Source organism: Zootoca vivipara, chromosome 8, assembly GCF_965207765.1.
Source record: "Zootoca vivipara chromosome 8, rZooViv2.hap1.1, whole genome shotgun sequence".
Taxonomy (NCBI): Eukaryota; Metazoa; Chordata; class Lepidosauria; order Squamata; family Lacertidae; genus Zootoca; species Zootoca vivipara.
In genome coordinates, this window is record NC_142591.1 from 53,064,446 (window position 1) to 53,308,888 (window position 244,443).

At 42.7% G+C, this 244,443-nt stretch overlaps 1 protein-coding gene across 4 annotated transcripts; it reads left to right on the forward strand.

Moving 5' to 3' along the window:
- Positions 1 to 36,216: 36,216 nt before the first annotated feature.
- On the forward strand, positions 36,217 to 233,601 carry NKAIN3 (sodium/potassium transporting ATPase interacting 3). 4 transcript variants are annotated; one of them, XM_035126230.3, is made up of 6 exons: positions 36,217 to 37,026; positions 125,204 to 125,341; positions 130,263 to 130,343; positions 165,972 to 166,169; positions 214,976 to 215,084; positions 231,783 to 233,601. In XM_035126230.3, the coding sequence occupies exons 1-5, from the start codon at positions 36,973 to 36,975 to the stop codon at positions 215,045 to 215,047; spliced, it is 543 nt and encodes a 180-aa protein (XP_034982121.1). In that variant the 5' UTR covers positions 36,217 to 36,972; the 3' UTR covers positions 215,048 to 215,084; positions 231,783 to 233,601. The 4 variants fall into 4 exon arrangements, with proteins under 4 accessions (XP_034982121.1, XP_088531704.1, XP_088531705.1 ...); XM_088675578.1 differs by having other exon boundaries at positions 36,705 to 37,026; positions 214,976 to 215,036; XM_088675579.1 differs by lacking the exon at positions 36,217 to 37,026 and adding an exon at positions 37,588 to 37,852.
- Positions 233,602 to 244,443: the final 10,842 nt, after the last annotated feature.

The following is a 244,443-nucleotide window of genomic DNA, read 5'->3' on the forward strand; positions in this document are numbered from 1 at the left end:
ATGTCCACCACATATGATAAAATTCACCATCTCTCTCCTTACATTTCCAGCATGTTTTGTCACTCATTCTATACATTTTAGCTAGTTTAACTGGAGTTAAATACCATCTATACATCATCTTATATACATTTTCTTTCAAGGCAGTACATGCTGTAAATCTTAAAGTTTGATTCCATAATTTCAACCACGCGTCATATTCAATATTATGCCCAAAATCCTTTGCCCATTTGATCATCACTGTGAGGGGCAAGGGGTATCGCGAAGCCCCTCCCCTCCTGAGTTCCAGCCCAGCCCAGAGCACGACTGAGAGCAGGGAAAGCTCCAGCTCCAGTGGGGAAACAGGAAGTGGGGTCCAAGGCTCTGGCAGGGTAGAAGAGCCAGCGTCCCAGGTGGGACAGGAAGGAGGAAAGAGGGGGGGAGACCCATCCCCCCAACTCCGGAACTTCGCAGAAAGCGTCGGGGGAAGAGGATGGGGCTCCCCAAGTTGTTATGCTGGCGCAAGACGCGCCAAAAGCCATTCGGAGGTTCTGATGAAAGCTGAAAAGATGTGTCTCTGTAAATAGCTCTACCTTTAGCACTGTAAATACGCAGCACCAATAAAAAGATAAAATGCAGAGCGGTGGAGAGTCGTTACTCTGAAGTAGTCCCATCCGACCACTGTGACAGCAACCTCCGAATCTTTTTTGGGCTACTTTGGAGTTGCAGGGATGAGCGCGCCAGAAGCGGAGACATGGCGGCAGATCGTGGAGAAAGCCCAGCAGGACCTGCAGGAACTGGCGTTGCAGGCACAGGGGGAATTAAAGGCGGCAAAGCAAGAAACAGAGAAAATTAAAGAAGACAGGCACAACCTTGCTGAACAGGTGAGAGCACTTCAGGAGAAAGAGCAGCAGTTAAGGGCGGTAGCCGTGGACCTCCAAAACAAGTTGGATGCAGAGAGAAACAAGGGAGGAGGGGGAGCCCAAGTCCAAGTGCTGCCAGGAAGGAGAGCGGGGACCCTAGTAAGCAAGTTCAATGGAGACCCGAGGGAATATCATGGCTTTGAGACTGAGATCGTGTATGCTCTTGAGCTGCACCATGATGAGTTCCCTGATGATGGGCACAGGGTAGCGTTTATTGTGGAACACCTTACCGGGGCAGCCAGGGAGTGGCTCAGACCGTTAATCGCAACAAAAAATCCTTGCATGAAGGATGTCAAACTATTTTTGGAGGCTTTAAAAACCATGTATGCGGCTGATAGCCATTTGGACCAGACCAAAGAGGAACTGCATAATTTAAGACAAAGAACAATGACAGTTCGCGAATATTGGTCAAGATTCACCATGCTGGTGCACAGACTGGGGTGGGAACTGCACTCGCCTCCGATGGAAGCGGCATTCTACCTGGGGTTGAATGAGGATGTGAAAGATGAGCTCTCGAGAGGTCCAAAGCCCAGTAATATGGATCAGCTGAGCAAAGCGGCTCTGGCGGTGGGGGTGAGACAGGAATCCCGGTGGAACGACAAGCAAGCAACGCGCGCAAAGCGGGCTTGGTTCCCACGGTCGCAGGAGAAGCCACTCCCCCAACAGCCATCTCACGCCATGCCAGGGGCCAGCCAAGACCAGGAACCCATGCAAATTGATAGCGCGCGTGCGCGGGCTTTTCAAACCCCAGCGGCGCCAAGACGCAAGGAGGGAAGAGGCGGGAATTGCTTTCTCTGCAACTCCCCTCAGCATCTCGTCAGAGACTGCCCACATCGCAGGGAATGGCAAGGAAAGGCGGGAACGGTTGTGCCCTCCCCCACTGACGCAGCACCACAGCAGGGAAATGAGACAGCCTGGCTGCAGGAGACAAGGGGCAGCAGCCAGGCGCAGTCAGCACGCAACAGCCCCAACCCACCCGCCCGCACAGCGAGGAGCAGCGCCAGCCCACCCCCGCCCCCAGAGCAGGGGTGGTTCTAGAAGTGACGCTAACGCTCCCTAATGGGTATCCCCTGACGGTCCTCGCGTTAATCGATTCGGGGGCGTCGGCCAACTTCTTTTCGAGAAACTTTGCAGAAGCGCACCAGATCCAACTTCTGCAGCTGGATTTTCCCCTGCACGTCTCCACCATTGACGGCAGGGAGTTGCTGGGAGGGGCCATCACCCACCAGACCCCCCCCATGAGAATGACGGTGGGGCGACACTCAGAGACACTGGCATTCAACGTCACCACCATCTCAGACCCCCCCCATCGTCTTGGGCACGAGCTGGCTGGCGCGCCATGACCCCTCCATCAGTTGGCACCAGAGATGCATCACGTTTGGCTCAGACTATTGTCTGGAGCATTGCATGCAACACCAACCAGGGGAGGGGCCTCCAATAGCCACGGTGGCCACCATGCACGTCAAGGGGGGTGAGGCGATACCCAAGCAGTACTGGGACCTGCAGGAGGTCTTCAGTGAAGCGGAATCCGACCACCTGCCCCCGCACAGGTCATTTGACTGCCAGATCAACCTGGTGCCGGGGGCCACGCTACCCCCAGCCAAGCTGTACTCCATGTCAGATCAGGAGCTGGAGGATCTGCGTGCGTTTATAGACAAGAACCTCAAGAGGGGGTTCATCAGAGAAAGCAAGGCAGCGGGGGCAGCCCGGTCTTCTGGGTGGAAAAGAAAGACACGCAACAGCGCCGTCTGGTGGTGGATTTCAGGCGCCTGAACAACATGACAGAACCGGTGGCTTTCCCGATGCCCAGAGTGGACGACCTGCTGACAGCGGCACGCAGGGGCAAGATCTTCACCAAGCTCGACCTGAGGGGGGCGTACAACTTGATCAGGATCCGGGAAGGCGATGAGTGGAAGACCACGATGTTCACGCCTCTCGGCTCTTTTGAATATCTGGTGATGCCCTTTGGTTTGCAAGGGGGCTCAGCATGCTTCCAGGCCTTCATGCACCACGTCCTGGGGTCCCTCCTCTTCAAGAAATGCCTGGTCTTCTTGGATGACATCCTTATTTACTCCACTGACCCAGAGCAGCATGTGAAGGATGTCAGAGGGGTGTTGCAGCGCCTGAAGGAGCACCACCTGTATGTGAAGCTGGAGAAGTGTAAGTTTCACACCAAAGAGGTGGACTTCCTGGGCTACAAACTGTCAGACAAGGGGCTAGCGATGGACAAGGACAAGGTGCAGGCCATCCTGGACTGGCACAGCCCCAGGACGCGCAAGGATGCCCAACGCCTACTAGGCTTCGCCAACTTCTACAGGAAGTTCATCAAGAACTTCTCTCGCGTTACAGCTCCCATCACGGACTGCCTGAGAGGCAAGCAGAAGTTCAGGTGGACACAGGAGGCGCAAGCAGCGTTCGAAAGCCTCAAGAGGGTGTTCGCTTCCGACCAGAACCTGTTCCACGTGGTGCAGGATGCGCCCCTACGCGTTGAGACCGATGCTTCAGACAGAGATTTGGGAGCGATCCTGTTGCAACTGGATGCCAACAGAGAGTGGAGACCCTGTGCCTTTTTCTCCAGAAAGCTGACACAGCCAGAACGCAACTACACGGTGTTTGATAAGAAACTTCTCACGATCCACGCTGCGTTTAAACACTGGAGACATTTCTTGGTGGGCGCCAAGCACCCCATTCAGGTGTGCACGGACCACAAGAACCTGGAGTTCTGGAGAACGGCCAGGGTGCTCAACCAGCGGCAGATACGGTGGGCAGAGTTCTTCTCGCACTTCAACTTCTCCATCCACTACATACCGGGGGAGCAGAACGTCAGGGCGGATGCCCTATCCCGCAAGCCAGAGTACATGGAGGAGGAGTTGCCACCAGCACCCCGACACATTTTCCCCCCGTCAGCATGGTCCTGCGGAGCAGCAGTGGTGAGCGAGGCAGAACTCACAGCACTGACGGCAGCCGATGAGTTTGCCACCCGCATCTTCAGAGAGCTGCGAGGGGGGAGGGAACAGGCAAAAGACTTTGAGGAAAGGAGGGGGTTGCTTTTTTACAGGGGAGCCCTGTACCTGCCCACCAACCAGCTCCGAGGTAAGGTCCTCAAGCAGATGCACGACAACCCGACGGCGGGTCATTTTGGAAGGGACAAAACCACTCACCTAGTCATGAGACACTTCTGGTGGCCAGGGGTGCGGGAGGATGTTCGAGACTATGTAAGGGGCTGTGACACCTGCCAGCGGGCAAAGGTGGTCAGAGCAGCACCAGCAGGGTTGCTGGAGCCATTAGCCACCCGGCACAGGCCGTGGGAAGTAGTGTCAATGGACTTCATCACAGACCTGCCGTCGTCCAGGGGCAAGACCGCAGTGTTGGTGGTGGTGGACCTTATGTCCAAAATGTGCCATTTTATACCGTGTGCCAGGGCGGTCTCTGCAGAAGAGACCGCCAAACTGTTTCTTGACCACGTATTCAGACTGCATGGCTTACCTTTAAGAGTTATTTCGGATAGAGGCCGCCAATTTGTTTCCAGGTTCTGGAGGCGGCTCATGAACCTCCTGCAGGTGGAGGTCAGCTTGTCGACGGCTCGGCACCCGCAGACCAATGGACAGGCGGAGAGGGTCAACGCCATTCTGCAGCAGTACCTGAGATGTTACGTCAGCCAGAGGCAAACGGACTGGGTGGATCGCCTGCCACTGGCAGAATTTGCCTACAACAATGCGGTGCACGTCTCCACAGGGGTGTCGCCCTTTAAGGCCAACTACAGGCGCGACCTCAGATCTTTCCCGGAGAGGGAGGGGGAGGAGGAGGAGGAGGGCCCGCAGGCAGAGGATTGGGCAGAGGAGCTGGAGACGGTGCACCAGCAGCTCAGAGAACACTTGGAGAGGGCCAAGGAAGCGTACAAGAAGGGGGCAGATCGCCACAGGTGACCGGGGGAGGTCATCAGGGTGGGGGACAAGGTTTGGCTGTCCTCGGAGGGCCTTCCCACCAGAGGGAGGTGCAAGAAGCTGGCACCCAGAAGGTTGGGCCCCTTCACGGTCACGCAGCAGGTAAACCCGGTGGCATACAGGCTGGCACTGCCAGAGGACATGAGGGTGCACCCAGTGTTTCATAGATCGCTGCTGTCTCCGTACAGGGAAAGTAGCAGGTTCCGGGACAGCGCACGGACCCCCGAGGGAGGGGGGGAGAGAGGAGGCAGGGAGCCACTCAATGAAGCAACGGCCATCCTTGATTCACGAAGGGGGGTGGGGGGCCTGGAGTACCTAATGGCATGGGAGGACGCCCCGCCATCCCAAAATGAATGGGTCCCAGCCACCCAGATACAGGACGAATTCTTAGTGGAAGAATTCCACGCCCTCTTCCCACACAGGCCCAAGCCCTGGCACATGGAAAGGGAGGGGGAGGAGGAGGAAGCACAGGAGGGGGAAAGCAGTTCACCATGGAGATGGGAAGCAGAGTTTGAGGACCCGGAGGAGGAGATGTGGGTTTCTCCGAGGTCCACTCAATCAGGAGAAGAGGTGGACTGGCAGCAGATTTTCACCCCCACCAGCTCTGAGGCCACGGACTTTTTGGGCTTTCCCTCTTCCCAGGAGGAAGGAGGGGGCCAAGGGAACTGGGGGGAGGTGTTCACACCAACCGGCTCGGACAGCACGGAGTTTATAGGCTTTCAGTCACCACCAACACCCATGCAGCCGCCCGGGAGGGAGGAAGGGGGGCCTGGGAGGGGGATGGATGTGAGGGGCAAGGGGTATCGCGAAGCCCCTCCCCTCCTGAGTTCCAGCCCAGCCCAGAGCATGACTGAGAGCAGGGAAAGCTCCAGCTCCAGTGGGGAAACAGGAAGTGGGGTCCAAGGCTCTGGCAGGGTAGAAGAGCCAGCGTCCCAGGTGGGACAGGAAGGAGGAAAGAGGGGGGGAGACCCATCCCCCCAACTCCGGAACTTCGCAGAAAGCGTCGGGGGAAGAGGATGGGGCTCCCCAAGTTGTTATGCTGGCGCAAGACGCGCCAAAAGCCATTCGGAGGTTCTGATGAAAGCTGAAAAGATGTGTCTCTGTAAATAGCTCTACCTTTAGCACTGTAAATACGCAGCACCAATAAAAAGATAAAATGCAGAGCGGTGGAGAGTCGTTACTCTGAAGTAGTCCCATCCGACCACTGTGACAATCACCTATTTTGTTAACTCATCTTTTGTATACCACTCTAACAACAGATCATACATTTTTGCCAAAAGCTTTGTTTTGCCTTCTAGCACTTCTATTTGGAATTTGGACCTTTTGTCCTCGAAACCTATTTTTCTGTCCTCTCTAAGCACATCATTTATTTGATGGTATTCTATCCATCCTGTTAGTACTCCTTTAATTTCTTCATAGGGTTTCAGTCTCCAGCCTTTTTCCGTTTTTGTCAAGATTTCCTCGTACGTGGCCCGCCTCCCCTCCATATTTACTTTCTTAACTGTTAGAACCTCTGCTGGTGATACCCACCATGGTGTTTTAGTCTCTAACAGCATTTTATTTCTTTCCCACACCTCGTACAGAGATCTTCTTATCACGTGGTTTGTAAACCCTGTATGGGACTTTTTTTTATCATACCATAGATATGCATGCCATCCAAATCTATTATTGAAACCTTCCAAATCTAGCAGGTCCGTATTTTTTAGAGTTATCCACTCTTTTATCCAACATATACAAGACGCTTCATAATAAAGTCTCAGGTCTGGTAGAGAGAATCTGCCTCTTTCTTTTCTATCTACCAAAATTTTGTGTTTTATTCTGGGCTTTTTCCCCTGCCAGACAAATCTTGACAAAATCTTCTGCCATTCTTGAAATTGTCTTGTACCCTTCACAACAGGTATAGTTTGAAATAGGAATAACATCTTAGGTAATATATTCATTTTTATTGCTGCTATTCTTCCCAAGAATGACATTTTCATATTAGTCCATCTTTCCAGGTCTTTCTTTATTTCTCTCCATACTGGTTCATAATTATCACTATATAGATTAATATTCTTTGCTGTCATCCATATTCCCAGATATTTTACTTTTTTTGCCATGTCAAATCCATATTTTAGCTGTAGCTCCTGTTTTTCCTCTTTCATCATATTCATTCCCATAACCTTTGTTTTCTGTCTATTTAATTTAAATCCTGCAAGTTGGCCAAATTTCTCCATTTCTTCTATTGCTTCTGCAACACTTTCCTTTGGGTTTTCCAATGTTAAAACTAGATCATCTGCGAAGGCTTTCACTTTAAATTGTTTTGCACCGACTTTAATTCCTCTAATTGCAGAGAGGTCTCTTAATCTATTCAATAGTATTTCCAGGACCATGATGAATAATAACGGTGATAGGGGACATCCCTGTCTAGTTCCTTTTGTGATATCAAAATATTCTGTTAATGTATTGTTAATTATCAATCTTGCTTTTTGTTCTGAATGAATCGCCTCGATCCCATTCAAAAATGCATCCTTCCCAACCATTGATTCCAAATTCCTCTTCATAAATTGCCAAGATATATTATCAAATGCTTTCTCAGCGTCTACAAACATTAAAACAGCTGGTTTGTCTATCTTGGTTTCCAGATACTCTATTACATCTATTATGTGTCTAACATTGTCCTTTAACTGTCTACCAGGAAGGAAACCAGCTTGATCTTTATGTATTATTTGTTTTAAGGCTTCTTTCAACCTCTTAGACATTATATCTGCAAAAAGCTTATAATCGTTATTCAATAATGAAATTGGTCTATAATTTCTAACTTCTAAGCCATCTGTATCTGGCTTTGGGATCAATGTTATATACGCCTCCTTCCATGTGTTTGGGATCTTTCCTCCCGCAAGAATATCATTCATCACTTCTTCTAAAATTGGAATCAACTGTCCATTTAACACTTTATAATATTTCGCTGACAATCCATCTGGTCCTGGGGCTTTACCTTGTTTCATTCTCATTATTGCTTGTTGTACTTCTTGTGTCGTTATCCTGTTATTAAGTTTCTTCCTCCCCTCTTCCGGAATTAATTTCAAGCCATATTTCCCTATATACTCACTGATCTTCCTCTCTTCTTCTTTCTTTTTGCAATACAAATCCTTATAAAATTTTTGAAAGGCTTTCTTAATCTCCTTTGTTTCTTCCGTCACTCCTCCCTCTACTTTTATTTTAGTTATTATGTTTTGATTTTGACGTTTCCTTAGCTGCCAAGCCAACAGTTTTCCTGTTTTATTCGCTGATTCGAAATTTCTTTGTCTCAGTTGTTTTATTTTCCACTCAATCTCCTGATTGATCAACATAGAGAATTGCGTCTGTAGCATCTTTATATTGTTCTTTATTTGTTGATTCTCTGGTTTATCAATCAGGTTTTTCTCATTTTCCATGAGACATTTCAAAATTTCTTCCTTTTTCTTTTCTTTCTTTCGTTTCAGGAAACTGTTTTGCTGTATTAGAAAGCCTCTCATCACTGCTTTACTTGCATCCCATACCATGTCAAGGGTTGGACGGTGTTCTCAAAGCTACGAACATGAGTTTGACCAAACTGCGGGAGGCGGTGCAAGACAGGAGTGCCTGGCGTGCTATGGTCCATGGGGTCACGAAGAGTCAGACTCAACTAAACAACTAAACAACAACAACACAACACACAACAAATTGTGTTCCCCCACCAGTATGCCCATGACATACTGTCCTCCTCACCACTTCGGTTCTCCTCCTCTTGAGTAAGTGACAGCAACACCACTGCCAGGAAGCTACCATTGTAACCACCACACCAGACAAGCAGCTTCTAGCATTACCCAAATAATGTAAGCAGAAAGACCTAGGGCAGTTTTAACTGAGGGTGGAGACAACAGAGGAGATGGAGGGGATGAAGGATGGAGGCAAATATAACAAAGGAACACCACAGGAGAAAGCTATAGTTCAGTGGTAGAACATCTGTATTGCATGTATTGCATTCTGTGAGCTGCCCTGAGACCTCAGGGTTGTATATAAATTAAATAACTAAATAAAATAGAAATGTAGAAGGTCTAAGGTTTAATCCCTGCATCTCCAAGTAGGGCTGGAAAAGCTCCTCTGTCTGAAATCCTGGAGAGCTGCTGTCAGTCAGTGTTGCTAATCTGTAACACTGAATTAACTAAGGGAAAGTGGGGCCCTGAAAACTAAAAAATTGATCTGAATTTTGTGTTGTGCTTCAGAGCTAAATGGAATGTAGATGGATAATTAGACAAAACATGCACTTCTCAATCTTTCTCCATTACAAGGTCTTGTGTTTGTATGTGATACATAAGTCCAGAATTACATGGGTGGGTGGGGGGCTGACTCTCAGTTTTAAGAAGTTTGGGAAGCTTTTCAGTAAAGATAAAAACTGCAATATTTTCTGTTTCTGTTTGATGACTTAGGAGAGAGGTTTAAACCCAAGCCACTTGTAATTCACCAGAAATATACAATAGACTCTAGTTGAAGGCACTATAAAACTTGTTTATGAGCACTCAGAGGGTAAAAAATTGAGTTTTATTTTAAATTGTGCAGAAGAAGTAGCAGCTTATAAGATCAAGGTCTGGTGTTGTGTTGCCTTGCAGCCTGTGTCTCACTGAAATATACAAAAAATCTCTGGAACAACAGTGTGTTTTCACCCAGTTTGAGTGGATGCATATACCGTAGGTTTCTCAGGTCAAAGGCCATGCATGCAAGTCTTAGCTGCCAAGTATCCCGTTTTTCGTGGGAAAGCCCCGGATTTTAATCCGTTTCCCGCTGTTCTCCTGAATGAAGAAAAATCCCGGAAATCCCCCAGATTTCCTACCTGACAGGGAGCCTCCATTTTGGGTGCTGCTCTGCCCTATTTCTGGTGCGCACACATGGTCAGAGCAGCCCCGGAAGTTGCTTCTACGCAACTTCTGGTGCCGCGCCACTGCTGATCCCGCATTTCTCAGCGGGAGACTTGGCAGGTATGATGCATGTACATCATAGTCTTTTCCCCACTAAGGGCCAAACTACAAGTGGTACTAAGGACCAAACTACAAGTGATGATCTCTGCAATAAATTACCAGCACAGAGATCCAACCCTGATCAAGACCTTACTGTATAGTCTTGGTAGGCTTTAACCTTTGCCCACCACGAGCTATTGTCCAATACAATGGAAGTGGATGGAAATGTTTGTCCCATGCGAATTGCAGGCATGGAAGCTCTGATGCTAAATGGGAATATAGTAATCAATTCCCCATCATCCCTGACCATTGACCATGTGGGCTACCATTGATGGGAATTGTAATCTAGAAACATCTGGATTACACCACATTGGCTACCCCTGGTTGTAGGCTGTTTTGTCAGGTCAGTTTGTCTTAATCAAAAGTAGAACTATTGAACTTTTTGGATGTTCAGGTCTGTTGTGGGCCAAGTATTTTCCTTTAATGCAAGGGTGACTAACTTCTCACCCTCCAGATGTTGTAGGACTCCAAATGCCATAATCCCTGACCATTGGTTATGTTGACTGAGGCTGATGGGATTCGGATTCGGAGTCCAACAACAGCAACTGGAATGCCCAGGTTGTGTGCAATTAATCTGTTGGACGACTGAAGGGTTACTTTCTAATGTAACTCTACCAATTTATTCTGTATTAGGCTTCATTCTACACTTGTCATTGGTAACTGCATTATCAGAACACATGGAACTGTTACAATTTTTAAAATAATCGGACATGATCCACTTCTGCATCTTGCTCTAATGTTCATCTCCAATAACAAAACAATAACGTAATCTGTAGTTTCCCCTTCTGCTAATATCCCCTTTCCAGAGCAGCAAAAGATTATGTGAAAGGCAGGGAATCTAATTTTAAGAAGCTAGCATTTAGGAGCAGGAGCCCAAGACAGAACTGCTAAAAGCAGTCAAACAGTGCTCATGATTGATCTATCTTCTTTTTTCTCTTTTAGAGAGTGCTCTCCTTCCTAGGAGAGAAGTAACACAATTAAAGGCAATCACAGCAGTAATGTCCTATAATATTTCTGTGCACTCAAAAACAACATTCTGCTGAACAGTGATGTGGGGTGAACTGGGGGAGTGGAGCTGAGTTTCAACCACTTGGGGGTTCTTTTCTGACCCAGACTGGGGTTCTAGCTTCTTTTGAAATCTACAAGCTCTGTACTAGTGTGACTTCTTTGGCTGGCATTAGCAACAGCTGCCATTTCTGAATGTTCAACACTAGCTTTCCTTTGCGGTTCTCAGCCTCTAAATAGCACTGCAGAGCCATTAGGAAGACTCATGAATCAGACCATCACCACAGAATCCTAAAGGGGAATGCAGACAGTTTGTGGCACATTATTCAGCTCATGGGGAAAGCCTTGCTAAATTCATTATTCTTTCCTGTTTTCAAAGCACATCCTTCGGAGCTTTTAAGTAATCCCACTTCTTGATATCTACTTGATGAGATGAATGGGTCATGCCTATAAATCTTATCATATGCTATTTTGATTCTTCAGTTTAAATGGTGCTGTGATTTTCTAAAATCTCAAGCATAGGTGTTTGTTTGGTTATCTGCTGCCAAGAATGTACACACCATTAAGTATTATCATGCTTCAGTTCTATCAATGTTTAATTGTCTTTTAATGGTTTTTTTGATATTTTATTTAGTTCTTTTTTTAATCTGTAAATTGCCTTGAGTCCTGCCAGGGGAACAAATGGGTTGTGAAGAAGAAGAAGAAGAAGAAGAAGAAGAAGAAGAAGAAGAAGAAGAAGAAGAAGAAGAAGAAGAAGAAGAAGAAGAAGAAGAAGAAGAAGAAGCATTTGAGTGTGTACATGGGACCATGTTATGTGCTAGTCATAAACCAAGACCAGCCAGGCCAGGCCAGCCCATTAGCCCCACTGAGGCAGTCACTTCAGGGAGCAGACTGGGGACACGATGGAGGTGGGGCAGATCTAAGGAGCCTCAACAGCTGCCTACCCACCCAGACTCACCTCCTCCTCCTCTGCTTCTCTGTGGCAGCTCTGAAGCCCCCTGAGGAGCATGTCACTCACTGCCTCCTCTGAAAAGCAGGGCCACTGCTGCCTGCTCCTCTCCAGCCTCTGTTTCCCACCCCTGCTACCGTCAGTGCACCAGGGATTCCGCGGGCCACTGCCATTTGCCTTAGGAGGCGGGGGGAATGTCATTAGACTGAAATGAAGTGGGGACATGAACCTGCTGCCATCACACAGGAAGCTGCCTTACACTGAGTCAGACCAATGGTCCTCCTGGCTCAGAATTGTCTACAGTGACTGGCAGAGGCTCTCCAGGGTTTGCAACAGGGGCCATTCTCAGCCCTACCTGGAGATGCTAGGGATTGAAGCTGGGACCTTGTGTATGCAAGGCAGATGCTCTCCCACTGAGCTATGGCTCTTCCCCATATCTAGTTTACCTTCAAATGCATGTCTTGTCATTTAGATAATATACTTCTGTTTGTTTTCACCCCAAAGGATGATTTGAAGGATATTCCCATGCCTTCATTTTGAAATGTAGTCAACACTACAAAACTGGAAAAGGGAAAAAAGTTGGGTTAGATCCAGTGCTTTTTTTTCAGCCAGAACTCAGTTCTGGCAATGGGTGCCATTGTCATTATAAGAGAGCAAAGGAGGCACTCATGGTGAGTTCCAGCACCTCTGGTTTGGATCCAGACATCTCCCTCCATGAGCAGAAGGACTCTTTCTATTCATGGATGGAGCTCCCATCCAGCAATGGCTTTAAATCTACCAACTGGATGCTCCCATGGGTGGAAGGGGCAGAAATAGGTTATTGTCTTATCTCTCCTTTTCCCTGCAGTCCTCTGTGTCTCTTCCCACAGTGGCTCCAGAGGGTCTCTGAACCCTCCAAGCAGATTTTGTGTGAAGGGGAAGGAAGAATACCCGAAATTTGTCTGTCCAGTTAGTAGAGTTTTGCTAAAGACAAATTAAAATAAGATCCTGTCCTGAACTTTAGTTCTCCTGCACCAATCAGTTAGGATAGTATGTGTCCATCTTGCCATTTAAAGAATTCAGCAACAGTTTACTGCTTTTGCCATTAACTTCTCCCTTTAATGAGCTTTAGGAATCCCATATGAGACCAGAACCTTGGAATATGGTAGCACATTGCACCATATTGCGCAGCCCTATGAGAGTATCTCACAGAAGCCATTAGTAGCCACAATTATCTCTTCCCCCTCAGGCATGCTTACAATATGCACTCCCAGTTTGGTCGGCTCCATGATCCTTTTTAATTAGGCAGCTAAGTGCCCATAAAATTTGAAAACCCTACAGAATACCAAAACCTAATCACAGAAGAAGACATTTATATATCCTGCCTAGTACATGGCAAGCAGCCACTGCCCTTCTTCAGTGTCACCTCTGCTGCTGGGCCCTTTCTTTTTAACACTGCATTGCCCGAATTCATTGTGAATTACTCCACACCCTCCACCAGACATTGCTCCATCAGGTGTACTCCTTTAAGCAAGGACTGGCATCCATCTCCAGGTAGGACTGCGAGAGCCCACTTTCTGAAATCCTATCCATCAGCATAGGCAATACTGAGCTAGACCAACTTGGTATATAAAGCAACTTCTCACATTCCTAACTGGTGCTCACTGCTACACATTCTAGTCAGTATCTGAATTGTCACATCAGTGTTTGGTTGCTTTGGCTGATTGGTTGGCATAATGCTGTCCGCTTTCTGCACTAACAATGCAGAGACTCTGTGGCTTTTCTGTATCTCTGACCTTGAAGCTCAGATGCTCACTTATGCTGCCTCCCTCTGTGATAAATAGACAACTTGGGCTTTCTCGAAACTGTTTCCATTTCCATTCTGCAAAGGCATCATTTATGAAAATGGACTCCTCTGCCCAGCTCTGGAAACCACATAGGATTGTCCATAAAAGCCATGATTCTTCTAAGTCTGAAGCTGCACACAGGTTTTGTGTGAAAAGTAATAAAAATCTCCCCAATCTGGAACTTTTATTTGAAAGCCAATACCTGGAATATATTGCTGCTTTGTATTGCACCGAAGTAGGCATCATAAACAACCATTTCCATTCTACATTCAGTTTGAAAGCTGTGCCTGATCCCCAAGGTTTGCTATTGTTCTGAGTGCAGCAGTCTGATCCTAAAAATGCATAATTAAAATGTAAATTCCAGGGAGATAAAAAGGTGTTTAGGATTGCTGAGACTGGTTCATTGTAATCTGCCATATTTACTCAAATGTAATGCACATCTCTCTTTGTTCAAAATAGGGTGCACGTTCAATTCGATGGTGCATTACATTCAAGTAAATACAGTAATCTCTGTTGTTTTCTTCCCTCGTTCACTTCACCAGCATCTCACAAGTACTGGGAAGTAGCACTGTGCTCCTCCCCCTAGCATCAGGCACACTGCCTGACCAAATGTCAGGGGCAGGCAGGAGTTGAAAGGGTGAACAGAGGAGGCAGGGAGGCAGGATGATGATCGGGGGAAGGGGCCAGAGATTTGTGGGGTTCTGTGCCACCTGTGATGTGGAGGAAGAGGAAGAGGCTGGGCAGTCAGCGATGGGAGAAGGGGAGGCAGGGAAAGAGCTGCAGGGAAGTGCAGAGGTGAAAGAGAGCTGGCCTGTTAGAATCTCCTCTGTCCCATTCCCCACTGTAAAAGGATGAAAAGGGGCTTAAAGTACAGGAGCAGCTAGAGATGCCTTGCAGGAGAAGTTAGCAGTTGCTTGCAAAACTAGCCATTTAGCAGCAATGATGCATGCAATTCTTTCCCCTTGGGAGATGACACAATCAAGTGCTTTGCCAATAAAGAACTAGACTTCCAATTGTGTGTCCTCATGGGGGGGGGTAGGAATGTTCAGGACACCCTGCCTCCATGTGTCCATGTGCTAGTGTGGTCATCTGCAAAGAAAAAGCCTGCACAATCATGCAGTCCATAGTTAAACTATGGAGCTCACTCTCGCAGGAGGCAGTGATAGTCACCCACCTAGATGACTTTCGAAGAGGATTAGGCAAATTCATGGAAGAGAGGACTATCGATAGCTGCTAGCCATGATGGCTATGCTCTGACTACACAGCTGGAGACTGCAATGCTTTTGAATATTATTTGCTGGAAACCACAGGAAGAGAGAGGACTCTTGTGCTTGGGTCCTACTTGCCGGTTTCCCACAGTCATCTGGTTGGCCACTGTGAGAACAGGATGCTGGACTGGATGGGACACTGCCCAATCTAGCAAGCTCTTCGTATGTACTTATGCATGCACAGCTGGCCACGCAGCACCCCAACATCAGAGGTAGGCTGAGGACTGTGGCCCTTTCCCCCAGTGTACTAGGAACTGTAGATCTGGGAGGGGGAATGTAGTTCCCAGGATTTGAGGGGGTGGGGTTCATGTTATTTAACTGTATGAGGTGGACCAGTCCTTAGTTGAGCACTCTAACCACTTTATCACACTAGCTTTTTCCTATCATCAGTGTTAAGATAAGATGCAGTTGGCCTCAATATATGAAATAACACAGGGAGGTGCCATCGTATCCTTCACCTCAGGCAGCAAGATGTCTTGGGCTGACCCTGAATAAATCTGCCGATCTTCATTTAGGATTCCACTGGAAGATTCATACAGCTGATCCCAGAAAATGATGGTGACTTCTTCAGCCGTAGACTTTAGTAAACAACACCATATTTAGACAATTTCACCAGACTGTATTCTATCCATGTACTGTCAATTAGCTTTCTTCACATGGCTTCTGGTGTATCTGTTCAAAATGTTTGGGGAATTTCAATGGAAAGCTAAAGGTTTTGGATAACTGGTGAAATTTCTTAGATATATGAGGAAGGAAGCTTCTTTTATGTCAGCAGGTATTATTAGATATTTATTGTTCTGATTTAGCTATTACTTTGTATTTTTTGTTTGTATTTTACAGTTTTGTTAAGCTATTTGATTTTGTTTGTCACTCAGAGGACTTCATTATAGAGTGACTCATGCACACAATAAATATAATCCTGTCTTTCCCTCACACCTGAATTGTGGGATTTGCTTGCCTTGGGAGGTGACTGAATCAGGCAGGGGCACAGGAACACATTTGGAAATCTAGTAAACTGCTGTGGGCACTACAAAAAATCAATCTCACAGAAGAAAATCTGGGGTATAAATGATTTTTAAAAATCATCAAAAATAACACAGAGAAAAAGGAGACAACATCCCCTCCAAGAAAAAGGCAGCCACCCTCCCCACCAACCAGAATAGGAAGCTGCCTTAGACTGAGTTGGATCAGTGGTCCATTTAGGCTAGATATGTTGACAGTGACTGTCAGTAGCTCTCCCAGATTTCAAGAAGGGGTCTTTCCCAGCCTACCCAGAGAGGCAGAAGCAGATAATGGCACAATGGAGGATTATTTGGTTGGGCAAATAAGGGACTGCCATTCCAACCTCAGTCTGCCCTCTGCCCAACCCTGCCTGCCTTTTTATTTACAACCCTTCTAGGTGGTTAAGCTGTCTGACAACTTCCTTCCCCCCTCCCCTTCTACAATTCAGCAGGGAAAAGGACTGGGACAAAACTAGAATGAGTTGGCTGTGCCTATCGTTGGCCCTGACCAATGATACAGTTGGTCCCTCTGCCTTCCACCGTACCAGTCCCAATGAGCACCAGCCGCCACTGGAGTCCCCGAAGTTCCAGCTGCCATTTCTCCTTCCCACACACTGTGGTTTTGCTGCTGTTGCCAAAGACTCAGGTTTCCAAATATAGATCATCAAACAGGCAGCACCAGAGGTGATAGTAAGATAAGTATGCACACAATGAAAAATGATGTCATCATTTGTCTGAAAAAACTATTGTCTATCTCTAGCCAATAGAGGGTTTAGTCCTGTGAGTCTCTTTGACTAGCACCAAAACACTGGAACTCTTTTGCAAATGCAACATTTTCCAACCGTATCTGTATTCTGCCCCCCCCCCCCCAGTTCTGTCTTCTAATATTCTGCAGAAGGGTTCCTGTGTAAAATACAAGCAAAATAACTTTGGGCTATAGTTTTCTGGAAGAATCTCAGAAGTATTTCAGACTTTATAATTAGGGAAGGGAAGGGAAAATGGGGGTGACCTTGATTTGAATTTGTTGTTCCCTAGCATAGTTCTCCTACAGCTTGACACTGACGGCACAATATTTGCGTTTGCATTTTGGTATCAATCCATGATGATATCATAAACATGGAACTATAAATAGATTGCAGCATATGGTAGCATAAGGAAACTGGCTATTAAGAAGACAACGCTTATTCATACCAGCATAAATCATTGTGCAGCAAAAGCACTCGCATATATACTGTATATCATCTTTTGATAACTTCCAGCAGTCCTTTTATTCAGAGTTTGTCTCAGGAGGAATATCCCCTTCAGCGCTTCCTAAAGTCCAAGCTACAACTTATGAAGACACACATCGGCACGTCATCCTCCCTCTGTCTCCCCAGTAACATGGAATTAGAAGGACATTTTCAGCTACATAGTGCCAGGGGTCATGTAGGCACAGATGCAGGTCAGCAGCACTCACGCCTCTCCCTATAACATGTAATTTGGGACCTGATTTTCATAAGCATATTTTCGAAGAGGAACATTACTGTTCAATAGGTGTGTGGGAAGAGTACCATGGTGATGCCAGTTAACACAGAGTGTAATGGAAGGGTAGAATGAAGGGTAATTATATTGATTACAAGTGAAAGGTGAGAACACAGCCTTTAATTCCATGCCTGGGATGGCACCTGTGTGTTCCGCACAGCAAGCCACAGCAATCTTTTTAGCACCTTTGCTGAGAAAAGGAAAGGAGCAGCGTTAAATCATATGCCTTTAGAGTTGCACTGCTTTTTCTCTATTACTGCCCCCTTTGCTTTGCTTTATTTAGTTGCCAGGGAAATATCAAGCAAAACTTTTACTAGCATTGAGCTAAATAGTGCAAAAGAGATACAATCTGATTTTCCTCATATGACTTTTATATTCTCACATTATTGGAAAAGCACAGTAAGAAGTCCTTCCTTGGAGAAGGGTTGTAGCCCAATGATGTGGAGCTCCTGTTTTGGATCTCCAAGGAAGACTCAGAAGGACTCCTGAGAGCTGCTGTCAGTCAATGTAGGCAATGTAGAGCTAGATGGACCAATAGCTTGATGCCATAAAAGGCAGTTTCCTATGTTTTATAGGGGACTAGCAATGCTGTCAGCATTTCTAGAGTTTTGCATCCAGAGGAGTCACACTGCCACAGATCCACTGATTAATTCTGTCTTTGTTTCTCACTCATGGCCCATGTCTATGCCACCATTTATTCTACCCTTCCCCAGATTTGGGTTCTCAGATGTTGAAGGATCACATATCCCATCACCTCTGGCAGACCCTCCAAGTGTCCCTATTTTCCAAGGGCATCCCTGATTTAGAGAAGCCATCCCAGTTTCTGATTTGATCCCAGAGTGTCCCACTTTTCCTTAGGATGTCCCAATTTTCAATGGAGAAATGTTGGAGGGTATGGAGTTATCCAAACCCCGAGCTGTCTGAAGGCAATCCTGTATAGATAAGTGGTTTTTTTAAAATGTTTAATGTTTTATTATTTTTATATATATGTTGGAAATGGCCCAGAGTGGCTGGGGCAACCGAGTAAGATGTGTGGGGTATAAATAGTAAAAGTATCATTATGGAATGGGACATCCCTATTTTCATGGGAGAAATTTTTAGAGGGTATACTATGGCTATCCTTGCTGGGAAAGATGGAGTTCAACAGCAGTTGGTAACCCAAGACTGGGGGGAACTGATTTAATTAATCGTCATATAATAAACTACTCAGTGAACTTTTTGTTAAGGAACAGCCTGAAAATGCCACTAATCCAAACAATAAACAAACAAATAAACAAAGCCCTGGCCACCCATGAGAGCAGCTTCTTAGATATCATTTGTACAGCAATAAAATGTCAAAAAACACCCTGAATTGTGTGACTTTCATCACCAGAAAAAATAAGCCCATTGAAATCTTGTGCATATGCTACTCCTTTTTTCATCCAGCAGAAGTGTATAATAATAATCTCATTTCCTGATATGCCAGGCAGAGCAGAATTCTTATTGATGATCTGCTCTATTATTTAAGTAGCAGCCTATTTCTATCAAACCCATTTTTTTCCTAAATGGAAAAATTTTCAGCTTTCATATTAGTTCCAAATCATCATGTACTGTGTGTGACTGTCTCATCAGCCATAGGAGAGGGGGGAGGGAAATAACCTTCTTCCCATCATTCTTCAGGTTTCTTCAGATTGTCATTGACATCTTTTCCTGCAGAAGGATTTTGCTTCCAGGCAAGGGGTAACGGTTGGATAGAATTCAAGTCTAGAGGAAAATTGGAGGGATTTGGAACTGAATGAGTGAATGAATTAATGAATTAAAGGGGGTGTCTTTAAGTGCAAACCCAGAGGAGGGGGATTGTTTTATTTTAGGGTGTGTCAAGGAAAGAATCCTTGCTTCACTTTCTATTAATTGTATAAGGAGAATAAAGTTTCACATAAAAGCAGTTTTTTGGACTCCTCTAGAAATGCCTTCAGTGGAATTGAAGCGGAACATGTTAGAAATTCAAGGTGACTTCCAGCAACCATTGTTGCTGCACAGTCTTGCATTCATTTCAGTGGGGTTTGCAGATTCCTACACAATCCTTCAAATGAATGGTGGCTTTGAAGCAACTATCTCAGGTGGCTTTGTGTCCTTTAAATATAAGTCCTTTAAATATATAGCTCTGGAATTTGTTTAATCATCTGGTTTGACAGTTTCAGTTGAAAAAAGCACTAAGTGGTTCAGTGACCCACCCACCCCCGTTTCTGTTCTTGAGTATTTTATCCCACACAACAGTGAACATTTGATATGGCTGTTGTCAGAGCTGTGTTTATTTAGGAGATTCTGTGTAAATGTGAAGGTAAAGCCACATCTGAATTTGATACTGGCTACAAAATCAAGAAACCGGAGAATCTCAGAGCTAAACTGCATGTAGGTCGGGCTTTCAGCCTTCATTTTTGTTAAGGGTTCTAATAGGGTTACCATATTTTGAAAAGCAAAGAAGAGGACACATTTGCCGACTTCCATGGAAGCCACACACTCCCTTGCCCCTTTCTATGACTAACAAAAAGAGAATGAATCATGCAAAATCATAAACTAAATGTGCCCTAGCTACTGGGATAGGCCAGTCTGACAGATTTGTTTTCTCATTTTTCCATTCTTCAAGTTACAGGTAGGTAGCCGTGTTGGTCTGCCATAGTCGAAACAAAATAAAAAAATTCCTTCCAGTAGCACCTTAGAGACCAACTAAGTTTGGCATTGGTATGAGCTTTCGTGTACATGCACACTTTATCTGAAGAAGTGTGCATGCACATGTAAGCTCATGCCAATGACAAACTTAGTTGGTCTCTAAGGTGCTACTGGAATGATTTTTTAAATTTTGTTTTCATTCTTCAGTTCTCCTCATTTCCACATCTATCTATCTATCTATCTATCTATCTATCTATCTATCTATCTATCAAGTTCTCATGAAAATTCACCAGCATCTATCCTAAAGTTCACATTTTGATTTCCATTTTGCCTGATTTACACATTTTTGGAAATCACATATCACCCAAAAGTTGTTTTCACTAACATATCCATTACCTTGGAATGTGCATTTTTGTACACATTACTTGGCTGCATTGCAAAATTCAGAGAAATGTGAATATCAAAGGATAGGTTTATATCGGTAAGGATATTGTTTTGGAAAGTACAAATTTCCCCTGTATCCCTAGTTACTAAAGTTTCATAGTACACACAGGTCACAGAATTCAGCCAGGGTGACCAGTGATAAAAGATCATGGAAAATATAGTCCAACAATATCTGTTGGGTCACAGGATCACCATCCCTACTCTAGGTCAAAGTTGATCACATTTCATTGTGCCATATTATGCCATGAAAGCAAATTTACTGTCTTGAAAAGTTTCCACCTCAATACCATTGTAGACCCATGTAGAGTGTGCAGTGTGGTCTCTTTGTTTTCACAAGGCTGTGCCAACAAAAGGGGACTTCTGCTGCAGATTTGTGTTCTGTGTAATAGCTGTTTGGTGATCTGTCAAATAAATCACGAGCATACCAGGTTTATGTTAAGTTTTATGTTGCTCTGTTGGCATCTGTAACATACAAGAAATACAGCTACAGCTGAAAAAGTATTTGGCTTGATAAGAAGATCCTTTGAGCTGCTGATCTTCATCCTAAATCATTAAGCATCCAGCTCTGTATTTATAGCCGTGAATCAAGAGCAAATAACTAGCATCACCAAGGGCCTTCCTCTCCCTCAGGTGATGTACTCTCAAAGGCAACTTTCCACGGGCAGCATGCCTGTGGTGGGAGGGGCCACAACAGGTGTGACTCTTGCCAGACGAAAGGCAAAGGTTTCTACACGCCTTTCTCCACAAAGACCACTCCATCCAATCAGGACATTATTACACTTCAAGGACACATTCTATGCAGGCAGAAGAATGAACTATGACTGACTGCCAATGAAAATGCTGTTAATACAAAATTTCCAGCAGTATTCAAAGGCAGGTATGAATAAATCTAGACATGATCTCAAAGGGAAAGAAGTGGAGTAAGGGGTGTGAAGAGGGTCTGCTCTCTACTCCATCTGTTATACTTTGCCTCAATAAAGTTGCATGAATACAATAATAAATGGTCAAGATCCTGTAAATTTGGGTGATGTGTAGGAAATGGACCTTTTCCTCTTCTATAAGCTGGAAATACCACCCCCCCCCGCCGCCACTTGACTTGATTTGGTGTTAGAATGGAATGCTGTTTGCATACCCATTCCTGATGGGCATTTATTTGGTTCATTTTTTTTGCTGTTAAAAGGAGATGGGGCAGCGAGGTCTGGCACAACATTTGACAGATGGACTAACCAGGACATGGTGAAAGCCCCCAGGTTGAGGAGTTTAGAATTGCCCCTCTTTCCTTCCTGTGTGTCCACTGCACATCAGAAATAGGTGGGGTGGGTGTGCATCAGGAGAAGCCCCAGAACAGTATGTGGGTGAAGTAGAGGGGGAATCATTCCATCTTGCAAGTGGAATTGCTTGCACATATGGAACATTTGTAATAGTGCAACATGGAATTCCACCCTCTATTGTCCTCTTCAGAGAATTAAAGGAGATATGGCAGAGCTTTCATTGCCAGTGGTTCTATAACAGTGTGGTCTGTTATCAAACAGGTTTTGCAGGTTTTTATATCCCTTTTTTAAAAAAACCAGGTTAGTGGGAGATGATAATAAGTCAGAAAAGTAACTATGTATAGTTTGAGTAGCCAGGTATAGAATTGTGTTGTGAGAAGTAGAAAGAAGACGACCATTTCCCTCCTTAATGTTAGGCAAAAAGCTTGTATTATTTCCAATTTTGGTGCATGGCTTTTGCTCCAATGTGCTGAGTTGGACCCCACCTAACATATGACTTCCTTTATGGGGAATGTGAGCTGCGATCCATATGGAGAAACTCAATGTGCGCCCAACAGCTGTGGAGGAAAGCAGTCATATACTTAAACCACCATATTAGTAAACCCAGTTTAAATGGAGTCCTGTGCCGCTAGAATGGTTAAGCCAGTCCATTCTAAGACGGAACAAGGATATGAATACAATTATTAATCATAGTTAAAGCTGTGGGAATAGAAACAGGTTGGGAAATATATGCCAGACATCTGATGCCTGGCCCAAAGGGAAAGAATGACTTGTTAATAGTGTTCTTCGTCCTAGTGGAGGTATATTTCATTTCTAAATAGAAGATTGGAAAATGTCAGTAATATTACCCTAGTGCTTTTACTGTTGTCATTGAAATATAACAATAATTTAGAGGCCCATATTTTAGGAGCAATTATACTGAAAATTGTTGACATAGGAAGCAAGTGATAGATTCACTTTTGTCATGGATGCATCTACTTATGCAACTTCCAATACAGTACAGTAAAGAAAGACATATTTTAACACGTGATGTGAACCCATTTGTCAGAAATCCCACAGTGGGCAATCGTTTGTTATAGCAAATACATGCACACAGAGGAGTCTTGTGGCACCTTTAAAGTGGAACAGATTGATTGTGATGACATAAGCTTTCATGGATTAAAGCTCACTTCATCAGATGTACGTGCAGATCAATCCATTCTTTAACACTGGAAATGTGGCTCCCTTCCTTTGAAAGGACAAAGCACCCTACTCAGGCAAGAAAGAGAGGGAGAACACCTTCTGTTACATTTAACTACTATGACTACCTCCCTTGCCACATGGAATACAGCGTTTCACAGCAGGGAGCAGCACCCCCAACACAGACAGAGGAACCTGTGCCCATACAAAGGGAAGCTCAGTTTTTGGCAGAGACAACACACTTCTGATTCTGTGAACCATATGGTAGTAAAGCAATCGTTCTGCGCTAGCTCAGGTGATTCATCTTTCTATCAATTTATTTATTAGTTTTCTTACCTGCCTTTCACCATAAGGTCCCAGGGTGGGTTACAACAATGGAATATACAATTTCAAAAACAAACAAACCCAATTGAAATTAAGAAATGGACCAGAACAATGTACAGTGGTACCTCGGGTTCCAGACGCTTCAAGTTACAGACACTTCAGGTTACAGACTCTGCTTACCTCGGGTTAAGAACTTTGCTTCAGGATGAGAACAGAAATCGTGCTCTGGCGATGCGGCAGCAGCAGGAGGCCCAATTAGCTAAAGTGGTACCTCAGGTTAAGAACAGTTTCAGGTTAAGAACGGACCTCCAGAACAAATTAAGTTCTTAACCTGAGGTATCACTGTACAGTATTTTTCCATGCATAAGACGACCTTTTTATCTGGGAAAAAAAATAGTGATAAATTGGGGGTCGTCTTATACATGGGTTAATACAGTAAGTAAGTGAGGGCTGGAGCCAAGGCAATAGCAGGGAATGTCGGCGAGGAAGCTGCTTGCCCTCTGTGCTTGGCTTAGGAAGAGTACGTGGTGAGTGCCAGTACGCGGTGAATTATGGCACCAGTTCCGTCAGCCACAGTGGGGGGTCATCGAAAAATAGCTCACTGAACTTACAAAAGAAGCTCAACAACTGTTTTTGCAAGTTCCCCCCAAAAAACCTCAACAAATTTCTTAATTTTTACATTTCTTTATTTTGAGCTCCCCAAAATAGGGTTCGTCTAAGACAGCATTTCTCAACCGCTGTTCCGCGGCAGAGACGCTGGCTGGTGTGCCGCGACGTGTGGCGACGAGAAGGGCGATTTGCATTGTCACGTGCCTGGCGGCTGCCAATAGACAACACTGACCCGCCGGAAAGCAATATTTCTCCTCCTCTTTCCCAAAGCTCAGTGCAAACGAGCCTGGCGGCCGCCAATACAAACCACTAACCCGCCGGAAAGCAATATTTGGCAAGTGTTTCTTACAGTCATAATTATAATATAGGGCGGCACAGAGTTAAATTTTTTAACTTTTTTAATGGTGGTGTGCCTCGTGATTTTTTTCACGGAACAAGTGTGCCGTGGCCCAAAAAAGGTTGAGAAACACTGGTCTAAGATATGGGGTCATGTTATAGAATCATAGAATCATAGAGTTGGAAGAGACCACAAGGGCCATCCAGTCCAACACCCTGCCAAGCAGGAAACACCATCAAAGCATTCTTGACATATGGCTGTCAAGCCTCTGCTTAAAGACCTCCAAAGAAGGAGACTCCACCACACTTCTTGGCAGCAAATTCCACTGTCGAACAGCTCTTACTGTCAGGAAGTTCTTCCTAATGTTTAGGTGGAATCTTCTTTCTTGTAGTTTGAATTCATTGTTCCCTGTCCGCTTCTCTAGAGCAGCAGAAAACAACCTTTCTCCCTCCTCTATATGACATCCTTTTATATATTTGAACATGGCTATCATATCACCCCTTAACCTTCTCTTCTCCAGGCTAAACATACCCAGCTCCCTAAGCCGTTCCTCATAAGGCATTGTTTCCAGACCTTTGACCATTTTGGTTGCCCTCCTCCTATGTTATATATGGAAAAATATGGTATGTTCTGCAAAAGAGGTGCATCCCACAAAACAAAATACACCATCAGTGCAAAGAGGTGTGTCTTAAACAGGAGGCAACCACTATGCAATGAAGATGCTAGATGCACCTCTATGAGCAGGGAGATCTGCAGGTAGTGGCGCATCATTTGCAAGTGTGCTATAGTTGTACACTAGTGCATCTTTATAGGGAGAGCATTCAAGGGTTCCTAAAAATTCTTGACGTTTTGATGCTGTACAGAGACATGCACCTCCCAGACGGCTTTGAAGTAAAACATTTTTGGCAAGAGAAAAACATTCAAACTGAATAAATTATTTCCTTTTCTTTGAAAAATCCAAGTGTCGTAGAGTTGTGATTATACAGCTTTTCATTTTGCTATGCTGTTTATGTGCACCGCCTTCATGATAAAGCTTCCCAAAGACAATAGATCACTGATTATAACTTGTTTCCATTGTGTCACAGCCAGATATTTAAAAGGGGGCTTAAGCACAAGTTGTTTAGCCATTTCCATCCACTCCGCCAGAGCCCAGATAGAGCACTTATGTTTCCTTTGTGGTGATGCTTGTGCAATTAAGCACTGAAATCTCAAGAAGCAGCACTTTTGTAAGGCTTGTTCAAAGAAGTAGAAAAGCACGAGTGGCCATTCTGTTCATATATCTATCCTGAGTGTAGTAGTTGGACACTTCTGCCTCATTAGGAAACACTCAGGTTCTTCCTTCTGAAGCAATTGGCGCAATTCCAAGATGAACTAGCTCCAAGAATGTTTCTGTGAGAGCTTCTGCCCTCCTACTATGGATCCCAAGGGCGTTCAGAGCCCCAGGGGTTCTTGTGCCTTCAGAAAGCATCTAGGGAACTATCTTCTCAGATGAGCTAAGAGCCATTCTCATCCCCAGAATCCTTCTCACATCTGATTATTTAAGCTATCTTGCTTCTCCATTGATTCCCATATTACCAGGTGTATAAGCAGCCTCTTCCTACCTTTGGTTTCCCCCTTTCCTCCTTGACTCACCATCGGGGCAGCTAGCCCCATAACTGCTGCTTTTTCCTTTCCACACACTGTGACCGAAGTTGCTATGGCAAGATGGGCCCATAGCCTAGTGCTTTCCTCTCCCACCCTCCTGCTGCTCCTTCTCCATCCTTGCTCTTTCGAGTACCTCCTAAATGTGCCACCCACCACTTTGTCCTCTGGATGGTCTAACACAGGGGTCAGCAAACTAAGGTCCGTGGGCTGGATCTGGCCCAATTGCCCTCTGAATCTGGCCCACAAATGGTTCTGCAATTGCTGCCTGGATCGGTGCGATCACCAATTTTTTCCCAATTTTTTTCCTTTCCCATTTTTTGCATTTCCCCCTCGCCCTCCCTCCCTCACCGCGGCAGGGTCTCCTTCCTCCTCCCTCCCTCTTCCTGGCTTCTCCCCACCCTGTTGAGGAAGGGGGCTGGGCTTTGATAAGAAGCCTCACCACCCACCCGCCTGCCCGCCTCTCCCCATGGCTAAGCTGTGGGCTGGAGCTTGGTGTGCCTGCTGGCCCCGCGCCTGGCACCCAGGAAAGCTGGCCCAAAAAGGAGAGGTGCCACCGCCGCTGCCGGCTCCCGACTGCAGGCAGAGTGGAGGAGGAGGTAGGCAGGGGGAGGGGAGGGGCTGGGGGAGGGGAGAGAGAGAAGCCCCCTCCGCCACATGTGCATGCTCCCACGCACGCAGTCCGGCCCGCCACTAGGTCTGGGGGACGGTGAACCAGCCCCCTCCAAAAAAAGTTTGCTAACCCCCTGCTCTAACATCTCTCCTCCCCTGGGGGGGGGGCGGCCCTGTCCAGCCTCTTTGTTTGTTTGCGTCACCACCCTCCCACCTTGACTGGCATGAGCTGGAAGAGCTTTGGAAATGGTGGTCTAGCTGGCACTTCCTAGCCACACTGCACCCTACTCTTTATTATCAGGCATTACAACAGTTGGGTAACTCAGCCTCAAGGTCAAATGCAGCCCTCCTGACATTTTCATGGCTGCATGCCCTCTGCAGCCACATTCCTCACAGGCCCTACTTGGCACCCTCCTGGAGGGTTTTGGCTTGGTTGGAAAGGGCCTCTTGCTTCGCTGGATGGAGGATAGAGTGGGGTATGTGTGTATAGGAACTAGCCTATGGTACAAAGGAAAAAAATGCAGCCATTACTCCACCCATTTTTACCTCTGGCCCCACCCATCACTGACATGTGGCCCCAGGAAGGTTGTCCAGAAGAGAATGTGGCCTTTGAGCTGAAAAAGGGTTCATATAATTATCATGCACTATCTTTTCCTCCAATGCTTTCCAGTAAATTTTAGCCGCTTTATTAGTTGTGGCGTAATTTTTAGAATTTTAAAGTTGACATCTTTAACATCTTGACAGCAGTTTTTAAAAATGTCCATGGGGTACTTACTTTGGATGGGGAAACTTTTTTTTCAAATTGCATTTTTACATAATGGAGCAGAGGATTATGGAGGGGTGGGGTGGATTATTGCCATTCCACTGAGGGCAGCACCCTTTCTTATAATTTAGCTAAATTGGTGTGCTTCCTTGATTGGATTCAAGAAGATGAGAATAAATTAATACATAAAATTATTATTATTTAATGGGATATTTTTTTACTTTTGAAGTACCCTGTAGTAAGAGCCCACAGTTAATGGAAATAGAGAATCATTTATGAAGAAATATAACTATATTCATGTACATTATGGTTCTTCTGGGACAAGTAAACAGGAATAAACTAGCACTTGCTATTTCCTGCTGGCTTTTGTATTTAAAGGGAGAACAGCATTTAGGTAGCTTTGATACATGGGGAAAGCATGACCTGTATCAACATAAAAATATCTTGCCTAATGATGCAGAATTTGAATTGTTTTATAAGCCCACAGAAACAGAAAATCTTGTGACTGCATCATTAGGGCGAATATTATTACTTGTTGAGAGAACATGGCTTAAATAATGCACAAACAAGTGCAAAAAGGGAATGTAATATCCCTCAAGGTTGGCCTCTATGTTTAGAATGTCTCAATTTAGGATCGGACTCAACTTAAGGGGGAGCTGTTTTTAAATTGACTAAGCAGTCACATTTCACACCTTAGAAAATAGGGGAAATATATAAATTTGGGTACAGGGTTGCTATTATGATAAGAGACTTTATTGAAATGGAGTGCTTTATACATAAGCTAAAACATTTTAGGAAATGTTTACTAAGACTATATCAGCAATGCCAGCATAGATGGCTCTGAGGAGAAGCCCCCCAAATAAGGAGCTCACCCTTACGCTTGGCCCTATTGTTGGGCTCCTATCATTAATATATACTATTTTTCCTTCTTTCAGAGATCTTAACATGTGGGATACAACTTGCCCACCTAGAAATATACTTCAATCCTTCTGTGCCTCTTTTTTCCAGTGCCACCTCTGAATGCTAGAAATACAACTGCCAGTGGACCCATTGATACGTTTGTCAAACTTTGTAGTTTATCCAACAGAAATTCATCTATTGACTTCAGTGGTATTGATTGTGCAGCTCTTAGAATGCATAGTTAATTCTTTAGATTTAATTAGTTTTGAGACAGTGGGAATGCCTCCAACAAACAGACAAAGAACTCATACAGGTAAACCAATATGGGGCCTGAGGGTGGTATATTACTTCTGACAGTGGTGCAGCAATCTTGGTGTGTACATAGGGACCTCTGGAATAAAAAGTATATTATGTTGTCAGGCTTTGATGACTGTACCTGATTCACCCACCCAGACAATTAAAAAAAGGCCACGTACTTTGAGACAGGGAAGTGTTGAGACCTCCTTGTCTGGTCCTACAGGTGGGAAAAAATTCTCCCATGGCCATTATGCTGCCATGCGAAATCAAGAAACCAGGAGGTAGCAGCCAGAATGAAGATTGGCAGGAAGAGCAGTGGCAAGGGCAGGGGCTTCAGATTTAAGCTGTCCTGCTCCTCACAAATCAGCATGCAAGATCAAGGACAGCAGGTGGCAACTTCTTTGCTGCTCTAGCTGAAGCTCAAAGTGGTAGCACTGTGCAGTCGGCTAGACAGAGGCAACAGGAGTGGAGCCTCCTCAGCCTGATCCTGACTAAGTCTTCTGCAAGCTGAAGATCTCCCATTTCTGACAATAAATTGCCATCTTCACTGAGCATGGAGTCTCTCTCTCTCCCCCCCCTTATAGATCCCCATTAACAGCCAGGTCATGTCCATTGACCTTCAGAGCACAAAAGATGCTCGTTTCAGTTCTGTGCATCACATGTCAATTGGAAGGAACAGCACTAAATAAGATCGAAGCAACAGGGATGGGAAGCAGATGTCTTGTCTTCTTGTACCTTAGGATCTATCTCCAATATTCCTTAGGAAAGGAGGACAGGCAGAGTCCAATAAGACTTGTAACATATACCTTACTGAAATTGTGAAGCAACCTTCCTCCTCTGCTCCTTTCATGATTGCAAATAAACAGAATTGGCCCACTGCACTTTTTATAAATCTTCCTTTCTTCCAAATCTCATAGCACACTGGCCAACACAAAATGTGAAACATGCCCGGGGCATTCTGGCATTGACTTTTGATTGGTCCCTGTGTGTAGCTACTTGGGCCAGACCATAGTCTCTCTCTTCCTTGGGCTAATAAAGTTCTCCACTTGCAAGAAGAGCAAGCAACTAGTGGGTCAATCTCATATCCAGAGTCTTACTGTGGTTTCATTATGATATTTCAAACCTCTTATTCTTTTTTGGAAAAGTGACATTTCCTATTAAATACTGACATTTAGAAGGACAAAATGTAACATTTATTTTGAAAAAATGTGATAGTTTAGTAAACAAATGACATCATGCCTTTTCCCTTTGTCACATTTACTTCCGAGAAAATGTTCCAGCAAGCAATATGTGCTTAGTGGTGTACCCTTTTCCCTTGTTCTGTGAAGAAATAATGAAAACTTGGCTGTGAATTAATTAAAGCCAGTAATAATGGGCACAACTGACTGAACAGTATTGCTTTAAATAAATAAATGTAGTCTGTTCTTGAAATGTAGTCTGTTCTTAAATAAATAAATGTAGTCTGTTCTTGAATGTCAAAAAGACTGACACTCTTCACCACAATGTGAGAAATCCCTGTAATTTCTTCCCATATTCACCTGTCCTTATAAACACATTGCTATACACCGAAACAACTAAACCCACATCAAACCTTTTCATTGAAAAACCAACCATATTTTTTTTAAAATATGGTTGCAGTCTGTATCAGGGAGGGAAATTGTTTAGGGGGAAGATGCAGAGACACAAGAAACTGATTTATACCAAGTCCTGTATACCTGAAGGAGACTCTTTGCCCCCCACTGTTCAGCCCAGACACTGAGATCCAGCTCCGAGGGCCTTCTGGTGGTTCCCTCTCTGCAAGAAGTGAAGCTACAGGAAACCAGGCAGAGGGCCTTCTTGGTAGTTGCGCCCACCCTGTGGAACACACTCCCTCCCATCAGATGTCAAGGAAATAAACAACTATCTAACTTTTCTAAAAGTCATATGAAGGCAGCCCTGTATAGGGAAGCTTTTAATGGCTGGTTTTTTACTATGCTTAATGAGTTTAACTCAGGCACCCCCAAACTCGGCCCTCCAGATGTTTTGGGACTGCAACTCCCATAATCCCTAGCTAACAGGACCAGTGGTCAGGGATGATGGGAATTGTAGTCCCAAAACATCTGGAGGGCCGAGTTTGGGGGTGCCTGGTTTAACTTGTTGGAAGCCACCCAGTCAGATGGGCGACATATAAATTATCACCACCATCATCTTAGTATTGTTGACATTACTGGCATTGGCTCTCCAGAATTTCAGACTTGGGATGTTTCTCACCCTACCTGGAGACACTGGTGATTGAACTTGGGACTGCTGGTGTTACAAAGCAAGTGCTCTTCCAGTGAGCTTACAGGTAACATCTGTAGTTGGCTATGTGTACTGTAACAACTCTGGACAGGATTCACCGCTTAGCAGAAGCCCTGTGCAAGGTTGAGTAGAAGAATGAGGTAAGCTGCCAGAGAAGCAACAGCTGAGCTATATTTACTAGATACTGTGATGCTCTTGAGGAAGACCACTTGCAGACCATTATGGGACTGTCTTAATGCCCAGGGAGGGACGACACCTAACTGTAACACATAATCCCTAATAAATTTATTTCTAGTTTGCAGTCAGCTTCTAGACATCCCTGGCTTATTTTCCTTATAGGGAAAGCCCAGACTCATCATTAGACTGAACAACTATGTGCAGTACATGAAAACAAATTTGCTTGACAAATGGCCGCATTCCCGAGAAATGTGCTGACATCAAAATGCTTGTATTTTGCATTGAGAATTTTATGTAAATGTATGCTTTCCCATTAAATGCCTAATTCTGGTGTGCTTCTTTCTGGCTGCATGGCAGTGGACCTTGGAGAAATTCCAAGCTGTGTGCACTTTATATTACAGCATATGCCTTCCAAGGAATTAATATAATTAGTGTAAATACTACTGAAATAAACAAAAAAAATTCTTCTCTAAGTTCTTGTTGGAGAAGGAAAAAAGGCATACATCTGAATCGATAGAGTGGTGCTGCATTATTTGAATTAATTGCAATTTCACACTGGCAGTTGCAAGACTCTCTTTGGGTGCATAGGAATCGGCTAAACTTCTGACTGTTGGATCGATTCTTGGTATCCCTGAGACTCTCTCAAGTTCTGCCATATTGAGTCAGATTGCCTGAATCTTTTAAGTGCTAACTTCTGCTCACTGCTACTTTGTATGGCTGCGGTTTCTTGTGAAGTTTTTTCTCCATATAAATATAAAACAGGTCCGTGGGGGGAGGGAGAGTGTTTTTTAAAAAAACAAACAAATAAAAGAGCTACATTTGTTTTTGTTGTGCTCAGTTACAGAAATTGAATGATGAAAATATATTTATTTCAGAGTGACATATAATTATGTACTTCAAGTTTACTCTGTCTGTTTTAAATTACTTTATGCAAAACTCATTTCAGAGATTGGATAGAGTGTAAAAGTGAAATTATCTTATGTATACATCATTATACTCTACCTTCCACTCCTAATGATAATTTGTAGATGCTTTAGAAAACATTTATTCCAGGGAAAGCGGTGTGTTTGTGTGTGTGTGTGTGTGTGTGTGTGTGTGTGTGTGTGTGTGTGTGTGTGTATAGCTGGCTATTTCTCATGTTGCAATCTCCCTTGAAGGAAAGAAAAGTAGCAAAATATAAAAAATATAATCAAAATAGATACAAAGATGCAGTTGAATTGTACCTGACTTTTGTTTGTAGCTGGATAATGAGGAAAGGCACAATATCTTCTCTGTGCATGCATGGTTGTAGAAGAGCTAATGGATTTTGAGGTTTTGGAGATGAGGGATTTGAAGGTGATTGCTTCTTATGAAGTTGGGAAAGTTTGTAGTTTTAAAATGAAGTAATTAGTGCAGCAGACACTGATGATTTCCTGAGCTGGAAAGTTCCTGATACCTTTTGCATGTCTGCTTATTATGGCTGTCAAACTGTAGATCTGTATCTAAACGACAGTACAGTATTGGATTTTGAGAGCCGATGGAAAGAACCTATCATAGAATTATTAAGGTACACCTCTGCCAGTAATATTTGTATAAGTTGCAGTTTTATATAGCTTTTCTTCATGTCACTTTTATGGGGTAGGCTTCTGTGTCCACATGAAAAGGGTGTGGAAAGCAGTGTTATTTAGTCTATTTTATCCTGTGAACTACCTTGAGACCTGTGGGTATAGGGCAGTATATAAATTTAATAAACAAAATAAAATATAAAATAAAATATTTGCACAGGGCAGGTGAGCAGAGAACCATATTTATCAGCTCATTTGACCATTCAGGTTGTAGAAAGGGTCTTCTGTACCTGATCTTCCCCTGCAAAAAAAGCAGCCTTTCACCATCACTATCACAGAGTGGCAGCTTAGCAGCATTTAATTTCCCTCCTCCCTTCCATTTTTAATCTTCTCCATCATTCCCTACTCCTCATACCATTTGTCCCTGGTGATGGTCTTAAATGCAATGCATAACATAAGTCAGTGCTTCTCAAACTCTCTGATGTGGTGGACTGGCAATTCCTCCCCCTGCCCCAATGTGCCAGGGACTGGTACCATCTTTGGTCCCTGAAGCATCCCACCCAACCTGGGCTGGGTGGAGTCAGCAGAGACCAACAGCTGATGACTTGGTGGCTGGCACTGGTCTGTGGATCATCACTTTGTTTTAAGGGTGGCATAAATGAAGGCCAGTGTGCTGGAGTCTCATAATTTTGCAATCAAACTGTCACCCCCAACATAAGAAAAGCCCTGCTGGATCAGGCCAAAGATGCTCATCTATTATCCTATTCCCACAGTGGTCAACCAGAGGCCTATGGGAAACCCACAAGCAGGACATAAGCACAACAGTATTATCTCAACTTGTGGTTCCTAGGAAGTGAGATTCAGAGGCACACAGTCCCCAACTGCAGAGGTAGACCATAGCTATCTCATTTAGTAGCCACTGATAGCCTTGTCTTCCATGAATTTGTCTAATCCTCTTTGAAAGCCATCCAAGTTGGTGGTCATCATTGCCTCTTGCGGGAGCCAATTCTAAAGTTTAAATATGTGCTGTATGAAGTAGTTTCTTTTGTCTGTCCTGAATCTGGATGGCCCTGAGCTCAGGTATTATGAGCAGTGGCTGAGGAAGGGGGTGTTTGGTGGGTGCAGGCCGCCCTGGGTGTCATCACTGAGGGGGGTGACAAAATGGCAAAAATATGTGTTTTAAAAACAAATAAAAATTTGGGCTCACGACACTTTTTTTGAAATAAAAAACAACAACTCCTGCACCCACCACCCACCCCTTCCTATGCCACTGGAGTTAGGTGAGGCAGTGTCAGCTGCGTCCCATTGCTGACAGAGGGGGAGAGCATGGAGAGACAGGAGGAGGTAATTAGGCAGGAATGTGGAATGAGGGAGGAGCAGCCTAGTTGCAGTAGAAGCCTGAGCTCCAAGAATAAGGAGAAAGAAGGGGGGAGTTCAAGGGAGAAGACACACAGACTGACAGTCTAAGTTCCGAGAAAGGGCCACCGGAAATAGCCCATCCCATGACACATAGGCGCACAAGAATTAATGAGAGGTGTGAACAGGAAAGGAAGTGAAAGTTGGGCTTTAAATGTGGGAAGAGGAAGGGGTGGAAATCAGACTTGGCAACAGCTAATTTGGAAGCAGACGCTGAGTGACTGAGCGATTTGTGTGTTTTGAGCAATAAACCTGAGTTAATTACTGCCGGAGTTGTCTCACTTCTGTGGGAGAGACCCAACCATTACAGGCGGGGGGCACCGGGTGCCACACCGTGGGGCCTGCAGCATGCCTGAGGGCGAGGCGGTGGGCGGACTGCCTGCTTTTTTGAGCAGCGCGAGGCTTGCGTCTGCCCACCCCCTCAGCCACCCTACAGCTGAGGGGAAGGCTGTGGAGAGGCTCCACGCAGTGTACCCTGCCTTGGCTCGCCCCACCCCCATGGGCGGCTCGCCCCACCCCCGGCTTCACTACACCGGGCACCCGAGCGGCTAGCTATGCCACTGATTATGAGAGAGAGATAAAAATGTCTCCCTATCCACTTTCTTCACACCATGCAAAACTTCTATATTGTGTTCTAAAGCTACTAGAATATGGTGGAAAAGCTTCTGCTCACTTCAATGGATTGAGGTTCAGGCTCTCGGGGCTGTGACTCAGGCAGGAGAGGTTGTCACCCCATATCTTTTTATGTAGGCATTTGATTTGGCAGCAGTCCGATTCATTTTACCCTTGCCAAATTAAATTATTCATTGGGCTAAGCCCTTCTCCCCAGGGGTCTTTTCAAAACTCAACACGGGAACCTGTGATCTGTCTGGTGGTGACGGCACAAAGGCGTTGCCATGGAAAAATTCCCAACTTCCCATCTCACTCTCCTCCTCCCCCTAAATGGCTAAAGAGAAGGAGTTATGAATCTGAGCACCAGCCCAGAGCATCCAGACGGGACAACAGAATAATTAGTTCAGAGGAATGAAAGGACAGCGAAGGCAATTACTGAGAGAGAGGATTTTGCAGCACATATTTGAAACTCTAAAATTGATAGGGTTGCCAAGGAACCATAGACCATCTAGAGCCCATACCCATCCAAGCATTGAACTGCAGGCACACAACACATCACATCAGCCTCTGTATAGATTTAGCCACCTTATCTGGTTTACAGCATATCACACATAAAAACGTGAGCAAACAGTTCCCAGAGGTATCTGCCCCCAGAAGTTTATTTCAGTTTGGTGTATTAAATTAATTGATTGCTTCTCACAACCAGCTGAAGTCCCAAAGCGATTTACAGGACAAGAAATAAAATTAAGGAAGGAAAACATATAACCAAGCATTTGTTAAAGCAGTAACAATGCAATACGTAGGCATATAGGACAGCGATGTTGTTGTTTTAATCATCTAAAAAGATAAAAGTATCCTCCACCACCCAACCCAAGAATGAATACCAAACAGCCACGTCATAGGACTGATTATGAGGGGTGGGGGCCAGGACTTACTTGGCCCACCCTAATATTTTATTCTTGAGAGTCCCATGGACTGCAAGAAGATCAAACCTATCCATTCTGAAGGAAATCAGCCCTGAGTGCTCACTGGAAGGACAGATCCTGAAGCTGAGGCTCCAATACTATGGCCACCTCATGAGAAGAGAAGACTCCCTGGAAAAGACCCTGATGTTGGGAAAGATGGAGGGCACAAGGAGAAGGGGACGACAGAGGAGGAGATGGCTGGACAGTGTTCTCGAAGCTACGAACATGAGTTTGACCAAACTGCGGGAGGCAGTGCAAGACAGGAGTGCCAGTTTTGTACTATAAAGATTGCCACACTTTCCCTGCATTTGGAGGCTCATGTTAGAAGTTGATCTTCTAATATTCTCTGGCTGAAGATGAATTCCTAGACACACTTTCCTGGGAGAAAGTGCCATTGAAGTCAATTACCCTTACTTCTGAGTAGGCAGGCATAGGATTGCACTGCTGAGTGACGCAATTTATATACCGGTATCTCTGAAACAAAACCACGCCGTCCTACAAAGTACAGGCTGGGCCGAGAGAATGATGAGAGCTACTTTTCACATCCCTGCTCATTCACACTTGGTTTTTTGTTTTTTGTTTTTAATGCTGTATACTGTCCAAGACGCCTTCATTCCTTCCTTCCTTTTCTCCTCGCGGGTAAAGGGCGGGAGCGCCCCGCCCCTCGCGCCCCGCCCCTCACTCTTCCTCCGAGCCAATCAGGCTCTCTTCTTCTCCACGCCGTTCAACTTTCCCGGGGAGAGCCGCGGTCGGCGCGAGCGCTTGTTCGGAGCCTGGGAGGAGCAGCGCGCCAATCACGCCGGCTTCCCCGCGCGCACCTCGGTGGTCCCTTTAGCTCCTCGCGTCGGAGACCAATTGAACCTTGCGCCCCCTGCGGCTGCGAGGCGCGAGAGTCCCGGCAGCGGCTCCTGCCTCTTCCCTCGGAGACCCTAAACTGAAGAAGCCCCGCCTCGAGCGGACCGTCTCCTCGCCCCTCGCTCGACAATAGCCCCCCTCGAGGAGGCGAGCGTCCCTCGCCATTTGCCAGCTGCCCGCCGAGGCGCCACAAACCTGCTCTCGGCTCCCCTCACTCACTGGGCACCTGCTGCTCAGCCATTCCCGCTTCTTCACCCGCGGAACCATTGACAATTCCGACTCCCACCCCCGCCGCCGGCGCCTCAGTTCCGAAGTCCCATTCATAGGCTGGTTTTCCAGAGGCGCGCGCGCGTCGCCGGCCCCGGCAGCAGCCCCACGCCCACCTTCCCGCAGCTTTCGCCAGCGCCGGATGCTTCGCTCGGCGGCGGCCAGGCTGCCCTCCTGAACGCCTTCGCCGGGGCTGAGACGGAGGGGACGACCGCCGCCTCTTCCTAGCGTTCTTCTTCTTCCTCCTCCTCCTTCTCCTGTGAGGCGCGAACAAAGGGATTTGGCCGGCGCACGAGGCGAGGGCGGCGAGGGGCTCCGTCCGAATGTGGTGAGAGCGAGGCGGCGCTCGAGGAAGGCAGGAGCGGCGCTGCCGGCCGGCGTCTCGCCCACTTGCCTTCCACCATGGGCTGCTGCTCGGGGCGCTGCACGCTGATCTTCCTCTGCACGCTGCAGCTGGTGAGTAGCTGCCCTTTGGCGAAGGGCTGAGCAGGCTCGCGGGGACGATGGTGACCCTCTCGCTCTTGGAGTTTCTCGTCCCTCTTCTCTCTTCCCACCCACCCACCCAGGTCTAGTATTGATTTCCCCTTGAATCCCGTCCGCCCTGCAGCCCAGATGAGACGGATCCCCCTGCAAGCTGCAGCTGGAGAGCTGATCTGCCTCGCGCTCCGCAAGCAGCGTCAACTCTCCCTGCAACTGACCCTGTGTGAGGCTGGCAAGCCCAGCTTCGTAGCAGCTGTCCCAGGTGTGGGTGGCAGCTCCCTTCCCAGCCCCTCCTCCTGCTAGCTGGCCTCGCTTTGGCCGGGGAGCTGTGAAGCCCGTCCGGCAGCGCGAACCCTTTCCCAGAAGGTCAATGACAGCTGCCGAGGGAGGGGGTCGCGGCGCCCGGCGCTCTCTCGCGCTTGGCGGACTCGCTTGATTCTCCCGTGCATGTCGGAGTTGCCTCGCAGGATCTCTCCCTGGAGCCACACGTCTCTTTTGCAGCTGCCACGGCCTCCCTCCGCCCTCAGCAAGAGTTGTGAGGACCGAGGGCCTTTTCATGCCGCGTGGATCATAAAGCTTTTCCTTCGCCTAGGGAATAACGATTTCTAGAAAAGCCACTGCGTGTTGCCCATAAGATCAAAAGCAATGCCAGTTCTGGTGCTCATTGCGCTTAGAGTTAGACAGTGTGTATATATTTGCAAGTAGTCAATTGTGTTTGCTACGAAGTATGCTAGGTCCCCCCCCCCCCCGTTTTTATGTTCATTGGATTATGGTGCTTTCCCATTGTAAAGGAGGACTCCAGGTAATGCTGTCTAATTCCCCACCCATCCCCCTTTTTTTGATCTCTTGTGTACCTTTTTTCTGTTCCTGCACATCCTGCACTTTGAAGGTGGATTCTCATTCTGGCTTCATTTCAAGGCAGTTTGAAGTGTCTGTCTGGCATGAGGAAGAGATTTCCTCTCTCCCATGCAGAGTGCTTAAATCAGATATTTAAATGTTGCACAGTTCTATGGAAACCTTGTTTGTTCCCGTTGTATCAACTTGACAACTGGGTATTAAAACCACTTCATGATCAATGTGAGGTCAAGGTGTTCCGGAAGCACCTGATGGGGGGTACTGCATGCCTTTTGATGGCTTTGTGGCTCAAATATGAAATCTTACCTCTGCTCACAGCTGAGACATGTTCCTCCCCCTTCTGAAGTTGCAATTTGTAGCATCAGTTAAAGGCTGTTGTCAAAGGGCTGCTTTTGTTTGGGTTTGACACTTGGTTTTCATGTTATCAAGAGCCACTCCTTTGTTTCTTTCAAATGAAATAAAATGAAGAGTTTTCTGTGTATTGGTAGCAGTTGGTAGCACCACTGAGATGAATATTTTGCTCTAGGTCCACTGTGGCTGCATGGCAAAGGGCCTGGTTTATGCTTTATGGTGCATACAATCTCACCCTTTGGTTTGCCCTGACTGTGTGTGCGCGCGCCTCTGTGGCATATAACTTCATTTCTACTTGTTGGGGTTCCATTCCTTGTTGAAGCTGATATATAACTATTCCAGTGCAAATAGCTGTTGGAAGATTTGACTCTGAACTCAGACCCATTGAGATGGAAAGGGACTACAGCTCAGTGGTAGAACATCTGCTCTGCATGGAGGAGGTCCCAAGCCCCATTGCTCGAGCAGATAGAGGTGGGAGAGAACCTTGCTTAAAACCCTGAAGACATTGTCAGTGCAGAAGGTGCAAAGCTCAATGGACCCAATGCTCTGGCTCCATGCAAGGCAGCTTCCTATGTCCCTAATGGGGCTTACTCCCATTTCAGTTGGTAGAATTGCAGCCTAAAAGAGCATGGCTCCTTCCACGGTTTATTGGTCTTTAGTTGTTGTGGATATCTTGTGATTCAACCTATGACAATGCTGGCTGGGAGTTGGAGTCCAGCAACATTTGGAGGGCTACAGGTTCCCCATCCCTGTTGCAGAATATTGTTTCAGTTCTATTAACTTGATAGCTTGTGTGGTTCTTCTCTTGATAATAGGCAGGGGCTAATAAGGTTCAAGTGCTTGCTCTGGAAGAAATAGGCAGGGTCAAGGCAACAAAAGCAGAGTGTTTCATGAGTTTTTGTTGTGGCACAGCATAATGTCCTTGTGGAATAATCACATGATATGTTTTGATCTAATTTTTAGAAGTTCTATTGAATATTGTTTTGTATTGATTCTGTTTAACTGCTTGTATACATACATATACATATATCATATTAAACATATATCATATTAAACAGCATAAAAATATACAGATAAATTACAGAAATTGATTGGTGATAACTGTGCTTTCCCTAAATGGCTCCTGTTGTACTTGTACTGCCAGTAGGTGGTTTGTTTATCTCTGATTATTATTACCGTAATTCTTCAGTAGTGGCTGGAGCTGTTTCTGAGATGCCCTGGATGTTGTCATAAAATGGAATGAATTGTACAGCAGTGTTAGAAACCCAGATGCACAAGCTAGGGGACAAATGACACCTTAAGCCTTGGTTACAGTTGCTACAACAGAATGCCTGTTTGCCAGGGGGGTTGGACTAGATGACCCTCAGAATCCCTTCCAACGCAACAAAATCGTTGACAATGTAGATGAAGAAGATTCTTTTTAAAAAGTACACAGTTTTATGTGACTATTAGAAACAAAAATATGTAGACATCACCTGGACATTCAGGCAGTTTGCCATTCTTTGTAAACACAGAGTTGCCAAATGTGTATTGGGCAAGTGTGCCACTTGGCTGTGTGCAACTCACAGCTCCATGGGTAATGTATATTTAAAAAATGATAATACAGTATAGGCTTTTCTGTTGTCTGGAATGGAAATAACTTCAAACCAGTTTTAAGAAGTACAATTGCCCTCCCATTGAGAACTCTGTACTCAGACTGCATCATACTAAACTACAGTGCAATGTAAGGACAAGAAGAATATAATTTCTAATGTGATAACCAACTTTATTTCAGCATGATTCTGTTGCTCCAGTTCTACATTTCCCTCCTTTTGGTTTTAACAAGCCCCAACTCTATAATTTTCCTTTTAAGTTATGCGGAGAATGAGAAAACAATGTCTCCATTCACATGTAGTAGTAAAATAGTTCCCTTGCTGCTTTCATATCTATTATCTTCACATTATAGGCATATGTGGGTGGAAAGTGTATCTAAGCTGTTGGAAGTGAATGCAAATGGAGTGGTAAATTATCTAAACCAGAGCTCCTCAAATCATGGTCCACAGAGACTACTGGTCTGTAGGATCAAGTCTCTTTTGACAGGACTGAATTTATCGAACAGGCTAACAAGAACTTGAACTAGGGCCTGTGATTTTCATAATATAATGCTGGTGCTGTCTAATATTTTTCTCATTAAAAACTACCATTTAAAGAGGCCTTTCTAAGTAGTCTGGGATAGGATTGACGGTTTTCATAATATTGCACTTTTTAAATGTAAGTGTTGGTGCTGAATAAAAAGAAGTTTATTAAGTGGTCTGCCAAGACCCACAACAATTTTCAAGTAGGGATGGGAATTGAGATCAGCTGCTCTAAACCTTCATTTCTCCAACTGTGTAGTGGTTTTGGGACTGTGCATAGGTACAAATGAGAAATGTTATAGTCATTTAGGGCATAATTTTAAAAGTCACCTTGCTACTTCAAAGACAATATTAATCTAGATGTTTGTGTTTGGTAACAGAGTGTAAAAAACCAACCACAACAGTTGTTTTAATATCAACCCAAATGTCAACATCAATTTGTGTGATTTGGAAGAGGGCATATCAGAAATCAAGAATTGGAGGTGAAGTGGCAAATCTCAGTCATGACTAAGGAGCACAGTACTACTGCCTTGGGCCATTTGTAAGTTGTATAGTATAGTGTATAGATAATACTAGAATTCCTAGCACATGTCAGCTTCATGTGTCCCACAGAGGCTGTATCTGCAGATTGCCCAATTTCACCTTGCCACCTGCTCCCCACCCTAGTCTGCCAAAGCATCTCTTTCCTGGGCTGAAGGCAGTGCAGCTCCCATGGGAAGTGAGGCACACGAGCGACACACACACACTCTCTGTTGTGTTTTCTCATCACAGTTTCACTCCCTTTAGCCCACCATGCAGCTGCTTGATGGGTTGTGGGGATCTTGATTGTCAGTGTACCAGTCATCCGGGAAGGGGTGTGTGCGCGAAGGGATTGCCCTCTATTGTGTGCAAGCACATGAGCCCACCACAGGCCTTGAGCCTCTGACCTAGCACCTTCTTTTGCTCTCAGCTAATTATTTGGTACATACAACAGCTGGGTATGGTTTCCCCTGCATTTGCTCAGCGCAGGGTTGATGTATCTTTTTGCTCTTCCTCTCTTTTCTATCTGAAAAGTCCAGTTCAATACATGCAAATGCACTGAAAAAGAAAAATGTTGATGACAACCTACAAAAAGTACTGTAGAAATAGGAGTTCTTGGTGCAATCAGGAAATCAAAAGAAAAGGTTCCAAGAACTCGGGCCAGGAAGGAGATTAATTATGAATTCTTCAAACTGTTTTTTGACCCAGGTGGCGCTGTGGTTAAACCACTGAGCCTAGGGCTTGCTGATCAGAAGGTCGGCGGTTCGAATCCCTGTGACGGGGTGAGCTCCCGTTGTTCGGGTCCCAGCTCCTGCCAACCTAGCAGTTCAAAAGCACGTCAAAATGCAAGTAGATAAATAGGAACCACTACAGCGGGAAGGTAAACGGCGTTTCCATGTGCTGCTCTGGTTTTCCAGAAGCGGCTTTGTCATGCTGGCCACATGACCTGGAAGCTATACGCCGGCTCCCTCGGCCAATAATGCGAGATGAGCGTGCAACCCCAGAGTCGGTCACGACTGGACCTAATGGTCAGGGGTCCCTTTACCTTTAATGAGACAAATTCCAGTTGAAATGATTTTCAAATCCAGGACAAGGCCCTGTTTCATTTATTCTTCATCAGCTGGAATATATATTAAAAGATCCTACGTTAGACATATATCTTATAGCATTATGATACATTTTATCATCTCTACATAGAAAATTATACATAGGCAATTATACAGTTTATAACAAACAGAGACAGCTTACCTATAGTTTCATGGTCAAAGTGTACCAATTGTGTTTGCCTAACTTGCTCAATCTGTTTGCATGTGTGAATTAAGCATGTTTCCTTGTCAAATAAAGCTCAGTTCAAATAACTCTTGAAGACAACATTTCTCTTAACATAATTACAAAGTGTTATTTGGATAAATGTTTTAACACCGAGGCTCCTTTACCTCTGTAGGGTAGAAAGCAAAAGCAAATCTTCCTGAGTACCCATCCTTTGCTAAGATTCAGCTAGTAGCCATCCTCTTTCTTTCCAAGCTGGAGTTAATATTCCCCCTCATCTGCCCCCCCCCCGGCATATGGTTTAGACACATAACAGTCCTATGCACATAATGGGACTACTTCTAAGTAGACATGCATAGAGTTATGCTATCAGTTAAGATTGGGGCCACTTGAGGTATTCCGACTATTCCAGGGATGTGGCAAATGTAACCTCTGAATAGACACATCCATATATATATATATATATATATATATATATATATATATATATATATGTGACAGAAATGTCTTCAATCAACATCTTAAAAATGATGGTTACAGGTAGGTAGCCGTGTTGGTCTGGATCGAAGTAAAATAAAAAAAATTCCTTCAGTAGCACCTTAGTTGGTCTTTAAGGTGCTACTGAAGGAATTTTTTTTATTAAAAATGATGGAAATCGCTGCTTTGTCACTCTGGCTGCATCCGTGGATGGGTTAATTTAGACTTTACATTCCCTTCATGATATCAGGCTCAGAGATGGCTCCTGATGTGTTGTGCAGAGTAAATTGCTATAGTCAACCTTCTGTGTTGCAAATTGCTGTGGGAAGCACCCCTTTGGACCAGGGTGTCTTTAAGTGCAAATGGTTGTCTGATGGAGGTTATCTGGAGAACTGATTCAAATTTCAGGCTTGTACTCCCAACAGAGGAGGAGGCCAACCTGTATTCCGATGAGAAGCTTTAGACTGCAGGTGGGAATTTGTGTCACTTAATGTTCTCCACACTAAAGAAACAGATATACAGAGTCCTCTACATGGAAAGCAATATGCCAGGGGGAAGAGCTTTCTTCTTGACTTCTAGATTCCAAGACATATTGTATGGAGGAGCTTTTATTCATGAGATCCACCTACCAAAGGTGCTGGCTCCAGGGGGTTGAAGGCACTGTAGACCCCCTCAGTCTTGTTTTTTCAGGGGGGCAGGCTCCCCCATTGTTGGAGCCAGGCACGGTTGGGGTCCCTCAATGTGCTTCAGAAAATGGCACCTTTGTCACAGTCTAAAAAAGCTCAGTTGAGAAATAGGAATTACTCCTGTGTTGTATGTAGGAACTAGATCGGGCATCCCCAAACTGCGGCCCTCCAGATGTTTTGGCCTACAACTCCCATGATCCCTAGCTAACAGGACCAGTGGTCTGGGATGATGGGAATTGTAGTCCAAAACATTTGGAGGGCCGAAGTTTGGGGATGCCTGAAGTAGATCACATTCTTGTTAATTTACATCTAAGTTGCAGAAAAGTGTATATTTTGTAGTGCTGCATTTACAAAAGTAACCTCTCCTTGCTTCTTTTTCAAATAATTTTTGTCACTGAATAATTCACTCCATTGAGGTAATCTTTCTTTACAGTGTAAATTAAATGTATTATTTATATTCATAAATTCAGACACAGCTGTGAATATCTAGGATATTTGACTGTGCTCCCCGTAACAAAAATTTAAATAATTACATTTTTAAAAAATGCAAAGGGCTTCGAGGAAATGTAAGGAGAGTTAATTTTAGACTGTTTGACTTCACTGTCTTGGGAACCTAGAAACAAAATCTGTGTTTTAAAAAATGTATTTTGCCTCCATTCATATATATTATAATGTCTGATTTGAAAACAATAAATATCATTTGACTAAACCATTTCCCTTTTTGGGGGGAAAAACCCACGCCGTTGCCCTAGTTCTGCTAAACTTCAATTAAGTTCAAGAGGAAACAAGGTAGCTTCAACTAGCCCTATGCATGTATATCCTGAAGTAAGTCCTGATGACTTTAGTGGGGCTTCTTCCTGGGTAAGTGTATATACGATTGCAGTGTTCAATCTCATGACTGGATTGAGGCCTCTCTTGTTATACTTATTTTCAATGTCTGTGCTTGTGAGCTGCTTTGAGTTCACCTTTCTGAAAAAAAGTGGCTAATATTACACACACACAATTGCAGTACGTGGGGTTGGTAATTAGCTCACACAAGTGATGTTGGAAGTTCTAGGTCAGTTGATGGTAGATTGTCCATTCCCTGCCTCCCTCCTGTGAAGGGGGTGAAATGTCATGTTGTAGTGTTGCCAGGGTAAGCTCTTGTTCATGACAGAAGGGCAGAGGGCAGCTTAGAGCTGCTCTTTTCAGCAGCAGCTCCATATTTCTTAGAATTTGCAATTCTGCCCAAAGAAGAGTCAAAGCATTTCTGTCCAAAATATGGAAAGTGATTACTCTTGAGATACTTAGTCTTTATTCCATTAAATGGGCATGCGAGCAAGCCCTTCGATGAAATTGTGAATCTGATTGTATCAAAATAATTTAAAGCGTTCTTTTCTCAAGGAGGCACCAGAGAATTTAGAATTATATACTGTTTCTCTGTCCACGAATTGCAATTCCCTATGCCGGAGCAATGCTAGAGGCAATATCACAGTTTTTAGTGTGATCTTCTATTTCCTTTCCTGGCTGCTTGCACTCAGTTATATCCTTATGATCTTGCTAGGAATCTGTGAAACTACCCCCCCCCCCCCCCCGCAAAGGACCTTTAACACCTTGAGTATATACTTTGGGTGCAGCTCTTCCTCTGCCATTACGTCGCTCATTCTCATTTTAAAGATAGAATTGCTAACATTGCCACTCATATTATGCCTTACTGTTTTCTCTAGATGGGGAATTATAGTTAAGATTTATTGCACGTATCTCAGTTCTGCTGTTTATCAACAGAAAATGCACAGAAAATAGGCATTTGCTGAATGCAACGACCCCAGTTAGGGATAATAAAACAAGCCAAATCATAAATTAGATGCTGGAGTTAACATCTGAGAAATGTATAGCATTGCCCAACCCAAACATTTAAACATATCCAGAACAGTCTTGGAGGAGGAGACTATTAGTTCATATTACTAAAGTCATGCTGCATCATATACTATACAGTGAATGTGAAAAGGCTTCCTTTTTAATTTTTTTGCCTGGAATTCGGTAGTTACCAACATGCATGGATTATTTTAACTGTGCCAAACATGTGATTTCCACCAACTAGCTGATTTTAAGGACTATTTTTCCACAGAAGCACAGAATTGTGGATTTGGAAGAGACTACGAGAATAATCTATTCCAACCCCCCAAAAGTGCAGTGCAGGAATCTGTTACCCAATGTGGGGCTTGAACCCATGACCCTGAGATTAAAAGTCTCATGCTCTACCAACACTATAAATCAAGGCAGTCCCCTTTATTTGAAGAACTCAATTTGGACTTACTGAAATCAATACATATGGGGCAACATGCCAATCAGAACTAGTGTGTGATACATTTCCCTTATCCTAGAAATAGGGAATCTGTGGCCCTCCATATGTGGGACTCCAACTTCCAGCAGCCCCAGCAGGAATGGCCAGTGGTCAAGGTAGGTGGCAGCTGTAGTTCAGCAACATCTTGGAAAGTCAGTTTCCCCAGCCCTGCTTATATCCATTCACTTGGGATAAAGCCCCATTGAAAGTAGGACTTGCTTCTGAGTAGACACATTTAGGAGTGTTCTGTAAGCTGGACCCTACCTTATTTTTGCAAAATCTGGTTAGTGGCATTTTCGCCCACAGTGTTGTTTCTTGCCTTATTTCGGGTTTTCAAAAAATGAATGTATGCGGAGGACTCATTTGTTTGTTTGTTTGTTTGTTTGTTTGTTTATTAAATTTATATACCACCCTTCATCAGATGACCACAGGGCAGTTTACAGGGAACCAGGCAGAAGGCCTTCTCGGGGTAGTGGCACCCGCCCTGTGGAATGCCCTCTCATCAGATGTCAAGGAAATAAACAACTGTCTGGCATTTAGAAGACATCTGAAGGCAGCCCTGCTTAAGGAAGTTTTTAATGACTAATGTTTTATTGTATTTTTAATATTTTGTTGGAAGCTGTCCAGAGTGACTGGGGAAACTCAGCCAGATGGGTGGGGTATATATTATTATTATTATTATTTACAATACATTATAGGTTTGCTGGATGAAGTCCTAATCTGAAGGCTGAGTAGGTCAGCTGGGCTAGTAGTGCTTTTTGAAACAGTGACCTGAACCCCAGGGGTGCAGATAGACCTGGAGCAGCCCGTTTGCAAGTGCAATTCTGTTTTCTTTCATAAATAGCCACACATTATTTCCAGTGTCTCAGGCGCGTCCCCCACCCCACAAAATAATATCCCATGGTTATAAAAAGAACCTGGAACAGAGAGGCTTATAGCCTAATTCTTCGAAGAACTTCCATTTGCAGCTCTTCACTTGAAACAATGGGAAATGGGAATGTTTAGTACTTTTCAGAAGGCACTTAACTACTGTAACCATGCCACTGAATAGGTTGTGTAAGTGCAGGCAATATTAGGTAGGACCATTAGATGAAGTCATTGAACCATCAGGAGGCTGGATGTAGGGGAGGAACAGTGTTTTTTTCTAATCTAAAAATGTTGCGGTTGAGCATACACACTGGGCTCATTCTCTGGGGAAGATTTCTTTCAAACATACCAAGCCTGCCAGCACTACTATCTAGCATTTCACTACTATGAGGGTTTCACTTTGTAATGTTTCACAGATATTGACACCATGCTGCGTATCTTGGGTCATCTATTATTAACATACGAGCAATTTTGCCTGGCTAAAAGTATGTTCTCATTATTCATACTTCTTTTAACCCCCTCTGCTGTTGGAAGACTCCTGCTGCTAACTTCTGCTATATATTTTTATGCCTGGGATACAAAATCATCTTGAATGTACACAAAGCAAGCTCGCTATTGATTTTCCTAGAAGTGTCCCAGATTTTGATCCTATCCGGTCTTGTAATCACAAAAGGCTTATACCTTTACTGCTGTAAACTTGCCTTTGCAAAAAAAAGATAATTTCTGTGTCCACCTGTCAGATTTGTTGCACTCTGCACGCCTAATGGTAAAACAAATATTGAGTGAGGTTTCCCCTGCTATCACTGCAAGCAAGTAAGAACCATTAATAGGTAGTAAGCCCATGCTTTTAAACATCTACAATGAACCTGCTGGGAGAAGTCATTCAGAGGTTTGGGGCTGAAATGTCATCAATGTCCAGATAGTACCCACTCTGCCTTACTTTTTCATCTGCCTGTCCCAAGAGTTCCATGGAACCTTAAAGAGTAATGCATTTATTATGTTCATAGTAGGCTTCATTGCAGTAACAGCAAACTGCTGATCATGTTGTGATTGTGCCAACTGTAATTTCAACATCCTTTTTTTTACATACATGCACTTCTGCCAAGCTAGGTATCCCCCATGCTATACCTGTGCATTTGATTCCCCATTCTACTGCTAAATGACGAACTTTTCATTTATCTCTATTGAATTTATTTAAAACTCTTAATACAACAGTAATATTTTTTTGGGGGGGGGGGCAGCCTATCTATGTACCTGGGTCATAGCAGGTGAGGTGCCAAAGAAAAGGCATTCTCTTATGCACATGACAAAAGGGGAAATGCTATTTTAAGAGGATTCCTTCCACTTGCAGCTTTAAAAATACATGTATTAAAAAGGATTGCCAGTTGATTGGTCACAACAAAATATGTTTTGATTAATTAGTCTAGTCAAATCAATTTAGCCATCAGGCAGGAGGGAATATCAGTATCCGAAACAATGTGTCCCTGATTACCAGTTGGTGAGGATCACAAATGAGGAGAGTGTGATTGTGCTCATCTTCTGCTTGTGGGCTTTGCATAGGCATTTGGTGAGAACAGAATGCCAATACAGTGGTACCTCGGTTTACAAACACAATTGGTTCCGGAAGTCTGTACTTAACCTGAAGCGAACTTTCCCATTGAAAGTAATGGAAAGTGGATTAATCTGTTGCAGATGGGTCTGCGGAGTACTCAACCTGAAGCATACTTAACCCGAGGTATGAGTGTAATTGGTTCCGGAAGTCCGTACTTAACCTGAAGCAAACTTTCCCATTGAAAGTAATGGAAAGTGGATTAATCCATTCCAGACAGGTCCGCGGAGTACTTAAACTGAAAATACTCAAACCGAGACGTACATAAACCGAGGTATGACTGTACAAGTGGGCCTTTTGGGTTGACCCACTAGGGCCCTCCTTACTTTCTCATCTTTAAATGGCCAGCATTCCCCAAAAATGTCTAAGAAGTCAAAAGGAGAAACCTTTGATTGCTTTTAATAAAGATGTGCCATATATGTATATGTGCCAGTCTTTGAGTGTTAGAATGTTATCTGTCACTGACAACTTTGTGGTGAGGGAGCTGGACTTATGAATTATCTTCTTGCTGTTGCATCCAGCCTAGCCTACAATTCTTTTAGAAGCTTTCAGTAGGGCATTTAAAAATCTTTAGGGCTTGGTCATCTTTCAAAAAATTAAGAGAGCTGAAATGGCAATAGCTGTTTCAGCTCAGCTTCAGATCTTTCTGTTGGGGGAAAAATAAAATACTGTAAAACTGGGCATGTCTGTGACAGAGCTCTTCAGGCTCCCAGATCTTCCTATTGCTCCTATTATGCTGATTCTACTGTTCTTCTTTGGTCTTGTCTCATAGACTACTGAAGTAGATGAAAGTAGATGAAACATATACATTGGAAGTAGTTGTAGGCAGCTAATGCTGTAGTTTTGTTAGAGAGCTTCATTATAAAGAAACCGTGAGAAGTTCTCTGATCCAATCAGACTCTCAGACATAACTTTATAGCTAACATTATTTTTGTCCAGAATCATTATTTAATGATTCCTGCAAGAGCACCAGGTGCTGTATTAGTGACACGCTTAACTTTTCAGCAGGAAGTACGAATATTCCTAAGGAAATTCCTGCCTTTCACAGCCAGGAGCTATAGCAGCTTTATCGTAGCTCTATAAAGCTTGTATCACTTCTAGCTGTTAATGGCAGATTTGCTTGTGGATGTTCTTGCTCCCTGCTCCTTCATTGATGACACTGTACAAGGAATAATTGAGATACTACCACTCATAGGCACACAGCTTGGGGACTGAAAATGCCTGTCAATCTATGGTTGGTTGTTTTTTTATAGGTTGTTCAGGATTGGAAAGCATTTATTTATTGGATTCATACATCTATAAATGTGTCTAATTTTTTGAAAAATGCATAATTTAGAAAATTTATAGTCACCACAGCTGTCACTTTTTTTGTAATGTATATGCTTCTTTGAAATATATACTTTAAAAAATAGCAATGTATCAAAATATGACTTAGCACATATATGCTCAGGTCCAGAAAAGGAGCGCTTTATGAGGAAGCAGGCCTCTACATGCAGGTTTCTTGCTAGATCAGGAGCCAAACAGCAATGCCAAATCCACTGTGATCTTCATTCACACTCTATGGTGTGGCATTCATTTGCTAATCCATTCTTTACAGCTACTTCATGAGAACTATTTGACATACCTTAGTCTATGGTCCCTTGGGAGCAGAGCTTTCCAAACTGTGTGTCCTGGGAACGCTCCTCATGCTCCTTCCAGGGCTGGAAAGTGGTTAGTTTAGCCTCTGTTTTGCTAGTAAAACTGAATTACTGTGTCGCAAAAAGAAATGGAACTGCAGTACTACTGTGTTGAGAAATGATGCATGTCTAAAAAGTGTGTCACCAACATGAAAAGTTCAGAAAGCTTTTAAATATGTTAAGTACTGTAAAATAAAATAAAATAGATAAGACCAGGAAATGGTTGGGGGAGAAAGAAAACAGATTAAAAGCAGGGTTCTGTAACTTTGTTGACTTTCTATGTCATCAAATAAGTGAGTTATATCAAAATTACCATTGATGAGTTTCTAATTGTATTTAAAAGAATGTTTTGTATACATATAGGAGAAAGGTAAATTCCATGTGTCTTGTCAGAGAGAGGTCATGTTTACACTAGAACATCTAATCTCCCCTCCAACCCCTACTTGACCAGGTTTATAACTTGCAGCTGCCCACCCCCTCCACACTTGTCAGTATCTTTCCACTTAAGTGGCATATGTTATCGTTCACATACCAGCATGGTTCGTTTTAAAACATAACACACGAAATATTAGTACGTATTGACAGATAACAATCTAATTAGATGCAGGCAGGAAATAAATGCAAACCATGCAATTGCTATGTTGCAGAAATACTTCAATTACAGATTTTAATGGCTAGATCATGGTTGCCATTTGTTACAGCACATTGGGAAGTAATTATCAATGCTTGAATGGAAACAGAAAATGTACAGGCCGGATTTGAGGTGGGGGGAAGGGGGGAAAGAGAAAACAATAGAATAAATGAATAATGTTGAGAAAGGAAAAGGAAGCAGCTTTCCAATGCAAATACGATTCTGCATCTCTTATTTACCTATGTTGCCTGATGAAACTACCCAACAGAAGTCCTCTTGCACTGTATATGTGAGGGGCGTTCTAGTGGCTTGTGCCTTAAATTTATTCAAGGTGCTGTAGAGAGAATTGCCTGGTAATGCTGAGACTTGGATGAAGCTCATGCATGCTGCTCCTATTCCCCACTACATACAGGTTTTATATATTAGCTTCCTGAAGGTAGAAAGGTAATGTTAGTGCTAATTGTTGCCACTCTTAATTTTACTATGTTTATCTTGTCTGTATTTGAGCTTTGCATTGTAATATCATGGACTGTTTCAAAGTGTTTTGGCCTCACTGTTTACAGTCTCTCTATATAATATATATCTGCCAGCTGAGTATAACACTTCATGCATCTGATCAAGTGGATTGTAGTCCATGAAAGTTTATGATGCAATAACTCTTTTAGTCTCTAAGGTACTGCAAGACTCTTTTTTTGTTTTTGTTGTAGCAAACTGGCACCGCTACCTCCTCTTGAATGAATGGAGGTTGTGCTTGATGGATTGCATTGTTAACTCTCTTGCTTAACAAGACTGAAGAGTGGAAGTCCTGTAGAAAATTGCACTACGTCTCCATTTGCATGCAGATGATTGATAATGAAGGGACCATCGGCTGTTCAGCTTCCTCATATAGCACATTTGTATTAAGATAATTGAAAAGGCCATCCACTTAAGATATCTGATTGGTATGCTTTGTGTTTATGCAGCTTATACTTCACTGCGTTATAAATATTAATGAATTAATCCTCCCATCTCTCTATCAGGCAAGTAAGCATCACAACTGTGCTCCTTTTATAGATGAGAGAAGTGATTTTCTTAAGGCCATCTTTGGTGCTGATGTCAGAGCTGGAGCCTAGGATTTATTAATGGCTGACATTTCTTCCTCATATAACTGGGATGTACCCATCAATGTCTATTAAGCTGACTAGGCTAACAATTATGACCTGGTGTGAACGAGCCTACTTCCTTAATAAATATTCACTCAGTCTGCACTGTCTCTAGTGATCTAATCAGATTAGTTTTACAGTACTTTTGCTTTTTAGTTTAACTTCTTGTTGTTCCACAAAAATAATATTGGTGCTGCTTTTTGTGTGTGATAGTTTTACAAAGCTGTTCAATGATGCAGCTGCTGAATAGCAAGTTGTCAGGAAAATTCTGATAACTGCATGGGTATGTTCTGGTTTGAATGTATATCTCTCTGTGTTTTCAGCTGTAACTTGCAAAACCCATGTGCTTGCGCAATCTGAATTTGTAATGCCCATTCTCTCTTCAGTATTCTGGGATTCCGTTTTTCTTGGGTTAATTGACCATGGTTTCCCATTACATCAGATCCAGGAAACTATGGTAACCAAGACCTGAACAACTTCAAACCATGTTTTATCATGCTAGTTTGTTCTACTCCTGGTAACTACACTTTCCTGTATTTAATGTAAAGTGTTGAGTTAAGGAAGGAAGAGGAAACATGATGATGATGATGATAATTTATACCCCAGCCACTCTGGGCAGCTTCCAACACATAAAAACATAGTAAAACATCAAATATTAATACCGGTAGTAACAATCTGATGGAGCTTAGAGAGGCACTCGGCTCAGGGCAGGCTCCTGCTTTGAGAGGGTGCTGGGCAAGGTGCTGTCCATGGCTTCCTGTGAGGTTGTCCTTCACACAGGCTTGTCTCTTCCTCTTGCAGTCTTACTAGATAGAAGGTGATGTGAGGAAGCTGTTTTTGCTTGTGGTACTATGGGCATTGACAGAAAATGAGTGTCACCTCATATTCTTCTTGCAACTTTGATCCCCTCCCCCAGCAAAATTTAAGTGGAATGCTCAGAGCATTGTGGGTGGAGGTGCTCCTTTGATGCTGACTAGTGACCACTTCTTCTGTACCTGTTGGCCTAAAAGTAAGCAGTTAGAGGTTATTGCAAGCTATCACCTTCATTGCTTCAGTAATTGCCACCCACCCAAAAGAAGAGAGCCACTTTTCTTTAGTTTTTGGTCAGGCTTCTGCTTTGATGAGGTGTTGCCAGCATCATCGTGTCTCACCTTTCAGATGCATGTCAGGGTTGCCCAGGGGCAATAGGGAGAGTGGTGGTGACGATGGCTGCTGCAGCTGTCTTATCCAGCACTTTTTCAGCACTCTGCATGTGCAATGAATAAAAAAATGGCTTTTGGAGTCAGTTGACTGGAGACTCAGGTTGCATGATACTACAGACTGGATGGTGCGCTTGCAGCTCAAAGCTAAGTCCCCCAGGTCTCTACTTTAAAAACCAATTTAATGGTCCAGAATATAAGGTACTGGAGGCTGACTCTTGTTTCAAGAACCTTCCCAGTACCTTGCATTCTAGAGCAAGGCTAGATGGCTATCTGGAACATATTAGGTTGCTCTAAAATGGAAAATCGGCATGCGTGCACACATACAGTATACATATGTAATTGCTCTGCATGCATGCATTTGCAATTACTCTGCATGTGCATTTAGGCCTATGGATTCTGGCCTATATTTTAGAGCTGTTTAAATATAGCACTAGAACTGGATGTGGGTCATTCAGTTAGTCTGCAATTTGTCATGCAATGTATTCCTTGGTCACTTAGCAGGAAAGGAATTGCAGCTGTGCTTTCTGAGACATAAGAGAGTATGTCTCAGATTCCACAATAATAAAGGAGCAAATGTATTTGCACATGTGCTTCACAACAGTCATCTGGCTTATGCCAATTATTTTTAATAGGAGCTGGTGTGGTTTTCATAGCTTATTTTTTATTTAATGTGACATGTGATAGGCTTGTGCGTAAAGAAAAGGCTTTTGCTTTGGTTCCTTACTTCTGCATTTCAGTTCTTTTGCAAACATCAGTTCCCCTCCAACATCAAACCCTTATTTGTATGGCATTTTTCTAAGAATTTCATCCCCAGCACATAAAATTGCTGCAAAATGAAGTGTGGCCATTTGTGAACTACTGAAGAGACTTGGCAGTGCTTGTTAGAGAAATCTTTTGCCTTAATAAACTGCCTTTCTCATATTTGGGAAAGACACCACATCCAGTTACCTAAAGATGAGAGCATTTATTCTCATTTTTTGCTGCTGTTAAGTATTGATTGTTGTAAATCAAAGAACTTGAAAGCAAAAAGAACCTGAAGTGTTTCCTTAACTATTATTTTACCCACTGCATTAGCAAACATAATGAAAGTTATTGAGCTTTCATAAAAAGAAAGTTGATCTGTTTTGAGTGGACATTAATTAGCGGTGATCAGGGATAGGCTTACCCTGAAAATGAACTTCACTTTCCAAGTGCTCCAACTGAACACTTGAAAAACCTGATAATAATAACCTTTTTAGCTACCTTTTAATCCTTCCACTTCCCAAGAAGGTGGGGAAATTACTAAAGGAGGAGGGGTTAACAGATGATGGTACAGCCATGTATTCTTGGGGTTTGAAAATTTAGGCAAGATAAATAAGTAAAATACTACAATAAATGGAATACAAACACCAGAAAGCAATGCATCAAAATAAGTTGGGCACATTTCTATTAATAGTCTTTTCTAATAATAATTTTTTAAACTTCAGACATCAGTTTGAGACTTTTCTGACCCTTTTCTGCTGGATCTTTATGTGCCCTGTGCTACACCTTGTTCTCCTTAGTCCAAGATTTCTGCAATCTGCATCCCTCATCTCTGTCTGTCAACACTCTTCTTTTTAAAAAAATCACCTTACTTGATTGTACCCCTTTATCCTTACACCAAAACTTAAAGTATTTTTTCATGCCGACTTTCAGAAAGACCTATACAAACTGATAAGTGACGTGGGTGGCACTGTGGTCTAAACCATTGAGCCTCTTGGGCTTACTGATCGGAAGGTCAGCGGTTCGAATCCGCATGACAGGGTGAGCTCCTGTTGCTTTGTCTCAGCTTCTGCCAACTTAGCAGTTCGAAAGCACACCAGTGCAAGTAGATAAATAGGTATCTATCTGTTTCCCCCCCACTGTCAAGTAATGTTTTTCAGAATGATGACAAACTCAGACTTGTGAGCTGCCAAACTTTAGGTTTTACACTAAATAGAATGTTGCAATGTCTACACTGGAACTTACTACAGCTCATGAACCATGGGGTTCAGATAATAAATTATAAATATGTGCTTTTCTAGAAGACATTTTCTTTATAATATGCTTCATTACAAATAAATTCAATTTTTTGCTCCTCTAAGCTGCGTCCAAATTTATCCTCATTCTACACACTTGGTTTGGACTTTCCTGTTTCACCCAATATTCAGTTGAGTGTTTTTATGATAATTAAGTTTATTGCTCCAGACCCTTGATTTTGTGATTCTGCTGTTTTTCAAATATGTTCCCAACTACAAATAGGACCACAGTTTATAATAGTATCATACTGTTTTTATTTTCACTTTGGAAGCCATTTTGTGACTGAAAAGCTATGTAAAAATAACACAATCAATGATCAGATAAGTCAGAAGAACACACTCATTGAAATCATTGGACTTCTGAGTATGAGCAATAATTTTAACATACTTGAACATAAATACCTGCCAGTAACAAGTAGCTTCCGGTTTGTTCCAGCTTGTATTTCTGTTTGCACTTTGACGTGCTTTCGAACTGCTAGGTTGGCAGGAGCTGGGACCGGGCAACGGGAGCTCACCCCATCACGGGGATTCAAACTGCCGACCTTCTGATCGGCAAGCTAGGCTCTGTTGTTTAACCCACAGCGCCACCCGCATCCCTGCTTTTAGTGCTTACAAACATGCAAATCAGCTTATTGATAGGCTGAACCTGAGAAGTCTTTATACAGTTTCCAAGTACAGTCACCGTTAAAAAAAGAATTCTTCTGTCTTCTCGGTGTGTCAGATTTACCCAGTCTTTTGTTTTTACAATGCAGATTTATCAGTTTATTGTGATTTTCTTTCTAGTTCCTTAAATACATCATTCAAGTTGTCAAGGCATAAACTTCTCCAAGGATTCAAAATGATGGCAAAATCAGTGTAGATAACCTTTGCAAGTGTAATAACTTGTTTTGAGAACAGTAAGCAGTGTCCTAGAAAATAAATATGTCCTAGAAAAGGAATATTTGTAGAATTAAATGATAGCTGTTGAGCAGATGTGTTCCAGTATTATGTATCCTCGGTTGAAACGTTTTAGCTGTTCAGTAAATATAGTAGTTGAGTAAATGTTTCTTCTGAAAGCCACTGTAGTCAGTTATCAGAGTACCAATTCTGTGACAATTAAGATGAAATGTGAGAAACTGCCAAATTATCTCTGTAGAAGCACAGTAAAATTGTTGACAATTTCTAGTGGGAAACAGATCTTTTCCTTTTAATTTGCAGAAGTTATCATAACACCCATGAAATATAGCCTTTCACCCTGCAGATCTAATTTCTAGCTTGCTTAGCCCAGAGTTCATGCATTTTTAATCTGAACCAAACAAACAAACTAAATTAGTTTTTTTAGCAGAGCCTAACTATATTTTTCAATGTCCTGGTGAGCTTCCACAGCAGGGATCATTCTATTTTATGGTGAAGAAGATTGCCTTAAAACTGTGGCCGTTTTTCAGGATTTGTAGGTTAATTAGTCAAGGAAACCCAAAGTAGTAATTTTATAGAACCATACACATAACCTTGCATCATAACACATGATTGTTTATTCATTGTTAAGTTTAGGTTCTTATGGAGATAAAAGTGAAAGGCCACCAATTGCAAATCCCTGCCCAGGCAATCAACTACATCTTGCTACCTTGCACATCTGGGGGCGGGGACATGAACTGGGTGATGCGGCATATAGGGTGGGGTTGATTCATTCTCTCCCAGTAAAAGTTGATTGGCACTCTGTTCATGACACCCAAAATAAAATATTTAATCACAGGACACTTAATTCACTTATGAAATTTGCTGTCATGTTTGTTGTGAATTGCCACTACCTTAAATAGCTTTCAGAATGGAGTGGGCATGTTCACAGAGGATAAATCTATACCTAAAGAGAGCTTATTACGAGTGTGGATCCTTGTATACCGGTAGCTAAAATGGCACCATCCACACAGGGAGGTATTGCAAGGCTTAGGGAAACCTTAAGATTTGCAGAACATCTTTAGGAATAAAATTTGTTAATTGTGGTGGTGGGAAAGAGTGCATCGAGGACTGAGCATGCTCAGTGGCCACAGAATTCTAAACACCTGTTTTTCAAGGCTAAATGCCGTTTTGGGGCAACATGGAGCACATACAAAGCATAGCTGCCAAGTTATCCCTTTTTTTAAGGGAAATTCCATTATGCTGAATAGGCTTCCTCGCGAGAAAAGGGAAAACTTGGCAGCTATGATACAAAGTGTTGGGCTACAGTAGCAGACTCCTCAGAAAAGCACATCCCTGCATGGCGATTAGGCTTGAAAAAAGCCCAAAATTGCTGCCAAGGCTAATTGCTCTGTAGGGCATGTGGTCAGGAGGGTCGCTGTGGGTTTCATGGGCAAGCCTTATTTAGTACATCTAACCTACGGAATAGGGATGTGGGTGGCGCTGTGGACTAAACCAGTGAGCCTCTTGGGCTTGCCGATCAGAAGGTTGGTGGTTTGAATCCCCGCGATGGGGTGAGCTCCTGTTGCTCGGTATCTGCTCCTGCCAACCTAGCAGTTCGAAAGCATGTCAAAGTGCAAGTAGATAAATAGGTACCGTGGGAAGGTAAATGGCGTTTGTGTGCGCTGCTCTGGTTTCGCCAGAAGCGGCTTAGTCATGCTGGCCCCATGACCCAGAATGTCAGCTCCCTCGGTCAGTAAAGCGAGATGAGCGCCGCAACCCCAGAGTCGTTCACAAGTGGACTTAACTGTCAGGGGTCCTTTACCTTTAACCTAGGGAATAAAGCTCTAGTACCTTAATTGTTTTTATGCTATTTTAAAAAAAATAAAAGTGGAGCAGTTTGACTTCACAGTATTGTTGGGATACAAATATATACTGGTTAGAAAATATTGTGGGTTTCATCCAGTGAAGTCATCCCATTAGCACAATGACTGGTGGCCTGTGAAATGGGACTTCCTCTGCCTCTCACTGCATGCCATTGGTTTTCCCCAAACTTCCAGAGCAAATTGGAGGGGGTGTTGGAGACTCACTCAGAGACAGAGGAGGTAGAAAAAGTCCCATTGTGCTAGTGGAAGTCCTAACATTGCTCACAGGATCACTTTGTTGAATAGAGCCCCATTGCTTAAATAATATTCGTATCATTATGATTATTATATAGGCAAAGTGTGGTAAAAGTTACAGGTAGGTAGCCGTGTTGGTCTGGATCGAAGTAAAATAAAAAAATTCCTTCAGTAGCACCTTAAAGACCAACTAAGTTTTTATTTTGGTATGAGCTTTCGTGTGCATGCACACTTCTTCAGAACTTAGTTGGTCTTTAAGGTGCTACTGAAGGAATTTTTTTATTTTACTGTGGTAAAAGTGTCAATCATGGAAGTCAGTTTCAGAGGCTTACCTCATTTCAATTTCCCATTCTCATTAGTTGTGTAATTCCCAATGAGGAATGAAATGGTGGCTTGGTGTGGTGGGTTTTGGCCAAGTCTTTGCTAATTGTTGACTCGTCTTGAATTTTTGATGTACTGTTTTACCTGTAAAGAACATTGGCGCCCCCTGCAACTGCTCTAGCAGCACTAAAGTGAAGTGATTGTCCATAGCATGGGTAGGCAAACTAAGGCCCGGGGGCCGGATCCGGCCCAACAGCCTTCTAAATCCGGCCCGTAGACGGTCCGGGAATCAGCGTGTTTTTACATGAGTAGAATGTGTCCTTTTATTTAAAATGCATCTCTGGGTTATTTCTGGGGCATAGGAATTCATTCATTTTTCTTCTTCAAAATATAGTCCGGCCGCCAACAAGGTCTGAGGGACAGTGGACCGGCCCCCTGCTGAAAAGGGTTGCTGACCCCAGGACCATAGGAACTCTGCCTTGTACATAGTGAATATAGTGACCTGCCTAACTCAGTGCATACTATCTACACTGACTGGCAATGGCTCTCCAACACTTCCTCAGATTGGCTCCTCGTTGTTTACTTTGTTGGACTTTTAACATAAGCTAGTTGCTCAGAGGTTAACATTATTAACAGATGTGTGGAGGGTGGAGAGAAGAAAGGGCCAGACTCTCAGCTGAAATCAGTGAAGAAGATTTTCTGGTTCAGAAGGCAACACAGCAAAAACATTTTGTGTCTATTAATTATTATTTTGCTGAGTATGTCTGCTTGAAGGCTTGGACTGAGATTTCTGCAAACAGAAAAAGATACAATTTATTTCACATGGCTTATATCATGCACTGTATTGGAAAATGATATACAATGAATACATTTGTAAGCAACAGGGAATGAAGCTTTCCAGGAAAGATTTAAAGGGAGACAGTGGCTTAGTTGCACAGGGAAAGGAGCACTGAATTTCAAATGAGCTAACGGGAGTTTAAAAGAGTGGTTCCTTGAACTGTGATAACTTATTGAAGGAAGAGATACTGTATGTGAAGGTGAACAGGAGGTTTATGGAAAAGGAAGGAGAAAGTTAAAACAAAGGAAGGAGAACTGCTTCAGTAAAGGAAGCTGAATGAGCTCTGTATATAACAGTGTAAAAAAGAAAGAAAGGAATCGTTGTGTTTGTAGTAGTAGTAGTAATAATAATAATAATAATAATAATAATAATAATAATCGTACCCTTCCCATCTGGCTGACTTGCCCCATATAATGTTGAGAGACTTGCTTGCACCATTCCCTGTTAAAAGTATCACAGGCAATATGAGCCTTTTTCTGCGAACCAGGCAGAGGTATAGGATCTCAGTCAAGAAGCTTGTCTATATTTGAGGATAATTCAGTTGACAATCCATTCCGCTGCATTAAAATGAGACCTGATTGGTCCACACCCACCCATATTTGAATTTGTATATGAGAAGCAAATTCAGTCTTTCCTGCTCATGCCAACAGGCGTTCCCTGCTGTGTTCATCCCCACCTTCTAAATTGTTGATTCTATTATGCCAATTAAGTACTGACATGCAATGTGTGGTGATAGCTGTACACACACTTTATTTGTTTAAAAAATCACCCTGTTCAGGCATTGCTCAAAAGCACATTTGGGCAATTGTAAATGCTCAGCATACACTTTTGCAGTATTTCTGGTTTTGTGCAAATCTGAGGGTTCAAAATAAACACACAGACAAATATTTTCCATTCAAGGGCATACCAGAGCATGGGTGGGGGGAAAGCACACACTATTTTATTATTGCAATATCTGTTGTAAAAACGTTTTATGTGGTTTTCTTTTGCAGCTTCCTGGTTTTGTACAAATATGAGGTATTGAAAGATGTGTGTGTGTGTGTGTGTGTGTGTGTGTGTGTATTCAAAAGCACTAGAAATAGTTATTTGAATGGCCAGAAAATAAATGAAAGTTTTGAGGAAATAGGGTGTGTGGAAAGGGAGGTGTAGTTGAAAGTGACGATTAACCCACCCACCCCAAATAGCAAAATAAATAGTCTGTTATCTCTAGTGCAGATGTTTGGATACCATTTCCCCCTGTTCATTAGATTTGGGTAAATTTGCAGGGAGAAAGTATTAAGACTGATACCGTGTTTCCCCTTTTTTAAGACGTAGTCATAAAGTAAGCCAGGGCAGCAATTTTAAACATTTGTAAAATGTAAGACATACCCCGAAAATAAGACATACCTCCGTTCCTGCCAGCTCAGGGCCTGGAACTGGTGGCTGCTGCAGCAGCAAGCGTGCGGAGCACCCAAGCCAGCGGCTGGTCCACTGCCGAGCCTGTCCGAGGAGCCTTACACCCCGCCGCCCGGAACCGGCTGCTGCTGCAGCGCCGAGCACGCGACATCGCCGAGCACTTGGAGTGCGCGGCAGTGCCGAGCGGAGCCCCTGAAACAGCGGCCAGGCATCTGCTGAGCCCGGCCGAGGAGCCTTCCACCCCGCCGCCTGCAACCGGCGGCTGCTGCAGTGCCGAGCGCGCGGCATCGCCGAGCACTCAGAGCGCGCGGCATCGCCGAGCGGAGCCCCTGAGCCTGTGGCCAGGCCTCTGCCGAGCCTGGCCGAGGAGCCTTCCACCCCGCCGCCCGGAACTGGCGGCTGCTGCAGAGCCGAGCGCGTGGCAGCGCCGAGCACTCAGAGCGCGCGGCAGCGCCGAGCGGAGCCCCTGAGCCTGTGGCCAGGCCTCTGCTGAGCCTGGCCGAGGAGCCTTCCACCCCGCCGCCCAGAACTGGCGGCTGCTGCAGTGCCGAGCGCGCGGCAGCGCCGAGCGGAGCCCCTGAGCCCCGAGGAGCCTTCCACCCCACCGCCCGGAACCGGCGGCTGCGGCAGCGCTGAGTACTCAGAGCGCGCGGCAGCGCCAAGCGGAGCCCTAGAACCAGCGGCCGGGCCTCTGCCGAGCCCGGCCGAGGAGCCTTCCTCCCTGCTGCCCAGAACCGCCGCTGCTGCATCGCCGAGCGTGCGGCATCGCCGAGCGTGCGGCATCGCCGAGCGCGCAGCAGCGCCAGGCGGAGCGCCAGGCGGAGCGGCCCGCCACCCTGAACCAGCTGCTGGAGCGCACCGAGTGCTCAGCAGCTCGGAGCACCCTTGCCCCTTTCTTCTTCTTCTTCTTCACTCTCTTTTTTCCCCCATACGCCCATCCTGTCAACAGCATATCCTCTGCTTTACCGGTAGGTGATAGAAATAAATGAGAGAAAAGCTACATCAGCAGAAAATAGACAGATTTCTGTCTGATCTTTATTTCCTAGGAAAGTCTTCCCACTGCAAAAGTAGACTGCAGCATTAACTCAGATCTCATGCACATTTAAAGAACTTGCTTTCCCTCAAAGAATTCTGGGCATTATACAGTAGTTTACTCCTCATAAATTTACAGTTCCCAGCCAACCCTTAACAAACTACATTTTTGCATACATTGTATTGTTCTAATACATACAACAGCCTTGTCAGGTAGGACAGAGCCCAGCAGCGCTGTGTGCAGCGCCCTGAGCCAGCGGCCTGGCCCGGCCAAGGAGACCGTAAGGTAATAAAAACCATAATAAAAAAATAAGACATCCCACCAAAAATAAGCCGCCCTGTGTTTTTTTGAGGAAAAAAAGTTATAAGACGGTGTCTTAAAAAAGGGGAAACACGGTAATGTGAATGCAATGTCATGGGAACTACAGTATGCAGATGAAATGGGAATGTAAACAGCTGTAAACATACAGTAAACTCCAGTGTGGACAAGTATCACTGGGCAGTCTGAAACACTGTGCATAGATTAAGGGTTGCCATACGTCCGGAATTTCCTGGACCTAGCTGGAATACAGCAGTTGGAAGCAGTGTTAGGCAACCCTAACACAGAAGTGAGTAGTTTTGAAAATTGTGATAAGTGATAGTACCCCATAAGAATTTTGCAGAGAGCCTGCTATCTTGCAGACAATTCAACAGGCAAAGAGAATTCCTCTGTCTGTTTTAGTCTGGTAGATGTTGGGACTCTCTACTTAATTTACTTAGATACCAGTTAACTGGAATACTGCAGTTAGCCAAAGCTGTAGGAAGTAAATTAAACCATGCCCTTAAAAAAAAACACCTTCTGCTTGGAAATGTTTAGTTGAAGGCAGCTGAGTTGTGAAAACATCAATCCCTCTGAAAACTCACCCTTCCATAACAAAAAGTTATGATTCTTTAGGGAGCCTCTTAATGCACTCATGTCTTTCACACTAACTTGCAAAAACACTGGAAACATTGAGCTTTCCTTTTAAAACACAGTACTAACAGCTTTGTTTATGAGTTCAGATCTGTCACTGGAGCACATTCATTTTGCTTTAGTTGAGAGCTCTCTTTACCCATTTGCAAACTGAGCTCTGGTAATTTTAACTGTACACTAATGTAACTGTATGTAATAAATTAACTATTAATTCCAAAGATCATTTTTATTAAATTATAATTCAAAAACAATTAAGTTAATAATGATTTTTCATATTAGTTCTGTCCCTGACACATTAACTGCTCATTACGTCCTTGCATTGTGTATTGATCCACCTTATTACGCTTGCCTCTTCCATTCTTAAACAGGGAGAAAATGCTTATCAATTGCACCCATGAGCCTGAATTTATTGGAACAGTTAAATGACATTTAATGCACTGTATCTGGGAAACAGTGCCAGCAGACAAACCTATTATTATACTAATGGAGTTTTTGTATTGCACTCCGCTAAGCTCAGCATTATCTTCTAAAGGATTTTCAAACCCATCGACAGTAAAATATCTCCTGAATTGTGTGCATTTCTGATTTGTTTGCTTAATAGGCGTACAGATTCAGACATTGTTTCTCTTTATTTCCAACTGCTTAAATGCTTTAAGATAGTCATAAACAAACCAATCATGCAGTAAATGTAGCATGAGAATGTGGGGAGAGCATCCATCTTTTGCCAAAATATGTGTGTGCGTGTGCACAAACACAGTAGTACAGTTGCTATCTATCAAAGAATGAAGGAAGCTGGAAATAATTCTGCAAAAGAATGAAAGCTGATAGCTTGGTACATCTTAAAAATAGGAGTAACAGACTACTTGCCTTTGAATCTATCACAACTAAATTGAAAGCGGAGGAGCCAGACCATGAACATATCTTAGTCTAAAATATTTACTTGAAGCTTGGTGTGCTAGATGCAATAATTGAGAAGGAAGCTCCTTTGAACTCTATACACTTCTTGGATCTTGTGCATTAAACAGTTCTGCTTCCGTCTTAGCCACCACAAAGGAAGTAATAATGCACTAACTAGCAGCTAGTTTGAGTGGTAAACAATTTAGGGCAGAACCTAGGAATGGAGAGCTACTCCTCTCTTTTTGTACCAGAGACTCAAAAACCCAAGAGTCAGAATCTCAAAATTAATCGGTGCATGTAAAATTCTAAAATTAGAAAACAGTTTTTCAGAGCAAGAAGATGCCTGACTCCAGACTCCTGACTCAGAACCGACATAGAACGTATGCAATCATGGAAGCTACTCAGCTAATATGTTGTCTTAGGCAACGAGAAGTAAACATTCTCATTTACATTAAGAGAAATGGCCAGCAATTGCCCAACAGTATGTTAGTGGCATTATCACTTATGCCCCACTCAGCTGACTGGGTTGCCCCAGCCACTTTATACTTGCTGCTGTTTCCTGCAGCAAAGCCATAAAATATGGTTGAGATGTGTTCCTTTAAACACAGATACATGTGAGAACTTAGGGGAAGGCACACAATTTGTGTTTAAAGGTGCTGTGTGTATCCTGTAGGAAACATTGCTGTACATGTAGCAATGGTTTATTTTGAAATATTTATCTGCTGATTTTCTGTTCATTTCACATCAAGCAGCCAGAAAAAAGTGTAACATGCACATGCACACACAGATACAATAAATAATCATAGCAGAATCCACAGAAACAGAGACATTTCCTGTAAACCAGCAGAAATGATACGGCAAAACTAAATCATCTAAAAGCCCTCTAGAAAATATTGTTCATTTCCATCACAATGCCATAAAAAAAATCTGAGAGACTTCCAAAGCTTGGATTGACATAGGAGGCCTTGCATTGCAGTGTTAAAAAGAAACTTGCCTAATTGCTGTAGATTATTTGGGAGGAGAATAGATGCAGAATGGGGCCTGCTGAGGATAAGAGCAAGTAGGTTCCTATTGAAAAGAGGGAGGCCATTGGCTTCAGTTTGCCATCCAAGATAATAAATGTGCAAAGTGCATCCATGTCCAGAGCTTGCATATCTATATTCCTATCTATCCTGGCAAGTTCCTTTTTGTGCAATACAGTCATACCTCGGTTTAAGTACGCCTCGGTTTGAGTATTTTCAGTTTATGTACTCCGCGGACCTGTCTGGAACAGATTAATCCACTTTCCATTCCTTTCAATGGGAAAGTTCACTTCAGGTTAAGTACGCTTTAGTTTAAGTACTCCACGGACCGTCTGGAACAAATTAATCCATTTTCCATTACTTTCAATGGGAAAGTTCGCTTCAGGTTAAGTACACTTCAGGTTAAGTACAGACTTCAGAACCAATTGTGTTTGTAAACCGAGGTACCACTGTATGCTAAAAGCATGACTAGAACTCACATGTGCTTCCTCTAGTTCAGAACATTTGAAGCCAGGGTTTGTTTGATGACATTCACAAGTGCCTTTCTCTCCGAGTGCTCTTATGTTCACCCTTGCATTAGGTGTAAGATAAGAAGAAAATGGGGTTGGCTTTTACAGCCCAACTCCTCAACAAGGGACCCAGTATCTCCTAAGTCCATTTTTGCTCAGAGAAGAATGAGTGGAGGCAGGAACCAGTCAAAGCAAGGCAGATCTTTATTTTCTGTTGCCACACAGTACCCCCACCCTTGCAAGAAGGTGAGGACCCAGAGCGAAGGTGTGCATGGGTGTAGCAAAATGAGGGCCTGCCCCCCCCCAGCAAAAGGGGGAGAGACTTCCAAAGCTTGGATTGACATCAGGAGACCTTGCATTGCAGTGTTAAAAAGAAACTTGCCTAATTGCTGAAGATTATTTGGGAGGAAGCTGTGCTCTACAACAGAAAGTGCCCCACGTAACTGGAAGTCCTGAATGCACAGAGCCCTTCACACAACCAGGAGTTGTGCATTGGGGGATTTATGCAGAGAACTACACACATTTTGTGTGTAGAAAGAAGTTGCTTTTTTTTGGAGTGGTGAGTCTAAAAGTTCAGCCCTGCTCCACAGTCCACATGGAAATACCTTGCACATTATTACTGTATGAAAACTGCTTTTATTCACGAGAGGGTGTCAATGCAGCTATGATGGAGGTTTTTTTTATATAAAAAAACAACAACTTATTTTTGCAAAGCCAACTAGAACTGGTAAAACCAATCTCTGACCTGTTAAGTTATAAACAAGCAGCTGGAACCAAAGGCTTTTCTTTCTCTTCTGCCATTTTTCAGTTTTTCACAGCTGAAGCTAACAGTAGCGAATACATTTTAAATAAGGGCTAACATATTTTGCAGAAGCCACTGGCGGCCAGGTTTGTGAAACATGTAGTTGAAACTAATTAATGTGTTTCTAGTTCTTAATACCCTGAAGGCCTGAAGGTAGTAGTCTGATAATTACTGTTCTTCATATTTAGAGAGAAAGTGGAGATGATTAGAAAATGCTGCAGCACCATGCGGGTCAATTGTGCATCGTTATTAGTGCCGTTTAATGCATTTTAATGGTAGCAGATAAGGTGCAAAGTGCTATGTAAGCCAAAAGTGGATGTTTTATTCCATTATGCATTAAATGAGTAGGCACAAATGGGTCCAACATTTGCATTTTTTATCATTTGAGTTCCAGTACTGAAGCTTGGTCTCACATGAACCTAGACAGTGTCATTGTTTGGGATACTATTGCTTCTGCTGATACCAGCAACCCTTAATGTTTAGGTGACTTAAGTTTTCCACAAGATCAAGTGACACACTTTGCTCATGCTATGATGTCAACGGGGGAAAGTGCTTTTTACACTTTCTCCATAAATAAAGCTGCTACTGGAATTAAAGATGGTTTTGTGTGTGTGTGTGTGTTGTTTCTTTCAGTTTATATTTACCTTGACGCACAGCTTCTGTTGCTGAACCCTTTAATCAGAGAGTCCTGTCACCATCTCTGGCTGCCACCTTTTCTACTCAGAAAAGAAGGCACACTAAAGCGTATGATATCTTAATAGAAAGGAAATGGCACACTGCAAAAGGAAAATGTTTTGTGTCCTGTCTCTGAATGGTTTCTGATGCCATTGGGGGTGCTGTTACCAGCCCTGTACCAGCCCTGGACAAGGGGGCCATCTGAAACCGTTACAAGCTATGTAAACAAACTACAGTATGTTATTAATGTTGAAATATGGAAATAGCACATTGGGGTAGTAAGTTCCATACTATAATTTAACTATGTGTTGTGTGAAGTTATTTCTTTTCCAAAGTATTTTTTGCTTCACATGTGTATGTTTCTCATACATCTGAGGCAGGATTGTTTAAATTCCAATTCTCAACTTTGCTGCCGGGCACAACTCAAATAAACTTACAAAGGAAGTAAAAATTTCTTCTGATTCTCAACCCCTCAGTTGGTAAGCTATTCTGATTTAAAATTGACATAAAAGGTTGTTCTATGCACTCCTGTGGTATCTTCTGTTGGGAAGAAATTTAAAGTCACTTGGCACAAAGAGAAATACTTGGAATTACCCCAAAGCATGCAACAACAATAATCCCATTTAATGTTGTTCAGGTTCAGACAGATGCATTTCAGGTCTTAGTCCAGAAATAATTGATCACAACACCATGCTGTATATTTTTCTTTTCATAACATTATGTGTGGCCTCATGCCATATGGGAATGAACAGTCCCATTTGTATCAGAAGTCAGATGGAAAGGTCATAGGCACTGGCGGAGCTCCATGCTCCGGCACTGGGGGCGGGGTGTGCCGCCCATAGGGGCGTGGTGCACATTCTGGGGGCGGGGCATGCATCCTGGGGGGTGGGGCGTGCCACCCGTAGGGGCGTGGCACGCATTCTGGGGGCAGCCGCCATGGCGCCTTCGGTATCGCGCTGCCCGGGGCGGAGCGCCCCCATCGCCCCTCCTTTCCTACGCCTCTGTCATAGGGACACCTCATGCATTGTATGTGCATCAACAGCTCTGTACCCTATGTGCACAGCTCATATGTTGGGTGCTGCACTCACAATTCCTGATCCAGTGTGCTCAGATTTATGTGCTCAGCCCTGATTGCTGGACGCAGGGTGTTTAGCTGAAGTGTGCATGCACACAAAAGCTCATACCAATGACAAACTTAGTTGGTCTCTAAGGTGCTACTGGAAGGGATTTTTTTTAGTTTGTAGCTGACATGTGAAAGCCTGCTTCTGTGAGTTGATATGCAAATCTGGGTTATGGTTCAGGATTTAAGGATGAGATTCGCAATTATTGCATCTCCCTGGGTTTATAAAGGAAAGTGTGTTGAAAGATAAGATGCAAAAGATGGAAATGGGTTCTTGGTCAAGAGGGCACACATGGTAACTTACTATTTTAATTTTGGGAGCACCTGCTAGATATTAAGATACATATTCTTGGGGCCACTGGAAACCAGATCCATGAAAATGCTCAGCTTCCTTCATGTTTCTGATTGTCACCAGGTTGTGTACAGAGTCAGGCTGTGCACAGAGTTCATGCTGTAGCTTGGCTCTTCCATTTTATAGCACTTTCCAAGTGCCAATGTAATAGTAGGCGCAACCTAAAAAGGATTGCCTTGTAAAAATTAAAACCATAATTACTCCTCCCAAACATCCAATGTATTTCCTCTAATGCAGGCATAGGCAAGCTTGGCTCTCCAGATGTTTTGGAACTACAACTCCCATGATCCCTAGCTAACAGGGCCAGTGGTCAGGAATCATGGGAGTTGTAGTTCCAAAACATCTGGAGAGCCAAGCTTGCCTATGCCTGCTCTAATGTCTAATTAAGGTACTAACTTTCCCTGCACCCTGGAGTAAAAGAACCCAAAGAATCCAGCAGTAGAGTATCTCTTATTGCATCTAATGCAACTTTTTTGTGTTTTGCCCACTGTTCTTTACGTCCCACAGCCATGGGCACTCCTCATTCCTGTTTAACACCTTTCATGTACAAAAGGTTTGTTGCTTATGATACAAACGTTTCTGTATGTTCCTATATGTGCCGCATTTTGTTCCCACTAAGTGAGAGCATTAAAGCCAATTAGTGCATTACTTAATGTGGTGTAAAATGATTAGCATATGGAAAGTCAATTAACAAGATAAAATTTGCCTTAAAAGTGAATTACAACAGTTTTTAAAAAAGAATTCAGAAAATCAAACGTCCTAGCGTCCCATTATTCAAAGCAATGGATTTGGATAAGCATTAAAGTGACACCTGTATATTATATCATCAGGCTGAATTGATGGATTGGATAGTGTGGTTTTGGAGGGAGAAAGGATACAGCTATTATTCACCTTATTGTTATCCATAATCATATCTTGTTCCCTCTCTTGCTTCAGCCTCTTCCTCTCTCTCCAACATCTTTCCATTCAAAGTCATGTGAATTTTGTAGGGAGAAGAGAGTGATACTCTGTCCTTTATTTCTTTGACACCTTATGAGAAATCTGTTCTTTACTATAGGAATGTTGAATGGGAAGCATTATTGTGTCATATCTGAAGCTAGAGAAGCAATTCTTAAGCTAGGGTGCAATGTCAGTCATAACTTTTTAAGGCTGACATTTAACAGATTGTAAACTGCAAAATGCTGATCGTAAAATTATGCTCCTTCTTATGTGATCTGGCTATATTATTTGATAGTGTTAGCTCTTGTCCTGCAGTACGATGATGTAGTGTAGGCAATGCCTTCACTGGAAAAGACAACTTATTCTTTGCCTGTTCCTTAAGAAATAGAGTTAATGCCAATATGACTTTTGTTTGTTTTTCTGCTTCTGCACTTGAGTAGCTATTGAGATCCATGAAGAATGCCTACTATTACCTCTCAGATTGGAATGAAAAGCCTTGCTTTGTGTTTGTTCTTACTGAATGGGGCACAAAGAGAGCACCCTTTCCATGACTGCATCTATCTCTGTACTCTTTCCTTACTCCAGATGAAAACTTCCTTATATGCAAGAGTTCCTTGGCTATCAAATTATAGTAGCTCAAATTATCCATGATCACCCATCTGAATTATTGCAATTTTAGTTGCATTCATTAATTGTATTCAATACAGTGTAGCATTTTCCATAGTGTTTACATGATTTCCAGTTTGTATGTTACTTTGTTAATGTTTATTGATATAATCAACTGGCTGCAAACACGAATTCCAGAAGTTTGCACATGGCAGGCATGGGGAAGAGGAACAATTAATCTACTGTACTATATATTATTATCATGGTTGAATGACCAGAAATGTAACAATAAAGATCTGATTTTATTGACCAGAAATGTATGCATAGATGTGAGGGCTGAGCCATAGGTGGCTTTCTGAGGTGAGCCAGGAGCATTGGGAACAAAAAAATAAGATTGCAATCCTAACCCTACTTTCCTGGGAGAACACATCTTTGAAGCTAGTAGGACAAAGGTAGACATGGTTAGGATTACATTGTAAGTCAGGCAGACCAGGAAATAAATTTGAGGTGCAAGATAGAGCCAATGATATTGAAGAACCAATGATACAAGAACACTTCACGGCTCAGAAAGACTGTGCTGCTCCAACATAGCTGAAATGGAGCAGGAAGCTTCCTGTTTATACTCCTCTTGCCTGGAATAGTCCAGTGGCCAGTCTGGGTAGGCAGTAAGTTCTTAGCCAGGAAGTGCTTAAGTGAGAAGCTCCAGCATGCAGCTCAATGGATCTCCACGCAGAGGAGCTGCACATAGATAGGTGGCTTAGAGCAATATTATTTAATGCTACATTTTGCACAATTAATATCCAGTTTCTGTTAAGGACAGGCTGAGCAAAAAGGAGCAGCTGTAACCAAAGAGAAACATGGCATTTGTGTTATGAAGTTCATATTCCCTGAAGTCAGTGGCTGTAGCTGGAAGCTGAAGCTTGCAGCAAGCAGAAGGTACCATAAATAGATGGAATGCAGGAATGTGCAGCTGTAAAAAGTTTTTTCACCAGTTTTTCACTTCACTTTTGGAATCCGCTTTGATTTTGCTTTTCATTCATTCTCATTTGTTTCATTTCCCTTCTGTTATCATTTCATTTCTACATTGATTACAATGGCTAGTATGTTGTTTCACATTCAGATTTTTTCAGATGTTATTGGGGAATAAAATTCCTCATTTCCAGACAGATCAGGAAAAGCAATTAAAAAAGCGGTAATATTCTCTAAGTTTCCCATTGATTTGTGTTGGCCAGTTTTCATATCTTGTCTCTTCAGAGACCTTCAAGATTCCAGCTACAAAACGTTCCCTGAATGTATCAATTTGGCCGTGCAGTGCAATGCCTCAGATCTTTAGCAGATGTTGAACAAATATTTCTATTGTGTTGTTGTTGTTGTTGTTGTTGTTGTTGTTGTGTCACTTTTAAAGGGTTCCAGAATCCTTGCTCTGACAGAATAGTCTCTAAATATCTCAATTTAGGAATGTCTCAGTGGCTCTGCCTCACGTGTGAGGAAGACAGGATACTATTTAGTTTTTGTGTCATCTCTGTTTAAAAGCAAGGGCATTGCTCTAATTCCTTTCTGCTTTTCCCTGTGTAAACAACTATGAATTTTGGTCGTATTCACTGATGAGGGAGTTGTTTCATCTCTTTATTTTAAAAAGTTAAGGTAACGGAATGAGTGTACAAAATATACTGCATAACAACATATGGATTTTTCAGGAAAAAGTGAGGGGTTTTATTTAATTGGTTGGCATTTTGTCTTTTATGGATTCTTCCATGAAATGCTTCCTGATCATAAAAGCTTTCCTACGTGGTTTGGTAGGTTTTTTTTTTTTTTTTTGACAATCCATTAGAATTTGTCTTGATTAAGGATCATCCACACTTCCTTTTGCGTGTTGTTTCTAGGCACAGGTCCAGGCTGTCTAGGTCTGAGCATCCCCAGGGGCCTCTTACCCATAGAGGCCAGTGGCACAGGGCGCTGGGGCTCCAAGTTCTGGAGGGCGCCAGGGAAGAGGCAGAGGCTGGATGCGGCACCTCCCACCATCAGCTCGCTGCCCTCGCCCACTTCCGGCATGCCGCACCGAAGCAGCACCGCTCCCAGAGCCTACATCTTCCTTGGCCACCATGGCACGAAGTGGCCAGTCCAGCCTCCACCTCTTCCCCACCAGAGGAAACGCCCTCCAGCCGCTGCCTGCCTCCTTCAGCCCCACCAGCAGCGCTGTCCTCCCTAAAAAAAGGTGGACAGCTCTGGGAAACCGGGGGGGGGCAGCGCCAGAGGGAGCTTTGCACCACCACGGCGCTGGATATGCTTAAGATGGCCCTGAGCATCCCCACCACCCCACCCCAGAGTTTTCCCTAGGAAAACCCACATTTTACTGCTGAATCAGAGCAAATTGCAATCATGTTTTCAGCGGGTTGCTATTTGCTCTGGTTCAGAAGTAAAACACTAGTTTTCCAAGGAAATCACTGGGACAACAACTGCTACAAAACACTCGGATACAGACCTGGAATGCCGGATATGTGCCTAGAAAGTGGGGGACAAAGTTAAGTGTTGATAAGCCCTTAAGAACAGGGCTGAAACTGAATGCTGGAGGATTCAGGACAGACTAAAGGATGTACTCCTCACAACACTGAGTGAAATTATTGACTTTGCTACTGTAATATCTAGTAATGGCCACCAATTTGGATAGCTGTAAATTCATGGATGCCAGCAATGGTACTTGATGAGATGGCTATGTACTACCTCCAGGATGAATGACAATATGCCTCCAAACTTCAGATGCTGGAAGTGTTGAGTAGGAAAGTGCTATTGTGCCCGTGTCCTGCTTGTGAGTCTCCCATGGCCATCTGGTTGGTTCCTGTGGGGATAGAAGTTTGGACAGAAAGGGTCTTTTAAAGTTCATAGGAAGCTAGTTATAAGGGAAAAGAGGGAAATTTTCTTCAGTTAAACCCTCCCGTTGTGCCTCATTGCTTCATGCTTAGAGTGGAGCTGCAAAAAGTAATATTTGGTGAATACATTTGGAGAGTATGACCTGATATATTGTTCTTTGAGGTACCACTTCTGATTGAATGGGTCAGTGCAACTGAAAGCTTCCCAAGTCATTTTGTCATGCTGATATTCCTGTAAAATGTGTAAAAACTGTGCCAAGAGTTATAATGTTTTAGCAGTCTATCTGATAAATCATATTGATTTCCATTCCATTATTCACCTAGCTGAAAAGGAAGAATCCACTATAGTACTGCTAAGTAGATTTTTTTATTTGAAGAAAAAAAAATACAAGTGTGATAAATATAGGATATAATTCAAGAGCCATCTTTTAAGTTGAATGATAGTCCCTAGAAAGGTGACTATTCTGGTTGATTTATATGGTAGATGTAACATTTCCCGTTTCCATGATTTGACAGGCAGTTAAGATGTGCTTTGTGTTTTCTGATTGGGCGGTGCTCAACAAGAAGCTCTTTCTGGCCCTTGGGCTATTCCCCAGGCCACATCCCTAAGTGGCTCTGCTCTGCAGCATCCCTGAGTACTTTTGCCTGACTGGAACTGTGAGAATGCCTCTTGTTTGCCACAATGGAGGAGAGAGAGAGAGAGAGAGAGAGAGTCAATCTCTGAGTTTTGCAGGGTGAGAATTTAACTTGCTATGTAAAGGTAAGATGTGCATTAGTTGCTCTGTCCAATTTTCCTCTGGCCCCACCAACCACTGGCATGTGTCCCCCATAAAGTTGTACATGAAGGAATATGGCCCTTTAGCTGAAAAAAGGTATCCCACGCCTGTTGTAAAGAAGCAGAGCATCTGGCCATTGCTGTTCCTGACAGGACAACAGAGAACACTGCATTTCTGAGAGCACACAGATGCACAAATTATATTTCATGAAGTGCAGGCATCGTACCAGCCCAGACATGGAAAAAGACATTTATTAATTTACCGTGAGGCGAACTGTTGTTGTTCTTTGTACGATCCCTTGAACAGTCTAGCTGCTACAGCGTTCTCCCTAGTCTAGTTACTCCAGTTAATGTCTTCATTTGCCTTGCCAAACTGCTCTTTTAAATTTGAGAATAGGCTTAAGGGAAGCATGATAGGAAATAAGGAAGATTCTTAGACTGTGCACATTATCTCCTGGGCATGTACACTTAGCTGCTGCTAGGTCATGGCACAATGTTAGAGAAATCTGAATGTTTCTGGCAGATAATATTTTGCCATAATGGTGCAATGAAGTTATTAAAGCCTTTCCTGTAAAAACTCACAACCCTCAATTCTGACCAAGGCCAGGGATGATAGACTATTGCCTGGAAGTTCCCCTGGGAGAAGCAAGTATTGTTGATTTGCTGCAGCAGTATAAAGGGAGGCAAGCACAGCTCAGTGTTCGAAACTCGCATTGTTCTAGGCACATTTTGTGATAGGGAATTTCATTAGTGCAAGTAGTTTGAGTTCTGGGTGCAGTACTGCGCCTAAAATTTCAGATTAAAATTGTAGAGTGGAAGGAAAGGAGGACCTTTTCCTGCCTCCTCACTTTCAGCTACTCTCTGAAGACTGGAGAAAATACCCTCTTAAGAATATTAGGGGAGTGGGTAGGGGAAGGACTAGACCATGTGAAAAATGAACATATTATTTTAGCTGTTCATTCATTTTCAGCTTTGTATTTTTCTTATAAAAAAGCATGCCTAGACATTCTGTTGTTGCACCCATAACCTAGGTTTAAGGTGCCATTTTGCTGGTAGTTTCACATTACAGTGGTACCTCATGTTGCAAACGGGATCTGTTCTGGTGGCCCGTTCCCAACATGAAAAGGCCGCAACATGAAGCGTGCATGCGTGTGAAACAATGCGGCGCTTCTGCGCATGCGCAAAGTGTAATTTAGTGCTTCTGCACATGCACACAGGATATGGGCGTGCCGAACTCGGTAGTAACCTGTTCTGGGACTTCTGGGTTCGGTGAGTCCGTAACCTGAAAAGACGCAACATTAAGTGGACGTATCATGAGGTATGGCTGTAAATATCTGTGTTGAAAGTTTAGATCCTTACTATTTATCACTTAAGCTGTAAAATTGTGTGTTTAGGATTGCAACATTAGCACTCTCTTTTCACAAGTTTTGAATGACCTTTCCTTCCACTTCTATCTTCCTGTTTGACTTGTCTCCATATTATCTGCTTGATACTAACAATGATACCTGCAACAACTAACTATGATACCTGCTTGTTTGATTTGTGCTTTTGCTCTTAGAGGTTGTGTGTGGCTGATTCTTCCTGATGGGTGGAGTGTTTTCCCCACTAGCTATGGACAAATGAGAGGGTGAACAGAGCAGCAATGTGCCGTTGCAGTATGTGCTATCTATAGAGCTATTTAATTTCTGTCTGCATGAGAGAGCTTTCAACTGCAGTGTCTAATCACTTCGTGTTTCCTCTCAGCTAATTATTGAAGTCTCTGGCTTTTATTCCGTAAAAAGCTAAAAGAATAGTTAGAGCCATTAAATCTAATGTTGTCTGTTATCTATGAATGGTAGGAGAATAGATAAACTGGATGGACATGTGAGGTGCATTAGTAAATGTGCATCTGAATAGCGGGGATTTGATAATAACCAGACATCTCAGAGGAGAGTGGTGTTAATGGAAGCTCTAGTCATACCTGGATTGTGGATCAAATGGGACGATGAACTGGTTACTAAAATGCTAACTTGCATTCCATATGCTAAGTGTGTTATTGCATACACACTAGCAGCAAACACTGTAAAGTGGCCCTCCAGATCTTGTTGGAGATGCTAGCTAGGGCTGATGGGAGTTGTAGTCCAACAATATTTGAAGGACCAAAGGTTCCTTCCCCACCTATGCGTTACAGTCTTAAGGGAGCTGCAAGTGCATGTACTTTTGGTTATATACAATGGAGTGTGAAACACTGTGGGTTTGCTTGGCTGCAGCTTCCCAGCACATATTCACTGGGTGAGAAGTCACTACTTCTCAGCTGCACCTAACACATAGGATTGCTGTAGGGGAGAACCATGTACACTTTTGCTTGTGCCCCTGCTTTCCACCCAGGGAAAACATGTTCTTTATCGCTGAATTGGAGCAAATGTCAATTGGGTTTTCTGTGGACTGACATTTGCTCCGATTCAGTAGTAAAGAGCAAGTTTTCCCTGGGGAAGAAGAAGAAGAAGAGAAGAAGAGTTTGGATTTGATATCCCGCTTTATCACTACCCGAAGGAGTCTCAAAGCGGCTAACATTCTCCTTTCCCTTCCTCCCCCACAACAAACACTCTGTGAGGGCTGAGAGTGGGGCTGAGAGACTTCAAAGAAGTGTGAGTAGCCCAAGGTCACCCAGCAGCTGCATGTGGAGGAGCGGAGACACAAACCTGGTTCACCAGATTACGAGTCTACCACTCTTAACCACTACACCACACTGGAAAGTGGCAGTGTAAACAGGAAACTGCTCGGACCCGTGCCTAGAAAGCATGGGACAAGAGGAAAACCTCTTGGACCCATACTTTCTAGATATGGGGCAAGCAGAAGTGTGGATAAGCCCTACTTTACACTCAAGCGTTGCCGCTTCTGCTCTACATGTGTTGCTGTTGTGCATGATACCGAAATAATGTATCCCTTTCTGGGATAACTCAAGGCCCCTCAAATTTGGGCTATATATATACACAGCATTTCCCCCCAGAATCCATGGAAACCAAGTACTTTTTTTTCTATGTAGCCCACACACAATTGTGTGTGTCCCCACACCTGCCCAACGATACTGCGGATGGGGCCCATACCAAGATAGCAGTTATCATTTCCATCTTCATTCACTTGGGACATGTACAGAGAGGAAAAGGTACAGATAACCTAATCAAAGGGGGTCTTAAACAGCGGCGTCTTAAGCATATCTGGCGCCCTGGCGCCGTGGTGCGAAGATCCCTCTGGCGCCCCCTCCTGTTTCCCAGTGCGGCTGTCTGGTGGGCTCTGCGTGCAGTGCGGCACCCCCGCCCCTGGCGCCCTGTGCCACCCAGCCTTGCCGTAGGGCCTGGTCTTAAAACATGTATCATGTAACCACACACCCACTCTTGTGCTCCCCCTGGGGGTACTCAGGGGAACTTGTTTTTCTAGAAGAAAAGCACTGGGCAGGATCTAGAACCAATCCAGATCGAAAGTGACTTGTAGATGAGGAGCATGAACAATTCCAGTTGGGGAAAAAACAAACAACTGCTGCATTTTTGTGCTACCAACAGGTTAGTTTGTATGTAGCCTTGGTTAAGTACCAGAGCTTCAGCATCATTTTGCACTTCTCTGGGGAGAGAAACTCTCTTAAGTTCTTAGCAGCTTAATAAAGGATTTGTATGATGACTGAACAATGAGAGTAAAAAGTTAAAAGCATTTTGTCATAATCAGTTTCCAAGCATATTATCAGTCAGCTAGTATTAGCTCAGTTATAGCATTGGAGTTATCTGAACTAACAATACATACCACTTCAAAACTTGATTATATATTTCTTAGTAACTTCATAGGCAGCCCTTAAGTTATGGACTGCCAATAAATGTAATTTAGGATTTCCCCTATTGTGCTTCCCTTGATACACCTGAATATACACATTTTGCCACCAGTGTCCAAAGGCATGTTACACTTTTCAGGTGGTTGTTTTGACAGGTTGCACAATGCAAAGTGACAATTTTCAAAGTGTTTTGCTCTTCAGGTGGAATAGAAGGAGGAAAAAAAGGGAAGCTGTTTTCTATTTTAAAAAGTTTCTTGTGTGGTTCTTGCTTGAGGCAAGGAAGATACAAATAATCCCAAGTGCTAGAATGAAAACTAAAATTGGGTGTTTTGAGTGATTTAACTTCATACTGCACCTTAATGCAGTCTATTTCCCCCTGATGCTGTGCACACGTGGTTAAAGCGAAGGATTGGATCCAGAGTAAGTTTTGCAGTATCGTTCCATTTGAAATCAGTGTCAGAAGTCAAGTATCATTTATTTGAATGGGAGCTAAATTAACTCATTTTGTCTGATCCTCCTCCTCCTCCTCCTCCTCCTCCTCCTCCTCCTCCTCCTCCTCCTCCTCCTTCTTTAAAAACAATCATAAATCAGTAGCAATTGAGCTATCATTTCTTCTATAACATTTGGGAAATTTTCATTGTACATTGGTACGATTTAAGAAATAGCATATCTAATTCATTAAATGATATAAATATTATTTTCCATGAGATCACAGTTTATTGAAAGTCATACCCATCTATTCTGTTATGGACCCCCTGCTTGGCAGGGGGTTGGACTGGATGGCCCTTGTGGTCTCTTCCAACTCTATGATTCTATGGACCCTGAATCTGGAAGCAAGTCTAGGCTGCAGGACTTCTCTGTGCAGTCCATATGGTGCCTTGCTTTCCCTGGAACTATATTTTCACCTGTTGATCTTAAGATGATGCTGGCACTCCTGGATGGTGCCTTCGGGAACCTGATTGGGGTGGTGGTGGTGGTGGTGATTGTGTGAGAGAGTCTTTGTCTCAGAGAGGCTCCCCTATGGGAGAGAGGGGTGAGTGTATCCCTCAGGTAGTGGCAGGGGCAGATCTCACCTGCCTCCATGGCTTCAGGTGGCATGGACCTTTCACCTTTCACCCCAAACACTGACATGCATTGAAATACAACAGAGCTCAGGGAGATTTAAGGCTGCCGTTTTGAAATGACCTGACCTGCAGTGATTCTAAACGAAGCAACTTCAGGATTGTAACCTCATGCTTTCTCGACCACTTGAATTTCTGGATCTCAGGCATCCATTAGATATGTCTGTTCCAAAACCTCAGGAGAAGCATCACATGTGTTTCTGAAACTGGGCAAGCATTCACAGAGCAAAGAATTTGACCTTGAAAATGATTATGGGCCTCTCTGGAAAAGAGCATGGCACTGTAGATTGCCAATGGGGTTGAAGGCAGCATGATGAGACTCCATAGTTTTATTATGGATATGCATCTTTAGTAATATCTGTGCCTACAGATAAGGTATTGTGGGGAAAGGGGAAAATGTATTCATGGGGCTGAAAGCATATAACTATTCTGAGAAGTATTTAGATAAGAGTTTAATAATTCTAAAGAAAAATTGAAATGCTTTTAATATTTTCAGAAACCTTTTTGATATATTAAGTTAAAAAAGTTATTTTGCTTACTGAGCCTCTTGATTATGCAAAGGAAAGCACCGGTATATTATAACCATTGAACCATTAAATGGGAGTTCTGCAACCTATTAAAATTAATAGGTCAGCTTGGAACTTGGGTAGATGCAGATTTTTTTGATATATATATTTTTTGAAACGCACAGTGATTAGCTGTCAGAATGTTGCCTGTGTTTGTCAGGCTGAATGGCATGCCCAACTTTTCCTCTAATGGTCTATCTATTCTTCTTTGTTATAATTCCCATACACTTTTCAACTTTTTAAAAGTTACAGATTAGAATTAAATGTAAATCATATGCCCATCTTCCGCAACAATAGTAGAAGGAAGAAGAATACAATCTGAAATGGTAAAATTGGTTTCATATTCAGTGCTGCACATCTCCTTGGCAGCAGTATTGTAGGCAGGATCACATTTATTACTAAACAGCACGTGAGGCTCTTGGTCGCATGGTTACTGACTTGCAAGGTGTAGAATATATTGCAGAATGAAATTAAACATGCCAGACTTTTCTGGCTGTGCAGAATGAAAATTGGACTTGGAAGGCAAAATTAAATATACAGTGGTACCTTGGTTCTCGAACGTAATCCGTTCCGGAAGTCCATTCGACTTTCAAAATGTTCGAAAACCAAGGCGCGACTTCTGATTGGCTGCAGGAGGTTCCTGCACTCAAGCGGAAGCTGCGTCAGACATCTGTCTTCCAAAAAACGTTAACAAACTGGAACAGTTCTGGGTTTTCAGAGCCAATTTATTCGTCAACTAAGCCATTTGAGAACCAAGGTTTCACTCTAGTTTCTTGCAAAAAGGTATCAAGTACCCAAACTACTTAGTGTCTTCTGGTGGGTGCCAGGCCTTCAAGACCTCCCTGCAGCTTCCTGAGTTAGATGGGACTGTTCCTCTCACTTACTATTTCACCCACTGCTGGGGTCCTATTCCAGAAACCACAACTCTCAACCAGAAATTGTAGTGATAGGGTGGAGGGACCTGCCTGGTGTAAATAAACAGCCAGTTTGAGTACTGGTGAAAGAGCAACTGTTGGGGCTGAAGTCAGCAGGAGTAGAATAAAATGGCAAGGCACTTAGGAGAGGCTTGGGGAAGCCAGAAGCAGCAATGGAGCTAAACATCCAACCCAGGAACTGATACCACTGAGCCAAATAGCTGAAGTTCTGCTAAGAAAAGAGCAAGGCCCTCTAGCAAACTTCACAAAAGAGCTACTGCCAAGTTACAGCTGGTTGTTGTGAACTTGAGGTGACAGTTACTGCTGGACCAGCTTGAAAACAATAACTGCAATTCTGAGGGAAGCCTGGAAGATTTCAGTGAAGGAAGTGTGGACAGAGTTGAAGATGGTACATGAAGTTCTCATGTAGTGAGTTGTGTGTTAATTGGAGAAGGAGACTGATAGGGGAAATTGCTACAGTTTGACTAGGGAGTGAAACAGTAACCTCACATATTTTAATGGGATAGTAACCATATTGCTTATGCAGTGGTATGTCAAATAACAGTGACTAAATAAAACCACAAGCCTTTGTAAGCAATCCTTTAAACAAACATTACAGCGTATTACTATTAAGAATTGAGTTTCAGTCTCTTGATTTTAATTGTAAACCTAGTTTTGCCCCACTTCCATCCATAGCTACTGGGGGGGGGGAGAAGTTTTGAATTAATCTGCTTGCCGCATTGACAAAGTGAGAACTAAATGGTGGGGAAAGCCCATCTAGCTCATCAAGGTAACAGGTAGCTGGGTGGTGGGCCAACAAGATCCATGCTAGGTGGTTGGCTGGGATCCATACCAGGCTAGGAAACACTATTGACTCAAACTTAAAATAGACCATTCTAGGTTTATCTTTGTTTTATGCTGAAGTGGTAATGTTAACCTTTAAGATGCTAAATGTCTTCAGACCAGGAACTGTCAGTTTCTACATATACCTACCCAGATGTTGGAATCAGCCTGAGAGGCTCTGTTCTCTGCTTCATTGTTTTGTGATATTAGATGGAAGTAGGAAGTAGGATATTAGTAGGAAGAAGAGGCAGGGTTATTTCAACTAGCTTGAAATGCGGGATCTGCTGTTTCTAAAAAAACTATAGTTCATTGTATGTGTTTTTTCACAAGTTACTTTGGGTAACCTCCTCAGAGATAGAGAAGGCTAAAAATAGAGAAGGAAAGCATGCTGCTCCTGCACGTCCCCAACTTCAGGCCATTGGCTCACCTCCTTCAGTGTTGTCCGCATGGACTGATAGCAGCTCTTCAGGGTTTCAGGCAATCCCTATCTGGAAATACTGGAAATTGAACCTGGAACCATTTCCAAGCAAAGCACATGCTCTTCCACTTATCAATAACCCTTACCAGTATGGCACCTTCTAGCACACAAACCTATATACCCTAGAGGGCCATGTGTATCCAACAGGGTACAGATTTCACATATTAAACTATATGGGAATGATGCAGTTAATTTGCTGAACTCATTTTTCTCCCCTCTAGAATTCAGGTGCCAAACAAATGATTGGAGCAGGCTATATTTTATAGTAACGGCAGCTGGTTGGGTTCATTAATAAAGACAGACATGTGAACCATTTCCTTCTTCTGATTGCTCTCCAGAATCAGCAAACTAATTAGGGCAAGCCAATAATTGATGAATCAGCATCCAGCCTCTTAACAGTATGATCCTTCAGCTCACAAGGATGTTAATTTGCATATCTTTAATGGAAATAAGTGTTAGCATTAGCAGAAGTGAAATCAGTAGGGATAGGTGATGAGTCAAAGTTTGATTTATAATTCCTCTTAGGTGGGTTTCAAAGATGTTCCATCCCTCTAAAGTACCTGAGTATTTATGATAAGTGTGGGTGCATTAGGGAATGTGTGCAGTAGTCTTTTATCCCCCCTGGGGAAACCAGCAGCCAGTTCTGGAAAGTGAATCACAAGTCAAGTGTAAAGTGTTTGATAATGCCTGCCAACCTTCTGCACGCTACAAATTTGTGTGTGTGTGTGTGTGTGTGTGTGTGTGTACACACACACACACACACACACACACACAGAGAGAGAGAGAGAGAGAGAGAGAGAGAGAGAGAGAGAGAGAGAGACCACCTGGCAGTGGTGTATAATTAGCCAGAAAGCAACAGTTTTGAAATGTGAGGGGCAGGTAAAAATTCAGACTGTCTCTCTCCCCATACAAATGGACCCAGACCCAGAGGATAGCAACAAGAGAATAGGTCTTTTCTGTGGTGGTTCCCTGACTGTGGAATGCTCTCCCCAGAGAGGCTTGCCTGACACCATCATTACATGTCTTTAGGCACCAGGCAAAAACATTCCTATTTACCTAGGCCTTTAGCCATTAAATAATCTATGGTCTGTTAAAGCTGTGGGGAGTGGGGACTGTTATTATGCTTATTTTCTTATTATGCTGTCTGTTATTGTGCTTTTTATTATGTCTTTATCATTGATGCTCCATACAATGTTTTCTTAATGTTGTACACTGCCCTGGAATTATTCTTGATAAAAGGTGGCGTATATTAATCTTATAAATAATAATAATAATAACCCTTCAGAAGGAAGTGCAGTTGCTCCAAATTTACATTTGTATCACGGAGAGCATAACTGCATGTGCCATCCATAATAAATGAATGTAGTGATTTACAGGAAGATCACAATAAACCTAGTCTCTGTAGCTTGATATGGCACTATAGAACGTTCCAGCATGGAAATAATTATTAACATTTTATAACCACCCTAGAATAAAACACCAAATCAAAATATCGACATTAAAGCTATAAAATCATAAATAAACACAAGAATGCTTTCACAAATTTTAACTTCAGCTCTATATAATTTCACAGTGAACAGAACAGCCAGCCATCTCCAAAATCCCCCATGCCAGATGGAACAAACGTGTCTTCAGCTGATACGTAGAAGTTCAGTTACACAGCTGTGCTTTCCATGAATCCTTTAAACAAAAATACCTTTTTTCATAGGAAGTAAAGGAAAAGCAATCACCTTGTGATTCAAGATATTGCAGCAGCTGAAGGTACATCACACACAACAGCATGGTTGGCTGGTGATGGACAAGATCCGGGAAGTGTGTCCATGCACAGTCTTTGGATCCTGACTACTGGAATAGGAAGAGTCATGCTGAACATGACGGGAAAGGATGACTTTGTCTGCTGCTGGGGCTTTGTTTTTAAATCAATCCTTTTTACTGCTTCCCCTTCATGACACCTGCTGAGGTGCACATGTTCCATGAATGTTTCACTCAAGTCAATAGCTCCCCTGCCTTCTAGGTACCGGTACATTCTGCCAGACAAGCTTGAAAATCTTTACAAAGCAGTTGAATGATACAAAACAGCACTATTTTTCTCAGTGTCTGGACGTTTTCCTTATGCCGAGAATATACACAGTGATGCATTTAAGCTGAGGGTGGATTGAAGTTTAACTCACAAAATAATAGTCCTTAACATTTAATTTTAATTAAATTAAAAAGTGCCAGGTGTTCATCAATTTGTGACTCGAGGAAACCCAAATTAATATCCACCTTGCCAGCCAGGGAAATGAGAGATCAATAGCCAACGAGAACAAAACGAAAAGGTTATGGGGATTGAGGAGAAATATCAGAAATCCCGCCCCCCCCCATTGGTCTATGTGTTGCTTGAGAGGATAGTGAGGTGGGATTTCCTTTTGCTTTGCTTGCCAAAAAATAGCAGAGCTTTCCATCAGTTGTAACAATGGAAAAGGCTGTACTGTACCTCTATCATTAGGCAGAAGGAAGCTGCTGGCATGAAAGGGTAGCATATTGTTTCACTTTTTGTTGAATGTTTACATCCCCTCCCCTGGCAAGTGGCATTTGTGGAATATTCAGCCAAGCTGGGTTCAATAATTACTTGGCCAGGCTTTGGTTAGAGGCACCTTAACTTGGGGAGGGGTTTTTTGGGGGTGGGGTGGGGGGGTGGGCTGTTAATAAAAATGCTGTTCCTCTTTGGAAAGCAAAATTTATGGAACGAACTCTGAGGCGTTGTATTCCTAACTGAGCAGTTGGGTAGAAGAAAATGTTGCTGGTGTGCCCAGAGGCCAGAAATGGGGGGAGAAAACGATGATGTGACTCTTGCCTTTGTAAGGTAGGCTGCAATCAAGGCATGCACAATTGAGAGGTTTTTACACCCCTCTCTCAATCCAGGCAAACAAAATGTCATTGTCACAGCCCCAGGACACGTTCCAGACAGACAGAATCACTTAAGGCAGGCATCCCCAGACAGCGGCCCTCCAGATGTTTTGGCCTACAACTCCCATGATCCCTAGCTAACAGGACCAGTGGTCGGGGAAGATGGGAATTGTAGTCCAAAACATCTGGAGGGCCGAAGTTTGGGGGTGCCTGACTTAAGGAGAGGCTAGAAATGCTGTGAGATGTTTCTGCCCTCTGAATTCACCAAAGAAGCTTGCAGGCAGCTGCTTGGAGCAAAGGGAGGAGCTTTGCCCATACTCTGGTCTGCATGGGCCTGTGTCCCACCCACCCACCCCAACCCCACTTTCTCTTGTTTGAGTTCTTGCTTCAGGAAAGGTGTGTTTTTTGTACTTCCGCAGTCTTGAGGTTCTGCTAAGCCTACTGATATGTACGCAAGCGTTTGAAAGTACTGGCGTTCACTTTCATAAATACAGTAGAGGAAATGATACTGCCTGCATATTTTTCTAAGCACTTTCAAAAGTTTATTTATTTATAGAAATGTGAAGATCCATCTCTGGTTCTTCTGCTCATAGAAACACTGTTTAGAATAACAAATGAAGGAGAAAGAAGTTAAATTTCCATTTGATCTGCTCAGGTTCATCTTCAAAGCTTTTTTCTTTTACTTCTCTCTCTTTGAAGTTTAGTTTTAACAAGGAATTCATTAATTAACTTTTAAAATGTACAAATTGTTTTCCCTTCCAAAATTTAATCCATTTGACACAAGAGTAAATTAAACATACTGAATTCTTTCACTTGCTTCACACAGTTATCTGTGCAAAAGTGACCATCACATGCTAGGTAGGTATCACAATATGGACTCATGTAACTTCAGGATCCTCAGTTCCTGATGTGAGCAACAAATTGTCCATCTCTTTCCTGAAGCCCCATAAGTTCTGCAGCTATTCTAAAATTTCCAGAAGGACAGTGATTACCCATGGCTTCCCTATGTTGATATGGCATCACATGTTAAACTCTTGGGAGGATCAAAGTGATCCCTGCATTTCTGAGAGAGTGGCTCTAAATGTTATGTTCTTGCACGGTTTATAATTCATGCTGTCTGTCTCTGTGTCAGCATTCTTTAAAGTCAGCCAGCCACATGATTGAGCCAGAATTTGGAAGATGTGTGTGTGTGTGTGTGTGTGTGTGTGTGTGTGTGTCTGTCTGTCTGTCTGTCTGTCTGTCTGTCTGTCTGTAAAATAACAAGAGTTTATTCTGAGTACTTCAGCCTGCACAATAGATGAAGCAGATATTAGCGTCTTCTTTTTACAAGGTGGGTCCTCTTAACAGAGGGGCCATGATGTGCTTGGCCCCAGAAAGTCATTCCCCAACCGGCCTGGGGGCGGGGCTGGCCCCACCCTCAACTGGTGGAGTCATATTTGCAAATGGCTTTAGCCAATAGGCAGTGTCAGGGGCGTAGGAAGATAGGGGAGGGGCGCCCCGGGCAGCGTGATCCCAGGCATCGCAGGCATCGCGACTGCCCGCTCCACCCCCAAAATGCACACCCTGCCTTGCCCAAAACGCGTGCCCCGCCCTGCCCCCAGAACGCGCACCATGTCCCTGGGGGCAGCATACCAGCTCTCCGACCCTGGTGGCGGAGCATGAAGCTCCGCCCCTGGGCAGTGTGGCAAGGGTTGGGGGTTAAAATACACGGCAGCGTGAGGTGGGGATCTTAGCTTGCTTCAAACTGCCGAACACCCACCCGCCCACCCATTATTTAGGAATTCTTTGGCCTTGCTTTGGACTTCGGTTGGTCATCTGTTTTGGAACAGGGGCTGGGTAGGAATTTTGTCCATTGTGGCAGATTGGCTGTAGCCATTTGGTTTTTGCCTACTCCTTAGCAATTGTCACAACTTTGTAAGGTTTGGCGGTTAGGCATTGGTCAAAAAGAATCTGGGGGGAGGGGAGGTCCAGCCATCGCCTGCCCCTCCAATTTTAGAAGGTATTCTGTTAAAGGAATCCGGGTTCTGGGTTGTCCGAAACCCGACAGAGGGCTGAGGGCCATATCAGAACCTGGGAACCCCAGGGGTGCTGCCCAGTCAATACACCTTGATGGAGCTCCCTCTGTTGGATGTTTACCTTTTCTGGCTCCCTGCTTTGGGTCAGGGGCCAGATAGAGCTTAATACCAATGCCTAAGCCAATACCAGTCACACTTGGTGTATTTTAATAAAGTTGTGGCCAAAATTATGCCCAAAACCATTTAAATTTAATTCTTTGTCACTTTGTGTTTTTTTATATTGGGGAGGGTGTTTGGGGGCTCGAAGCACAAATAGCTCAGTATTATTACAAAAGCACATAAGTCAGCCCTTGCTCACCCCAGCTTCCGCCCAGAGGTCAGGTGGTGGCAGTGGCCCCCTCGATATTGGGGTGCGCTTCCCCCTGCTCAAAAATATTGGGGGAGTTGAAGCCCCCTCGGCCCCCTATACCTGGCACGGCTGATTGACCGTCATGGCTGATGGAAGCTGGTGTCAACAACTTCTGGAGGGTGACATGCTGGGAAAAGTTGATACAGAGCATCCTCTGTTGGCTGTGTAGATATCTTTCAGCAGATCCTTGCAGAGTTCAGGAAATCACTTCACTTAATAAAAAGCTAATTTTGAGCAAGAAGCCCAGACAATGCTTTCTGGTGTCAGTATTTTTAACTTGATGATGGAATGAAAGTTTCCTTAATCCTATTGTCATCTTTCTCTTAGTGCAGGGATGGGAACCCTGTTTAGCAGGCTTCATCCAGCCATACGACCTTATGTGATTGTTAGAAATGCCATATTCAATATCCTGACAAGCCAACTAGAAATGTTCTGCTTTAGGTCGAGGGTCAAAGCTACTAGGTCAGGATATGACAAGCATTTAATAGTAAATTAAATCTGAATATATAGGAGAATAACATACATTCAGATCCACACTCCTCTACTCTCTAACAATTTTTGCATGCAAAGGTATGGAACAGACCTTCACCTGTTTTTAATGCAACAACTTTGGCAAAAAAGCATATGGTAGTTCCTAAAAATGCAAAGACTATTCAGTTATCAATAAGCCTGAAACATCACACAACATGTGAAAGCTAGAAAAGCAAATCACTCAGCATACATGACAATTCTAGTTACTTGTTTATATTGTCCTGAATTTGAGGGGTGGGTCAGACTCCCCATAACCCTAAATTTAGTAAAGGAGTAGAACGAGTATGAAGGGAAGATGCAGTCATTGCAGTCTGAGCTAAGAATTTCATTGATGCACTTGAGACTCATGGCCTAGTTTTACATTTCTTCAATATTAATGACTGTGTGATTGGACTGGTCCACGTTTAGATGCCAGTAAAATTGGTTGGTGGACCAAGATGGGGATAAATTATTCACACACAAACAAATGCATGAATGTTGACTTTGGGGGATGGCAGCTACAGAAAGAGTGGATTAACATGCATGTACAAGATGCTGATACAATATGATGGTATCAGAAAGAACGTAATTCAGAGGAAGGTTCATCTCCCTTCAATCTGTAAAGTATCAGTGATGTCCTAGAAAATTAGATTTTTGGTATTACTCCACTCAAATTCACACAGAAATAAATTCCGTCACTTCATTAGCAGGGGTAGTATCCAACTATCTTGTACTCGGAGGAGACGTATAGAAATCAATGGACTGTAGTTAGCCCATTGTCTTCAGTGGGTGGGATTTCACTAACCACATGGGATTGAACCCATCAATGAGCTTCTGTTTGTCTGACAAGCTGAAATGTTTGTTCAGATGTAACACTTGGAAGAGCACAACTTTGAATTCCACCCAATCTGTCTACTCAGAGTATGACTTAATTGGACACTACCCTAACAAACTATATCAACTTTGTAAAATGCTACTTATATTTTGATAGCAGCTCTTTGAATCACTTTGGATTTTGTTATCTGCAGGTTTCAACAACACATTCTGATTTCTAACTTTATTTACATACCCAGTTGCAACTAGGACAAAATAATATCTCATTTGCACATCTTAATTGTAGAAGGAAATGGTGATGTTCAAGCATTAATCCCATTTGCTCTTAATCCAGTAATATCAATAATTGAGATAATTGAAATTGGTAATTGATTTGGCTAGCAGGCTGGGTACAAGAGTAATTACAGGAGGCCAAATACTCACCCTTTGGTTAATCACGTTAGGAAAATTAGCCTCCATTTCATGAGACTGCTAACTTTATTAAAGAGTATGGCTATCGAGCTCAAGTTCCTGAAAGAATACATTTTGGTTGGAATCTATAGGAAGCCTGGAAAAAATGAAAACAGGAAATCGCTCTTAATCTGATTAAGAGGCAAAAACATTTGAAAGTCAAAGGCAGGACTGTTTGAAGACTTTTAAACAAAGAGCAGAGATAATTTAGATACTGTATACATCTGTTCGTGGCCATCAAAAAGCAACAAATTGGAAAAGGAGATGGGGTGGGTTTAGACAGCCATGTTCTAATAATGAATGTGGTTATTGTCTGGACAGCTTGGGGGTTGGGAGCTTTCATCACAAGTTGAACTGCAATCTGCTATGAGCAGGCCTTTGGCTAATTAATCAAATCTAAGGCCTTTTTAACTGTGTGTGTGTGTGTGTGTGTGTGTGTGTGTGTGTGTGTGTGTGTGTAGGGGGGAGTTATTGTTACTATGGTATATATCTATGTGGCTTTTTAATTGTAAACCATCCTGTGATCAACAGATGATGGGCAGGCTATAAATTTAATAAATAATAATAATATTAATAATAATAGTTATCCACAGAAGGACAGTTCCCATGAGATGTGTGGTGCTGCCTCAAGGGGCTCAAGCCTTTGCCCTTTTGTGCTGTGCCCCAGATCTCCTGCCTTCACCTGCTTTTAGATTTACAAAACAACCTCAACCTGCACCCCCACTTTGCCTACAGAGTTGCTGAGCATGCTCCAGCTGTCCACATTGGCGTCTATACACGTTAATTAGCATGCAGATTTGTGCCTTTAGCTATAAGTAGTAATGCCTACATTGCATTAGTGGGTGAAGACCTACATTGGCTCCCAGTATGTTTCCAGGCACAATTCTAAGGGTTGGTGCTGGCCTTTAAAGCCCGAAACGGCTGCAGTGCTGTATACCATAAGGAGCGGCTCCACCCCCATTGTTCTGCCCGAACACTGAGGTCCAGTGCCAAGGGCCTTCTGGTGGTTCCCTCACTGCGAGAAGCCAAGTTACAGGGAACCAGGCAGAGGGCCTTCTCGGTAGTGGCACCCACCCTGTGGAACACCCTCCCACCAGATGTCAGAGAGAAAAACAACTACTATACCAGACTTTTAGAAGACATCTGAAGGCAGCCCTGTTTAGGGAAGCTTTTAATGTTTGACAGATTATTGTATTTTAATATTTTGTTGGAAGCCACCCAGAATGGCTGGAGAAACCTAGCCAGATGGGAGGGATATAAATAATACAATGATTATGATTATTATGCCCCATGTGGTGTGGATGGCTTGCAAATGGAGTACCTGAATTGAGTGGCAGTTGGGAAGTAGCATACCCACTGGGTCTAAGCCACAGTATTAGCTTCCCAGCAGTGGGGGCAATATTTGGAGGGGGAGGGGTAAGGTGGCAGTGAGGTTGGCATGGTGCAGTTGCACTAGTAGAGCTGAAGTTCCAGTGCTGCACTGATTCCTTCATTCCCTCTCTCCCTTTCCTTCCCAGTAAATGGCAGTGCCCCTGCTGCTGGGATGCTGGTAGTGCAGCTCTTGGCCACTGTGGGAGATGCTTCTCATGCAGGCATCTCCTCCTTCAAAGCTCCCCAAACAGCTACAGTAATTATTCAGGAACTTCATTGCTTATGGGCAGATAATTCAGCGCCAAAGTTTGCAACCTGTCAGACTTTTCCCTGGTTGTTCTACAGGTATGTTCACATCTCTGTCCTGTCTGTCCTTTCAAGCCCTGTGTGGGAATGGGACATAATAGACAAAGGCACTCTGTTGGGTCTATGCCTACTCACACCATACAATGCCATTCCAAGGGCCAATACTGGCAATGAACTCCTTGCATCTGCATTGATATTTTGCATTATCTGTTTTTTGATGGTCAGGAGGTTGAGAGGATGTAGACTTGCTGAAGCTAAGGAATGAGTGCTTCAGTCAGTTGTAAACACTTGCAGAATCAGCTCCTTAATAGTCATGAACAAAGTTTTTTTCCCCTCTGTCTTAATCTTTGGTTCCTTTTCTAGCTTTTACAAGTGAACATGTAGTTTGTTTTTCAAAGGCTAGGCTAAGTGGGAAATATATTTAGCTCACACAATGCAGAAGCCAATTAGGATGAGTTATCCTGTGCAGCTATTGTATGAAGGCAAGACACATTCTCTAAATGGCAGTTTGAGCTTTCTCACACACGTTTCTTATTCTGTTCAATTATATTTCTTGCATAACCTCAGAGCCTTGCTTTCACAATAGCAGATTGATGTTCTGAGCCCCATTTTCTTCAGATACGGTTCTTCAAGAAGTTTGTCACTTTTCCTTTGTTTGTGAGAAACCTGTTTTGTAGAGAAGTGGAAAGCAGATCATTTAAGCACTCTGTTCCTTAAGGAGATGCAGCGTAACAAGGCTTTGAGGCATTTTTTAAAAAAGCACAGCAAAGCAATGTCTGATTAAATTGAGAAAATGATAAGCATGCAAGACTGTGGCCTGTGAACTTCAGAGTTCTGTGAAGTAGTAATTCGGTGATAGAAAGCAAATTGTTAATGTGGTAACAAAATAAAAAAATTCCTTCAGTAGCACCTTAAAGACCAACTAAGTTTTTATTTTGGTATGAGCTTTCGTGTGCATGCACACTTCATCAGATAAGTGTGCATGCACACGAAAGCTCATACCAAAATAAAAACTTAGTTGGTCTTTAAGGTGCTACTGAAGGAATTTTTTTATTTTGTTTCGACTCAGACCAACACGGCTACCTACCTGTTAATGTGGTGTAATTGTAATACCAGAAGAGATCAAAAGTTCAACCAGATAAATACTGTAGAGTGAATCTGTTTTTTGTCAATACAAGCTTTTTAAATGTACTCCCAATTGTTCCGTGGCAGACGGGGCTTATATCTGGTGCCTGGTAATTTTTGTAAACAAGAATAATACTTAGGATTTTGTTAACAATATCAATGGCTGTTTGTTTTTCAATGGCAATTAGTAAGTATTTTATTGCTCCCTTTAATATTATTGCTACTTTATTAGTGCTTTCTGATTTGATTTTTATCTTACCTTGACTAATATTTTCATATTTGAATTTGTCGAGTTTGTTATGGATAGCAAATTAATGAGTCGTCTTCTTGTGAGACAGTTCCATTCAATTGTGTTCTTCATGATGATGAAAGGTTCTTTTGATTCAGTAGAACAGGATTCTCCCCCTCCGATTTTCCTCTCTCCCTACCACTTCCTTTGCTGCTCGGAAGGGTGTCCCAACTCTCTAGTGAAGATTTGGAGGGTTTATGGAAGATAAACAAATAGGATAGAACGAATTGACAAAATTGCCTTTCTTCCTGTTTCTCTTATGCTATATTAAGGATCCTTTGGCCATCATGAAAGGCATTATTAGATACAAACTACACTCTTTGTTCACATCCACATTAAACCTAAAAAAACATAACAGCTGAAAGTGTGTGTTGCAGAAAGTGGTGCAGTCAAATTTATATTGAACAAAGCAACTAAAATGCTCACTTCAGACTGTGAGCTGAAATCTCAAGGTGCTTGTGTCTTATAAAACTGAATCATGCCAGGTCGGCGGGTTTCAGACCTTTCAGCTTGAAAGCCAAGCACATTATTGCAGCAAGATCAAAGGGCTCCAACCAACAGAATGAAAAATGTTCTTTTCAGTTACTTGTTGCGTAGATGGGCTTTAGGGATTAACCAGTGTACAGTATGTACAATACACAGATATATACCACCCTTCCCTTTAGCCTCCATTTCAAAGTGGCTGAGGGGAATGTTATGTACTTCTTAAGTGAGCATATATCCATGGCCAGGGTTTTTGTTGGGGGGCAGCCAAAGTTGTTGAGCTGTTGGGAAACCCCGTGAAGAGGACATTGTGCATGTCTGCAGGTGAGGTGAGGTTATGTAGGTGAGACCAGCAGGAAGCAGGGGGCTTATTCAAGGAAAGTTTAGCTAGTTTTCAGTGGGAACATGCTTGGATCTACACTTCTATTGTATATTTAACCTGCCTTGAACAGTTGGAGTGGGGTAGAAAGGAACTAAAATAACTTTAAAAAGAAAGAAAATGAGAAAGATAGAGAGAAGAGCTCCCCTTTGCTGCTTTCCTTGCCTGCCGCTAGATGGCAAAGTCCAGTGGGAGTTGAAGAGACAAAGTAGAATTTAAAGAGACAAAAAAACCCCTCAAGAAACATAAGATTCCCATCTCCTTCAACAATATCTCCTTCAATAACAAACTCCCGCCCCTCCAGTCATACTATGACAAAATGTTTGTCTCAGGATGGCTTTGTTGGTGAAATATATCAGAGTGATGTATCTGTATTTTAGGTCCTTTAGAGTTTTTTGTGTCCAAGTTGACTGAAGTTTATGCACAAATGTACTTCTTGTCAATTTGCTGGCTGCCTCAGAGTCTCTTGATACCTTTTGTCTGCTTCAAAATGCTGATTCGTGAGGACAGTTCATTTATCTTTTCGATATCCTGAACCAATCTTATTCAAGAGGAATTTTCAGCTTCCCAGAGATGTTTAATAGACAGAGCAGTGAGAGTTCCATGATATATATTATATTCCTTAATGCACACTCTCACACATATCCATTTTTTATTTAAAAAGGCCATAGTTGTATCAATAACAGCATGATAACTTTCTACACAAAATATAAACGGGAATTAACATTTTCTCTTTGATGCTCAACAATTAGTATGATATTCAGAAAGTGTCAATGACTAAGAAGACCGATCTACATATGATGCAAGGAGAATTCTGACTTTTAAGCAATCTTAACATAGGGAATAGGGTGTCTTGAGTATTACTGAGCCAGCAATGCTCGTGTATGGGGTATTTAATTCTCTGCCCCATGTCATGTTGCTTCCTTAGTTCCATGTTGGGAAGGCCGTTAAATTAATATACAGATGTTGTTCCTGTATTCTCCACCCATCCCACCATGAGCCTCATAGCAGTTTTGCAAAGTTGTTTAGATTGAAGGATAGGTTAAACTAATGTTAGGCTAAATACCACACACCCATACCATTCGTCTTCTGCAAAAGGATGCAACAATATTAGGTGACTTGGGGAGAGAGGTGGGGATTTCAGAATTTTTGACTTGCACTAAATGCAAGGTAGCCATTTCCACCCCCTTCTCCCCACCCTACATCCACCTTCCTTCCTTCCAGTGTCATTTTCAGTTTATCCAAGCATGAAACAGCAATTATTATTATTATTATTATTATTTTATTATTATTTGTACCCTGCCCATCTGGCTGGGTCTCCCCAGCCACTCTGGGTGGCTTCCAGCAAAGATTAAAATACAATAAAATGTCACAGATTGAAAACTTCCCTAAAGGGCTGCCTTCAGATGTTTTCTAAATGTCAGGAAGTTGTTTATCTCTTTGACCTCTGATGGAAGGGCATTCCACAGGGCGGGCGCTACTACCGAGAAGGCCCTCTGCCAGGTTCCCTGTAGCTTTGCTTCTCGCAGTGAGGGAACCGCCAGAAGGCCCTCGGCACTGGACCTAAGTGTCCGAGCAGAACGGTTGGGGGTGGAGATGCTCCTTCATGTATACTGGGCCGAGGCCGTTTAGGGCTTTAAAGGTCAGCACCAACACTTTGAATTGTGCTTGGAAACGTACTGTGAGCCAATGTAGGTCTTTCAGGACCGGTGTTATATGGTCTTGGCGGCCGCTCCCAGTCACCAGTCCAGCTGCCACATTCTGGATTAGTTGTAGTTTCCATGTCACTTTCAAAGGTAGCCCCACGTAGAGTGCATTGCAGTAGTCCAAGCAGGAGATAACTAGAGCATGCACCACTCTGGTGAGTCCTCAGGCAGGTAGGGTCTCAGCCTGTGTACCAGATGGAGCTGGTAGACAGCTGCCTGGATACAGAACTGACCTGTGCCTCCATGGGCAGCTGTGAGTCCAAAATGACTCTTTTTGATGTTCAAAGAAAGAGAAAGAAATCTCTTCTCCTAGTTAAGATAGAATACTTCACATTTGCTTGCCTTCTGAATATTAACCCAGTCTTTGTTTTCACCGTAGCACTGTTTTCAGTTTAGCATAGTTTGCTGGGATGAATATTTCAGCCCGGCACAACCCATTCATCCAATCAATCCAATTCAGAACCTTTTGCATCTGATTTAATTAAACAAAGAACGGGAATCCATACATTGGGATCCCTGATCATGCATCTCGTGTACTGCATGTGCTTTGGCTCTGTCTCATCTTGATCTTTTGCCCTAATTTTCATCTGCTTCCATTCAGAATGTTGAGGACTAATGCTAAATTCAACGCTTGCTAATTGTGCATTTTATGTGATCAAATTAGGATGTGAGTCTAGCACACGTGTTGGTAAGTAGTTTCAAAACATTATGCACATCATTTATTAGTAGCTATGGTTTTCTGTTCACCCTCATTCCTCCCTCTGTAATGCATTGAAAAGTAATTATTTGCTTGCAGAGACAAATAATTCTCCACCAATAAAAGCTTTTAAAAATCTATTCCAGCAATTTAAACAAAGGTAACTGTTTTGTTCTGCTTAGTGTTTGAAATTGGCTAGAGGTTGCACACAACAAAGCTGAACCTGTAACTCTGTTTACTCTCAAGGTATCCCAGGAACAGGTGTTAACAATTACCATAAAAACGCTAATTTCTGAGTCTGAGAGGGGAGTTCTTTAAAAAAAATCTAACAGTTTTGCTCATAATTGAGGCAAACAGGAGAATTTAAAATAAGCTAAGTAGTGACGTGATAAGAGTATTATAGCTGTCCTGTACATGTATCTCTGCATGACATGCCATTTATCAAAACTGCTATTTTGAATACAGCACTGTTCACATGAAGGGCTTAATCATCTAAATAAGCCACAGAAATGTTATTCTGATAAATCTGAGTCATTCCAGTCTTGTATATTTGAGAAAACTCAGAAGAACTGACAGATCTTTGATAATGCACTTATATATTATCACCCCCAACTTTTGCCCTCACACTGGACTTGTGCCCCATGCTTTCCCCTTGCTTTACTTTAGAATTAAGTTTAAAAATATCATTTAGTTTAATTTCCCAATTTACTGCTTGTCTTCCTTGGGTATCAGAGACATTGTTTTAGGTCAGCTAAATTTGAACATATAGTCTTGAAAACATCTGTTTTGAGCATGATAAGGTTCTTAGTTGAAAGCAAAGTGAGTTACTTAATGAACTCTCTCTGTCAAATGCAAGCGCTGTATGTCTTTTAGTTTAGTGATCCAGAAAACTCTCTGTGCTGTTGATGTGACCCCAAGGCGTGTGCACTAAAATTAATCTGCAGCACATAGTGCATATTAGCATGATATTTGATGTCCTGTCTTGTTGAGCTTATGATTGAACTTTTGCATGCTGCCTTTGATCCTCTTTTTTGGAGTGCAGAGTTCAGTGCTAGGAATAACCACCCTTGAAGAAAATGCAAATGGTTGGCATAAATTTAAAAAGAACCCAGATGAACTCTGTTTCATGCCTTTACGATGAAACAGAACTTTCTTGAGTTACAGGGAAGACTTGGCTGATAGCTAAATAGTAGTTTTGTGGAGGTTATGACATAGTTGTAAAGATTGGGTCCCTAGCTACTATTGGACTCCCATCATTGCTGAACATTAGCTAGGCTGGGTGGGAACGATGGGACTTGTAGTCCAACAGCATCGAGGGGCTAGGCTAGGATATTTTGTTAATTGTGTGAGACCTTCAAGCAATTAACAAAGTATGGTTTATCAGGAATACAAGAGGGGGGGTACTTAGGCTATAACTAGGGGGCCCAGAGATCTCAGTATTGTTGTTCATGAGATGAGCCATGAACATTGATAATAAAGGTAAAAGGATCAGGAAGCAGGTGACATGAAAGACTTGGAGTGCTGCTGTGAGCTTGAGTAGACAATATTGGGCTAGCTAGATGGACAAATAGTATTTTCTGGTATAAAGAACTTCTGCATTTAAAATCTCTATTTGGAAGATATCAGAACTTTTCATTTATCCCTTTGGCAGAGTTTGACACACCCAGTGGTTCTTTCCGTTCATGTGGGGCTAATCTCAATAAGTTGCCCTACGTGGATTTGTTGTAATCATTATTGCTGTGAGTGTAAATTTTCAACACTTAAAGTTCACACAGATTTACAAATGAGAATAGCCTCATTTGACTACTTAGAGTTTAATAACTTGTTGAGCTGAGTGAACGGACCATAGAGAATACTGGAAAGCTAGGATATTAGCTTCAAACTGTATAATGAACTGTACAGTCATTCCAAGAACAACAGAAAAACAGATAAGACCTAGATAGGCTTTATCTCTGTCTTCAGGGAAACATTAGGAAACAGTGTATAGATTCTCTTGTGCTCTTTCCTGATTTGAAAGAGGGGAAAACTGTAATGTAACCTGAATAATTTAGAGAAGGAAAATGAGATTTGTCTCATGGAATAGATTTATTCAAGCCAAGAAAATATGTGCAAGATGTTGGAAATAACAGAAGTCAGAATTAAGATGCTTTTTTTTAGCTTCTGAAAATGACAAGGCTGGGTCATTGAGCCTTGATCTGCGAGTGTTATTTGCTTCATCTTCAGAAGCAAATATGTCACTTGACAGGCAGAACACTGAACAATAATACTGGATTTGTGAACAGTTGTCAGCTTTTAAAGTTGTTTTTATTTCTTTTGTTTCATTGCAGCTCAGCCTTTCATTTTACCTCAGTTCATTTTACCAAAGAGTCCCTGAACATTTGGGTTGATTCTAGACATGCTTTAGATAGAAACTGAACTGGAGTGAGGAAAAACAAGCTGATGCCGTAGCCAACAAACTACATGTCCTATACTGGTAGAACCAATGTATTAAATTCTTATACCACCATAGGTGGATCATTCTTACCTCAAAATGTGAGAGATATTTTTAGTCAGGGCATAGTTAAATCTGAGCAAGTGAGAGCACCTCCTAAGATGGCTTTACCAGAGATAAAGGAATAATTCATTCCTGTGGCATCTTTTTCCTATCTTCAGTGCCTGTTTGTAAAGTTAGGGATGCAGGAAGTGTCATCAGATGAGCCATATGCAACTGTCCAAATTAACTACATGAAGGTTCGGTGGGGCAGTTTTAATCTCCAATTTCATGCAACAGGATCTTGTTCTCTGATGGTGCCGATCATCAGGGCATGAGACAAAAACAAATTCCAGTTGTTCTTTGAAAAAAATCCTTTGTATGTTGGAAGGGTGGGATGAAGAGCAGGTCCAAGCTTTTCAGTCTCTTTACCTATGCTAGGTAACACAGCAGAATATTGGTTTAAATGGCAGGCATATCAGAAGGCAGCACATGCATTAAATTGATGTGGCTCAATGTCCACAATGCACTGCTCATCTTGAGCAAGTGTATCAAGCATTTGTTGACATGTCATTGTCATAATTGGAATAATAAACTCAGGCTCATTTCTGTTGTAAACAAAGGAATGTGATAAAACCATCATGAATGATGCATTTGAATTGGATGCTATTTGATATTTTTCTTCTTTTTTGCACATAGTGCAGGAGGATTAATTTGATTCTATTTGCAATATGAAGTAATAAAGTTTCATGGAAAGCAGAGACTCAATAACTGTCAAATGAAAAAGAGGGTTATTCTGGCAAATTACTGTTGAATTCCACCTATAATTAATAATGACAAAGGCTTTTGAGGAGAGGGGCAGAAATCCAGACAATCCTTAGTTCAAGAGCTCACGTGTATACTTTGGCAATTGGCAAAATATCCAGGATATCCTGTAAAATGAAAATAAAAACAGTGCATGCCTACGTATGCTTAGAAGTAAGACCCATTGTGTTTAGTAGGGCTTGCAACCTAGAAAGTACTTTTAGAATTGCAGCCTTTAAAAGGTGTTTTTAAAATGGGTGTGCAAACACGCAGTGCATCTCCTTTACGTGTATATATAGATTCAACATACAGAGTGCAGCAGGCTGAATGGTAATGTTTGTAACAAATTTCTTTACTAGTTACTTCCTAACATACAAATTACACAGTCCTCGAATGTGATTTCGGGGTGAAACAAGGAAATATCCAGAAACCTTGTTCTAGCCAACCCAGCTGCCTGAGCCAGCCTGCCTGTGTCTGCTACCTATGCTAGCCAACCTCATCAGCTGGGGCCTTTCCTTAACCACATTCAAGGACTGTGGAATATATTAACTCAAACAAGAATGTATTAAGAAAGGAAGAAATATATCTGCATTGGATTTAATTAAAGAGGTTATATACCTTGCTTAAGGATTGTATATGGTGTACATCCTGGACTTGATTCCTATGTTAGGAAGTACCGGTAACTAGTAAAAAAAATTGTTACAAACATTACCATTCTCAGTGGTCAAGGGTAGGAGGAGGAGTTACGCTAAGACCAGACCATGTCATTACCGAGGAGGCAGACTTAGTCGTTGTCTGAGGACTATCCCTGCCTCCGGGTCTGGTCCTGACCGGACGGATATTGGAATCAGCAAGGGATACCCACATGACCTGAAGGTGCTGCTGTGCAATGCCAGGTCGATGATGAATAAGACCACTGCCATTCACGACCTGATTGTGGATGGAGGATTTGACCTGGCATGTGTGACAGAGACCTGGTTGGATGAAGCCGATGGGCCCGTTCTTGGCGCTGCTTGCCCACCAGGTTTCTCTTATGCACAGCAACCCAGGCCATCTGGGCGGGGAGGGGGGGTTGCAGTGATTTTTAGGAAGTCATTAGTTTGCACCAGGCGTCCTATTGGTAAGATTGAGTTTTCTGAGTGCATGTTCTGGAAGTTGGGCAATAGGGGCAGTACAGGATTCCTTTTGGTGTACCGACCTCCCCGCTGCACCAAGGATTCCCTGCCCGAGCTGCTTCAGGTCGTGTCGGATGTGCTCCTGGAGACACCTAGCTTGGTTGTCTTAGGGGATTTTAACATCCATGCTGACACGACCTTACAAGGAGCCGCTCGGGACTTCGTGGAAAGCATGGCCACCATGGGGCTGAACCTGAATAAGTCTGGCCCAACTCATAGCCGCGGACATGCCTTGGACTTGGTGTTCACCTCTATGGATGTTGGTGATCTGACATTAAGTAAAAGCGAAACAAAAGAAGTGCCATGGTCAGATCACTTTCTGGTGCAACTGGACTTCTCCGCAACCCTTCCCCTCTGCAGGGAGGTGGGACCGATTCGGATGGTCCGCCCCCGCTACTTAATGGATCCAATTGGCTTCCAGAGAGTGGTAGGGGATGTTTTATCCCATGTCGATGGCCTTTCAGCTGATTCCCTGGTGGCCCGCTGGAATGCAGAGTTAACCAGCGCTATTGACTGGCTCCGAAGCGCCCTCTCAGATTGCATGGAGCCCGGATAGCCCCGTGGTTTTCCCCGACGCTGAGGGCGATGAAACAGTCGTTGAGACGGCTAGAGCGCCGGTGGCGGAAAACTCATTTTGAATCAGACCGGACACGGGCTAGAGCTCAACTTCGAGCCTACCAAGTGGCAATGGCGACGGCGAAGAGGACCTTCTTCACCGTCTCCATCGCATCTGCAGAAAACAGCAGCAGGAGACTCTTCCAGGTGGTTCGCAATTTAGCGGAACCACCTGCTCCATCCGGGCCTAGTACGGGCCACATGATCTCCTGCAATGATTTTGCAAAGTTTTTTGCAGATAAAGTCGCTCAGATTCGGGAAGAGGTAGACTCCACCGTGGGAGCAGGGCCGGGGCGGGGGAGTGCTAGAGTCCTGTCTAGTCAAGTTTTGTGGGATCAATTTCAATCTGTTACCTCCGAGGATGTGGACAGGCTGCTTGGACGAGTGAAACCAACCACCTGTCTCCTTGATCCTTGCCCATCCTGGCTTATAAAAGCTAGCCAGGAAGGGCTGGGCGATGGGCTTCGCGGGTTGGTAAATGCTTCTCTCCATGAGGGAGCCTTCCCAGACCTGCTGAAAGAGGTGGTTATTAAACCGCTTCTTTAAAAACCATCTTTAGATCCGGCCAATATGGCCAACTAACGCCCAGTCTCAAATCTTCCATTCTTGGGCAAGGTGATTGAGCGAGTGGTTGCTGAACAACTCCAGGCACGCCTGGAAGAAGCGGACCATTTGGATCCCTTCCAGTCAGGATTCAGGCCTCATCATGGGACTGAAACTGCCTTGGTCGCACTGGTCGATGATCTCCGGCGGGCTAGGGACAAAGGTAAGAGCTGTTTCCTTGTTCTGCTAGATCTCTCAGCGGCTTTTGACACCATCGACCATAACATCCTTCTGGACCGTCTAGAGGGCTTGGGAGCTGGGGGCACTGTCATGCAGTGGTTCCGCTCCTTCCTCCTGGGCCATGTTCAGAAAGTGGTGGTGGGGGATGAGTGTTCAGACCCCTGGGCTCTCACTTGTGGGGTGCCTCAGGGTTCTGTCCTCTCCCCCATGCTTTTTAACATCTATATGCAGCCGCTGGGAGAGATCATCAGGGGGTTTGGGCTGGGTGTCCATCAGTATGCTGATGATACCCAGCTCTACCTCTCTTTTAAATCAGAACCAGTGAAGGCGGTGAAGGTCCTGTGTGAGTGCTTGGAGGCGGTTCGGGGATGGATGGCGGCTAGCAGATTGAGATTGAATCCTGACAAGACAGAAGTACTGTTTGTGGGGGACAGGAGGCGGGCGGGTGTGGAGGACTCCCTGGTCCTGAATGGGGTAACTGTGCCCCTGAAAGACCAGGTGCGCAGCCTGGGAGTCATTTTAGACTCACAGCTATCCATGGAGGCACAGGTCAACTCTGTGTCCAAGGCAGCTGTTTATCAGCTCCATCTGGTACTCAGGCTGAGTCCCTACCTGCCCACTGACTGTCTCGCCAGAGTGGTGCATGCTCTAGTTATCTCTCGCTTGGACTACTGCAATGCGCTCTGCGTGGGGCTACCTTTGAAGGTGACCCGGAAACTACAACTAATCCAGAATGCGGCAGCTAGACTGGTGACTGGGAGCGGCCGCCGAGACCACATAACACCGGTCCTGAAAGACCTACATTGTCTCCCAGTACGTTTCCGAGCACAATTCAAAGTGTTGGTGTTGACCTTTAAAGCCCTAAACGGCCTCGGTCCGGTATACCTGAAGGAGCATCTCCACCCCCATCATTCTGCCCGGACACTGAGGTCCAGCTCCGAGGGCCTTCTGGCGGTTCCCTCACTACGAGAAGCCAAGTTACAGGGAACCAGGCAGAGGGCCTTCTCGGTAGTGGCACCCACCCTGTGGAATGCCCTCCCACTGGAGGTCAAAGAGAACAACAATTACCAGACCTTTAGAAGGTATCTTAAGGCAGCCCTGTTTAGGGAAGCTTTTAATGTTTGATGGATTTCTGTATTTTAATGTTTGATGGATTTCTGTATATTAGAATTTCTGTTTTGTTGGAAGCCGGCCAGAGTGGCCGGGGGAACCCGGCCAGATGGGCGGGGTATAAATAATAAATTATTATTATTATTATTCAGCCTGTTGCGCTCTATATGTTGTAACTATTGCATCTGCGTAACAATGTATTGTATTTGTTTTATATATAGATTCAGGCATTGATTGACTCAGTTTATGAAAATGGTTCAAGTGCTTGAAATTTCGTACACACAGTTGATCTTGTAACAGAGGCCAGTATTCCACCCAAGCCAAGTATAGAAGGAATGTATACATGGAGGAGGGCCCTCAACCCATAATTGAAGATACCCTAGATCAAGGAAGGGTGACTATGCAGTGGCAGCCATAAACACCATCTTAGATAGAATACAGAAGTGGAGGAATTCATATAGTTCAACAATCCCTGGGCTGTGAGAGGGAGTATGCGTAGCATGTAATATATGTGCAACTTCGAATGTGTGCGGACACCAACATACACACAGAAACAAATGCCACATATGGAGGACCAACATGTTCACAATAAATAGATTTACAAACAAACAAACACGAGTGTTAAAAATACAACAGTGTCATGCCTTTTGTTATTGACTTGGCCTCTGCACTTCTTTCCTCTAATGCCTGGTTGCATTCATGACAAAAGACAGCAAAAATCTGTAGCTGTTATAAAGCAGCTCTGTTTGCAAAGGCCATTGTCAAATGCCAGGAGCTATTAATGTTCTCTTGGCAGAAAACGTATAAGGTATGGAACTGACACAATATTAGTAGTTATTCTAGGACTACCTTTGGGTTTGAAAACATGAAACATCTCCCACTGACATTGTGATGTCTCACCTTGACTCTACATTGTCTAGAGTAGATCACTACTGAAACTACTCTTGAGCAGGTGAATTTTCAGTCTTCATTCATAAATTAATTGGTTGATTCTGTCTCCCCCTTCTTCTCGAGCTTTCTTGAGTGAAAAAACTTACTAATTTTGAATAAAGAGCAATGATCCTGCCAATGTAAGCAGTGACGAAGCTGCATGTTCCGGCACCGGGGGCGGAGAGCAGGCGGGGGTGTGGCGCGCCGCCCGTGGGGGCATGGCACCCGGTGCAGTGGGGGGTGCACAGCATGTGTTCAGGGGGGCAGCCACGATGGTACCCCCCTCCCCGATGGTGCCGGGTTGGTGCGCTCCCCCGCCCCCCCTTTCCTCCGCCAGTGAATGTAAGGCATCTGAAGCTTCTAAACTATGAGACACTCTCAACATTGCAGTGACATTTTAACTTGGGTATCAAAGTATATTTGTTATTCTGCTTCTCTACTGAGAAAGAGTAGCTAACAGCACTCATTTTTAAAAAATCCATAAATCATAATAAATGATGCAACAAGTTACTAAAAGTAGCAATGGGTAATAGCATTAATTCTCCTGACCCCCTGGCCTACCTGGCAGCAAGTCAGTATGCCAAGTCCAAAGTCTAGGGGTCAATCCACACAGGTCCAGCCAGTCAGTGTGTCAAGCCCAAAGTCCAACAGTCAGGAAATGCAACCCAGGGTCAATCCAAGTAGCCAAGTCTAAAGTCCAGCAATCAGGATATGGTCCAGCAGCATCCAAGCCAAGGTCTATCAACATGGGCAGTTGAACAGGCACAACACCTCAGGTCTGCTTCCCTTTGGTGCTTTACCTGCTGATTGCAGCATCAGGGCTTGATGAGGCAGGTGACCCTCACATCTTCAAAGCCTACTCCAGATGAGGAATCACACATCCTTGCAGAGCTAGTGAGCCCCACCTGTCCAGCTACTAGGGAGCTGGGCTCTGGGTCCTTGCCTGCCTCGGCCTCCTAGAGCACCCCTCCCGCTGCTCCCTACACCTCAGAGCCCACCATGTTCTTGGGACAGGGACTCCCCCGGCTCTGGCGATGGGTCCTGCTGCTCTGGTTCTTGTGCACTGACCCACATCCCCTCGCCATCCTCCATCACCCTGTATTTTCATCCCCATCCCCTGCTTGCTCTGGTGTGTCCCAGTCCCAGCTACACCCCTGGCCAGGATCCTCTTGCTCCTCCCCATTAGTCCTGCCAGTTCAGGACATTAGCACAGTAAGAATCCCAAATAGTGAGCTCAAAAACTATGCACTAATTGCCTACTGGATTTTTTTAAAAAATCTTATACAGTATTACAAAAAGCTTAAGAGCCACCTGTTTTGTTTTAATCTGTTTTTAGCTTGCTGTTTATTTTAATTAGTTTTGGAAAAATCAGCAACAAAATTTCCTGAGCATTATTAAATAATAATAATAATAATAATAATAATAATAATAATAATAATAATAATTCATCCTGAAAGTGCATGACTGTGTGGATGACAATAGCATAAAAGAGGAGAGCTGCTTCCAGCTGAGATGTAGTGATGGGTTTGTGGTGTTTCTGGTGGAGACTGGTCAGTGGTGACACTCCTGGGGCTGAATGCCAAGTTCTGTGAAATTGTGGCTTCCTTTGGGTTTACATTTTCACAGAAAACTCAGCAGCATTCGCTGATACATTCTGCATGCAATTTAACTTCATCAATGACTGCTCGACTCAGAGGACTGCATCCTGATTTCTTTCCATACTTGACTGAGAGAGTTAATAAATGGTGAAGGTATAAAATATTTAAAGCCCTGCGAATTGCCGACATGCTCCATTCTGTACATGCACCACCACCCCATACGTTGAATGACAGTGCACAGTAGCTGGAACCACTGTTTTCTTCTCAGTGAACTGCATCATAAAACTGAAAAAACTTATTTCTTTTTTAAGAAAGGAATTGCTTATCGCAGTTGGAGCACATTCATAATTTTGAAATGGAAATAAACTTGGGCTAGATGAGCCGACCCTTTGTGTATGTGTGGTTTGTTTTTAAAAGTAAATCTACAGCTTACATTTTACCTTGCCAATTTGACAGCATGAACTGATCTTGACAGTATTGAAGTTTAGAGCAGAATAATTTATGTGATTTGTTATGAAACTTCTCTTCGGGCTCAAGAAAACCCATTAGTACTCTCTGTATGTGGGCCTCCCATGCTATGCTTTGCCACCTGAGCAAAATGATTGGAGAGAATAGAGAGAAGAGGAGAGGTGCATGTGCAATAATGTTTTTAAACACATAATGATATCTTATTATGAAATAATATCAACTAGAGACATGGTATAAAGCAGTGTTTCTCAACCTTTTTTGGGCCACGGCACACTTGTTCCGTGAAAAAAATCACGAGGCACACCACCATTAAAAAAGTTAAAAATTTTAACTCTGTGCCGCCCTATATTATAATTATGACTGTAAGAAACACTTGCCAAATATTGCTTTCCGGCGGGTTAGTGCTGTGTATTGGCGGCCGCCAGGCTCGTTTGCACTGAGCTTTGGGAAAGAGGAGGAGAAATATTGCTTTCCGGTGGGTCATTGTTGTGTATTGGCGGCCGCCAGGCACGTGACAATGCAAATCGCCCTTCTCATCGCCGCACGTCGCGGCACACCAGCCAGCGTCTCGCGGCACACTAGCGTGCCGCGGAACAGTGGTTGAGAAACGCTGGTATAAAGTATCCTTCATATAAGGATGTAAGGTTGTTTTCTCCCTGCAATTAAAGCACCTTTTTCACTTTTTTTTAAAAAAGTCTCTTTTTCTTGCTTATCCAGTTCAGTGTGATCACTTGTGGATCAAATCTAGACAAGGGATTTTATCACACTGTATGTATGGCAGTTTTCCACTGCCAGGAGGTTTGTGCTGTATACAACTATTTCCTATGAATGGTTTCCTGCCACACTAGAAATGTGTGCCATACCCCCAGGACGCGCACTAGAGATGCTAATAGTGGCAATGCTGAGTAAATTAAAAAAAAATTAAATGTTTTTTTTTAAAAAAGCATAATTATTTAATTCTAAATAATTAAGAAGAGAAGGTGACATAACAAAACTCTATGCATGTATTTCAGAAATACATTCAGAGTGTAATCAATAAGGCAGCTGAGTGAAGAATTTATCATTGATTCTAATTTACACTTGAAGTGGGATCCTGTCAGAGAGACAGTTATTGTTCATAACCTGCAGTATCTAGCAAATCGTTTTGTCACAGCATAATCATTAGGAGTTGCTTAATGTTCAATTAATTTCTATTTAGGTGGCATTTAGATGCTTCCTATTTTTCTCACATATTAAACTTGTGGTCAGAATTGCCAAAGTGGCTGTAACAATTTGATCATTGATTACCAAGAGGTTTTTGTTTTGTTTTTCAATTAGGGCGTCTCTTTAGGAAATGATCAGAGATTAACAGCAAGTGGGATTACTTCCTCCTGTTACCAGATAACTTGAAAATAAGCGTCTGTATAATTCTTGCTCTCTGTATGCTTGTCTCACTGTCACCTGTGATCATTTCTTCTTGCATACCTGCATATTGCAGCCTAGCCATGTCCATCTCTGGGAAACTTGGGAGGAAATGGTCATGTCCTCTTGGGATTCATGGTACAAAAGCAAGGGAAAACTGAGTGTAGTAAGTAAGACATGCGCTCTGACCTTTGCAAAGGCCAATTTCAAAAAGCTTAAGGAACTGCTGGTGAGATCCCATGGTCGGAAGAGGTCCAAGACGAACAGGAATTTCTTAAAGGTGGAATATTGAAGGTACAAATGCAGACAATTCCAACAAGAAAGAAAAGTGGTAGGTATCTAAAGAAACTAGTGTGGCTGCATACAAAGCTTACAGATGAGCGGAGATTTAAGAAGAGCATGTACATATAAGAAATGGAAGAAAGAGGAGCTAATGAAGGAGGAATATGTAGCAAACAGTTGCAGGATGAGTGTCAGATGGGCCAAAGCTTGCAAAAGAGGTTAAAAATAATTTTAAAAATGTTTCTATGGCTATGTCTGAAGTAAGAGAGAGAACAAGAAAGTGTAGAAGACAGAGAAATGCTACTGGGTGACAGAGAGTCATATAGAGACTTTTTTTGTAATAAGTGACTAATAAGTCTATTATTACTATTACTATTGTTGTTGTTATTATTTACCCCATTATACGCTCTTCTAAACAACTGTATCAATCCTTTTCTCACCTATGCCTTACTATGAATAGGTTTCTATTCTTATCTTTCTTGGTTTTAACTAGCTTTCATCTAATTGTGATGTGCATTGCAAAATCAAAGTATGATGATGGAATACAAAAAGCTGAAAATAACTCTTGACACAGACAGCATTTTAACAATCCCATTACACATAAATGTAAAAGATAACTAAGTAGCCTTTTCATTTCATTTTTTGAGATGCTGTTTAAATGTGCTGTACTCCTACTGTTGGCATTAGAGTCATAAGATGCTATTACTGAATAGGTAAAAGGACATAGTGTCTGAAAATCTTTGATTTCCTTAAATTAATTTTTTTTTTAATTTTAGAATGTACTTGTGTAAGTTAATGTAATAAAAACAACAATTTCTCCTGTAATAAATATGGCACACATAGCCATGAAGCTCACTGGGTGATCTTGGGCCAGTCACCATCTCTTAGCCTAACCAAACTCACAAGGTTGTTGTTAAGAAGAGAACCAAGTACACCAGCCTGAGGTGGTAAATAAATCATAAACTAACTAACTTATATTAATGTTAACAATTTTTTATTAAAACAAACCTTGTTTCACAAAATACTTGTCCCAAAATCGACAGTATTGAATATATGAAGCCTGTTGTGTAGAACCAAATGATATGAATGTTTCGAAAAGCCTGTAAATGTCATCTTGGTATTCAAATATGTTTACTCACTTGCTTTGATATATGCTAATTGGCTTGCTTTGATGCTATGTTTATCTGTGGGCTTGAGACACTTAGCTAGTCAGGAGAGGGGAGGCTTCTCACACTGGCTACCTGCCAGCTACTCCCGTATCTGGGAGATGGATGAGAGTTGGGAAGGGGGCTCCAAGCCCTGGAGTGAGTTAATGGGGCTGTTGATGCCAGCTTACATAGCTTGCTTTTGTATTATAAGTAATGCCTAAATCAGGTCCCCAAACTAAGGCCCGGGGGCCAGATGCGACCCAATCGCCTTCTAAATCCAGCCCGTGGACGGTCCGAGAATCGGCATGTTTTTATATGAGTAGAATGTGTCCTTTTATTTAAAATGCATCTCTGGGTTATTTGTGGGGCCTGCCTGGTGGTTTTACATGAGTAGAATGTGTCCGTTTATTTAAAATGCATCTCTGGGTTATTTGTGGGGCATAGGAATTCGTTCATTTTTCCCTCCAAAATATAGTCCGGCCCCCCACAAGGTCTGAGCCTGGGATAGTGGACGGGCCCCCTGCTGAAAAAGTTTGTTGGCCCCTGGCCTAAATGCTTCCCCGGGTGCAGACAAGTCATGATGACTGCTTGCTGCTTTGGCATCCCCCCCCCCCAAAAAAGGTAACAGGACTTCACAGGTTGTGTTGCAAGTTGACATCTTTCTTTGATAAAAGTACTAGAACTGGCCATTCAGGCATTTTTGACATCCTTCTTTGGTATCCCTGCACCAAACCAGGCGCTCCTCTGGGTCTGAGGATCAGGGCACCTGTTGTACTTGACTTAATCAGGTAGTTCTTTATACATGGCTGAGCTTGGTAATAAAATGCCACACTCCAGGCTATGTGAAAATGCCTTTTAAAACTGTTCCCACCAATTAAATCTAATTTCCAGTTTCAATCTACAGCTTTCAGACTGCCTGCACTTTCTGTAAAACCCCCCCACAAAAAACCCTTTTAGATATAGGCATGCTACCTGCTGCTATCATTTCTAACTACTGATGCTTAATTCTTCCTTTATTCAAATTAAACACCCTGCAGTTATTCAAAAAAACCTTGTGAATTATGTTTCCACTTCTTGCAGTTTTCATCTAGTTAATTTGCTCTTGGCATGCCTGGGTGTCTGAAGAGATTGCAGAAATGATGTGTTCACTGAAGTAGCAGCACTTTTTAAAAAAACAACACCCACCAATCACAGTGATACTCATTTGCTGGAGAAGTGCATTTCTATTCAACTTATTATTCATTTTATCTACAAGAAATTGAAATATTAGTTTGGTTATCTTAATGGAAAAATAATTATGGACCCTGTATCTATACCTTTACCTCAGCATAGCCAAATCATAAAACACAAGGTTGTAAAAATAAATAAACGGGAATTTTGTAGTGCAAATTGACAAATGAAGTGGATCCTCCTATTTACAGCTGAACTATTCATTAAAATATTTCTGTACCACTTTTCATTTACAAAAAGAAATACCAAAGCAGCTCACACAATAATAAATCATAGCAACAACGAATAAGAATAACCATCAACAGAATTAGTCAAATCACCACGATGAATGAGGGCATCGGGAACCAGAACTAATAATGTTAAGGATCACTGAAGGCCTGGGAGAACAGGTAGGTCTTCAATTGATGGTGGAAACAACAGTTGGAAGACCTACCTGTTGGTGCTTGCCTGATCTCAGAAGGGAGAACATTCCACATGGTAGGGACCACAACAGAGAAAACCACCCATCACCACCACAACACTAAGCAGAGACTGTGTGAATCAGGATCACAGACTGCAGTGACTTGGGCAGTTCTATACAGAAGAAGGTGGTGTCAGATACCTTTGTCTCAAGCTGGTTGGGACTTTATACACCAAAAGTAACACCTCTTAGAAGATGTCTGGCATAAAATGTTTATCAGCAATACCATTGTACTGCAAAGGAGCTAGCGGAGCAAAAGACAGGTTTAAACTCCGAGATGGAACTCAAAAGGCCAGATAAAGCCTGAAGTGGTCCTCCACTACAGACGGCAGAGACTCACTGGGAGAATATGGCTTGCCACCCTTTACCGGCCGCAGGGTTGCCCACCTGGTGGGAGGCTCTTGGTTGGTCTGGGTTTTTTGATAAGGAGGCAGCTGTGTCTGGCTAATGCGGCACCCATAAAACCATTGGGAGGGTCTGGCTTAAACCACTTACATTTTCATTTCAGGGAGTAAGTGGTTGCCAGAATGTTCCTTAGCCAAGGGGAGAGGAAAGAGAGGGATGTCCTCTTGTCACAGCCTACTGTTAGAAGCGAGAGTCAGAAGACTGGGCAGAATGCAATTCACCACAATTCCCCAGACTGGATAAGGGGCTAGCACAGTCACTAGCTGCTTGTGCTGTGTGCCCCTTACCCAGGCTGCCCCACCTCCCATGCCATACCTCCCCTGAACCACTGTGATTGGGGCCCCCTGCTCTCCCCAGCTCCTCTCCTCTCAGGCATATCTCCCCTCCCTCCATAAAAACAATCAACAACAACCCCACACAAATTAAAAACAGTTAAAACAATTGTAGCAGCAAAGCTGTCAGATGCACCAATACAACTTGTGCAGCAGTCTGGTCAGGAACAAGCTTTCTCGGGCCTTTTTCTCTCCCTTTCAGAGGGGAATGGCTGGGCTGAGTGTCTCTATCTCCTGTTTGCCCCAAATAGCAGTTTCTTCGTCCCTAGACCCATGCTGCATTGGCCCAGTCTCTGCTTAGTGGCTGGTGTTGCAGCCAGGAAATGTAGGTTGCAGTGCAGAACTCCCAGGAGAAGCACTAGATTTTCCTCTCCAGTAATGGATGTAGAGACAGATCTGCCCTTGGACAAGGAGATCTGACATCAGATACATTTTCCATGAGGCTGTGAAAAGTTCCATGGCCTATTCCTCTCCAATGTTCAATGTCCATCAGAGAGGACAAAAAGGAGACAATTTGAGGGCATGTCAGAAGAAGGTGTGGATTTGCAGGATCTACAGCCCCATGATTTGTCCGATACACCTTTGGAACTGGATTATTTCCCTTCCATTATAATCTATGGCAGAGAAACTTCCTTACGCCAAACAACACACACACACACACACACACACACACACACACACAACACAGAAAAGCAGGAGAAAGGGGAACACACATCCCTTCTGTCCTGTTGGTAAGAACAGTGTATTCCCCTTCATTTCTCCCCACCCCCATCCTACCCCTTCTGGATTGCACTGCTCATCATCCAAGTCCCCAAGTTTTACATTCTTAGATATAAGAATACAATTACAAGTAAGTATTTTTCCTAAAGCTCAGCTTTTTGTTGTTTACCAAATGCTCAGTCTTCTGGATCCATTATGTATCTACAACAGAGGTTGCCAAGTGCCTTGTTAATGCAAAATTTTATTGTATTGCAACAATTGTGACATATAATTAGGCTAACAGCACAAAAGGCTCTCCAACAACACTGATGGCATAAACATTCTTTTTCAAAAAAAATATTGCACATTCTAGACCTAGCTGAAATTAAAAACAGATTGGAAATAAAACCCTGAAATCTACTAGCCGGTTTGTTGTTTTGCTCACCGTCTCTTATGGAATTGTTTCTGGCTCACTTCATTTGACTGCCCCTCCCTTGGCTGCGAGAAAAGCAAGCTGCCAGTGAACTGTTAATACTTATATATAATTATATAAGAAATTCACAATAGCCACTTCCAATAATGTTGCAATTTTTACCTCTTTATCAGCTCACACTGACAAACTTTTTATGAAAGGGGGTATTATTTCCAGTACTGTATCTACTTGTCAGTGACTGTGGTCTGTTTCGTAAAGTGGCTATTCAGCTTGGGAGCTTTTTAAATAAAGTGTGGGAGACAGATTTCACTTCTTTAAGTTGTTTACTGGGTATATTCAAAGACTGGAATATGTTTGTTTTTTGTCACTGTGTTTTTTCAACCCTGGGAATCATATAGTAACAGGGAATAAAAGTAATAGGTAGAAAAGATGACTCCTCAAAATTTGTGTGAGGTCTCAGGGAGCCTCTGGCAATGGTGAACCTTCAACAGAGCTTCTAAATAAAGAAATACAGTTCTGTTGAAAGTTGAAAATGGTTCCCTTTCATGGGGAGCTTGCAGGAGTGTATGGCTGCACAATCCAGCCTTACACATCCACCTTGTATCAGGTTTTACAACAGAGCACTTTTCCTGGACTTGGGCAAAGTCTGAGTCTAGTCTTAAGAGGGAGGACAGCTACTTGCCGCTTAACTCATTGGAACCAGGAAAACTGTTCTCCAAGGAAGCACTTACAGTTCCCAGTGGGGCTCACATCAGATTAGCTTGAAAATTAGCTAATTCTCCCCCAAAACTGTGAAGCAGCTCAGCTCAGTTCTGAATCAATCTGAATTTGCTCAGTTTCCCCCTGACTGCAGCTGTAAAGTTCACCCATACAGACACTCCTTGGTGCAAGAGAGTCTCCCCACACAGGGCCAGACAGTTCCCATGAACTTTCCTAGGTGTATCTCATCAAAGAAGGGACTAAATGGATGAGTCTTTCTAGTGCAGACTTTAATGCAAAGCAGGTAAGAATCTGGAGACTCCTACTTGAGGCAAGCATTACTGTGTCTCTGAATCCTGTTCTCAGGCCTGAGCATCTTTAGTGAAGCCAGATGTTGCATTTTATTTGTGGTGAAAGTGGTTTCTGAATGCACACACTTCACTGCATTCTGAAACTGCTTTTTCCCCAAGGCAGCAATTGTGTGATGATGCTACTTCTAGACTTAAAATGTTATATGTGACTTCACCCAACTGCTCAGTTCCAGACCTCAAGTGCCTCGCAAGACGAATTTAATTTGTTCCAGGAGTCAATTCGTCCTACGAAAAATTCGTCTTGCGAGTCGCGGTTTCCCATAGGAATGCATTGAAACTTAATCAATGCGTTCCTATGGGCTCCGGGGGACTGGCAGCAGTGGCGGCGCTTGCTCACTTGGCTCGGGGAAAGCAGACAGGCGGCAACAGCCCAGGCAAGCAGCGCCCGCTGTGCTTTGGCTCCGGGGCTGCTCACCGCTTGCAGCAACCGGCAGAGATGGAACACAAAGGGGAACCACCTACAGCGCGCAAGAAGGCTGACAGCTGATCTTCTTTGCCTTCTTGTGGTGCTACAGCTGGTTCCCCTTTTGTTGCTGCTTGCCGGCTTCGTCTTTCTATGGCCACGCTTCACAAGACGAAGCGGCGGTCATAGAAAACCTCGTCGTCTTGCGAGTCCCTCATACAACGCAAAACTCTTTCGTCTTGCGAGTTTTTCATTGTGCGAGGCATTTGTCTTGCAAGGTACCACTGTACTTTAGTTTTCTTACATTGTGTTGACATGTATAGGATATGCACTGCACATCTGTCAACAGAGTGTATATATGGAGAACGTGTGGTGTTTGGCATCACATATGTGTACTGAAGCTTGCATTGTCATGTGGTCTGACTGCAATCAGTTGAACTTAATCCAGCATTGCATTCTTAAAATTAACTTTATTTAAATACAATTAGTTTCTTAGCAGGGAATATTTCAATTTTCCAACCTTATCCACACCAGTGTAATGATTTTTTGCCATCATAATATGAATAATGAATCTGCTTCATTAATGGACGGGAGCATTAGAGAATCGTGTCATTCGTGAAAATGCTCTACACATTTCATAATTAAGAAGGCACCAATTAAAGGTCTCTTTCAAAGATTAAAAAAGCAATACATTTTCCCAATGTATCTTACATGTCTCAGAACACTGGATAATCTAAAAGGGATTCTCTCCCTCTTTACTTTAGAATAAGCATTTGTGTTGACATGAGAATAATGGAATTGTAGAGTTGGAAGGGATCATGAGGGTCATCTAGTCCAACCCCCTGCAATGCAAGAATCCATAAGAAATGGGCATCCAACATCTGCTTAAAAACCTCCAGGGAGATTCCACCAGCTCCATAGGGAGTCTGTTCCACTGTTGAACACCTCTTACCATCAGAAAGTTCTTCTAGATGTTGTAACTTGAATCCATTTCTTTGGGCCCTACCCTCCAGTGTAGGAGAAGGCAAGCTTGTTTCATGTGACAGCCCTTTAGATATTTGAAGATGGCTATCATATCTCCTCTCAGTCTCTTCTTATCCAATCTAAGCATATCCAATTCCCTCAAGCATTACTGTAACTCACAACTTGTCTGAAATACAGATATTTGGTTCCAGTGTGTCTTTTTATCTAGGTGCAAATATATATATTAACAACATGAAAAAAGCCACTTTGATATTTGACCAAAACCTAATGTGCTTTATTATGAATTATTAGCTGGCCCGGCATGTGTTGCTGTGGGTCAGTCCTGTGATTCCCTCCACCCTGTCCCGATCCATGACGTATTCCACCCCTCCTCCCTCCAACCTCCTGGCTCATCCCTGTGTTTTGGTAGGACACCCTTCCCTCTGTTTTCCCCGGGGAGTGTTGTCCCCTCCCCCCTGTATCTCCATACATTGGCCCCTGCGCACACATCATGAACATTTTTATATATTTAGATTAAAAAAATTTGAAATTACATGAGAAGCATAAGTTATTATTGTTTAATTTTATTTTTGGGGTTGTCATTCATTTTGGTGGGTATTGTATGATTTGGGTGTTGTTGTGGGTTGTGGGTTTTCAAATTTTGGAGTAGGTGACCCAGAGAACCCAGAGAACTACTTTAATAATCCCGACAGGGAGGTGGGAATCAAATAGCGAAAACCCACAGCCCCGTAGCAACAGAAGGCGAGTTCCAAAGCGCCCAAGCTGTTCGGTTCCATAAAAAATGCATGAAGTGGGAAGGGGAAGGTAGGAGATTGTAAATCAAGGGGGAGGGATTGGCCACTGCAAATATCCGAGGACTTAAACTGGGGAGAGAAAGTACATGGTTGATTTTTTTTTAAAAAGACGCAGAAGCTTGCAATCAGTCATAGTATAAAGCCTAGGTTAAAAGGGGCACGACTGCCCTTACTTAAAATGGCTGCCGGAGCCTCGCATGTGACACAACGCCCGCTAAATTTTAAAGTAAAAACCCCTTGCTGTGCCCCCAAGTGCGTTGCTGTGGGTAATCCCCCCGGGCTTAGTGGAGGCCTGGCGGACTGGCAGGGGCCTACATAAAACAAAGGCCGTGCTGCGGCCTGCGATCCGGGTGCTCGCCCTCTTCCCCCCCCCGGGCCTAGTGGGGGCCTGGCAGCCTGGCAGGGGCCTACATAAAACAAAGGCCGTTCGCCCTCTTTCCCCCCGGGCCTAGTGGGGGCCTAGCAGCCTGGCAGGAGCCTAGTGGTCTGGTAATGGCCGCCTTGGTGGTTTCAGTTGCTTGGTTGATGATGTCATTATTTGGCGGCGCCCTTCAGAGCTTTTGCTGGTGACAGTGCACAATCTGCCTTTCTATTGGATGCTGCTGGAGTCTTCAGAGCTTTTGCTGGTGATGTCTAATTGTTTTTTTCTTAGGCATGACAGAGCTGATGATGATTCCAAGCACTAAAAGCAACGTCTTATGATGGTAGAATAAAATCTGTAAATGAAAAGGTATTGTTTTATGTGGGCAATGAACCTAGAGTATCAGGAATGGTAATTGCAGGGTGGGGTCCGGGGGAATACAGATACATGGAATTTGGCTTCAGGCTTTTTAGGTAAAGTCCATTACTGCTTCATGAAAATGGATGAAATAAGCCACACTAGGAACAGGATATTTTATAGGTAAGAAACTGAGAACTCAGTTGCATAACCAGCCTGCTGTGAAAATGAGCTATGAATATGGAATATATATTTGAATCCCTGTTTAATGCATATTCTCAATCTTGAGAGTCACTGTGGTATTTTGGATAGAGCAGAGGGCTAGGATTAAGGGGTTCAAATATCTACTTAGCCATGAAGCCAGCCACTATCTTTCAGCCTAACCTACTGCTACACTGTTTTTACCAGGATAAAAAGAGCGGGGGCTGGGAAGACATGTCCACCTCCTTGAGCTCCTTGGAGGAGAGACAAGGTTTAATGCAAGAACACATCTACATCACCACCACCTGAATACTGTAGGTTTTCAGATGCACATTTACTAGCCACCCTTTTTCCTGTATTTGTGCAGAAAAAAATCTGCCCTAATTATACATAGAAATATATATGCAAGCATGTGGTGTCTAATAATATGCAAACAGTAGTTGAAAAGCAGAAGAGTGGGAACAATAAGAAAAATAAACAAGTACTGTACAGTGGTACCTTGGTTCTCAAACTTAATCCGTTCTGGAAGTCCATTCCAAAACCAAAGCGTTCCAAAACCAAGGCATGTTTTTCCATAGAAAGTACAGTGGTGCCTCAGTTTAAGTACACAGTTGGTTCCGGAAGTCTGTACTTAACCTGAAGCGTACTTAACATGAAGCGAACTTCCCCATTGAAAGTAATGGAAAGTGGATTAATCCATTCCAGACGGTCTGCGGAGTACTTAAACTGAAGCGTACTTAACCTGAAGCGAACTTTCCCATTGAAAGTAATGGAAAGTGGAATGATCAATTCCAGACAGGTCCACGGAGTACTCAACCTGAAGCGTACTTAACCCGAGGTATGACTGTAATTGGTTCCGGAAGTCCGTACTTAACCTGAAGCGTACTTAACCTGAAGCGAACTTTCCCATTGAAAGTAATGGAAAGTGTATTAATCCGTTCCAGACGGGTCCGCGGAGTACTTAAACTGAAAGTACTCAAACCGAAGTGTACTTAAACCGAGGTATGACTGTAATGCAAAATGGATTAATCTGTTCCAGACTTTTAAAAAACAACCCCTAGAACAGCAATTTAACATGGATTTTACTATCTAACTAGACCATTGATCCATAAAATGAAAGCAATAAACAATGTACTGCAGCTGCACAGTCAATCAATCAATCAATCAATCAGTAGTTGAACTGGATTCCACATAGTCACAAAAACAACAAAAAGCCACAAAAACACATAATAAATAGCAAAAACAGACAGACCTCAGCGTAACACTCAAAATGGAAGTGTGGCACTCGAAACAGAAGCGTAATACTCAAAACGGAAGTGTGGCACTCAAATTGACAGCATAACTCTCAAAACGGAGAACGTTCGGCTTCAAAAAAAAGTTTGCAAACTGGAAAACTTACTTCTGGGTTTGCAGTGTTTGGGTTCCAAGTTGTTTGAGTTCCAAGGTGTTTGAGAACCAAGGTACCGCTGTAATTTCCAGATCTTAAGGATTTTATTCAACTAAGCCCAACTCAAAGTAGATCCATTGAAAGTAATGACTCTTAAGTTACTCATGGTGAGTACAACATGACATCTTACTGTATGTGTTTTTCTTGCTTCTCTCTGATGGAGAAGAGATTCCTTTAGCAAGAACAAAAGAATTCAGCTCCTTCCTATTTCAGGCCCTCGCACATGATTGAAAGTTGTTTGTGAGGGTTCCCTGGAATGGCACGTATTGTGGTGGTGGTGAGGGGCCTGCACTGAGGGGTGGAATTGGCAGAAACAGAAGATACTTGCACAAGATTTTTCTCTTGTGTGGTGTTTCCTTCCATGTTCTGATTCCACACAAAAACTCCACTTGGAGGTCATTAATATGGAAAATGCAGCTGCCAAATTAAAAGGTAGTCATTGGAAATCTTAACATGTTTCCAGGACTATTGAATATCTTTGATAATGTTCTGGTAGGGCTGCTGTTGTGTGTAATAAGAGCTGAAGATCCTTAACATCCCTAAACATCTGTAGTGAAAGGGAGCTAAGAGTACCACAAACTTCCACTGTACACACTTCACTCACATACACAACAGAAGGGGAAAGTCCAGTTCATGCTAAACTGCCAAATATGTATTCTAGTCACAGTACCAGGATTGATTATTCCTCTCACCATGCAACAGGAGTAGAACACACAGGCATTTTCATGAGGTGATTACTTGTTGATCATACAGAAAAGAGGAAGCATTTCAGTGTCTCAGGGCAAATCCAGTGGTTTCACAGGGGGGAAAGGTATGGTTACTCTCCCAAGCAGTGATGGCAAGTAAACATATATTTTCCCCAGTGATAGGATTTGTCCTATTTGTTTCAAGACCCCATCCCCACCTACCCAGAAGATTTGCTTGAAAGTGATGCTTTTATTTCCTTTTCTGGCTTTAAATATGATCATTGTAAATGATGATGCATCTTCCTGTATTATACTTTAGTCTCCCTGAATAAGGCTTGGTATTATTAGATATTTTGATATTAGATATGGTTGATATTTTTTGTAAATTTCCATTGTTGTTCATTTTTCAAGATTGAATATCCCATGTCTGCAGTACAGCTGTAAAAAAATAATAATCTAGTGCTTAATGTACATCAAGATAACGATGATGATGATTAATTTGCACCCTCAAACTTGCAGTCAATAATAATAATAATATTTTTACTGAGCACTAACCAGTCCAGTATCCTGAAGCTTCAAAGGATTAAGACCTACAAAGAACCACTCACTGTTATGCTTTTTACAAAAACCTGCCATAACCATGGTTGTATCACTTTACAGAAGTGAAACAATTTTTTCCCATTGTCTGAGAAACGAAGCCTAGAATCCCATCCCCTTGCCAGCTATGGCAGGACTTAATAGCCACTGTTAAAATCCACAACCCTGCTGCTCACACCACACAAGGTGGAGGGAGGGCAGGGCAAAAGTCTCTTCACTGTGCCAGCTCCTGGAATGGTATAATGAAAAGGCCTGGATTGGGCCCATTGCCATCAAGTGATGGTAGGTAGCAGGGTGAGCTCAGGATCCTATGCTTTCAGAGGCTTCTATTCTACTCTCAGATCCTCCAAATGTCCCTATTTTCCAGGGACAGTCCCAGATTTACAGAAGGCATCCTGGTTTCTGATTTGATGCTGTAATGTCCCGCTTTTCCTTAGGACTCCCCTATTTTCATTGGAGAAATGTTGACGAGTATGGTGGGATGTCTCTTTTTTCATCGGAGAAATGATGGAGGGCATGCACTCTCTGCAGGGATACTACCACAGGTAGTTTCTGTCTGCCACTTGTTGTTGTTGTTTAGTCGTTTAGTCATGTCCGACTCTTCGTGACCCCATGGACCATAGCACGCCAGGCACTCCTGTCTTGCACTGCCTCCCGCAGTTTGGTCAAACTCATGTTCGTAGCTTCGAGAACACTGTCCAACCATCTCGTCCTCTGTCGTCCCCTTCTCCTAGTGCCCTCAATCTTTCCCAACATCAGGGTCTTTTCCAAGGATTCTTCTCTTCTCATGAGGTGGTCAAAGTATTGGAGCCTCAGCTTCATGATCTGTCCTTCCAGGGAGCACTCAGGGCTGATTTCCTTAAGAATGGATAGGTTTGATCTTCTTGCAGTCCATGGGACTCTCAAGAGTCTCCTCCAGCACCATAATTCAAAAGCATCAATTCTTCGGCGATCAGCCTTCTTTATGGTCCAGCTCTCACTTCCATACATCACTACTGCCACTTGTAGGACATATCTATTGGTAGCATAGCTCCTCTGATGGAAGAAGCAAGCAGATCTGGGCAAGACTGAGTACAGGAACACATTTGCCTCATACAAACTCTCTCTAGAACGGAAGATCAGGGCTCTGGATTATCTGCCCAGATTTATTAACTTTCCTCACTTACTATATCAGAGTAAGTTTCTGGTGCTTATTTCAGGAGTCCTGCATAATAGTAATAAACAAGGTTGTTGGTTGTTTTCTGTCCTTGGGATGTTAGGTTATAGCAGGGGTCAGCAAACTTTTCCAGCAGGGGGCCGGTCCACTGTCCCTCAGACCTTGTGGGGGGCCGGACTATATTTTGAAAAAAAAATGAACGAATTCCTTTGCCCCAGAGATGCATTTTAAATAAAAGGACACATTCTACTCATATAAAAACACCAGGCAGGCCCCACTAATAACCCAGAGATGCATTTTAACTAAAAGGACACATTCTACTTATGTAAAAACATGCTGATTCCCGGACCATCCACGGGCCAGATTTAGAAGGTGATTGGGCCACATCCGGCCCCCGGGCCTTAGTTTGGGTACCCTCGGTTATAGAATAAAGTTATGGGGCTTTCCCATTCCCCAAATATCTATTTCCTTCCAAGGGGAGGCTTATTTTTCTGCAAGCCATCAATACTTGTGGTTGGATTCAAGCCGGGAATGACCAACCTTCAGTCCAGATGAGGAACCTGTGCCCCCCCCCTGTTGCTGCTTGACTCAACTTCCATTAGCCCCAGCCAGTATGGCCAATAGTCAGAGATGATGAGAGTTATTGCCCAGCAATAATGGGGTGTGGGTGTGTGCACAAGTTCCCTGCTCTTGCTTTAGCCTGTGGAAATTTGTCTCCTGTGTTCATGTTAAAGAGAGAGAGAAAATTGGCAATTTGAGGTAATTGCTATTTGTATAATAAAATGGAACTTGGAAAAAAACAGTATCGCTTTGAGAAATTGTTCTAAATGAATTACCAATTTCAGAGTATCTAAGAAGCGGAAAGGTTCAGAAGTACATTTTAAAAGCCACAAAAAAACCAAACTTCCACTATGAACTTAAGAAGCACCATAACATCTTTACTGAGCACTACCCAGCAGTTGTGAATTAGCATGCTAATAAAGGCTCACAGTTGCTTCTGACTCGCTGTACAGATTTTTATCATTGTATTATTTCAAGGCAAAGAAGAACAAAATCCCAAAAACAAACACAGTGAATTAATGACGGGTTTCTTAATTGCTTGCCATTTTTTGACACAGCCCCCTTGGAAAGTGCTTTGTGCTGTGGGTGCCTCCATTCTGTCAGCCTTCCAGTTAATTATTGATTGAGCGGCAAATAACTGTGCTGAAAGAAAACAGTTTCAAAGGAGATGGGCATTCCTCTCTCCAATGTTAGCTGAAGGAATGGGGGAGGGATGGTTTCATGTAGGAAATGGGGCCAATATGAACAAATTAAACTCCAGTCTATGTTGCCTTTCACTCTATAAGCATTCATTAACCTCTACTGTTTCCAGCAGTTGTGACTGTGTAATATTGTGTAGAGGAAATACTCTAGTTCTCCAGCATGCCACTGTTAAGTCTTCAGGATTCTCATGTTATTTGGCTTACCTTTAAAACATAACAAGTGTGATATTTAATGTATTTTATTTAAAGAGCATTTTTTCCGCTCTGTATGAAGTACAGCCTGCTGCATGCTTGTTACCAGGCACATCTTGACATTTTGAAAACGAACACGGGTCTCCAGAGTGTGGGTGTTATGCTCACATCCAGCAGGTGCATAATCTAGCTACGCATACAGTTGTATTAAAAATGTATTAACTGCGCTTCATGATTAACACTGACTGAAGGGCCTTGGAAAACAGAGCCCACTCAACAGCAATCCATTAATATCACCTTGGCTTACGCTGAGACAAGTGATGTTGAGAGGGAAGGCAGGAGGGTGGAGTGGTGAGCAAATGCATGTAAACTTCTTCAATCAACATTGGCATAATCGTTTTGGCTGTGGGCCATCAAGTCATCAATCCTAGCTTTAATAGAGAGTGTTGTAAGGAGATTTCTGCCAGAAGGCCTCCTAATAAGAGCTGATTGCACTAAAAAGTGCTCCTTAGACAATTTGTACCAAAGTGTGATGATAGACATTATAACTTACATTTTGAAAGAAGCACACCTTATGGGGAAAGAAAACAACACTGGAATAAATTGTCCTGTTAAAATTTCAGGGTATTTTATATTAAAGGTGAAAAGGTTAAGGACCCCTGGATGGTTAAGTCCGCTCAAAGGTGTCTATGAGGTGCAGTGCTCATCTCACTAAGGGAGCCGGCGTTTGTCCACAGACTGCTTTCTGGGTCATGTGGGCAGCATGACTAAACCATGATGCAATGAGACACTGTGACGAATGCCAGAGTGCACGGAAACTCTTGTTTACTTTTCCACCACAGCAGTACCTATTTATCTGCTTGCACTGGTATGCTTTCAAACTGCTAGGTTGGCAGAATATGGGATAGAGCAATGGGATCTATCCCAGTTGCATGGATTCGAACCGTCAACCTTCTGATTGGCAAGCACAATTACTACTGTATTTTATATTAGGGGTGTGTGTGTGTGTGTGTGTGTGTGTGTGTGTGTGTGTGTGTGTGTGTGTTTAAATACCTAGAGTAGTGATGGGGAGCCTGTGACCCCCAGTCTAATTTCATGCTGCCCTCTAGATGTTGTATACATACGTATGCACACACAGTGTTTCACACACATCCTGATTGATGCAATGTCTCAGTGTTACAGTATTCATCTCTTTTTTTTAGAAACAGCAGTTGACAAAAATTGATATGTTTGTCAGCTAGAGTCATAAACAGGCAAAAGAACAGCAGGAGCATTATATGACTATAGGAATACTGCTGGGATACATCATGGAGCATTCTGCTGAAGCATTATTCTACTAAACAGCACCACCTACCCTCTCCAAACAAAGAATGGTAAAGTGCAATTGAAGGCTAATTGAGTGTGGATGGTAATAGCAAGGAAATTTCTGATAATTGCTAGATCTGTGTTGAACAGCATAGGATCCAGGAGAGGTTCATAATAACAAAGGAAAACCCCTAAACCAATACAGCTCAGATGGTTGTAAAGATTGGGAAGGGGTGCTAACTATTTGAAAGGAGAACTGTGAACATTAATAGAAATAATAATGAGAGTCCTAAAACTGAACAGAAATTTTTAAAAATGTACTGACATGTTCTGTATTTTGTATATTTGTATTTCAAATGTTTTCTATTTTGATGTTTCAAATGTTTGCTGTAAGTAGTTTTGGGCACAACTTGTTGTGGAAAAGTGGAATAAGAGCATCTGCTTTGCATGCAGAAGGTTCCAGGTTCAATCTCTGGGTAGGGCTGGGAATGCCTTTTGGCTGAGATCCTGGTGAGCTGCTGCCAGAGCAGACAGTATTGGACTACAGTAGATGGAGCAAATGCTCTGACAGCTTTCTATGTTTCTTAACTACCCCTCTCTGACTGTGAATTTTGCCCTTTATTAGTGTTTTCTCTAGAGCAGGCACCCCCAAACTCGGCCCTCCAGATGTTTTGGGACTACAACTCCCATCATCCCTAGCTACCAGGACCAGTGGTCAGGGATGATGGGAATTGTAGTCCCAAAACATCTGGAGGGCCAAGTATGGGGATGCCTGCTCTAGAGTGCTTCTAAATATTTTAATGAGCTATCACAATGTATTTTAAATTCAAAGAGGCAGCTGTAAGTGTGCTTGAAGCAGTCATGTGCTATTCACTAGGAGAATTAAGGTGCTGTTTATTAATTGTTATGTCTGCCCTTTGTCTTTAACATATGCTATAGAAAAATGTGAATGCACCATTCTATTCTGAGGCATGGTAACCTCTTTCTTAATACCTCTGCTGTTGAAATCCTCTTTATGCTTAATGTTTCTAAAATAATGAAGTAACCAGATTATGGTGCTTGATCATTGACCTTAGAGTATTATTAACATGTGCGTTTCTCTTCTTAATTGGCTAATGAGCCTACAGTGCATCAGTTTCGTTTTGCTTCATATCTTCATATGAAGCAGATTATATACACCCCCTCAATCCCATCAGCACCATGAATTCATTTAAGGAAATGTGCATATTTTTGCTTAATTTTAATTTTTTTTATCACATCAGTGTATATATAGAAGATGGGAATTAGGAAGTGTGAGGATTCAGCAGGAATGTGTGAGCTACAGGCCACAGGGTGAACATGTGAGCATTGCCATTTGATGATTATAGTTCCTTCTTAGGCTGCCTCTGATACTTGGATCTTTAGCAGCCTTTTAACGGTTTCAACTTGAATTGCAATTTTGCATTCGTTGACAGGTGAGGTAATGGCATTCTTTATTTGATTCATGAATTGGCTTTGACTTCTCACATTTTTTGGTGTCATGTGATTACCGAGCAATTCTTGATCTATGTAATATCCCAAGATGTGCATGACAAGATGAGTTTGGCTGCAGCCCCTACCCAGCCTGCCTGCCAGCTCTCTTAACATGTAGGCCACAGCATTATCATAGTCTGTCTCAAGGAAATTCAAATTTTCATCCAACCCAAAGGCTGTGTCCAAAATTAAGCAAATATTGTATAGTTTTGCATATATGGTGCCAACTCACAATTTTTATTTTCAGCTGCAGCAGAATGAGAGTTGAGGACTGGGGGCAAGTGAAGTCTGTTGTGCAAACTTAAAGGCCTTTCAGTAATAAATTTCCCAGAAGTATCCATGTTAGTTTCTTAAGTTTTTCAGGACACCAAATTATGTCAGCTGTCAGATTCCAGAATTTTGTTACTAATGGGTGTGAAGATGACTTGTAAATGTTATCTTGGCAAACAATGTGTCTATTTTTGACATGTCCCTCCTCCAGAAAATCCACATATTTTCACTTGATTTCCCCCCCTTCTTTGTCTGTAAAGACTTTGACCAATCATTCATTGAGAACACACATTTTAGGCTTTCATATTCACATGAATATTTTAAAAATAGCTGTATCAATAATTATTAGGAATGTAAGTTACAAGTCCGTTTTAAAATGTAGCTCTTTACCAATAAGAGATTCTATGAAATTCACTGACAAATCAACTGCAGTACAGATGGTACTCCCAGGGTTTGCTTTCTTCCAGCATTTAACCATTACAGCTCTCTTCTACACAAGCACTAAGTGGGCTGTTTTTCTGTATGTAGTTGTGAAAATTCAAGCTATGGCATATGCCTTGAAGCAGTGTGATGGTGGTGATGATAAGAGCCCAAGGCAAGAGAACATGTCTCATTCCCAAGAAAGGCCATACTTTGGCCTCCAGTTGACTCTGTGAAGGACAGATATGATGGCATAAATTGAAATAATAGTTGTATTTTCACCATCTTTACTTGTCCCATGATGGCTGCTGAGTATGTTGAATAGTGAAGGACTTAGGTGAAACTGAGTATCTGAGGCAATCTGACAATCTCTATGGTATCAGTAAGCTTGTCTAAATTGTTAGGTTCCCATCCCACATTGGACATGTTCATACAACCATTTGGAAAATATGGAGAATGAAAGGGAGAATGTGAAGATAGAAACAGAAGCAGGTGAACAGGTACATGGAGAACACATGATGCAACTACTATATGAAGGATTTCCATTTGGAAACACTAAACCAATGTGATTCTTTTATTTCTGGGTATGCTTTTGTGCATGTATTAGGATGTGAGAGTTCCCAGTTTTTGTTGAAAAAGTTATCAGTCTGGGGCCAGCACAGTTTGAGATGTGAAAACTTTTCCAGCCTTGATTTTCTGCATGGCCAGTTAACAAGATAAATTCCTTATGCAACAAAAGTTATGGGATAATTACCAGTCTTATTCACTAGGTTTTAAGATTACAGGTAGGTAGCCGTGCTGGTCTGGATCGAAGTAAAATAAAAAAAATTCCTTCAGTAGCACCTTAAAGACCAACTAAGTTTTTATTTTGGTATGAGCTTTCGTGTGCATGCACACTTCTTCAGATACAGTGAAATGGAAGTTTCCAGGCACTTATGTAGAGAAGGGGTGGGGAGGGGTGGGGATGGGGAGGGGGGATCACTCAGAAGGGTGGTGGAAATGGGTGATTGACTGACTGATAGCTGTTGATGACCGCAAACGACTGCAAATGGTTTTGCATGAAAAAGCAAGGGATGAGATGGCTGAAGATCGCTTATCATGTATAATGAGATAAGAATCCGATATCTCTGTTGGCCAAACCCTACGCCAAAGGATAAATGGACATAAATCTGACATCAGGAACCAGAAGACAGAAAAACCAGTAGGAGAACACTTCAATCTCCCAGGACATTCTATACAAGATCTCAAAGTAGCTGTCTTACTACAAAAGAATTTCAGAAATAGACTGGAAAGAGAAGTTGCTGAATTGCAACTTATCACCAAGCTCAAAACCATGGAGGGACCTGGTTTGAACAGAGATATCGGATTCTTATCTCATTATACATGATAAGCGATCTTCAGCCATCTCAACCCTTGCTTTTTCATGCAAAACCATTTGCAGTCGTTTGCGGTCATCAACAGCTATCAGTCAGTCAATCACCCATTTCCACCACCCTTCTGAGTGATCCCCCCTCCCCATCCCCATCCCCACCCCTCCCCACCCCTTCTCTACATAAGTGCCTGGAAACTTCCATTTCACTGTATCTGAAGAAGTGTGCATGCACACGAAAGCTCATACCAAAATAAAAACTTAGTTGGTCTTTAAGGTGCTACTGAAGGAATTTTTTTTATTTTACTAGGTTTTAAGAGTGATACTTACACTGTGAATGACTGATTTAATCCTAACTGAGGTATTTTTATGTTCTGTTTCTTTACAGTTAGCTGCCCTGGAGAGACAAATTTTCGACTTTCTTGGCTTCCAGTGGGCTCCTATCCTTGGTAATTTCCTGCACATAATAGTTGTCATTTTGGGTTTGTTTGGAACCATACAATACAGACCTCGGTATATAGTTGTGGTAAGTTTTGAGTTCATTGATTTTTATTAAAATGGATAATATAATATTTCAGCTCAGTTATAATTGAAAACATCTGAATAATGTGGGTGATTTTTTGGGTTTTTTTTGAAATGCAATATTATATTGTCAGTCTCCTTTTGAGCAGGAAAATAAGTAGAATATTAGAATTAAATCATATGTCCGCAAAAATGTGAAACAGATACAAATATGTTCTACAAGCAGTATCCTCTGAAAATGTCACACCTTAGTAGGAATCATAGAGTTGGAAGAGACCACAAGGGCCATCCAGTCCAACCCCCTGCCAAGCAGGAAACACCATCAAAGCATTCTTGACATATGGCTGTCAAGCCTCTGCTTAAAGACCTCCAAAGAAAGAGACTCCACCACACTCCTTGGTAGCAAATTCCACTGCCGAACAGCTCTTACTGTCAGTAAGTTCTTCCTAATGTTTAGGTGGAATCTTCTTTCTTGTAGTTTGAATCCATTGCTCCATGTCCGCTTCTCTGGAGCAGCAGAAAACAACCTTTCTCCCTCCTCTATATGACATCCTTTTATATATTTGAACATGGCTATCATATCACCCCTTAACCTTCTCTTCTCCAGGCTAAACATAACCAGCTCCCTAAGCCGTTCCTCATAAGGCATCAAGCAGTTCTGCATTGAGGTCTCCCTAATAGCTGGTTGGGCATTGGTAAGAGAAGCAGTCCCAGAGTATATGACGCTCCCTGCCCCCAGCCAGTATTGATGAATGGAGGCAGCTAGTATGTAGCGCTGATACCTTCCTACCACCAGAGAGGAGTCCTATGGATGGAGCAGCTCCACCACACTACCCTGCTGTGTCCAAGCAGGCAGAAAGCCAACAGGAAGGCCCAGTACATGACATTTGACAGCTTAGGGTGGGACACCAGAAGCTTTAGACCCATTTTAAAGTAATTTTTGCAGTCATGAACTAAAACAAGATAAATTCCTTGTTATGTAACAAGAATTCCTTATGGATGTAAAGCCCCACAGATCCTTGGGCTGGCCAGCTAGCCTGGAGCTGATGGAATGAAAAGGGGTGGGGCAAGAAAAACTTAACCCACTTTCCAAGCTGGCATGAACCTCTAGGTTTTGGGATATAGCTGTATATCCAAACCAATTTGGATTGCTCTGCCCTTCACTTGCTTACCATTTCTGATTTTTATCATGAGCTTTTTAATACACTCAGGAGAGAAGCTCCTCCACAGTGAATTCACTCTTTCTGCAATTCACATTCCCTCCCCAACCAATTAATTGCATTCTGGAAGTCACATGAGACTGCTTTGAATTCCTGCAGACTTTAGTGACTGAGCCTGAAGGCAATGAAAGATAGGAATTAAAAAAAAAATAACACTGGAGTGCCCATAGGCTTTTACAACAATTATGTAAACTTACACAAATTTAAGCACAGGCCATGTATAACTTTCAGCTGCATAGTTTTCCACTGGAACAAAGGGAAAAGAACAGGGGGTCTCTACAGCTTAACCTATTCAGAAATCAAGCATTCTGAAGCCATCTGAAAAACTAGCTTCCTTCACATACCGCTGACCCCTCGCTGGCTGGAAAGGTTGAACGCTTATTGCTTTCCCCCTGAAAATGTCAGCGTTTGGGATCTCTCTGTAATTTTATCAGTAATGGCTTTAGAGGTATAAAGATCACTACTTCTTTTTTAAAGGATATCTATTGGAGAATTTTTATAAAACGTGCTTTTAAAGTTTATTTCTGTATTGATGATTTGAGTCCTGTAGTTCTTTGTCATTTCTAAAAGTATGGTGACACCACAGAGATCTTCAGAATGAAAGTCTTGATGAAGACTAGCCCTTTTTCTGAGGACCTTAAGGAGTTTTTTGGGGGGGGGCATAATTTTCATGTGGTCGGGTGTGCTTTCGAAAAATCAACTTTACCTTCTCAGCTGGAAAACATTTGAAATGGTCCTAAGTGCCTTCTGTGCATTTCCATAAAATTCAGCATTCTTTCTCCGTCCCCCACCCCATTGACCCCTGTCCCACCACTGCCCAGTCCTCCCCAGAGGACTTCAAAGTGGGAAGAAATGGGTGCAAATAAGACTGGAATGCTTTTACCCTTGGACTTCCTGATTATTGTAAGTCATTATACAGAGACATCTTGCAGTACGTACAGTCCTGGTGAATAGTGTGTTAAGTAGCTGACGTAATACTTGTGCAGGTACAGAATCCCGCAATTAATTCACTCAGCTTCAGAATGGGACCAGTCAGCCTGAATTTCTGATTCCTATTTCTTATACCAAGGCTATAGAAAACTTAAGGATGCTTCATGTATTTTGGGAGCCATATGTGTGTTCTTTAAAGACATGAACTCTTCATGGGGAACGCTGGCCAGTCATGGCTCATTGGCATGTGTGTATACCACCAGTGGTTAACATGAGTCCCTCCAGATGTCATTGGATTCCAGCTTCCATCAGCCCCTGCCAGTATGGCCAATGATCAAGGATGATGGGAGGCTCTGGGGTACATGGTGTATGTGAATGAAAAATAAGAAGCACATGCCATATAATTATTCCTACAAGCGCACTTTTGCAAAACTACACCCCCCCCCCAATTTCTTTGTCTGATATATGGCAAAGCTTCACCTGTTTCAAGAAAGTGCTTTTCAGTTCATTTTTTTATTCCTTTCACATTTTCTCATAGCATGGGAGATTCCCAAGCTGTTACTGATTAAGGATGATAAGAGTGTATTTGCTCAGTTTTCTCTTAGTACTGCTGGTGTTTTACATCTGTGAAGTGATGCTTCACATAGCTAAAATTGGCCAAATATAGTCCAGAGGGGGGAGGAATGAAATAAAATCAATTTACACGTTTCTCCAAGAAATGAAAATAGGACATGTTTTCCCTCCAGGGGAGCACAGAGGGATTTAATATTTGCATAGATAATTTTATGCTACCTAGTGTGCTCTTGCAAAGTCAGAATGTATGTAATATAAATGCCTACAGAGAAGAGTTAGATTAGGGCAGGAAAGAAACCAAATCTTTTGAGAGTAATAAATGCAATACACACAAGGAGTGAAACCAGATTACTTGGATTTAAGCCAGTTTGGACAGCGGAGAGCAACAAGAAAGGCAATTCCACACTGACTTCAAAAATATGCTTGATAAGGCAGAGCTTTTCTGTGAAAAAAGTGATTTTTGAGGAATTTTCTGTCCTATTGTCTTGTCCTGTAATTTCCCTGGTCAATCACAAGCCGACCTGAACTGGGTCAGGGATTGTTGTAAAAGGCATTTCAAAGGTGGAAGAGCCTGGAGCTGGCATTCTTGGTGCTTTGCTGAAGGCAACGACTGATTGAACAGCTACAAAGACACTGTGACTGGATAGATTTCTTATCAGCCGCTCCACAGAATTCCACACACTCTGATGCTCCCTGCGTAATCTACAATTGGCATAGTCCCACTATAGGAGTTCTTGATTTCCTGTCATATATTTATTGAACTTCGGGGTGCTTACATTGTTTCATTGCCTTATCACTACAGCAACAGGTGAAATTATGTGCAGAACTGGATTTTAATGGGTCTAACGAGGCTAATTCCACCTGCTACTATTTTAATGTCTATCATCACATGTGGAGGGTGGAGTAGGGTTGCACCTCTTGGCTGCAAGCTCAAGCCATTGTGCTTTCAACCGGCTTGTGAACAGATGCCTAAATGCACACAGAGTCGCTATGCTTTTTTTGTGTGGTAAAATGCCCAACTGTATGTTGATTTGGTTCATAGCTTCACTTGAATGTGCAGAGGATGTGATCAGTGAGCACCATGAAGCTATCATTTCATTACATTATGCATTTGGATGTTTTTTCAACCTTGCTTCACTGCTTCTGAACTAGTACATTTGGAGTGTTTGCTCCAAACCATTCCTATTACGCAACAAAGATTTTCCATTGACAATGCTTTCTGTCCTGCAAATTAACTTTGAATTTTGCAAACCAGCACAAAATAAGATCAAAAGCACATTTCGATATCTAAGTGCAGCCCGTGTTTTCCAAGGATAGTTTCTGTGCTTCCAAGTGTACCATCCTTCACTTCTACCAAGCATTCTTTTTCACCTGTAACTTCCTCCCTCCAGCCTTCAGGCATATATGTATGGATGCATGTGTGTGTGCCTGGCTATAATAAACACTCATGATATGGTAGGATATAAAAGATCAACCAAAATTCAGGCTCCCCCCTTTTTTTAATTTGCACTTTTATATCTGCACATATGTTCTCCATGTGATTTGAAGTTAGTGTAATCTAATGCTGGCAATTCTTAGCAAAATTTATCCCAGCATCTGATTCCCAACTTTTCAGGGCATTTAGCAGAATAAGGCTATACTGTACAGTCAAACCATGGTTCTCGAACTTCGGCTTCCAAAATGTTTGACAACCGAGGTGTGGCTTCCGATTGGTTACAGGAGCTTCCTGCACTCAAGCGGAAGCCGCGTCAGATGTTCGGCTTCTGAAAAACGTTCGAAAACCAGAACATCTACTTCCGGGTTTTTGGCGTTCAGGAGCCGAAACATTCTAAAACGGAGGCATTCGGGATCCAAGGTTTGACTGTATTGCAATTATTTCAGTACATTTCTATGTATAGATATATTGTAAAGAGGAAAAGGTAGAATACAAAAACTGTAAATCTCTCAGCATTTTGGAATTTACTGGTGTCAATAGGTTAATCTAGCACCATAAATAATAAATCTAGCTTTTCCTTGTGTTTCGTTACAGAAGGAAAGAATATTGAATTTGCAATTGGCTACAGTTCTAGGGGCTTTCTGCCAAGAGAAATCTCCTGCTCATGGTTCCCAGAAGTGCTGTACCTATTGATCTTTTTATATTATTGATCTACACCTTGTGTACAGTATTTTCATCTTCTCTTTTTCTCTTTTTCTCCACCCTAGTACTCGGTATGGACTGCTATCTGGGTCACATGGAATGTTTTCATTATCTGCTTCTATTTGGAAGTAGGTGGGCTTTCTAAGGTAGGTTCCATGTAAATCCTGGTTTTGGGGAGGATAGGACAGTGATGTTTTGATAATAACATTACAGAAGGAATATTCTTTAAAAAAAAACAAAAAAAAACCATCAGACTTCATTGGGTTGCTTTGCTGATCGTGTGCCAGTCTGTCTGTTATAGTAAATGCTTGGGCTGCCTCACCTATTTTTTCTTGTAGAGGGTGATCACTGAGTGCAGCTGGACATGGGAAACATATTAGTTACTATCAGGGCTTTCTTTTTCAGCTGGAACTCAACGGAACTCAGTTCTGTCACCTCTCAGGTGGGTGCCATTGTATAATGGGAGAGGTGTTCATTCTAGAAAAATAGCACTGGTTATTGGTCATGTAACCCGCTCTGGAATTGCCTTTTTGCAAATAAGAGTGGGCTAAAAAATGTTTAAAATATGTAAGTAACATTTTAAATAGTGTGGCATTTTAACACATAACAGCATGAAAACAAGTACCAACAGCTGTTTGGAGCACCATTATGCAAAAACAGCCTAATGCTATTTCATGACTATAATTCTATTTCTATTTCACGATATTAAATAAGAATCACAGATGAGAGCCTACATGTTATTTTGGTTTCCTGGAGAGTTAACAGCAGTATATTTTACTTTCAGAATATGTGACTGCTCAGGGGTACAGGGACACACACACACCCCAAAAAAACTTTTTTACAAAATCCAAACCATCTCCCAGCATCTCAGTAGTTTGAATAGGCCTCTGAGATTGCCTTGTATGCCCAATAAAAGAAATACAGTAGTATTTTAAAGTTAATAATAAACAAACTGAAAAGGAAATATTAATATAAATCCCAAGAATTATTCTGTTACCTATTCAGTAGCACGGGAGTGGGTGGGCAGGTGAGTGTGAATGAACCTTTTGCACAGAAGAATTATAATAAAAAAGTAAATGTGTATATATGAAATCAGCATGTACATGGCATAGTAACAGAGAAGAACTTGTTCAAAGCGGTGTCTAAAGCATTAAAATATCTATGCAAGTTTCTTACACACACAATGTCAGCTGACCTGGTGGGTCCTCTGTTTCTTTTCTTCTGCTCATGTGGTTTCTCTTAATCTTCCAGCTACATCATAGACTCCACAAGCCCTATAGTATTTCATGGTAATAAAAAAAATTCCTTCCAGTTGGTCTCTAAGGTGCTACTGGAAGGATTTTTTTAAAAAAAATTTCGACTACGTCAGACCAACACAACTACCTACCTGTAACATGGTAATAAAGTTCATTTTCCAACTATTTTAATCATCATAGCTAAATAACATCCAGATATTGTTTTGGTGTATTTGTATTTCTAGTCCTGAAGGTTTATTGTTAGTCTGATCATTTTTTCTACAGCGTTTTTTTTTTTAGTCTGTTTTTTTCAAGGTAGACTTTCCAAAGTGAAACTTCCACTGTTTTGATTATAAATTTTATTTTGGAGCACAAGTCTCCAAGATATCTGAGTTAGCCTTTCTTTCAGATGTTCTTTATTATATTCACTTTTTTCCGTTTCAGACAATTTTGCATGATTTTTGGTTTGTATTGAAAATATAAACTTTTTAGGCAAGATCCAATGTTGAGGGGAGATTTTATGCTTGTTCCATGCATGCATAACCAGAGTTCTGTTTTTAGAAGTTGTCAGAGTTCAATCAGTAGTTTGGCGATAAGGTATGAAAACTTCAAAGTGGGAAAGGTGTTAAATTTGTGCATGTGTCAAAAGGCCTCTACAATTCTGATCTACTCAGAGCAAGTTGCTCACTAGGAGCTGTCCGTGGTGCTGCAGTAGCTGACCTCCCTTGCTGCCTTGCCCCGTAGGCTCCTCAGTGGAACGAGAACAGACCAGCAGGCTAGTTTTTTTTTTTAAATTGTTTGAAAATCTCTGCTTTTCACTGATAGTTGGTGAGTTTTGGAAGAGGTGAGCTTATGTTTTTACTATTATTTCAAACAAAACAGACCGATGAGACTAAGCCAGTGGCTGTGCTAGAAGTATATATATATATATATATATATATATATATATATATATATATATATAACCATACAATGCAGGACCAAAAGTGGTGATGGGAAGAGGTGGCTGAGTTTCAGAAGCCGAAAGTCACCTCATTTCCACGAATCTCAATCATTGCCTCCATTCTCAGCCAGGCTCACTATCAAAGATGCTGACTTGCATCTGTTTCAGTGTTGCAGACTATGATGCTGCTGGGCTAGCGGTGAGTGAGGTCAAAGCAAGAATGGGCATGCTACACCACATGCAAACACACACACACATTGCACCCCCAGCATATATCCCCTCCCCGCATGCAGTCACTGGACACAGGATGTGGATGCTTAACCCTTCCTGTCCCAACAGTGACCCCACCCTCCAAAAAAACAACCTCACACTGCAATTAAGCATTAGAAATTATCTAACTAGTGGAGAGGCTAACTCAGGAGGGGCTGCTGTGAGCAAGATGGTGAGGCCACATGAGGTGCATCCAGCCCATGGCTCAACTGGTTCCCTATGGTATGGAACAAGAGTCCCTCAAAATCTCCCTCCACTGCCTGCAGGTTTCAGAATAACTTTTTGTAGGTATGCTTCACTTATACAACTGCATTCCTGAGGACTTAATTAGAAAGCCTTTCCAGATGGTGCCAAAAATAGTTTTGTATTTTCCCAGGTGACATTTACAGTGGTTTCACAGAATTGCATAAAAACAGGATCATAAAACAGCAATATTGTTTTAAGTAGGAAATTCATTTTCTTTTATTGCACCGCAGTATCCCATTCTGCAACTGCAAGGGAAAGAACTGAGGGTTTCAATGGTGGATAGAAAAACATCACCTGGATTCAGGATCTATCTGTAGATGGATAGCAGCAGGGGTGGACTTCGGTCTTCAGAAGGCCAACATTTAACATGGGTTGCCAGTGCCCAGGGCTGTGTGGAGGTGAGGGAGGGTGGGAGGAAAATATGCATGCACATTCAACTGCCTAACAGCATCTGTGTCACCCAGGAGATTGCAGCCACAGAGATAAGAAAAGAGGAGTTATTCCATTGTCTGGAGAGGTCATTTCCTGGTTCTCATGGAGAAGCCATTTTTAATGAAACCCAGTGACAAAAGTGTGCAGCTGTATTGAGGCAGCCCCAAGTGTTGACATTTTGTGCCCCAAACAATTTTGCACCCCAGGCAACCACCCCTGTACCCCCACCACTCCACCACTGGTGCCACCCCACCTGTCACCTTCCATTCTGCTCAATTCACTTACATCATAGTTGTGGCAGCTTGCAGCACTCCCTAGGCTTGGCACGCAGTATGGTGGAACCAGTCACACTACCCTAAATCTGCCTCTCTGAGCAGTTCTACCTATTGAGAATCAACTGAGAGGTAGACCTGGGATGAACGTTTCCTAGAGGCCAGGTATGCCCATGCCCCATCACCAGTCTTTTACCAGGTTCACCAGAAAGGGTAGGCCTGTTACCTTGTGCTAGTTACCCTTTCACAGTTTTTACCACCCCACCTCCTGGGGAAATCTCTGTGGGTACCCATGGGAGCAGAGGGAGAACTCAAAGCAGGGATGTTGCTTTTGAATACAGTTCTGCCTTACTTCCTTGCTGTCTAGTGTTGTCCGAAACAGATTTCAGCCAATCCTAAATACTTTTGTACTATAGAATCATAGAATTGTAGATTTGGAAGGGACCCCAGGGGTCATCTAGTATAACCCCCTGCAATGCAGGAATCTCAGCTAAAGCATACGTGTCAGTTTCAACCTCTGCTCAAAAACCTCCAAGGAAGGAGAGGACACATTTTGCAGATATATCAGGGGTGTCAAACTCAAATTCATCGGGGGCCGCATCAGAATTTTTGGTCACCCTCAAAGGGCCGGTTGTATCTGTAGGAAAAATACCCTTTAAACGAGGTATCAGGGGGGGTCAGGGGGGAAGAGGGGGGAGGACAAACCCAGCTTTAAAATGGACCACCTTTGACTCTCAATGCCCACGGGGTCTACTGGTGGCAGAAGTGGACTTGTGGGGGGAGGGAGGGAAGAAGGATGGAGTATATATATTATGTTTTGTTCTGTTTTGTCTATATTAAAATCAATAAAAATTATTTTTAAAAAAAGACTTTAAAGGCATGCACAGCAACATTACCTTTTTGTGCAGGGAGTGCGGGCGGGTGGCGGCGAGGCAGCAGGTTAGTGGTGGTGGCGGGGGCCTGATCCGGCCATAGGCCGAGTGGGGGAGGTGGCGATCTGGTGGGAGGCCGGCTAGCGGCGGCGGCGGGAGGCCGCTAGCGCTGGAGGCGGGGCTCGATCCGGCCGTGGGCCAAGCGATGGAAGCGGCAGGAGGCCGCTAGCGACGGAGGCAGGGCCCGATCCGGCCATAGCCCGAGTGCCAGAGGCGGCGGGAGGCCGCTAGCGGCGGAGGCGGGGCCCGATCCGGCCGTAGGCCGAGCGATGGAGGTGGCGGGAGGCCGCTAGCAGTGGAGGAGGGGCCCAATCCAGCCGTAGCCAGAGTGCCAGAGGCGGCGGGAGGCCGCTAGCAGTGGAGGAGGGGCCCGATCCGGCCGTAGGCCGAGCGCTGGAGGCGGCGAGAGGCCGCTAGCGGCAGAGGCAGGGCTCGATCTGGCCGTAGGTCGGGCGCTGGAGGCGACGGGAGGCCGCTAGCGGTGGAGGAGGGGCCCGATCCGGCCGTATGCCGAGCGCTGGAGGCGGGGAGAGTCCGCTAGCGCTGGAGGCGGGGCCCGATCTGGCCATAGGCCGAGCGCTGGAGGCGGCGAGAGGCCGCTAGCGCTGGAGGCGGGGCCCGATCCGGCCATAGGCCGAGCGTTGGAGGCGGTGAGAGGCCGCTAGCGCTGGAGGCGGGGCCCGATCCGGCCATAGGCCGAGCGTTGGAGGCGGCGAGAGGCCGCTAGCGCTGGAGGCGGGGCCCGATCCGGCCATAGGCCGAGCGCTGAAGGAGGCGGTAGGCCGCTAGCGGAGGCGGCGGGGCCCGATCCGGCCGTGGGCCGAGCGCTAGTGGCGGCAGCGTGGGGTGAAGGCTGGCGGCCACGCGGGCCACATGACGAGGTCTGGCGGGCCGGATTTGGCCCGCGGACCTTGGGTTTGACACCTGTGAGATATATCTTACAGTTAAGATAAAGAAAGTACCGGTATGTGTGTGATACAATTATCTGCAGCTCCTATTCAAACCCTATTTAAAATGAGATGAATGGCCTTTGTTGGATACTACAATGGATGCCTTTGCTTTTTGTATTCTTTAAAATTCAGGTGGAAACCCACTTGTAAAATGCTTGCTTCTTGAGACTCTTCTCCTATTTGAGGTTGGCACTTAAACAAAACCTACCTTATTGTGCTCCCTTATAATTGTTAGGGTTGTTGTAAAATTGACCACATAAATATGATGAGTGAGCCCTGAAACATTTTGAATTTCTTTCATTTATTGAGTGCAGAAGGAGAAGAGAGTCTAGTGTAAAAGGAAGGCTCAAGGTTTCTGAAATCAATGATTCTGAGAATTGCCTAAGTGTTGAATGATATGCATGAATAATTTAAGACTGTTTTGTTTAAATGTGCAAAAGTCAAGTTATCCTTGCAGTGCGACACATTGTCAATTGCCAGCAATTTCCTATGTTTTTGAAAACCACAAGCAGCAATTTACAGGAAAGATTAGGGCTGTTACTATACAATATGTGACATTTTCTTGATTTAAACTGTCATTCTAAAAAGCTGTTAAGAGAGATCTGGAGTTGGAGAGAGCATATAAAGTTTAGTGGATTTTTTTTTTAAAGCTGAGCTTCAGTTTTATTTTTTGCTTGTTAAAAGCCAAGTGCAGAAGTTGAGGTATGTGTGTATGCAGATTTGCATTTTCAAAGGAAATTGCATGTGGTCTCTTTTGGCATTCATGTGATGTGGCAGTATATGCTACAGCACTGACATTTTACATCTCCTAAGTACAATAACATATTTCTTAAATATCAACACTGTTCTAGGGATATGCCAGAAGTTTGATAGTAAGTGTTTCAGACAGCTGGCACCACAACAATATATTCTGCTTTTATCTCAACCTGTCCTTCTGGAAATAATGCTCAGGGATAATTTATTTTTAGGTTATCAAAAATCAACCCCACTTAAACTCATGCAGCACCTTTCTAGTTGCTTTATATGTAAAGACACTAGTCTTGAGAATGATTCTTTAAATGGGATCATATACAACAAGCCAGATTAGTTTCCAAACTAAGTTCTGGGTTTGGTGTTGACTTGTTTCACATAGATAACTCCACGTTCTGTCACCAGGCAATGTGTTTTTGTTTATTTGAAGGAACTGTTTATTACACAGCACAAAATTCACATAGCAGTAACTTGAGGTTATGACAAAATCAGGTCTACTGGAATGCACATAATTCATTCAACTTAAAATTAAAGTAAGTAAAAGTTGAATCATCCAATGTAATTTTGAGCTTGAGTCATGCAATTTCTAGGAAATCACAGTCAAGAGGTTTATATACCTTTGGCTTTCCAGATGTTGCAAGACAACTCCCATAATCCCTGACTATTGGCCCCACTTACTGGGACCGATGGTAGTTGAGTCCGACAAAATCTGGAATGGCATGGGTCAGCCACCTTCTGCATTTCATTACGAAGTGTTGAAACTCTTTTTCTTAAATTTCATGGTAAATATTGTAGACATATAAGACAGTGAAGTGGATAAAAATTATTGATGGAATTCAATATAGTGTTAAGTGGGGTATGTGCAAACAGAGTGAAGTCTGCTGGTGTAAGGATGCTGGGAATTGCAACTACAGCTCCCATGATTCTTTGGGGAACATCAAAGAATCATGGCTATGTATGGCATGTACATAGCCACTGAATACATGCTTCATTATCCCTATGGTATAGAATGCAATGGCTGCAGATACAGGCCTTGACCCTCTGAGACTGATAATTCCTGCTAGGGGTGGGTCAACAGCAGAACCAGGCCACCAGCCTTCAAAAAGCTTCTGCACTCTGCTGGGGCACATCCAGGATCTTAACAGAGCCTGTTTTCCCAGATGTAACTTTCTCTTGCCATTAAGTGCCTCTTATTCAGTTGGAAAAAGCAATAATACAGAAGTGGGCCCCAAAAAGGTGAACACACACACACACACCTCTGCAGTTGACATTTTGCACATCAAAGTGAGCTCCAGCTTCTGGAGAATGAAAAATACTTGTTGGCAGGATCATGAGATTCTCACCTGATAAGAAGAGCATTTTTCTGAAATCTAAGAAACCAATACAGTAAAACATGTCTGTCTCTCTGCTGTTACACAGTTTACTTAGATAGCCAGCTGAATGCTCCTGCATCCCTAGAACCCTTTTTGAACTTGTGTCAAGTCCAACTAACTTCATTGATGCTATATAGAATACAAGCCCTTTCAGTTATTTCTTTCTCCACTGCAGTACGTACAGCATCCTTGATTTATCAGGCCACCTTATGTAATGTCATGTTTTATTACCTCACTATGACTTCTGAATCAAGGATTTTTGATGACTGCAATTCAACCCAAAGTGGTGCTTTTAATGCTTGGATATGTAAGCCTAAAGATATTCACATTTTAGAGATTTAGAATTCTCACTGCGTGAAAGATGTGGTGTTAAACTGCTATTGGCGACTGCTCGGGACGCGGGTGGTGCTGTGGGTTAAACCACAGAGCCTAGGGCTTGCCGATCAGAAGGTTGGTGGTTCGAATCCCCGCAATGGGGGTGAGCTCCCGTTGCTCAGTCCCAGCTCCTGCCAACCTAGCAGTTCGAAAGCACGTCAAAGTGCAAGTAGATAAATAGGTACCACTCTGGCGGGAAGGTAAACGGCATTTCCGTGTGCTGCTCTGGTTCGCCGGAAGCAGCTTTGTCATGCTGGCCACATGACCTAGAAGCTGTACGCCGGCTCCCTTGGCCAATAACGCAAGATGAGCGCCGCAACCCCAGAGTTGGTCACAACTGGACCTAATGGTCAGGGGTCCTTTTACCTTTAAGCGACTGCTCATGAGTTTTGAGTTTGGATAAATTAACACTTAGCAGCTTTAGAGCCATAGAAATCTCATTTGCCTCTATGTCTGTCTTGGAGCCAGGATTAAGGCCCAAAAGTTGCTTTCAGTGTCCTGAAAGTTTTAAAGTAATAGCTGCTGAGAGTGATGTCTAACACATGCAGAATGCATGTCCCTAAAACCTGAAAAAATACAGCCTGCCCCACTGCTGGAATGGGAGACAGAGTTTCCATCAGAGAGTATGTGACCTTCAGAAAAGCTTGAGCTATGGTATCTCTTTTTTCTTTTTCTGTTGGTGGTCCTCAGTTTTCAGTCTTTTTGTTCACAGGGTCACATGTTCACTAAAGTTCAGAAACAATTTTAAAAAATCTGAAGAAAGGGGTGAGAAAACAAAATAAAGGAAATAGAAAAAGGCAAAGAGATTCATTTCTGTACATGTAGCAACTTGCTTTCCTCTTAGTGTGATACTTGGTCATCGTTGAACCGTAGCATCTTTTTTTAAAAAAAGGAATCAATAAGAATTTATTTATGTCTGCAGGATTTATATTCAACAAAAATGGGTGTGGGTGTGTTCCATGTAGGGATGAAATATAGATAGACGGATAGTGGGAAATGTTGTCTGAGGGCTAGGCAGAATTTGCCTCCTCAGTTGCCTTGGGACTCCTAACTGCTTCATGATGGGAAGGGATGGTGTATTGGAAGTGGAGCTTTCAGTGCGGATTTGTGGACACTGGAGACTCTGAGGTAAAAATCTCCTGGTTACAGAGGTGGATTTAGGGCAGCATGACTGTTCTGCCACACTGAGCACCACACCTACGGGGCATCGCAGGGCATTGCAACTATGACGTAGTGAATTAAGCAGAAGGCAAGAACTAAGGGGGTGCCGAATTTTGGCCTTGCTGGTTAACATCTCTAGCCTTTGAAAATGATCCAGTTTTTCTGCCTGTGACTTTTAGAGGTTGAGCACATGACTACCCTTTCTCTGTCATAGCTTTGCTCCATCATTTTTGCTTGTCCCTCATCTGTTTTCCCCACCCCCACCCCGCCATTTATACTGTATGTCTTAAAATTAAACAGTCCTATAGGCTGTACATTGCTTTTTTCAGGATTGAAAAACACACACACTTTGTATTTTTGTCATTTTTGAAGAAAGATAATGGAACCGTGGCCACGCCATCCCCTTGTCACATTTTCCTTCTGCAACCATGCTGTCTGCACCCAAATCCAGAATGAAAATGCCTGAAGTTCTGCTACTATGCCTCATTGGATAAACATTGCTTTAACACTCCCTTTGTTGTTGCCATTTATCTGTTTATCTGGAAACCCCCTAAGGAAATTCCTTTATTGTACAATCCCTTTGAGCAATATTTTGTTTTCCAGGAATGAGGGTGTGAACCAGAACCAGGGAGGGGTGTGGCCTGGGGAGAGTCCCGGGGGCAGGGAGCTGGGGGAGGCTGCATTTGACCCCCAAGCCTGAGTTTTCCCACCTCTGTTTTAATGCCTTCTTTAACATCTTTACTCTGTGTTTTACTGTTAAAATAGAACCATGGTAAAACACAGCATATGGTGTGAAATAAATGTTACTTATTCTATTTTATATGTTCACAAAAATGATAATAATGCGACGTATGGGAATGTAATACCACATTATTTCCTGTCAGAAGCAAGGGGGGAAGCTATATATAAGTAACAGCAGAGAAATTGCCACTACTCTAGTCTGGAGTGATATGCTATTAGATCCTTATCGTGTGCCTTAAAAAGGATATATTTAAGTGACAATCATTCCTAACAGCTGAGTGCCCATTCCATTGGCTTGCCAGTTGCTATCCTATTTTATGAAACGTTAATACCCTCCTTTTTAAAAAGATTGTATTACCAAGCAGTCATACGTCTACTCGTTCTGATAACTGCGGGGCTAAGGGCCTCTTATAACCAGCTCGGCATGTGGTAGTAAAGGACATCAAGTCCATGCCAGGTTCTCCAGCATGTCAGATTGAGAGAAAGCGGCCAAGTACAGGCACGGAACTCCTCCTAGATCAAGTTTCAGCGCACACATTTGCAGTGATCTGCCCAAAGGAAATATAGACTACATAGCTCTTTCTTTAGAATGAAAACGACAAGCTCACAAGTTGCCACTGATTCTGCCCAGTGAATTTTGTCACACCATTGATTTTTTACTAAACTTGGAGAAAGTGCTGCAACTGTAAATAGGAATTAGCTGGCTTTTCCCTGCTATATGGCAAGGTTCCATCCTGTTTTCAGGTTTTTCTAGTATCACCATGTGTTGAACTAGGTGTGTATCAAATTACAGCTTTTTTTTTCATCTCACTGTCCACTATGCCAGAAACAAATGTGATTAATTATACAATTATTCATGTAATCATTTAATAGCTGCTGTCCCTGATGGATATGCTCTACTTCCTCAGTCAGCAGCAGTATGCTTTCTAAATACCAGTTGCTGGAAACCACAAGATATACAAAATATATCTAATACTAATAATATATATATCTAATACAAAATATATTTTTATAATACACCCCCAAAAAAGAAATACTTTCAAAATTGAATCTAAAAAGAAACAGGAGGAAAGAGGAGAAAAGATAAAAGAAAAAGAAAAAGGAGCGAGAGAGAAAAGGAAGATGAAAAGACTTCTGATTCTCCATCTGTCAGCTAAATATAGTAACTTGTTCACTCCTTGACAGCCAACTATCCTATTTTCTATAAGCCAATATTTTTTCAATCTTTAGATCCACATATTACAAGTTCATTTTCTCTTTCACGTAAAAAGTCCATAAGAAGTTTCCAATCCTTAATAAATGTCAATAAAGATTTTTCTCTGATTAAGCAAGTTAACTTTTCCATCTCAGCTAAGTCCAATAATTTTATCAAACATTCCTCCATAGTAGGTAGGGCTGTATCTTTCCATCTTTGTGCGTATGACAATGTCGCTGCCACTCCTGTTTCAAACAGAATCCTCCAACATCCCTAACTGTAAGCTACATGGGAAGGGCTGGCCAGAGTTGTATGGGGTATTTTACATGCTGGCCCAAAGGAGGTAGTAGAACCAACGTTACGCTGTGACTTGTTTGCAAAGCATTTTGAGGATATAATTGCCTGCATCCACTAAGACCTTGACTCTGCTGTTATAGCAGATGAATCACATGGGATGTCCATAGCACAGTCTAGTCCTGTTGGATGAGTTTCAGTTGGTAAGGCTCAAAGATGGGGACAAGGTGCTCAGATCAGTTAGGGTGACCACTTGCGCTCTAGACCCTTCCCCCTCTTGGCTGATGAAAACCAGCAGGGAAGGAACAGCTGACTGGACCAGGCAGGTGATCAATGCCTCTTTACGAGAAGGGGTGGTCCCTGCCTGTTCGAAAGGAGGCAGTGGTAAAACCTTAGGAAACCTTCCCTGGATTCAGAAAACCTAACTAACTACCAGCCAGTTGCTAATCTCCCTTTCCTGAGCAAGGTTCTGGAGCGAATGGTCGTAGACCAGATCCAGGCGCTTTTGAAAGAAACTCAGTAGGAGTTACTCTCTAATCTAGTGTACTTTTAGGATTGTAATCTGTCAGTTAAAAGGTCCAAATTAGAGCATGACCCAGTACATTTTGGAGAGTACTGAAGCAATAATGAGATTCCCTCAAACTAATTTTCCTGAAAATATCAGGGCAATTGATTGGCACTGTCAGGGTTGTGACTACTCTTGAGTAACGACCGTCCACATGCTTGTCTTTCAGACGTTTTTATTGGTGCACATTATTTACAGTGTAACGGATTGCTCATTTCATGTCTACCCGCTCGAGTCAGATTTCTGCACTAAACTCTTCCACGTTTTTGACCAGTATAAAAGCCTCAGAACTGAGAAGCGCCTCCCTTTCCTTCTCTTTCTCAGTTCCGGCGTCGGAGGTACTGGTCTTCTGTCTGCCCTACTCCTGTCCACTCTTTCCGCCTCTCTCTCTTCCTGCCTCTGGAGCAGGGGCTCTCTAGTGCTGCCAGAGCCCTGGCACTCCTTCTCCGCTTCCTGACTCACCTCTTCAGACCCCTCGCTCTCATGACTGCTTGGAGACGGGCTGCTTCTGATGAAGGGGGGGGGTTTCTGTAATCGCTCCCCCTTACAGGCACTGATTATTTTCACACATCCATATGAATTGTAAACTCTCTTGTTGGTTGCCAGATTCTACATCGTTTCTAACGACTAGCACACTTGTCTTATGAAGGGGGGATATTAATGTCCGGATGCATTTACAGTGATATGTTTTTCTTTCCAAGCAGCTTTAAAGAAAGGAACCATGATAACTCAAACTTTCTTGCCTTTGTGAATCAGTAATAGCAGGAGATTTCTAAAGAGAAGAACAATGTCTAACTGCTCCATTGCCACCCCACAACTGGGTTTCCATGTCTATTTCTCAGGCTTTTTTCTTTTTTAGAAATGCCATTGCAATTTTGAAAAATGAGGAGGCTTGCATCATTCTTCCTTGACTATAGGGAACATTTTATCATCTGGAGCTGATAAAGAACGACATATTACAGACTTCTTGTCAGAAAATGGGAAGTGGCTGCTGGTGATAAAGTTAATTATTAATGGAAGTGGAAACTAGGCCTTCCCAGCTACAGGCGCTATTCTCAGTCTATTTCTGGTACTGGAAAGAAAAAGTCATGTCCAGGCTTACTATTGCATCTCACAATTGCATTTGTGCTGCACAACTTTGGTTAAAACCCTAAAAGTAGCTCTTAACTTGTCCCATAGGATTTATTGAAGTGGTCCAACTTATTTAAACAGTAAACAGTGTTTGAACCATTATACTCATTGAAACCATTGGTCCATTTAGCTCAGTGTTGCCTACAGCAGGGACATTTTGAATGTACATAGTAAAGCCCATTTTGTCATGCAAGTCTAATCACTCAAACCTGGAGATCTTAATCCCCCTAATAATTTCCAATTCTAAAATAAGCAAACCACTGCAGTCTCAAATGAAACCTAAGTAGCAGTTCAGTGAAGCTAGGAATATCATGACCCACTTCATTACAAAGGTGGCTGGGAAATGGTCCAGATAACCTTTAATTTTCGTCTTGTTGGGGGGTTTGCACATTGTTACCCTTATGTAAGTTCCACATTTTGGGTGAAATATCCAAGGAAACTGACCTCCACAGAGAGCATAAAGCAAAAATTTTAAAGCTTCAGTGATCTGTAGCACAACATTAAATTTAAAGCTAAAGCGAGACTTCATGTCATCTGAGAAAGCAGCTTGAAACTGTCTGTAAGAGGCTCTTTTGTAAGTGCCAAAACTGATTACTGGAACTGTCTGCCCTGCCCTGCCATGCTAACATAGTGGAAAAGTTATTCCCATGTTAACAGATGAGAAATGTCATTGGATTTGTCAAAGCTATAATAACTGAGTTTGTGGGGTTTAGTAATAAGAGAGAGAAGGGACCATTAACCTGAGCTGTGTGGACAGTTTAAAGAAAAAATCTCAGAGTTTAGAAGACTAACTGTCAGACATACTTCTTAGGTCTCCTGGTAAAAATCCCAGAAACCTATTAAATTGTATCTGGCAGAAATAAGAAACCAATTTTTGATTCGGTTTGATCTCAAAGTAAAAATGAAAACAAGAGGAAATAATTAGAGAGCTGAGCTAGGAATAGATCTAGGCGTGCAGAACCTGCTCCTTTGTGATGTATAAATAAGCTGTCTCATGCCATCCAATATTTAATAGGTAAAAACAGGTAAATTTGCAGTTAGTGCAATGTTGTAGTAATGGACCAATTTCAGTTGATTTGGAAGTGAGCTCAGAAAATGAAACTATTGTAAAAGAAAGTTTGCGATGGCTTGCTTTTTCCAAGCCATGTGTCAAAACCAGAAATTCCATCATGCTGTGTTCTGTGAGACCAGGGGTGGTGGGGCAGCCGCAAGGGCACCCTATGTGGTGCCTTCTTTGTCCTTTCCAGGTGCCTGTAGCACTGCAGGGTCCATGTCCCAGGGAGCCTGAGAAACTGGTTTCTCCAGAATGCCTGGATCAATACTGACATTCGGAACAAGTTTGGTTGTATCCAGCACTGCTGTTCCACTCATGCAACAAACTTCTGCTTGCGCAACAGAACTCCACTATCTCTTCCTTTCCTTGCAGCCTCTGCACACGCTCAAAATCTGATTCAGAAAGTTGGAGAAAACTCTGAAGCAGAATTTATTTATTTTCCTGGGAGCAGGGCAGAGAGAGAAAAGGAAGGAGAAGTCAAAATGCATGAGTGGACTAATAGCCCAAATCCCCCAAAACTCTGCATAAGATTTAACAGTTCTAGATAAATAACCATTAATACACTTGCCTCCTATATAACTATGGTGGAATCTACACACACATAAAAATGTTCTGAAAATGCTTTTTTTTAAAGCATTTAAAAAAATACATTGAATTTTCCATCATCATTTAATGTCACATTGTGTATTGTGCTTAAAACGTTTTATTTGCAGCTTTATAGCTGAGTCCTAAGACATGTCCCCCATGTGGGGATGTGTTGGGAACCCAGATTGGAGTGGGAAACTTTGCTACCATGCTTGCTCATTACAGATGTGTCTATACACATCTGAAATCTACTACTCTGTGTTCAGAGATAAAGCCCTTCTGGAATCCCAAAACCTAGGGGGAATTCAGCTGAAGTGTTGGGGGGGACTTTTGTCCAGCTAAAGGAAGCTTTGAAATAATGCTTCAACGAGATATGCTATAGTAGCAGGACATGTTGTGTGTAGCAGAAATGGAAAATCTATGAAAATTTGGAGTGCTCCCTTTGCACAAGTATGCATGCTTGTTTTAGGCTCTCACAAATATACCGTACTTGCAAATCCAAGCCAAGAGCTACGGAGAAGTAAGTGTGCTTGTGTGCATACACTGTTGGTTCAGCTCTGGGAAATACACATAATGGATTCTACTACATAGATGATGCCTTCCTGTCTAGGAAATAATAACTAGGTTACCAGTTATGTGTCAGTCAGATGACTTATTATGAGCAAATGTACATCAGTCTTAGAGCCTCATATAGGAAACAGACTCCCCCCGCCTAGTATAGTCCCCAGTCCTTTTAATAATTCTTCCTCCACAGCAGCAACGCCAGATTAGAATACTTCAATCAGTTGAAAAACGTCATAATCAGCCAGTATTTAGTAGGCAATAAAGCAGCAGATAGAATAATGAATGTGACAGAATGGGAAGAAGTGACAGCGCTTTTCAATTAATCTACTTTGGCAGCCAAACACCACATAAAAAATTTACGACTGCACAAACAAATAACAGGAATACACACACAGTAATAATTGCTGATGGAGAAAGAAGTAAATGTTCTCAGATAAGTAATGTAGGACATAAAAGGATCCCTGGACGTTTAAGTCCAGGCAAAGGTGACTATGGAGTTGCGGCACTCATCTCGCTTTCAGGCCGAGGGAGCTGGCGTTTGTCCACAGACAGCTTTCCAGGTCATGTGGCCAGCATGACTAAATTACTTCTGGCGCAATGGGACACAGTGACAGAAACCAAAGTGCACAGAAATGCCGTTTACCTTCCCGCTGCAGCGGTACCTATCTATTTGAACTGGCATGCTTTTGAACTGCTAGGTTGGCATGAGCTGGGACAGAGCAATGGGCGCTCACTCCATCGTGAGGATTCAAACCACCAACCTTCTGATCGGCAAGCCCAAGAGGCTCAGTGGTTTAGACCACAGCGCCACCCGCATCCCTTAATGTAGGACATAGAACTCTCATGAACATGTCTTTTTTTAAATAAATAATAATAATACACAGGCTGAAGTCAACTAACACGTAAATTGGTTACAAATGCATGCAGTGGTGCTGTGAGAGGCTTAGTGATAACTGTGACCACAGCTTCCCAATACATATTGTTGCATTGGCATCCGTCTGTCTTGAAACATAATGGAGTGTGCCTCTGGGGGTGAAGTCAAACCACTGTGTTAGCAACACCGAAGTGACCTCCCTGGAGTGCAAGCCTGGGAAGTGTGTGAGGAGGTCCTGGGCTGCCCAGGAAACAATATCCCCCCTTTTGGCCTCACTGCTGTAGTCCTAAGGAAAGCAGAGCAATACTTTTGGCACCAGCTTGGCTGCAGGGATTGCTGGAAGGAGGTGTCCAACCATCCAACCATTTTAGAGATTCCACTCTGGATTTGTGTAGGGTTTACTCCTTAGCCTTTTGTTCTCCCAAATATATTCTTCAAGGCAATGGAGGTTTAGGATCTGCATTTTCCTTCTGCTAGATGAGCTACCTACCTTCCCAGGTGGACAAGCCCCATCCGTCCCTCACTTCCCTTTGCAGCAGGTGCAGAAACCACCTTCTTTATATTGGACCTACTGCTGGCCTCGTCCACTCAATCTGCCAGAGTCTGACTTTGCATTTAGGGGAAGGCCCTAACTCACCAAAAGTTTGAGACCTATTGGCTACCCTCCCCTGGTTTAGGCAGGCAGTCAAAGCCATTCCCAGAGTGTGGCCACTGTTACATGTTGACAGCTTCTAGTAGCCACCAGTGAGAGTTGAGTGCAGGGTGGGGTACTAACCCTCCCTTAACATCCCCCACACCTTCCATGCATGTACACAGGTGCTTAAGGAAGCATGTCTGCTGTTCGTAGCTGGAAACTTGATTGTGAACCTAGTACAGATGCAACCAGCACAACTACTTCATTAAACATAAAACCTCATAAAACAAAGTCTTCCTGATAGTGTTTTAAAAGCCAGTTTGTTTGTTTTTCAAACCTCATTGATTCGTGGTTTTACTATAATTCAAAATAAATGGGCTGTATTCAGTTGGTGTCCTTCTACAAACACAAGATCTCCCAAACCTCCTAAAATGTTTTTTGGGTGAGGGGAATGGGAACTGACAAAAATCTCCCCTCTTTGATTAGGGTAAACTGCTGTGGCTTTGGTGCTAGGAAGACCAATAGGATTCTACCTAATCATCTTAGAATCTATTGAAGGTTTAGAACAGGCATCCACAAACTGCGGCCCTCCAGATGTTTTGGCCTACAACTCCCATGATCCCTAGCTAACAGGACCAGTGGTCGGGGAAGATGGGAATTATAGTCCAAAACATCTGGAGGGCCGAAGTTTGGGGATGCCTGGTTTAGAATGTGTTCCAGGGTTAATAACTTTGCCACATGAATTTATTTACTAAGGGTGGCACAGAGCTAAAGAATAGTAACCAAACACTCTTGCACCCCAGGACTTAATGAATGACTGAACGTCAGTGCGTTGTTAGATAAAAAAAAGTGTCAATTAATGTTGTGCCACAATCAACTTCAGTTAATTATAATTTGCCCACATGGCTCTAAGTAAAATGGGTTTCTTGCAGAGCAGCTCCTTTCAGGAAAAGAGGACTCATATTCCAGGATATAGATAACGTATATTTGCAGCCTTCCATTGCCAGTAGTTCTCTGAGGGACCTTGCCTCTAATAAACTCTCCAGTCCTTATTGACTTTGATCCTATGCTTGCAGGGTCCTTGCCTCTGCTTTGTCTGTGTCAATAGGGTTGCCAGACTCAATAGAGGACAGGACTTCTGTGCCTTTAATTGCCCTGCTCTCTTTTGAGTCTGGAAACCTTAAAGAGAAACCAGCAGACCCTTTGCTTGGATATTAAACAAAGGGTCTGCTGGTTTCTCTTTAAGGTTTCCAGACTCAAAAGAGAGCAGGGCAATTAACGGCACAGAAGTCCTGTCCTCTATTGAGTCTGGCAACCCTATGTGTCAATGAAGATTCAACACTAGAGGCTTCGGCTGCAATAACCCCCCCCCCTACACACACGCTTTATAAGGGTATCCAACAGTGGGGATTGATTCCCCCTTTTCAGGTTCTTTTATTTAAATATTTTAGCACTGTATGTTATGCTCATTCTGGTGTCTCTGAGCAAAAGGCTTCTAATTGAGTGTGTGGGGAAACTGTAACAGGCTGCTATCTGAACAATTGATTTTTCTTTGTTGATCATCAATAAGCTTTGGTACATGTCGTTGCTGTGCTCCATTACAGTATTGATTTGAGGAAGAGGGATATGTCAGTAGGAAGACAGGCAAGGTGTTTGGTATGTTGTTGGGGGGGGGTGTTAAAAAAACGCTGACAACTGAATGTCACAACCATGTTTAGCAATTGCTTTCTGCATTCTCATCACTCACACAGGGGTGTTTCAAAATAAAGACTTTGATGGTTTTTTTAGGTTGTACATTGCCTTACCTCTTTAGATGGACCATCTATATTTTGTTCTCTGCAAGAGCAGTTTCTATTAAAAGAGCTGTTCCTTTGTTTCCTTGCACTGTCTTAATTGAGCTTTTGAACTGCATTAAAGACATGCAGTGCATATAGTCTCCAATAAGATGTATATTTTTGAACTGCATCTGCATTTGAATACCTTTAGTTACTTCCCACCACCACCTGCACACATAGGAAAAAGTCTGTTTAAAAAGAAAAGGGAATATATTTGCAAGTTTAATTTCCCTGGGGAGAAGTGGGCTTTTCAGAGCAACTTTGATATGTTTTCCCTTTATTTTCTGTGTAACCTGTGGTTTAATTCCCATTCCCATTTTGCATTCATATTTGCATGATAAAAGAGTGCCACATCTTTTTAAAAGTCCCCTCTTGAAAGTCTGAATTGTTCATGAAGAATCCAAAGAGCAAAGCAGAAATAAAATAAATCTCTCTCGAAAAAATTACCATAATCTTCTAACATTCACCATTTTAAGAGATCCTGCCATTGTCTTTTGTAAAGCACACGAATAATAGGGCTTGGCTGTTTTCATGGCAGAGCATCAGTGTGATTCTGTAATTCCTTTCTTAATGGAATCACCTCAGTGCTGAAATTTTTGGCCTCTGTGTTAAAAACATCCCCCCAATGTTCCCCAAACCCAGTAATATAATTAGGACCTTAACAACTGAAATGTGGGGGATGGCACACAACTAGTCCATATCCATTACAGGTTACAGTTCACAGGTAAGCTAGATGCAGTGACAGGAAGCTGCAGGTAACTTTGTGCCTTGCTACCTGCAATGGGGTGAGCTCCTGTTGCTCGGTCCCAGCTCCTGCCCACCTAGCAGTTTGAAAGCACATCAAAGTTGTTGTTGTTGTTGTTTAGTCGTTTAGTCGTGTCCGACTCTTCGTGACCCCATGGACCATAGCACGCCAGGCACTCCTGTCTTGCACTGCCTCCCGTAGTTTGGTCAAACTCATGTTCGTAGCTTCGAGAACACTGTCCAACCATCTTGTCCTCTGTCGTCCCCTTCTCCTAGTGCCCTCAATCTTTCCCAACATCAGGGTCTTTTCCAAGGATTCTTCTCTTCTCATGAGGTGGCCAAAGTATTGGAGCCTCAGCTTCACGATCTGTCCTTCCAGGGAGCACTCAGGGCTGATTTCCTTAAGAATTGATAGGTTTGATCTTCTAGCAGTCCATGGGACTCTCAAGAGTCTCCTCCAGCACCACAATTCAAAAGCATCAATTCTTCGGCGATCAGCCTTCTTTATGGTCCAGCTCTCACTTCCATACATCACTACTGGGAAAACCATAGCTTTAACTATACGGACCTTTGTCGGCAAGGTGATGTCTCTGCTTTTTAAGATGCTGTCTAGGTTTGTCATTGCTTTTCTCCCAAGAAGCAGGCGTCTTTTAATTTCGTGACTGCTGTCACCATCTGCAGTGATCAAGGAGCCCAAAGTGCAAGTAGATAAATAGGGACCACTCCAGCGGGAAGGTAAACAGCATTTCCGTGCGCTGCTCTGATTCGCCAGAAGCAGCTTTGTTATGCTGGCCACATGACCCGGAAGCTGTCTGCGGACAAACGCCGGCTCCCTTGGCCTATAGAGCGAGATGAGCGCCGCAACCCCAGAGTCGGACACGACTGGACCTGATGGTCAGGGGCCTTTACCCTGCCGCAACCCCAGAGTCGGACACGACTGGACCTGATGGTCAGGGGGCCCTTTACCCTTTACCTTTTTACCCTGCTAGATAACATCAACATTACACTGAAGTGCTGTTTATTTCACCCCTTCATTGCTAACAGCTAATAATGTGGAAGAAAATGCCCAGCAAAATGAATAGACCAAACTTCTCAGATAACTGATGACTACCAGATAGGGCTCAATAGGCTTCTTTAGTCCCTGCAATCCCTTCCAGGGATTACAACTTGAATAAAATAGGGGGGCAAGGAACCCCTACCCCACATAATCAATCACATGGTGTTGTGCAGGGACACCATTTGAATGGCAATGCCCATCAACTTTGGGGTGGTCCAGCCCACTCAAATATTTTATTGGGAGGGGAGGGCAAAGACCCCTTTGCCCCTAGGAGTTGGCTCCTTTGATCCCTTCAGAAAGTTGCTTGAACCATGCTTGCATTTCAAGTTCTTGACTGGCTGCGTCACCATGTTGTGAACTTGAATCCGCAGTATATACGATATGCACTTGGCCTGTGATTCAGCTTTGCTCCTCTCATTGTCCTCTCCCCAACTTGACCTCAGACTGTGATCTGACCTTGTTCTCTGGATGTCATGGACTGGCTGGACATGGGGGTGTGGTGGCTGGATACTGATGAGTGGGCACCTGGAAAAATGGGGTTGGAAAGTGACTTGTGGGAATGGATCAGTGATCTGGGGGAGCCTAACAGCCAGGAAGATAGAGGCAGAGGCAGAAGAAGCTGCAGGATTGGAGAGTAAAGAACAGGTGCAGAAGAAAGGAGAGATAGGTCAGGCTGTCAAGAATGCTTTGATGGTGTTTCCTGCTTGGCAGGGGGTTGGACTGTATGGCCCTTGTGGTCTCTTCCAACTCTACGATTCTATGGTCTTTAGTCAAGGGCTTCCACGCTTCCTCCTCCTGCCCCCCACCTCTCCTGCTGTATTGTCTCCCAGGACCAGAAGAGGAGGAGGAGCAGAAGGTTGGATGGGGGAGATGCATAAGCTGAGGTTGGGGTGTGTGACCTCTCTTATTTAATTATAGATTTACTTACAGTCTTGTTTAGAAACTATTTTGACCACAAGTGGAAGTTACTGCTATTTGTTTTGTGTCTTTGCAGTTTTGAAATTATTTATGAGCAGAAATCTTTCTTGTAATGAATACAGTAAATTGATTTGTCGGTAGATGTCCTTTTTTCTGTTGTGATCATGTATCTTTATATGATGGCATCATTAAGAGAAAGGAACAGAGAAAGTAGTTTTAGATTTGGAAGTGGAAGCAGCTATTCTTTTTGTTGGTGGTGGGGTATCTTGTGCAGTGACATCAGATATAATTCTGTATTCTGCATCACTGAAGCTTCAGCAACAAAGGAACATCTTTCACATTTCACACAGCAGTGGCCAAATAGCGTATTTATAGCTGTCGTGAGAAGAATCTTTATAGTAGTGGATTGTTAATGGATACAGTATCATTCCAGTGGATGGTGTTTAGTTTCAGTGACTTTTGATTTTAGGAAGGGACTGTGCAGCATAAAGAACAAGGCTTGGGAAGCATGAGTGGTAGATTGGTGCTTCTGAGCAGCAGCAACACTGTTGATTTTACCCAAATGGGAAATTTGGGATAGGTTGAATGCCTTTAGTCCATAACAGAATGACAAGGATTATTGCATTAATGTGCAGCTTTCATGTGGACGTACAATGGCGGTGACTGAATAGGCTAGTTTATTCCAAATCCTGTTAATCCAGGGTATAGCTTCAGATTCATTGCATCTGTGTTTAGTAATCTCTTTCTAAATTATCTAAAGGCCTTTTATGTAACTGTTATGGCAATAAACAGTTCAGTGTGACAAATCCCTGGTTTAAGTGGCTGGACGGAGGATGTGTTTTTTACTGCATCTGACTGCCTGTGAGTTATTCCTCGCTGGCTCTCACTCTGCAACCTGCTTCAGCCCCTGATTTAGATACTACTTTATGGTTTAATGTGGCTTCCTGATTTCTTGCTCTGGTAGTTTTGGAAACCTAATGTCTAGTTTCTGCTTAGTTATTTCACCTTGAGACCTAAACATAGTTCTAATTTCCCAATTTGGAGATTATCCTGAAACACACTAGACAAAAGGCTGTAGGTTGGCTTCACATATGGCTTTCTGAAAGTGTCTTTTATTCATAGGAGAGGCATTTTAAAAGTTAGAGCAGGAAAATGGGAAACATTATTTTCATGGAGGGTCTTATCAGTTGCTGTTTAATAAATTTGTTGCCGTGATTGGAAGTTTACTGGTACCTTGCAAGCAAGACAGTCATCTTAACAGCTCTTTCTACACCAGGTTACCCAGGTGGAAATGTCAAACATGTTAAACCAGACCTTAGAGTGCCTTGGGCAGGCATCCCCAAAATTGCCCCTCCAGATGTTTTGGGACTACAGTTCCCATCATCCCTGACCTCTGGTCCTGTTAGCTAGGGATGATGGGAGCTGTAGTCCCAAAACATCTGGAGGGCCGAGTTTGGGGGTGCCTGGCCTAGGGCATTCAAAAGTGTCCCAGAACACCTATGTAACTGTACAGAATTATTACTCTCAGTTAGATTTCTGGGGAAGAGAAGAATAGAAACAACAATCAATATTTAATACATAATTAATTAAAATAAATAACAAAGGAGTGGCAGATGAAACCTTAGTTAAACGCACTAAAATTAACCAATTGCAGATTGGAAAATGTAGATCTTTAAAATCCTATTAAATGCTAGTCATACATATTACTTGGATAGTGCTTATTACAAAGATGTGCCACCACAGAAAGGGTCCTGCCTCTAGTACTCACTACTCTCACAGTTCTCACCAGTGGCCCAGAGAGCAGGGTCTCAGATGATTATCTTAAAGTTTAGGCAGGCTTGAAGTAGTCCTTCAGATTATCCGTTCTGAAGTCATTTAAGGTTTTAAAGGCTAATAACCAGTGCCTTGTAATGAATAGCTAGCCAATATAACTGGAGTAGAATAGGTATAATGTGATCCAAACACCAGTGTCCTGTAAGTGTTATAGTAGCAGTATCCTGCACTGATTGTAGTTTTGCATAAGCAGCAATGGACTGGAAATTCTTCATTCTTCTTTCCAGTGATCAATAAAAGGGAGAGAGGGATCTATACTGTATCACTAATCCACCAAAGGACTCCTTTGAGCACAGAAGCAAATGTGCAAACAGGAGTACTGTACCTGAAGACTGGGCCAAAATAATCTACTTTACTTTGCAGGAAATGTGATTGTTCTTGTTCATCTTTTCTGTGATTCTTCGCATGGCTGTGTGTTGCCATCTACCATCTGGGTGTTTAAGTTGCAGGATTCCTTCTTTTGCTTACAAAGGTACTTTTCATATTCGGTGTCATACAAAATATACCTTTTTCTTCTTAAGTTCTCAGAAGTTTTCTTTTTTCGGAAAATGGAGAGATTTTCAAAGGACATGTTAGAGCTTTTGAGGATCTGCCTTATACCCTCACTGTCTCTTTCCACTTGGCTAGTTTAAAACAACTGACATTTTAGATCCATCTCCCTAGTACAACAGAATGGAGAGAATCCTCCTCCTAAAGGACAAGAATAGCATGGAATCTTGCCAAGACTTTGAGATGTTGTACGAAAGCATTACAATTACACTAGGTTGTAGTGTATGTAAGGACTTGGTTAGAGTCATGGTAGTTACTTCCAGATTTGTGATAACACAACTGTGAAAGAGCAATAGCAATTCTCACTGTAGATCTCTAGCGCAGTAAGCTTTGGAAAATTGCCATTTTAGACGAACGTATGCATCAAATCCATGTCATCAAAGGACAAGTAGAACTAGGAGCTTTTTTCTTTCTTTTTCTGGCAGAATAAAGTTGACTGACAGCACAAGGACACTTCCAGTGCAATATGCAACAGTTTGAAAAAAATAATAATTTAAAGATTGGAGTGTGTGGGGAGTTACCATCAGTTCATGTTATTTATAACCCCTTAGGCCTTTCTGTCTGTCAAATATGATAAAGGTGGTTGTCATCTTCTATACAAGATCCATAATGAAACTGAAACAAAACTGGACCAAGAATGAAATATTTTGTTACATCAGCTCCCATGTCATGCAACCATAGTTGTTAGACCTTTTCTCTTATTCAGTTTGTTTCTTGGTATTTCTGTTTGATACAAATAAATAACTGTAGTTCTCAACAACATGCCCACCCACACACCCAGCTATAGAATTTTTAAGAAGTCTGCTTTCACTTCAGTGGCATTTATATTTTCTCTCACAGACACTTAAGCAAAAATGGATTTGTGCCCATCCAGATAACTGGAATGCCTTTACATTGATGAATAAAGATGCTTAGCCTACTTTGTGGTATAAGGAAGCTTATATCAGAGTTCCAAAAAACCTTACTTCAGAATCAAATGAATTATATACATTAGTCAGTGTTTCAAAATTTGAGCACTTTTTGTTGCTGTGTCTTTCGCAATCTTTTGGCTGCAATGTTTTTCAAGGTAAATTGTCTTGCCTGAAGTCATACATATAAAATGGCAGTGTTTGATTTTACACCTGTCGACACCTTGCCATGTTACACACTCAGCATTAAGCTCTATAGTTCCTGAGTGAAGCGGATTGCATAATGCTGAGCATGATATACTGAACAGTCTAATCCTATGGACCATTGCGTCCTGTATTGCCAGCTTCTGCAGATTCCAATTTATATCAGTCTGATTTTTAGAAATGCACAAAATTCTTTTCAGTCACTCCAGTTGCTTTCGAATAAAGAAATAAGCCTCAAATATAGCCACAATATGTGTGAATATGAATTTGGCAAGATCCTTCCACCTTCCAATTTAATGAATGTGTTAAGTTCAAATGCAAAACCACGTCTATTTAACCAATCAGAAATGGGATATGTGCCAGCCAAAAATCTTGTCAGTTCTATGTAGACTGCAAAGCCTTTTCAAAACTGGACCCCCCACATTGTCTAAGTACAGTCAAGTGCACTTATTAGGAAAACAAACAAACATGGAAGTCAATAGAATTTCTGGTTCTGTTTAAGTCTTAAACATGAGAGCTGATTCACATATCCAAATCATACTTACTTTCTCCACATGATCATTTATAGCAGGGATGAAGAACACATGGCTCTCCAGATGTTGTTGGACTCCCATTTCCTATCAGCCCCAGCCAACCCGGTCCAGTGATCAGGGGTGATGGGAATCTAGGAACATCTCTAGAACAGGGGTCAGCAAACTTTTTCAGCACGGGGCCAGTCCACAGTCCCTCAGACCTTGTGGGGGGCCGGACTATATTTTGAAAAAATATATAACAAATAACCCAGAGGTGCATTTTAAATAAAATGACACATTCTACTCATGTAAAAACATGCTGATTCCTGGACCGTCCACGGGCTGGATTTAGAAGGTGATTGGGCCGCATCCGGCCCCGGGCCTTAGTTTGGGAACCCCTGATCTGGAAGGACAAAGGTTTATAATATGAATACACAGTTATATAGTGGGGAGGAAGTAGAGCAGGGCAGTACCCACTTAGAAAGGCACATATGTGGTCATGCATGCGGCAGCAGGGAGCAAGTAAGCAGGATTTGATTGTATGGGCAGACCCTTTGGCTGCATCATATCCCTGAACTTCCACTAGTACTTGTAAAACTGTTTGCTATGCAGCTTGTGGTGCTGTGGTCTAAACCAGTGAGCCTCCTGGGCTTGCTGATCAGAAGGTTGGCTGTTCAAATCCCCACAACGGAGTGAGCTCCCGTTGCTCAGTCGCAGCTCCTGCCAACCTAGCAGTTCGAAATCACACCAGTGTGAGTAGATAAATAGGTACCGCTGCAGCGGGAAAGTAAATCCATGCATCTGGTTTCCGTCACGGTGTCGCGCTGCGCCAGAAGTGGTTCAGTCATGCTGGCCACATGACCTGGAAAGCTGTCTGTGGACAAATGCCAGCTCCCTTGGCCTGAAGCAATATGAGCGCCACAACCCCATAGTCACCTTTGACTGAACTTAACTGCCAAGGGTCCTTTGCATCACTTGGATGTTCATTTTCCCTACTATCTGAAATTGTCCGATCTCTATTTTACACTGTGTGCATTCTGCACTATTCTCTCTCTCTCTCTCTCTCTCTCTCTCTCTCTCTCTCTCTCTCTCTCTCTCTCTCTCTCTCTCTCCCCCCTTCCCCCAGATGTGCTTAAGGTGGTGGTATAACATCATATTCACACCCTTTCACTATTTTCCTTACACCTTTTCCAGTATTTTACCTTTCACCCGTTTTCACTGGATTCTTCCTTCTCCTCTCTCTGAAGCTTTCCCATTGTTTCTCTTTCATACTACCAAAAATTAAGGATTTCCTGACCTGGCATGATGATGCCAACCTTATATATGCACAAGCCTTTTCTCATACCACCTTGCCCAGCAGGAAAGCTTTTATTGGGGATGGGGAGCAGAGAACCTGAGCCCCAACTCTGGCCACAGGCCTGAGATATCCTACCTCTTGATCCCCCTCTTTTTCCACTTTTAAAAAACATTGCTTGGAGAACATCTGTGTGTGCACCACTGATGAGATCCATCAACCATCTTAACTTACTCAGAGGCACCTTGAACACTTACTCAGGGGCCTATGCCTTCCCCATGCCCTGTATATATGTCTCATCACCCCTGATGCTTGCTCCCTAAGATCAGAAGGAGGGGTGAAAGTATGGCTGCATTGGACAGAGGAGATGGTATATCAGCAGTAGCAGGGGGTGGGGTGGTGGTGCTTACCTGACCTCCTATCACCAGCATCACTGAAGCTTATGGGGAGGCAGAAGGGCACAGGTGTGACAATGCCAGCACAGTTGCAAACACACCAGGAGTGCCAGGTTGGCTTCACTGGAGCCTTTGCAGCAATGCACTGTTCCCCCACCAACTCCTAGTGCTTCACGGTGGACAACGTGTTTGCATAGTGCTGACCTCACACTGGATGTTGCTTTGTTTTGTACATTAGAAGGGCAAGGTATAATTGTTTTAATTAATGAATGTAAATGAATCAAATTACTAGGAAGCTTGTACTAAAAACAGAACCAAAATCTGACTGACTCACTGAAACACCCGTTCAACCCCAGTGTCTAAGTTTACTGGGCTAATGCACTGTTATTTACAGATTTTTAAATCTTATAATCATCTGTAGACCTTGGGCATACAAATCAAGATTTTAGCATTTCCTTCTACTCTCTTTAACATGCAAATACAATTTAATCATGTTAATATTGCATTTCCCTCCCTTTGTGCAAATCATGTAACCATAGAATTATCATAATTAAGAGGGGAGAAATACTAATAAAGCTAATTCAATTCCCTTCCCATTACACTGGTGTTCCCTGGTGATATATTTTCAAGAATTTTATTAACAGCCTAAAAATACAGCATTGACCATATTCCCACAGAGAAGTGTTTTAAAGCCTAATTGTTCACACTCTAAAGACTTGTGGGTTGTTGCTTTTCATAGGGTAATTTCATTTATTTGGGTGACACAAAAAATGAGAAGTTTAGGATAATACGATCACAAGATTACATTGGCAAGTTTAACAAATTATAGCAACTTGTGGTTAATCTTACAAGACCAGTATATGAGAAAACTGCTAGATCAGGTTCTAGCAAACGCTGCCACTTGAAAACTTTCATTTATAAACTTCAGTTCACCTGATTCTGGAATGTAAAATTCACAGATAACACCATTTGTCCCATCATATTACTTCAGTTTAACACTGTGGGGTCTTAGTAATCACAGTGTACAAATGAATGAAATGATACCTTCACAAAGAGATAATTTACCTCTTACTTTCAATCTTCTTCAAATCAGTTTTGTCATCAAAATTGCAGGTTAGGTAGCAATTAATCATTGTAGAAATAAGACTTATGGAAATAGAGAGAAATGAGGAGGCAGACATCAAATCTGGAATTGAGCTAGGCTGCAACTTTATGCCAAGGAGCATGGTGAAAGAACCCAAAAGCCTGTAATGTGAGAAGCTGCTGTTGAAGGGAGAGTCAAAAACTCTTAATACACTACACAAGCAAATGCATGATTTTTGTCTGCCAATAGTTCTACATACCTGGAGCAGAGCAGGAACTAGGTTGAACTCTAAAGTGATGCTGATGCTAGGATTTGCTGGATAGCAAAAATAGTGTCCAGGAAAGACTATCAGATTGTTCTCATACAACGGCTCTCACATCCTGGTCATCATCTGGGGTGGAATCTACACACATATAAAAAATGCTGTGGAAATGCTTTTTTAAAAAAACATTTTGAAAAGTACATTGAATTTGGCATAGCTCACTGTCGCCATCTATTGTCACATTTGTACATTGCACTTTACAACACATTTAAAACATTATATTTGCAGCTGTATAGTTAAGTCCTCGGTCCCAATGCAGAGTGGTCCTTCTCTATCTTCTTCCTTTTCCTAAACAAACCTCTCTGGCTTCCAGATAAGCACTCCTCTTACTAACACTAGATTTGTTGCTAGGTCCAAGAATATCTCCTTCCCTTGAGGACTGAAGGTGGGAGGGGAGTCTACTGCCAAGTTGGGAAGCCCATATGTGTGAGGGATCATTAGGGACTGTCAATGTGTCTTTGAAATTAATTAAATCAGTTTGCTTAACTGTGACAGTGGGCTGTTCATAGCCCCCACGGCACTGCAGAGTCCCATTTGTCCTTAGATAAGGTGTTCCGGGTTGTGCAGAATTCTCAAAAGTTAGTCTTCTGCACTGTCCCTCTGGCACTGCAAACTTAACCTTTGGAAGCCTTGTCACCCAATGGGGAAAGGCAAATGAGAATTTACTCAGCCTTTAGCATCCTAGTCAGCAGAATCACCCAGCCCTGTGGATGATAATCCTTCAGGGATGACTGCTGCCAGGGACTGTCAGGGCTCTGAGGAGTGTGTAGCAGAGGCAGGGGTCTGGAGGCTGACCCAGGAAAGGGGACCAGCAGTTTATGAGGTTTTGTGCCATGCGTGAGGCAGGAGCCCAGCTGAAGGAAGGGGAGGAGTCAGAGGAGTCAGAGATGGGGGAGAGGGCACAGAATGGGTTCGAAGCAGTCGAATCCCTGCCATCCTCTGCTACACTGTCTCCTAGAACTGGGAGGAGCTTGAAGAAACAAGTGCAGCCTCCCATGTAGAGGAAGTCACCAGTTGCTCGTGCACACTCCGTCAGACGAAGGTACTTAAGCCAGGGGTCCCCAAACTAAGGCCCGGGGGCCGGATGCGGCCCAATTGCCTTCTAAATCCGGCCCACGGACGGTCCAGAAATCAGCATGTTTTTACATGAGTAGAATGTGTCCTTTTATTTAAAATGCATCTGGGTTATTTGTGGGGCCTGCCTGGTTTTTTACATGAGTAGAATGTGTCCTTTTATTTAAAACACATCTCTGGGTTATTTGTGGGGCATAGGAATTTGTTCATATATTTTTTTTCAAAATATAGTCCGGCCCTACACAAGGTCTGAGGGACAGTGGACTGGCCCCCCTGCTGAAAAAGTTTGCTGACCCCTGACTTAAGCCCAGGGTGGTGGTGGTGGTCCCACTGTTGCTTCAACTTTTCAGCTGCGGCACAAGCCTGGCAAAGTTAATGCCAGCTATGTAGTCGTCAGAAGCATGTGTGTGTACCTTAGGAGCTGATATAAATGTGTGCTTTTGTCAATAAAGAATTAAACAACTAGACATTTGTCCTTCTTAGTTGAGTGTGCTCAGGGCATGATCCTTCTTCACCTGGGAGCCATTCCAACATCAGCACTGCTCCATCTGCCACAAGAAGGGGTCAATCCACCTTTACTTGCTTATTTTCTCCAAAAGTGTTTCAATAAGCATTGGAATCCATCTAGAAAGAGCTCACATCCCACAGGGAACAACACCCTTTTTAACTACTGTATATGGGGTTGCCTTGCATAATGCCTGGCTTAACCAATCACCAGCTCTCTAACGTGTGATGCTGGTGGTCTCACAATTGACCCTTCTTCTTAGCCACTTCATGGCAGCAGGATTCATAGCCCTCTACCTGGGCAGCATCTGTACCCAAACAGTTTTCACTTCAAAAAGAGAGTTATTGGTTTTAATTGGTACAAGTCAAAGATCTGTCCCAAGTCAATCTGGTGAGATGTACAACTCACAACTTGTTTGAGTTACTCTTCCTACAGCAACTCATGATGATTAGCACATCTCACTGCATCCCCCTCCTTCTTAACCAGTGGACAATGATGCCCAGCTGGTGTCTGCAGACTGTCAGTACTCACTTCTAAGCCCAGAAGATAAGACTGCCCATAACTGACACCCAGTTGGCAATGAGTCTGCAAGCCTTGGTTTTTCATAGCTGTAGAGTCTTTTTTATTTCCCAGCAGAAAAAGTTAAAGTGATATCTCTGAAGATTTAGGTTGACCTTATATATAACGGCTTGGAATAATTTTATGTAGAAGTGAAAGACAGGGTTAGACCTACCTCATTATAATTCAAGCTAGAGCAAGAGTTATAGGCCCCAAAGGATCTTTTCCATCAGATGAATGTAGTATGAGATATTGGTTAAAAGACACTAAGTCATCCCAAAAGTGCAGCTGCCCCTAAGCTACTGGCTGCTTTATGAGAGCAAATTACTTTAAAGTCATTGCTTACAGTCTTTTGAACTATAGGAATGTTCTAATCAATCAGTCATCACGCAGCAATTGATAAGTAATGAATGATCTTGAGTGATCTATTTCCCTATTACTTAAAGCTATTTTTCTAATGAACAAATGTTCATGATGTCACATCCTGCAGCTACCAGATACTCCCTTCTTTAGTAGTGAATTAACTTAATTAATGTGGCTGAGAAAGCAGATGATGTATTTGTATTGAATCCTTGGAGTTAAAACTCTTAGCACCAAGCAAAAGCATTTCTTTTTTGTGTGCTATCTGTTTTCTTGATAAATCTCCATTTATATATAGGCAATTATTTAAAAAGCAAATCTACACATAAATCATCTTCTTAAATAAGGATGCAATAATACACTCATAATGTGCAATTCATTAAACCAATATTAACAAATGGCATGGTTTCATAGCCTGCAGTTCTAACCCCGGGTTAACTGAAAGTAATGTTGTTGTATACTTTAAATATGGATTGATATTTTGGCACATAGGTTGTATAGAAGTGAAAATAATAATTCAATAGCAATAAGAATAACAATGTTAAAACAAATTCACCCAGCTCACCCACCCAGGTTTCTCCTAATGTATACCATCACCTCATAGGCTTACTTTTCATCAAAATTGGGGTATGATTTATCTTAAGTGAATGGAAACAAATTTTCCCCTAGTAAAATAGACTTTGCTTTATTCAAAGCAATATTCACAGCAATATTCAAATATTCTTCCGTTTGGTTTTAATTAATTAATTAAAGGTAAGAATGATTGTTATATAAAAATATTAGATTGCAGGTAACCAGAATATTATACGTTTCTTTCACGTGTACTCTTACTTGCCTTTTCTCTAAACTAAAAAGTCCCAGAAACTGCAACCTTTCCTCATAGGGGAGTTGCCCCATATCATTTTGATTGCCCTTTTCTGAACCTTTTCTATCCCTGCAATATCCTTTTTGAGGTTAGGAGACCAGAACTGTACTCAGAAGTCCGAATGTAGTCACACCGTAGATTTGTATAACAGCATTATGATACCTGCAGTTTTATTTTCAATCCTTTACTTAATGATTCTTAATTATCTTCATTGAGATGCTTTTGTGATTGGGGTGGGGCACAGAAATAAACAAATGCTCCCTTGCTGATTGTATTTCTGATGCTGGGGAATCACATTTTACTCAAAACTGCCATTGTTAGATGTCAGTATCCAACAGAATACCCATCTTGGTTGAGACCACTGTGCATAAGGAGATGTCCAAGTGCCATGGGCAGCCGCTGGATAACGGCTGCAACATCACTCATTACAGGTAATTGACTAGGGAAAGTTCCTTCCATTGCTTAAAATAAAATGGTCATCTGTTATCCCCTTGGCTACAAGGATTTATTGAGACAAAATGCCTCCTTCAAAATGCTTGTTTTCAGAAATGTAAACTATTATACTAGGGCAGATGTACACTCTGGGAAGCTTTCCAAGTACTCAGTTGGCTGTATCTGTATTTTGAATTCTTAGAAAAAGTATTTATAAAACCTGAAGTGGCTGGGGGCAGGAACCAAGAGAATGAGCCCCGGCCGCGCACTCACTTAAGTCAGTGAGCCACGCCCCCCCCCGGAGGTCCGGATTGGACGCGCCGGGGAACGCCGTGCCAATGGCTGGGAGGATAGCAGCCATTCCCCCCTGCCAAGCATGTGAAGGGCTCATGGGTGCCCACAACCTCCCCTCCTGCTATGCCAGAAGGGACTTTGTGTGGCGATACCCAGATCCCTCCTGGAGTAAATAAAGACACAGGACACGTTGAATAAGGTTAATGGGCATAAAAGGCCACAACTTTATTGGTTACGGATGTAGCAGCAGCCGCCCTGTGGAATGCCCTTCCATCAGATGTCAAGGAAATAAGCAGCTATCCTAATTTTAAAAGACATCTGAAGGCAGCCCTGTTTAGGGAAGCTTTTAATATTTAATGCTGTATTGTTTTAATATTCAATTGGGAGCCGCCCAGAGTGGCTGGGGAGACTCAGACAGATGGGCGGGGTATAAATATTATCATTATTATTATTATTATTATTATTATTATTATTATTATTATATGATACAGCCTAATACTACACATCTTGTTTGAATTAATACTCAGCTGGTTCTATGCAATTGCTGAATATGATCAGTCACTATCCTGTCTTCTAATGTGATAGAGATGTGGAGTAGAAAAGTGTTGATGTTTCTAACTTGGGAGTCTTCTTAAATTTGTTTAAAGGGCTTGTGTATAATATATGTGCCTGTCATTCACTAATGTTTTTAATGTTAATGGTAGGCAAGTGATATTGGGGGTTAGTAGCATCAGTGTTATGGAGATGATATTCATCTTGTTGCAGACTGAAGTAATGTTGATGAGTTTTTTCTAATGGATATCAGACTTCATTTAGAATGTTGTTCAGTTTTGTTTTCAGTTTTTGTCTATGGGTAAGGTTGCATAATCTTGCTTTTAACAGTAGCCTTGATACAAATGTTGAATGTCGCATTTTTAAAAACAATTTTTTAAAAGCTGTATTTTGACATCTGTATTTTGACATCCCGCTGCCCGCCTGGTGCCGTCTCCCTTCTCCCTGGCTGGCTGTGGGGCGGGTGGAGGGAAAGCCCCAGAGCCGCGCAAAGCGTTTGGCTGGCTTTCCCTCTGCCCGCCCCACAGCCAGCAAGGGAGAAGGGCTGATCCTGGCGCCCCCTTGCCCCTGCCGTTCGAGGAGGGAGAAGAAGGGGTCGGAGCAACCCGAAATAAGGCTGCTCTGATCCCCTCCTCCCCCTCTGCAATCGCCGGGGCGGGTGGAGGGAAAGCTGGCAAGGGAGAAGGGAGTTTTCCTTACCCCGCTGTGGCCCCTCCCCGCCCCTTGGCCCCGCTCCTTGCCCCCCTTGGCCCCGCCCCTTGCCCCCCCTAAGTTTTATCCTGGCTACGCCCCTGAAACGATTAAAATAACAATCTGACCATATGCATATTCAAACTAATTACAAAGAATCCTTATCTATGACGATGGCACCCCATATTTCCAATGACCAATATTTCTTTTTAATTTGTGAAATTTTCCCTTGATTACACATTGAGCAAAAAGAATGTAGTAAAAATCCTTGACCTAATTACTGTACTGTGATACAGTACTTTGAACGTCATTGTAGGATATTATAAATTTCATATTAGTCTTAACAAATTTTAAAGGTTTATTGAGTAGGGATTGATATATCACTCTATTACAAATTTTACATGTGTTCCTTCATAAGTCTGTCCCATCTCATTTCTGCATTAACCTGTGATGTTTAAAAAATCCCAAATGAAAATTTATATTTAAATATCGACTTAAATACAACTTTTTTCAATCTCTGTCTGCATATTTCTAAATATATAGTGTTTTCAGTTGCACATTTCTATGCACTTTGGTATGGGCTGAGCCAAGAATTGCATTTAAAACTGCAGACCAAACTAAATTCTCTCTCCTCCAACCCTATGAGTGAACCACCAGAAGGAGGGGTACTGTATATCAAATTGAGCACACATGTGTGAGGTGTAGGCCACATGCACTCCAGTGGCCATTGTTTGTTATGGATGTGAATGTTTTGGATTTTAAATGGTTCTATTTTCCCATTTTCAGTACTGTACTAGAGTGATCCCTACATCATCAGCAATGCAATGGCAGCATATATATTTCTTAAGGTGGTTGTTGCTCTGCATTGCTGTTTCCGCATTATTGTGGGAATAGTCAGCCACCAAAGGGAATAGCTAAGAGTAGTTTATATCCAGCTTCTCCATACTAATGACACTGTGCAAGGGAGGAGAAATATTCCGTTGTTAATAGCACTACAATGCACTATTAAGTGATGAGAATCTAATGAGTCAATCTATCATTCTAATGAGGCCATCTGATCTGAACACTTCGCTGTTGAAGGGTTCATTTTCTTCAATGGGCTTTATTCCAGCAGATCATTATCATCATTTTATATAATTTATTTAACACTATGACACAATGGGCACTCTACAACATGTAAAAGTAATCCAGTTAGCCAGCTCATGAGGGGAAGAGGAGAGAATAGGAAGCAGTAATACAAGTGTGTGTGTGTGTGTGAGAGAGAGAGAGAGAGAGAGAGAGGAGGGATGCATGCATGCATGCACGCATGCATGCATGGAACAAGTAGCAAAGAAATAAAGGATAAAAGACCACAACTGAGTAGAAGGAAATGTTTTCAGCAACTTTCTAAAAGCAAAAGCAAAAAAGTGCTTGCCAAATATTCAAAAGAAGAACTTTAGAGAGCCATTTTGCAGGTCTGTAGTCTACAGCAGATGTGCTCCTTCAGATGTTGCTGAATTACAGTTGCAATCAGCCCCAGCCAACATTGCCAATGATGGTGGGAGTTGTCATTCAGCAATATCTGGAGGGCCAAAGGTTCCCCACATAAGGTTGCCAGACTCAATAGAGGACAGGACTTCTGTGCCTTTAATTGCCCTGCTCTCTTTTGAGTCTGGAAACCTTAAAGAGAAACCAGCAGACCCTTTGTTTAATTTCCAAGCAAAGGGTCTGCTGGTATCTCTTTAAGATTACCAGACTCAAAAGAGAGCAGGGCAATTAAAAGCACAGAAGTCCTGTCCTCTATTGAGTCTGGCAATCCTATGACCCCACATCTTAGTGAACACCTGAGTACAGCTTATGCAGATGCAGTATTTCCTGTTCTTAAGAGACTAGGTACATATGTTTGTTGCTCTCTCCCTTTAGTTTTCTGTATTAACCATTGTACAGTATTAGGTCTACGCTGAGGTTAGTGATAGCCATGGTTAATGTTTCAACTCAGCATTCAAAACCAGGAATGATAATGGGTTTGGAAATTTTCTCAGCATTAACTATGGTTGGGGTTACCGTACCATCAGTACGGACTTTGTGTGCTTTATGGTGTTAAAGTGTCAGAGAGCATGCAAACTTAGCATATGTTCTCAATTTCATGTGAGAGATCAGGAAACTTTACATCAGAACCGGGCCTATACTGTATGTCAGAAAGATTTCACCCTTCTTCTCTCTTTGTTTGTTAGGAAACTGACCTCATGACTTTTAACATCTCAATGCACCGATCCTGGTGGCGAGAACATGGACCAGGCTGCATACGAAGAGTGGTGCGTCCTTCAGCTCCTGGGATGTTAGATGATTTTTCCTATGTCTCTGTGACAGGCTGCATCATTGACTTCCAATACCTAGAGGTCATTCACAGCGCCATCCAAATATTACTCTCTGTAAGTCACTGTTTGCTGAACAAATCAGATTGTTCCATTCTTAGGTTGCCACTTTACACAATTTACATATTGCCATAGTAGTTTGTTCTACTCAACAGCCTTGATATTGCCTTAACTCAAGTTTAAAAAGAGGATATGAAAGCATAGAAGATGTCACTATGTCACTTTAAAAAAAACCACCTATTTTGGATTATGATGTGAAATGCATTTAAAAGATTGTGCCAATTTTTAAATTAAAATCTAAGAACGTTTCTGCAAGTTAAGGTCATTTTTATGGGACCACAGTTTCAGATTGTGGCAGATCAATGGAGAAGCTCCGTACTTCTGGCATCCATATCCACCATGGCTATATGGCTAATAGCTGGGAGCAGCAGAGATACTTCTCTTGATTTTCAATTTCTCTTTCAGTGCCAAAGATTGCACCTGCCTCCTATAACACTTTAATGCTTGTTTATGCATATGCTTTATGTTTTGAGCTTGTCAGGAAAACGACTTTTGCCTAGAGGCAAAATTGAAGGACTCGCATATGAAATCATGTGCACACACATTTGCATGACTTCCTGCACAAGTTACAGGTAGGTAGCCGTGTTGGTCTGACGTAGTCAAAACAAACAAAGTAAAAAAATCCTTCCAGTAGCACCTTAGAGACCAACTAAGTTTGTCATAGGTATGAGCTTTCGTGTGCATGCCTATGACAAACTTAGTTGGTCTCTAAGGTGCTACTGGAAGGTTCCTGCACAAGCATATCCGCAGAAAGATAGGAACGCACTTTTAATCATTCATGCAAACTACATGGTCTCGTGCATTTGTGGGAGGGTATGTGCAATTATTTCCTTAGAATGCAGAAATAATCCTTCATTTCATTGGCACTGGCTTCCTTTGGGAAACATGCACATCTGGCCCAGGAATAAGCCTGCTACTAGGAATGGAAGAGAAATATTTTCCACCACCTGCTGCAAATCCTCCTGAAGAGGAGGTAGCTCAATACAGCTGGTGATGTCTATGCAGGTGGATGGGGATTTTTTTTAAAAAAAAAATCAGGTTTGATTAAAGTAATAAAGGATTCCTAAAGTTGTTCTGCAAGGCTAAGAAGTATGTGTAAGTCCTGGTTTGCCTCATAGACTGGAATTTTTTGTGTGTTTTCAGTAAACTGAGCATGTTGGTCCCTTGGCATAGCTGCAGTTTTCAACTATGTCAAGTAAAATGTATATGCAAAAATGGGAAAGTAATCATGTCTAAATGTGTTCATACTGTGAGTTGAAGTTCTCACCCATATTTAGTCCAATTGATGCGATCATTTTTGTAGTGGGCCCTTGATTCTTCTTTGTATTTACTTACCTGATACTATTTTTGTTAGTTTTAAAAGCTAGGTCATTTGTGAGAAGGGGAAAAATAGATAAGGTAATAATTAGCAAAGCATTGTAAGAAATGAACCCATTTAGAATGGGTAGGCATTTTGTCCATGTAATATGGTTGTCCATAGTGCCTTATTATCTAAATTATTGTGAGTCATTGTACCAATTTGCAAATGAAACCACAGAGACCTTGAGTGGGAGAGAAGACTCAACAGGGTCCTTCAAATAGCCAGAAAGAGCCTTTTTTTCTGGGGAAAGCTTCAAAATATCAAAGCAACTGAATTTAGAAGTGTAAAAAGTCATCTCTAGTTGTCAGTTACCTGTAATTGCCCATTAAGAAAGGAAAGTGCTTGATTATGCTGGGGCAATGGTCTCTTTGCCCTTGTAGTGTATGTGCTGCTAGACAGCTAACTATCTAGGTTAACCTCTTCTTTTCTAATTCTGCCCAATGAGTCGGAAAGTCAGTGCCATGTATTATACATGGGACCTTAGAGCAGCCTCTACTGCAGAGCTTTCCAAACTGAAACCGGAGAATTTATTAGAACTAAGAACTGAAGTGTCTACATGCAGCAAAGCAATATTTGATATCAGCAGACTTTCAGATTTAACCGTGGAAAACTATGGCTGCAGATCTACTGTGTGCAACTGTTGGCACTTATTGTCTTGTTAACTTTGAATGGGTATGGTTTGGCTTTATACAAAATTAAATGCAGGAATAAAACTCACAATAATGAGCCTATTTGGGTTTTATTTTCATGTTTGCTAGACTAGCAGATGTCAATTTGGGGTTAATAAAGAGATCCGTCACTAATTGTTTAATTTAAACCATTGGTCAGAGCTAAAATCCAGGGCCATGCAAGGAATTAAGACAGGCAAAAGGAGGTACTTCTTATGTTCTAGTATGATTGTTTTAAATTGGGAAATGGATTTTTGTTGTTGTTGTTTGTGATTTAAATATTACATCCAAGTTAAAATATCCATAATAAATCTAATTTAATGCTTAACCTCCCCCACAAAAAGATACATTTTTAATAGGCTTTATAAACTTCATAACAATACCTTAGATATTCACAGCTTAATTGTAAAAGCCCGGTAATACAGAATCCTCATTTGTTAAAATGAAAGCAACTTTGCTATTCCTTATTTCTCATAGATTCAGTTTATCAGGAGTTTAAATATAAATGGTTTGGCCCTTTAAAAATAATGAGATTATATTAAATAGCCATGCTATGGATCTGTTTCTATTTTAGCCAGTAGATCATAACCACCACTTAAAAAAGATTTCTTCCCAACTGTTTTCAAAGCATCTGCCAGGCATTGATTATTTAATGTGAGGATGAGCTATGACATTTTGTGATCTTAAATGCTATTTCATCAGAGGGAAAACTAATTTAATTAGCAACCATTTAATTAGCAATCTTTAGCACAGCAGCCATTAAAATGAGGACCATGTCAATTATTAATCAAATGCTAGTTACAGGTAGGTAGCCGTGTTGGCCTGCCGTAGTTCATACGAAATTAAAAAAATTCCTTCCAGTAGCACCTTGGAGACCAACTAAGTTTGTCATTGGTATGAGCTTTCGTCTACATGCACACTTCTTCAGATAATCAAATGCTGTTACTTGTGGGTTCAACAGAGATTTATGAGTCAGAACTATATGACTCAGAACCTTCAGTAAAAGGACTTTATATCAATTTTGCAGGTGACCGAAAAGGGGGGGGGGATAGCCAATTGGGTAAGGAAAATCAGTAGCCTCATTCTAATCTGTAAATTGAGCATGATAGGTAATTAATGTTGCCACTGCTTTCTTAAAAGCAATACGCAGCAATTCAGTGTTTGGGGATTTGTACACAAAATATGTTCCTCGTTACCCTTTTAATTAAGTTTAATTACATCTGTTATGTTTGTTGGCTACAAATAACAGGCCTAGGAAGAGCTCAGGAAAGCAAAACAGCACTGCACAAATAGATTGCCATGAAAAAGCAGAACAAAAGACCATCTAAAATGAAACCTTGTATTTATAATAGTTCTGGTGAAAAGACTTGACTGACAGTCACAAGAATGACTATTTCATTTAGCCGATGGGTTTCTGAGAGATTCATTAGCAGCTTGGGAATGTGTAGATTGAAAACTGCTGATGTGTGTGTTTTAAAAGTCACAGTCTTTAGCAATAAAGCTCTAGCTCTACAGGTCCCTATTAAGTCTTTTACAAGCAAGAATTGGTTTCTTTTTGCTTCAGCTTTACTACATACCAAATAGAACTTTCTATTACATGCAACTAAGGTCACATTTTTAAAAAGAATGTAGAATAATAGTGATGATGAATGAGTTGGACTAGTTTTATACACAGCTGCCAAGTTTTCACTTTTCTCGTGAGGAAGCCTATTCAGCATAAGGGAAAATCCCTGTAAAAAAGGGATAACTTGGCAGCTATGTTTATAGGGTGATAATTGTTATAATCTCCCCACCCATGTGTGTGTGTGTGTTTGTTGCAGACAAAGCCACAGTCCTGACATTCATGTGCATATTTACTCAGGAGTATGTCCTACTGTGGAGCAAGTGAGCATTGGACTGTAGCTCTAGCACACCTAGTGTATCAAACCCAACACACATTTCATCTGTTTCACAGACAGCAAAGGTGTTCAGAAAAACACTTCTAATAAAAATAATTCAAATGTTTTGAGCTAGTGAGGCTCTTCCTTGGGGAACTTTACATCATTTCTCATGACTTAAAGGAGGAAGGGTACCTCTTTTTACCCCAAGGGCCACAGTCTCTTCTGGGCTACCTTCCAGGTGTCACATGAGAGTAGTGGTCAGGACCAGAGACAGAAGTGGGCAAATTTTTGTACAGTAGGCCAGGTATAGAATCTTAAGATTCTATTGGAACGGTCTCCCTTGGGAGGTTGTAGACTCTCCTTCATTGGTGGTTGAAGGAGAGGTTGGCTGGCCATCTGTCACGTATGATCTAGTTGAGATTTCTGCATTCCAGGGGGTTGGACTAGATGACCCTTCAGTTCCCTTCCAACTCTACAATTCTATGATTCTATGATATTTGGACCCCAAGGGCCATCTGGTCCAGGTCCTGCAATGCAGGAATCACAGCTAAATCACAGCTTGACAGATTACCATCCTATCTCTGCTGGCAAACCTCCAAGAAGGAAAGTCCAGCACCTCCCCAAGGGAGACCATTCCACAGCTCTTACTGTCAGAACGTACATTTAGTCAGAATCTCCTTTCTTGTAATTTGAATCCATTGGTTCGGGTCCTATCCTCTGGAGCAGCAGAAAGCAAGTTCACACCATCTTCCATGTGACAGACCTTCAGCTATTTGAAGATGGCTGGCTGTCATATCACCTCTCAGTCTTCTTTTCTTTCCATGCATTATCAGAGTTCAAAGGACTCATTGCAGCCAATCAAAAACACCCAAGGAAGGTGCAAAGCAGGACCAGTAAGCCATATGGCTGGGGAGTGGTTGTGATCCAGGGAGGGTCCTAAGAAAAATCAGATAAAGAGACTTCTAGAGCTGCATTTGTCTCCTGAGCCAGAAGTTTCTCATTCCCACCACCACCACCACCTGTTGTCCTTTGTGTTAAATATTTAGGACAAAGCATGTTTATTATCTAGAGAAAATGGGTCTTCTGGTTCAGATGTTACTTTCTGTGTACACTGGGGAAAAGGCGTAAGGAAGCATGCAAGTCAAATACAGAATAATACGTCTGATCTAGCGTAGAGGTGAAAATGGGGCAGGGGAGGGGGCAAGGCCAGTACCTGCATATGTGATAAAGGAAATGCACTGATGAAAAGCCACCTCCACGTGTGTCTGCACAGACAGGACATTTTCTTTTTCATCATGAAGTGACTTTGTATCTTCTCAGCTCTTCTGCTAATGCCTCTGGAATGAAAGTAACCTCACACTACTGAAAGGAATCTTTGCTCTTGACTGCAAAATCTCAAGTGATTCAGTGGCGTTATTTTAATCTTAAAAGGACAGGAAAAAGTAGAGCTGGGACTAGCATTTCAAAATTCATGTTACTGAACATGTGCCTCGCTCTGGCTTCTCTTGGGGTTTGTGCAGCCCTTACTTGTGCTCCCGTTGAGGTCTGCTACTAGGCTCTGCCGACCTGATCTATCATAGAATCATAGAGCTGGCTGCTGGTAATGAAAGTTATATTACCTCCAGTATTAGAGATGGTATACACCTGAATGCCAGCTCCTGGGGATGAAAAGTGGGAGTGTTCTGCTTGTGAGTTTCATGTTGGCATCTTGTTGGCCACTATGCCTGACTAGAGATGCCTTTGGCCTTTTCCAGTAGAGACCACCTCATATTCTTATTAGGATTCTTGTAGGCTGTCTAGTTGAACCCATTTGATGCAGACAATCCAAAGTTCAAGCAAATGGCTGCTCAGCCTCTGCTTTGAAAACTCCAGCAAGGGATACCCCACTGCTCCAATTCTAAATAATTGACAAAATTGTCAAACTTTGCGTGCCATCAAGACGTTTCTCATAATGTTCAGCCAAAATCTGCCCTCTTCCAGCTGAAGCCCATTAGATCTAGACTTGCCTTCTGGAGTAGTGGAGGGCAGGACTGCCTGTACTGTAGAGTCCCCACCAGCCCCCACCAGGTACCGTTTTGTAGAATGCTCTCCCCAGGGAGCTTGCCTGGCACCTACATTGCATATCTTTAGGCAAAAACGTTTCTTTAGCTATTTAACATTCTGTCCTTTTAAATGTGTTGGTGGGTGTACTGGTTTTGTCTGGGTTTTTATGATGTGTTTCGTGCTCTCATTTTGTATTTTTATGTTGTGAACTGCCCTGTGCTCTTCAGATGAAGCATGGTATACAACCTTTATTAAGAAGAAGAAGAAGAAGAAGAAGAAGAAGAAGAAGAAGAAGAAGAAGAAGAAGAAGAAGAAGAAGAAGAAGAAGAAGACCTTTTTAAAAAATAATAATAATCTGAAGTTGGCAACCTCATATGTAGGTGACCTGTTCCTTAGCACATTTGGGAGGGTTATCTGACACTTTGAGGTCCATTCATCTAGTAAAAAAAGATAAAATGTATTTTGACTGTGGTATTCAATTCTTCTTGTAAGAAAGATGTTAAATATTTCAAGTGGATTGGAAGGTAGACTGGGGCATAAGAAAATTAAGGAGGACGTTTGTATGATAAATACATGCTGAGTCTTTTATGGGAACTGAACGTTTTCAAAGGACGAACTGGGTGCTTTGATTCTCTCTTTCCTGTAACAAAATTAAAAATGCAAACTGAGCAAGCAGAAGAAGAAATTCTCCTTACATTTGCAAGGCAGCTTTGAAGCCCCTGTTGCAGTGCAGCCACTCTTATGATCAAGCATCGCTCAAAACAAAGATAAAACAGTACAGTGGTGCCTCGACTTACGAATTTAATCTGTTCTGAAGTCCCCTTTGTAGGTCGAAAAATTCGTAAGTCGAAAAGCACCACTGGAAACGCGATTTCCCATAGGAATGCATTGGAAACAAAAAAATTCGTAAGTCGAAGCAACCCCATCTAAAAATTCGTAAGTCGAAAAAACCCTATCTAAAACCGCCGCGGTTTCCGTTCGGATGTCAAGAAATTCGTAAGCGTGCGGCCCTTTGCCCCATTCGTAAGTCGAAAAATTCGGTTGTCAAGTCGTTCATAAGTTGAGATACCACTGTAATACTTTAATGAAGCATTGCCTGTGCCTATAGCATATGCAAAGCACTTCCCTGGCAAAGTGGTACATGTCTCTTTGCAGAACTAAATCTTTTTAGTGGGGATTTCTTTCATTCTTGGAAAGAGAGCCTCTTGAGGAAGAGAATACCAATTCTGATTTGTGCTTCTTTCTGCCGTTCATCTCTCATATTTCTCTGCTTCCAAACTTTGGCTGAAATCCGCATTTCAGGCATTTTTCTTAGTTGATGACTTTTCTAGTGCTTAGAATACCTTTGCCTAGTAATTGAACTACAGCTGTGTGGGGAGCAAGATCAAACACACTGGGAAGGTTTGCATCTCACATGCAGTCGGAACATTTATACCTGTCAGGAATAATGGAGTCTTCCAAGTGTTCTAACCATGCCTATGTTAAATTAAATTCATGAAGATATTAGGCCACTTCATCTCCACTTTCTTTTCCAATATTAGAAGAAGAAAAATCCATAACAACCAATTGCATTCCCCATCCCGCTTTTGGGGATACCCAGATCACTGCAGCAGGATTCACTTGTAGCGATTTTTCTACTGTTTGGAGTGTGTGTGTGTTATTTTTTACATTGAGAAAAGTTCCATCTGTTCCATCATATAATTATAACATTCTGTATACAGTATGTGATTAGTAGTATGCATTTCAGCCTTACATTTCAGTCCCTCCTTATGCACCAAGTCTTGTTCTCCCCCAGCACTGTTATTTAACAGAAATGCACATTAATGCATTCACACATGTAACAAGTCATCTAATTTGTCTCTGAGGTGTGCACTTTTCCCAAGAGTGTCTCCTGTGCACATGGCAGCATGGTGCCGGGGGTGGGGTGGGGTTGAGCAGGCAGAGGTAGATTAAGCTACCTCATTTGGCTATGAGGCAGGGATGATGTGATAATCATATATTAGTAGACATCTAATGAGCACTTCCAAATGTGCAATGATTCTTGGCAACTCTGAGTGGGGATCTGGAGAATAGAAACAAATGACTTCTTTACACATGAGACTTAAAGCAGCTCTTGCTTCAATTGATTTGTAATGTGAATGGTAAAAACAAAACAAAAGCCTTCATTGGTCGGAATGCTCCTTCCATTTAACCGAATCCCTCTCTTGCACATCCTACATTGATAATGATCAGATGTGAACATCAGCAGCACCAAGGAGGTGCAGAGATAATTTGCTCAAAGGAAAAGCTACGATGGTCCGGCCATTAGAACTCAATGTGGAAAACTCAGTTTGAAATCTGTCCCCAGCCATGAAGCTTGCCAGGTAGCCATGGGTAATCCATTGTCTCCACATGCGACTGTATTCTTGTAAGGATCAAATAACAGCCTCTGTGTGTGTGTCACCCTGTGCTCTATGGAAGGGCAAGATGCACATGTGCTAAGTAAATCAGTGTTTGAGAAATCACCAGCATGAGCAGATCTATCTCAGCTAAGGGACTTTATACAAACAACAAATAACATTGGTTCCTTTTATCTAACAACTGAAAGGCAAGACCACCCTAGATAACAAGGTAGATGTTGGTGAACTTTAGGAAATACATATTTAATACACATTCTGTATTAAGTTCTATCCACAATCTCAAGGCAGTTTTTGTTAACTTCGTTATTATCCCCCCTCAGGGATTGGATTGTCCATTCCCACCACAATATACTGTATTTTTTCGTGTATAAGACTAGTTTCCCCCCCCAAAAAAGAGTCAAAAATTAGGGGGCTTCTTATGCATGGGGGTGTCTTATAGATGGAAAAATATAGTTTTAATGAACTGGTCTAAACTACAGAGCCTAGGGCTTGCCAATCAGAAGGTCTGCAGTTCGAAACCCTGTGACAGGGTGAGCTCCCGTTGCTCGGTCCCTGCTCCTGCCCACCTAGCAGTTTGAAAGCATGTCAAAGTACAAGTAGATAAATAGGTACCGGGCTTCCGGGTTCAGCGCCAGCGCCGATCGGCGGGGTTTCGTCTCGTCTCCGAGAAGGCCCGTCCCTGCTAGGAGTGGGGAGGGCAGCGAGAGCGACGCTGCGCCCCTTAGAACCCCGGGAAGGGCGTCCCGGGGGCAAATTTGCTCGGCAGAGCCCCAATCCGGACTCCCCAACCCTCCGGCTAGCTCTAATAAGAGCTCCGGAGCGAGGAGGGTAGAAGTCGCGGGGGCCATTTTGAGCGGCAACGTTATTCTAGCGGGGAGAAGCTTCAAGCCGAAGGCGGAGAGCGCTGGATTCTTCCGAAAATAAAATGATTGGAAATAAGACTGTAAGTAACCTCACGATTTGGATTATAAAACAATTTGGATCTGGGAGAGAGGGGAGAAAAGAGGAAGCCACCCCCCCCCACGGCAACAAAAGAGACAGTAAATAGAAACCCGAAGCCGTAAACAGAAGATTTGCAATTCAAAAGGATCCCTCAAAGGCATCAAAGAGAATCTCCCCTAAATGCAGGGTGAAAGGGGAGAGAGACTGTGGTTGTGAGTGCCCTGCAGCAAGAGGTAAAGACTAAGAAAAACCTTTCTTTTCCTCGGGAGCCGGCAGCCCAGACAACCCAGTGAGTTGATCAGGATTTATAAATCAAAGTTTTATTTCAATTTGTATTTCTGGACTTTGTGGAAATTTTTTTCTGGTTTTAAATGTTTGTCAAATGTGAGTTTGAACTTTATTTTTAATAAGATTCGAAGAATGCAGCCAGCTTGTTAAAATGGAGTCGAGAAAATAAACTGCGATCATATTCCACCCCATGTGACAAGTTTTGACCTTGGCTGGATTGAACTATGTCAACAAAAAAGTATTCGCCTGAGTTCCAGCGGTCTGTTTTGACCTTAATGTGGGAAGCAAGAATAGAACTATGTCAAGAGGAGACACAACGGCAAGAGTTACAGCAACAATTTCAGATGGTGATGGCAGAATATGATTTCTTAGAAGATGAAGCTTTTGAAACTGAGGATGACGAATGTGAGAATGACAATGATGGTGACTGTGATTTGGAAGGAAAAGATGAAGATGAGGACTGTGATGATTTAACACAAAATGAATCCCACCATGGAAAAAATGATGACTTTACTCTACAAAAAGTTGGATGGAGTGCCTTTCCTTTGAGGGGGGCACGATTGGTATTACTGGAATTTCAGAATGCCCACAGGGTAGAAGGAAAAAAATATGCAGAGAAGAGAAGAAACTCAGGGGTCTTGTATGGAGGCCTGGATGGCAAAAGACTGTAAACAGGGGGTGGGGTGAAGGGAAAGTGAAGTTGTGATTATAAGGATGGATTAACAGGTTTATAACTGGTCTGCGGATTATGGAATTTGCTGGATTGGGGGGGTGGAGCCGGTAATCGGGGATGTAAGGTTGAATTGGGAATAGTTATAGTTTTAAAAGTGAATTGATTTTGGAAAAATGTGATAATATGGAGGCTTATAGAGGGGGTAAAAATTAGGCACGGGAAGACAAAATGGGAGTTTGATTTTTCAGTGATTTGGAAAATGATAATAATTGATTTATAAGTAGTATAAAGTACAAAGGTGTATTTTTTATAAAATAAGAAACTGTTGAAGATGATAAAAAAGGGATGAAAACTGGGGAAGGGGGGAGGGTGGGGAAGCCCACACAAAATATGGTTCAATAATTATGAATGAAAAAAAGATTTTTTCTGTTTTGCATTGTTTTTTTTATTTTTTCTCTTTTTTGCTTCTCTTTTTTCTCTTTTTTTCTATTTTTGTATTTTTTTCTGGTATGACAATAGATGGTTGGATGGATGACCTCCTGCGTACTGCCCTGGTTTACTAGAGCTCCCTGGTGGCAGGGGGGGGCTTTGGGGTCAGGGGAGGGGGAGGAGGACAGAAATCCAAGCATAAAATGGACCATCTCTGACTGTTCACATACATGGGATACTTCTGTGGCAGGGGAGGACCCATGGGGGGGGTGGGAAGGAGGTGGAAAAGGTGTTTATGTATGTACCGTCTTTTTTCTGTACTTTGTAAAATTAATAAAAATTATGTTTAAAAAAATAAAAAAAGATAAATAGGTACCTTCCAGCAGGCTTAGTCATGCTGGCCACATGACCCGGAAGCTGTCTCCGGACAAACGGCAACTCCCTCAGCCTATAGAGCGAGATGAGCGCCGCAACCTCAGAGTCGTCCGTGACTGGACCTAATGGTCGGGTACCTTTACTTTTTATCATTTAAGGGACTGAACTGTTCATTTTTTGAGGGAAGTGCACCTCTGTCCAAAACATTAGCAAAAAATGAGCAGTAGGAGTTTCCGTGAACTCTAGGGTACATTTGGAGCATCAGAGTTTCACAACGTAGTATCACTGAACCACTGGTGTGCATGGCATGTTAATTGTAGCCCTCTTGAAGTGTTCAGCTTGAAGATGCAAGGAAAGAGTAGGTAGAGGAGTGGGTGTCACCCTCCTGCAAACACACACAATGGTTCTGGGTGCAACCCCTCCACTCCTAACCTTTGCAGATTTAGTGCATGGGTCAGAAGGGAACTTGCAGACCCCTTTCCCTTCAGCACTCTTCTAGGCCTCCTTGCACTTTGGAAACTTCCCTTATCATGAGGACACCCTGTTTCAAGAAGGCTTGCAAGCATGTTCTAAGGTACTTACAGGTCACCTTCAGCTCTTTGTGGTGCCCACATGAAAACTGGGGTGGAGTAGGCATGCCTAGTGCACATGCTAGGCATCTCCATGTGCCTCCTTGCCTCTATGTATTTTTGCCCTCACATATTCAGGCTGAATGCCTAAAGAGGGTTAGCGTTACAGGTAGGTAGCTGTGTTGGTCTGACGTAGTCGAAACAAACAAACAAACAAACAAATAAATAAATTCTTCCAGCAGCGCCTTAGAGACCAGCTAAGTTTGTCATTGGTATGAGCTTTCATGTTCATGCACACTTCTTCAGATACAGAGGGTTAGTGAGAGTTAGATGCATAACTATATTGTAATTTTTTAAAAAATGGCACAACTTATCCACAGGACAAATGCAAATCTATTCCAAGTTTGGATATATATTGTTCTGCTTCTGACACATAATAAAATATCATCAATATTAGGAGACTTTTCCCTGTTACAAAGCAATTCATATATTTTTTTAAAAAAATGAAACATCCTTTCCAGTACTCAACATTGTCAATTCTCTAGTCCAGGGGTTCCCAAACTAAGGCCCAGGGGCCGGATGCGGCCCAATTGCCTTCTAAATCCAGCCCCCGGACGGTCCAGGAATCAGCATGTTTTTACATGAGTAGAATGTGTCCTTTTATTTAAAATGCATTTCTGGGTTATTTGTGGGGCCCGCCTGGTGTTTTTACATGAGCAGAATGTGTCCTTTTATTTAAAATGCATCCCTGGTTTATTTGTGGGGCATAGGAATTTGTTCATTCCCCCCCCCCCCAATAAAAATATAGTCCGGCCCCCCCCCCCAAGGTCTGAGGGACAGTGGACCGGCCCCCTGCTGAAAAAGTTTGCCGACCCCTGCTCTAGTCTCATTCATCAACTGTGGCTCTCAGGTTTCAAGATAATGGCCCACTCTGCTCTTGATAGGATGCTTCAAAGGAATGCAGGAAAAACCCTAGTAATTTGTTCAGTAATCTGCCTAATGATCCCATTATGCTTTGCTTTGTCCTAAATGTCTTTGCTGCTTTTAGAAAACACAGGGAACAGCAGTGAGTTCTAAAATGTTGTTAAAAGCATTGATAGATGGCTACAGTTTCAGCCCAATGGATAAGTCAGTGGTCTCAAATCTATGCTAAGTAGCTTCTCACTGTCCATTTCTAATTAAGCCTGACATTTCTGAATTAAATAATATCAATACCTGCTGACATTTTTCACCACGAACCAAAGGATATAACTAATGAGGTGCTTTCAGAGAGACTGCAGGCTCCTTAACTTGATTGTCCTATGCCAGTGTGAAGAGAGCACTTGGCAGCAGATTCTTGTGCATCTTCCTACTTTAGATTCATTCTAATTTTGATTTATTTCCTTTTGAAAGATAAAAGCTGTTGTTGAATCGTCGACAGTTACTATGGTAATGCAAAGCCAATGTGTGTTTTACACCAGCTTTCTTCATTTTTACTGTTTGGTAGTATTTTTAGCTTCAATTCCATGCCTCATTTGCATGTCATGCTCAGCCATAGTTAGCATTAACCATGGCTAAGATTGAGGTGCCTCATAGATGGTCACTTACACTCAGCTGTGACATAACAAGCTGTGGTTATCCCAAAGGCCTTTGAAGTGCCCTTGCACTCTGCTTCTGTTGGCTGGGTGGATATGCTGGGTAGGGCAAACTCCTTGCCAGTTCTCATAGCACTCAGCCTGTTTGCTATTGGGTAATTGGACAGATGTGCAGGACAGATTTATCCCATCAACATCTGTCCTTCCTTCTCCCCCACTAAAGCAGACATAGGCATTCTTACCAGTAACAAACAGCATGAACTCCCTCAGTGTCTGCTTCTGTTTCAACAGTTGAAACCTTTCATTAATACATTTTATATCACAGAATTATCTGAAATCTGAAGTTTGTTTAGACTTTCACTAGTGCATGGCTGAACAGAATGCTACATTGTAGAAGCATGTGTTTCAATGATCTTTCCATTTGGGTGCGCATATTATAGGACAGGGGTAGGCAACCTAAGGCCCGTGGGCCGGATGCGGCCCAATCGCCTTCTAAATCTGGCCCACGGACGGTCCGGGAATCAGCATGTTTTTACAAGAGTAGAAGGTGTCCTTTTATTTAAAATGCATCTCTGGGTTATTTGTGGGTCCTGCCTGCTTTTTTTACATGAGTAGAATGTGTGCTTTTATTTAAAATGCACCTCTGGGTTATTTGTGGGGCATAGAAATTTGTTCATTCTCTCCCCCCCCCCCAAATAGTCCTGCCCAACACATGGTCTGAGGACGGTGGACCGGCCCACGGCTGAAAAAGGTTGCTGACCCCTGTTATAGGACTAGTAGTATAGTGGGAATACAGTTGGCTGGATTAGACACAGTCCTGCTATTTGCAGAAGAAGACTTCACTGTGATGGCTCATTTACATATGCTATAGGCATCAAGCTATGATTCTGCAGGTGTGAACCAGCTCTTTTGAAATAATTTGATCACAGATTACACATTGCCAAAGGGCAGAATTCACAGCTTAAGTGTACTGAACTTTATTGGTAATGATATATGCACATATAGAATTGCTGTTGGTTACGATGGAAAGCTGTATAATATTTCCTGGAAGGTTTTCAAGACAAAGGGAGGGGGATCAATAGATCCGTCAAAAATGCTTTAGATATAAAATAGCTTGTCTTAGGGGAAGTGTTTGATCTAGATGACTTATTGCTTCCCTTCCATCTCAGTGCACATTTTTCTGTAGTGAGCTCCCAAGATAAATTCCTTCAGAGCTCTGGAAGATCAGGCTACATTAAACGTTAAAGTTGCTTTAAAAATTATAGAAGCACTGTGACAACTGCTTCTCCATGGGTTCTCCCACAACCCTGTTGTAATGTTTAGAGTCCTGCAACCATTTGGGCAAAGCCGATCATGGGGGTTCTTGACACAAAATCATCACCCACATTCCTGGCAAGGCAACAATATTATGATTGTGTGTATGTTCACATTGCAGTAATGCTGTAGCAATAACTTGTGAAAAATCATCTCCATCTATGCTACTGTATATCAGGTCCCTTAGGAAATGCAATTCTAGAGCCAGACTAATCCAGTTAAATGAAGGAAAAAAATAAGCTTATTAGGAATTCAGCAGTTAACATTCAGTTTAGCTATAATTGGAATGTGGTCCCTGTACTTACTAAGTTTGAGATGTAGCTCCACATATAAGAGGTGAAAAACCCTCATTCAAAAATCTTATACTATGACTAACTCCTGAGATAATGAAAAATGGAAGTACACCTGGCAATGCCTTTGATGCTGTCAGCTGCAACAAGAGATTGCAACAATGTGACATTTAAAGTACTTGGCAATTAAAATCAGTTTCATTCAAAAAATGCTGAAGAGTTTCTTAGCTTCTACATTGGCAATCAAGCCAACTTGCCATTATAACACTGTACTAATGAATGACTTACGGGCACATACCACCTTGTTCAATTTAATAGACATCTCTAAAACATCTAATTGTACAACCATATTTCTCTAATGACTCCATGGGGACTAACATCTGAGGAAGACCTGGAGTCTCAAATGAGAATGGGAAGTGATCCCAGTTTCAAGTAATCTCATTAGAGCAATGCACTCATAGACTTGTCCACATACTTGGCAAACATACTCTTTGCACGCCAGGAGATTTTGTACTCTGTTAATCTGCCTTCAGGATGTTCATTAGAATTTCAGGGAAATGAATGGATAACTCACGGATGGGAATTTTCACAGTACCAAAGGCAGCATGAGCTTTCAGACAATAGTGTGAAAGTACTGTATACACTTACCGGTATCCTCAGTGGACTGCCAAAAGGAAGACAGAGGAAGAATTCCACAATATGTCTTACCCCATTCTATCCATTCCCCCATTGCTGCTTTTCCTGCCTTCTGCTCTGACTGGGGAGGGCTTAGAAACCACTCTGCAACAATGTGCCTATGACAGTTTCTAATCTCAGGGACCTGCCTGCAAGGTATTTTGTTAAGTTTCCCCGATCAGAGCAGGAGGAGGCAGCCATGAGGGAGTGGAAAAGGTAAGTTTCAACCAGCGTTCAGTTCACTTGATATGCCTGCCTGTCATTCAGTTGCATAGAGGCAGGCTTGCAAACAACACTGCTGAAGGTCATGCGCTGAGCCCTTCTTATATCATCTGTCTTCTCTTTTAGAGAATCAGCAGCACACAGAACACTCACACCTTGGTAATTTAAAACAGGAAGATGCAAGTTTGACACAGGCTTCTCTCCCCAGCCCCCACCTCCCCAGGCAGGAAGAAAGAGCCTGGACCCAGCACTGTGACAAAACTGCCAGGAATCAGAAAAGTCTGCCATAAACAACTCCACACAAATGTTAGTACAGACTTCCTTGTGGAGGCTGGGGCTGGTAGCAACTATATTCCAAAGCATTCAGCGGGCACCAGGTTGAGGTATATATAGTGCCTTAGTATGGAGTGTAATCTCAAATCACATTGGGGGTCAGTATTTAAATATCTGCTGCATATTTTGTAAAGTTGGTTGTCTGCTATGCATTTGGATACCTTTTAAGAGATCGTAGCCAAATTTTGCATGATGATCCTGGAGATCAAGGAGCAGATTTTTTTTGGTCAACGTTTGGAAAACGTTGGACACTTATGAATTGAAATGGACACTTATGAATTCAAAACTGCACTGTTGTTGTTTTGTTGTTGTTGTTGTTGTTGTTGTTGTTGTTGTTTCTTAGAATCCCTGAGCAATGGTATGTACAAGCCTAATAGTAACAAATATCTAAAACTAACTTCAAGAAGTTATACATACATAATGTATATAATAATTACACATGTACTGTATGCAATATTTTCCCCATGTCAAGGCCTGAAGTGCATCTGATTGCATGTGAAGTCTACAGTTCAAAGATCTGCACATACACTTAGGACTGCAAATGGTCAAGGGACTTCAGGATAATTCTGGCATTAGAAATATGCCATGTAAATTGTGGTCTTTCCCTCCTCCACCACCGTAACTGTTTACTGGGCAGCTTCAAACTCAGCGGTGTAGCTAGCCGCTTGGGCACCTGGTACGGGGGCGTGTCCTGCAGCTGGGGGCAGGGCGATCCATGCCCATGGGGGCGGGTCAAGCTGCCCATGGGGGCAGGGTGATCCACCCATGGGGGCAGGGCGAGCTTCTCCGACACTTGGAGCCTCTCCGCCGCTTCCCCCACAGCTGTAAGGCAGCTGAGGGAGAGGCAGTAGGCAGTCGCAAGTCCCATCCTGCCGTTTCAAGCAGCACGGAACCTGCAGGCGCCTAAGCCACCACGTCACTCCTAAAAAGTTTTTTAAAAACTCATTTTGTCACCCCCACCCCTCAGTGATGACACCCAGGATGGACCGCACCCCCTTCCTCCACCACTGTTCAAACTGCAAACAATGCAGAGATTTTAATTTGAAGTACAAAGAGTGTACACATCCTTTAATGATAGCCTTTGTTAAAAGGATTTCAAGGGCAGCGCATAGAAAAGAGCCAATTCTCATCCCATCCACCCCTGCCCAATTGAAGCATTAGTTGTGATTCCCACTGGAAACCAGAGAGCGCAAGGCATCATTATCCCTCAGTGAGTGGTATTTTTAGCTGAAAGATCTTTTTCTCTCTTTCTCCGTTCCAGGCTGACCTGGCAAGTATTTGTTTCTTACGGAAAAAGCTGGCTAATCGTAGAAGGTTTTCTAAGTGTTAGACCTTGTAAGTAACATTACTTGTAACGAATTAACATGCATTTTTAATGACGAGGGTTCTTGTTTCATTTTTATGTAGGCCCAGTGACAGCTTGTTCTCTTGAGCCTTCCTTCTCTGTGCTCTGCATGGAATTGATAATGATCTGGCTTCTCAGACATTGGCTTCCATTCCTGCAGACGCGAGCAATTGTGGGCACAGTTTCAAATCTAGTCTGCTGTAGAAATTAGAAATGAGGCTTTCACAGTGGAAGGGAAAAGGCAGAAGAGCAGAGCAGTGATGACAAAAGATAAAGTATTATTATTATTAAATGAGGAAAATAATAGGGTTGGGAAAAAATGTTCTTCTGAGTTTCTGGTTTTTCTAATCTTAAATTCAGTTTTCCACCTTTCCACAGCAGTTTGCATTTTTTAAAGACGTCCTTCTGAAAATTCACCAGCATTTTTGTGCGAATTTCTCTTTAACATGCACATGATTGCATGCGGTTTTGTGTAATGTAGTCTTTCTGCTAAGCAGTTTTCTCAAATTCAATGTATTGTTGTGTGTTATTTTCTAACATGCACATTTTTATGTGTGCTTTACCCTAATGTGCATTTTCAAACACATTACTTTCGTGGAGAACTGCGCTGCAAATTTTGGAGAAGTGAAAATTTTGAAAGGTCGCTGCGTTTTGGTTTGCAATATTGTTTTGGAAAGTGCAGATTAGGTTGGTTCACCTTTAAATGTGAACTGAATTGGGTTTCTCCCCTGTACCTTAAAAAGTAAGTGTGCTGTGATGCTTGGTCAGGAAACTTATCTTCCTGAAAATGGGCAGCAAAGGGCCTCAGAATGGGAACAAATGTACTGCACTGACATCTTCCTTCCTAACTTGACTGGCAGTTTTACAGTACTTTGCAACCAGGGTTGGAATTCCCCACTGTCTTCTGTTTTATCCCATTTCCATCCCTCTGCCCTCACATTACCCAAGGTCAAGATGATTCTGTAGGCCAGCTAACCAGCCTGTCTGAGTCATGTGATCTTCCTATATGTCAGTCACCCACATGACTGCATTACAAGCGCACTTTTAGACAACTCTATTTGGGGAGCCTGGCCATTAATTAGGAGGGGTTAATTGGATGAGAACTAATATATGGATTTGGCCTAAGCATTGCAGAGGTAAGCTGCCTTCCTCCTTACTCTGTGACAAACTAATAATAACCCTTTCACTTAGAATTACTCTCCTCGAGATCTTGGTAATTTCTAATACACGGTATATTTCCTTATTTCACTTGACCCTTGGCTTCTCTCGTAGTTTTTGCATTATCTCAGTAAAGCTGTAAAATATATTATTAGTTAGAAACATTTGATGCTATATTGAATAGATTAATGGGTACATAACTACAGGTAGGGCTTGGGCACTTTGCTCTCAGTGGGGTCTTCTATGTATGTGTGTGTCTCTCCTTCGGTGGCCACTCAACACTGGCACTGTTGCCCATTTGCTTGCCATCTTTCTTGGGCCAAATCCACACATCTGCCCAGAGGAAGAGAACCAGGAACTGGCTGCTCCATCTCCTCCTTTGGCGTAACTCCCTGGCGTAACTAAGTTGTCTGAGCTAAGACTGGCAGAACTTAATACTAGTGTAAACCCTGAAAAATTGGTGTTCTAGCAGGGGTGGGACCAGGTAACTGGATCCTAACACCATTCAGCTTGGCCACATGACCTGGCAGAACGTACTTCGGCAAAAAAGGGTACTGTAAGCCAAACTCTATTTTAAAAGCTTGTTTTCCTTCTAAGCATGGGCTAGCTCAACCGGCAGCAGCCAGTCTCCTGAATGGAGTTTCGGCTTAATTTAAGTGACATAAATCAATCTGACATCCCATACATAGGATTCCTCCCTAAATCAGCACTTCTCCTGGCAGAAATGTGACTGAAGAGGTTTTTTGTTTGGCAGTACATTTTTACACATCTCCAGAGAAGTCTCTATATCAGGCATCCCCAAACTTCGGCCCTCCAGATGTTTTGGACTACAATTCCCATCTTCCCCATCCACTGGTCCTGTTAGCTAGGGATCATGGGAGTTGTAGGCCAAAACATCTGGAGGGCCGCAGTTTGGGGGTGCCTGCTCTATATCCAGTGTCAGCTGTAAACACCAATTTTTTTGTCTTCAGCATTGACAAATTTACTGGGTGATGTGTCCAAAGAAGACAAGAGGTGGTTCCAAAATCTGGGTGGTGATATTTCGGGATCGATACAAATACTCTAGTAATTTTAACTGCTGACATTTTTAACTGAATCTGCAAGCTATTAAATTGCTTTTTAAAAAATCATTATTCTCTAAAGACATTATGACATATTTTTCTGAGATTACTGAAAGGTGCACTGAGTGGCAGGCTATGCACTTCATTAAATTGTGTGTAATCTCTCTTAAAGTACCTATTGTGTGTTTCTAAAGGGGAAAAGTCTGCCTTGTGAAACCTGAGAACAATGGCACACAAGTCATTACGGCAGTGCTCTCTGAAAGTTCTTGATCAGAATTGACAAGATGGACTCCTGATTAAATGATGAAATATGGATTCCAGAGCTAGACATGGATTTGAGCTGAGCTATAGAAAAAACATCCAGATTCAGAGAAGGTCAAGTATTCACAGTGGGCTACTTTTAGTAGATTTGGCTGCCTTGATCACTTTATTTATTTAAAGCATTGTAACTTCCTCCTTTCTGCCTGAAGGGCCTACAAGCTAAACTAAAATTAGAGATCAATATAACAACAGAATCTAACATCGAATCATCACATCTAGCTATAGCTCAGTGGTAGATTATATGCTTTCAATGCTTAAGGCTCTAGGTTTAATCAACGGCATTTGCCAAACTAGATTGGGAAGGACTCCTATCTGAAACAGAGAAAAGATGCTGATCAATGTACACTGGAATGGGAACCTTTTCTTCCCTGTCAGGGTTTAACTGTAAATCTGGAGAGGAACATATACGAGGTAGCCACAACCTTCACAACTTCTATGCATGTCTGTAGGTTGGTGGGGTGTGTCTGCATTGTACCCCAAAACCTTTGAAAGCCAGGAACCAGCGGTATATCTAAAATACTAGATGATATGTGTTCCTGTTTCATATTTGGGATACCCACCCCACCTGCCTGCTATACTTCCAGGAATGGTAGAATCACAATTTATATTGCAAGATATTCATATATGCAGGCTTTCAGTGTTACATTTAGGAATGCTTTAATCTGAATTAGCTGTGCTGTAGAATTCCTGCAGTTGCTTCATGCTGTACTATATTTGACATAAATTAACAGAAGCAAATGTAAAGTAGCCTAAACCCCAACAGGTGTCTGTGCAGTGGAAACCCTTTTCATGCTGAGCAGTGTGAGTAATTGCCCAGCAGGCAAGCCTGAAGCACTATGAGCACTTGAGTTATTCAGACAAGGATTCAGTGGCATTTTGAGGAATAGTAAATTCAACTACCGTATATAGCAAAGGAAACAGCCGTTGTGTAGACCAATTATTTCAGCTCAGTGTGCCTTCCTTCCTGTCCGGTGCTAATCTTATTATAAATCATTTCAATAGACAGTGAAGGAATATAGGGCTCAGTTCTGCAAGGTCTTCCCTGGAGCATAGTTTTCCTAATTCAAACTGTGCCTATCAGTCTGTCCTAGAGTTAAGCTTTGAATACAGTATTTGTGTTGTGAGTCCTTTGAAGATGCCCAGCTTCTCTCTCTCATGATCTTTTACTTTGTTCTGCTGCATTGTGGGCACAATTTAGAGCCCCCATATACTCAGAGGCATCCCATTCTCATAAGTAAGAGGAAATGTCTTATTCGTGTAATAGGAAATGACCTGCCATCACAGATCATTTCTTTCATACATGAGTATGAAGTGTCTGGGTGCAAGACATAGTATATAAGCATGTCAACGTGGTACTATTTTGCTTTCTATCCTCCCCTTTCCCCTCACTTCTTTGAGTTGCAGATGGGTCAGAATCACTTTTGTCAGAACAGTTTCCTTTGGGGGAAAGTGTGCTGTAGATTGAGGTTGGTGTAAAACAGGCATCCCCAAACTGCGACCCTCCAGATGTTTTGGCCTACAACTCCCATGATCCCTACCGTAGCTAACAGGACCAGTGGTCGGGGACGATGGGAATTGTAGTCCAAAACATCTGGAGGGCCGAAGTTTGGGGATGCCTGGTGTAAAAGAAGTGATACAGTGGTACCTGGTTACAGACGCTTCAGGTTACAGACTCCGCTAACCCAGAAATAGTAGAACTTTGCTTCAGGATGAGAACAGAAATTGCACGGTGGCAGCGACAGCAGCGGGAGGCCCCATTAGCTAAAGTGGTACCTCAGGTTAAGAAGTTTCAGGTTAAGAACGGACCTCCAGAACGAATTAAGTTCTTAACCTGAGGTGCCACTGTATGTTTGCACTGGCAATAACAACAACAATACACACCAGGAACAGTCAGCATAGATAACCATTCAAAAGCTATTGTTTGTGTAGGAGGCTAGTGTCTCAAACATCTCTTTTTACCAATGCCTGCAAGAAGCAAAGGTACTTCCCCTACCCCCTCTTCTGCAAATATGTGTTACTTACTGGACACTCTGCATCCCATTTGGTAGCACAGTCAATGCACCTTTCTTTCATTTATGACCATTTTAATAAACTGGAATAGGTAGTTTGTTATGGTCAGTGCTTGAGGGAGAAGGCAACATTTCCTGTTGACTTTTGTGACCATTAGAGCAGGCTCCTAGTTTGAAATGACAATAATGCATGATTAGAATACCTGCATGAATCTGTCCTAGAGAGCAATTGAGTGGGCTTTACTTCTGCAGATGGCATGCAAAGTTCCTAGTGACTCACATCTTGTTAATGCAACGCACAAAGCAAGTGAAACCATTCTAGCCCATGTGCTGCTGTCAGAAGAACATTTAAGCCCCATTAGCACGCAGAAGTGATAACAAAATTACAATGAACATGACCAGGAAATGTCGGAAGCTGTACAGCAGGTAGTGGTGTTGATGGGAATTTAAGATCAAAATAAGTTGTCACAACAGTTTAATGATTTCTGAAGCATTGTAGCTGAATGGTAATTGGATGTGGAACGGAATAGCACAGGGACCGTGTGCGGGAGGTGAAATGTGTAGTCAGGAAACATGAATAGAATTTGGAGAGGTTCCCTGAAGCCGAACAAATAATCATTTCTTTCTCCCATTAGAATTTTAGAAACCTGGACAAGACTTGTGAAATGGTCAGTGGGGATTCTTCACAGTTTTTATTTTTCTAATTAGAAGAGAGAAATGTTTTTCCTGATGATTAATATTCAGAAAGATGGGCGTTCTGCTAATTACTGAAGATTGATATTTATAAAGCACAGCACATATGGGGATATTGAACTGCAGAATCTTTTGCTTTAGCTTATAATGAACCGCAGTGGCATTTGTTGGAGTAATGAACATCAGGCATATTACCTTGAGTTTTATCCTTTGACAAATACGAAACATTTCAGTATTCAGCTCTCTTACACACATTGTTTAAAAGCAGGTGAAATATAATGAATTCACCAACATGTCCTGCTGACTGTTTTAGAAGAATGGGGTACAGAATGATTTACAAAAAGGCAAACACAGTTATTGAGTGTTACACTTGTACAGTGTTTGCAGAACTCTTACTTACATGTTCTTTGGGTTTCTGCTATTACCATGGTACTCCAAGTCTCTGATCTTACTAAACAAATTTCTCCTCTCTCTTTGTCCTGTTTCATTACTTTCAGGTTACTTAGGTCAGTATCACTGATTGATTGGAAAGGCAAACTATGCCTGTGAGATTCAAAATGAATAGTAGCAGTTCTAGTAAACATGTTACAGAGCAGATATGGGGAATCTGTGACCCTTAAGAGGTTATTGGGCTTTTTTATTCTCAGTATCTCTCTGTCTCTGCTTTACTCAAAGCTTTGATATTTTAAAACCACTGCTTTCCCCTCAGTGATACTTCATCCCTGCTTTCCTCAGATTTCTGCCATTTAAAACAGTGTCTTTTTCCTTTTCAGTATCTCTTTTCTCACTGTACTCAAACTTCTTGCATTCCTCAGCTTCCTCATATGAGAGGGATAAAGCATGCAGAGCCCTCAGATATTACATAGTACTTTAATCAAACCTCTGCCATTGTTTCACTCTGCCCTTTTCCTCTCAGTTTTCTCCATCCTTGCTTTCCTCAAACTTCTGCCATTGTTTTAAACCAGGCCCTCCAGCTGTTTTGGGACAACAACTCCCATCATCCCTAGCTAACAGGACCAGTGGTCAGGGATGATGGGAACTGTAGTCCCAAAACAGCTGGAGGGCCAAGTTTGGCCATGCTTGTTTTAAACCATCACTTTCCCCCTCTCAATGTCCTCACTTCTCACGCCGATGTCAGTTGTGTCTTCACTCTTGTTCTTCTACCCCACCCTGACTTCATGCAAATCCAGGATTATGATGTGACACTACAAATCCTACAGAAATCCTACACAATTCCAGTCTAACTTTTTTATTGTATATGGAGAGATCAAACTACAAAAAATCCAGAAATGCAGTTAAGTGTGCGGTGGCGCTGTGGTTAAACCACTGAGCCTAGGGCTTGCTGATCAGAAGGTCGGCGGTTCGAATCCCTGTGACGGGGTGAGCTCCCGTTGCTTGGTCCCAGCTCCTGCCAACCTAGCAGTTCGAAAGCACGTCAAAATGCAAGTAGATAAATAGGAACCGCTATAGCGGGAAGGTAAACGGCGTTTCCATGTGCTGCTCTGGTTTGCCAGAAGCGGCTTTGTCATGCTGGCCACATGACCTGGAAGCTATACACTGGCTCCCTCGGCCAATAATGCGAGATGAGCACGCAACCCCAGAGTCGGTCGCGACTGGACCTAATGGTCAGGGGTCCCTTTACCTTTACCTTTATGCTAACGTCACCTAGCTCTGATACAGGGCCGTCTTGAGCAGATCGCGCGCCCTAGTGCTGAGGGGCGGAGATCGCTCTGCCACCCATCCCGCCCTTGCAGGGTGCAATTGGTTTCCGCGTGGCTTTGCCGCACAGCGCCTTCCTTGCCAGGCCGGCGCCGAGCTTACCAGCCCCCCGCCGTGGTGCACTGCGCCACCGGGGGTCTATGAAGAGCCGGCCCTGCTCTGATAGAAAGCAAAATAAAAGCATTTTGCCCTATTGACATAATACCATGCACAGGACTGCACTGTAAATTTATTGTGGTTTATCTGGTGATCTTATATCTTGTGAGCTATCTTAGGCACCAATAGTGAACAGGTAGGATTATATCCAGTACAATAATATCACATAGTATGGGGTGGGAGGGGAGAATTTCATGATTGAACTGCCATACTATCCATGAATGTTGATTCTTGAACTCATTATGTGTGAATTATGGCACAAATGTCTTTTCCTTCCTCAGCTAGGTTGCTGCTTCATTTTCTATTTGATTTCTTACCACTTACAGATGGAGATCCCACTTAAAGTAGTCTCACTAGTTATGGAGATAATTGTGGTCTTGTCCTGCTGTTCTCTTAACCTTTAGTTTGACTTTTGAAAATAGACTCTAATAACTTTTCCCTCCCATAAATATAATTATGAATATAAAATTTCCACCAGTTTAAATGCAATAGAGAAGGGTTGTATTACCTGCAGCATACTAATAATGTTACTAATTGAGATAATAGTAGTCATGAAACTGAATTCATCGTTTTTAGACTAAATTAGGAAGAACAGTTTTTGCCTTGAGATAAAAAAGGACATACAGCTGGACTGGAAATGGACTTGGGTATATTTTAATTAGAAAATTTTCGCAAATTTTAAATAATTAATTCTGATCTAAATTCATTTTATCTGAAGTTCAGCAAATAGAGAACATAGCATCAGAGTTAATGCATCATCCCTGCCCTCATTGTAAAGGGAAATTCAAAATATTACGCAAGTCGGCTTCTTGGAAAAAGAAATGAATTTCAGAAACTTGCATCTGTAAAATTTGGGGGCAATGCATTTTATCAGTGCTTGAGCATCGAAACACAATGATCTCAGTGAAAATTGTCCTCCCCCAAGCACAAGCTTATTCTGAGCATAAAATTCAAATACTCAGTTTTGACAAATCATTTTGCTTTTAAAAAATTGTTTTTCAACTAAATGCTCATCTCTGTTTGAAGAACGTTTATCTAATCAGTTATCTGTGACTTGGGAGTGATCTACAGGCAAGGGACTGGTTTATTGGTGGCCTCAAAGTTTTTATTTTAAAATGGACCCCTTTGGAGAGACAATATACCAGGCTGCATGGGTCACTGGAATGCCTAATTAGGACTAATTATATCTATATATTATTAAGCAGCTGGCACCAGTATACTTACCTGCTACAGATACTGAATGAATCAAGGCTACCCTTGCAAAGTAAGTTTTAAATTTGAACTGCTTCCCTGGCACAAACCCTATTTATTTCAACAGAATTTATGCCTGAGCCAGCATGTTAAGTAGGATGCTTTCTTTGCACGCTGAAATTGCATGTTCAAACCCTTCTTAAAATAAAAGCCTTGAGTAATAGGACCACTGAAGATCTCCACCTGAAATACATTAGACTAGATGTCTCAGTGTTCTGACCCAAGGCAGCTTCTTATATCCATATATCAGCCTGTAATGGGAAATCCTAATGCATATGGGTTCTGGCTTCAGGGACTCAGGCTGCAGTCTTTAGTGGATTGTATCCACTGGAGGCTTGTGTTAGTGCAAATGCATGGCCAGATTCATTTTCTTTCTCTATTTACTTATGCCCTGTTTGAGTTCTGAGGAGGAGCCTACAGGGCACAGCAAGACAATTAAGGTTGTTGCAGCTCCAAGTGAGCCGCTTACTTTGAAGAAGGCCTCTTGAGCCTTGTGTGGTCTGCTGCCCTTGTGGGACAACTGCAGACTCTTAAAATACCCATGCTCTGGTCTGAGGACATGTGCCTTTGTTGCTCCATGACTTCCTGCCTGTTGTGCTCCCTGCACTGTTGGATTGGCAAAGCACTGTGACTGGCACCTCAGGCCCAGGGGAAAGTTCCCATCATGTGTAGCATCCAGTTGAACAGCTTCCTGCCTGCCTTAGCTTCAGTTGGACCTTGATCACCAGTATCAGGCTCCAAGCCATGTTCAGCTGTTCAGTCAGTGGCCCTATAGCCTGTGATCTGGTGTCCTGGTCATTGCTGGGCTCTTGGATCATGACAATTCACTTCATTTTTATTCCATCCTTTCCCCTGGGGTATCAAGACAACATATCTGCCTCCATTTTATCTTCACAACAGACCTGTGAGGTAGGTTAAATTAGGTGTGTGTAACTGGCTCATGGTCATGTTGCGAATTTCATAGCTCAGCAGGAATTTCAGCCCAGCTCTCCCTGGTTAAATTGTAGCACTAGCCACTACACCGCATAGTCAATCTAGTATCCAAAAATTGCATTGGAGTTAGTAGGATTCAGTCTTAGAGAGCTGCTGACAGGATTGACAGCAGCAATTAATCAGGCAGATAGTTTATCAATCATTTGTCGCAAGTACTTTTTCTTTAGAAGATCCCATTTAGTTGGAGTGCATCCTTATCTAGAAAAGTTTAATTAGACTTTTAAGGAATCTGACATGCCAGACTGTGCGGATTTTAGATTAACCATCTGCAATTGGTTTTATCTCACAAAAATATTAAAATGTGAAATATTGCCTGTCATTAACAGATTGTAACTACTGGCATATTTGCAATCCCGTAAATGTCAATCTCAAAACCAGTCATTTGTCAATGAGAAAATAAACACTTGATCCTGCAAACACTTCCTGTGTAATTTGTTTCCCTCTACCAGGATTGATAGTTTCTGAAAGGTTTCTGAAGACTCATCCCACTATATGCCCACTTGTTAAAAATTCTCTTAGGGCAATGTATTCATATTAGTTGCTGACACTTTTGATCTGTGTGCCTCTGCCTCTCCTGTGTTTGGTTGTTGCAGAAATACAACTCAGGACAGCCTTTGGCACCTGGGTGACTTATAAATATTTTGTGCAGTCCTAATGACCTCTAGATGTTGCCCTCTAGATATTTTGGGCTGCAGCTCCCGTCACCTCCAGCCAGCACATACTGACTGGAGCTGGTGGAAATTATAGTCAAAAACACTTGCAAGCACCAGGTTGACAAGGGCTCATTTAGGATCAGGTTACTTTCTTGCCCATGAATTAAGATCTGTGGGGAAGGCTCTACTGTAGGTCCTGGTACATTTGGCCAGGATGATGGAGAAAACTTTCTCACTGGTTACACCCAGATTATGGAACTCCCACGGCAGCAGCATCAGGTAGATGCCAAAGCACCTTTCCAAGATCTCCCCCAAAACCTTCCCCCCCCCAAAAAAATCTACTACAGTGGAACCTCGGTTTATGAACACCTCGGTTTATGAATTTTCGGTTTATGAACACCGCGGACCCATCTGGAACGGATTAATTCACTTTCCATTACTTTTAATGGGAAAGTTCGCTTCAGTTTATGAACGCTTCTGTTTATGAACAGACTTCCGGAACCAATTACACCCATGTTTCAGTTTATGAACGCTTCAGTTTAAGTACTTCACGGACCCGTCTGGAACGGATTAATCCACTTTCCATTACTTTCAATGGAAAAGTTCGCTTCAGTTTATGAACGGTTACTCCGCGGACTGTCTGGAACGGATTAATCCACGTTCCATTACTTTCAATGGGAAAGTTCGCTTCAGTTTATGAACACTTCAGTTTATGAACAGACTTCCGGAACCAATTGTGTTCATAAACCGAGGTACCACTGTACTATAGAAGACTGGAGGTAAAGGGGCAGAGTTTGAGAATTTTTTTTGGGGGGGATGCATAAAGGAATCATGTCTACCTTGTCTCTTACTACACCAAAAATGTTTTATTAAAAATTACAGCAGCTCTCTTAGACTCCTAAGAAAATTCAGAAATCTATATTAGGACAATTCCTTTAATTAGGCCAACCAAAATATCACCAAACAGTGTGCAAGCTTTCAGGTTCCCCACAACTCTTCATCAGCCTAGATTACTCTGTTTACACTTTAGTGTGATAAAGAATTTTGGAGTACAGTACTCAAAAGCTTGCATACTATTTGGTGATATTTTAGTTGGCCTAATAAAGGCATTGCCCTAATACAAATTATAAAGTTATACTGTTTGTCTCAAGGTTGCACCCTGCCCTTTCCTCCCATTATAAAATACCATGTTGTTCTTCAAAAGAAAATAGAAATCAACATGGTGTCAGCTATCTCCCTATAACACACCGGTTTCCAGAGCATAAGCAGCCAAGGATGGGTAAGTACAAGCTCAGCAGTAGAACAAGTCTGAGCTTTTTGCCATATTATAAACGTTGTGCTTTTAAGTAACAATCTGTGGGCCAATGGGGTTACTTGTGGAGCATTAATTCTGAACCTTGCTTTCATGCTTAAGTTTTAATCACTGCCAGCTGGTGGCATATAAATGAATAATGAAAGTGCTGGTTAAAAAGCACCACCACCAAACACTGGTGCATTTGTTATAATGCATTAGATGTGCGGCTTAAAAGTGCTAGTAATGGAATGGGCTCCCACAGTAAGAAGCAATAATTAAACTATGAATAAGAGGATTCGTACCACTTTGTGCCCCAAACACACACAGAAAAAACCCTCACAATCCATGTGTCACAAAAAATAATTGCCATAGATGATGTCTGGGGAAAAAATGCCTTCCACAAACCATGTTGTGTGTGTGTGTGTGTGTGTGTGTGTGTGTGTGTGTGTGTGTGTACAGCCTGAGCCATTGGGATGTGTTTTTCTGGAGGTAGTTTTGAGCTTGCCCATTTCAGTTGCTCTTGATGAAAACGTAAGAAAAGCCCTGCTGGATTAGGCCAAAGACCTATCTAGTCCAGCATCCTGTTTTCACAATGGCCAACCAGATGCCTGTGGGAAACCTGAAAGCAGAGCCTCAATGCAACAGCACTTTCTGCACATGCTGCCTCCGACAGTGGAGGTAGGCTTATAGCACACTATAACCTGGATGGCAATGAGGCAACTGTTAAGAGCAATGAAAATGGAGAATCCTGCACCATTCTGGGGAACTGGATGTGTCTGATAGTCTTTCAATCCTCTTGGTATGTTTTGATAAAACTAAATGTCCCCAGGGTTGTCTTAAAAGAAAAGGGAAGTTTTACCTAGCTTGAAACAGGCTTTTATTTTATTTAACTAATTTCTATTAAGAATAGGTCTAGACTTCACTTCCTTCCACAAGTAATTATTCCTCTGCTACCTGTTGGATCTTTTCCAAACATTGTTTTTGGAGCCTCAGTTGGGAATGAGCAATGGTCTACTTTTATGTTCTATAAAACAGTCAATCCAAAGGCATACTTCCCTGTAACAATCCCATCTTTACATTGTCTTCAAATGACTTGTTATTATCATATGTGAACTGTCACTCTTCCAAAAAAAATTGTGGTGTTTAGTAGTGGCTTTTCTCCTTTAAGAAAATCCTGCCTGGTTGTGGTGATGTAAAATAATAATAATAATACTGTAATGTTTATTTTTTAAAAAAACTGACAAAATGTTGTGTTTACCAAACCAAAATTCTCCCCACCTTTTTTTACCCCCAGAACAGCCTGAAGTCTGTTTAACAACGAAATGTAACTTCTCTCACACAGTAACCTCAGTTGTCAATTAAGGTTGTGAGAATTATAAATATAAAGAGCAAGAAAAGAAATTAGCTTGGATCCTAAGAATGGCAAACCATGTTCTGCTCACAAAATGAGCATTTCTCTATTTTCCATTCCCTTCTTCCTTTCCGGACTAATCAACAGTTCATTGGAACAGTGAGAATTAGTGAGAATCCTCAGCCTCACCTTGTAAGAGCTGAAGTGTCTTCAGTCTTTACCCAACTGTGTCTTTCAGTCCACATCTTCATTCCAAGATTCCAAGGACCGGATCGGTCCTTCGCTTCTCCCGGCAAGCAGCACCCGCCGATCTTCGTGTGACAGGTGGTGGGGAAGGCAGGCAGGCAAGAGAGCAAGCGCCTGCCTGCCTGCCTTCCCCGCCGCCAGTCCCCCGGAGCCCATAGGAACGCATTGATTAAGTTTCAATGCATTCCTATGGGAAACCGGGACTCGCTAGACGAAAAATTCGTTCCACGAATTGACCCGTGGAACGAATTAATTTCGTCTCGCGAGGCACCACTGTATTTCTAATCATATCTATGCAACCATGCCATTATTTCATAGCACAGATATTTTCTGTTCTAATTCTTCTCATTAAAGCTCCTCCAATGCAACAGAAATATAACCTGTCAGAGACGGCTCCAAACAGAAGCTGCTTCCGGCATTCACTGCAAGGGGTTGCTGTAGCTCAAAACTGTTGAATACAGGAAATCAATTGAAGTGGAAATCAAAGCCAGTTAATTTTCAAGGTAGAATTCAGTCAAGAAATTAGTCAGAGTACCCTTCTATAAGGACCACAAGAGTTAGGCATAAGCATCTTAATGCCTTTGGATAGGAGTCACCCAATGATCCCCATTTACAGAAGTCCTACACTAGGATTTCTGCTTGTGCAATGAGGCTTCCCCCCTGCTCCCCTTCCACCCCCCAAATTGGCTCTGGGGGAGTCAGGAGAACCAACACCATGCAGGGGGGGGAGTGGATGGATCATTCTGTCTGGCAAGCTGCAATGCTTTCACAGACAGAACATTTATCACAGCGCGACATTGAAGTCCACCCTTTAATTTTCTACAAGAGTTGTGTTAATTACTGGTGTTAGAGAGCCAATGGGTAATGCAGGAAAAAGAGCAGCAGCTATTGAATAAGTGAAACCACTTTAGATTTTCTTTGGCAGTCTCCCATATATGTAATGGCCAGACTCATTAATGTCTGAAATCCAACCCAGATAGGAATTGAGCAGACTTTATTAAAGGACAAATGAATAGCTTGGAATGATTGAAATTAAACAGCACAATTGTACCTTCCCTCATATTATTTCAGTGCAATTCTTGAGTAGGTTTGTACATTCCCCCAACTCACTTCAATTTCTGATTTGCTGTATTGTTCAAAAGTCTGAAGTGAAAGAATATGCGAGCACTTGCAAAATCAGAGGTTTCCTGCCTCACCTTTCATTCATCCTGGTAAGAGCTTCTGCAAATCATCCGCATCCAGCTAAATACAGTGGGACGTATAAAAGCCAGGATCACTGCATGCACAAATACCTCCCAAATCCTTGTTTGTGAAAGGAGGCTGATGCTGCTTTCTCAGGATACGGATTTCATAATGTTCTATTCTCCAGGCAGGCCCCAAAGGCAGCCTTTGTGATAAGGTGAGGACTGAAAATTCAAGAAGAAAGGAAACACCATAATCATTCCTTCAGTAGCACCTTAAAGACCAACTAAGTTTTTATTTTGGTATGAGCTTTCGTGTGCATGCACACTTCTTCAGATGTGCATGCACACGAAAGCTCATACCAAAATAAAAACTTAGTTGGTCTTTAAGGTGCTACTGAAGGAATTTTTTTATTTTACTTCGACCCAGACCAACACGGCTACCTACCTGTAACCATAATCATTGTATATAGCTGGAGTGGGCAACCTCCAGTCCTCCAGATGCTTTTAGACTACAAAATCCATCATCCTTGATCATTGGGGCTGATGGAAGCTGGAGTCTAACAACATCCAGAGAGCCACAGCTTCTCCATCCCTATCTAGTACATTTGAACAAAAGCTATAGGGAATTTGCATGTGTGATTAATTAAAAGGGGGAAAGCCCAAAGGCATAGCTACCCACTATGCATTTGGTGTAAGTCAATCCAATTCATCTCCCACCACTTGGTGACCACCATCCTGAGCAACAGCATTATTTCTCTCTTTTTCCTATTTATCTTTCAATTCCTGTCACGGCTTATATACTGATACACTCTCTGTCACACCAGACAGCCACTCACTCACTCTTTGTGTCCAAAATCCTTGTTCTGATACTCCTTTTGTGGTTCCCTTGATCCTGAAGCTGCTTATTAGCACATCACAGTGATGTTGTATTAACATTTCAGTGATGCAATGTTTGATCAAAAGTTCCTTGAGAGTTCTTTTGAGAGAAACAGGGTAACCTTTTCTCTATGCAATTACTTTTTGGTGTCCTTTTATGCTATCATCCTTACCTCTACACAATGATATTCTCTGGTTTAATTCACAAATATTGAATGTTTCAAAGGCCACTTTGATCTTTCTCTAGCCTAGCGAACTGAGGTGTTCCAAATTCTATCTCTCCCCCCCCCCATTTCCATTCATCAGTGCTTGGTTGTGCTAAACTCCCTCTCCTAGGCTATCCAGGTTGACAAGCCCCATCTGCCCCTCACTTTCTTCTGCAGCATGTTCTTGACCATTGGACCCATGATTGGTCTCATCTGCTTAATCTGCTGGAGCCTGTCTTTGCATGCAGGGGGAGGTCCCTGACTCACCGAGGGTTTGAGACCCATCAACTACCCTCACCTGGTTTAGCTGGCCATTTGAAGCTGTCTCCCTGGTGTGGCCACTGTTACATTCTGACAGCTTCCAGAAGCCACAGGTGAGAGCTGAATGTAGGGTGGGAACCAAAGGTGGACAAACTACCACAGAAGAAACACCACGTGCCCCCCCCCCCACCAGAAGTATTACCTCTCCCCTAACACTCCCTACACCTGGCAAATAGCATACTTAGAATTTGCTGTTAAGAAGAAGCCAAAATTCCCTTCAGGCCTCTCAAGCAGAACCGAATATATTTCTATGAACTAAGGTGCAAGGTGCAACAATCCATAATATTTTGTCATTGGGAAAATATTACTCCTCTTCTTCCTGCACTAGGGCAGCTATTGAAATTTGTGTAAACTTGTACAGTATGATGGTTGCCACAATCATTTTGCTTTCTGTACGTTTGTTTTCTTTCCCTACCCCTTTTGTATTTTTATTTTAGTTCTAGGCCTATTCCCCCCTTTCAGAGCTTGAGTGTAGAGCATCTGTAGTTAGCAAGAGCAACAGGTAAACGAATGAGCAATCTCGGTCTCAGCCATGGGGATCTCCCCTGGATCAAGATTGCCCTCATTTCCAATGTCCATTGCACACAGGGACTGAATTCCAGCACTGCATCCAACCTAAAGCCTGGAAGCTCTTTTGTTAACTGTATCCATTTTCCCTGTGAAGTATTATTATTTGCATAGATAAAATACTGCTTTGAATATGAAACACAAAAGCCACAAGATCTTTAAGAGCTGTAGTTATTTCAGGTCATAATTGAATCTGAAAGGGCCTTTTAAGATTTACATCCTCTGAAAGTAATTTGTAACTCTCCTTTGAAGTATATGTTAGGTATGTTTGAGTTGCAAAAGAATATGGGGAAAGAACTTTGGGTGTGATCCATCTGAAATCCAGCATAGCACAAGCAGGCATCTGCTTGAGGACTGGGGTCCCTCCTTCCTCTCCTCCCCCTGCAGCCCCCGCAATGCATACCCCAAATCCACTGTAGAGGTGGGAGAAAGGGCAGAAGAGAAAACCATATGTCCATTGTCCAAGCAGGCAGATTCATTGGATGCTCCCATTGGCTATGGAAACAACAAAGTATTTACTTCAGGCATTTCATTCAGTTGGTCTCCTGGCTCTGGGCAGACAGAAAACTCAGACTCAGATTTTGGTTTCTGCCAAAATCTGAGTCTGATACAGGGGGGAGGGGACAACAGAGGGCTCAGACAAAAGTAAATACTGGGAAATGGAACCCAGAAACTGACAGTTCCTTCTCCAAGGGTGGGGGCCAATGTAGGATGATACCGGGGGTAGGGGCCAACACTCCCCAGTGACAACAGAGGGCTCAGACAAAAGTGCATGCTGGGAAATAGAACCCAGAACCTAACAGTTCCTTCTCCAAGGGTGGGGGGCCAAGGGATGGTGATACATGGGGGAGAGGCCAACACTCCCCAGGGACAACAGAAGGCTCAGACAAAAGTGCATGCTGGGCAATAGAACCTAGAAGCTGACAGTTCCTTTTCGAAGGGTGAGGGCCAAGGTATGAAGATACAGGGGGGAGGGGCCAACACTCCCCAGGGACAACAGAGGGAAGGGTATCCTACCAAAACACAGGGATGAGCCGGGGTGGAGGGAGGAGGGGCAGGATATGTCATGGATCGGGACGGGGGGGGGGATCACAGGAAAGAACCACAGCAATGCGTGGCCGGGTCAGCTGGTAGCTTTATAAAATGACTGTTGTGCATAAGGCCACAGCTGGAAATGCAACAGTGAAGCTTATTCATGCATCATGGACAAGTCCAACAAAGAGGAAAAAATAGATGAATATTAATAACTCTATTGAGAAGATCTAAGTCCTGCTTAGCTTACATATACACTCAAAGTACCATGTAAATACTTGTAGAATCCTTCTGCAGTCTTACACTGTCAAAAAAGGTGATCTTAGGGGGAAATAACCAGAGATATATTTTCTTCTTTAAAATATTCCATAGTGTTTCTTAACAGAGGTTTTCATCTCTTTGATTTATCTGCAAAACAAAAGGACTAATATACCCTATAGAGTTTGGCAAGAATGAAAACAGAAAATATGTTTGTTTTATCTCAACCAAAAATTCTGCCTTTTAGTGAGTCCATAGATCATTCATGACGTAGCTGTTTTGGCAGTTTTATTTGCAACTCTGGTGAGATATCTAGAGGAATGTTTTTAAAGTCTAGATGTAAGCCTCTGGATGTTCACTTTTGTGCTTCACAAGAATCAGTGATATCAATATTTAGGAAAATGCAATAAACTCATATAATTAAACATTCTGCTAAATAAATGAAATGGCTTATATGAAAAGCATGGTAAGAAACAGGACAGTTGCCTAGATTTTGTAGATATATTTCAGTTCTGCAATTAGCCAGTGAAGTGTTAGTAATGCATAGACCAGCTTTGCAGCCTGATGTCCTGTAGATGTTTTGCACTACAATTCCCATCAGCCCCGGGGCACCAGGGTGGCAAAGTCTGACACCATTATTATTGGACTCCATAACATCTATCATCTATCTATCATCTCTAGGCAAGGGGGAGGAAGCAAACATTCTGCCTTTGTAATATTAACTTTCACATTTGCCTTCCCCGAAATCAATTTAAACGAAGATAAATACGGGTCAGAGAATAATGTAAATGTTGTGACAACTCCAATCCCTTCTGGTAAACCTCGCTGTACAACTTATTGCCCGCAAAATTACTTTGAATTCCAGGAGAGCCTGTTGGCCGTGTTGATTCATGGTAATAGCCTCTGTTAGAGAACTGGATCACCTCCGGTGTTTGTCTGCGACTAACAGCATTTCTTTGAATTATGGGACTGCGGTAGTATAGTGGAGTCCAGCTCCAGTTAGGAGAACAACAGTGGGGCTTGAAATCACTGCTGTAAACCCAGAGTGGCATCTTCTAAGTTTATAAGTTGTGACATTCTAAAGTAGTGTAAAGGATTACACCAGGTTACATATGACCTACAAAGGCAGGCTCTGAAACTCATTAGGCACTGCAGCCTGACAGAAAGTGTTGCTTCATTGCTGCTCTTGATAGTTTTTCTGCCCACTGGGAACACAACACGAAAGCCTTCTAGCACAAATTTGAACTGGGAATACCTGTGTAGATGGCTAACCCTACTATTTCCCCCACCCACCCCCATTGGTGTGTGCGTGCTGAAAAGATGAGTTTATTTTTATCACACTGAAATATAATGATCAATATGGAAAATACTATTCAGTCTTAGAATTCAGGGCAGATGCTACTGTATGTCTTGAAAATTATTGGCAACCCTTCTTTTTTATAAAGAAAACTTTGGAATTTGAAAGGTGTGTCTGTTTCTTGAATAATGTATTGTTTTTATCCCTGCACATACATATATGCAAATGAGTATTTGATTTTAAATTACATTAATGTAATTAAAGTGATTAATGAAGAGGCCTCCTGCACACACCTGCATAAGCAGGTATTATACATTCAAAATATTATACGCATGCTGCAAAATGCAAATTGAAGTAAATTAAACTGTAAATAAAATAGAACTGTTTATAGGCAGTGGTGCAATGGAGGGGGAATGCAGGGAAGTGCTGCTCCACAATTCTTTTTCCATAGTAGGAGATAAGATGCCATCTGTTGAAGCACCAAAGTAATTGCCTCTTTGCTCTGGCAAGTGAATGAGGTGATAAGAAGGCTGTCAAGTTTTACTATTGCTTGTGTCAGATTTGCATAAAGAAAGTCAGAAAATGACAAAAATAATCAAGCAGAAGCTAGACCTGTGAGGTTGAGAGCTAGGAGCTGGCCCAGGGCCATGTAGTGAGCTTCACAGAGATTTGAGTACAAATCTTCACATTCTTGCTGATACACACTGACCACTCAGTGACCTATTCCTACCCTACTAACGAGAGAAAAAACTGGAAAGCAGAGGAGGATCAGGATTCCTGGTTATTACCCTCACCTTCCTGTGTTCAGCTGACAATGTAAACGAGCCGGCAGACATTGCTCTCTCTGTGCGATCAGGAACGTTGCAAAAGAGAGAGTCCCCAGTTGTGAATACTCTAGGTCAGTGGTTCAAAACATAACTAGGGATATAATTGCTTTTTATTTATTCAGCTGTAGGGGAGCAATGGAGAAAAGTTTTTCCTACTGTCTGGGGAAAGGCAATTTGTGGTAATATCACAAATTTTATGGTCTGCTTTTTAGTATACCTAAAATCCTTTGTTTATTAGGGGCTACCCCACATTTTCTTCAAAAAATTGTTTGCACAGGTGACTACCATAGAGTTATCAAAAGTTTCAAAAGTAGGGAGTCTGTGGCTTGGCTTTTGAGAAATAGGGGGTCCTCAGTAATTAGCTAATTGGGAGCCACTGCTCTAGGCTGTGAAAGAGAAGTGCTGTAATGACTATCCTTGAAAATGCTGACAGTCCCAAGTGTGACCTGTGCTATGCCATAATTCTCAACTAATTGTCTTAATTCAGGGGCGGCGAGGTTTACCAGTGGAGATCCCTCTGTGGGCCAGATTGCATTTTCCGGCGTCTGCATCTGCACAGACGCAATTTCTGACGTCTGCATCTGCGCAGATGCAATTTCTGGTGCCGCGGAAGCGAGTCCCTGCACCACACTGTGCTGGTTTAGCACAGTGCGTGGGGACTCGCCAAGCAGGTGGCTCGGTTTGGGGGCAGCTCAGGGGCCAGTTAAACAACCCCCGTGCATAGCTGTCAAGTTCTCCCTTTTTTAAAGGAAAATTCCCTTATGCTGAATAGGCTTCCTCGCGATAAAAGGGAAAACTTTACAGCTATGCCCGTGGGCCGCATGTGGCCCAAGGGCCTTAGGTTGCCAACCCCTGTCTTAATTCATGGTCCTCGGTAAGCTTAACACTCTGATGCTGATTCTGTGCTGCTTCCTTAGTTTCAGTTTTGATAACTCCAAGTAAGCATGACTCATTGGATGACCTTACAGCTATGGTCTGTAGGAGACGGTAGAAGGGGACATTCGTAAGCCTTCTATTCTGCCCAAAGCCACTTCAGTGGCACAATTTATTTATGCAGCTGCTCTAACCATTCATATAGTGTCTGGCATTCATATAGTGTCTATGTCTATGGTAATTCAGCGGTTTTACAGGTGCAATCTTACTTTGAAGTTCCTTTGCTTCAATATGGCTACTGCAGTGTTATTTACAGTGTGTCCTAGAGAGTTAAAATGTTCCCCTCTGCCTTTTTTAAGGTTGCCATTTCTGATGTCAGATTTGTGTCCATTCATTCTTTTGTGTAAATACCAGCCTGTTTGTCCCATGTAGAATGCAGAAGTGCATTGCTGGCAGATGATGGCACATACCATATTAGAAGATGAATGAACCCCTCATGTTGCAAATGAACACCCAATGATGTGGGTGACATTTTGTGGTCCTGCGATAGTTTTGCTAGAGTAGATATGTGAAGAAAGGTAGCATCCGGATCTGCCACAAGGGTTTACCCGATGTGCATAATTTTCAACAACAGAATTATGATTGTGCAATCGGTACAGAAAGCATGCAGGTCTGAGTTGTGGGTCCATATATTCATATTTTGTTATTATCAGGTAGATTCTGCATGCATGCCTTTGAAAATGCAAATTGTTTGTGGCTGTGTACTAATCAGAGTAATACCCAGTGATTCACTGGAGCCTTGGGTCTATTGGACAGTCCTATACGTAGCGGTATGGTTTGTGGACTAAGAGAATCACTTGGGCTGACCATCTGCATGTGAAATATAGCACATCATAAGGAAAGGAAACTAAGTGGACATCTAGCTGATGGGATGTTTGAAACAAGGGCTCAACTTGGGGGCTTCTGAGCTTGTTAGGCTGTGACCCCTCTTGACCCAGGAATGGGACTATAGTCATGTCTGTACTCACTGGTTGTTCACAATTATTATTTTTCTACCTGTAAATGCACAGGGGCTATGTAAGGCTGACTCTTAACATCCCACTGCTCTGAGCCCACAGAAAACAACACTTTCCAAATGAGAATGTCTGTCATCTCTGTTTGAACTTGAATGTTAAAAGGTACTTTATTAAAAGAGGTTTATCAGACTCAACATCCACCATACCTAAAAAATCTGGGAGTTAGATTAAATCGTACTTTATCCTATTGATGAGGCGCTGGACTGAAACGCTCTGTACAGTTATAAACTTTAATCGCCCTCTAAGAATTGTCTGGATGCATTGTTGTGTGATTTCCATTATTGCCAGGGCTAAGTGAATGTCTTTCAGGTTCTGGTGCTTGCTTTTGAAGTGCATTCCTCTGCCCACATCTCCCGCAACTCCTCTTTGAAGGTTTCACTAGGGGGGCTAATAAAGTCAGCCTGGCAAAGGCAGAGGGAAATGCTACCACACAGTCCATTAGATCCTCAAACATTTCCTAAGATAAGCTGATTTGATGGTGCCTTAGGTTTTCTGGCAAATGCCCATCCTTGGCATGTAGCGAGCTTCAGAGAAGAATTCAGTAACTGTCATTAATAGAGCAAGTGGAACATTTATTTCCTACAGTCCTTATCTCATGCTTGTAAATTAATGTACATTGAAATAGTCTGGTGTTCCTTCAGGTCTTAAATGTTAATGTGCTTTAAAAAAAAAACAACCAACCAAAACCCTAAAGCAATAAAATCTGGATGTTCTTTTTTTAAAAAAAAAAAGTGGAAGAGTTATTGAAAAGGAGCTCTGTAATCAATGAATTCAAAAGACACTACAGGCATACCTTCCTCTTGAGAAGTTTTTTGTGTGTGTGTTTTTCAATCACAGAACGTGTGTATGGTTTTGATCTGTGGGTGAAATGTGACAGAGCTTGAATCTACAAAGGACTACTTTAAGTAGCCAGTGATGGAGGACTCTCCATGTGGTGCCTTGAAAGGGTGCAATGACTCGCTGTGCAGATGTATGCCACCACAACTGTAATTTACAACAGTGTCCATGTGGTGGCAGTTTGCTTTCCTGACTCTTAGTCATACTACTAGGGGATTCTGGAATCAACTGCAACTGGATGTGGTGGGGTCTGCCTCTTCATACCTGAGCTCAGGCCAAGCACGAACTCTTGAGGATTAGGTCATAAGAAGAGGCTTATGGCAAATGGTCCATCCAGTCCAACATCCTGTTCTCACAGTCATCAATCAGATGCCCATGGGAAACCTGCAACCAGGACATGGGGGCAAAGCAAACTGGTTATTGCTAAGATCAGTGAACAGGTTGGGAAGACAGAAGATCAAGCAGGTTCACACTTAGTTTTGAAAGATTCATAATCTGTTGTTTTTCTTAAAATTCATACATGCTGTAAGGGCGCTGAGTGGCTTCTCACGAGTAAGAGGCTCCAAACTATGTAACTAGTTTTTTTTACAGAGTTTTGTTATATACATATGTACAAGTCAGAGCAGAAATGTCTATGACCGTTCAGTCCGAGTCAGAATCTGGAAGTGCCACTTGCCAGGAATACTTCCAGCAAAGGAACTTTGGCGCTCTCAGCCTGCTCTTCTGTTCCCAGAGTTTCTCCCTCCTACGAACCTGGGATGAAGGGGCGGGCACATTCCCCTCTCCCCCTGAACTGCTCAACTGTCGAGCAGGTTCCCTGACCTCCAACGCCTCCCCTTCCACCATACTCTGGTCCGACACTTTTGATCTTCCCCAGCGCTCCTGTGAGCATCCCCTGCTCCCCTCTCCACTGCGAGAGCCTCAACACCACCTTCAGACTGATGCTTAGAACTGACATCGTCCTGGAGATCAGGCACCATTCCACTGGGCTCCGCGCTGATTCCTGGTGGACCCCTGACACATGGGGGCTTCTCATTTGATTTGAGGGTGTTTAATCCTTCCCTGTTGTCTTTGTCCATGGAGTTTTCTTGGCAGAGATACTGGAGTGGCTTGCCAGTCCCTGCTCCAGGTTTAATCCTTCCCTGAAAGGAATACGACAAGGCTGTATATTGTCTCCCTGCTTATTTAACTTATGTGCAGAATTCATCATGCGAAAGATTGAGGGCACAGGGAGAAGGGGATGACAAAGGATGAGATGGTTGGACAGTGTTCTCAAAGCTACCAACTTGAGTCTGACCAAACTGCGGGAGGGACTGGAAGACAGGAGGGCCTGGCGTGCTCTGGTCCATGGGGTCACGAAGAGTCGGACACGACTAAACGACTAAACAACAACAACAACAATCCTTCCCTGCCCCATAATTTTCTTGATTGAAATTGTCCCATCCCTGAGCTGCCATTTGCTCCATGGGGGGGGGGGCAGAAGTGAACCAGGCATTTGTATCTCTCTCTTACCCCATCCCACCCCCGAACTTTGATTTAGAAAATTGTGCTGGAGAGGAAAGTCCTAATTGCTTCCAATCCCTGCACACTTCCCTGGTTAAAATACCAGGTCTTCTCCCCCAGTGGATGCATTCTGCTGAAAGGGTCTTAGCTCAGCCACAGCACATCTACTTTGCATGCTGGGAAATGACCTCTTTCTCAAATAATTGAGAGCCACAGCCAATCACTGGGTATTGATTAGATGGACGAAAGACCTGATTCAGAATAGATCAGCTTTCTATGTGCTGTGTACTGTTATGTAAGTACTGTTATGTTTGGTCAGATCCAGTATGGTCTTTCCTAGGAGATCTCAGGAGTGATTGCTCCTCCATACAGAATATTTCTTTCACATAGAAAATAGGTTTTTCAGGGAAGATGAAGGCAGGAGTGTAGCAAGGGGGGCAGTAAGGGCGGACCGCCCCGGGCTCCACTCGGGGGGGGGGCTCCCCACTCCTCGCGTGAACCATATGCATATACGCGGTCCATGCCAGCTGCCCCATGAGCGGCACCCCATTACGGGCGGCTGCTCTCGCGCAGCAGCCCATTACGGGCTGCTGTGTGTGTGAGCAGTGAACCAGCAACAGCGCGTACTGCCTGCGCATGTGTAGCATCTCGCGCGTGCGCACACCATACGGAGTGGGCCACTGCTCGCACACAGCGGCCCGTAATGGGCTTCCGCACGAGAGCTGCAGCCCATAACGGGCCGCAGTGTGCTAGCAGCAGCGCGTACTGACTGCACATGTGCAGCATCCTGCACGTGCACACTCCACGCGCCATTCATCCTGACGCGTGCGCCGTGGTGTCATGATGCCCCACCCCCAGGGGGCGCCTCCGCCTTTGCTGCCCTGGGCAGCCAAGCGGCTCCGTTCGCCACTGGATGAAGGATATATTGTAAAAGAGTGAATATAATAAAACTCATTTGGTGTGTGTGAGTCAGCTGTCTGTCAGTCAGCCAAGGGAATAAGGGGTTGCTAATCTTGATTCTGGAGCCGTGTAATACTATTGTACTTTTAAAATATGCCTAGAGAGAAACTTCCACCAGCTGTGTCCTCAGTTGCTACTGTAGCAAATATTAAGGAGGCGGTGAAGGCCTAGAAACTTTGCAGTTGTTTAGGGTTTGTGTACAGATTTTGGACTCATTATTTGGCTTCTATTCCATCTAAATATGGCAAACATGATAGTATAAACTAGGAAATTATAGCATAAACTCGGCGCAATCACACCCTGCCTTTTTTACCAGTAAGAGGCAGGTATCTGCCTCCCTCACTAAAGAATGTTCATTAAGTTAATTGGGTCAACATGACATCCCTAGACAGAGTAGCAAACCCATCGTATTAAGAATCAATAGAGCTGGAGGCAATGATGGGTTGTATCAACTAGACCATGAAATATGGCTCACCGTCTTCTAATCTCAAATTCCAGTTCTCTTGTTAGAAGCCTTTAAGTTCTTTCTAACTTGAGTCTTTTAGCTTAGCATACTTTCAGGCACTAACTAAATGACAAGTTCAGAGGACAATGTGCTACAGAAGAAAGACAGATATTAGGAATGAACATAAAAAAAATATTCTACATAATATGTATAAAATAAACCATGTTCCAAAATTATGTTAGTCAGTACTACATTACTGGTGCTTCTCCACGGGTGTGTACAGCAGAATTATGAACAGTGCTCAACATTAAAAAATGTTTATATAGAAAAATTAGAAACTCACACAGGATCTTCAGGATTTTGAATAGTCATTATTGTGTTTCAAAAGATATAATAAAATTATTTGGAGAGGGACTGTTGCAGATGTTGGTTATACCCAATTATAGAGCATCTCCCTCATTCAGCAAAGCTCTCTGAGCCCCCAGAGAGGCTGTTAAGGATGGTTATTAGGAGAGGAGGGGGAGGTAAGTTATCTTTCACCAGCTCCTGGCTATGCACTTTTCTCTAGATGTAACCCACTGTATTTTTTATTATCAATATTTATTTATTAATTTGTTTAACAAAATTTGTACATTGCTTGAATGTAAAACAAACAAACAAACCTCAAAGGTTACAGCCCCTCCCTTTCCCTGTGTTGTTGTAAGCTGCCCTGGTAATGTTGATTGATACTCAAGGCCAGGTTACAGATTTCGGAAAATGAAAAATATTGCTTGGAAGCACATGCCAAGCTAACATTTTACTCTTATTAAACAGTGCAAAATAGCTGGTGGAACTTGACATACCGTGTTTCCCCCTTTTTAAGGCGTAGTCATAAAATAAGCCATAGCAGCATTTCTAAGCATTTGAGAAATATAAACCGTACCCCGAAAATAAGCCATAGTGATAGGTGCTGTGCGGAAGAGATCACTGAGCTCCCCGAGTCAGCAGCAGCAACGCCGGCCGCAGCAGTGTTTGCTGAGTCCTTTCTTGCTTTTGGGACTTGGTTACTGTGCTGGCTTGGGATGGTGTGTGTGCAATTGCTGTTGCTGCTTCGTGTTTTTCAGCTGGATTCTCTGGGTTCTAAGCACTTTCCCCCGTTTGTTTGTGAAGCAGCACTCGGCTGCAGCCCCTGCCTCTCCCGACGGCTGCATGAATGCGAGGCCCCGCCCCCTCTCCCCTTCGTGGAATGAAGAACGGAGTTTTAGCAGCATTTCCTCATTATAAAAAAAAGGTCAGGAACTTTTACTTTAACCTCAAAAATGGGATATTTCCTCTCTCTAAAAACAACTCTGACCTGAACACCAATAAAACGGGGGTAGATCACCTCCAGTTTATAAATCCACAAGTAGATCGCAGTCTCCTGGAAGTTGGGCTCTATACTTTGGCTGATTGCAAGCCTTTGCATCTTTAAAAAACAAAAACCATGCGCTTCTCAGTCTTAATTTTCCTTTAATTCATCCCCCTATACCCTCCTCCAACCATTGCCTCCTTCCATTCCTTACCCCCCTCCCTCTCTCCCCACTTCCCTCACTCCTGTGCGATCTCATTTAGTCATATACTTGCTTTTTCTGTTGTGTTGTCTATTTTATATTTAATATTATTACCCTTTATGATGTTATTTTTTCCCTTGCGATAATTATTTATTTTTTATCTTTAACTAACTTTCCATATTTTTCCATATATAACTCAACACTTTCCCATTCCTTCTTAACTCTTTGGATAGAGTGCCCCCCCATTATTGTTGTTAATTTTACAATTCCTGGATTTTTTTATGGAACCGAACAGCTCGGGTGCTTCAGAATGTGCCTTCTGTTGCTACAGGGCTATGGGGCTTCACTATTTGACCCCCCCCCCCAGGTTGGGATTTTTAAAGTAGTTCTGTGGGTCCCAGGGCGCAGAATCACCCCCGATCCTTTCCTTTGTCTAAACAGACCTCTTCCCCCCTGACTTTGGAAGGCTGTGCTTCAAGGGTGATACCAGGGGTTTTTAAAGACCTGCGCCTCTTAAGGATTGTTACGGTCCATAACTTCCATTGCTTTCTACAGGGTTGGGGGTTTAAAGCACTGCCACCCCCACCCCACCCTGCAGGCGCTCGGAACTGGCAGCGCCAACAACGCGCCCAGCAATGTGCAGAAGAGAGCACTGAGCGTCCTGAGCCAGTGGGTCCCAGTTGTACCAGCACTTTTTTTTAAAAAAAAGACACCCCCTGAAAATAAGCCACTGTGTGTTTTTTTGAGGGAAAAAAGTTATAAGACGGTGTCTTAAAAAAGGGGAAACACGGTACATTTTCAGGGGAAGACTTTGGCCTTTCAAATTTCAGTGGGGCCCTATGTAAGGTCAAAATTTAGTGCACACCCCCCCCCCAGCCTCTCACCTTCCATTCTGCTCAATTCACTACATCATAGTTGTGACGCCCTGCAGTGCCCCTAGTCTTGGTGTCCAGTGCAGAAGAACTGGTTGCACTGCCCTAAATCCACCTCTGACATTTGGAGGGGGAGTAATCTGAAAACTGTTCACAGGGCACTTCGACTGGTTCCTGATAGGGCATCCTAAGGAACATCCAACAGATTGGATCTCCCTCTCCAGCATCAAGGACAGAACTCCAGTATTGTCGAGGGAAGTTGAGCATTGATTCCATCATCCATCCCTCTCCACTGATCCTGAATCCTGATTCCCTGTCTCAGCCAACACTGGGACTCTGACATCAGTTGGGCCACAAAGATGGCTTATCAGGGGCATGCTAGCAGAGGACCAGGAACCAGCTTGGATCCACAGCCATCCCGGTACCTTGATCAACTGCCATATTGGCAAGGATTTAGACACACTCATGAATGTGCAGATTTCTCCTTCTCATTGCCTCTAGTGGAAAGAATGTATACCGATACTTTTTTAAAAAGAATAACCCAGAAGCTGATGGAGGACCATAGAGAGTTCCTCTGCCCTCACTGCTACCCTGCCAATTTTAGCCCTGCAGGGTGTAGGGTGAGGTGCTTAAATCACATTTAGATTTTGCCCACCCACCTTTGGAATGCAGCCTTGGTGCCTAAATAGAGAAAAAGGCACACATGCTCTCCTTTCCAAAGTCCCTTTGCTCCTTAAAACATCTCTGTCCATGTCTGTGTCTTCAAAAAGTAGCATGTAAGGCAGTTCTCAGCTGCATAAGTTCTGTATCAAATTATTTTATCGTGTGATATATAAAATCCAGGGTCTTACTGAAGCCTGGTGAGTGCTTCTGAGCTGCAGAATGAAGAAACAACACACTAATGAACACATTTATATGGGTACTTTGAGAGAGAGAGAGATTTTCTCAAGAGGATTGAGCTTTGCCCTATACATCCCAATAAACTTTGTGTGAGAGGAGACTGAATTAGGAGTCATTCACCTGGAAGAGGCAAGTGTGTGTGCATGTGTGGAGGACAGGGGGGAGGATCAGCTGCCAGAAACAGAATTAGAGGAGCACAGAGTATGTGTCTGCTTCATCTTAGATGTGGTGCTGCAAGAGTGTGTCATAGAAATTGTGGCCCACGATAGGAAACAATGAGCATTTTATGTGGGTAAATGAATCCTCCTTCGAATGGTGCCGAGGGGTGGCTAATATGGTTCCCTCCCAATGTTGGAGTACAACTTTTATCATCCTGTACTGTTGTCTGTGCTGGCTAGGGCTGATGAGAGTTGCAGTTCAATAGCATCTGAAGGGCACCACATTGGCTACCCCCAAGAAATGGATATTGCTGAGCCACAAGGTATTGTTTGTGCTAATTCACCATACTGTAGTTCTTTATTCCACCCCAAGATGATCTCAAACTTATCTGTGAATAATTGGGTGCATCACATTCTCTTTTGTTATCAGTGAATACAAGTTACATTCTTCCAATTGAGGCTGGGCAAATTGCCAAGGAAGGCTATTTTCATTAAGACATCGATAAACCAAGCAGTGCACACCAATTGGCCCACTGCAAATTGGTGATTAACCTAACAGTTAGATGGGCTTTTGTGAGTGCAGCCTTATTAATCAAGCATCAGTTGGGTTAATCAAGATACCAAAAGTAATTTGTAGGAATAAATATTTTATTGCCATTAATAAAGCAAAAGGGAATATCTTAATGAATTTCCTTATAATAACATTCAAGCTGTGGACTCCCCCCACCCCCTTTAATATCTACATTACCAGGATTTAACATTTGCCATTGGGTAGGGAAGTCATTCAGTGTGCACAACTTGCTCAAATATCAGTCACCCATCTAATTACTGGTGTGTCTGATTTCTTCAACTAAGTATTCGTGGACATAAACTCTGTTTATAAGGAAAGTGTTCAGAGTTTTTCTCTCTTTTTCTGGTAAGATGATTTTTCTGGTAAGTTGGGAATTGGAGCCCACAGTGGCAGTGGGGAAAGGACAGCACTTAAATGGCCAATTCAGAAGATGAAATCTATGTATAGAACTTTTGCAAGGTCAATGTTCCATGTCATGTCAATAACATCTGCAACAGACAACTACAACTACAAATGTTGAATCACGTTTGTTTAGGAATTTTTGTAGGCCAAGATCAACATGCAAAGAGAAAACACAGTTCAAACAACGATCCTTTTATCAAACAGGTCTAAGTAATTATTTAGTAGCATAAAGCATACCAAACCTTCATGTCCCCTGCTCTGAGTATATGGAAATTACTCAGGGCACCATGCTTTCTTGAACTGACTCATTGTCCTTCAAGCTGAGAACACATTATCTTAGGGAAAATATATTTGTTCAGACACGTCTTGGCATTGCTATGAAGAAATAGATTTGTATAGTATGTTTGAATCCTCAGATTTTCTGTTATATTTGCTTTCATATGATTTTATCCTGTAAACTGCCCTGAAACTTGTGAGTATAGAGCGGTATACAGTTTTTACTACTACCGGTACTACTACTACTACGGTAATAATAATGTTGTTCTTGTTTAAATGATTTATTGTTTGTTTGCTTTTTAGACTGTACACTACATAGAAATTTTTGAAATATTAATAAATAAATAGAACAAGTCAAACTCTTGAGTAGATCCATTGAGATCAATGAATTTAAATTCAAACTTAAATCCATTGGTTTCAGCAGGCCCTCCCTGAATATGGCTTAGGCTACAATCTCCACCCATACATACCTAGGTGTAAACCCCACTGAATTCAGTAGGACTTCCTTCTGATTAGAAATTGTTAGGATTGCGCTATTAATCTCCTACAACCCAAGATTAGCACTCTGTGAGAACACTCCATTGTACAGTCTGAAAGCTGTTCTGCCTTTGGTTTTTTCTTCTTTATCACATATCTGGGGCACTCTCTTCTACCAAGTATTGTTTGCCCAGAGACAAGGCTTCTTTTCTTGGCTGCAGCTAAGGAAACATTTTGTCATTGTTGGAAGACAAACAACTAGATTCCCTAAGCTCTTGTCCTGAAGCACATATGACAGTGGTATAAGGTTAAGAGAGTTTTAAGAATACCACCTTATTCAAAATATTGTCACAATGTGTCTGGTTCATCCCTTAGGATTCTGAAAGTATTCTGTAAGAATTTTCTGGAGTTTATGAATCACATCAGAACATGGAATTTGCAACTAAGTTAAATGCCTGAAACAATGAGTGTTTGAAATCTGTTATATAACACCTGCAAGTACCAGACAGTTTTGAAACAATGCTAAACACTACTTATTGAGGTCAAGTACCTCACAAGTTGCTGTTTGCTTTCCATTCCTTTCTGAAGATACTGGCTGCAGATGTTTGAATCCACCCGCCCACTGCAGCCATGAGAAAATGAAAAGTTATACTGTAGTTCACAGAAAGCCATGTTTTGCCCTAGATTCCAAATCAAACACCAGTCGAAAATAGTGCTGGCAAACTAGAGAATTCACCGTGCCTGCATGCCATGAAAATAAATGAGGGTTAATCAGCAATGCTCTTAAATGCCACTAATTTCAAAGGGCTTTTAGTGTGTACAGTGTTCTCAGGCTGAAACATTTATTTTTTTAAAAAACTAGTGTCGTTCTTAAAAGTGCCTGCATGTTTGAATTCAGCACTGTTCTAGCAATGCATTTTTTAAAAGTTAACAACAACAACAACAACAACAACAACAACAACAACAACAACAATAATAATTTAAGACAATGAAAGTAAATGATTTTGAACTGCAGCCTTAGCACTGATGCATAAGTTGTAACTAATGGGTTTCCTCCTTTTCCCCCCCACAGTTGATTGGCTTTGTTTATGCCTGTTACGTGATCAGCATATTCATGGAGGAAGAGGACAGCTGTAAGTACTGAATACACACCTACCCATCACTGGAGCCGCAATGCTGGGGTGAGATTTAGTATTATGCTACAGCCAACTGTTCAGAACTGGTGGCTTATATTTGCAAAAGGCATCCTTTCATTGTACACAGGTAGCTTTGTCCTAAATCAGTCCTTTTTCTGCAGGAAGTATATGCATGTGCTTTGCAAAGGCTTAAGCAACCAACGTTTTCCTAAAATGTGCCTACAGTTTCATTGATACTTGACATGGCAACTTCGTTAACAGTGATAAACAGTGATATTGGGAAAGCTATGTTTTCCATTGCAATGGCAATTCCCTGCAATACAATGTGATTCTGGCGTGTGCAGGATCTAGAGAGCACCCCCACACATTGAAAGGACATGTGAGGGGCTTTCATGCACCAGCCCCACCCCACTACTGTGTACTGTGTACTGTGGCTGCAGCCCCACTGTCCACAGATTAAGCCAGCATCCGGTGCATAGAAGCTCTTGAGTCTTGACCCTTGGTGACTGCACAGCTGTCAGGATATGTGGCTGCACTGTGCATTGCAGGGGGCAGGGAAAGACTACCCAATGTGACCCTGCAATTCCCATTATGTGTTCTTTCTATGTGTTTATATGGATGTCTGAATCCCCACCTCCCAGCCATCCACTTATCCCCCTCCATCTTCCTTCCTACTTTGACATGCAGTTTTTGAGGCACATTTTTCTTGTTCCTGAAAAGTTGGAGCGTATGACAGGTGATTCCACAGTGAACATAATATGAAGGAATGGAAAACAATTCTAGCATCCCTAAAGATCCAATTTCCTCATGAGTTCTTTGAAATGAGTGCTCTGACATCCTTACCACGTTTATCACTGTTCTGGCTGTCTTCTGGGTCAGCCTGATCCTTGGGAATGGATGATTTTGGCTCATTGTCTTTTGTCTCTATGCTGCATAAGGATCTATAACAGCTGAATTTTACTCTAAATATGAGAGATACACAGCTTTGGAAACCATCAAAATTGTATAGTTTTACAGCTTAATTCCAGCATTGTCAGCCAAGACCCCATCTTCGCTAAATGTTGAAAACATTATTATACCACTTGAAACAGTCATGACTTGCCCCAAAGGATCCTGAGGATTGTAGTTTGCAAAGGGTGCCCTGGCAGAGCTCCAGTTTCCAGAGATCCCAGGTAAGAGGGGTTCATTTTTATACCACTCTGCAAATGGTAGGTCTGTGAGGGGAATGAGGGTCTCCTACCATCTCTCAGTACCCTTAACAAACTACATCTGCCATCATGCTTCGGGGGGGGGGGGAGGCATGACTGTTTAAAGGGGTGTGATGATGCTTTAAATGTCTAGTGCAGAAGGAGCCTTTAAAACTCTTCTTAATGAAATATCCTTGCCTTATTCAGTTCACCGAAGTTATTGGTCTGAAACCTGGCAGGAAGGCTTAAAAATTAATAACAGCCACCTCTTTCATTGCCGTGCAGGGCTTAAAGGAATATTGAAGATCAGCCAATGAATGCATTCCAAAGGGCAATAAGCAGAGGAAGGAATGTTGTTTAGAGTGATTGCTCTTCTAGTTTTTGTCTCATATGGGGACATCTTTCATTATTTATTTCAAATGGCTTGTAATTCAGTGGTCACAACATATGTATGCAGTAACACTCAGAAAAATGGCTCTCTGAAATCTTGGAAAACTGTGTACAGTACATCCATTTTCCTCAATGGAACAAATAGCAGGCTCCTCGTTTCACTTGGCAAAATAACACTGGACAAAAATATTAATTCCTCGCCTCTCAGCACTATGGTTCTGAGCTGAAGTATGTCTTTCCTACAGCTGCTGCTTGCCTAAATGTATAGATCTCCTGGCTCTCCAGTGTTTTGTGTAGTTTGTCTCCCTGCACATACTTTGAAAAAGTAGCCATCAGAGAGGAGGTAGATCTCGCTCAGGACCATGACTCAGGGGAATGGAGGTTAATCCTGTCCCCACACTATTTTCCCTGCTGGAAATTGCTCCCCTTTCCCACCCAAGCTCCTCTTTGTTAAATGTGCTATTGCCCAATGTGACAGGGCTAAGTGTTTGTCAAGCATTCTGTTTGCCAGACACGCTATTTTATGAAATGCCATGGCTTGAGTGGTTTCTTAGTAGCCGCGCCAACAAGCTCCATGGAGTAACTGCGGTGGTGTGCTACCAGGGCTGGCAGTGGCACATGTAGGTTGAAGGGAAGGTAGAGTAAAAGTTTGGAGAGCATATATTTCCTCTCACTGCCCACTATCCTCAGAAATATAGGTGTGCACATATGTGCATGTGTCATAGCTGCCAAGTTATCCCTTTTTTACAGGGATTTTCCCTTATGCTGAATAGGCTTCCTCATGAGAAAAGGGAAAACTTGGCAGCTATGGCATGTGTGCACATGTTCATGAGAAAGAGAAAGGGATAATGTGTTTGGTTAGAAAAGAGACGTAATGCAGCGCTGCTTCCAGATTCTTGCCCTTTTAGTGGCTCTTCTGCCAGATCCAGTTCCCCTAGGTTATTGTTCTCCCATTACCTTTGCTCATATATTTGGAAGGATGCATCAGTCCAGTATAAAGATTCTTGTAGCTCAAAAGGATTATAATGGGTGGGGGACATGTTAAATAAGCATCTCAGCAACACACTAGTATTCTCCCACTAACAACAAAGTATCTTTATATCAATTACTTCCTTTCATTTGTCAAACTTTCATTTGTATCTGTATTAATCTTAACCTGTGCTATATATAGAATCAAAATTACACTCAGAGCAGATGGAAAACAAACTCAGAAACTTATTATCTTGCCAAATGGTAGGCTGAGAGCAGTCTGGAATTATGGGGGGGGGGGAATGGAGTATGACTTGGCTTTACATATACATGTCATAGGCAACTGGAAAAAAGTTTACATGTTCTTTACTTGGGGCCACTGATACTTTTTAATGTCCCATTGTTTCAATAAAAGTTAACTGCATTTTCATATGTGCATCCTGAGGTACATACAGCGTTGTTGTTGCATTTGAGTTCAAAGGCATGGCCAAAATAACAATCTGCAAATATAATTGGCTCCTCAATGTAGAGGTAACTTTTAAGCCCCTAAAAGCGTTGAAATCAAGATTCTTCTAACATCCAGGAATGGAAGTCACAGTTCATAAATTCATTACACAGTGTAATTTATATCAAGCTATTATTTAAAGTTAATATATTCTAGGAGCCTCCATATCATTCTTTGCCAATTCTCGAAGGAGAATGTTGCATAATAGGAGAATCGTCTGACACCCACAGAGAAATAGCCAGCTGTTATTGCTAGCAATAGTATTAATTAACACATAATACATTATTGCCCTTCCTCTCAAGCTGTAATATTCGACTGCACTAAATGAAATATAATACAGAATTTACACATGAATACCCACCATCTGTTGTTAACATTCTAAATAAAGTGAGGTTTGTTTTTAGTTGCTTCATTCAATATTTATACAGCTAGGTATTATGCACCCTTCTTCTGAATAACTTTTAATTAATAAAAGCATTTTCATGAATATATTCACATTAACAAGAACAAGTTGGATCCAGACTAAGTTAGGCACACTAGCCTCAGTGAAAGCAACAGGACTTGTTTGTGATGATTAACTTCTCCTGTTGATTTCAGTGAGACTAACCTAATCCAAATCAAACCTATTGTTCTTATAAACAGTATTGCTAGATTTGGCTGGATGGTTTTGAAGTAAACAGCATGGTAGTATTTTGAAAAGAGCTTCCGCACTAACAGACATTGGGCACTTCCACACAACCTGTATCCTTCATATTGAGTGTCCGAGATACTACTTTTTAAGTCCATATTCCTATGAAGCAGAACATTTTCCCACCCACCTTGTATTATGTGGGTGTTCCATTAGGTTAAAAAATCTGATAGGTACAGTGGAAGGCAGGCATGGTCGCAAATAACTGGCTTTTGTGAACCTGATTCAAAACGAAGCTAAAAGTAGTGCTTTTCCTGGCATGTGTGACATTTCTTGTGGGGACCTGGAGGGCATTACATCATACCTCCTGTGTTCCACTAATTTTCTGGGGGCAGCCATAGTAAGTTGCCTTAAACAACATATGAATTAGCTTCAGAACTTAAGTTTACTATATATTGCAGTTGACTGACTTATTCATAAGGTTTCTGATGAACAATAGCTAGAAAACTATGCAGCACGTATAGTTGAAAAATGTTTATTCATATCAGTGTGTGTTCATGACTACATAGTTCTCAAGACACTCCTCAAGAGTGCATCTCAGGTTGCAATTCCCATTCAATTAGGGATACGTGATTGGTGCCCTAATGGGAGGATGATTTATATTCAGCCTAATCCAGACCCTGCCTTGGCAACACTCCTTTCAATCCAGCAAAAGGAGACGTTTGGTCCAGCAGAGAGATTCCCCTGATGGGGGGAGTTGACTTTGCTGGTTTCCTCTCTCAGCCCTCATTGTCACCTCGCACACTATTCCAGAGGGTCCCTGTCCCTCCAGAACAATGGGAAAATGTCACTGGAGGTTGCAGGGGGAAGTGAATTAACCCTTCTGTTGCCACCTTAGACCGCAGGAATATCACCTGAATAGAACTCTGCAGAGGGAATATTTTTTACTTAGAAGCCATTTTTTCCTAAGCTTCCTAGCTGCACAGCAAAGGGGGTGATTTTCATTCCAATTACAGCTGGATAGGAAAGGATAATAAACCAACCTGTGTGCTGCTCTATGGATAATAATCACACCTGTAATTAATTAAATAAAACCAGGAGATGGAGCTGCATGCTGTGCCTTAAGCATAACATATTGTTTCGCCAAATAATATTGTGGCGCCTTTAAGGTTAACAAGGTGTCACAAGACCCTCTGCTGCTTTTTGCTTCAACCGACTAGCATAGCTGTGCATCTGTAAAATTCCAATGAATGAAAATGATCTAATTGGCCAGAGACCTTGTTATGAGCACTTGGCACATGCAGAACACTTGAAGCTGGTCCAGCAGTTTTGTATGAATTCTCAGGCCCCCACCCGGTCATTTCCTGTTCCCCAAACATCCATACTCCCCATCAACCAAAACACTCATTGTGCTAAGTGTCACTTTTCCTTCCTCCGATTTTCAGGCTTTGCTTTTGATTACCAGTTGCCAATTTTAGAAGGAGTTTCCCACCATCTTGGAGGAAGAAAGGGATGGGGCAGGAGCAAGGACAACGACAAAATTAAAATAGAGGCACCCCTTCAAAATGATGCTCAGGGGGATTAGTTTATTAAAGAATGCAGTAAGCCCATTGTGTTCTAGTATATATCACTTTCTTCTATGCCACTTAGGGTTGGATAGATTGTATTGTTTAATGAATTTCTTCATGTCAAGCATCATTTTGAGGCTTTGCCTCTCTTGGCACCCGCCACGCAAGAGTCGCACCTTAGCAGCAGCATGGCTTTTATTACAGCATCCTTGGTGGAGAGGTAATTACATATTATGAGGCTGTGTGTGGAATAGAATAGATGATAGAGTAAATTAATCAGGCCCTACACCTGACGTGCCCTGACCATAAATTAACTTAATTATATACCAGTGAATGATCTTGGGATTCAGTTTAGATAAATTTCCTCCCTGATATTTTATATGTCTGTTTTGTTTTGCTTAAGAGTGAATTAGTTTGCCATTCTCAGCATATTAGCATGCAGTGCTTGGCTTTTCTCTTGGGCCTTTTTGCTGTTTAGGACACAGAACTGCGAAAGAGAATATCAGCTTTCATTTGAGGCCTGAGGGAGGGAATGAAAGAAGGTACCTGAATATTTGTCTGGGGTGGCGGTAGTGGGTTGCTGATTCATGCAGAACTGGGCTGACAACTTGTCATGATTATATTTGAGCATCTTTTATATAGATATATAGATGTGGACATGGAGAGATAGAGATAGAGAAGCAGCTGGTTATTTGCGCTTACTGCACAGCCACCCAGGACGATTCTTCGTCAGATTTGATAGCTTGATGTGGTGTCTGCGGCTCTTTGGGGCCTAAGGATTTTTAAAGGCAACAGGCCCTTGTGCTGTCTCAAATCTCAGCCTAAATGCCACTGAAAGTGAGAAAAGGCACTATTATATTCCACTGAGAACACAATACAGTTTTTTGCTGGGAAAGTGTGTGCATGTTGCAAAAAAAAATGGGGGGGGGGGAGACAAAATTTTAAAGACTTTTAAACATTCTTTTTTAAAAAAAAAAATTAGATGCATGTGTTCCAGTCTGGAAACACTCGGTGCATTTTCTGAAAAGCCTGAGATTTAGAACAGCAAACAGTTTCTTCAGAAAGGATAACTATTAGTTGAACAAACACAGAAAAGTATTTTTCTTTTAATCATTAGACTATTTCTGTCTTCAACTAGTTCAGTTTTCAGCACAGTGCTATCCCATTCTATACCTCAGATGATCCAACCCCCAGCAACTATGATGATTCAGTTTGGTGTACATGCATGCTACCTTATCATGGGTTAAGTTTATCCAAAGTGATTCAAGAAGTAGTACCGGTAGTTGTTCTATTAGCATGATTGTTATCCTATACTCTCACCTGTGAACAAATCCTATCAAACTCATTCAGGCTTACCTTTGAGTAGACATTACAGTGGTACCTCTACTTACGAATTTAATGTGTTCCGAATGCACATTTGTAAGTCGAAAAAAATTGTAAGTCGAATCCCATAGAAATGCATTGGGAGAAAAATTCGTAAGTAGAAGCAACCCTATCTAAAAATTCGTAAGTAGAAAAAATCCTATCTAAACTGCATCCAAGATGGCGGGCGGAGCTCCATTCGTAAGTAGAAACATTCGTAAGTAGAGTTATTCGTAAGTAGAGGTACCACTGTATATGATTGTACTGTTAGTATTAGTTGTTTCAAGAGGAGGAGGATGAGTCTGGGAAAGACAATAAGACAGCTTGGCTCCCAGCTGGCTGGAATGAAGCCCAGGTGGACTTTTAAGGAGTGGGGTTCAGAAAGCAGAGGCACAGAGCAAGCAGGAAAGCTACTTCCTCTTTATAAGCTGCAGAGACCACCAAAGAGGCAAGTGGTGAGGAGGAGGATTTACAATACAGAGGACATCTGTGATGGAGATGAAAGGGCAGCCAAAATACTGAAAGAGGGAGGTTCTGGGAACTGGTAATTGGTGTATGAGTGGGATAGGCTGCCTTCAGTCGTTGATACCACATAATGTACTATGGTTTTTAGGATAAGGTTCCCAGATATTTTTTTCAATGAATCCGGGGACACTTTTCAACAATGGATTTTGTATGGGGACTGATTTGTAAATCCTGGGACTGTCCCCAGGAAATGGGGATGTCTGGTAACGTTATTTTAGGACCAAGAGCCAAAACTAAGAGCAGCCTGAAGCTCTGTCTTCTATGAAGAAGCGAGCTGAGAGCATTTTGTTGCCTTGTGGAGAACATATTGTTTTGTTGAATGACTTGTATCACATCTCTCTATTGTAAACATGGCTAGCTAACCCCAGTTAATACAACACAGGCCACAGCAAATAAAACAGATGCAGATACAAATAAAATAGCTTCATAGCAAACAGCTGCTTCCATGCCAGGTGATCCCTCCTCTCCCCACATTTAATGATGGGGTCCACATGACACAGTCATCCTTCTCTTAACTCTCCCAAGCCAAAACAAAATTAAAAAAAATCCTTCCAGTAGCACCTTAGAGACCAACTAAGTTTGTCATAGGTATGAGCTTTTGTGTGCATGCAAGCCAGTTGACCCATTGCACTACTCATCTGTATTCTTCTAATACTCATCTATATTTTTCCAGCAAATGAAAGGAGACCTTTAGCCCTAGCTATCAACCATACATATATTTTCAAGAGGGATAGGAAATAGCAGAAAACTGCAGGTTGTGCCACCCACTCTTGTGGTCTTATTTCTCCTGCACAAAAAGTTGCTGGTTCAGAGCATTAGCCTGCTGATGGCACCAAGGGGGAAGAAGCAAAAGGCCAATCTTAGACCCGTTGCCAACTGTTGTTTATTCCTACATTGTTTTATTGCTTCCTTCTGGCACCAGCTCCTTCCAGCGTTACCTTCATTATTTAAGGTGACTTAGATATCAGCTATTATGATTCCTGCAGAGCTACAAAGCAGCTGCCCTTGGAAAATAAATCTTATTTTGCAGCCTGTAGCAGCTAAAACAACTAGTTTCTCCTGCAACCAGCAGTGATCTGCAGGTTGTGGAAAACTCCTCTCTTCAACTCCGCAAGACATTGCTTAATAGCTGGGCTCCACACAGGGCTTTTTTTGTAGTAAGAAGGTACAAGTGCAGCTAAACTATTTCTCAATGTATAGGCTGTTTGAACTTCTATAGACTATATAGAAGAGGAGATTGTGTCTTCGTCTGATTATATCCCCAGAATTTGTGATATTCAAAGCCTATTTTTTTTATCATGTTGAGAACCTGTAATAGCTTTCACCTATAGAGATCAACCTAGCACGAGATAGATAAAGTAGGTTTTCCCATGCCATATTTGGAACAAATGATGCCATTTTCATTGGATAGTTTATGAAGGTTTATGTTGTCTACACATTAACTCTTTAAATGTAAAAAACAAAACAAAAACCTGTCTTTTTAAAGCTTGCTTTGATGGCCGCAACACATAATAGTTGTACTTGATTTAGATATTCTCAGTGTCCTGTTCCGCAGTCGCTCCCTGCCCACGTTGTGCCCACTAGCTGTGCCAATAATAATTTATGCAAACAATCATATTAGCAAGCTGATATGCTTCCCAGACAGAACAGTGTATTTTTTTTATTTTTTTAAAAAAAAGATTTTATTGATTTTCAAACAAGACAGACACAAACAAAACATATAATATAACACTGTCCCTTCGTTTTCCCTCCACCCACCGGTCCACTTCTGCCACCAGTGGAACCCGTGTGCTTTAAGAATCAAAGGGGTCCAATTGAGAGTTGGGTTCAGCTTCCCCCCTCCCTCCTCCCCCCCATATCCCCCCCCTGCCACTGAGAGAACAGGGAGGAAGGAGTTATGGGGATTTGCATCCCCCAACTCTTTCATAATCATATTTGCTAACATAAAACACAGAAAAGAAAAGAAAAAGAGAAAAAGAAAATTGGGAAAAGTTGGAACTTCCCAGTTCTTATTATTTTAACATTTTGATTGCGACTCCCTCGATAGTCTTCCTCATGGTTTTCCTAAAAAAAAATTCTGATTACTTGTGGCGAATTTTCCAACTCAGTTTCAAATCTTAATCTTATAGTAGTTAACTCAATCCTCCTCCTTTTCCATGCTGCCCTCCCACAGGTCCCCTCCTGCCACAAGAAGAGCCCGCAGGGCACAGCACTTCCAAGGTTCCATTTCCTCCTCACCCATCTGGACGCCCCCTGCCACTGAGTGTCTCAGAATAAGGAGAGGGGGGTAGGCAGCTTTCTGCCTAAACACCTCACTTAACTTATAAAAATTTACAATAACTTAAAAATTCTTTCCCAAACCATTCTTATATTCCCTTAGGAAAACATAACTTTTTTCCCCCTTTCTTTTTTACCTTCCATCTCCTCTCCCTAAGTCTTTTTCCCCCAATTGGTTCAGCAATTCCATTATCAGGCCAAGATTTCGAAAACCGTCTTTCAAAAACCAAAACAATACCTTTTAACTAAAATTTTTACCCCACTCCCATTCTTTCCCAAATCCATCTCCAGACCTTTGCCCCCCCCTGCCCCTGTCCTTCCCATCCCTCAAAAATACCACTCCACATTTTAACCCCTCCAGGATTTTCAATTCCATTAATCTTTAAGTTCCTTTGTCTCTCATCTTCTTGTTCTGCTTGTTTTTCTCCCTTTTGAAGTCCATATTTTGCTTCATCCCAAACAAGTTTGTCATAGTCCAAATCCTCTTCAATACTTTCATCCAGTTTCTCCTCACACACAATCTCCGACTCAGCTGTCTCCAAATCTAAATTATCCTCTAAGTCCTGGACTTGGACTTCAGTCTCGACTGATGATAAATTGGGATGTTGCCGTTCCTTGTAAAAGTCTTCCCATGACAGCAAATAGCTCAGCACCATCTCCTGGAAGGCTCGAGAAAGCTTTGTTTTCATACTTCTCGTAACCGCAGATAAACAGGGGGTAGGGAACAATGGATACTGGAAAATTCCTTTCTCAGACGGTCGACTCCATTTTGGCTGTTCTTTTCCTTGGTTCTTAACTCAATCCCAAATCCGTTCTTATTTCCAATTTAAAAAGTTCTATCACGTTTTCAAGCAATTTTTTTACTGTTCACAACAATACAGTCAATCCACCCGGTCTTTAACAGTTTGACAGCTTTTGACAGCTGTCAAAGCGCTCTTCCCCTTAACTCCGCTGTACCTCAAGGGGGGCCGGACTCGGGGGCTGAGATGGTTCCAAAAGAGTCTTTTTTTCCCTTTCGGGTCCACAACTCCAAATTCTTTCGTTGTTCGGCTTAGGTTTTTTTTAAAAACGCCTCCCAGTTTCCCATTAGGAAGAGACCGGCTTCCGTTTCTTTAAAGTCTCTCCTATTTTTCCAATCGGCAAATTTAAAGTCCAGATCAAAATTCCACTTACTTCTTTGGAAATCTTTGATTTATTTTTTTTTAAACATACTTTTTATTAATTTTACAAAATACAAAAAAAAACAAAAAAACGGTACATACATAAACACCTTTTCCACCTCCTTCCTACCCACCCACATGGGTCCTCCCCTGCCACAGAAGTATCCCATGTATGTGAACAGTCAGAGATGTTCCATTTTATGCTTGGATTTCTGTCCTCCTCCCCCTCCCCTGACCCCAAAGCCCCCCCTGCCACCAGGGAGCTCCAGCAAACCAGGGCAGTACGCAGGAGGCCATCCATCCAACCATCTATTGTCATACCAAAAAAAAAGAGAAAAATAGAAATAGGAAAAAAGAAAAAAAGAAAGGGCAAAAAAAGAGAAAAAAACAATACAAAACAGAAAAATTTTTCTTACATTCATGATTTTAAAACCATATTTTGTGGGCTTCCCCTCCCCCCCCTTCCCCGGTTTTCATCCCTTTTTTATCATCTGCAACAGTTTCTTACTTTATAGAAATACACCTTTGTATCTTATATAACTTCAAATCACTGAAAAATCAAACTCCCATTTTATCTTCCCGTGCCTAATTTTTTCTCCCTCTATAAGCCTCCATATTTTCACATTTTCCAAAATCCATTCACTTTTAAAACTATAACTATTCTCAATTTAACCTTACATCCCCGATTTCCGGCTCCACCCCCCCCCAATCCAGCAAATTCCATAATCAGCAGACCAGTTATAAACCTGTTAATCCATCCAAGTAATCACAACATCACTTTCCCTTCACCCCACCCCCTGTTTACAGTCTTTTGCCATCCAGGCCACCATACAGGGCCCCTGAATTTCTTCTCTTCTCTGCATATTTTTTCCTTCTTCCCTGTGGGCGTTCTGGAGTTCCAATAATACCAATCGTGCCCCCCTCAAAAGCGGGGCACTCCATCCAACTTTTTGTAGAGTAAAGTCATCATTTTTTCCGTGGTGTGCTTCATTTTGTGTTGAATCATCACAGACCTCATCTTCATCTTTTCCTTCCAAATCACAGTCATCATCATTGTCATTCTCACATTCATCTTTTTCAATGTCAAAAGCTTCATCTCCTAAAAAATCATATTCTGTCATCACCATCTGAAATTTTTTCTGTAACTCTTGCCGTCGTGTCTCCTCTTGACATAACTCTATTCTTGTTTCCCACATTAAGGTCAAAACAGACCGCTGGAACTCAGGGGAACACTTTTTTGTTGACATAATTCAATCCTGCCAAGGTCAAAACTTGTCACGTGGGGTGGAATATGATCACAGTTTATTTTCTCGACTCCATTTTAACAAGCTGGCTGCATTCTTCAAGTCTTATTAACAATAAAGTTCGAACTCACATTTCACAAACATTTAAACCAGAAAAGAAATTCCACAAAGTCCAGAAATACAAAATGAAATAAAAATTGACTCATAAATCCTGATCAACTCACTGGGTTGCCTGGGCTGCCGGTTCCCGAGGAAAAGAAAGATTTTTCTCAGTCTTTACATCTTGCTGCAGGGCAATCATAAACCACAGTCTCTCTCCCCTTCTCACCCTGCATCAAAGGGGAGATTCTCTTTGATGCCTTTGAGGATCCTTTGAATTGTAAATCTTCTGTTTATGGCTTCGGGTTTCTATTTACTGTCTCTTTTGTTGCCGTGGGGGGGGTTGGCTTCCTCTTTTTTCCCCTCTCTCCCAGATCCAAATTGTTTTATAATCCAAATCGTGAGGTTACTTACAATCTTTTCCAATCGTTTTATTTTCGGAAGAATCCAGCGCTCTCCGCCTTCGGCTTGAAGCTTCTCCCTGCTAGAATAACGTTGCCGCTCAAAATGGCCCCCGCGACTTCTACCCTCCTCGCTCCGGAGCTCTTATTAGAGCTAACCGAAGAGTTGGGGAGTCCGGATTTGGGCTGTGCCGAGCAAATTGCCCCCGGGACGCCCTTCCCGAGGTTCTAAGGGGCGCAGCGTCGCTCTCGCTGCCCTCCCCACTCCTAGCAGGGACGGGCCGTCTCGGAGACGAGACGAGACCCCGCCGATCGGCGCTGGCGCTGAATCCGGAAGCCTCGGAAATCTTTGATTTAAATCGGAAGAATCCGCCGCTTGCCGGGTCAGGACTCGGAGCTTCGCTTCCCGGAGGTAAGATGTGGCCCAAAATGGCTCCCGCGGTTCAACCCCGCCAGCTCGCGATCGCTCTATTGAGCTCTCGCGCAGCGGGGGATCCGCCAAACGGAGCAGCCGCTGGACGCCTGAGTCACCGGAACTCTCTATCCGGTGCTTTTACGGGGAGTCCGCTCGCTCTGCGGACTTCCCCCCCCCTCCGAGAAGCCAGGGACCTCGGCACGCGAAGTCCCTGCGTCCTTCTCACCGCCGCGACGAACCGGAAGTCAGAACAGTGTAAAGTAGGCAAAAAAAAAAGGGGATGCCTCGGCTGACTGATTATAAGGACACCCTCCCTACAACATCTCTCAAAATGGAACTCAATTATCTGTATAAACAAGAACAATATCTGCATATCATGTTAAAGCTGAACTGGGGAGAGTGACAGAATATCTGGAATACTTCAGATATAGGTATGCAGGCAGAGCCATTATTAAATTTATTCTTATATTACATGGTTTTCCATTTACTTTAAGACAGTGTGTACACAATTGATTTCCACAAATTCATGTTGAACTACTGTATATTCCTGCGTATAAGACTATTTTTTAACCCAGAAAAATCTTCTCAAAAGTTGGGGGTTGTCTTAAATGCTGGGTTGTATTTCTTATACAGCGAGTATATCCCAAACGCTATATTTTAACTGGAAAAAGTTGGGGGTCGTCCTATACTCCCAGTCGTCTTATACACCAGAATATACGGTACACTGTATTTTCAGTTGATTTCATAGGTGGACTTGTTGACACTTATTCTACCAACAACCCCACCCCCACCCCCTGGAACATTTTGAGTTAAAGCCTGCAAAGCTTGTAAGTTAAGAGATTGGACAAAAGGACCTCATTACTCCTCCTAACTACACTGAAATTTTAACCTGCTGTTCAGATAGGTTTGGCATGAGATTACTAACATTATCTCTAACTCCCTCAAGGTGCAAAAACTATTTAAAATGTGTTGGCAGAGTCAGTTTACATTATTTGACTGCTATCCGATCTACCAATGAATGCTCCATAGTTTTTTTGGTAGCAGCTTCTCCCCCCCCCCCCCCGCCGCGGCGCTTTGTGTAAGAATGTCCCAAGACACACTGGCCCCAGGCATCAGCCATTTCAGTGATCAATCCTCATTGGCTTGGTTCAGATGCAAGAGGCTCTGCAGTCCACTTTGGTAGCTTCCATTGGCCAAAAAGCAGCATCCATCTGTGGGTATGAGGGAAGGCATGAGTCTCATGCGCTGGGCAGAAAGTAGATCAAGGTCTCTGGGTGATTTTCAGGGGTTTGCAGTAGATTGACAAGAGTTTCTCACTCCTGGTTAATCCCAATAGCGACAGCAGAAAGATCTCCCTCTGTCTGTAAGTGCTCATCCAGACTGTTGTTTGTTCTGATTCAGCAATAATGAGCAAGTTAAAAGATGTTAAAAGAATAAATGACAGTAGCTTCAACATTTATTCTTTAGTATATACAGTTTAAAACATGTTAAAAAAATTATCTGAATCTCCACCTGAGACCCCAATGCCAGGCTGGGTACAATAGCAGACCCTCCAAGTGTCCCTATTTTCCAAGGACAGTCCCAGATTTGCAGAAGCCATCCTGGTTTCTGATTTGATCCCAGAATGGCCCACTTTTTCTTAAGGTGTCCCTATTTTCATCAGAGAAATGTTTGCGGGTATGGAGTTATGCAACCCCTGAGCCAAGGAGACAAGTAACTCCACAACCTTGAGAAGACATCTGAAGGCAGCCCTGTATAGGGAAGCTTTTAAACATTTAATGTTTTTTATGTTTCAATATGTGTTGGAAGCCACCCAGTCAAATGGGTTGATTATTATTATTATTATTATTATTATTATTATTAAATAGGACATCCTTATTTTCATTGGAGAAATGTTGGAGGGTATAGAGTAGTACTGGGGCTTGATGGACAAATAGCTTGACCTGGTTCTCATCGCTGCTGGTTTTCCCTGGGGAGAGAGAATACGAAAACAAATTTTCCTAGGGACCTTGTGTGCCTGTGCAGTCACAGACTGCAAATAGGCTCTAAAGAATGAAGAATTTCAATGACCAAGGTGAATTTCCATTAAAAGCTAAGCTGCAGAAAACAATTTGGGTAGGCAGTGAACTGTGCCATCCCCTAGTTTCTCGATGCTGATCTGTCTGCGGTGTGGCAGGCTGCCCACTTGGATTCACAATAAGATAATTGGTATCAGTATCTGTTGCAAATGGGCCAGGAAAGCTGCTGCGTTCAGAACTAATGGGCCTTTCACTATCCAAATTGTGAAAAACTCCACTCTCTTTCATGCTCAGAGCTGGGGGGAAAGAACGGCATTTTCTAACTTTCATTCAAACCTGAAAGCACTTGTGCGCCTTTAGATTTTGTTTTATTTCTCGGCATTCTTGCTGCCGAGTTATTCGCATAGGTTTCTGCTGCTCCCTATCCCAAAGCCTCGGAGCAGATGACGATCCATTAAGAACAAATAAACTATTCAGTTAAAAATGAATAAAGGTTATGCAACAGACAGACTGAAACATGATGTTGAAAGGTGAATCCATTCCTGTACCCTCCCACAGAATATTATGTATTATTCATGTCCCTTAGGCAATTGGCATGCCAAAGCACAGCTTTTTCTGAATCACATTGACTGTTGCTGAATGCTGTGTTAAAATTGCCATGCTGCATCTAACTCTGCATTCTCTGCAAGAGTTACCCACTGTGTACCTCCAGTAGGGATCAATGGTTGGTTTCTCTCAGTTTCTCCTTTCTTCCAGCTGTAAGTTTGGTTTGCCCTATTTTTGCATCATTTCTATGGCTTGGGCAAAATAGGCTGGGAGGCCAAATGGGGAGACCTGGTGGGCCAAATCTTCCCCACTCCTGTTCAAAAATATTGGCTAAAAATCTCCAGAACTATTGCTTTTCTAGTATAGTAATGCTCAGTGATTTTTTTCTGGAAAAATAGGTGCCAGAACTCACCATGAAGCTGCTACAGTAAGGGCCAAACTTTTTAACAGCAAAAAGAAGTACCAGTACTGTGTACACTTGAATACCCCCTGAAAAAAGCACTGGTGATGCTTAACTATAGGAGCTTACAAGTGATCAAAACCTTTCACATGCCTTATCTACCTGTAATACTTACAGCTGTAGGGAAAGCTAGTATTGGCATCTTGTATTTTGCAGATGGAGTGGTGGGCTGAGGGTGAATAACTGTGCCGAAGCCTGCTTAGTGATGAGATTCAGATTGGGGCTTTCTGATTCATAACTCAGTCTGTTAGCCACCTATGTGCACATTTCTGCAGTGTTAACTAATTAAGTGGTCAGTCAACTAATTGATCAAACCAACTCATACAATTAACAAATCTTCTTTGGCTGAGCAACAGCTTTACTTTTAATGACCCAAAATAACATTTTTAACCAAAGAACTAGAAGTTTACAAAACAAAAGAACTAAAGTTTTACATCTGCAAGGGCACCCGAAGCAGCAATTTGAAGTTCTAATATATCCTCTTTTTCTTGAACATTTTAATACACCCATTCAATTTTGGTGAAACAAATACTTATGGTTATACCCCATATTAACAGAAAAGCACTCTCAATGTTGTTATTTCATTTATCACATTTGTCTCTCACTTAACAGTGGAAGACTCTATGTGTCTTCTCAGAAATGAGTCCTGTTGAGTTCAGTGGGGCTTTTTCCAAGGCAAATGGGTATAGAATTGCTCCCTTAATGGTAAAAACCCCTGTAATGCTTTCAGAAATTGATTAAAACACAGAACAGTACTCAGATACAATAATAACATGGTTAACATCAACATAACCTAGTCCTAACACTTGAAATGTAAACACAATCTGAATTTGAAAAGCGTAAGTGATAAAATGATCCTGCGGAGATTAGCCTGAATAAAATGTTTGCCAATGTTTGTTGACGCACCGACAACATCACAGAGCTCATGGAATATAGAAAACAGCCTCCTTTCTCTCCTCCCCTCAGTAACTTGTATATTCTCATTTCAGGTCGAAATAAGTAATGAGCACTGATGGAGCTGTACATGACTTTTAGCAACATTTTGCTGAGGAATCAACCTGTTCAAAGGAAGCACCAGCCTTGCAAGACCGTCTCACAGAAGAGACGCAACATGCACTTAACCTGGACTGTGGATTCCTCTGCCAACGTGGGACTGAATAGATCAGCCACCGACTCATTTTTCTTATCATTGTTGTTAGGTGGATTCCTGTTAGATTATCTTGAATTTTCTTTTAATTATTCACTTTTATGGACACTTGTAAATTGTAACTTTTTTTCTTTTTAAATAATTTTTTAAAAACAAATATCTAATGTTTAAGGCATGAAATAATTGAATGTGTGTGAAGTGGGGGGAGGTTTTTTTTCCAGAATACAGCCAGTATTTTTGGACTAATGCAACCATACTGTACCTGCATGTGCTAGTGGTTATTTCACACAGACAGACAGACAGACAGACACACTTTCCTCAAAAAGCACCAGGTTGTGGGGCAGTAGCGGTGGGGAGCTACAACTGGGACACAACATTGCGCTTTGCACTTACAGTGGGACAGTTTGCCATGGGAAGCCACGGTTAATAGTTTGCCTTGAACGAGGAGATTACTCCAGCTTTGCTCCACCCCCAGCACAAGCAAAAGCAACAAACCACAACCCTACACTTAGGCACTTCCAGACCACCTGTTTATTGACCATTCATCCTGACTTGTTTGCAGGGAGTGCTGACAACATTCGCTGTTTAATGAGCATTCTCTTTTATTTGCTTGCAGGAAGGTTAGATGGTACTGACTCAAATACAGTAAAGTAGTACCCCACACTTTCCAGTGTGTTTCTCTGCCACTTTTCTTATCACAAAAAGGCCAATTAGGACGGGGGGGGGTGAATTTGTTGCACCAGATCTCCAGATAAGGTATAATTGTCCAACCTGAATTTGCTGGTTGAATCCATCTGAAAATAGTGGCCATGCGGAAGCCCAAAACAGGGGTGGTGATCAGTTTCTCTCTGAGTAGAAAGTGTTCTGAAGCCAATGATTGTTCTTGGCTTCCTGTTAGTGGCTTGCTTCTTTGAAAGAAACCATGTTCGTATGTTAAGGATTGTGGTTTGTTGCTCCCGCTTGCAAAGGACCAATCTGCATGTTCATGGTAAGCCATAAGCCATGAGCCATAAGCTTACCATGACAGGCCAGTGAGGACACTTCAAATCCCATGATCAACCTACTATGTATGTAGGAATTCTAAGCTGCAGTTATTTCCCATTGATTGTAATGATCACCATCGTTATCTAAATATCGTAAGAGCCCAGGTCTGTATGTGCTTACTCAGATGGAAGCCCCACTGAGTTCAATGGTGCTTTCTCCCAAGTAAGTAAGTACGGTATGCATAAGCATTTACAACCTAATTTGCAAATTGCTTCTTTGCCCAGGTTGCCCCCTTCCATACTTGCATTAACTGTTCTTCTTGATGATCCATAGAGAAATGAATGGAAACCCTGTTTCATTCTCCAGAAATTCAGGGCATATGACTGTAATGTGCACACATGGTCTTTTAATTTTTCTCCTAAGAAGGAGCCAAATATGAATTTGTACTACACTGGGGTAAAGAGCCAAGGGGTGGCACCAACTACAGCCTTACGATCCTCTGAGGGTTCATGATGCCCTTAACTTAAAAGCTGACCAGAAGGCATTAATTATGAAAATATGTATAAAAATTTGTAAAGTTATCTGTAAATACCTTTAGAATATGAATATGCATCAATGTGGCATTTTGGGTTTTTTTATTTAGTTTCCAATGTTATAAAAAGTGACGCACACAAGTGATTCTTTTGTCTGTATATTTGGCACTATCTGACTTAGTTATTTGTCTTTGTTTCTCTTCTGTGTACAGTAGTATTTAGCTCACTTCCCATGGTGCATACTCCTGGGGACTCTTGTCAGCTGTCTACAAAATCAGTTCTTCACAGGGTGCAGAATTATATGTTTTCCTAGGGGCCCAGTCACTGTTCTTGAACTCCATTTAGTAGGGAACACGGAACTGTTCAGAACCTATTTGTGATGTTCATCCACTTCTCTCTTCATTTCATTTGTGTTTACTTTATTTACAACAAATATGTTTTCCATAACCCACTCCATCTAGTGCTCTAGCATTCAACGTCTGTTTTCTCTGTATTCATGAATGGGAAGTAAGTGGGTTATTGTTCAAAAAATACAGCGAGAGTTTGATTACGGTATATCCTTTCTCAATTGGTGGATATGACTAATATTTTGTAATTTTGCTGTTATGTATTAAAATACTTTCGGGTGGGTTGATGCTAATGACAAGTAGGTCAAGAACCTTTCTATGCTGCAGATTAGGGCAGGGACCCATCAATGAGCAAGAGAAAGAGTGCTGCAAATCCTTTTATGTGGTTGGAGATGGGAAACATCCTCTTTAGCTGCCATTGTACTCCCAACAATGAGTCAGGAGACTAGCGCTGGGAAATTGCTGCTCTGTTCCCTGGCAAATATTCTACGGAGTACCACAGGGCACAACTGTATTTTATCCCCCCAAGTTATTTAACATCTACATGAAGCCATTAAGTGTAGTCATTGGGTGATTTGGAGCAAGGTACCATCATTATTCTGATGACACTCAGTTCTATTTCTCTGCAAGATTCTGAATCAGAAGGGGCTATGCTGGCCCCTGAAAGTGGGAAAATAAACTAATAAACTGAGCTTGAAACCTGGCAAGACAGAGGCTCTGGGGTTGAGTAGTTCTCATGTCCAAGAAATTGGCTAATTGCCTAGCCTACATGGGACTGCACTTCTTCTGAAGGAGCAGGTACTGCTGGATCTATTTGTAGACTGGAATAGCTTGGCCTAGTTGGTCACTTCAAGACTGGACTATTGCGACACACTCTGTTTAGTTATTAAAATATTTCTGTGCCACTATATCATTTTTTTAAATAAAAAAAAATATCAACATGGTTTACAACAACACTTGGTGAGGGGCTTCCCTTTCCAGAAGCTGCAGTATGAAATGCTGCAGTAAAATTGTGACAGGAGCGAGATCATTTATTGCACTTCTGAGCTCGTAGATCTGCCCTGGCTGCCAACTTGTTACTGGACCAAGTTCAAGATTTCTGTATTGGTATCTAAAATCCTCAACAGCTTGGAACCAGTTCACACAAGGGATCACCTTGGCCTGTGTTTGCCTTATCAGCCACTCCAGCAGTACTTGCACTTTTACTAGTATCATATAATTTCCACCTGTGTTTACAAGGCATTGATATTTCTGTGCAGCTGCAGCACCTATACTTTGAAACTCCCTGCCCATTGACTTTGGGCGGGTATTCTGGCTAGATAGATAGATAGATAGATTTACTGGTTTTATATGTGCTTTATTGACGATCACTTTACTTAGATTAGCTTTGTTAACAGTTTAGTGGATTTTAGCTGTGTTCTACAATTAGAGAGTTATGTGATTAAGCAGTCTACAAATCTTTCTACATAAAAATAAAAGTCCCATCCACTGTAAATGAATAAAAGTCCCATCCACTGTACTGGTGAAGGCTGATGGGAACTGGAGTCCCAACTCTGTCTGGAGGGTCACAGATTTCCAGGTGTAAGAAATAAGCTTAGTTAAGACTGTGTGTGCTAGAGATGCTATGCTAGAGGTGAGGAAGAATTAAAGAACCTTTTAATGAGGGTGAAAGAGGAGAGCGCAAAATATGGACTGAAGCTCAACATCAAAAAAACCAAGATCATGGCCACTGGTCCCATCACCTCCTGGCAAATAGAAGGGGAAGAAATTGAGGCAGTGAGAGATTTTACTTTCTTGAGCTCCTTGATCACTGCAGATGGTGACAGCAGTCACAAAATTAAAAGATGCCTGCTTCTTGGGAGGAAAGGAATGACAAACCTAGACAGCATCTTAAAAAGCAGAGACATCACCTTGCCGACAAAGGTCCGTATAGTTAAAGCTATGGTTTTCCCAGTAGTGATGTATGGAAATGAGAGCTGGACCATAAAGAAGGCTGATCGCCGAAGAATTGATGCTTTTGAATTATGGTGCTGGAGGAGACTCTTGAGAGTCCCATGGACTGCAACAAGATCAAACCTATCCATTCTTAAGGAAATCAGCCCTGAGCGCTCACTGGAAGGACAGATCGTGAAGCTGAGGCTCCAATACTTTGGCCACCTCATGAGAAGAGAAGAATCCTTGGAAAAGACCCCGATGTTGGGAAAGAATGAGGGCACTAGGAGAAGGGGATGACAGAGGATTAGATGGTTGGACAGTGTTCTCGAAGCTACGAACATGAGTTTGACCAAACTGCGGGAGGCAGTGCAAGACAGGAGTGCCTGGCGTGCTCTGGTCCATGGGGTCACGAAGAGTCGGACACGACTAAACGACTAAACAACAACAACAACATGCAAGAGAGAGAGAAATAAAGGCAACAGAGGGCACATAAAAAGGACACAACCAGCTGCCCCTGCTTTCCTCAGACACTAGGATGAATCCTGTAGCTAGCAGTAAGATTGTCATCATCACACATTTTGTTGCATACAGGAATATCTAGTAACAAAATATATCCTTCATTTATTGAAGGCATTTTCCATATGATAAATGATTGGCTACACCAGTTCTCAACATGCAGATACCACAGGTAAGCTTCTCATTATATGCAAAATATGTAGGCAAGTTATGCAATAATATCTATCAAATATAATACTTTTGATCTCTCCTGCTTTGAAATTCCAAAGTTCAGGGGCAGGAGGGGCAGGCTTTGAAAGAGCAGGTCTGAGGCAACAGCCAATCATGAAAAAGCTGTGTGCAACTTCTGTGTAAGGGGCTCTGTATGGACACCTGAACTTGGCCCTAGGAAACAAGAGAAATTGCATTATTTCAATCTGCAAAAACACCCACAAACTGCCTGACATCTATGATACGGTGTGTCCCTCTGTCAAGTTCTCTCTCTTCCTTTTTGCTTCAGAAGCACCTGATTAGAAAATCCAAGCCTGCAATCTATCAAGTTCCTGTTACAGTATTTGACAGCAGCAAACAAAAATTGATGTGCCAAATTAATTGACCTTCCTCCTCCTAAATTCAGCCTCGTTTAGTTTCATTATAATAAATTACAGGCCCAGAGCTGTTTTATGCAGTGAAAAAATATATATTGCCTCCTAGCCCTGTAAAGCATTTGTCATGTATAAACATAATTTCTGCATCTTCCCTAAGAACCCATTGTAGCCCATTCCCAGCATAAAAAGCCTTTGAGCAGAAAGAGACCAGGTGATGTTTTTCCTCCATCCATCTGGCACCCTGACCCTAAGCATTTGCATCAGCTTGTCTGTCTACAACGCAAGTGTAGATATCCTTTTTTTATTGCATGCTGGTGCAGCCATCAGGAGCTTTTATCCTAGGAATGCATTTGCTGAAAAAAATCAGTATTATGACTGAACCACTAGAATAGGGTTGCTTGAGCTTTTTGGGGAAAATCACACCAAAAAAATCAACATTTTTGAGCTGCCAACATCAGTTGTCATACATCCAGATTTTCCCAGACATTTTGCCGATTTCCACCCAGACACTGCTTCCAACTGCAGTTTTCCAGGTATGTCCAGAAAATTCCAGACATATGGCAACCCTGCACTAGAGGCTTGCAGCTTCCTCCTATATGATGGCTGAACTGTTTTGCACCACTGTGGTAAAGTAGCATCCTTTTAGGTCCTTCAAACCACATCTAATAGCTCTGTTGGGCAAAGTAAACAGTACCCCCAACAGAATCCAGATCCTGCTTTGGGTTCCCAGCACTAAGTACTTTCCTTCTTCCCCTCAAGTCTAGTTTTGTGCTGTACAAGATGCCTGGTAAACACATTTGGGAGAGATGAACACACACACATATATTCTTTAAGCAGAGGCTTGACAGGCATATGTCAAGAATGCTTTGATGGTGTTTCCTGCTTGGCAGGGGGTTGGACTGGATGGCCCTTGTGGTCTCTTCCAATTCTATGATTCTAAGACAGGTCGCCACATAGGAAACAAGCCGAAGAAAAGCAGTGCATCCCTCAATAAGAGCATTACTCTGAAACCAAATTCCATCTTTGTCATAAAACAGGCAATGATGGCCCATTGGGGTGTGAGTCTGAGCCTGTTGCTGGCTCAGAACACCAGTACTCAGAAGTAAGTTCCATTTAATTTAGTGGGACTTATTCCCAAGTAAATGGGTTTAGGATTGCAGCCAACTGTGCCTGAGTAACGTTTACTTGGAAGTTGGTGGCTGCATTCAGACAGCGCTTCGCTCTGTTTTCCTTATGTTTCCTTACCTGTTAATGTTCTTCTTCATATACCCTTTCACATGGCATAAAAGCCATTTCTGGAAATCTATTGGATGTTTAGTGCTCATTTCTGCATTGATTGCTTCCAGTAAAAAAGTCTTTTGCAACCCCGTTAACTCGGGGGGAGTTTTATGCTGTAATTTGTCCACCCACCATTTCCATGAATCATACCATGTGATGAAATTGGGGGTGGTATCTCAGCATACGGAGCCAGTGTGGTGTAGTGGTTAAGAGCGGTAGATTCGTAATCTGGGGAACCGGGTTCGCTTCCCCGCTCCTCCACATGCAGCTGCTGGGTGACCTTGGGCTAGTCACACTTCTCTGAAGTCTCTCAGCCCCACTCACCTCACAGGGTGTCTGTTGTGGGGGAGGAGGGGAAAGGAGATTGTTAGCCGCTTTGAGACTCCTTCGGGTAGTGATAAAGCAGGATATCAAATCCAAACTCCTCTTCTTCTTCTACGGTTCTCCCCGCTTACCATTCCCATGGGTGAATCACAGGGAACTGAAGCACATACGTGCATAAAAGCTACATGTCTGATGATACCCGCTGTCATGTCGCAACCACAGCCTTTGGTACGAATGGCGGTATATTAATCAAAATGTCACCATTCCACAACTCAACAGGTAATGCAGTATAAAAGGAATGTAGGGAACTGGAACAGAAGCTCTAGCATTATGATCAGAAAACCTAAGACAATAATCCTCATGTCCGAATGCACCTGGTATTTAGGGAAGCAACTGTAGCATAGCCCTAGATCAAAGACTAATAATAAAGGGTTAGAAGTCCTAAATAGTGTTAAGAACTTCTGGGCAGGTTAGCCAAGTCCTCCCCTGGAAAAGATGTCTGTTCTGCTTACTCTTTTTCTTTATTTTTTAAAGGAAAGCTGATAATTCAGCAAGTGACCTGGAATATCTTGAAGGGAGCCGCAGCTCCACCCAGTGGCTACAGCCCTGCTCTCACTACTGAAGAAATCCACTTCTGCACATGAGTGTAGTGATTCAAATGAAGTAGGTGGCACAGGATCCAGAATGCTAGACTACAAAGAATATCTTCAAGTGTAAGTTTAGCACAGCAGAAGCTCCCTACTATTTCATACAGAAACACAACCCAGAGTGTGCAGTTCAGATGATTAGCAATCTGTAATGCAAAGCCATACTCAATGGCAAAAGCAATTAAAAGCCATTCACCTGTCTGACACCTAATGCAAGAAGCATAAAATCCCAAAGGGATTATATGTAAATCAGTTAAGTTAAAACACACAAATCATTGACTGTATTTCATGTTTGGAGATGCTTGGTTTTAGACACTGAAACTGGAATTAATTTGTGCATTTTTAAAGGAAAATGTGATTTCGCACCCACAACTGCTATGAGGGTTGGTTCTCAAGATGCTTTTCAATTAAGTTTCTACAGGAAATTATTTTAACACAATGATCTTAATGAACAAAAAGAAAGAAGATGTAAATGTAAACAACATTTTCACTCCCAATACTTGAGCATTGCCTTGTATTAGATAAAAATGCAGCTTAATTACAGCTTGCTCTTGGGCCTAGCCAAGTCTGTATATTAGAATGCAGGCATTCATACAGTGGAATCGTTGTACATGCCCCACTGTGCTTTGTGAGATATACATTTATGAACAAGATTAATCTGAGTAGGTTCCAGTCAAGTTTGAGGTGCGACTGACAGCAGATCCACAACATATATTTAAAAGACATCTGGAACACATTTAAAGTGCAATACTTTCCCAAAAGAACCCTGGGAATGGTAGTTCTCCCCTCACAGAGTCACAATTCCCAGCTGCTTCGGCTGCACTGCACACCAGTGCCACAGGGGGCGCTACAGCAGCAGCAACAACAACAACAATAACAATAATAATAATAATTTATTATTTATACCCCGCCCATCTGGCTGGGTTTCCCCAGCCACTCTGGGTGGCTTCTAACAGAAAAATGAAATAAAATAATCTATTAAACATTAAAAGCCTCCCTAAACAGGGCTGCCTTCAGATGTCTTCTAAAAATCTGGTAGCTGTTTTTCTCTTTGACATCTGGTGGGAGGGCGTTCCACAGGGTGGGTGCCACTACCAAGAAGGCCCTCTGCTTGGTTCCCTGTAACTTGGCTTCTCGCAGTGAGGGAACCGCCAGAAGGCCCTCGGCACTGGACCTCAGTGTCCAGGCAGAACGATGGAGGTGGAGACGCTCCTTCAGGTATACTGGACCGAGGCTGTTTAGGGCTTTAAAGGTCAGCACCAACACTTTGAATTGTGCTCGGAAACGTACTGGGAGCCAATGCAGGTCTTTCAAGACTGGTGTTATGTGGTCTTGGTGGCTGCTCCCAGTCACCAGTCTAGCTGCCGCATTCTGGGTTAGTTGTAGTTTCCGGGTCACCTTCAAAGATAGCCCCACATAGAGCGCATTGCAGTAGTCGAAGCGAGAGATAACTAGAGCATGCACCACTCTGGTGAGACAGTCCGCGGGCAGGTAGGGTCTCAGCCTGCGTACCAGATGGAGCTGATAAACAGCTGCCCTAGATACAGAATTAACCTGTGCCTCCATGGACAGCTGTGAGTCCAAAATGACTCCCAGACTGCACACCTGGTCCTTCAGGGGCACAGTTACCCCATTCAGGACCAGGGAGTCCTCCACACCTGCCCGCCTCCTGTCCCCCACAAACAGTACTTCTGTCTTGTCAGGATTCAACCTCAATCTGTTAACCGCCATCCAACCTCCAACCGCCTCCAGGCACTCACACAGGACCTTCACCGCCTTCACTGGTTCTGATTTGAAAGAGAGGTAGAGCTGGGTATCATCCTCATATTGATGAACACCCAGCCCAAACCCCCTGATGATCTCTCCCAGATCTAACATATAGATCTAACATATAGATGTTAAAAAGCATGGAGGAGAGGACAGAACCCTGAGGCACCCCACAAGTGAGAGCCCAGGGGTCTGAGCACTCATCCCCCACCACCACTTTCTGAACATGGCCCAGGAGGAAGGAGCGGAACCACTGTATGACAGTGCCCCCAGCTCCCAAGCCCTCTAGACGGTCCAGAAGGATGTTATGGTCGATGGTGTCAAATGCTGCTGAGAGATCCAGCAGAACTAGGAAATAGCTCTCACCTTTGTCCCTAGCCCGCCAGAGATCATCAACCAGTGCGACCAAGGCAGTTTCAGTCCCATGATGAGGCCTGAATCCCGACTGGAAGGGATTCAAATGGTCTGCTTCTTCCAGGCGTGCCTGGAGTTGTTCAGCAACCACTCGCTCAATCATCTTGCCCAAGAATGGAAGATTTGAGACTGGGCGATAGTTGGCCATATTGGCCACATCTAAAGATGGTTTTTTAAGAAGCGGTTTAATAACCGCTTCTTTCAGCAGGTGTGGGAAGGCTCCCTCACAGAGAGAAGCATTCACCACCTCGCAAAGCCCATCGCCCAGCCCTTCCCGGATAGCTTTTATAAGCCAGGATGGGCAAGGATCAAGGAGACAGGTGGTTGGTTTCACTCGTCCAAGCAGCCTGTCCACATCCTCGGAGGTAGAAGATTGAAATTGATCCCACGTAATTTGACTAGACAGGACTCTAGCACTCCCCTGCCCCAATCCTGCTCCCACAGTGGAGTCTCCCTCTTCCCGAATCTGAGCGACTTTATCTGCAAAAAACTTTGCAAAATCATTGCAGGTGATCATGTGGCCCATGCTGGGCCCCAGTGGAGCAGGTGGTTCTGCTAAATTGCCAACCACCTGAAAGAGTCTCCTGCTGCTGTTTTCTGCAGGTGCAATAGAGGCGGTGAAAAAAGTCTTCTTCGCCGTCGCTACCGCCACTTTGTAGGCTCGACACTGAGCTCTAACCCATGTCTGGTCAGCTTCAGAATGAGTTCTCTGCCACCGGCGCTCTAGCCCTCTCAGCGATTGTTTCATTGCCCTCAGATCCGTGGAAAACCACGGGGCTGTCCGGGCTCCATGCAATCGGAGAGGGCGCTTCGGAGCCAGACAGTCAATAGCCCTGGTTAACTCCACATTCTAGCGGGCCAACCAGGGAATCGGCTGAAAGGCCATCAACATGGGATAAAGCATCCCCTACCACATTGGTGTAGAACAGAGTGCAAGAAAAAAGAAGCATCGAATTTTAGTGTTGCATGGAGTTTAGTGTTGCATGGAGTGCTGCTGAAATTGAGAGCCCGAAGTCCATCACTGGTTGGGATCAGTTTTTCCAAATTGTATTGTTGTGTTAATGCTTAACCTATCTCAGCAAGGTCATATGAGGCCCGGCCATGTTCTTTATACATCCTTGAGAATCCTTTATGTCAGGCGTGGTGGACCTGATATCATCTAGGTACTGTTGGACTTCAACTCTCATGAGCCCTAGCCAACATGGTCAGGCATGGTGTGAGTTGGAACCCACTAACGTCTGGCAGGTGAGTTAAAGGAGAAAGAGGCTCCCTGATAGTGGGAAAACCAGGGTCTTAGAGGCCTAATCATAAAGCATATTAAGGCAATCTCTGCTAATGCTAATTTGTGCCTGTTAGTGAGTCACTGAGTCAATGAGAGCATGGTGCGATAAACACCAAGACTATGAGTTCAAGGTCAACAGAAGCCTGTAGGGGGTCCCAGGTTTAATATCTGGCATCTCTAGTTAAAAGGGCCCATTTGCAGACATTAGGAAAGATCTGCACCAAGTTGCCAGTCAGTGTAGATAAATACTGTAACCTGATTTAACATAAGGCAACTTCCTGTATTCCTTGTGCAATGTCTTTTTAAGATTCTAATGGTATGTGCTGGGCTATTGTATTATAATTCAAGATGTCGCTCGGAGACAATCAGCTGTGGAGGCTGCATAGCTGGAAAGAATGATGCAAAGGCACAGTTGCAGAATGCCTGGAGAACAGGTGGAGTTAAGGTTGAGATATGATCAAGTGCTTTCTGTGACCCACTTTAAGGTCAACCCTGAGGAACATGGAATATCCCTATCTCTCTTTCAATAGGCTCATCGTAAGGCACACAGTAGGAACAGGCACAATCCTAGTCTCCGATCCCCTCTCAAGCCATGAATGTAGGTTGTATGAAAATGCTCCATGCATTCAACCCAAGCCATTGAAGCAGAAGGAAGAATCATGTGTGCAGCACAGCCAGTTCCCCTTCCAGCTCATCAACTGGCAAGACAACAGAGAGGAGTAAGAGGATCCCAATGAGGGGTGTAGCTCGGACTGGAGCACCCCAGCAAGAAGGGGATGAGGAAGCAGAGGTTGGTGTAGGAAATACTCACAGGGTGACAGAGGATGACGAGTGCACAGGAACCAAAGCAGCAGGGCCCATCACCAGAGCCAGAGGAGCCCCTGTCTCCACAAACATGGCAGGTTCTGAGGCATAGGGAGCAGCAGGCAAGGCACTCCAGGAGGCTGAGACAGGCAAGGGCCCTCAGCCCAGCTCCCTAGCTGACCAGGTGGGCTCACTAGCTCTGGGAGGTGGTGTGTGATTCCTCAGCAGGTGTAGGCTTGGAACAGTTGAGGTCCACCTGCCTCATCGAGCCCAGATGTTGCAATCAGCATGCAAAGCACCAAAAGGAAGCAGAGCTGTGATGGTGTGTCTGCTCAGATGCCCATGTTGATGGATCTCAGCTTGGATACTCCAGGATCTTTGTGGGACTGTGCTTTAGTTTGGGCTTTGGACATGTGGATTGAACCTGGACTTGGGGACTTGACATACTGACCAGGTAGGCCAGGGGTTCAGGACACCTGGAAGCAGAATTTTTTCATGATTGTTCTTATTGCCTACTTTGAGGTTCACATAACTATAACATAATCAAGTTATCTGTTTTAGGTGCTTTGTTGTTGGTTTGGGTGTGAGTTCATCACAGAGAATTCTCTTGTGCACTCAATCTTGTAGGAAGTAGGATTGAAACCTCCCACACTCACCCATCATCTGGGTGGGGATTTTTGCCTAAGTCCGATTTGGTGAGTATCCTTCCTCTGCAGGCTAACTTAGGCCAGGGGTGAGTGTCCAAGTTGCCCCGCAGGCTGGCGGGAAATAAAGATCTGGCCCACCAGGCCAGAAAGGTTTCCCACCCCATCTAAAGAAGAGCCCAAATGCATAGTGAACAGCTTTCCGAAATATATAATACGTAAAGGAACTGTGATGAGCTGCCATTCTGTGTTGAATACACACCTGGTGATTAATGCAGACCTGCCTGTGCCATCATTTGTGAAATGCCCTTTCAACAGAAAGGGATCTTCTTCTAGAGACCAAATGTCTATGCTTGGTGCATTGAAATGAGAATGCTTTGCAGACTCGTAACACAGCCACCCTCAAATGAGTCAGCAGCAGCAACAGATGGCTTACGACAT

What these genes read in the sequence shown, in the direction of transcription:
- NKAIN3 (XM_088675577.1), top strand. Translation starts at nt 37,778, where the DNA reads ATGCTAGGTCCCCCCCCCCCCCGTTTTTATGTTCATTGGATTATGGTG. An exon ending in ATTGTAAAGGAGGACTCCAG is followed by an intron (nt 37,853 to 125,203) that starts GTAATGCTGTCT and finishes GTTTCTTTACAG; the next exon opens with TTAGCTGCCCTGGAGAGACA. An exon ending in GACCTCGGTATATAGTTGTG is followed by an intron (nt 125,342 to 130,262) that starts GTAAGTTTTGAG and finishes TCTCCACCCTAG; the next exon opens with TACTCGGTATGGACTGCTAT.